The sequence below is a fragment of the Salvelinus alpinus genome, chromosome 18 (genome assembly GCF_045679555.1).
Source record: "Salvelinus alpinus chromosome 18, SLU_Salpinus.1, whole genome shotgun sequence".
NCBI classification, from domain to species: domain Eukaryota; kingdom Metazoa; phylum Chordata; class Actinopteri; order Salmoniformes; family Salmonidae; genus Salvelinus; species Salvelinus alpinus.
The window spans coordinates 36,099,589-36,387,946 of NC_092103.1; the positions used below are offsets into that span (position 1 = coordinate 36,099,589).

Below are 288,358 nucleotides of genomic sequence, written 5' to 3' on the forward strand. Positions count from 1 at the left end.
TGTAAGGACATCAGGGATAAATTGTAGACCTGTACAAGGCTGGGATGGGCTACAGGACAATAGCCAAGCAGCTTGGTGAGAAGGCAACAACTGTTGGCACAATTATTAGAAAATGGAAGAAGTTCAAGATGACGGTCAATCACCCTCGGTCTGGGGCTCCATGCAAGATCTCACCTCGTGGGGCATCAATGATCATGAGGAATGTGAGGGATCAGCCCAGAACTACACGGCAGGACCTGGTCAATGACCTGAAGAGAGCTGGGACCACAGTCTCAAAGAAAACCATTAGTAACACACTACGCCGTCATGGATTAAAATCCTGCAGCGCACGCAAGGTCCCCCTGCTCAAGCCAGCGCATGTCCAGGCCCGTCTGAAGTTTGCCAATGACCATCTGGATGATCCAGAGGAGGAATGGGAGAAGGTCATGTGGTCTGATGAGACAAAAATAGAGCTTTTTGCTCTAAACTCCACTCGCCGTGTTTGGAGGAATAGAAGGATGAGTACAACGCCAAGAACACCATCCCAACCGTGAAGCATGGAGGTGGAAACATCATTCTTTGGGGATGCTTTTCTGCAAAGGGGACAGGACGACTGCACCGTATTGAAGGGAGGATGGATGGGGCCATGTATCGCGAGATCTTGACCAACAACCTCCTTCCCTCAGTAAGAGCATTGAAGATGGGTCGTGGCTGGGTCTTCCAGCATGACAACGACCCGAAACACACAGCCAGGGCAACTAAGGAGTGGCTCCGTAAGAAGCATCTCAAGGTCCTGGAGTGGCCTAGCCAGTCTCCAGACCTGAACCCAATAGAAAATCTTTGGAGGGAGCCGAAAGTCCGTATTGCCCAGCGACAGCCCCGAAACCTGAAGGATCTGGAGAAGGTCTGTATGGAGGAGTGGGCCAAAATCCCTGCTGCAGTGTGTGCAAACCTGGTCAAGAACTACAGGAAACGTATTATCTCTGTAATTGCAAACTAAGGTTTCTGTACCAAATATTCAGTTCTGCTTTTCTGATGTATCAAATACTTATGTCATGCAATAAAATGCAAATTAATTAATTAAAAATCATACAATGTGATTTTCTGGATTTTTGTTTTAGATTCCTTCTCTCACAGTTGAAGTGTACCTATGATAAAAATTACAGACCTCTACATGCTTTGTAAGTAGGAAAACCTGCAAAATTGTCAGTGTATCAAATACTTGTTCTCCCCACTGTATATTGAAATTATGATATCACTGGAGTCATTGCAAATCAATTTGTGCCACTTATGTAGCCTACCTGGAGCTGACAAACAGATTTAATAAACAGCCTATAACTCAGTTTGTTGTTGTAGCCTTGTGTTATTTTGCAATTATTAATGGCCATGTTTAGTTAATTAAATTGGAAGCTGTCAATTGTGATCTTGGTCACAGCTCTATCGCAAATGTATTATTCTCCACATGTAATGTCAGTTTCATTGTGGACTTTTCCCTGAAATTAGATGTTGGCCTATCAGGGGCTATAGGCTACCTGCATCTAGCTCAGCAAACCATGGCAAAATGTAATTGCAATTATAAACCCAGATTTTAGTCAGTAGCCTATGCCTAATAAAATAAGTTAATCTCACAAATAGGCCATTTATAACTGTTCGTAGTCTTAACATCTGGCACATAATAATGGCACAATTGCCAAAATATAGTCCAACATTAGTTTGTTTAAGTTCATCCAAGTGCTTCTTGCACAGATATTTCAAGATCCTGTCTAACTTTCATCACTCAAACTCTCCTGTCGGATTTATCGAAAGTTATGCACATGCGCAAACAGGGTTGATTTACAATTATTAACTGGGTGTTTTGAGCTCTGAATGCTGATTGGTTGAAAGCCATGGTATATCAGAGGCGTACCACGGGAATGACAACTTACTTTTTACTGTTCTAATTATGTTGGTAACCAGTTTATAATAGCAATAAGGATCCTCAGGGGTTTCTGGTATATGGCCAATATACCACGGCTAAGGGCTGTTCTTTGTGGTATATTGTCACGCTCTGACCTTAGATATAGCGTGACAATATACCACAAAGAACAGCCCTTAGCCGTGGTATATTGTCACGCTCTGACCTTAGATATCTATGTTTTCTTTATATTTTGGTTAGGTAAAGGGGGTGACGAGGGTGGGTACGCTAGTTTTTGTATTGTCTAGGGGTTTTGTATTGTCTAGGGTTTTTGTAAGTTTAGGTTTTTGTAGGTCTAGGTGATGTGTATGTTTATGGTGGCCTGATATGGTTCCCAATCAGAGGCAGCTGTTTATCGTTGTCTCTGATTGGGAATCATATCTAGGTAGCCATTTTCCCTTTTGTGTTCGTGGGTTCTTGTCTATGTGTAGTTGCCTGTCAGCACTCATTTGTATAGCTTCATGTGTCGTTTTGTTATTTTGGTTGGTTGGTTAGTTTGTTCAGTGTTCATTCTTAATATATTAAAGAATGTACACATGCTGCGCCTTGGTCCGATTCATACGACGAACGTGACATATATGGCCTGTGGTATATGTCTCATGTCCTAAGAACAGCCCTTAGCCATGGTATATTGGCCATATACCACACCTCGGGCCTTGTTGCCTAATCATAGCATTCAAAACAAGTTAGACTGACATCCATTGATGGAAAATTATCTGTAGAGTTTAATAAGGGCGGTTTGTCTTTTCTCTTGGAACATATCCTTAAACTCGCAATAATTATTATTTTGATGGAAAAACCTAATTTTGCTTCTTAGCCTACGTTGTTAAAAATTATGACGATATTCGTTCTTATTTAGCTCGAAAACGTTATGGAAAAGGGGTTTATTGGATAAATGTGGCAACTCCACTCTTACTGCAAAAAGGCCTTTGAGTATTCAGATGTCATCGGGCTAGAAATTTTTGTTGGACCTGGCAACCCTGGAGAGTTTTCAGTTGACGTAGAACGCCTCCTGGCGGCCATGTTGGAAGACCACCGCATGAATTATTTTGACAGCCGAGGGGCTACCCCAAACGGAATGATAAAAGTGACTAGAACTAGTTGATTCATCACCACGGTCATTTTCTTTGGAGTATATGGCTGCTCAAACGAGGCCGGAAACACAAAGGGGGAAAATATGTTTACAGATTACCCGCAATCATGAAACACCAATGAGATAAGACTCAAGAACTCAGAAAAGCAAGGAAACCTTTTTGCCCGTCAAGACCTCAACCCAGACAGCTGTCAATACAGGGTTTGCTACGATCATTTCATCATTGGTAGGTCAAGTCTTATCGATTTTGAGTTTAGTTTCGCTGTTATGCTAACCAGGCGTTAACAACACGAAGCAAAATTAGTTGGCTCGATAACTTGTAGTCTAGCTGTTAGCATGTGTCGCATGAGTTTCACCATAGAAATGCCGGTTTTTCACCAGTTTTTCACCATAGAAATGCCGCTTATAACAACATATTACATGCCTCTATCATCGCATTTGCGGGCTAATGTGAACCTACTATTCCTAATGTGATGAGTAGATTGGATAGTGATAATTTAGGCTGTTAATAAGTGCGTAGTGGCATAGGTTTATAGGCTATATCAGAGACGTTTTTTTCCTTTGCACGGGAAAAATGTGGCCTTTGATAACATTAAATGCAATTCTACTACACTTTATATCACTGGAGACATTAACATAATATTTTTTTAATACGATGGTATTCTAGGCCTACTATACTGACAACAGATCAATTAGAACGACCTTGTCTTGAAAGCAACCATGTAATCTAGACCGAGGTAAAGATAGTTTCAAGTTGGATATTCGCCAGTAGTTTTCCTTACGTCCACCAACAGCATTTACGGACCGTCAACATAGTGACAAAATAACTCTTTAACCATTACTCCAAACACTTTCAAAACTGGTTGTAGCTAACCCGATGGCATAGACACACATTGCACACCCTTTAGTTTGTCCATGTGACCTAATGACTTCAAACAAGGTTCCGTATGTCCACTGACTACCCTTCTATATTGCACACCCTTTAGTTTGTCCATTTTCATCTCACATGATTTTACATTAATTTTTCTAAATGTAGAATTTCAATAGCTCCTTGGTCATGTGACCTAGTGACTTCAAACCAGGTTCAGAATGTCCACTCAGAAGGCCTACACATTGCACACCCTTTAGTTTGTCCATTTTCATCTCACATGGTTTTACATGCATTTTTCAAAATGTAAAATTTCAATAGCTCCAAGGTCATGTGACCTAATGTCCCCTGACTACCCTTCTATATTGCACACTCTTGTTTGTGTACTTTCATCTCATGCTATTAGACTTAAATCTGTAAGCTTTGCACGCCTTCATTTTACATGGGTGTTAAAAATATATATTTTTTTAAATGTACCATCCTCGCAATAACTATCTTTCACATGGACACTGAAAAGATCTGCAAATGGCTATGTGGTATGGATGAAGGACAGGAGATGTGTTCAGAGGTGCTTAAAGGAAGGTGCACAAGTAGGCCTCATGAAAAACACTGTTTCATATGCTCTTTTTAATCACAGTAATAGGCAGTGATTTGTCAGTCACAGTGAACTTGATAATGTGAAAGAATCCTTTTCATAGCATCACTTTCATATACTGTACATTAAGACAAATCCTTCTATGTTGAGTATTAGAACGCAGTTTACATAACCTGATAATGACTTGATATTTGAGTGCATTCAAAACAAGCCACCTGCAGACAATTTACAAAATGCTATAGTGCATTTGAGGGTTTGTTTTTCTGATGAAAATAGTTATTTGATGCATGGCCTACTATTTCTAACTGGGGAAATAAATTCCTATGTCTTTTGTGAGTAAAATCCTTTTCCCAAAATTGATTTAGGTACATTTTTGTGAAGAGGTATGAGGGTTGTGATATGGGTCATTTAATAGTAAAATCATTTAACCTGTTTGGGCTGCAGAAGCAGTATTGAGTAGCTCTGATAAAAGGTGCCCATTTCAAACGGCCTCGTACTCAATTCTTGCTCGTACAATATGCATATTATTATTACTATTGGATAGAAAACACTCTCTAGTTTCTAAAACCGTTTGAATTATATCTGTGAGTAAAACAGAACTCATTTGGCAGCAAACTTCCTGACCAGGAAGTGGAAAGTCTGAAAACGATGCTCTGTTCTAGGGCCTGCCTATAAATGGGCATGATACGTATTGGTATACATGCACGTCATACACCTTCCACTAGATGTCAAGAGGCAGTGAGAGAAGAAATGGAGTGTTTATCTTGGTCTGAGGTGGAATAAATCCTCTTGGCATGACGTGTCACCCATTTCCTGTTTTCTGGAACGTGCGAGAAGGGACCTGGTATTGCCTTCTGGAAAGCTGTCGTTATAGATGGCTACTATCTCCGGCTTTGATTTTATTTGATAAATGTGAGGATATCATCGTAAAGTATGTTTTTTCAATATAGTTTTATTAGATTATTGAAATTTTTTCGGGACGTTAGGTGTGTTGCGTTGTGTGCCTTTGTTCAGGAAGGAGAGCTTCGCGCCACTTGGCTAGTGTGCTTGCTAATTCAAGAGGGAAAAAGGACGTTCTAAAACCAAACAACGATTGTTCTGGACAAAGGACCCGTTGTACAACATTCTGATGGAAGCTCATCAAAAGTAGGACCCATTTTATGATGCTATTTCATATATCTGTCGAACTTGTGTACTATTAGTTTTGCGCCCAGGTTTTGGGCACGCTCTCACCATAACGTAAGCCTTATGTCGTAATGAAGTTATTTTTAGAATTCTAACACTGCGATTGCATTAAGAACTAGTGTATCTATCATTTCCTATACAACATGTATTTTTTAGTAACGTTTATGTATAGTTATTTGGTCAGAATATGTGAGTGGCAGAAAAATATCCGGACGTTGTGGGAAAAAGATGCTACGTTAGCACAATGTATAACCACTGATTTCAGCTCTGAATATGCACATTTTCGAACAAAACATAAGTGTATGTATAACCTGATGTTATAGGACTGTCATCTGATGAAGCTTATCAAGGTTAGTCAAAAATTATATATTTTGCTGGTTTGTTACGATCGCTAACTTTTGCTGCTGGGAAATGGCTTGTGTTTCTGGCTATTGTGGTAAGCTAATATAATGCTATATTGTGTTTTCGCTGTAAAACACTTAATAAATCTGAAATATTGGCTGGAATCACAAGATGCCTGTCTTTCATTTGCTGTACACCATGTATTTTTCAGAAATGTTTTATGATGAGTATTTAGGTATTTGACGTTGGTGTCTGTAATTACTCTGGCTGCTTCGGTGCTATTTCTGACGGTAGCTGTGATGGTAGCTGCAATGTAAAACTGATTTATACCTCAAATATGCACATGTTTCGAACAAAACATAGATTTATTGTGTAACATGTTATAGGACTGTCATCTGATGAAGTTGTTTCTTGGTTAGTTTGGTTGGATCTTGGTTAGTTATGTTGGTTTTGTGCATGCTACCTGTGCTGTGAAAAATGTCTGTCCTTTTTTGTATTTGGTGGTGAGCTAACATAAATATACGTGGTGTTATCGCTGTAAAACATTTAAAAAATTGGACATGTTGGCTGGATTCACAAGATGTTTATCTTTCAAATGCTGTATTGGACTTGTTAATGTGTGAAAATTAAATATTTCTAAAAAATATATTTTGAATTTCGCGCCCTGCACTTGAGCTGGCTGTTGTCATAAGTGTACCGACGTCGGGCTTGCAGCCCAAAGAAGTTTAAGGGATCAATACATTTCTATATTGCTTCCCCAGTATCTGCATGAACCATCAGGCCAAGTGTTTTTGGTTGACCCTGCTGGACAGAAAGAGAAGGAGGAATCGGAAACACGCTGCAATCAAATTCAGATCTTAGTTATTCCATTGTACTGGATCTAAGTGTAATACTTTTTTATGACATAGTGTGAAAAACTCTCTTGGCTGCTGGCTCTGTCACTTTCAGACATGAACCACAGGGGTTCTCTGTAAAGAGAGAGTAATCCAAAAGGCAGACACACCCCTTGACTTTCAATTGGCACCGTTGACCTGTATGTATTCTCTCCTGAATGGCTCTGTGGTGCACAGTCTGGCAGTCTGACTAAAGTGCCAGAGGTATGAGGAGAGACTTCCTCCTTTGTATTTATGGGAACAAATATTTCCTAACACTTTGGATCCTATTCTTGGACAGTTAGAAGACACAATGCATCAATGCAAAAAAAAAAATATTACTAATTGCTGTCCATGAGTAACCTCAACCTTGTAGGTCTATGGATGTTTGGGCCAATAAAGTGCCAACTCAATTCTACCACTGACTAGTCTCTCATGCCTCTATGAACGGGAACACAGGGCAATAGTTTTTAATCTAAACCAGCCCTTTTTTACTACATAGTAGCAGTTTACCAGATAAGAAGTCAAGAAGAACAAAAGTAGATTGTTGTAAGGGTGTATTACGTCCTGTGCTGGCCACATTGTCATATCCATTCTGGATTCTGAGTGTTAAAATCATAGCTGAAAAATGACTTTATGTATGTGTATACATTTTCCGCCAAGATAGAACTGCCAAAGGGGGTGGAGTTGCAATCTACTACAGAGACAGCCTGCAGAGTTCTGTCATGCTATCCAGGTCTGTGCCCAAACAGTTTGAGCTTCTACTTTTAAAAATCCACCTTTCCAAAAATAAGTCTCTCACTGTTGCCGCTTATTACAGACCCCCCTCAGTCCCCAGCTGCGCCCTGGACACCATATGTGAATTAATTGCCCCCCATTTATCTTCAGAGTTTGTACTGTTAGGTGACCTAAACTGGGACATGCTTAACACCACGGCCATCCTACAATCTAAGCTTGATGCTCTCAATCTCGCCCAAATTATCATGGAACCTACCAGGTACAACCCTAAATCTGTAAACTCGGGCACCCTCATAGATATCATCCTGACCAACCTGTCCTCTAAATACACCTCTGCTGTCTTCAACCAGGATCTCGGCGATCACTGCCTCATTGCCTGCGTCAGTAATGGGTCCGCGGTCAAACGACCACCCCTCATCACAGTCAAACGCTCCCTAAAACACTTCAGCGAGCAGGCCTTTCTAATCAACCTGGCCCGGGTATCCTGGAAAGATATTGATCTCATTCCATCAGTAGAGGAGGCCTGGTTATTCTATAAAAGTGCTTTCCTCACCATCTTAAATAAGCATGCCCCATTTAAAAAAAATTAGAACCAGATATAGCCCTTGGTTCACTCTAGACCCGACTGCCCTTGACCAGCACAAAAACATCCTGTGGCGCTCTGCATTAGCATCGAATAGCCCCCGCGACATGCAACTTTTCGGGGAAGTTAGGAACCAATATACACAGGCAGTTAGGAAAGAAAAGGCTAGCTTTTTCAAACAGACATTTGCATCCTGTAGCACAAACTCCAAAAAGTTCTGGGACACTGTAAAGTCCATGGAGAATAAGAGCACCTCCTCCCAGCTGCCCACTGCACTGAGGCTAGGAAACACTGTCACCACCGATAAATCTAAGATTATCGAGAATTTCAATAAGCATTTTTCTACAGCTGGCCTTGCTTTCCACCTGGCTACCCCTACCCGGTCAACAGCTCTGCACCCCCCACAGCAACTTGCCCAAGCCTCCCCCATTTCTCCTTCACCCAAATCCAGATAGCTGATGTTCTGAAAGAGCTGCAAAATCTGGACCCCTACAAATCAGCTGGGCTAGACAATCTGGACCCTCTCTTTCTAAAATTATCTGCCGCAATTGTTGCAAGCCCTATTACTAGCCTGTTCAACCTCTCTTTCTTATCGTCTGAGATCCCCAAAGATTGGAAAGCTGCCGCGGTCATCCCCCTCTTCAAAGGGGGAGACACTCTAGACCCAAACTGTTTCAGACCTATATCTATCCTACCCTGCCTTTCTAAGGTCTTCGAAAGCCAAGTTAACAAACAGATCATCGACCATTTCAAATCCTACCGTACCTTCTCCGCTATGCAATCTGGTTTCCGAGCTGGTCATGGGTGCACCTCAGCCACGCTCAAGGTCCTAAACGATATCATAATCGCCATCGACAAAAGACAATACTGTGCAGTGGTATCCATCGACCTGGCCAAGGCTTTCGACTCTGTCAATCACCGCATTCTTATCGGCAGACTCAACAGCCTTGGTTTCTCAAATGACTGCCTCGCCTGGTTCACCAACTACTTATCAGATAGAGTTCAGTGTGTCAAATGGGAGGGCCTGTTGTCCGGACCTCTGCCAGTCTCTATGGGGGTGCTACAGGGTTCAATTCTCAGGCCGACTCTTTTCTCTGTATACATCAATAATGTCGCTCTTGTGGCTGTTGATTCTCTGATCCACCCCTATGCAGACGACACCATTCTGTATACTTCTGGCCCTTCTTTGCACACTATGTTAACTAACCTTTAGACGAGCTTCAATGCCATACAACTCCTTCCGTGGCCTCCAACTGCTCTTAAATGCAAGTAAAACTAAATGCATGCTCTTCAACTGATCACTGCTCGCATCTGCACACCCGCCTAGCATCACTACTCTGGATGGTTCTGACTTAGAATATGTGGACAACTACAAATACCTAGGTGTCTGGTTAGACTGTAAACTCTCCTTCCAGACTCATATTAAGCATCTCCAATCCAAAATTAAATCTAGAATCGGCTTCCTATTTCGCAAAAAAAGCATCCTTCACTCATGCTGCCAAACATACCCTCGTAAAACTGACTATCCTACCGATCCTTGACTTCGGTGATGTCATTTACAAAATGGCCTCCAACACTCTACTCAGTTGCCTGGCCCTCACTTCATATTCGTCGCCAAACACACTGGCTCCAGGTCATCTATAAGTCTCTGCTAGGTAAAGCACCGCCTTATCTCCGCTCACTGGTCACCATATCAGCACCCACCCGTAGCACACGCTCCAGCAGGTATATTTCACTGGTCACCCCCAAAGCCAATTCCTCCTTTGGCCGCCTTTCCTTCCATTTCTCTGCTGCCAATGACTGGAACCAATTGCAAAAATTACTGAAGCTGGAGACTGATATCTCCCTCACTATCTTTAAGCATCAGCTATCAGAGCAGCTTACAGATCATTGCACCTGTACGTAGCCCATCTGTAAATAGGCCATCCAACTACCTCATCCCCATATTGTTATTTATTTTATTTATATTTGTTTCGTTTTTTTCTCCTTTGCACCGCAGTATCACTATTTGCACATTCATCTTCTGCACATCTCACTCCAGTGTTTATTTGCGAAATTGTAATTATTTCACCACAACGGCCTATTTATTGCCTTTACCTCCCTAATCTTACTTCATTTGCACACACTGTATATATACGTTTGTATTGTGTTATTGACTGTATGTTTGTTTATTCCACGTGTGTAACTCTGTTGCTGCTTGTGTCACACTGCTTTGCTTTATCTTGGCCAGGTCGCAGTTGTAAATGAGAACTTGTTCTCAACTGGCCTACCTGGTTGAATAAAGGTGAAATAAAACATTTTAAAAATACTGTATGTGGGAATGTCTTATGTCCGTCCTACATGTAGTGTTGGTACATGGAATATTCCTCAACTGCATATATCATAAATTGCTATTGCAAATAGAAGTATTATGTTCAACAACTGATATTTTCAGATATTATTTTGACAAACACACTTTGGTGCTTACAATTCATTCTCTATTGTCATAGATATGGTGGGCACTGTCATCTGTGATCTTTGTGATATGACTTTCTTTAAGCACGTACTGATGAAACTGTCACTTAATATTTTTTTCTTAGTCTACAAACGCTCTACATTTATTCACTCTGTGATAGGGTTGGATCCTATATGCTACTTTTATTATTGTCCTGTAAATGGTTCAGTGCCTATAATTTAGGCTGTGTGAAGAATGGGGAATAAAGGAAATTACCTCTACTAATAAATTACTACTAGATTATAGTGAAAACAGCATACAAAGTTGGCTTGTGTATCCATTTGCCTATAACTAATCATAATTCCATTATTTTTACATAAAGAGAATACTTCAAAATGAGAAGATCCTGCCATGGAAAAGACGACTGGGCGGACATAAAGTGGAAAGGAGGGGAAATGACTCACACCATGCAGCTGGACACCTTCAGCTGTGGGGTCTTTGTAATGCAGGTTTGATAATTATATTTTCAATAATGAATGGTTAGCTGTTATGTGACAATTAGGTCAAAAACTCTATTTTATTTTTTGGTGTAGATGGCCAAGGAAGTTGCACAGAACTTCCCCAACATCCCCTCCCAAATTTATATGGAACCTTCAAAAACACATGGAGCAACTGCGAAATGAAATGGGTGAGGATATACTAAAAATGTCTGGTATGTAATGACATTTAATTCAAAGTAAATGTAAATTCTTTATTTTTATGTAGTTGTGTGGGACAGCCATATGTTCAGTTCATGCTTATGATTTCAGAGTTCAACAAAGCCAACAACTGCTTCATGTGTGTCACTGATAAAGAACCTGGATGTGGCCCAAAGACTGACTGGGTTAGTAACTTTATTTAACATGTTTATATCTTTTGACAACAGTGACGGCATGTTAGACAATTTATGATATAACATAATGGATGGCTAATTCATCATTCGTCATACTGCATTGATATTTTATATTATTTATAACGTGTTACGTTTTATTTTGATTGAATGTTTTGCATGCCAACGGTGGTTCCATGTGCTGTGCCCAGGAATGAAGACAAAAGAGTTCATCAGAGTAAAGAACACAAACTGGAAGTGCTGTCTTTGTTGTTGAAAATGTATGCTATACCCCATCCACACTGAAGAGGCTCTGAATGTACATCAACCAGGGATAAAGAGAAAGTTAACACTGTGAAATGTTTCATACTTAATTGAAGTTAAGTGTCTGTTGACATGTTGGAAAAGATTAAAGGTCTACAATTTGTTTAATTTGTCAATATTACATTTTTATTAATTGATTTACTGGCCACCATTACTGTGGTTACATGTTCAGTATATGTATTGCCCAGCAAACCCACTGCAGCCTACCTCACTAGCTCACTCTCCATCCCTGCTTTGGACAATTAATAGCATGACTCTTGTACTTTGCCCTTTTCCTTTATGGTTGATATTAACGACGAAAGGAGATATTATCTGTCTCGCTCCTATTGTGTACCGCTGTTAAATACTGTGGAAAAATAAAAAACTGGGAAAATAGGTACTTAGAACTACCAATTATTGTAGATAAATATTAAAATAAAGGGTAAACACAACACTGGACTGAACCCCCTAATTGTCAAACTAATATTAATGTACAACAATATAGAAGATGCATGACTAGAGGTTACGCAATATGGGTGTATATCTACTGTACGCTTCTTAGGTGTGTAATTTACATGACCAAGGAGCTATTGAAAATGTGAAACTATGAAAAATGTACGTTATACCGTGTGATTTTACAGTACACAAACAAGAGTGTGCAATATAGAAGGGTAATCAGTGGTCATTAGGTCACATGACCAAGGAGCTATTGAAATTCTACATTTTGAAAAATTCATGTAAAATCATATGAGATGAAAACAGACAAACTAAAAGGTGTGCAATGTGTAGGCCCACAGAGTGAACATTCTGAACCATGTTTGAAGTCACCAGGTCACATGACCAAGGAGCTATTGAAATTTGAATGTAAAAAAACTTTGTTTACGCTCCCTAACTAATTCAGTTTGGAATACAAAATGCTGTTCACATTTCCACATGTTTATTAGCTTTGGAAAGCAAATTAATGTCAGAGTCGTGAAAATCAGACCTGTGCAATGTTGTGCACAATTTTTCCAGCATCATGACACTTATTTGGAGTCTATGGCTCAAGTGGTTTGAAAGCTATTGAGGTTTGAAAGCGCGAATATCCTTTGAATATCCAACTTTAAACTGTCTTTACCTCGGTGTAATCTAGGCCGAAAAGGGGTCTTGGCTAAAAGGGATCCAGCTTTTCGCAAATTGACGTAAAAAGTTTTATTTAGCTTTTTAGCTAACCTTTTATTTAGCTTTTTAGAAGACATCCCTCAGTTATATGACATGGTTGTCATATGCTGTGCTTTGGACAATTTGAATGATTCGGTTGTGTCAATTGAGTAGAGCACCTTGTCATGACAAAAGTGCCCCCTTAAATTGTATGAATATAATGTAATTTGGAACGTTTAAAAGACTTGTTGATATTGTAAACATACTGTACTTTAAGCTATATTGTTGTTTAAGTGAAAAGACAAGTATTTTGTCATCTTTGCTTTGCCTAGCCCCATTGAATAAAAAGTATTTCTTATGGCCCAACTATTGCAATGTTCCTTCATTCACCGGGCAGACAGGATAGTGGAGTCAGGGAGAGGCTGCCTTTCTGGTTCCGGGGATTTTAACTTGGCGTCACTAAATCAAAAAGATATATAATTCACATGCGTTGAATACAACAGGTATAGATAGACCTTACAGTGAAATGCTTACAATGCAGTTAAGAAAAATAAGTGTTAAAGTATTTACTGAAATAAACTGAAGAAAATAATTAAGGTGCAACAATAAAATAACAGTAGCGAGGCTATATACAGGGGGTACGGGTTAGTCGAGGTAATATGTACATGTAGGTAGAGGTAAAGTGACTATGTATGTATAATAAACAGAGTAGCAGAAAAAGTTTGACATGGGCTCTCAAATCCTGAAAGGGTTCTACAACTGTACCTTTGAGAGCATATGGACTGGCTGCATCACTGCTTGGTATAGCAATAGCATCGCCCTCGATCGCATGGCGCTACAGAGGGTTGTGCGGGCAGCCCAGTACATCACTGAGGCCAAGCTCTCTGCCATCCTGAACCTCCATATCAGGTCAAAGACCCCAACCACCCAAGCCATAGATTTTCTCTGCTGCAGCACGGCAAGCGCTTGAACAGCTTCTATCCCCAAGCAATACGACTGATAAATAGCTAACAAAATTGCTACACAGACCAAGTGTACCTTGCATCTTTATTGACCTTTTATTTCAGTATTTTGCACTGTCTATGCACACTCACAGGGCCCTACACACTGTCACTCCAAAACAAACACTCACTCCATTTTCTCACTCACACATATTATGCACATACATTTATACAAACTCTACACACCCACAAGGTGCTGCTACTCTGTTTATCTTATATCCAGTTGCCTAGTCACCTGACCCCTATACATATCTACACCCATCACCCCAGTATCCCTGCACATGTAAATATGGTATTGAATTTTTACGTTTTTTATATTTCCTGTATATAGTATGTTTGTTTACTTTGTTGTGTATTTCATATTTCTTGTGTGCTTTTTTCTAGTAATACATTTGATTATTGCATTGTTGAGTTTTGAGTTTGCTTTAAAGGCATTTTACTGTGCATGTGACATTAACTTGAAACGTGTCATTCTTTTACAATTTAAACACATTTAGCGTAGACAATGTAAGGTAAACTCACCCCATTCCGTACAAATGTGCGCAACCGCAACATTCAAACGAGGCTAAAAAGAAAACTAATGGGACTGTAGCGACTGTAGTGTTTACTTCTGTTAGGAGAATTTTGTTCTCATGTTCATTAACCAATTCAATTAAAATACTCTGTTACTAAGAATTTGTAAGGTTCTTATTAAAATGAAACAGACAGAGGCCAGTCTACTTAGTCAGCAGGTTTATTTACGAGAGCTCTGCTTATCATTTCCTGTACATTGGTCTATATACCTCACATTTCGTCATAAATGTCCCTCCTCTCAGAAACAATGACAATATAGTTCACAAGTCTTCTCCTTCTCATATATTGCCTGCCACCTGTTATACAATATACTACAAGCCCAAGGTCTCTCCCCTCCCTGGGTGGGGACAGAATGTCCTGAAAGGAACACAGTAGTACAGCTTGTCTGTCGATAGCTCCTCTTATCTCATACATTGTCTCACACTTGCACCCTGCTTACATACTAAAAAGGAACAAAAAGTCCTTGTACTAGTTCTGACTAAAACTACACACATCAGATTTAGATTTATGATTCTAATAAATTTCATACAATCATACAGTGACAGGGTAGAATTCTGTTAGTTATAGTTCTACGTTAAATGTATACATCATTTAGTCATTATTCATAAAATTCATAACAACTTCAAAATCGGCGGTGTGAACTAGGTTTCTATTCAAGCGTTGATCAACATGGTAATGGCTCTATAGTATTGGAGAAAAGTTGAAAAAACGGACCCTCCGTTACATCGTGGCGTGTCATGTCGTAACGTACAGCACGCATAAAGCAACTATTTCTGTCTTACAATCTCCACCAGGTGTAGCACTTCTCTCATTGTTTAAAAACAAGAAATGGACAGTGACAGAGGTAAGGTGGGATACCTAGTCATTTTTTGCGTCATCATTGCATGCGATCATCATTCTCAAAGCCGCTGTTTACTTCTAAGATCACTTTAGCACCGCCCTAAAAACCCGATTAAAATTCGACACAAACCTTCAAATAGGTATGTAATCACACATTATATAAACTCTTTATAGTGTTTTATATTTTAGAGGCGATAAGGTGATAAGTTGGACAGATCGAGTGAAAAAAAGCAATTTTCCCACACGACATCTCTCCTTCTCACTATCAGGCATTAGTTTCGCTTCCCCACCCGCCATTTTTAAAAAGCCCCAACGGGGCTCATTGCCTGCTTGAATTATGCAGAAACGGGCAGTGTTTAGGTCATGTAATTGATTCTGTTGGAAAGGGGAGAAATTGTGCTTTACAATGTTATTGACATTACAGTTGATCTGGAAGTATTACGTTTTTGGGGCGCTAAAATAAGGGCAATTGTACGGACCAAGGCGATGTACAAGTTTACGCGAGTTTACTTTAGTTGTTGTGGTAGTGTAACCAATGTGAAATGGGTAGCTGGTTAGCGGTGGTGCGCGCTAATAGCGTTTCAATCGGTGACGTCACTCGCTCTGAGGCCTTGAAGTAGTTGTTCCGCTTACTCTGCAAGGGCCGTGGCTTTTGTGGAGCGATGGGTAACGATGCTTTGAGGGTGGCTGTTGTGCAGAGGGTCCCTGGTTCGAGCCCAGGTAAGGGCGAGGAGAGGGACGGAAGCTAAACAGTCTTAAAAAAGTGGCTTGGTATCTCCAAGTGCCACTTAGACCTTCTGGGAGAAAAGTATCTGGCATTGAACTTGGTAGTAGTTATATATTTTAAGCTAAGGATCCCATCTGCTTCCAGACATTTCACCACCTAGAGGACATTTCTGATCCCCAGCCCCATCGGCATCCCTACAATTAACACATTCCACTACTTTCCCAAATACTACACATTCCTTTGTCTCATGCCCTTCTGCACATTTCTCACACCTTGAACCCTCCCTCCTGCACACTTCTGCCACATGCCCATAAGCCTGACACCTGTAACATCTTGATGTATTTGGCACATACGCTCGTACAGGATAACTTCACTTTATCAGGCAAAGACTCAACTTCAAAACTCAAAAGAACAGAAAATGACTCTTCTGTTTCCCCACTCTTGCCACCCTGTCTGCGTCGCGTCAAACAACGAGCATCACATACACCGGGAATCTTTGCCCTCAGCTGGTCAATGTTTATATCTACTGCTACCCCAGTTATCACTCCTTTCATTGGTGCCCTTTTCTTGAGAACGAAACAATTCACTTTTCTTGCCCCCATTCGTTTTACTTCGAGCGCATTCTTCCTCTGCCCAAAATAAACACAAACAATTATCACTAGACCACTTCTAGTTACCCTCACCGATTCCACATGACCCAACTCTTTTTTCACCCACCCTGAAACCACAAATGGATCAGCCAAAAGGCAAGAGTCCACTTTTTCCATAAACTTCACTCCTACTGTCAGACTCTTCTTCATCCTGATCCTCGGTATATACCTCGGTCTCCGATAACTTTACCGCACTTACCACCTCCGATACTTCGCCCTCATTCACTTCCATTTCTCCTCCTGTCTTCAGCTCCCGCTGCTTACACTTTCTACCATTCTTCTTTGACAAATCATCTCAATTTTTTCCAAATTTTTTATCCGACTCAAGTTCACCCTCTTAGACCTCCTCTCCTCTTTTTTTTCTCTCCATTCCTTCTCCGTTTTCCAAGTACGTCTCATTATCATAATACTGCCGCTCCATCCCTGACACCAATCTTTCACTTGCTTTCTCTAGGGACTCCATTTTCCCCTTCCGGAATTCTGCTCATGTCACCAATAACGTGCATAAAACAACGCAGCTGGGCCTTCCGACCTTCCAATACAATTCACAACAGTCCGCTCTGTCGACAATCGGTCGGAAAAACTCTCTCTTAAAAGACACACCTTTTAATTAAATTTTTATATTTTTAGTCTTTTTTTAATAAATTTTTTATTAACAACAAATCAATAAAGGAAGTACATGTGGGAACAAAAGGATATATACATAATATACAAGGGACAATTGGGCTAGGGGGTACAATATCACATTACACAAGGACCTTAAGTTAAGGGACATACATACACTTATAATTCTTAACAGCTTTTTTGTTAGTAGAGTATTTAATTGTCTTAAAATATAGTTCCATTTCTTTTTGTAACGTAAGAAAATGTGGTGTTTTGTTTGTAAATGTACATTTGTGAATATGAAATTTGGCCAAAAGAATAATGAAATTAATTACATAAAATTGTTTCAGCTTATTTCTATCGTAGGTAAAAAATCCAAGCAGTACATCTCTAAAATCTTCATAAATGTGTTCAATTATAAATCTACTAATGTCTTGCCACAGTTTCCTTACATGAATACAATGCCAAAAAAGATGCAACACCGTTTCTGGGTGGTCATTACAAAAAGTACAATTTGAGTTAATTTTTTCCTTTTGTAAACTTTGCTTTGAGTAGAAATTCCAGTTTTGATTTGACAGAAATTCAAATTTGATAGACTATATGCCTATATGACTATATATCTATCAAATCAAAACTGGATTTTTTTTAAAGAATGCTAAACATTTATAAAATAAATCATACCCAGTTTGATGTTTCTGTGACAAACGTTGAATTAGTTCTTGATTTATACCCCTTTAAATGGCATTTTATAGATTTTATGTATTTATATGAAATAAAAAAATAAAAAATCTGGCTTTTTCTGTTGACTGTCCATTGACTGTCCGTTGACTGTCCAAATGTGTGAATATAAAACCAACTTTACCTCGGTGGTTAAAGTGCTGTAACTGTGGGGACGCCGATGGTGTGGCATATGGGGGTTGTGCAGTGGTGAAAAGACAGGTGGAACTTGTCTTTTCGTGGACTTCAGGAAACAGCAGAGGGTGCACCCCCCTATCTACATCGGCGGGATCGCAGTGGAGAAGGTGGAAAGCTTCAAGTTCCTTGGCATACACATCACTGACAAACTGAAATGGACCACTCACAAAGACAGTGATGTGAAGAAGGCACAACAGAGCCTCTTCAACCTCAGGAGGCTAAAAAAATGTGGCTTGTCACCTAAAACAAACTTTTTAAAGATGCACAATTGAAAGCATCCTTTCGGGCTGTATCACCGCCTGGTACGGCAGCTGCAGCACACTATGTCAGAAGAAGGCCAAAAAGATCATCAACGACATCAACCACCTGAGCCACTGCCTGTTCACCCCGCTATCATCCAGAAGGCGAGGTCAGTACAGGTGCATCAAAGATGGGACCGAGAGAGTGAAAAACAGCTTCTATCTCAAGGCCATCAGACTGTTAAACAGCTATCACTAGCACATTAGAGGCTGCTGCCAATATGCATAGACTAGAAATCACTGGGCACTTTAAGGAATGGAACACCAGTCACTTTAATAATGTTTACATATCTGGCATTACTCATCTCCAATGTACAGTCGTGGCCAAAAGTTTTGAGAATGACACAAATATAAATTTTCACAAAGTCTGCTGCCTCAGTTTGTATGATGGCAATTTGCATATACTCCAGAATGTTATGAAGAGTGATCAGATGAATTGCAACTAATTGCAAGTCCCTCTTTGCCATGCAAATGAACTGAATCCCCCCAAAACATTTCCACTGCATTTCAGCCCTGCCACAAAAGTACCAGCTGACATCATGTCAGTGATTCTCTCGTTAACACAGGTGTGTGTTGACAAGGACAAGGCTAGAGATCACTCTGTCATGCTGATTGAGTTCGAATAAAAGACTGGAAGCTTCAAAAGGAGGATGGTGCTTGGAATCATTGTTCTTGCTCTGTCTACCATGGTTACCTGCAAGGAAACATGTGCCGTCATCATTGCTTTGCACAAAAAAGGCTTCACAGGCAAGGATATTTCTGACAGTAAGATTGCACCTAAATCAACCATTTATCGGATCATCAAGAACTTCAAGGAGAGCGGTTCAATTGTTGTGAAGAAGGCTTCAGGGCACCCAAGAAATTCCAGCAGACACCAGGACCGTCTCCTAAAGTTGATTCAGCTGCGGGATCGGGGCACCACCAGTACAGAGCTTGCTCAGGAATGGCAGCAGGCAGGTGTGAGTGCATCTGCAAGCACAGTGAGGCGAAGACATTTGGAGGATGGCCTGGTTCTTCTTGACGAGGGGCAGCAAAGAAGCCACTTCTTTCCAAGAAAATCATCAGGGACAGACTGATATTCTGCAAAAGGTACAGGGATTGGACTGCTGAGGATTGGGGTAAAGTCATTTTCCTGTGTCATGCCAATAGTAAAGCATCCTGAGACCATTCATGTGTGGGGTTGCTTCTCAGCCAAGGGAGTGGGCTCACTCACAATTTTGCCTAGGAACACAGCCATGAATAAAGAATGGTACCAACACATCCCCCGAGAGCAACTTCTCCCAACCATCCAGGAACAGTTTGGTGACGAACAATGCCTTTTCCAGCATGATGGAGCACCTTGCCATAAGGCAAAAGTGATAAGTGGCTCGGGGAACAAAACATCAATATTTTGGGTCCATGGCCAGGAAACTCCCCAGACCTTAATCCCATTGAGAACTTGTGGTCAATCCTCAAGAGGCGGGTGGACAAACAGAAACACACAAATTCTGACAAACAAGCATTGATTATGCAAGAATGGGCTGCCATCAGTCAGGATGTGGCCCAGAAGTTAATTGACAGCATGCCAGGGCGGATTGCAGAGGTCTTGAAAAAGAAGGGTCAACACTGCAAATATTGACTCTTTGCATCAACTTCATGTAATTGTCAATAAAAGTATTTGACACTTATGAAATGCTTGTAATTATACTTCACTATTCCATAGTAACATCTGACAAAAATATCTAAAGACACTGAGGCAGCAGACTTTGTGAAAATTAATATTTGTGTCATTCTCAAAACTTTTGGCCACAGACTGTATATACTGTATTCAATACTATTCTATGGTATCTTAGTCCGTTCCGCTCTGACATTGCTTGTCCATATGTATAAACTCTTAATTCATTCCTACTTAAGATGTGTGTATTGGGTAAATGTTATATATTTTGTTAGATATTACTGCACTGTCGGAGCTAGAAGCACAAGCATTTCGCTACACCCGCAATAACATCTGCTAATCACGTGTATGTGACCAATAAAATTTGATTTGATTTGGGTATGACGCTACAAGCTTGGCACACCTGTATTTGGCGAGTTTCTCCCATTCTTCTCTGCAGATCCTCTCAAGCTCTGTCAAGTTGGATGGGGAGCATCGCTGTACAGCTATTTTCAGGTCTCTCCAGAGATGTTCGATCAGGTTCAAGTCCGGGCTCTTGCTGGGCCACTCAAGGACTTTCAGAGACTTGTCCCGATGCCACTCCTGCGTTGTCTTGGCCGTGTGCTTAGGGTTGTTGTCCTGTTGGAAGGTGAACCTTTCATCAAGAAGTTCTCCGTACTTTGCTCTATTCATGTTTCCATCAATCCTAACTCGTGTCCCAGTACCTGCCGCTGAAAAACATCCCCACAGCATGATAATGCCACCACCATGCTTCACTGTAGGGATGGTTGCAGATTTCCTCCAGATGTTACGATTGGCATTCAGGCCAAAGAGTTCAATCTTGGTTTCATCAGACAAGAAAATCTCGATTCTCAGGGTCTGAGAATCCTTTAGATGCCTTTTGGCAAACTCCAAGTGGGCTGTCATGTGCCTTTTACTGAAGAGTGGCTTCCGTCTGGCCACTCTACCATGAAGGCCTGATTGGTGGAGTGCTGCAGAGATGGTTGTCCTTCTGGAAGGTTCTCCCATCTCCACAGAGGAACTCTGGAGCTCTGTCAGAGTGATCATCGGGTTCTTGGTCACCTCCCTGACCGACCAAGGCCCTTCTCCCCCGATTGCTCAGCTCTAGGAAGTGTCTTGGTGGTTCCAAACTTCTTCCAGGTAAGAATGATGGAGGCCACTGTGTTCTTGGGGACCTTCAATGCTGCAGACATTTTTTGGCACCCTTCCCCAGATCTGTGCCTTGTCACAGTCCTGTCTCGGAGCTCTACGGATAATTCCTTCTACCTCATGGCTTGGTTTTTGCTCTGACATGCACTGCCAACTGTGGGACCTTTATATAGACAGATGTGTGCCTTTCCAAATCATGTCCAATCAATTGAATTTACCACAGGTGGACTCCAATCAAGTTGTAGAAACATCTCAAGGATGATCAATGGAAACAGGATGCACCTGAGCTCAATTTCGAGTATCATAGTAAAGTGTCTGAATAGTTATGTAAATAAGGTATTTCTGTTTTTTATTTTAAATACATTGCCAAAATGTCTAAAAACGTGTTTTTGCTTTGTCATTATGGTATATTGTGTGTAGATTGAGGAAAATAAATAATGTAATTTTAGAATAAGGCTGCAATGGTAACAAGATGTGAAAAAAGGGAAGGGGTCTGAATACTTTCCGAATGCACTGTATGTCAGTCAAGGACATTCATATTGTAACACAATTTGGTACACATGTTGCTAACACTGTCAAGACTCAAAATATGCGAGAAGATTCATGTTTATCTCTTGATCTGTTTGAAATTTGGCACACATGCTCAGGGATATGAGTCTAGCTAACCCACGTGATATCTCAAACACCACTGGCCTGACTTTTACAGAACTCGGGTGAATGATGCGTCTTGCCATAGACATCCGGTATGTACATAATTCGTGGGGGACAACATGTTTACTGTTTCCTTGTTTTGGATCGAAAAGGTCTAGGTAGCCTAGCAACCTGAAGTTTGAATATATACCAAATTTGATCACATTCACATTTTTCCTAACACAAAGAAATTGGCCTATTTTAGGCTTTTAATACCAAGTGTAGGCTACAAATATTTTAACGCTACCGCTTTGTTTCCCCTGGCCATAGGGGATCCGAGCGTATAGGCTTCTTCTCTAGGCTATCTGCAGCTGTGGTTGTTATCGGTTGATCATATTGAAGCACATATTAATTGTATATGATTTGTAGAGATAATGGATCCTTGCTGTTTGGTTGATCCATATGTGGTGTCAGGTTGGGTGGAGGAGAGGTTGGGGACTGTTGAGTTGGTGAAGGTAACTCGGAGTGGACTTGTGATGATTTATTGTGTTTCCAATGCCCAGAGGGAGAGGGCGCTCTGGATTACGAGATTAGGGATAATAATTGTGACGTGGTTTGCTCTCCGGAGCAGGGTGCCGTTGAAAGGAATGATAACAGGGGTGGCATTAATAAGTGTTGAGGAAGAGCAATTGAAAATGAAGATTCCCGGTGTCTGTGACACCCGCAGCTTGATGAGACGTAGATCCGGTAGGGAAACTGAGAAGACATTATATGTCATGCTGAGTTTTGATGCGGAATCATGACTAGGTAAGGTCAAGGTAGGAAGTGTCAGTTATCCCGTGAGAGTTATGTAATGAAAATATTACGTTGTTTTAGGTGTCAGGGTTATGGGCATATTACAGCAGTGTGTAGGAGGGAGATGCCTAGATGTGAGAAGTGTGCAGGAGGGCATGAGACGAAGGAATCTGTGGTATCGGGGCTGGAGATCGGGGGTATCCGGTTATAGAAAGGCAGATTGAGGTTGCCAGGGTTAGAGCAGTACAGAAAGTGTTGTATGCTGAAGCAGTGAAGAGAGTGGTAGAGGAAGATGGGTACAGGGTGAGGGATCCTGAGAGGATTCCTGTGAGTAGGCAGCACAGGAGGATGGTGGCACCGTAATTGGGGAGGACGGGCTCGTGGTAATGCCTGGAGTGGAATTTGTGGAATGGAGTCAAATACATCAAAAACATGGTTGGCCATTCCATTGGCTCCGTTCCAGCCATTGTTATGAGCCGTTCCAGCTATTGTTATCAAGAGAGCGTGATGGGAAGAATATGTGCTTCAGCAAGGTGGGCTTTTTAGCATTTATAGTCATGGTTGTTAATTGTACTGCAAACATGTATCTTAATTCACAGAAAATAGAGGTTGTAGCGGCAGAGAAGGACTTGGGATTGTGGGAATTTACTGCAGAACAGCTGCAGTGGGTGTTGCGTGGTAGTGATATCCTCTCAGACCTGGTCTGGAGTTGGACTAGGTAGGGTTAAATAGTGGATAGTGGTGTTTTAAAAAAAAGATGGGGCTAATATGTGGTTGGGTAATTTTCCTTATCCTTTTTCCTAATTTTGCGTCTAAGAATATAATCTAGGTATGCCGTGAATGGCCTCACACACCATTACAGTAGGTGGCGGTGTATGCATCTAAATGTTGGATACGATCCGCCAACCAAATCCCAAAGAAGAAGTAGTAAGTAAATCAGCAGGGGACAAGGGGGGTGAGAACATCACTGGCTTGGCCCAGAAGATTTTTTTTTCGGGAATGACCGCGTGTGTTTGCAGTGTAAACAGCACGTTAGCGAGAAATGTCATTGAATGTTCGTGCTATTGGGAATCTATATATCTACTAAGATTAAATAGATTAGTGCACCGTTTGGATTACGCAATTGTACAACATGGTGAGTTATGGTTAAACAAGACGCGACTTTGTAGCCAGCTAACGACTTTCCAGACCGCGGCATGGTTCGACTCATGCCACCAGGTTTACTTCCTTGGTTTCACCAGACAACTTTGTTGACACAACTGGAAGCTAGACTACAAACGTCTCTAAAATCGCCAACAAATTGAATGTCGTGACATTTGCTGATAAGGAAAACAAGTAGCTAGCTAACTATTAAAGTTGGCGTCATATCTAGCTAGTTAAGTTAGTTACATTTAAAACGTTCCTGCTTGTTGTGCATCTAGCTAAAGCTAACGGTGCGTTAGCCAGCTAACTAACTACAATTTGCGCTGCTAGTTGCTAACTACCTAACCAGCCACTTGACGAATCACTTGATGATTTACAGATTTAAAATAACATTTAGACAGTCATGCACACCAACATATGGAATATTAGTGATATTGGAGCTCTTTTGTTGGTGAAATGGGGCCTGACACTGCTAGGCCAACTAGATAATAATGCCAATATCACTGGAAACGGCGTTGGTAGTACAGTAGATTGCCTAGTAGCTAGTAACGTTATTACTAAATGCTCGTAGTAACGTTAACTTGGTTACAAATTTTGCATGTGTCAACAGCAATTTTTTCTAACGCTTTTTCTATTAGTTGTATAAGATTTCATGTTGGCATATTCACTTTAACAGCAGTTACGTTACGGTCCCAAAAATTACCTTAATTAAAATAAAAAGGCATACTTCCTGTAATTTAGCTATTTAGATAAAGCCCTGTTTACTGTACGTTAGCCAGCTAACTAAAATACAGTAATTAGGCCTTGTTCTAGCTAGCTAAAATACAGGAAGTAGGCCTTTTTACTATTTGACGGTAGTATTTGGGACCGTAACTGCTGTTAAAGTGAATATTGGTACTTGACACCTCCAAGTCTGCAGGTAGCCTAGTGTTTAGAGCTTTGGGCCAAGTAACCGAAAGGTTGCCAGATCGAATCTCTGAGCTGACAAGGTAAAAATCTGTCGTTCTGCCACGGATCAAGGCAGTTAACCCACTGTTCCTAGGCAGTCGTTGTAAAATAAGAATTTGTTCTTAACTGGCTTGCCTAGTTAAATAGTCACAAACTGTGACTTCAAACCATGGTGTTTGAGACAAAGTAAGCTTTCGGCCCAGGGGCAGACCTTGAAGTGCCTGTCTTCTGCCAGTTTTCTCACCTCACGGCCAGGGTTTCACACCCAGCTCAATGGGATTCTTTGTTGCATAAGGCTTCCTGGGGTACTTGTTTCTTGAAAGTGAACTTGTGACCTTGCTGTACTATCCACTTGTTATCTATTGTGACTGCTCAGGCAAATGCCAGTGTCATAAACATTTACCAGTTTGTAGCACCAAATACATTTCTACAGATTTGATTTAGCCGGCCAATGCTGCTCATTGATGAAGTGGATGTGTGTCAGCAGAACCAACTAGTTCATTGTCCTCAAAGGAGTACATTCTTGCATGTTGGATGTCAAATGATCACAAGTGCAGTAGACGAGGTCTAGCAACACTCTCTCATCTTGTCCCTTGTAGATGAGCATGTGCCGTTGGTGCACGTCATTGGGTGACGATGTTGCAAAACTGCTCCAGAGGTACTGTGCTGGGTCTTGGTTAGCAGAGGATGAGAAGGCAGTCAACGAGGAGAAGGCACTCAACGATGACCTCGATAAGTGCCTGGAGTGTGTGGTAGCATACCATCGGGCGAAGGAGGAATTGCCTGGACTGCACCGGGTAAGGATGAACCATACAGTGGTTGCTCAACTGAAAGTTTTGCGTTATGCTGCTGGACTTCAAAGTAATTTGTGGTTTAGTACGGTACTCTGCATCACTACTTCATTGCACAAGACCAGCGCAAGGGGGAGTTAGAGCACTGATTATGCTTTTGGGTCCCAAGGTGCTACTGTGTCTCTAACTGACAATGAATTGGCGACATAAACCAAATAGAAAGTTATAATTGTGCACGTCTTCAAAATTGAATTTCAGTATACTGAATGAGGAGGATGAAGAAGATGATTGAATTTAGAACAATACTGTAAGAATTGCAATTCCTCTGTCCTGCAGCTCACACCCATATGAATATATATATTTTTTTTAATCAAATTTTATTAGTCACATGTGCCGAATAAGGCAGGTGTAGACCTTATAGTGAAATGCTTACTTACGAGCTGCTAACCAACAGTGCGGTTTCAAAAAATATGGATAAGAATGAGAGAAGTAACAGGTAATTAGAGCAGCAGTAAAAAATAATTATATGCACACATACATACAGGGGGGTGCCGGTTAGTTGAGGTAGTATGTACATGTAGGTAAGAGTTAATTAAAGTGACTATGCATAGATGACAACAGAGAGTGGCAGTGGTGAGGGGAGGGGGCGGCAATGCAAATAGTCTGGGTTGCCATTTGACTAGATGTTCAGGAGTCTTATGGCTTGAGGGTAGCAGCTGTTTCGAAGCCTCTTGGACCTAGACTTAGTGCTCCGGTACCGCTTGCTGTGTGGTAGCAGAGAGAAGTCTATGACTAGGGTGGCTGGAGTCTGACAATTTTTAGGACCTTCCTCTGACACCACCTGGTAAAGAGGTCCTAGATGACAGGAAGCTTGGCCCCAGTGATGTACTGGGCTGTTCGCACTACCCTCGTAGTGCCCTGCGGTCGGAGGCTGAGCAGTTGCCATACCAGGCAGTGATGCAACCAGTCAGGATGCTCTCGGTGGTGCAGCTGTAGAACCTTTTGAGGATCTGAGGACCCATGCAAGATCTTTTTAGTCTCCTGAGGGGGAATAGGATTTGTCGTGCCCGCTTCACAACTGTCATGGTGTGCTTGGACCATGTTAGTTTGTTAGTGATGTGAACACCAAGGAACTTGAAGCTCTCAACCTGATCCACTGCAGCCCCGTCGATGAGAATGGGGGCATGCTCAGTCCTGAGGGGCCCCTGTGTTGAGGATCAGTGTGACGGATGTGTTGTTACCTACCCTTACCACCTGGGGGCGGCCCGTCAGGAAGTCTAGGAACCAGTTGCAGGGGGAGGTGTTTAGTCCCAGGGTCCTTAACTTATTGATGTGCTTTGAGGACACTTTGGTGTTGGACGCTAAGCTGTAGTCAATGAATAGCATTCTCACACTGGTGTTCCTTTTGTCCAGGTGGGAAAGGGCAGTGTGGAGCGCAATAGAGACTGCATCATCTGTGGATTTGTTGTGGCAGTATACAAATTGGAGTGGGTCTAGGGTTTATGGGATGATGGTGTTGTGAGCCATGACCAGCCTTTCAAAGCACTTCATGGCTACAGACATTTAGTGTTCTTGGGCACAGGGACTATGGTGGTCTGCATAAAACATGTTGGTATTACAGACTCGGACAGGGTGAGGTTGAAAAATGTCAGTGAAGACACTTGCTAGTTGGTCAGTACACGTCCTGGTAATCCGCCTGGTCCTGTGGCCTTGTGAATGTTGACCTGTCTAAAGGTATTGCTCACATCGGCTGCAGAGAGCGTGATCACACAGTCTTCCGGTACAGCTGGTGCTCTCATGCATGTTTCAGTGTTATTTGCCTCGAAGCGAGCGTAGAAATAGTTTAGCTCCTCCGGTAGGCTCGTGTTACTGGGCAGCTCTCGGCTGTGCTTCCCTTTTGTCTGTAATGGTTTGCAGGCCCTGCCACATCCGACGAGCGTCAAAGCCGGTGTAGTACGACTCGATCTTAGTCCTGTATTGAAGCTTTGGCTGTTTGATGGATCGTCGGAGAGCATAGCAGCATGTCTTATAAGCTTCCGGGTAGAGTCCCGCTCCTTGAAAGCGGCAGCTCTAGCCTTTAGCTCAGTGCGGATGCTGCCTGTAATCCATGGCTTCTGGTTGGGGTATATACTAGAGGTCGACCGATTAGGATTTTTCAATACCGATTATTGGACGACCAAAAAAAAGCGGATACCGATTAATCGGCAGATTTTTATATATATTTGTGTTAATGACAATTACAATAACATTGAATGAACACTTTTATTTTAACTTAGTATAATACATAAATAAAATCAATTTGATCTCAAATAAGTAATGAAACATGTTCAATTTGGTTTAAATAATGCCAAAACGGTGTTGGAGGAGAAAGTGAAATAGCAATATGTGCCATGTAAAAAAGCTAGCGTTTAAGTTCCTTGCTCAGAACATATGAAAGCTGGTGGTTCCTTTTAACTTCTCTAGGGTAGGGGGCAGCATTTGGAATTTTGGATGAAAAGCATGCCCAAATTAAACTGCCTGCTACTCGGGCCCAGAAGATATGATATGCATTTAACTGGTGGATTTGGATAGAAAACACTCTAAAGTTTCCAAAACTGTTAAAATAATGTCTGTGAGTATAACAGAACTGAAATATTATCGATTATTTAGGCTAAAAACAACCTGAGGATTGAATATAAACATCGTTTGACATGTTTCTATGAACTTTACGGATACAATTTGGATTTTGTCTGCCTGTTTTGACTGTGTTTGAGCCTGTGGATTACTTATGAAAACAAAACGGAGGTTTTTGTATATAAAGAGACTTTATCGAACAAAATAAACATTTATTGAGTAAATGAATGTCTGCTGAGTGCAACCATATGAAGATCATCAAAGGTAAGGGATTAATTTTATCTCTATTTCTGACTTGTGTAACTCTTCTACTTGGCTGGTTACTGTTTGTAATGATTTCTCTGCTGGGCTATGTTCTCAAATAATCGTAAGGTATGCTTTTGCCGTAAAGCATTTTTTAATTCTGACACCGTGGTTGGATTCACAAGTAGTTAATCTTTAAACCTCTGTAAAATATGTTTAGTTTTCTTAATTTTTATAATGAGTATTTCTGTATTTGAATTTGGCGCCCAGCAGTTTCACTGGCTGTTGAAGAGGTGGGACGCTAACGTCTCACGTACCCTAGAGAAGTTAACATTAGTCTAAAATATTCCCATTTTAAGAAGTTTTAGGTTGTAGTTATTATAGGAATTTATAGGACTATTTCTCTCTCTCATTGTATTTAATATACCTTTGACTATTGGATGTTCTTAAAGGCACTATAGTATTGCCAGCCTAATCTCGGGAGTTGATGGGCCTGAAGTCATTAACAGCGCTGCGCTTCAAGCACTGCGAAGAGCTGCTGGCAAACGCAGGAAAGTGCTGTTTGAATGAATGCTTACGAGCATGCTGCTGCTTACCAGCGCTCAGTCAGACTGCTCTATCAAATCATAGACTTAATTATAATATAATAAACACACAGAAATACGAGCCTTAGTTTCCGAATTTGACCGTATTAATGACCTATCATTTTGAAAACAAAACATTTATTCTTTCAATGAAATACGGAACCGTTCCGTATTTTATCGAACGGGTGGCAACCCTAAGTCTAAATATTGCTGGTACATTGCACAACCTTCAATGTTATGTCATAATTATGTAACATTTTGGTAAATTAGTTCGAAACGATCCAGGCGGCCCAAACTGTTGCATATACACATGGTTGATTTTACTAGGTTATGTGAAGATTGTTTTATGCTAGCTAGCAACTTACCATGCCTCCTTACTGCACTCGTGTAACAGGTGGTCAGCCTGCCACGCAGTTCTCATGGAATGCAATGTAATCGGTGTCCAAAAATGCTGATTAATTGGTCAACCTCTAGTATGTACAGTTGATATCGGAAGTTTACATACACTTAGGTTGGAGTCATTAAAACTTGTTTTTCAACCACTCCACAAATTTCTTGTTAACAAACTGTAGTTTTGACAAGTCGGTTGGGACATCTACTTTGTGCATGACCCAAGTAATTTTTCCAACAATTGTTTACAGACATATTATTTCACTTATAATTCACTGTATCACAATTCCAGTGGGTTAGAAGTTTACCTACACTAAGTTGACTGTGCCTTTTAATCAGCTTGGAAAATTCCAGAAAATTACGTCATGGCTTTAGAAGCTTCTGATAGGCTAGTTGACATCATTTGAGTCAATTGGAGGTGTACCTATGTATGTATTTCAAGGCCTACCTTCAAACTCTGTGCCTCTTTGCTTGACATCATGGGAAAATCCAAAGAAATCAGCCAAGACCTCAGAAAAACAATTGTAGACCTCCACAAGTCTGCTTCATCCTTGGGAGCAATTTCCAAATGCCTGAAGGTACCACGTTCATCTGTACAAACAATAGTACGCAAGTATAAACACCATGGGACCACGCAGCCGTCATACCACTCAGGAAGGAGACGCGTTCTGTCTCCTAGAGATTAACGTACTTTGGTGCGAAAAGTGCAAATCAATCCCAGAACAACCTGAAAGGCCGCTCGGCAAGGAAGAAGCCACTGCTCCAAAACCACCATTAAAAAAAACAGACTATGGTTTGGAACTGCACATGGGGACAAAGATCGGACTTTTTGGAGAAATGTCCTCTGGTCTGATGAAACAAAAATAGAACTGTTTGGCCATAATGACCATCGTTATATTTGGAGGAAAAAGGTGGAGGCTTGCAAGCCAAAGAACACCATCCCAACCGTGAAGCACGGGGGTGGCAGCATTGTGTTGTGGATGTGCTTTGCTGCAGGAGGGACTGCTGCACTTAACAAAATAGATGGCATCATGAGGAAGCAAAATTATGTGGATATATTGAAGCAACATCTCAAGACATCAGTCAGGAAGTTAATGCATGGTCGCAAATGGGTCTTCCAAATGGACAATGACCCCCAAGCATACTTTCAAAGTTGTGGCAAAATGGCTTAAGGACAACAAAGTCAAAGGTATTGGAGTGGCCATCACAAAGCACTGACCCCAAGCCTATAGAAAATGTGTGGGCAGAACTCAAAAAGCGTGTGCGAGCTAGGAGGCCTACACACCTGACTCAGTTACACCAGCTCTGTCAGGAGGAATGGGCCAAAATTCTCCCAACTTATTGTGGGAAGTTTGTGGAAGGCTACCTGAAATGATTGACCCAAGTTGAACATTTATAAATACAATGCTACCGAATACTAATTGAGTATATGTAAACTTCTGACCCACAGGGAATGTGATGAAAGAAATGAAAGCTGAAATAAATCATTCTCTCTATTCTGACATTTCACATTCTTAAAATAAAGTGGTGATCCTAACTGACCTTAAACAGGGCATTTTTACTCTGATTAAATGTCAGGAATTGTGAAACTGAGTTTAAATGTATTTGACTAAGATGTATGTGAACTTTAGACTTCAACTGTACGTACTGTCACTGTGAGGACGACGTCATCGATGCACTTATTGATGAAGCCAATGACAGATGTGGTGTACTCCTCAATGCCATTGGAGGACTCCCGGAACATATTCCAATCTGTGCTAGCAAAACAGTCCTGTAGCTTAGCATCTGCTTCATCTGACCACTTATTTAATTTTTTTGAGTCTAGTCACTGGTGCTTCCTGCTTTAATTTTTGCTTGTAAGCAGGAATCCGGGGGATGGAATTATGGTCAGATTTGCCAAATGGAGGGCGAGGGAGAGCTTTGTATGCATCTGTGTGTGGAGTAAAGGTGGTCCAGAGTTCTTTTCCCTCTGGTTGCACATTTTTAAAATGTTGATAGAAATTAGGTAAAAATGATATAAGTTTCCCTGCATTAAAGTCCTTGGCTACTAGGAGCGCCGCCTCTGGATGAGCGTTTTCCTGTTTGCTTATTGCGGTATACAGCTCATTGAGTGCAGTTTTAGTGCCTACATCGGTCTGGTGGTACAAAAAATACGAACTCTCTAGGTAGGTAGTGTGATCTGCAGCTTATGAGAAACTCTTCCTCAGGCAAGCAATAGCTCGAGACTTCCTTAGATATCGTGCACCAGCTGTGGTTTACAAAAATACATAGACCGCCGCCCCTTGTCTTACCAGACGCCGCTGTTCTATCCTGCCGGTACATTGTATAACCAGCCAGCTGTATGTTGATATTGTCGTCATTCAGCCACGACTCGTTAAGCATAAGATGTTCGTTTTTAATTTCCCGTTGGTAGTTTAATCTTCCCAATAACTCGTCCATTTTATTGTCCAAAGATTGCATGTTTGAGAGCAGAATTGAGGGGAGTTGGGGTTTATTCGATCGCCGGCCTCTTTCTCCGCCTCCTCCTCAAGCAGATAATTGGGGTCGGGGCCTGTTCCCGAGAGAGCCGTATATCCTCAGGCTCGTCAGAGTCGTGAAAGAAGAAAAAGGACTGCTAGTCCGTGGTGAGTAATCGCAGTCCTGATGTTTATAAATTATTTTCGGTCATAAGAGACAGTAGCGGCAACAGTATGTACAAAAAAATAAGTTACGAACAAAAAAGCACTATCGGATGGGGACAAGAAAAATGTCTGCCTTCTGCACCGGCGCCATCTTATTATTTTTGTTACTGCTTGTCAGTATTACTTAATAAAACTGTAACACTAAGGTTTTTATTCTAAGAGAAACTTGGACTACAATTATGGTTTTGAAATGTTAGGATTATTTTGCTCTTACTGTAGTACTGTAGCGTACTCCTGACCTGTCACGTTGTACAGCACCCGAGTGGCGCAGTGGTCTAAGACACTGTATCGCGGCGCAAACTGTGTTGCTACAGATGCTGGTTCTCTCCCTCTAAAAACATAAACAAATAATTATATATAACAAACTGGCTTTATTTACAAATTAGTAACAATGTCTAACCCCACTTTCAAGAATGGGCTTTTCCCCGCTCACTTTACATTATTTGAAAACAAAATAATCTCATATCATTTTTATATCAAAGCTATTAATTAATTTAGAATTATATAAAAGCCCCTTACATATTCTCACAGATATATTACCAACCTTTTTCACAAGTGTAGCAGGCTGTGAATTCTGCAAACAACGTTTCTATCAGGACAATATATATTGGTCATGGCTCCCGAGTGGTGCACAATGGGATTGCCTTGCAGTTCTCCAGCTTTATCCAATGAGATAGCGTTAGGCGCATGAGGTTCAAGGCACGAGTGCAGGAGGCACAGAACGGGCGGCTGAGTAGCGCACAGAAGACGGACCTTGCCCATGGGGAAGGGAGGAGGAGGAGGAGGGGGGGGGGAGGGGGTGGACCCCTTTTCCACTGGGTAGCACAGAGCAACATTTTAAGGGGCATTGCTGTAATAATGGCGCTGACTAGGTCAACGTTCCCGCTGTTCTTAGTGCCGGTCTGTTTTAGTTTGAACGTGCAATGTAACTACTAATGGTGTGAAAAATGCCCCTTAGATATGAATTCGGAGGGCAGAAATGATTAAATATTAGAGCATTAGATCTCTCAATAAAGGCGTCAGTCAAAAGATATACTTAACTCCGAACTGGATTGATCTACCATTTCTATTATGGGCTGCTGTAATCGATGGGGGCTCAGGGCGGTACCATTTAGCTCATCTGATGAAGGTGCACATGGATCAGATTCCAACTTTGAAGACTGGGATCAAGTCCTTGACGGCAGACCAGGAGAAAGAGAAACATTATCTGAGGGCAGAGATATGGGTGAAAGCTGATGCGTTGGCGTAGAGTCACGCGTCATTTGCGGAGAGTCAGCCGGAGAATGACGCGTTGAAGAGGGCAAGGAACAAGATGGAGTCACAATCCATGCCAGGCACACCTGTGAGCTCTGGAACTCCACTTCCGACAGGCAGAGTCAACATACCTGGCGTGTTAGTCACGTTGTCGGTTCACCCTGACATTTCCATTCCTCTTCTGACAACAGAACTTGACCAACTGCTCACCAGGCACAGCAAGGGCCTTCCGGACCGTTTTGCTATTCCAAGGATGTGTAACCGAAGAGATACCATGAGTGGACACAGAATACCAACTGGGATGGACCAGTTAACCTCCAGGCGTTCATCATTAATAGTGTCTCAGAAGTTTCTGTCCGTGACTGATGCAGCCTGAAAAAGCATCAAAGACAGGGTTAATGAGTACTTGAGGTCACTGAGAAAGTCTGGACATGGCCTGATCTCCCTTATGTAAGGAATTAGGCACTTTCCCATGTTTACTACAGTATGTACTGTAGGCTATATTTACTTGTCAGACTACACAGTAGCCTGATAAGCCACCTGCATTTGTTTATCTTCAAAATGCTTTATCCAAATGTTTAAAGTGTGTGGGCGACCTCATGCAACCGCAAAATGTCGCATAAAGCATTTACTGTACTGTATTTCTTCATCAGCATCTTTATGCTTTCGTTAATAAAATAATAAAAATGATCTTTAAAAATGCAGATCATTATTTCCTTATGGGTCCATAACAAATTACTATGGGAATAAATATCACTGAATGACATTTATTGGAACAAAGTAGGCTAATGAAGGTAAACAAATTGTTGCTTTACTGGGAAATACTCTATCAAACACACATGGTCACGTTGTACAGCGCCATTATGGCTATTAGCAGGACAATAGACTTGCCTAGAAGGAGGGTAGAGCTGGGCGGTATACTGTATTTTATGATGGAATGGTATTGATGCAGGGACCGGTTAGGGTTTTTACTTTACCTTCTATACCAGTATTTTAATGTTTGGTTTGTTAAATGTGATGTGCTGTGTGTAATGTCAATTTTTATAGTTTAATTTGCTATTTGAGTCATCGCTCTTTCTAGCTAATAATGTACTGAGAAAGAGCAAACGTCGCAGCTAATACAGCCTGATAATACCAGTGATGGTGTAGACCTAAATCAGCATGTTGTTTGTGCAACAGTATCCTCTAAATCAAAGAGGAATATGCAAAGCAAGAATATGTTAGCTACATGAAGTAGCTAAGAGAGAACATGCACTGTAGCCAAAGCTTAGGGTCCCCTAGGAAACACTTAACACTTTAGTTTGTACCCTGTCGCAATAACTCCCTGGCATTTTAATTTGTTGTCATCTCAAACAACACTGTATATAGAATAACTATCTTCAAAGTAATGACTCGGAACGTCGGGTTTGAAATGAAAGCTTCTTTTAGTAATACTACATGTTCACGTTACATTTAACAACTTTAGATTCTACAAAACAATAAAAGTTACTAGCGATAGTCAGGATAATCACTTGTACATAACTGGCGCATTCTCTCTCTACTTCCTGTCGCAAGGCATTCTAGAACTTGCAGTCGAAAGCGTAATCCAATACTAACCAATACAACAAAATATGTACAAAATATGTATGTAGTTCTCTCAATCTCCAACACACAAATTCTAATACAATTACATATGTAAATAACTGTAAAGAAAATATCTTTAGATACAGCTCCATGAATTAACTGTAAACATTAACTCTGTAACCCATTAAAGTTACAACACTGTATTCAAAGTGCCCACTATTATATTCAAACTATAGAATTAGAATAGTCATTCTATTTCCATGATTCCAACAGAAGGATTACTTTATCCTATCCTAGGTATTCCTTAAAGAGGTGGGGTTTCAGGTGTCTCCGGAAGGTGGTGATTGACTCCGCTGACCTGGCGTCGTGAGGGAGTTTGTTCCACCATTGGGGTGCCAGAGCAGCGAACAGTTTTGACTGGGCTGAGCGGGAACTGTACTTCCTCAGAGGTAGGGAGGCGAGCAGGCCAGAGGTGGATGAACGCAGTGCCCTTGTTTGGGTGTAGGGCCTGATCAGAGCCTGAAGGTACGGAGGTGCCGTTCCCCTCACAGCTCCGTAGGCAAGCACCATGGTCTTGTAGCGGATGCGAGCTTCAACTGGAAGCCAGTGGAGAGAGCGGAGGAGCGGGGTGACGTGAGAGAACTTGGGAAGGTTGAACACCAGACGGGCTGCGGCGTTCTGGATGAGTTGTAGGGGTTTAATGGCACAGGCAGGGAGCCCAGCCAACAGCGAGTTGCAGTAATCCAGACGGGAGATGACAAGTGCCTGGATTAGGACCTGCGCCGCTTCCTGTGTGAGGCAGGGTCGTACTCTGCGAATGTTGTAGAGCATGAACCTACAGGAACGGGTCACCGCCTTGATGTTAGTTGAGAACGACAGGGTGTTGTCCAGGATCACGCAAAGGTTCTTAGCACTCTGGGAGGAGGACACAATGGAGTTGTCAACCGTGATGGCGAGATCATGGGACGGGCAGTCCTTCCCCGGGAGGAAGAGCAGCTCCGTCTTGCCGAGGTTCAGCTTGAGGTGGTGATCCGTCATCCACACTGATATGTCTGCCAGACATGCAGAGATGCGATTCGCCACCTGGTTATCAGAAGGGGGAAAGGAGAAGATTAATTGTGTGTCGTCTGCATAGCAATGATAGGAGAGACCATGTGAGGATATGACAGAGCCAAGTGACTTGGTGTATAGCGAGAATAGGAGAGGGCCTAGAACAGAGCCCTGGGGGACACCAGTGGTGAGAGCACGTGGTGCGGAGACAGATTCTCGCCACGCCACCTGGCAGGAGCGACCTGTCAGGTAGGACGCAATCCAAGCGTGGGCCGCGCCGGAGATGCCCAACTCGGAGAGGGTGGAGAGGAGGTTCTGATGGTTCACAGTATCAAAGGCAGCCGATAGGTCTAGAAGGATGAGAGCAGAGGAGAGAGAGTTAGCTTTAGCAGTGCGGAGCGCCTCCGTGACACAGAGAAGAGCAGTCTCAGTTGAATGACTACTCTTGAAACCTGACTGATTTGGATCAAGAAGGTCATTCTGAGAGATAGCAGGAGAGCTGGCCAAGGACGGCACGTTCAAGAGTTTTGGAGAGAAAAGAAAGCAGGGATACTGGTCTGTAGTTGTTGACATCGGAGGGATCGAGTGTAGGTTTTTTCAGAAGGGGTGCAACTCTCGCTCTCTTGAAGACGGAAGGGACGTAGCCAGCGGTCAAGGATGAGTTGATGAGCGAGGTGAGGTAAGGGAGAAGGTCTCCGGAAATGGTCTGGAGAAGAGAGGAGGGGATAGGGTCAAGCGGGCAGGTTGTTGGGCGGCTGGCCGTCACAAGACGCGAGATTTCATCTGGAGAGAGAGGGGAGAAAGAGGTCAAAGCACAGGGTAGGGCAGTGTGAGCAGAACCAGCGGTGTCGTTTGACTTAGCAAACGAGCATCGGATGTCGTCGACCTTCTTTTCAAAATGGTTGATGAAGTCATCCGCGGAGAGGGGGAGGAGGATTCAGGAGGGAGGAGAAGGTGGCAAAGAGCTTCCTAGGGTTAGAGGCAGATGCTTGGAATTTAGAGTGGTAGAAAGTGGCTTTAGCAGCAGAGACAGAAGAGGAGAATGTAGAGAGGAGGGAGTGAAAGGATGCCAGGTCCGCAGGGAGGCGAGTTTTCCTCCATTTCCGCTCGGCTGCCCGGAGCCCTGTTCTGTGAGCTCGCAATGAGTCGTCGAGCCATGGAGCAGGAGGGGAGGACCGAGCCGGCCTGGAGGATAGGGGACATAGAGAGTCAAAGGATGCAGAAAGGGAGGAGAGGAGGGTTGAGGAGGCAGAATCAGGAGATAGGTTGGAGAAGGTTGGAGAAGGTTTGAGCAGAGGGAAGAGATGATAGGATGGAAGAGGAGAGAGTAGCGGGGGAGAGAGAGCGAAGGTTGCGACGGCGCGATACCATCCGAGTAGGGGCAGTGTGGGAAGTGTTGGATGAGAGCGAGAGGGAAAAGGATACAAGGTAGTGGTCGGAGACTTGGAGGGGAGTTGCAATGAGATTAGTGGAAGAACAGCATCTAGTAAAGATGAGGTCAAGCGTATTGCCTGCCTTGTGAGTAGGGGGGAAAGGTGAGAGGGTGAGGTCAAAAGAGGAGAGGAGTGGAAAGGAGGCAGAGAGGAATGAGTCAAAGGTAGACGTGGGGAGGTTAAAGTCACCCAGAACTGTGAGAGGTGAGCCATCCTCAGGAAAGGAACTTATCAAGGCGTCAAGCTCATTGATGAACTCTCCAAGGGAACCTGGAGGGCGATAAATGATAAGGATGTTAAGCTTGAAAGGGCTGGTAACTGTGACAGCATGGAATTCAAAGGAGGCGATAGACAGATGGGTCAGGGGAGAAAGAGAGAATGTCCACTTGGGAGAGATGAGGATCCCAGTGCCACCACCCCGCTGACCAGAAGCTCTCGGGGTGTGCGAGAACACGTGGGCAGACGAGGAGAGAGCAGTAGGAGTAGCAGTGTTATCTGTGGTAATCCATGTTTCCGTCAGTGCCAAGATGTCGAGGGACTAGAGGGAAGCATAGGCTGAGATGAACTCTGCCTTGTTGACCGCAGATCGGCAGTTCCAGAGGCTGCCGGAGACCTGGAACTCCACGTGGGTCGTGCGCGCTGGGACCACCAGGTTAGAGTGGCAGCGGCCGCGCGGTGTGAAGCGTTTGTATGGTCTGTGCAGAGAGGAGAGAAGAGGGATAGACAGACACATAGTTGACAGGCTACAGGAGAGGCTACGCTAATGCAAAGGAGGTTACCTAATGCTAGGTAACCTCGATAATTACTCTAAACTACACAATTATCTTGGATACAAAGACAGCAAAGACAACTATGTAGCTAGCTAACACTACACTAATCAGGTCGTTCCGTTGTAATGTAGTAGTTTCTACCGTGCTGCTATTCGGTAGGAGTTGGCTAGCTGGCTAGTTAGCAGTGTTGACTAGGTAGGAGAACGGCGACGCGGCAGACGAAAATAGATGGCTAGCTAACCTCGATAATTACTCAACTACACAATTATCTTAGATACAAAGACAGCAAAGACAACTATGTAGCTAGCTAACACTACACTAATCAAGTCGTTCCGTTGTAATGTAATAGTTTCTACAGTGCTGCTATTCGGTAGGAGTTGGCTAGCTGGCTACTGCTAGCTGGCTAGCTAGCAGTGTTGACTACGTTAGAAGGACGAAAATAGCTGGCTAGCTAACCTCGATAATTACTCTAAACTACACAATTATCTTTGATACAAAGACTGCTATGTAGCTAGCTAAGAAGAAATTGCTAAGATCAAACAAATCAAACCGTTGTACTGTAATGAAATGAAATGAAATGTAATACTACCTGTGGAGCGAAGCGGAGCGACGCGAAATGCGACTACTCGCTCCAACCCGGAATTTGGGGATATAAATATATAATGATTATTTTTATATAAATACCGTGATATAATATTTTGGCCATATCGCCCAGCCATAAAGGAGGGTAGGGGGAGAATCCTCCCATCGTCAAATGTATTTCTTAGTTAGGTTGGATGTATCACAACCGGCCGTGATGGGTTGCAATTTCAGTTTAATCTTCCAGAAAGACGGAACAAATAATACCACATATTGTGGTTTAACTCATATCCTAATTGATACTTTTGAAACCATTAACATGTGGAAGGGGGGGTATAATTGTTATTATGGATCACATCAAGACTGTGATTGGGAGTCCCATAGGGACATTTCTCTCCCTCTAAAAACATACAAATATTTAGCCCTTTATTCCAATTCCAATCACTCACTTTTTTGTTGTTGAAAATGAAGTAATCTCAAATGTAATTTATATTCATATATAATCAAGTTGATGGCACAGTCATATAGCCCCGGCACCTACATAAAGCTTATGCTCTTAGTACTGTAGCCTACTCCCGATCGTCACATTGTACAGCGCCATACTTTCTGATCCATCCTAACGGAAACCCCAGAATGTTAATCAAATAAACAAAATATGGTAGTATATGGGATTGGTTATGTTCTTACAAAAAAGGTTTTAAATTCTTTAGTAATGCCAATATTGAAGACTATCAAATGCTTCTCAAAGATGCCCTCTGGTGGTCAAACTAGCATTAATGGTAAAAATGGCTAACAATTAAATAATGTGCCATAGAATTCTGCAGCAGCCCACAACTTTTGAAGGAGGAACCTCTATGGTTTGTGGTTGATTAATCCACAAAGATGAGTATTAAAATAAGACCACAATATGGAGAGGCAGGTGTGATCACAAAAAAAGGCACGTACTTGATATACTGTAGTCAGTGTCCACATACCTTCCCTACGTTTTTATCTACTCCTTTACTCAACATAATCTCTCTTGCTCTTTCTCCCCCTCTCACTCACTTATCCCCCTCCCAAAATACTCTCTCCCACACAGAGGCTATGGGAGTTGGAGACGTCCAGGCTCCTGGACTTGTTTTCTCATGCAGCGAAAGACGCACAGCCGGCTAAGGACCTCAGCTATGTAGAAGAGGACGGCCGGGAAATCGGAGTGTCAAACATCAGCCCCGCAGTGTACGAGGACCGTCTGGGGGTTCCCCTGTCAGAGGTCCTCAAGTACCCCTACCTGCTGGCATCCCCTGAATTGAGTGAGTACTTTCATTTAAATGTAGGTGATGGATTCCCTATAAATGCCCCCAAACCAAATTTAGGAATGAAGCATGCTTGATTAAGTCCTGGACTGTGCTCTTGGTGGGTTTAAATTCATCAGATGTTCTCTTTTCCAGGTGAAATGTGTGTTGAGGCAATTTGTAAGATGGAGGAATATAACTCCTTCCGGGTGTGTTCTAAAGATCCAGGGATCTACCTCCTCCTCGTCCACCCCAACGAGACGGTAATAACTTACCTGCTGAATTGTTGCAAAAAACAAATGTGGACTTTATTGGTTCCGTGGTAATAAAATAAATATATACATTTTCTTTATATTTGCTAAAGAGCTTAAGGCTCTCGTCTGTCTGACATGGTCACAAAAGCTTCTGGAAGTCTTTACGGTCATAACTTCTGCTGTTATTTATTCTTTCAGGTTAGGCGGTGGGCAATTGGTGCTGCAAGGTCTTTAGGGAAGGTGGACCGAGACGACTTTTATGACCTTCAGGACATCTTCACCTGCATGTTCTACATTGTCGAGCTTAGAATCCCCCAGAACTTCCCAGACATGGATACGTCCTATGATCCGACGACTAAGATGACATTGCTGCAACCGCATCTTTACGATTCCAAAAATGCCAAAAACTACTGGTTGGGTATGTTTCTTTACCCTGTGTTCACATTTGGGGTTCTTCCTGACCTTTCTCCAAGAGTGTATGTTTTTTGTGAAACAACTGATAAATGCTCGATGTTAAGTTAACCATTTCTAAACTGCAAACAACTACTAAACCCGTTATATGATCCACAGCAGTGTTTTATACGCTGAACAAAACATATTAACGCAAAAGATTTTACTATTACAGTTCATATAAGGAATCAGTCAATTGAAATAAATTCATTAGGCCTTAATCTATGAATTTCACAAGACTGGGAATACAGATATGCATCTGTTGGTCTCAGATACCTTTAAAAAAAGGTAGGGTTGTGTATCAGAATCATTCAGTATCTGGTGTGACCACCATTTGCCTAAAGCAGCGCGACACAACGCCTTCAAATAGTGTGGATTAGGCTGTTGATTATGCGCTGTGGAATGTAGTCCACTCCTCTTCAATGGATGTGCGAAGTTGATGGGTATTGGCGGAAACTGGAACACGTCATACATGTTGATCCAGAACATCCCAAACATGCTCGATGGGTGACATGCCTGGTGAGTATGCAGGCCATGGAAGAATTGGGACATTTTCAGCTTTCAGGAATTGTGTACAGATCCTTGCAAAATGGGGCTGTGCATTATCATGCTGAAACATGAGGTGATGGCGGCAGATGAATGGTACGACAATGGGCCTCAGGATCTCATCACGGTATCTCTGTGCAGTCAAATTGCCATAGATAAAATGCATTTGTGTTTGTTGTCTGTTGCTTATGCCTGCCCATACCATAACCCCACTGCCACCATCAGGCACTCTGCTTACAACGTTGATATCCGCAAACCGCTCACTCACATGATGCCTTGCACGCTTTCTTTCCACCTGCCCGGTAGAATTTAAACTTCCCTGAGACGGTTTCTGACAGTTGTGCAGAAATTCTTTGGTTGTGCAAACCCACAGTTTCATCGGCTGTCCGGGCGGCTGGTCTCAGACGATCCCGCAGGTGTTGAAGTCAGATGTGGACGTCCTGGGCTGGCGCAGTTACATTTGGTCTGCGGCTGTGAGGCTGGTTGAACCTACTGCCAAAGTCTGTAAGCCGCCTTTGTCGTTTTAGAATCTCAGCAAAAAAAGAAACATCCCTTTTTCAGGACCCTGTCTTTCAAAGATAATTTGTAAAAATCCAAATAACTTCACAGATCTTCATTGTGAAGGGTTTAAACACAGTTTCCCATGCTTGTTCAATGAACCATAAACAATTAATGAACGTGCACCTGTGGAACGGTCGTTAAGACACTAACAGCTTACAGACGGTAGGCAATTAAGGTCAGTAATTAAAACGTTGGACACTAAAGAGGCCTTTCTACTAACTCTGAAAAACACCAAAAGAAAGATGCCCAGGGTCCCTGCTCATCTGCGTGAACGTGCCTTAGGCATGCTGCAAGGAGGCATGAGGAATGCAGATGTGGCCAGGGCAATAAATTGCAATGTCCGTACAGTAAGACGCCTAAGACAGCGCCACAGGGAGGCAGGACAGACAGCTGATTGTCCTCGCAGTGGCAGACCACATGTAACAACACCTGCACAGGATCGGTACATCTGAACATCGCACCTCCGTTACAGGTGCAGGATGGCAACAACTGCCCGAGTTACACCATTAACGCACAATACCTCCATCAGTGCTCAGACTGTCCTCAATAGGCTGAGAGAGACTGGACTGAGGGCTTGTAGGCCTGTTGTAAGGCAGGTCCTCACCAGACATCACCGGCAACAACGTTGCCTATGGGCACAAACCCACCGTCGCTGGACCAGACAGGACTGGCAAAAAGTGCTCTTCACTGACGAGTCGCGGTTTTGTCTCCTAGGGGTGATGGTCAGATTCTCGTTTATCGTCTAAGGAATGAGCGTTACACCGAGGCCTGTACTCTGGAGCTGGATCGATTTGGAAGTGGTAGGTCTGTCATGGTGTGGGGGTGGTGTGTGACAGCATCATCGGACTGAGCTTGTTGTCATTGCAGGCAATCTCAACGCTGTGCGTTACAGGGAAGAAATCCTCCTCCCTCATGTGGTACCCTTCCTGCTGGCTCATCCTGACATGACCCTCCGGCATGACAATGCTGCCAGCCATACTGCTCGTTCTGTGCGTGATTTCCTGCAAGACAGTAATGTCTTCTGCCATGGCCAGCGAAGACCTTTCATTTCAATCCCATTGAGCACGTCTTTGACCTGTTGGTTGGAGGTTGAGGGCTAGGCCAACTCCCCTCCCCCCTCCCCAGAAATGTCTGGGAACTTGCATGTGCCTTGGTGGGAGAGTGGGGTAACATCTCACAGCAAGAACTGGCACATCTGGTCCATTCCATGAGGCGGCGATGTCCGGCAGTACTTAATGCAGCTGGTGGCCACACCAGATACTGACTGTTACTTTTGTTCAGGGACACATTATTCCATTTCTGTTAGTCACATGTTTGTGGAACTTGTTCAGTTTTTGTCTGTTTAATCTTGTTATGTTCATACAAATATTTCCACGTTAAGTTTGCTGAAAATAAACACAGTTGACAGTGAGAGGACGTTTCTATTTTTGCTGAGTTAGGTAGAGAAATTAAAATTACGTTCTCTGGCAACAGCTATGGTGGACATTCCTGCAGTCAGCATGACAATTGCATGCTCCCTCAACTTGAGGAATCTGTGTCACTGGGTTGTGACAACTACATTATAGTGTCCTTTTATTGTTCCTAGCACAAAGTGCACCTGTGTAATGATCATGCTTTTAATATGCCACACCTGTTGTGTGGATAGATTATCTTGGGAAAGGAGAAATGCTCACTAACAGGGATGTAAACAAGTTTGTGTACAAAATTTGAGAAATAAGCTTTTTGTGCGTAAGGAAACTTTTAGGTTAGATTTAATTTCAGCTCATGAAATGTGGGACCAACACATTACATGTGTTCAGTATTGATTTTATTGAGCAACAGGGTAAACAGTACAGAATGTGAATAGAGAACTTGTTAATGAGCAACGCAGTCAATATTAAGCATCAGTTTATGCCCTCTCCCCACCCCCAGGTATCTGTATGCTTCTGACACAGCTGGATGCCCAAGCTATGGACTCCCTGTTCCTGGGGCCAGACAAACAGGCCAACATACTGCTCTGTATCCTTAATGCCTTGAAGGGTAAAGGAATAGCTACTTTGTTTTTCTGCCTATCTTAAACAGTTTTTCTATTTCCATTGTGCCAAATGAACATGATGCTGGTCAGTAGAGCTAATTTGCTCTCTTCAGTTTCTTCCTTTTGAGAGTAATAAATGTAACCTTTTTTATTTAACCAGGAAAAGACCTTAATGGTTAGAAACCTATTTTGCAATAGGGACCTGGCAAGCGGTCAGTAGGAAGAAGTCTGCGTGTACATACAATACATTCAAAATAATTGCATTGGTCAATTACATTTTCTTCTATCAGGGCTTTAAACACAGACAGCGATACCCTCTCCAGTTTTTTAGTCTTTCGTAGTTCGTTCCAAGACCAGAGAATGTTATAGTTTGTTTTGTTCTCCCACATTTCAGCCCTTGCCCTAGGAACTGGGAAAGAGCCCTGACTGTGAGCATAGGCTGTGGGATTGTGATGTTAGTTGGGAGCAAAGATATGTAGGGAGTAGCCCAGCACTGCCTTGTACACAAGTATGTACCAGTGCTTAACCATAGTCCAACACAGATAAAAATGAACCTTCCTAAATGACTTAGCTCGTAATATGTTAACGTTTATTTCCCCAGATGAAGAACCATCCAACGAGATGGATCCCTTCTGGCCAGTCTTGCAATGTTTTATGGTGATCTTGGATTGTTTGGGCTCCAGGTTTTGGGGTCAGATTGAGCCATCCCAAGCCTTCCAGGCCATCACACAAAGCCCTAGCTACTCTGCAGAGCTCGAGAGCATCAGACAACAAACCATGATGTACGTGTCACTCTTTATCTTGCCTTGAATTCTTTCATATTGTTATTTCTTCCAAGTTAAGCATATGGTTGATACTATTCTTCTTTTGCTCCGTAGATCACGGGTTAAAACAGAAACTACATGTGATGATGACATGGTGACCTGCAGTCAGATGGTATATGACAGTAACACCAAAGTGAGCAAGGTAATAACATCCATCTGTTGCATTTGTATATTATTAGTTGTACCTAATTCTTCGATGTACATCTGTGGTTAGTGTTGTGCACTTGAAGCTTTCCCAAAACATGACCTTTAGCGTAAAAAGCACGATGCGGAACAACAAACCGCTTTAACAAGCTCTTCTCAAGCTATTCTCCCTGATCTTTCTTACAGAAGGATTCAAAGCTTGTTTCATGTGCTACCAGTCAAGAGCGTCCGCTAGTCAGGGACAGTGAGGTTATTTATTGTGAACTGTCTTTGCCTCTCTAGGGAGTGTGGGACGGTAGCGTCCCACCTGGCCAACATCCGGTGAAGTTGCAGAGAGCAAATTTCAAATTAAATTGCTATAAATATTTAACTTTCATGAAATCACAAGTGTAATACATCAAAATAAAGCTTAACTTGTTGTTAATCCAGCCGCCGTGTCAGTTTTCAAAAAGGCTTTACGGCGAAAGCAAACCATGCGTTTATCTTAGGACAGCGCTCAGCACACAAAACATTACATACAGTTACCAGCCAAGTAGATGAGTCACGAATGTCAGAAATAGCAATAAAATTAAATAATAAATAATAATAATAATAAAAATCACTTACCTTTGATCTTCGTATGGTTGCACTCAAGACTCCCAGTTACACAATAAATGTTTGTTTTGTTCGGTAAAGTATATCCAAAAACCTCAATTTTGTTGGAGTGTTTTGTTCAGTAATCCAAAGGCTCAAATGCGGTCACAACAGGCAGACGAAAATTCCAAATAGTACCGGTAAAGTTCGTAGAAACATGTCAAACGATGTTTATAATCAATCCTCAGGTTTTTAGCCTAAATTATCGATAATATTTCAACCGGACAATAGCGGCGTCAATATAAAATAAAAACAAGAAAGGTGCGCTCTCGGTCGTGTGCAGCAAACAGCTCTGGGGACATCCCACTATCCACTCACTCAAAGTTGTCATTCTCCCTAATTTCTCAGAATAAAAGCCTGAAACAATGTCTAAAGACTGTTCACAACTAGTGGAAGCCATAGGGAATGTAATCTGGGTCCTATCCCTTTAAATGGTGGATAGGCTTTCATTGGAAAAAGAGTCATTTCAAAATAATGGCACTTCCTGGATTGATTTTCATCAGGTTTTCGCTTGCCATTTCAGTTCTGTTATACTCACAGACATTATTCAAACAGTTTTAGAACCTTTGGAGTGTTTTCTAACCAAATCAAATATGCATATCCTAGCTTCTGGGCCTGAGTAGCAGGCAGTTTTACTTTGGGCACGCTTTTCATCTGGAGGTGAAAATAGTGCCCCCTACCCTAGTGAGGTTAATAGGAATGAATAACCCAACCTGAGTTAAACATGTGGGGTACATCTGTGTGCAGTGGCCTTTAGTTTGATGGAGCCACTCCAGGCGTGACACATGGTTTTATTAAATGTCATATTACAAAATACATTGAGTTGGTAGAAGGTATGTTAACTTCCTATGCATTTCTGTAATCTTATGTAATACCATGTTATGTATTACTATTTTATTTTGTAGGGAAGCAGACGCTCACGTGGTGTGGCTAGCAATGTTGTCTATGAGGATATGAGTTCTCTGGTCACTCTCCTGCATTCAGAAGTGGGACAGGCATTGCGTGTGCATGACAGCACATTTCTCTGGTTCATCCCCTTTGTGAAATCTGTTATGGACCTTGACGAACACAGCGTCCTATACATTACTGAGGTTGTCCACTACCTATGTGGGGAGATCAGCACAGACCTCCCGACGCCCCAGGTTTGCATATGTGACAAAGTCACAGAGTTCTTCACTCTTATTCTGGTCCATATCATCGAATTGCACCTGGGGAGTGGCCGCATGAACATGCTCTATTACTGCGCTCCTAAGTGGGTGGGCGTGTTGGTGAAATGTTCCACCCTGCCTGGTGACGCTTTCGTCCATACCTCGGAAGGTCCAGTTTCTCACTCGGTGTCTTCCACATCCTCCTTAAGGGTCAGTGTGCCCCGAAAGGCCTCTACTAGCAGGGCTGTTCCACAGGCATGCATGCATATCATCCGGTCCCTGCTGAAGGAAGGGACCAGGCTGAACCCCAACAGCAAGTGCCACCACTTCCTGAACCGTCTGAACAAGCACCTCAGAGAAGGGCAACAGAGGGAGTGGAAGCTGATTAGGTCGGAGATTCAGGAGCTTCAGATCTGTCTGAAGGACTATGTCAAGATGATGATGAACAGGCCAACCATAAGTACTTCTCCACCTGAACCGCTGAACATTGAGACAGGGCCTGTGGCACCAACCACACCACCACTTCAGTCAAGCAATGACCCCTCGGGACCTAGCAGCTTAGCTGAATTTAACCCTCCTATAAAACGGGAAGGGTTGTGGGATGATGTCGAAGGCAGTACATCTGGTGGTGGGGGTTCTAATGGAGTTCAGAGTGGGTGGGACATAGACCTAGCGTTGCTGAAAAAGGAGCCCCTAACCCCTGAAGAGTTTGTAGAGCCGACTAATGATTCTAGACCAACCCAAGACAACGTAACTTCCTTGAGGGCAGATCCAGAGAAAATACAGGTGATCAAATCCAGACTCGGCCAGCTTATGACCAAGAAGTCCAAGTCTGAGAGAGCCAGGCCCTCTGTAGGGCTCAGTGAATTCGGTAAAGAGAAACCTGAAAATCTGTTGACTAGCCGTAGAGAGGAGGCATCCAACCTCCACGGCATTAGCCGGCCCCCCCCATGCCTCCAAGAATCCGTGGACAATGTGCCCCTCTCTGTTTTAAAAAGTAATCTTAAAGGGAAAGAAGGCTCCAAATCCTCACGAGATCGGAGTAAAGGAAACTCGAGACAATTTGACCGACCACAATCTCCACCAAAGTCAACTTCTGATGTAATTGTTATATCTGATGACGAGGCTACATTAGATGTTGTTAGAGCAAGAAGTACTGAGAGTTTTTCTGAGACCTCCCAAATAAAAAATGAACCAGATGCCTCTGACCAGAATCCTAGTCCCTGGCGTGATTACGATGGAGACATGAGTGAGTCTCAGGTGTTTGAATTTGAAACACAGGAAGATATGGCCTCTGCCTGGTCCAACAGAGATTCGGAAAGTAACATACCACCCGAAAAGCTCAAAGAAAATAGCCCTGTCAGTCCAACTTCAAGAGAGCCTTTATCAAGCTGGGAATGTGATACACAACCGATCTATGACGAGGATATTGAAAGAGCCTGTCAGCAGGTTGAGAAGGAGCTTGAGAAGCCTAAGACCCCACCTCAAGGGCTCAAACGGGCCATTGTTGTCAAAAAAAGAAATCTTCTTGTTGATGCAAAACCATTGGCCTCCAAGTGCCTGAGCAAGAAACCTACGGTGGTAGAAAAACTAATCAAAGAGCCTGTGAAGGATGCGACCCATGCAGTCACACCGCCATTGAGAAATTGCAGTTCAACGGTACGTTCAAACAGACTGGACACTGAGACACACTTTTCCTTAACCACATCAGCCATCTCACGCAAAACGTCATTAACTCCAGCCATTGTCCCTCCTAAAAAAGTCAGAAAAGCCACAGAGCCTGTGTCCACAGCTGAGAAGCTTGGCCTTAAGAAGAAGGTGCGAAAGGCCTTTGATCTCTCCCAGGGATCACGTGATATTGTTGGTGATCTGAGGCACCACGGCGCTACAGTCAATGTCCCACAGGCCAAGAAGCCTACCCGACAGACCAAGAGGTCGAAGGTGACCTTCCCTCAGAAGAGAGTGGTCAAAGGGAGTAACAATAAGCTGTTCCAGTTCTTCAGGCAGAGCAAGCAGGCATTGGGAGCTGGAATCTCTGCAAAGGCAGAGCCAATGAAGAGAAATCCAAAAAAGATTGATGAAATTCAAACTCCCAGTTTTGTTACAGAGGAGGACGATGAAGATGAGGACCTGCAGTGTTCCCAGCTAGATCCTACCCGTCATGAGGAACAGCTGACGGTCAATTGCAGCTCTCAAAGAGCCAATGAGAACAAACCAGCATCCTCCAATACAGTGAGTAGTGTGGTGTCCAACATGGACAGGCAGATCTCTCCATACTTTCAAAGGAATGATGATGTCACACCTGGACCTTCTGGTCAAGTCCCCAAAAGCAATGAAGGTGAAGATTATGATGCAGAATGGATGTACCTCACCCAAATGGAGCCAACTGAAATGGAGATGTGCTCGCAGCTGGAGGAGGAGGAAGAAGAGTTATTCTACACACAGCGGGACCCTGTAGACATGGACATTGACGCAGACAGCCAGATGCCCTTTGAGGAAAAAGGAGGATCTTCAGACTGGACTTGGCCTAAACAGGCAAACGAAGGGCAAGAGGCTCCACTTGCCACACAGACTTTTAAGAAACCGCATACTCCGCCACCCTCGCGCTCTAGCTTGACTCAGGATGATGATCGCTTGTTCCTGAAACCAGGAATGTCTCCTATGTCTGTTAAAAAGGCCAAGCCGTCCACCACCAAGATCTACGCAACCTCAAGCTCTAGGAGTGCCTCCTTGGTGCAAGAGATGGAGAGGACTGCCAATGCTCCATTGTCGGCTTCTTCTGCCCCTGCTGGAAGAGGTAGGCCTACCCGGCCAGTTGTGCCTGCCCGGCCAGTTGTGCCAGCACGAAGTCCCTGTGTACGACAACCACCTCCTTATCCAGAGGTTGGTCAGTCTCTTCCACTGAATCGACTCTTATACAAACCCATTGCACCACAACTACCACCTAAACCCAATCCACCAAAACAACCACCACCCAGACCTGAACAAAACATCCCCCGTCCACCTGGCCAGCCCCTCCGCCCTATCCAGCACAGCAACATAGGTTCCACCCCCCAGCCCTCCACCTCCAGGCACTATGGCCCTTCCCGAAGTCAGATGCCCAACCCAGAGTTTGGCTTCAGATTTGACACCAACTACCTAATTCAACACATCCTGAAATGGACCTTTGATATGTTCAGTAACTACAAGCAGTTTGGTATACCCTCTGAGGTATGTGAGTTACCGTTGATGAAAGTAGGCTTCAGCTTCAGCTCTTATGATGAATACTACAAGACCTTTTACCCCCTGCTTCTCACCAACACTTTCGAGGAGGTGAGTAGTCAATTTGTTACGGAATAGATTGTGTAACTCGTAACTCTGCTATGGTGCATTTAGGCTGTAGGCAACTGAGAAGAATGGTCAGTCTAGCATTACAAAGGTATTTGACGTTTTGACAAATTTTAGTTGTGAGTAATGAGTCACAACAGTTTTTAATGGCAATCTCTTGGAGTTGATATTTTCTATTAAGGTCAAATTCTCTTCTCATCAAAGCTTGCAGGTGAATGGCTAAAGAACAAGGAATCAGGAAAGGTGATAACTCAGAATTTAAAAGTTGTCGCACACGAGTACAGCCACAGTGTTTGGAATGTCAGTTTTACAGGTAAGCTTAAGTAACCAATTTTTTTATATTGTTTATGCTAACCATTTAAAAACAACAATGCTTGAAGCTTGCACTAGAATCTACATACTGTAAACAGTTGTTAATTGTGACGTTGTACCAAAGCTGAGCCACGTAACGAACCTATTGTTTTCAGCGAGCATTACTGCCAGTGATGACTCCCGTCAGATGTACCCTAGGGAGGAGGACCTGGTCATTCTGTGGCTGCCCCAGAATACAGGTGCTTACCCATGGCATGAGCAGGGCTTCTTGGATCCCCAAGAACAATTTGGCTATGTGCAGAGATCCAATGTCTGCAACGGAGGCGTGGGTGAGTACATTTGTGTGTAAGAGGCCAGGAAGTGATAGGCTTACTGAGGGAAGGGGATTGTAATTGCTATGGAAAGACAAGTTGAATAGAAAAAAATGTAAATCAACATAAATTCTTAAATTGATAGTATGAGATTTTGGCAATTCATTTATCCTTAACTTCTGCTGTATGCGATTTTATAACTTTAAAAAAAAAAATGGTTCAAGGACATCTGGTGTATAAGAAGCAATTATTGGTGCCATGATTGTCCATTCGGGAAGTATTATTTTGTGGTTTTGATGTCTTCGCTATTAGTCTGCAATGTAGACAATAGTAAAAGTAAAGAAACCCTTGAATGAGTAGGTGTCAACTTTTGACTGGTACTGTATATACCCACAGGGCATTTGGAAAGTATTCAGACCCCTTCACTTTCTCCACGTGTTGTTACATTACAGCCTTATTGTAAAATGTATGAATTCGTTTTTTCCCCCTCAATTCTCACACACTACCCCATAATGACAAAGTAAAAACAGGCTTTTAGAAATATTTGCAGAAGTATTAAAATTAAGCAACTGAAATATTACATTTGCATACGTTTTCAGACCCTTGACTCTGTACTTTGTTGAAGCACCTTTGGCAGCAATTACAGCCTTGTCTTCTTGGTTATGACGCTACAAGCTTGGCACATCTGTGTTTGGGAAGTTTCTCCCATTCTTCTCCGCAGATCATTTCAAGCTATGTCAGGTTGGATGGGTAGCGTCACTGCACAGTTATGTTCAGGTCTCCCCAGAGATGTTCGATAGGGTTCAAGTCTGGGCTCTGGCTGGGCCACTCAAGGACATTCAGAGACAACCTGAAGCTACTTGTGTGTTGTCTTGGCTGTGTTCTTAGGGTCATTTTCCTGTTGGATGGTAAGCCTTCGCCCCAGTCTGAGGTGCTGAGCACTCTAGAGCAGGTTTTCATCAAGGATCTCGCTGTACTTTGATCCGTTCATCTTGGCCTCGATCCTGACTCGTCTCCCAGTCCCTGATGCTGAAAAACATTCCCACAGCATGATGATGCTGCAACCACCATGCTTCACCATAGGGATGGTATTGGCCAGGTGATGAGCGGTGCCTGGTTTCCTCCAGACGTGGCGCTTGCATTCAGAGTTCAATCTTGGTTTCATCAGACCAGAGAATCTTGTTTCTCATGGTCAGAGTCCTTTAGGTGCCTTTTGGTAAACACCAAGCGGGCTATCGTGCCATTTACTGAGTGTCTTCTGTCTGGCCACTCTACCATATAGGCCTGATTGGAGGTGGGCTGCTGAGATGGTTGTCCTCCTGGAAGGTTCTCTCATCTCCACAGACGAGCTCTGTCAGTGACCATCAGGTTATTGGTCGCCTCCCTGACCAAGGCCCTTGTCCTCCGATTGCTCAGTTTTGCCAGGTGGCTAGCTCTAGGAAGAGCTCCGGCGCATCCTGTTGATCATCTTTGATGTTTCTACAACTTTTTTTAAATTATTTTTTTAAATTTTATCCCCTTTTCTCCCCATTTTTTCGTGGTATCCAATCGCTAGTAATTACTATCTTGTCTCATCGCTACAACTCCCGTACGGGCTCGGGTGAGACGAAGGTCGAAAGCCACGCGTCCTCCGAAGCACAACCCAACCAAGCCGCACTGCTTAACACAGCGCGCCTCCAACCCGGAAGCCAGCCGCACCAATGTGTCTGAGGAAACACCGTGCACCTGGCCCCCTTGGTTAGCGCGCACTGCGCCCGGCCCGGCCCGCCACAGGAGTCGCTGGAGCGCGATGAGACAAGGATATCCCTACCGGCCAAACCCTCCCTAACCCGGACGACGCTAGCCCAATTGTGCGTCGCCCCACGGACCTCCCGGTCGCGGCAGGCTGCGACAGAGCCTGGGCGCGAACCCAGAGACTCTGGTGGCGCAGCTAGCACTGCGATGCAGTGCCCTAGACCACTGCGCCACCCGGGAGGCCGATGTTTCTACAACTTGATTGGAATCCACCTGTGGTAAATTCAATTGATAGGACATGATTTGGAAAATCACACATCTGTCTGTATAAGGTCCCACAGTTGGCAGTGAATGTCAGAGAAAAAAACAAGCGATGAGGTCGAAGGAATTATCCGTAGAGCACTGAGACAGGATTGTGTCGAGGCACACATCTGGGAAAGAGTACCAAAACTTTGCTTCAGCATTGAAGGTCCCCAAGTACACAGTGGCCTCATCATTCTTAAATGGAAGAACCACTAAGACTCTTCCTACAGATAGCCGCCCGGCCAAAATGAGTAATCGGAGGACAAGGGCAGGGAGGTGACGAAGAACCCGATGGTCACTCCTTCTGGAAGATTCTCCGCAGCACTCCACCAATCAGGCCTTTATGGTAGAGTGGCCAGACGGAAGCCACTCCTCAGTAAATGGCACATGACAGCCGCTTGGAGTTTGCCAAAAGGCACCGAAAGGACTCCGACCTTGATAAACAAGATTCTCTGGTCTGAAATCAGAATCGAACTCCTTGATCTGAATGACAAGCGTCACGTCTGGAGTAAACCTGGCACCATCCCTACGGTGAAGCATTGTGGCGGCAGCATCATGCTGTGGGGATGTTTTTCAGCTGCAGAGACTGGGAGATTCTTCAGGATCGAGGGAAAGATGAATGGAGGAAAATACAGAGATCCTTGATAACCTGCTCCAGAGCGCTCATGACTTCAGACTGGGGCAAAGGTTCGCCTTCCAACAGGACAATGACCCTAAGCACACAGGCAAGACAACGCAGGAGTGGCTTCGGGACTCAAAAGTCTCAATGTCCTTTAGTGGCCTGGCCCCAGCCCGGACTTCAAATTTATTTATATAGCCCTTCGTACATCAGCTGATATCTCAAAGTGCTGTACAGAAACCCAGCCTAAAACCCCAAACAGCAAGCAATGCAGGTGTAGAAGCACGGTGGCTGGGAGAAACTCCCTAGAAAGGCCAAAACCTAGGAAGAAACCTAGAGGAACCAGGCTATTAGGGGTGGCCAGTCCTCTTCTGGCTGTGCCGGGTGGAGATTGTAACAGAACATGGCCAAGATGTTCAAATGTTCATAAATGACCAGCATGGTCAAATAATAATCACAGTAGTTGTCGAGGGTGCAGGAAGTCAGCACCTCAGGAGTAAATGTCAGTTGGCTTTTCATAGCCGATCATTCAGAGTATCTCTACCGCTCCTGCGTTCTCTAGAGAGTTGAAAACAGCAGGTCTGGGACAGGTAGCACATCCGGTGAACAGGTCAGGGTTCCATAGCCGCAGGCAGAACAGTTGAAACTGGAGCAGCAGCACGGCCAGGTGGACTGGGGACAGCAAGGAGTCGTCATGCCAGGTAGACCTGAGGCATGGTCCTAGGGCTCAGGTCCTCCAAGAGAGAGAATGAAAGAGAGAATTAAAGAGAGCATACTTAAATTCACACAGGACACCGGATAAGACAGGAGAAGTACTCCAGATATAACAAACTGACCCTAGCCCCCCGACACAAACTACTGCAGCATAAATACTGGAGGCTGAGACAGGAGGGGTCAGGAGACACTGTGGCCCCATCCGATGATACCCCCGGACAGGGCCAAACAGGAAGAATACTTGAACCCGAGAGAACTGAAAATACAGTTGAAGTCGGACGTTTACATATACTTAGTTTGGAGTCAGTAAGACTTGTTTTTCAACCACTCCACAAATTTCTTGTCAACCTCTCTGGGATATGTGGGACGGTAGCGTCCCACCTGGCCAACATCCGGTGAAAATGCAGAGCGCCAAATTCAAATAAATTACTATAAAAATTCAACTTTCATGAAATCACACATTCAATATACCAAATTATAGCTACACTTGTTGTTAATCCAGCCAACGTGTCATATTTCAAAAATGCTTTACGGCGAAAGCGAACAATGCTATTATCTGAGCATAGCACCCCAGCTAACAATCACAGACCATTATATTTCAACCCTCCCGGCGCGACACAAAACGCAGAAATAAAAATATAATTCATGCTTTACCTTTGACAAACTTCTTCTGTTGGCACTCCAATATGTCTCATAAACATCACAAATGGTCCTTTTGTTCGATTAATTCCGTCAATATATATCCAAAATGTCCATTTATTTGGCACGTTTGATCCAGAAAAGCACAGGTTCCAACTTGTACAACGTGACTACAAAATTTCTCAAAAGTTACCTGTAGGCTTTGTCCAAACATTTCCAACTACTTTTGTAATACAACTTTGGGTATTTTTTTTATTTTTTATTATTATTATTTTTATTTTTATTTTTCTTTGCTGCCCTTCAGGCCAGTGCCCAACTCTGAACCTGATGATAAAGACCCTGGGGAATGTGACGTTGGCGAACAAGCAGGCAGTGCGCTGTGATGTGGTGGGCTCCCTGGTCAGCACCTTGAGGGAGTTCAGGGCAATCTGTCTGCTCAATGGCAGCTCTATGCTCAAGCCCCTCCTGGCCCCACATGTCTCCTACTTCCAACCTGGCCCGGAGGTCATCCCCAGCCTCAACCTGCCTGTAAGAAACCTTTTGAGTAGGGAGTGTTTGGGGTTTTAAAAGGAAAGTTATTCCTTTGTGGAACTATTGGATAACCAAGTACTGAGGATTTGTGACTTTACTTTTAAGTCTGACATGACTAATTGTTTTTGTTTAATTTGAGGTGGCCCTTACATGTGTAAAAATGGCCTTGTATACATGTAAACAGTATGTCTGTATGATGTGTTTGCCCAGGATTATAACCTAGACCAGGTGAGGGCGGTGAGAACCGGTTTGTCCGTCATCAGGAACCAGCAACTCGCCCCAAAAATCTGCCTGATACACGGACCCCCAGGAACGGGAAAGAGCAAAACCATCGTGGGCCTGCTGCAAAAGCTGTTCTCTGAGGTACGCTGTTTGCTTTGTTTCTGGACACTGTGTTTTGTTGTTCAACCCTGGGCTAAGGTCATTAGACACAAGGAGACATTTTCAAGAACAAATTAACTTTTCTTTTGCTCTAGTGTTTTTTAGTGTTTCTTTTTCTTTCCTATTGCACAACCTTGGCTTAAAGGCATTGTGAAATTCTAACTTTCATATAATTCCCAGTGTTCCCCTCATTCTCATAACCATCTCCAGGGAGTACAGAGCATGGCTCCTCCAGGGAGCAGGCAATCTGAACCCCGCCGCATGAGGGTCCTCCTGTGTGCCCCGTCCAACGCTGCCATCGACAACCTGATGAAGAAGATTATCCCAGTTTTCAAGGAGAAGTGCAAGAACATCCAGGGTACGCTACCTCAACTATGGAAATCCTCAAAAATTGGTGAACTGTGAATAGATGAATGAAATATGCCTATTTGGAAAAATTAAATGGGTAAAAAGTTACAAGGCAATTGAACCACAAATGATTGTTTCACGGAACTGATATGGTGAAGTTGACATTGTCCTGGATGGCTTTCTTAAAGGTAACTGTGGGGACATCAATCTGGTGAGGCTTGGGAACGAAAGGACCATCTCCAAGAATTTAAAACCTTTTAGCCTGGACAGTCAGGTGAAAAACAAAACACGTGAGTCTGGAGAGCGTGCGCGGGCACAAGTATGCATGCACCTTCCTCAAATCACCTCAATAAAAAAACACGTGTTTTGTCCCTTTTCACCTGCAGAAAAAGCCCAAATGTCACAGGAACCAGACATCCACCGGCACAGAGCACAGCTGGACGAGAGCATAGACAAGATCTCCAAGATGTTGCCAAAACTGCAAAAGAAAGAGGAAATGGTACATGCATGCTTCCCCCAGCAGAGGCTACCAGAAGGCTGGCCACACCTACAGTTACCCAAATCTCCTGTTCTACTCTGTGGGCTCTTACTTTAATTATGGGCCTCTGTTCAGACGCGTTTACAGTCGACATGGGTTTGAATCCAACCCACTGCCCTTTCACTCACCCTCTTTCAATCTCCCCTATCTTTCCAACACTATCTCTTCAATTAGAAATGGCAAAAGGAGTGGGATTGCCCCACTCCTTAAAATACCTTTAAAAATATGATGGAATGGCATGTTTTTACATTTTTCTGCTTTTCATGATTTCTCTCTTCCTGCGTCTTCCATTGGCTGGTGTGTAGTACCATGAGCTGGCAATGCAGAAGTCCAGACTGCTCCAAGAGAGACAGAAACTCAGCTCCCAACTCAAACAAGTAAGGCCCTCAATCACATGACCATTATATACACTACATGTCAAAAGATTTAGAACACCTACTCATTCAAGGGTTTTTCTTGGTTTACGATTCTCTACATTGTAGAATAATAGTGAAGATATCAACACTATGAAATAACACATATGGAATCATGTAGTAACCAAAAAAGTGTTCAATCAAAATATATTTGAGTTTCTTCAAATAGCCACCCTTTGCCTTGATGACAGCTTTGCACACTCTTGGCTTTCTCAACCAGATTCATGAGGTAGTCACCTGAAATGCATTTCAGTTAACAGGTGTGCCTTAAAAGTTTGTGGAATTTCTTTCTTTCTTAATGCGTTTGAGCCAATCAGTTGTGTTGTGACAAGGTGGGGGGGTATTCAAAAGATAGTCCAATTTGGTAAAAGACCAAGTGCTTATTTGAGATGTTCCTTCCATAATATGGAAAGTTGAATGACAGTCCTTTAAGACATGGAGGTCAATCAATGTGGAAAATTTCAAGAACTTTGAAAGTTTCTTGAAGTGAAGTTGCAGAAACCATCAAGCGCTATGATGAAACTGGATCTCACGAGGACCGCCTCAGAAATGGAAGACCCAGAGTTCCTCTGCTGCAGAGGATAAGTTCATTAAAGTTCCCAGCCTTAGAAATTGCAGGTTAAATAAATGCTTCAGAGTTCAAGTAACAGACACATCTCAACATCAACTGTTCAGAGGAGACTGCGTGAATCAGGCCTAAATGGTCGAATTGATGCAAAGGAACCTCTACTGAAGGACACCAATAAGAAGAGTCTTGCTTGGGCCAAGAACCACGTGCCGTGGACGTTAGACCGGTGGGAATTTGTCCTTTGGTCTAGAGTACAAATTGGAGATTATTGGTTCCAACCGCCGTGTCTTTGTGAGATGCGGTGCGGGTGAATGGATGGTCTCCGCATGTGTATTTCCCACCGTAAAGCATGGAGGATGTGTGGGTGTGCTTTGCTGGTGACACTCTGTGATTTGATTTAGAATTCAAGGCACACTTAACCAGCATGGCTACCACAGCATTCTGAAGCAATACGCCATCCCATGTGGTTTGCGCCTAGTGGGGCTATCGTTTTGGTTTTCAACAGGACAATGACCCAACACACCTCCAGGCTGTGTAAGGGCTATTTTACCAAGGAGAGTGGAGTGATGCATCAGATGACCTGGCCTCCACAATCCCCCGACCTCAACAAAATTGACATGGTTTGGGCTGAGTCGGTCCGCAGAGTGAAGGAAAAGCAGCCAAGTGCTCAGCATATGTGGGAACTCCTTCAAGAATGTTGGAATAGCATTCCAGGTGAAACTGGTTGAGAGAATGCCAAGCGTATGTAAAGCTGTCATCAAGGCAAAGGGTGGCTACTTTGAAGATTCATCAAAAAATATATATTTAAAAAAAAGTTCCATGTGTTATTTCATAGTTTTGATGTCTATTATTCTACAATGTAGAAAATAGTATAAAATAAAGAAAAACCCTTGAATGAGTAGGTGTTCTAAATATTATGACCGGTAGTGTACAGAGATGATGACCTTAGCAACTTTGTCATGTGTATAAGGGCTCATTAGATGAGTTATTAAGGATGGATTAAAGAAAGGAGAAACAAAGCTTTGATGGGAAAGACTTCTAGTTAGAAATGCTTCTTTCTCTCTCATAACCCTCATGCTTTCTCTTCCCTCTTTCTGTCGAACTCGTTCTCTACATTTTTCTCTTCTTCCTCCCATTATCAGTCTCGCAGTAAGACGCAGGAAACCCAGGCCCAGGTACTGCAGGATGCCCATGTGGTCTGCTGCACCTTGAGCACCAGCGGCAGCACCATCCTGGAGTCGGCGTTCCGGCGCCTGGGACACAAGCCCTTTATCTGCATCATCGTGGACGAGGTCAGATTTTGGAGCTCCTATACTTTGGCTGCATTTCAATAGTTGTTCCATCTACCAAAGTGGTCCTGGAGACTCACGGTGTGCAAGCGCACTAGGCTGCTGCAGCACCCATAACTCACGTTGGTGCCACAAATGAGAAGCAGAAAATATTTTGTGCTGTTTTTGGACATTGATTAGCGATTATCAAGGACTTTCACACAGAGATACCAAAATATGTGTGGAGGCTACAAAAGAACTTCATAGGCTAATTATCTGATTATGGGGTTTGAATAACACGAGGTACAAAATCATTGCTAGCTCTTAAAGGGGCAGTAGCCTTTGGTAGTACAATTTTCAATATCAGCATAATTTAATCTGTAGTTATTCTTTTATCATGTTACCAATAATATTTACATGTAAATGTTCTTGATTATAATCGTTATATCTTTTAACTAAATGCTGTCATTTAGCTTCCAAAATGTAAGTAGGTACAGAGCATTCAGAAATTATTCAGAACCGTTGACTTTTTCCACATTTTGTTACGTTTTCAGCCTTATTCTAAAATGAATGAAATAAGAATGTTCCTCAATCTACACACAATATCCCATAGCGAGAACAGGTTTGTAGAAATTTTTGCAAATGTATTAAAAATAATAATAATCCCTTATTTACGTAAGTATTCAGACGCTTTATTATGAGACTTGAAATTGAGCTTAGGGGCACCCTGTTTCCATTGATCATCCTTGATGTTTCTACAACTTGGAGTCCACTTGTGGTAAATTCTATTGATTGGACATGATTTGGAAATGCAAACAACTGTCTATCAAATGTATTTATATAGCCCTTCTTATATCAGATGAAATATCAAAGTGCTGTACAGAAACCCAGCCTAAAACCCCAAACAGCAAGCAATGCAGGTATAGAAGCACAGTGGCTGGGAAAAACTCCCTAGAAAGGCCAAAACCTAGGAAGAAACCTAGAGAGGAACCAGGCTATGAGGGGTGGCCAGTCCTCTTCTGGCTGTGCCGGGTGGAGATTGTAACAGAACATGGCCAAGATGTTCAAATGTTCTTAAATGACCAGCATGGTCAAATAATAATAATAATAATCACAGTAGTTGTCGAGGGTGCAGCAAGTCAGCACCTCAGGAGTAAATGTCAGTTGGCTTTTCATAGCCGATCATTCAGAGTATCTCTACCGCTCCTGCGGTCTCTAGAGAGTTGAAAACAGCAGGTCTGGGACAGGTAGCACATCCGGTGAACAGGTCAGGGTTCCATAGCCGCAGGCAGAACAGTTGAAACTGGAGCAGCAGCACGGCCAGGTGGACTGGGGACAGCAAGGAGTCGTCATGCCAGGTAGTCCTGAGGCATGGTCCTAGGGCTCAGGTCCTCCGAGAGAGAAAGAGAGAATTAGAGAAAGCATACTTAAATTCACACAGGACACCGGATAAGACAGGAGAAGTACTCCAGATATAACAGACTGACCTAGCCCCCCGACACACAAACTACTGCAGCATAAATACTGGCGGCTGAGACAGGAGGGGTCAGGAGGTCCATATAAGGTCCAACAGATGACAGTGCTTGTTAGAGCATAAACCAAGCCATGAGGTCGAAGGAATTGTCTGTAGAGCTCCGAGACAGGATTGTGTCGATGCACAGATCTGGGGAAGGGTACCAAAACATTTCTGCCGCATTGAAGGTCCCCAAGAACACAATGGCCTCCATCATTCTTAGCTGGAAGCAGTTTGGAACCACCAAGACTCTTCCTAGAGCTGGCCGCCCAGCCAAACTGAGCACTCGGGGGAGAAGGGCCTTAGTCAGGGAGGTGACCAAGCCCAGCCCTTCTGTTCTGAAGAAGCCAAGATTGTGGTCTTTGGCCTGAATGCCAAGTGTCACGCCTGGAGGAAACATCATGCTGTGGGGATGTTTTTTGGTGTCAGGGACTGGGAGACTAGTCAGGATCGAGGGAAAGATGAACAGAGAAAAGTACAGAGATCCTTGATTTAAAAACCTGATCCAGAGCACTCAGGACCTCAGACTGGGGCAAAGGTTCACCTTCCAACAGGACAACGACCCTAAGCACACAGCCAAGACAACGCAGGAGTGGCTTCGGGACAAGTCTCAATGTCTTTGATCCCGGACTTGAACCCCATCCAATATCTCAGGAGTGGCCATGAAAATGGCTGTGCAGACCCTTCACATGCAACCTGACAGCTTGAGAGGATCTGCGGAGAAGAATGGGAGAAACTCTCCAAATACAGGTGTGCCAAGCTTGTAGCGTCATACCCAAGAATACTAGGCTGTATTTGCTGCCAAAGGTGCTTTAACAAAGTACTGAGTAAAGGGTCTGAATACTTATGTAAATGTGATATTTCAGTTTAATTTAATACATTTGCAAAAAATCTACCTGTTTTTGCTTTGTCATTGTTGTGTGTAGATTGAGGCGGGGAGAAACACTTCCAATCAATTTTAGATTAAGGCTGTAATGTAACAATGTGGAAAAAGTCAAGGGGTCTGAATATTTTTCGAATGAACTTTGTGAAAACACCTTCACACTGCCTCAGTATGAATGTGAGAAACCAAGAGCATTTTCCCCCAACACATTTCTGTGTGGTGCAGGCAGGGCAGGCCACCGAGACGGAGACTCTCATCCCTATGCGCTACCAGTGCAACGCCCTCATCCTGGTGGGAGACCCCCATCAGCTGCCCCCCACGGTTATCTCCCAGGTACTGCAGCTCACTGTCACTACCTGAAAATACACCTGCAAGAGATTTCAATTTAACTTGGCAAATCAGTTCAGAACAAATTCTTATTTACAATGACGGCCTACTGGGGAACACTGCCTTGTTCCGGGGCAGAAGGACAGATTTTTACCTTGTCAGTGGTTACTGGCCCAACGCTCTGACCACTAGGCTACCTGCCACCCCTATTCTTACTCATGTGAGTCTTTCAACACTTCTCAGGTCAATGATTCTGACTGATGATGAAACAGTAACTGTGTATTTTCATTGTGTTCCCCTGGCTGTTTGTTTCTCCCCATATATAGATATACAATACTAGTCAAAGGTTTGGACAACTACTCATTCAAGGGTTTTTCTTTATTTTTACTATTTTCTACATCGTCGAAAAATAGTGAATACATCAAAACTATGAAATAACACATGGAATCATATAGTAACCAAAAAAGTGTTAAACAAATCAACATATATTTTATATTTGCGGTTCTTCAATGTAACCACCCTTTTCCTTGACAGCTTTGCTTTCTCTCAGCCAGCTTTACGAGGTAGTCACCTGGAATGCTTTCCCAACATTCTTGAAGGAGTTCCTACATGCTGAGCACCTGTTGGCTGCTTTACCTTCATTCTGCGGTCCAACTCAACCCAAACCATCTGAATTGGATTGAGGCCAGGTCATCTGATGCAACACTCCATCACTCTCCTTCTTGGTCAAATAGTGATTTTCTTTGCAGCAATTTGACCATGAAGGCCTGACTCAGTCTCCTCTGAACAGTTGATGATTGTTACTTAAACTCTGAAGCATTTATTTGGTCTGCAATTTCTGAGGCTGGTAACTTTAATGAACTCATCCTCTGCAGTAGAAGTAACTCTGGGTCTTCCTTTCCTGTGGCGGTCCTCATGAGAGCCAGTTTCATCATAGTGCTTGATGGTTTTTGCAAGTGCGCTTAAACTTGCAACGTTTTGGAAATTGTCCGCGTTGACTGACCCTCATGTCTTAAAGTGATGATGGAATGTCATTTCTCTTTGCTTATTTGAGCTGTTCTTACCATAATAAGGACTGGGTATTTTACCAAATAGGGATATCTTCTGTATACCACCCCTACAACACAACTGATTGGCTCAAACGCATTAAGAAGGAATGAAATTCCACAAATTAACTTTTAACAAGGCACACCTGTTAATTGAAATGCATTCCAGGTGACTACCTCATGACTCTGGTTGAGAGAAGACCAAGAGTGTGCCAAGCTGTCATCAAGGCAAAGGGTGGTTGATTTTGAAGAATCTCAAATATATTTTGATTGAACACTTTTGGTTACTGCACGATTCCGTATGTGTTATTTCGTAGTTTTGATGTCTTCACTATTTTTCTAAAATGTAGAAAATAGTAAAAATAAAGAAACCCTCCAATGAGTATGTGTCAACTTTTGACTGGTACTGTACATTAACCTCTCTAGGCTAGATGGGACACTACCGTCCCACCTGACCAACATCCTGTGAAATGGCAGAGCTCCAAATTCAAATTAAATTACTAAAAATATTAAACTTTAATGAATTCACGCATGCAATACACCAAATTATAGCTACACTTGTTGTTAATCCAGCCAACGTGTCACATTTCAAAAAGGCATTACGGAGAAAGCAAACCATGCTATTTTCTGAGGACAGCACCCCATCAAACAAACACAGACAATCATATTTCATCCCGCCAGGCGGGACACGAAACTCAGAAATAAAGATATAATTCATGCCTTACCTTTGACGAGCTTCTTCTGTTGGCACTCCAATATGTCCCATAAACATCACAAATGGTCCTTTTGTTCGATTAATTCCGTCGTTATATATCCAAAATGTCCATTTATTTGGCGCGTTTGATCCAGAAACACACCGGTTCCAAATCGCGCAACATGACTACAAAATATCTCATAAGTTACCTGTAATCTTTGTCCAAACATTTCAACTTTCCTAATACAACTTTAGGTATTTTTTTATGTAAATAATCAGCGTTCAAACGGTGTGCTTTTCAGGTCGTGCGCCTCTATCAAACAATACACTTCCCTCGAGCCTCATTCTGAACAGGGCTACTTCATTTCTCAAAGGAAAAAAATCAACCAATTTCTTAAGACTGTTGGCATCCAGTGGAAGCGATAGGAACGGCAAGCAACTGCCTTTGAAATCTAGAATCCCAATGAAAACCCATTGAAAAGAGTGACCACTTTTTTTTTTTTTTTCTGGATGGTTTGTCCTCGGGGTTTCGCCTGCCAAATAAGTTCTGTTATACTCAGACATCATTGAAACAGTTTTAGAACCTTTGGAGTGTTTTCTATCCAAATCTACTAATAATATGCATATCCTAGCTTCTGGGCCTGAGTAGCAGGCAGTTTACTTTGGGCACGCTTTTCATCTGGACGTGAAAATACTGCCCCCTATCCCAAAGACGTTAAAAGCATTAGTGTTAGGTAGATTAAGTGTTCCATTTAAATGTATGATTTTTCTTCTGTCAGAAAGCAAAGGAGTTGAAGTACGGCCAGTCCCTGATGGCTCGGCTGGTGAGGAACCTAGATGACTACTGTAAGGAGAACAAGAAGCCCAGCCCTGTGGTCTTCCTTAGCTGCCAGTACCGCATGCACCCCGAAATCTGCGAGTTCCCCTCCAAGCACATCTACCGCAAGGCCCTTAAAACTGACAGGTACGTTCCCTCCCTGCCCACGCCTTTAAAACACACAGACTTGATTCAGTAGGAATGAATGGTCTAGTTATTGTTTTCATGTTCCTAAAGCTGGAGCGATTGTGAGCAAATATTTAATTCCAACGTAATGCACCTGTCATTGAACACAATTTCTTTGAGTGTAGTGGTGTACACAGTGCTGCATTATTAATGGTGACTGTTCCTATTTCTGAAGTAAATCTCATTTTTTAAATGGTAATGTTATGGAAGTTTCCAGACACTTTTTAAATTGTAAATTCTTGTTTTTGAGAAACTTACCCCAGCCGCAATTCACTTAGTCATTGTGCAGTATCAGGGCATGCAAAATACATTTTTGAAACTGACACACTCAGTATAGTGATGTAGGTCTTTAATGTTGTACACATATAGTGGCTTGTGAAAGTATTCACCCCCTTTGCCATTTTTCCTATTTTGTTGCCTTACAACCTAGAACTAAATTAGATTTTTTCTTAAATCATTTGATTTACTCAACATGCCTACCATTTTGAAGATGCAAAATATTTTTTATTGTGGAACAAACAAGAAATAAGACAAAAAAACGGAACTTGAGCGTGCATAACTAATCAACCCCCCCCCCCCCCCCATAAAAAAGTAAATACTTTGTAGAGCCACCTTTTGCAGCAGTTACAGCTGCAAGTCTCTTGGGGTATGTCTCTATAAGCTTGGCACAGCTAGCCACTGTGATTTTTGTCCGTTCTTCAAGGCAAAACTGCTTCAGCTCCTTCAAGTTGGATAGGTTCCGCTGGTGTACAACAATCTTTAAGTCATACCACAGATTCTCAATTGAATTGAGGTCTGGGCTTTGACTAGGCCATTCCAAGACATTTAAATGTATCCCCTTAAACCACTCACGTGTTGCTTTAGCAGTATGCTTAGGGTCATTGTCCTGCTGGAAGGTGAACCTCCGTCCCAGTCTCGAATCTCTGGAAGACTGAAACAGGTTTCCCTCAAGAATTTCCCTGTATTTAGCGCCATACATCATTCCTTCAATTCTGATCAGTTTCCCAGTCCCTACCAATGGAAAACATCCCCACAGCACGATGCTGCCACCACCGTGCTTCACTGGGGATGCTGTTCTTGGGTGATGAGAGGTGTTGGATTTGCGCCAGACATAGCGTTTTCCTTGATGGCCAAAAAGCTAAATTTTAGTCTCATCTGACCATTCTTCCATATGTTTGGGGAGTCTCCCACATTCCTTTTGTAGAACACCAAATGTGTTTGCTTATTTTTTTTCTGGCCACTCTTCCGTAAAGCCCAGCTCTGTGGAGTGTACGGCTTAAAGTGGTCCTGTGGACAGATCCTCCAATCTCCGCTGTGGCGCTTTGCAGCTCCTTCAGGGTTATCTTTGGTCTCTTTGTTGCCTCTGATTAATGCCATCCTTTCCTGGTCTGAGTTTTGGTGGGTGGTCCTCTCTTGGCAGGTTTGTTGTGGTGGTGCCAAATTCTTTCCATTTTTTAATAATGGATTTAATGGTGCGCCGTAGGATGTTCAGTTTCTGATTATTTTTTTTAAAGATTATTTTTTTAAGAACCTAACCCTGACTTGTACTTGTCCACAACTTTGTCCCTGACCTGTTTGGAGAGTTCCTTGGTCTTCATAGTGCAGCTTGCTAGGTGGTGCCCCTTGTTTAGTGGTGTTGCAGACATTGGGGCCTTTCAGAACAGGTGTGTGTGTATATATACTGAGATCATGTGACAGATCATGTGACACTTAGATTGCACACAGGTGGACTTTATTTAACTAATTTATGTGACTTCTGAAGGTAATTAGTTGCGACAGGTCTTATTAGGGGCTTCATAGCAAAAGTGGTGAATACATATGCATCACCACTTTTCAGTTGACGTTAACCTGTTTATCCACTTGTCCTTCAGACAAGGTGACTGAAAATGTTGTTTGATGCAAGAAACCACTTAACAAAATAAATGCATTATTATTCCAATAGCCTTATTACAGAGAATCAGACATTATGCTACCCTCTGCCTATTGGCTACTTGGCTTATTCAAGCCTGTCTCAAAATACAACACTGCCCCTTCAAGACAAAAATGTTCTATACCTGACTTGCTTTTCAAAGAGCTTTTGGAGGAAGCAATCACTCCCCTATTGCTGCCTACAAATGATCTATAATTGAGATAGTAACTCACTAACTAGCAAAGGATATGAACAAAATGTGCACACATGGCTACATGCAGCTCTGGCTTTGATCTCAAAACAAGTGCATCTACTCACGACTGCTCATGCTGTAAACACCGTCCAGTTCAAAGTAAATGCCACAGATCCATATATGACAATGGTCTTTTTGCATATTGGCCTATCGCAGCTCGGATTTGGTTATGCCGCTCAGGTCTGTGAGTACCGGCTGAGTTAGAATAGAAATTGCAATACAATCCTACTCTGAATTCTGCCTACAAGATCTCTTGCATAGTTATTTTTTGTTTCAGTATGTTGCTTTGAAAGTGGCTAATATTATATACATACCCCAACCAGAAGCCATGGATTACAGGCAACATCCGCACTGAGCTAAATGGTGGAGCTGCCGCTTTCAAGGAGCAGGACTCTAACTCGGAAGCTTATAAGAAATCCCGCTATGCCCTCCTCCGAACCATCAAACAGACAAAGCGTCAATACAGGACTAAGATCAAATCGTACTACACCTTCTCCAACTCTCGTCGGATGTGGCAGAGCTTGCAAACTATTAGACTACAAAGGGAAGCACAGCTGTGAGCTGCCCAGTGACCCGAGCCTACCAGACGAGCTAAATAACTTCTATGCTCGCTTCGAGGCAAGAAACACTGAAACATGCATGAGAGCTTGAGCTGTTCCGCACAACTGTGTGATCACACTCTCCGCAGCCGATGTGATTAAGACCTTTAAACAGGTCAACATTCACAAGGCCGCAGGGGCCAGACAGATTACCAGGACGTATACTCCTAGAATGCTCTGACCAACTGGCAAGTGTCTTCACTGATATTTTCAACCTCTCCCTGTCCGAGTCTGTAATACCAACATGTTTCAAGCAGACCACCATAGTTCCTGTGCCCAAGAACACCAAGGTAACCTGCCTAAATGACTACTGACCTGTAGCACTCACGTCTGTAGCCATGAAGTGCTTTGAAAGGCTAGTCATGGCTCACAACACCATTATCCCAGAAACCCTAGACCCACTCCAATTTGCATACCGCCCCAACAGATCCACAGATGATGCAATCTCTATTGCACTCCTCACTGCCCTTTCCCACCTGGGCAAAAGGAACACCTACGTGAGAATGCTGTTCATTGACTTAAGCTCAGCTTTCAACACCATAGTGCCCTCAGCTCATCAACAAGCTCAGGACCCTGGGACTAAACACCTCCCTCTGCAACTGGATCCTGGACTTCCTGACGGGCTGCCCCCAGGTGGTAAGGGTAGGTAACAATACATCCGCCACGCTGATCCTCAACACGGGGGCCCCTCAGGGATGTGTGCTCAGCCCCCTCCTGTACTCCCTGTTCACTCATGACTGCACGGCCAGGGCATGACTCCAACACATCATCAAGTTTGCCGATGACACAACAGTGGTGAAACAGCCTATAGGGAGGTCAGAGACCTGACCGTGTGGCGCAAGGACAACAACCTCTCCCTTAACGTGATCAAGACAAAGGAGATGATTGTGGACTACAGGAAAGGAGGACCGAGCACGCCCCCATTCTCATCGACAGGACTGTAGTGGATCAGGTTGAGGGCTTCAAGTTCCTTGGCGTCCACGTCCCCAACAAACTATCATGGTCCAAACACACCAAGACACAGTCGTGAACAGGGTATGACAAAACCTATTCCCCCTCAGGAGACTGAAAAGATTCAGCATGGGTCCTCAGATCCTCAAAAGCTTCAACAGCTGCACCATCAAAAGCATCCTGACGGGTTGCATTGCCGCCTGGTATTGCAGCTGCTCGGCCTCCGACCGCAAGGCACTACGTAGGGTGGTGCGAATGGCGCAGTACATCACAGGGGCCAAGCTTCCTGCCGTCCAGGACTTCTATAAAAATTGTCAGACTCCAGCCACCCTAGTCATAGACAGTTTTTTTTTCTCTGCTACCGCACGGCAAGCAGTAACGGAGTGCCAAGTCCGAGGCTTCTAAACAGCTTCTACCCCCAAGCCATAAGACTCCTGAACATCTAATCAAATGGCTATCCAGACTATTTGCATTGCCCCTTTTTATGCTGCTGCTACTGTCTTATCTATGCACAGTCAGTTTAATAACTACCTACATGTACACTACTGTTCTAAAGTTGGGGTCACTTAGAAATGTCCTTGTTTTTGAAAGAAAAGCACATTTTGTCAATTTTTTAAAGTAACTAAAAATTAGGCCAGCATCCCGGAGTCGCCTCTTCACTGTTGACGTTGAGACTGGTGTTTTGCGGGTACTATTAATAAAGCTGCCAGTTGAGGACTTGTGAGGTGTCTGTTTCTCAAACTAGAGACACTAATGTACTTGTCCTCTTGCTCAGTTGTGGACCGGGGTCTCCCACTCTTTCTGTTCTGGTTCAATCCAGTTTGCGCTTTTCTGTGAAGGGAGTAGTACACAGCGTTGTACGAGATCTTCAGTTTATTGGCAATTTTTCACATGGAATAGCCTTCATTTCTCAGAACAAGACTGGACTGACGAGTTTCAGAAGAAAGTTCTTTGTTTCTGGCTATTTTGAGCCTGTAATCGATGCTCCAGATATTCAACTAGTCTAAAGAAGGCCAGTTTTATTGCTTCTTTAAAATCAGCACAGCAGTTTTCAGCTGTGCTAACATAATTGCAAAAGGGTTTTCTAACGATCAATTAGCCTTTTTAAAATGATCAACATGGATTAGGTAACACAACGTGCCATTAGAACACAGGAGTGATGGTTGCTGATAATGGGCCTCTACGCTTATGTAGATATTCCAATAAAAACCAGCCATTTTCAGCTACTATAGTCATTTACAACATTAACAATTTTGTGACAAATAATATTTGATTTTGATATTGCGTTGATTCGATCACAATTGCCACAGTAAAGGAAAACGTTGATTGTGTTAACAGGGAGAACTCTAGAGAGTTATGTCGAAGTTCTATCTCGTGCTGCTTTCCGTGGGCTGATATTTCTAATGCGCAGCAGTCCCAGGGAGCTTCGCGGCAGTGTCGAGGCTATTGCACGACTGGGCGCAGCTTAGAGGGAACATTGATTATGTTGCGGAGAAAGTTCAGAATGACCTACACTTCCTGTGTAGGTCAGATTCACTTCCTGTTGAATCTGCAGACGTGTTGCTGTGCGTTTTGTTGCTGTGCGTTTTGCTGCCAACTTTACTTTGCTAGCTGACAACTTTACGTTTTTTTGTTTTGTTTTTGTTTTTAATTACCGTTTATATTTTTAGTTTTTTTTCCATCGCAACTTTTTTCCCTCATTCAACTTTTTCACTCCGGACGCTTTATCTGGACATGGTTCGTCAACACCTTCAACAGCCGAAGCTAAGTAGTAACATTAACATGATTTCTTCTAACTGCAGTCGCTGTACTCATAATATACAGGAGAACGATCGCCTTACGGCGAGAATAGCTGTGCTACAAGCCCAGCTTCAGACGCAATCGTTAGGCAAGGGTAATTTCAGTGTAGGAAAGGAAGAAACAGCGTCTGTGCCACCAGTAAGTACAGATAGTAACGTTAGTATAAATCCCCCCACACAGTCCCCGCAGCCGGACAACTTTCTCATGGCTTCTGGAGGGAAATGCTGTTGGAATGCTCAACCGGTGTCGCTCATTCAGCCGACAGAAACTTTCAACCGGTTCTCCCCATTATGTAGCGAGTCGGAGTCTGAGTCTGAGTCTTCTCTTGTCTCTACTCCTCCCGTTACGGGGTCTGAGACGCCGAAGGCTCCCACCATTAGCTCTGACAAATTGAAAACCCTAGTCATTGGCGACTCCATTACCCGCAGTATTAGACTTAAAGCGAATCACCCAGCGATCATACACTGTTTACCAGGGGGCAGGGCTACCGACGTTAAGGCTAATCTAAAGATGGTGCTGGCTAAAGCTAAATCTGGCGAGTGTAGAGAGTATAGAGATATTGTTATCCACGTCGGCACCAACGATGTTAGGATGAAACAGTCAGAGGTCACCAAGTGCAACATAGCTTCAGCGTGTAAATCAGCTAGAAAGATGTGTCGGCATCGAGTAATTGTCTCTGGCCCCCTCCCAGTTAGGGGGAGTGACGAGCTCTACAGCAGAGTCTCAGCACTCAATCGCTGGTTGAAAACTGTTTTCTGCCCCTCCCAAAAGATAGAATTTGTAGATAATTGGCCCTCTTTCTGGGACTCACCCACAAACAGGACCAAGCCTGACCTGCTGAGGAGTGACGGACTCCATCCTAGCTGGAGGGGTGCTCTCATCTTATCTACCAACATAGACAGGGCTCTAACTCCTCTAGCCCCACAATGAAATAGGGTGCAGGCCAGGCAGCAGGCTGTTAGCCAACCTGCCAGCTTAGTGGAGTCTGCCAATAGCACAGTCAGTGTAGTCAGCTCAGCCATACCCATTGAGACTGTGTCTGTGCCTCGACCTAGGTTGGGCAAAACTAAACATGGCGGTGTTCGCCTTAGCAATCTTATTAGGATAAAGACCTCCTCCATTCCTGCCATCATTGAAAGAGATCGTGATACCTCACATCTCAAAATAGGGTTACTTAATGTTAGATCCCTCACTTCAAAGGCAGTCATAGTCAATGAACTAATCACTGATCATAATCTTGATGTGATTGGCCTGACTGAAACATGGCTTAAGCCTGATGAATTTACTGTGTTAAATGAGGCCTCACCTCCTGGTTACACTAGTGACCATATCCCCCGTGCATCCCGCAAAGGCGGAGGTGTTGCTAACATTTACGATAGCAAATTTCAATTTACAAAAAAAATGGCGTTTTCGTCTTTTGAGCTTCTAGTCATGAAATCTATGCAGCCTACTCAATCACTTTTTATAGCTACTGTTTACAGGCCTCCTGGGCCATATACAGCGTTCCTCTCTGAGTTTCCTGAATTCCTATCAGACCTTGTAGTCATAGCAGATCATATTCTAATTTTTGGTGATTTTAATATTCACATGGAGAAGTCCACAGACCCACTCCAAAAGTCTTTCGGAGCCATTATCGACTCAGTGGGTTTTGTCCAACATGTCTCTGGACCTACTCACTGCCACAGTCATACTCTGGACCTAGTTTTGTCCCATGGAATAAATGTTGTAGATCTTAATGTTTTTCCACATAATCCTGGACTATCGGACCACCATTTTATTACGTTTGCAATCGCAACAAATAATCTGCTCAGACCCCAACCAAGGAGCATCAAAAGTCGTGCTATAAATTCTCAGACAACACAAAAATTCCTTGATGCCCTTCCAGACTCCTTCTGCCTACCCAAGGACGTCAGAGGACAAAAATCAGTTAACCACCTAACTGAGGAACTCAATTTAACCTTGCGCAATACCCTAGATGCAGTTTCACCCCTAAAAACGAAAAACATTTGTCATAAGAAACTAGCTCCCTGGTATACAGAAAATACCCGAGCTTTGAAGCAAGCTTCCAGGAAATTGGAACGGAAATGGCGCCACACCAAACTGGAAGTCTTCCGACTAGCTTGGAAAGACAGTACCGTGCAGTACCGAAGAGCCCTCACTGCTGCTCGCTCATCCTACTTTTCCAACTTAATCGAGGAAAATAAGAACAATCCAAAATTTCTTTTTGATACTGTTGCGAAACTAACTAAAAAGCAGCATTCCCCAAGAGAGGATGGCTTTCACTTCAGCAGTAATAAATTCATGAACTTCTTTGAGGAAAAGATCATGACCATTAGAAAGCAAATTACGGACTCCTCTTTGAATCTGCGTATTCCTCCAGGGCTTAGCTGTCCTGGATCTGCACAGCTCTGCGAGGGCCTGGGATCGGGAGAGACACTTAAGTGTTTTAGTACTATATCTCTTGACACAATGATGAAAATAATCATGGCCTCTAAACCTTCAAGCTGCATACTGGATCCTATTCCTACTAAACTGCTGAAGGAGCTGCTTCCTGTGCTTGGCCCTCCTATGTTGAACATAATAAACAGCTCTCTATCCACCGGATGTGTACCAAACTCACTAAAAGTGGCAGTGATAAAGCCTCTCTTGAAAAAGCCAAACCTTGACCCGGAAAATATAAAAAACTATCGGCCTATATCGAATCTTCCATTCCTCTCAAAGATTTTAGAAAAAGCTGTTGCGCAGCAACTCACTGCCTTTCTGAAGACAAATAATGTATACGAAATGCTTCAGTCTGGTTTTAGACCCCATCATAGCACTGAGACTGCACTTGTGAAGGTGGTAAATGACCTTTTAATGGCGTCAGACCGAGGCTCTGCATCTGTCCTCGTGCTACTAGACCTTAGTGCTGCCTTTGACACCATCGATCACCACATTCTTTTGGAGAGACTGGAAACCCAAATTGGTCTACACGGACAAGTTCTGGCCTGGTTTAGATCTTACCTGTCGGAAAGATATCAGTTTGTCTCTGTGAATGGTCTGTCCTCTGACAAATCAACTGTACATTTCGGTGTTCCTCAAGGTTCCGTTTTAGGACCACTATTGTTTTCACTATATATTTTACCTCTTGGGGATGTTATTCGAAAACATAATGTTAACTTTCACTGCTATGCGGATGACACACAGCTGTACATTTCAATGAAACATGGTGAAGCCCCAAAATTGCCCTCGCTAGAAGCCTGTGTTTCAGACATAAGGAAGTGGATGGCTGAAAACTTTCTACTTTTAAACTCGGACAAAACAGAGATGCTTGTTCTAGGTCTCAAGAAACAAAGAGATCTTCTGTTAAATCTGACAATTCATCTTGATGGTTGTAAAGTCGTCTCAAATAAAACTGTGAAGGACCTCGGCGTTACTCTTGACCCTGATCTCTCTTTTGACGAACATATCAAGACTGTTTCAAGGACAGCTTTTTTCCATCTACGTAACATTGCAAAAATCAGAAATTTTCTGTCCAAAAATGATGCAGAAAAATTAATCCATGCATTTGTTACTTCTAGGTTAGACTACTGCAATGCTCTACTTTCCGGCTACCCGGATAAAGCACTAAATAAACTTCAGTTAGTGCTAAATACGGCTGCTAGAATCCTGACTAGAACCAAGAAATTTGATCATATTACTCCAGTGCTAGCTTCCCTACACTGGCTTCCTGTTAAGGCAAGGGCTGATTTCAAGGTTTTACTGTTAACCTATAAAGCGTTACATGGGCTTGCTCCTACCTATCTTTCCGAGTTGGTCCTGCCGTACATACCAATACGTACGCTACGGTCACAAGACGCAGGCCTCCTAATTGTCCCTAGAATTTCTAAGCAAACAGCGGGAGGCAGGGCTTTCTCCTATAGATCTCCATTTTTATGGAACAGTCTGCCTACCCATGTGAGAGACGCAGACTCGGTCTCAACCTTTAAGTCTTTACTGAAGACTTATCTCTTCAGTAGGTCATATGATTGAGTGTAGCCTGGCCCAGGAGTGTGAAGGTGAACGGAAAGGCTCTGGAGCAACGAACCGCCCTTGCTGTCTCTGCCAGGCCGGTTCCCCTCTCTCCACTGGGATTCTCTGCCTCTAACCCTGTTACAGGGGCTGAGTCACTGGCTTGCTGGTGCTCTTTCATGCCGTCCCTAGGAGGGGTGCGTCACTTGAGTGGGTTGAGTTACTGACGTGATCTTCCTGTCTGGGTTGGCGCCCCCCCTTGGTTTGTGCTGTGGTGGAGACCTTTGTGGGCTATACTCGGCCTTGTCTCAGGATTGTAAGTTGGTGGTTGAGGATTTCCCTCTAGTGGTGCGGGGGCTGTGCTTTGGCAAAGTGGGTGGGGTTATATCCTTCCTATTTGGCCCTGTCCGGGGGTTTCTTCGGATGGGGCCACAGTGTCTCCTGACCGCTCCTGTCTCAGCCTCCAGTATTTATGCTGCAGTAGTTTGTGTCGGGGGGCTAGGGTCAGTTGGTTACCTGGAGTACTTCTCCTGTCTTATCCAGTGTCCTGTGTGAATTTAAGTATGCTCTCTCTAATTCTCTCTTTCTCTCTGAGAACCTGAGCCCTAGGACCATACGTCAGGACTACCGGGCATGATGACACCTTGCTGTCCCCAGTCCGCCTGGCCTTGCTGCTATTCCAGTTTCAACTGTTCTGCCTGTGGTTACGGAACCCCTACCTGTCCCAGACCTGCTGTTTTCAACTCTTAATGATCGGCTATGAAAAGCCAACTGAGATTTATTCCTGATTATTATTTGACCATGCTTGTCATTTATGAACATTTTGAAAATCTTGGCTCTCTCTAATTTTCTCCTTCTCTCTTTCTTTCTCTCGGAGGACCTGAGCCCTAGGACCATACGTCGGGACTACCGGCCGTGGTGACTCCTTGCTGTCCCCAGTCCGCCTGGCCTTGCTGCTATTCCAGTTTCAACTGTTCTGCCTGCGGTTATGGAACCCCTACCTGTCCCAGACCTGCTGTTTTCAACTCTTAATGATCGGCTATGAAAAGCCAACTGAGATTTATTCCTGATTATTATTTGACCATGCTTGTCATTTATGGAAATTTTGAAAATCTTGGCTCTCTCTAATTTTCTCCTTCTCTCTTTCTTTCTCTCGGAGGACCTGGGCCCTAGGACCATGCGTCGGGACTGCCGCCCGTGGTGACTCCTTGCTGTCCCCAGTCCGCCTGGCCTTGCTGCTATTCCAGTTTCAGCTGTTCAGCCTGCGGTTATGGAACCGCCACCTGTCCCAGACCTGTTGTTTTTCAACTCTTGATGATCGGCTATGAAAAGCCAACTGAAAATTATTCATGATTATTATTTGACCATGCTTGTCACTTATGAACATTTTTGAACATCTTGGCATAGTTCTGTTATAATCTCCACCCGGCACAGCCAGAAGAGGACTGGCCACCCCTCATAGCCTGGTTCCTCTCTAGGTTTCTTCCTAGGTTTTGGCCTTTCTAGGGAGTTTTTCCTAGCCACCGTGTTTCTACACCTGCATTACTAGCTGTTTGGGGTTTTAGGCTGGGTGTCTGTACAGCACTTCGAGATATTAGCTGATGTACGAAGGGCTATATAAAATAAAATTGATTGAATTGACCTACAGTAAAAGTCAAAAGTTCGGACACCTAATCATTTCAAGGGCTTTTCTTTATTTGTAATTTTTTCCTACATTGTAGAATAATAGTGAAGACATCAAATCTATGAAATAACACACATGGAATCATATAGTAACCAAAAAAAGTGTAAAACAAATCCAAATATATTTTACTTAGATTCTTCAAAGTTAAACTCTCTTCGCCTTGACAGCTTTGCACACTTGGCATTTTCTCAACCAGCTTCACCTGGAATGCTTTTTCAACGGTCTTGAAGGAGTTCCCACATGCTGAGCACTTGTTGGCTGCTTTTTCTTCTGCTGTCCAACTCATCCCAAACCATCTCAATTGGGTTGAGGTAGGTTGATTGTGGAGGCCAGGTCATCGGATGCAGCAATCCATCGCCTTCTTGGCCAAATATCCCTTACACAGCCTGGAGGCGTGCTGAGTTATTGTCCTGTTGAAAACAAATGATAGTCCCACTAAGTGTCACCAGCAAAGCACCATCACACCTCCATGCTTCACGGTGGCAACCACACATCTGGAGTTCACCTACGCCGCGTCTCGCAAAGACACGGCGGTTGGAACCAAAAATCTCCAATTTGGACTCATTTAGATCAACGGACAATTTTCCACCGGTCTAATGTCCATTGCTCGTGTTTCTTGGCCCAAGCAAGTATCTTCTTATTGGTGTCCTTTAGTGGTGGTTTCTTTGCAGCAATTTGACCATGAAGGCCTGATTCACGCCGTCTCCTCTGAACAGTTGATATGTCTGTTACTTGGACTCTGTGTGAAGCATTTATTTAGGCTACAATTTCTGAGGCTGGTAACTCTAATGAACTCATCCTCGGCAGCAGAGGTAACTCTGGGTCTTCCTTTCCTGTAGCGGTCCTCATGAGAGCTGGTTTCATCATAGCACTTGATGGTTTTTGCGACTGCACTTGAAGAAACTTTTCAAAGTTCTGTATACCACCTCTACCTTGTCACAGCACAATTGATTGGCTCAAACGCAATAAGAAGGAAAGAAATTCTACAAATTCACAAGGCACACCTGTTAATTTAAATGCATTCTAGGTGATTACCTCATGAAGCTGGTTGAGATAATGCCAAGTGTGCAAAGCTGTCAAGGCAAAGGGTGGCTACTTTGAAGAATCTCAAATATAAAACATTTTGTTTAACTTTTTTTGTTTTGTTACTGCATTCCATATGTGTTAATTCATAGTCTTCACTATTATTCTATATTGTAGAAAAGAGTGAAAAAATGTAAACCATGGAATGAGTAGGTGTCAACTTTTGACTGGTACAGTACATTGCTATACTGAGAGCATGTCAGTTTCTAAAAGGATGTCTTTGGGTCTTTGAGCTTTTAATGTCCTTTGCGTGCCCTGATACTGCACAACAAGAAATGAGGAAGTGAATCGCGGGAATTCTCTTTTTTTAAGCGTTTAACATTGCATGTTAAACAATTTTCTATTTATCCTTGATTTAACTAGGCAAGTCAGTTAAGAACAAATTCTTATTTACAATGATGGCCTACCGGGGAACAGTGGGTTAACTGCCTTGTTCGGTGGCAGAACAACACATTTTTACTTTGTCTGTAACCTTTCGGTTACTGGCCCAACGCTTTAACCATTAGGCTATCATTTGTGTGTGTGTGTGTGTGTGTGTGTGTTCCTGTCTTCAGTGAAACTGCAGAGAGGAGGGGGAACTTTGGCTGGCCTCTCCAGCCCTACCGTGTGTTTGACGTGACCGACGGTCAGGAGGTCAAGGAGGGAGCGTAAGAAATGCTCTGGATCATGGTCCTATAACTTCTCCTATTTAATTATACTGTAGGCCTCATGTTAAAGGGATAGTTCAACTTTACATGATTTAGACATTTGGTTTCTTATCTCCACAACGTTCTAGGGCACGTGTAAAAACCATTCCATGGAGGGCAGAGTGTGTTTGGTTTTTCCTTTCAATTAAGCCCTAGACGACCAGGTGTGTGGAGTTCCTTAACTAATTGGAGACCTTAATTAATCAAGTACAAAGGAGGAGTGAAAACCCAGACACTCGGTAGTCCATGGAATGAGTTTGACACATCTGATCTAGGGCCTTCAAACTCAACTCTGGACCTTGAAGCCAGTTCTACTGCTTGTTTTCATTGTTCCCCTGTAATCAAATACCTATTTAGACCTGGCATACCAGGTGGGTGCAATTTATTATCAGGTAGAACAGAAAACCAGCAGGCTCCGGACCTCGTAGGGTAAGAGTTGAATACCCCTGGTCTAAGGACAGGAAGTGACTGCAATCCAGACTTTGATTTTGTTCCAATTCCAAACCTCTTGCTGAACAATCCCTTTAATGACATGCATGACATTGCGAAAAGGTGCTTGTGACTGAATACATGTTGAATGACTGTTTGATTGCCGTCTGGCTGGTCACCAGGTCGTTCAGCAACCTGAAAGAGGTGCAGCTAGTCGTGTTCCTGCTGAGGCTGATGGCTGAGAAGCAGCAGGTCAAGGTGGGGGTCATCACGCCCTACAATGCCCAGAAGGACCGCATCAACCGCGAGATGGCCAAGGTGGTCAACAAGAACCTCACGTGAGTCAAGTGCTGCACCATAAATGCGCATTCTCATTGGGGTTAGTAGATTGCCAGGGATATGCTTCGATGGCATGAAGGGTACGTTCGCACTGCTGGTGTAAAAATAAACCATTTGCCAGAAAAGGAAGCCATTTCAGTAGTCCTAGCTGGCAGAATCATTAGAGCCAAAAGAAATGGCTTCCTTTCTGCTGTAGTTTTCCCCCGCTAGCAGTGTGAAGGGACTCTAGAAAGACCAAAAGATAAATTGTGTTCCAGGGTGGACGTTGACACTGTGGAAGGCTTCCAGGGCCGAGAGATGGACTGTATCATTGTCTCTTGCGTCAGGGCGAGCGACGAGCAGGGCGGCATCGGGTGAGTGTACAAGCTTTCCTGGTAAGGCCATGTGACCAGGCCCTATACTTGGTAATGATATAACAAATTGGATTTATGTAACGCTTTACGTAAAGTATTATTCATACTACCAGTACTGTGCTTACCCGGGGTATGGGTATAGTTTCTGATCTATGGTGGACAACCCCCCCCAGATTCCTGGGGAATCGCCAGAGGTTGAATGTGACCATCACCCGGGCCAAGTTTAGCCTGTTCATTCTGGGCCATCTACGGACACTCCAGGTAATTAGCTCCACCTCCTGTATCTGAATGGAGGCCTGTGTCTGGTTGCATTTCCATTTCCAGCCTCATGTTGATTGTGTGTCTGTCGTAGGAAAACCAAGACTGGGGCGCGCTCATCAAGGATGCAGCTACACGAGACGTCATTATATCAACGAATGAGATGACCTTCAAGACCGACGCCAGGAAGATCTTCAAGCAGGAGCTGACCAGGAGCTTGTCTTACCCCCTCAGAGAAGCAGGCCCTCTCCCTGCTGCCCCCTGTCCCACCGCCGATCCCCCCATGCCTGCTCCCTTCCAGCTACGCCGCTCTTCTGAGCCAGCCCTGTTCGCCCAGGGCAGGGACTCCCCCCAGCAGCCCTGGTCGGCATCCCCTCCCCAGGACGCTGACAGGCCCAGAGACCCCCGTCTGGTAGTCCAGACCCCCCAGCATAGAGCAGACTGGAATCTGCGAGCTGAAGGAATCAGGGTCCCACAAGCCGAGATCAGAAGAGACCCACGAGCTGAGAGGGAACCACGAGGATGCAACAGCCCAGAGCAGCGTCACCCCACTGGGTACCAAAACCAGAGATGGGCTGTCAGGGAGAGGGACAGAGAGCAACACCGTTCACCAGTCTCCGAGCCATACCCAGGAGACGGAGTTAACAGACCACCGAGGGAACCCAGACAGAGAGACTATAATCGCTACAGTGCTACAGCCTCCTTCAACCACCACACACACACTCATCCCCGGAAACGAGACCCAGACCCCCGATGGATCCATCCCACCTACTCCAAGAGGGGGAAAGAGAGGACTGACCACTGACTCTGTTTTGGTTTGTTTTTTATTGGTGTGCTTTCTGATAAGTTCAGGGAAAGGGAACGACAGTTGAAGGACAAGAGATTACGCGGAGTAGTTTGGTGGTCAAACAGTCAGTCAAAAACATCACTTTTCACCATCTCAAGCAGTAATATGATACTGTTGTATCATTTACAAGTCAGTTAATTTTATTTCTGTAATAATAATAATAATAATGTAATCGTTTTTGTAATAAGCTGTTTAATGACTGTTATGGCTTGAGTATGTGGGTTAGCCACTGGCCTCTGTATTAAACTGCCCTTTGTTTGGACAGTGGGGGCGGGGCCTTTTGTGAAAGGACACTTGTACTATAACACTGGTACTTGTGTGTTTCCAGTTTATTACTGAGAGATGTAACCAGGGTAATGCACTGTGCCTGTGACTTTTATTCATTTTTCTTTTTTTGGTTCACAGTTTCATAATTTCCTAATCTCATTTCCTTACGTGCTCTGTATTTGTATAGAAATGTTCTGGACTTCATAAAAGCGCTAAGACTAATGTCTCTGGTGCTCAATGTTTGATACCTGGTTATTTATTAGTAGTATAGCCCACTTAACAGAATGGCTGTTACCTTAAAATAGAAAGTACACACTATTTCCATTTAAAGCATATATTAAGTGCAAAAGTATATCTTGTCAGCCATAGTTATTTGACTATAGGCAATTATTTTAGATTTATTTTGCTTTTAAAGTGTCGTCCTTGTTTAGCACCAGGATGCTGATTTAACTGAGGCAATTAAGGTTACATTTTGTGATTGGAATTGCCCTGGTTGTGTTACATTAAGCATCGTTATAGAATTTGTAACATGGACCCATACATAGTCTAAGTGAACGCTGTAGCTGGAGAATGTGGGACAGATGTTTTATTTCTATATAGGGAGTCTCTGGGCACTTTGTTCTGTACGGTATTGGATGCACTTTTATTTGTTGTTGTATCACACTGTGCATTAACACAAGCTCCTTTTTACACACACAAACTATCAACAAAACTTATTTTAGGTTACCTTTCTTGTCGACAGACAAGGTTATATGAATGTATTATTCACCGCTGTTGGACTTCAGGCCAGCTGCCTCCTCAAATGTTGCAACTAAAGTACAGACTTCCAGTGGCTCTCAGCAACTGCAGGGAAGTACACATGGCTTTGTTCCTTCTGCGTTTCACCTGTCACGATACCGTCCAGTGTTTAGAAGGTAATGGTTCAAATCATTTCTTCAAGTCATTTCAATGCAATATAGTTTTTGGGAGAAATATTGGCTTGTTTTTCCAAGACCTGTGCCCCAAAGGAACCACAGTGCCAGTTTAACCCAAATCAAGTTTGTATATCTTTTTTTAAGTTGGTAAATTTATCATTTATTTGAAATTGAACAATTGCTTACATATAATTTTAATCTGCAAAATAATTTATTTTATACGTTTCCAATTGGTGCTTGCCGATGTTCACCTGGGGCGTGTTCGGCAGGACTCATTGTTTTGGAACGTTCAGAAAGAAATATGCTATGTAGGACAAACATGCATCTCTGACATGTAGAATAAGGAATCGCGTCGGCTCTATTTGAGGAATTTCTATCTGCAACTTTCAAGAATGTTTTCGTACTGAATATGGCCGTGTATATTATTGTTCACCAAACTAATCAGCTGATTCCATCTCTAAAGTGTTAGGGAAACTAAATTGACCATGGTCAACATTGTATGATTTGTTTGTCTGAACCACTGCTAAAATAGTGGGCAAATAAAAAGGTGCATTTTGTTACAGGCATCTTTCACTTTACACAGGTAGACGGTACACTTCCGCTATTAGTTGGGCCTTGTGTGTTTCTGTCACACACAACTCTCACCATACCATAATCCTTTCAATAGTTCTGATTGGCTTAGGTACAACTTTCCTCTAAGGCCATAGTTTCCATTTTCTTTATGCTTGAGTTTAGGACTGTGTGGTAGGGGAATCTGGTCCTAGATCGGTGCGGTTCAGCCAGGACAACTCCCACGCTGGTCTCTGATCTGTGCCCCAACTCCCCTCTCCCAGAGGATCTCCCCCACACGTCTCAGTTCATCCCACTGCCCTTCATGTTAACCATACAGACTTCTGAAGCGGAGCCCAGAATAGAGACGCCAGACACACTAGACGAGAACAGGATTTTATTTTACCACCGCCTGAATGTCTTTTCTGTCTTATTATTGCATGCTGACACACACACACCCACTTTTTGTTGTTGTTGTTGCATTCCTTCCAGGTGTTAGTGGTGCTTTTGTCTAAATGTGCTCATCCTTTTACGGAGTGACAGTGCATTTCACCTGTACTTCTCTTGTTTACATCCAATGCCACTGACTCCACTAACACCTGGAACTACTTTCTCAATGAAGTGTTCTAGTAAGTATTCTAGTAAGTCTATTTCTATGTGGAGACCGTTATGTTTTGGCCTATTAGGAACTGTCATTTTGTTCTATCAGAACCTTAGGGGTAGTAACATGTTTGTTAGGACATTATGGTGACATTTTTGGTTTAATTTCAGTTCTTCCTAATTCCCAATGGAACTGAGCTGGATGTGTTGGTGTCAATCATCATGTCATCTATTTTTCTATTTGCATAAAACATGTCTGACCTGAATGAAATTACATCGGTGAGAGTGGAGTATGTTGACCCATTTATTTACATTCACCATCACTACGTCAAGGGAAATATAGTTTTTTCTAACAACGATATCTACATATACACTATATATACAGAAGTATGTGTACACCCCTTAGTGGATTCTGCTTTTTCAGCCACACCTGTTGCTGGATTTGTGTATAAAATCCAGCACACATCCATGCAATCTCCATGGACAAACACTGGCGGTGGAATGGCCTTACTGAAAAGCTCAGTGACTGTCAACCTGGCACCGTCACAGGATGCCACCTTTCCAACAAGTCAGTTCGTCAAATTTCTGCCCTGCTGGAGCTACCCCGGGCAACTGGAAGTGCTGTTATTGTAAAGTGTAAACGTTTAGTCTAGGAGCAACAACGGCTCAGCCTCGAAGTGGAAGCCACACAAGCTCACGGAATGTGACCGCCTAGTGCTGAAGCGTGTAAAAACTCTTCTGTTCTTGATTGCAACACTCATTACTGAGTTCCAAACTGCCTCTGGAAGCAATGTCAGCACAAGAACTGTTCGTCGGGAGCTTCATGAAATTGGTTTCCATGGCCGAGCAGCTGCAAACAAGCCTAAGATCACCATGCGCAATGCCAAGCGTTGGCTGGAGTGGTGTAAAGCTCACCGTCATTGGACTCTAGAGCAGTGGAAACGCGTTGGCTGGAGTGGTGTAAAGCTCACCGTCATTGGACTCTAGAGCAGTGGAAACGCGTTGGCTGGAGTGGTGTAAAGCTCACCGTCATTGGACTCTAGAGCAGTGGAAACGTTGGCTGGAGTGATGATCACGCTTCACCATTTGGCAGTGCAATGGACAAATCTGGGTTTGGCAGATGCCGGAGAACGCTACCTGCCCGACTGCATAGTACCAACTAAAGTTTGGAAGAGGAATAATGGTCTGGTGCTGTTTGTCATGGTTTGGGTTGGGCCCCTTAGTTCAAGTGAAGGGAAATGTTAATGCTACAGCACAATGACATTCTAACAATTCTGTGCATCTGACTTTATTGCAACAGTTTGGGGAAGAACCTTTCCTGTTTCAGCAATAAAATCACCCTGTGCACAAAGAGGGGTCCATACAGAAATGGTTTGTTGATCGGTGTGGAAGAACTTCACTGGCCTGCACGGAGCCCTTCAACCCCATCGTATACCGTTGGGATGAATTGGAATGTCGACTGCGAGCCAGGCCTAATTGCCCAACATCAGTGCCTGACCTCACTAATGCTCTTGTGGCTGAATGGAAGTTTGTGGAAATATTGAATCAAATATTTCTCAGATACTTGTAAATTCAAATAGTAATAAAGTCTAAGTAACAGAGCCGAGGAATTCCATGGAACAACTGACTTTTCTTGTTACAGACCTCAGGCTTTATAGGTTTCCACCTTCAAAAAACACCCAGTCACTCCCCTCCATGTAGATGATTAACTCCCCTTTTCCTTGAGCCACCATTATCTTCTTGTCTCAGTTCTTGCTTGTTCATGCCCACATCTGCTTCAGTTTAGATTATATTGGTGGCGGCGCCATAGTGTTAATCCAAAAAAGAATACATTTATTGCATATATACCTTCCCAGTATAAGTGCTTTTCTAATAATACTTGATTAGTACAACCATGGGTTCTTCTCCATTTTCTGCTTACGTTCTGTTTTTACATGTCTAGTGGTTATTGACCCAGTCTGTACACTCTTATGGATTCTGCTTACGTTCTATTTTTATATGTCCAATGGTTAACTCTTTGTTTATCCAGCTCTGTCCATTCACCTGAGCTCAGCCTTTATTCTGCTTACACATGTCTTATTCATTAACCCCATGTTTTCTGTCTCAATACGTATGGGAGGTCATTCTAGATACTGGTAAAACAAACATAGTCATGAATCTTTCACCTACAGTGCCTGCAGTAATGGTCCAACATTTAGTGGAAAGCCTTCCCAGAAGAGTGGAGGCTGTTATAGCAGCAAAGGGGGACCAACTCCATATTAATGTTCATGATTTTAGAATGAGATGTTCAACGACCAGGTATCCACATACTTTTGGTCATGTAGTGTATTTCAGGATGTTGTGTATCTCTGGAAATAATCAGAATTCATGTAAATATGAACGGTTTTGAAAACATCTGTCTAAACAGTGGTCTATTGGCACAACTTACCCCGGGTATGGGGCAGTAGCAGTGATCCGCCTTGGGGGAAGCGTGTGATGATGTCCTGTGACATTGGGGCATGGTGCTTGTAGGTCAAAGTTTAATTCATGGAATGCGGGTGTGCTATATCGTGTATCTTAAATGTATGGCTACATTTAGATATAGATCTCTGTTCAAAATCACTTACTTTTCCATTTCTTGACCAGTTGTCTGGGATAAGGATGTTGTTTCAGTGTGCCAGTTCTCTGCATTTTGAGGCGACTAAGCCCATGAAATCAGTCTGAAATGATTGACATGTTCATCAAGCTCAGACTCCATGTCATCAGATAAGACCTTGTGTGCCTCTGCTACTCTATCCTAGCCTCTCTTTCACACAGGTACATGTTCGTTTTCTTTTTTGTCATTCTGTCTATTTTGTCATCCCTTGCTGCTGCTCAAGGGGACATATTCTCTTATGTCACTAAATTGGCTGCTCTCTCAAGATCCTCAAGGGTGGCTAAACCCCTGCTTGTTTTACTTTTGTATACAGAGGGCCTGATGCACTGTAACATTAAGTTAATATGCATGACACATTGCAAAACTACTATGCATATTATGCATAAAACTCATTAGGGATGCACAATATATCGGGGAGCATTTCGGAATCGGACGATATTAATTTAACGCCGATGTGTAAAACCGATGTCAAAGCTGACGTGCATACCTATATAACGTAGGTAGACGATGTAATGATGCCACGAAAAATATGATAATCTTTGTTGTGAATGAAACGACTGAACAACGAAACAGCACAGCAAGTAAGTGAAATAAATAGGTTTAACTGGTAATGGGACATATGTAAATGCCAACAAAATAACTTTTTGGTCAGTGTGTGTGTGTTTCAACTATTTAACTGTGGTAGAATGCTTAATAGGACTCTACAATGTTACCTCTTTCTAGATATTTGGTCACATGATTCATTTTGTGTACGGTTTCCCAGAAATAAGGGGTGGCTCAACTTACCCCACCAATAAATTAGGTAATCTTTTTAGACTTTTCAGCAACCTAGACACTTCCACTCTGGAATAGACACCTGCCAGTTTTGGTTGGTAGTGACACGTTTGTTCTCTTGAAAGAATGTACAAGTAAAAGCAAATAACACACATTTACTGTAACGTTTACAGTGTAATAAAATGCTCCTCTGGAATAGTTCATTTATTATAACTTCAAACAAAAATAATCTCTACAAAAATTATTCAAATAATGTCATATTATATTGATACTTTGTCGATTTCTTTTTTCTCTCCTTTGACTGTTGATAAGTTTAAATTCTGTTTTACTCCTGAATACTGTGTGTAGATAAAATCTTGCTAAACTGGCGACTCATTCCTATAACAACCATAATAGTGACTAAAATCTTAATATTGATAACCCTCTGGATATTGTAATAATGATGTATAATCTCAGCGTCTGTCGGTGGGCACATAACATACAATAACGACTGAAGAAGGTGATGAAATAAAAAAATGGAAAAGGTGAAAACAAGTCTGTTATTTTGAGTCAAAGATGTGAAACCTGGTTTACAGTTTATTCTACATAGACCTCAGCAGCGAATCCCCTCTCAGCCCAGCCCTCCCCAGGTCTAGCCAAACACACTCCCTGTCTGTCTGGAGCAGTAAGTGCAGGGTCTCAAGAGAAGAGGGGCACATTAACTCAATGAATTAAGACAAAGGAAATGTACTTGTGTTACAGCAGCAATTCCTCCCTCCCTTTTCTTCATAGTGAACAGTAGTGATTTAAAGTGTTAAACGAACAGTCGTTTGCTCATTTAATAATAATTATGCTTTTTGGTATGAGATCGAGATTCCTCCAGCTCAAGATTAAAGGGAGAGAGACGGGGGGTTTGGTTGTCTGATTTTCCTCCAGCTTCCTCTGTTCTCTCTGAAGTCATTCTCTTGTTTTACTCTCACACGTTCCCCGAGTCAGTGAGGTGTGTGTGTGGGTGGGTGTGTATTTGCAGACCTTTCCCAACCTTCCCTCTCTAAGGATCCACACACACAACAGTTCCCCCTGTGTTTGAGGGGGCAGCAGGTGACTCAGTGTGCAGTTAAAGTGGCCAGAAGGTGGGGTAGCAGGACGCAGAGCAGTAGGGGGGCGAGGAAGTGGAGGTGTGCGGTGCATGCCATGTTGCAGGCCTTGTCCCCCTCGCAGCGTGACTGTTGGCACAGCACGCCCTTAAACTCTGGGGGACAGATACACTTCTGGTTCTGGGAGCACGTCCCGCCGTTCTGACATAGGAGCAGCTCCTCGTCACACACGTTGGCTGTTAGAGAGGGGGGAGGGAGAAAGAGAGAGAAGCAGAAAGAGGTGAATGAAGTGATCGAGAAAATGAGGATGGAGGTAGGTGTGGATGGAGGTAGAGGGAGAGAAGAAGAGGTTGAAAGTGAGAGAGTAGGTTGAGGAAGGTGATTGAAGGCGAATGAGAAAAAGGGATGCGGGAAAGAGAGGGAGATATAGTGGCAAAACAACAAGGTTCCATGAAAGATAAAAGGAGGATGGGGGAGTAAAGAGCAAAGAGAATAAAGAGAGGATTAAGATAGGAGAGAGCGATCGGGGGGAAGATGAGAAGAGGAGTATTGCCACAGAAAGAACAAGATGGGGAAGAGAGATGAAGGGAGCAATGGAAGTATATCGATAGAGAGAGAGGGGGAAGAAAGAAGAACATGTTAATTCTCCTTGCCTCGAGCTCAGCAACGAATACCACCTGCCTTCTCTTTTCTGCCATCTTTTCCCTGTTTTTTTGGAGCATCTGAATCAGAGTAATGTCTCTTTTTGTTCAGAAGACTCTTATACATTTCTTAGTTGTCTGTAAATCATAGGCTGAATGAAAAAGCTGTAAACGGGGTGGGGAATAACATGCTGGTAGTTTTTATACTGTACAAGATATTTGGCCTAAAAACGCAGTGTGTGTGTGTGTCACAGCATGTGTGCATGCATCATGTGTGCGTGTGTGCGGGTGTGTGACGTAAAAACCTGTGAAGATTTGTAAGGCATGATGACAAAAGCATGCTCAAAGCTTTTATGTTCTGGATCTCTCTGTGTGTATCATGCTTCCATTGCATGTTTATGCCACCGAAAACCTTTTTACTCTCTCACCTTAATCTAATATGGGATCCACTGTGCTCTACTGATTGACCCATTTGGCTAACTAACAAACTGCAGTAAGGAGGGATTCCAAAGCCAGCCTCAGAGAGAAAAGGAGGCTGGGGCTGTATGTGTTTGAGACTGGCCCTGACTCTATGGTATATGATAGGGGGAAGGAGGGTTAAGGTGTTAATGAAAGGAGCAGGGGATGCTAAAGGCTACTATGACTGTCGTGTGACATATTCCCCACACATACACCCCCCACACACACACACAACCCCCCCCCCTCCCCACATACATACACTATCCCCCCCCCCCCCCCCCACACACACACACACACACACACACACAGCCAAGTGCATATCTCCCCCTGTATACTCACAGTAACAGCCTTGTTTCCAGTAGTACCCAGGGAAACAGTCGTCACACTTGGGCCCCGTAGCGCCGTCTTTACACTGGCAGAAGCCTGTCCCATTACACCGGTCATGGACAGAACCCATCTGGTTACAGTTACACTCTGGGGAGAGGGGAATAGAGGGAGAGGAATGGAGAAAGAGATGGAGGCAGGCATGTTAAATATATTTAGTTGTAAGTTAATTTGGTGTATGTGTGCATGTGTAAGTCTCTCTCTCTCTTCTGTATTGTTTCAATGCCAGTCTCTGTGTGCCAGTAGCATGGCAGGTGAGCTAATGGGGCCCTCATTTGTGCTGACTCCAAGGCCTGGACCTTCCCCCACGTGACAGGGTTATCCTCCCGACTCCCCCTGTGCCACCCTTTTACCCTCCTTCAGCCCCCCTCCTACCGTCCTCCAGCCCCCCACCTCTCACCTGCAGATGGACTACATCAACACTACATTCAGCTCCACAGAGAATCCAGGAGGAATAATAGTCTGATCTACATTCAGCTCCACAGAGAATCCAGCAGGAATAATAGTCTGATCTACATTCAGCTCCACAGAGAATCCAGGAGGAATAATAGTCTGATCTACATTCAGCTCCACAGAGAATCCAGGAGGAATAATAGTCTGATCTACATTCAGCTCCACAGAGAATCCAGGAGGAATAATAGTCTGATCTACATTCAGCTCCACAGAGAATCCAGGAGGAATAATAGTCTGATCTCAGTGTTTTTACTGTCATTATCTGTTTAGCAGTTTTTTCTGGCAGTTTGTTTGGAGATGCTGATCTCGCTAAACTGTATTTCTGATCAATGACGTCTTGGTGGATCAACATTTCACACTGTTTGTGTAACACACACAATGCCTAACGATTACACACACACTGACACACACACACAGACACACACACTGACACACACACACAGACACAGACACACACACAGACACACTGACTGACCGATGCAGACACCCTCGTCGTCTAGTTCGGCGGACGCGTTTCTGAAGTAGCCCAGTCTGCAGTGCTGGCAGTTCTGTCCTCTGGTATTGTGCTTGCAGCTGACGCACGTCACAATGTTCAGGTAGTCTATGTAGCTGCAGCGGTTAGAGTGGCCATAGCACTCACAGTCTGGGAACAGAGAGGATAGTTAGTGGTCGTAGCACTCACAGTCTGGGAACAGAGAGGATAGTTAGTGGTCGTAGCACTCACAGTCTGGGAACAGAGAGGATAGTTAGTGGTCGTAGCACTCACAGTCTGGGAACAGAGAGGAGAGTTAGTGGTCGTAGCACTCACAGTCTGGGAACAGAGAGGAGAGTTAGTGGTCGTAGCACTCACAGTCTGGGAACAGAGAGGGTAGTTAGTGGTCGTAGCACTCACAGTCTGGGAACAGAGAGGATAGTTAGTGGTCGTAGCACTCACAGTCTGGGAACAGAGAGGATAGTTAGTGGTCGTAGCACTCACAGTCTGGGAACAGAGAGGATAGTTAGTGGTCGTAGCACACAGTCTGGGAACAGAGAGGGTAGTTAGTGGTCGTAGCACTCACAGTCTGGGAACAGAGAGGGTAGTTAGTGGTCGTAGCACTCACAGTCTGGGAACAGAGAGGATAGTTAGTGGTCGTAGCACTCACAGTCTGGGAACAGAGAGGGTAGTTAGTGGTCGTAGCACTCACAGTCTGGGAACAGAGAGGATAGTTAGTGGTCGTAGCACTCACAGTCTGGGAACAGAGAGGAGAGTTAGTGGTCGTAGCACTCACAGTCTGGGAACAGAGAGGATAGTTAGTGGTCGTAGCACTCACAGTCTGGGAACAGAGAGGATAGTTAGTGGTCGTAGCACTCACAGTCTGGGAACAGAGAGGGTAGTTAGTGGTCGTAGCACTCACAGTCTGGGAACAGAGAGGATAGTTAGTGGTCGTAGCACTCACAGTCTGGGAACAGAGAGGAGAGTTAGTGGTCGTAGCACTCACAGTCTGGGAACAGAGAGGATAGTTAGTGGTCGTAGCACTCACAGTCTGGGAACAGAGAGGAGAGTTAGTGGTCGTAGCACTCACAGTCTGGGAACAGAGAGGATAGTTAGTGGTCGTAGCACTCTCTACTTCCGGCGCCGAAAAGAGATGGCTGCCTCGCTTCGTGCTCCTTGGAAAATATGCAGTATTTTGTTTTTTTACGTGTTATTTCTTACATCGGTACCCCGGGTAATCTTAGGTTTCATTACATACAGTCGGGAGGAACTACTGAATATACGATTAACGTCAACTCATCATCGTTCCTACCAGGAATATGACTTTCCCGAAACGGATCCAGTGTCTTGCCTTCCACACAATACAATGGATCTGATCCCAGCCGGCGACCCTGTGCGACGCCGAAAAAGGGGAAAACGTGGCGGTCTCGTGGTCAGGCTTCGGAGACGGGCACATCGCGCTCCACTCCCTAGCATACTACTCGCCAATGTCCAGTCTCTTGACAATAAGGTTGATGAAATCCGAGCACGGGTAGCATTCCAGAGAGACATCAGGGATTGCAACGTGCTCTGCTTCACGGAAACATGGCTAACTCAAGGGACGCTAACGGAGTCGGTGCAGCCAGCTGGTTTCTCCATGCATCGCGCCGACAGAAACAAACATCTTTCCGGTAAGAAGAGGGGCGGGGGGGTATGCCTTATGATTAACGAGAAGTGGTGTGATCATCATAACAACACACAAGAACTCAAGTCGTTCTGTTCACCTGATCTAGAACTCCTCACAATCAAATGTCGACCGCATTATCTACCAAGGGAATTCTCGTCAATCATAATCACAGCCGTATACATTCCCCCCCAAGCAGACACATCGATGGCCCTGAACGAACTTTATCTGACTCTTTGTAAACTGGAAACCACACACCCTGAGGCTGCATTCATCGTAGCTGGGGATTTTAACAAGGCTAATCTAAAAACAAAACTCCCTAAATTCTATCAGCATATCGATTGTGCTACCAGGGCTGGAAAAACACTAGACCATTGTTACACTAATTTCCGCGACGCTTATAAGGCCCTCCCCCGCCCCCCTTTCGGAAAAGCTGACCACGACTCCATTTTGTTGATTCCAGCCTACAAACAAAAACTCAAACAACAAGCTCCCGCGCTCAGGTCTGTTCAACGCTGGTCCGACCAATCTGAATCCACGCTTCAAGACTGCTTCGATCACGCAGATTGGAATATGTTCCGCATCGCGTCCAACAACAATATTGACGAATATGCTGATTCGGTGAGCGAGTTCATTAGGAAGTGCATTGACGATGTCGTACCCACAGCAACGATAAAAACATTCCCAAACCAGAAACCGTGGATTGACGGCAGCATTCGCGTGAAACTGAAAGCGCGAACCACTGCTTTTAACCTGGGCAAGGTGACCGGAAGCATGACCGAATACAAACAGTGTAGCTATTCTCTCCGCAAGGCAATCAAACAGGCCAAGTCTCAGTACAGAGACAAAATCGAGTCGAAATTCAACAGCTCAGACACAAGAGGTATGTGGCAGGGTCTACAGTCAATCACGGATTACAAAAAGAAAACCAGCCCCGTCGAGGACCAGGATGTCTTGCTCCCAGACAGGCTAAACAACTTTTTTGCCCGCTTTGAGGACAATACAGTGCCACTGACACGGCCCCCTACCAAAACCTGCGGGCTCTCCTTCACTGCAGCCGAGGTGAGTAAAACATTTAAACGTGTTAACCCTCGCAAGGCTGCAGGCCCAGACGGCATTCCCAGCCGCGTCCTCAGAGCATGCGCAGACCAGCTGGCTGGTGTGTTTACGGACATATTCAATCAATCCTTATCCCAGTCTGCTGTTCCCACATGCTTCAAGAGGGCCACCATTGTTCCTGTTCCCAAGAAAGCTAAGGTAACTGAGCTAAACGACTACCGCCCCGTAGCACTCACTTCCGTCATCATGAAGTGCTTTGAGAGACTAGTCAAGGACCATATCACCTCCACCCTACCGGACACCCTAGACCCACTCCAATTTGCTTACCGACCCAATAGGTCCACAGACGACGCAATCGCAACCACACTGCACACTGCCCTAACCCATCTGGACAAGAGGAATACCCATGTGAGAATGCTGTTCATCGATTACAGCTCAGCATTTAACACCATAGTACCCTCCAAACTCGTCATCAAGCTCGAGACCCTGGGTCTCGACCCCGCCCTGTGCAACTGGGTCCTGGACTTCCTGACGGGCCGCCCCCAGGTGGTGAGGGTAGGTAACAACATCTCCACCCCGCTGATCCTCAACACTGGGGCCCCACAAGGGTGCGTTCTGAGCCCTCTCCTGTACTCCCTGTTCACCCACGACTGCGTGGCCATGCACGCCTCCAACTCAATCATCAAGTTTGCGGATGACACTACAGTGGTAGGCTTGATCACCAACAACGACGAGACGGCCTACAGGGAGGAGGTGAGGGCCCTCGGAGTGTGGTGTCAGGAAAATAACCTCATACTCAACGTCAACAAAACAAAGGAGATGATTGTGGACTTCAGGAAACAGCAGAGGGAGCACCCCCCTATCCACATCGACGGGTCAGTAGTGGAGAAGGTGGAAAGTTTTAAGTTCCTCGGTGTACACATCACGGACAAACTGAACTGGTCCACCCACACAGACAGCGTTGTGAAGAAGGCGCAGCAGCGCCTCTTCAACCTCAGGAGGCTGAAGAAATTCGGCTTGTCACCAAAAGCACTCACAAACTTCTACAGATGCACAATCGAGAGCATCCTGTCGGGCTGTATCACCGCCTGGTACGGCAACTGCTCCGCCCACAACCGTAAGGCTCTCCAGAGGGTAGTGAGGTCTGCAGAACGCATCACCAGGGGCAAACTACCTGCCCTCCAGGACACCTACACCACCCGATGTCACAGGAAGGCCATAAAGATCATCAAGGACAACAACCACCCAAGCCACTGCCTGTTCACCCCGCTATCATCCAGAAGGCGAGGTCAGTACAGGTGCATCAAAGCAGGGACCGAGAGACTGAAAAACAGCTTCTATCTCAAGGCCATCAGACTGTTAAACAGCCACCACTAACATTTAGCGGCCGCTGCCAACATACTGACTCAACTCCAGCCACTTTAAAAATGGGAATTGATGGAAATTATGTAAAAATGTACCACTAGCCACTTTAAGCAATGCCACTTAATATAATGTTTACATACCCTACATTACCCATCTCATATGTATATACTGTACTCTATATCATCTACTGCATCTTGCCATCTTTATGCAATACATGTACCACTAGCCACTTTAAACTATGCCACTTTATGTTTACATACCCTACAGTACTCATCTCATATGTATATACCGTACTCTATACCATCTACTGCATCTGCCATGCCGTTCTGTACCACCACTCATCCATATATCTTTATGTACATATTCTTTATCCCTTACACTTGTGTGTGTGTAAGGTAGTAGTGTGGAATTGTTAGGTTAGATTACTGTTGGTTATTACTGCATTGTCGGAACTAGAAGCACAAGCATTTCGCTACACTCGCATTAACATCTGCTAACCATGTGTATGTGACTAATAAAATTTGATTTGATTTGATTTGACTCACAGTCTGGGAACAGAGAGGGTAGTTAGTGGTCGTAGCACTCACAGTCTGGGAACAGAGAGGGTAGTTAGTGGTCGTAGCACTCACAGTCTGGGAACAGAGAGGGTAGTTAGTGGTCGTAGCACTCACAGTCTGGGAACAGAGAGGGTAGTTAGTGGTCGTAGCACTCACAGTCTGGGAACAGAGAGGATAGTTAGTGGTCGTAGCACTCACAGTCTGGGAACAGAGAGGGTAGTTAGTGGTCGTAGCACTCACAGTCTGGGAACAGAGAGGGTAGTTAGTGGTCGTAGCACTCACAGTCTGGGAACAGAGAGGATAGTTAGTGGTCGTAGCACTCACAGTCTGGGAACAGAGAGGATAGTTAGTGGTCGTAGCACTCACAGTCTGGGAACAGAGAGGATAGTTAGTGGTCGTAGCACTCACAGTCTGGGAACAGAGAGGAGAGTTAGTGGTCGTAGCACTCACAGTCTGGGAACAGAGAGGAGAGTTAGTGGTCGTAGCACTCACAGTCTGGGAACAGAGAGGATAGTTAGTGGTCGTAGCACTCACAGTCTGGGAACAGAGAGGATAGTTAGTGGTCGTAGCACTCACAGTCTGGGAACAGAGAGGATAGTTAGTGGTCGTAGCACTCACAGTCTGGGAACAGAGAGGAGAGTTAGTGGTCGTAGCACTCACAGTCTGGGAACAGAGAGGGTAGAGTCTGGGAACAGAGAGGATAGTTAGTGGTCGTAGCACTCACAGTCTGGGAACAGAGAGGAGAGTTAGTGGTCGTAGCACTCACAGTCTGGGAACAGAGAGGATAGTTAGTGGTCGTAGCACTCACAGTCTGGGAACAGAGAGGATAGTTAGTGGTCGTAGCACTCACAGTCTGGGAACAGAGAGGGTAGTTAGTGGTCGTAGCACTCACAGTCTGGGAACAGAGAGGATAGTTAGTGGTCGTAGCACTCACAGTCTGGGAACAGAGAGGAGAGCTGTGGTGATGGACAGTGTGGGAACAGAGAGGAGAGCTGTGGTGATGGACAGTCTGGGAACAGAGAGGAGAGCTGTGGTGATGGACAGTCTGGGAACAGAGAGGAGAGCTGTGGTGATGGACAGTCTGGGAACAGAGAGGAGAGCTGTGGTGATGGACAGTGGGACAGTCTGGGAACAGAGAGGAGAGCTGTGGTGATGGACAGTCTGGGAACAGAGAGGAGAGCTGTGGTGATGGACAGTCTGGGAACAGAGAGGAGAGCTGTGGTGATGGACAGTCTGGGAACAGAGAGGAGAGCTGTGGTGATGAACAGTCTGGGAACAGAGAGGAGAGTTGTGGTGATGGACAGTCTGGGAACAGAGAGGAGAGCTGTGGTGATGGACAGTCTGGGAACAGAGAGGAGAGTTGTGGTGATGGACAGTGGGACAGTCTGGGAACAGAGAGGAGAGCTGTGGTGATGGACAGTCTGGGAACAGAGAGGAGAGTTGGGGTGATGAACAGTGGGACAGTCTGGGAACAGAGAGGAGAGCTGTGGTGATGGACAGTCTGGGAACAGAGAGGAGAGCTGTGGTGATGAACAGTGGGACAGTCTGGGAACAGAGAGGAGAGCTGTGGTGATGGACAGTCTGGGAACAGAGAGGAGAGCTGTGGTGATGGACAGTGGGACAGTCTGGGAACAGAGAGGAGAGTTGGGGTGATGGACAGTCTGGGAACAGAGAGGAGAGCTGTGGTGATGGACAGTGGGACAGTCTGGGAACAGAGAGGAGAGTTGGGGTGATGGACAGTCTGGGAACAGAGAGGAGAGCTGTGGTGATGGACAGTGGGACAGTCTGGGAACAGAGAGGAGAGTTGGGGTGATGGACAGTCTGGGAACAGAGAGGAGAGCTGTGGTGATGGACAGTGGGACATGGGACAGGTGTAGGTTCAGTACATGGCCAGACAGCAGGCCACAGAGACTGGGGGAATGACGTTTCTAGTGTTTTCTTTATTGCATGTGTTATAGCGTATTGGTTTGTATGCTGACTTCACAAAATGAATGTCCATATAAATGGACAGTACATTGTATGGTATTGTATTACATAATGAGCCATAGAGATGGTTGTAGCAAGGTTGTGGTATGGTGGAGACATGGCATAGGAGGGAAATGTAAGAGAGGGTTTTAGCAAGGTTGTGGTATGGTGGAGACATGGCATAGGAGGGAAATGTTAGAGATGGTTGAAGCAAGGTTGTGGTATGGTGGAGACATGGCATAGGAGGGAAATGTTAGAGATGGTTGAAGCAAGGTTGTGGTATGGTGGAGAAATGGCATACAGTAGGTGGGAAATGTTAGAGATGGTTGGGACCAAAGAAGGCTAGAGAATGATCCCATTGAGAAACGGTCTCTGGACCACCAGAATTGGTTGAAATCACATCTAGTCGTCGTGGCCCTTATTGTAAGAAACAGTTACGGTAGCTTTAGGGTATGAATGATTTGGGAACGCTGCAAATATCGTGCCCTGCGTTTGTCCATCTGCGAGTCAATGAATCGATGAGGATGCCTTTTATCTTAGTGTCTGACTCACAATTTGTTAAAGACAGACTTCAGATAACTCCCCCCACCTCCCCAAGACAGGGGAACGCTGACTGGGCTTTATCAAGCTCTACTGACAGCACTCTATACTGGTGTGTGTGTTGTCCTGTGTGTTTGCCTGTTTGTGTGTGTTTTTTGTGCAAACATGCACACGTGTGTGTGTGTGTGTGTTGTGGTTAGGGATTTGTTTGTGTTTTAATGCAGGGAAGATTAGAGGCCTGGTGGAAGAAGATCCTCATTCCTGACACAACTTCTACCTCCCATTATACAGTACGTCTTCATCTATTCTCTATCGATCTGATGCTTATATAGTGTCTCTACGGCATCTCAAATGGCACCCTATTCCCTAATTAATGGACTACTTTCGACCAGGGCTCATAGGACTGTGGTCAAAAGTAGTGCACTATGTAGGGTATAGGGTGCCATTTGGAACAGAAGCTATACCTGCTTGTACATATGATACTGTCTGTTCTATACTCCTCAATCTGTGCAGTCCACTCAGTCCACAACTAAGTTGAATTTAATATGGTAAACCAGGAAGCTAAAAACCCATACGTCATAATCACCTGGTTTTATTCATGTATTTCCAGAGCAAATCTCAATGTAGCGCGCCCCCAACCAAAGTGTGTGTGTGTGAGTGAATCCTTCCTGTGATATTCTTGGCTGAGGTTTGTACATAATTAAGGTTTTATTAAGCTTCAGAAGTCGGCTGCGACGTGTGTGTTTGTGTGCGCTACGAGGCATCGCTGTCCTCTAAAGAGGAGTTTACCAAGCATGTTTATGCAAATACACATTTAAATGCACATTAAAAAGTCTAAGTTTAGCTGTTTAATCAGCCGTCAAATTATTATTTTATTATTGTTTGGTTGATGACGCCGCTGAAATATTTCTGGGCTGTTTTGAGAGGGGAGAACCGCCGGTGAGAAGAGAGTCACAAAATGCACACACACACACACACACAGACACGCACACACAGGCACACACAGGCACACACACATAAAATGCTTCTCTCAGCTATAAAAGAAAGGTTAGGGGAGAAACGTTACACGGTAATTATATATAACTGCCCAATTACTCCACAGACGGCAGAGATAGAGAGCACCGGGACATAGTTCCACAAATATATGCAAAGTCAAGATGGGACTTTATTTATGGAACGCTGTAAAAGAAAATAGTAACAAGGGAGATACTGTTATTTTGAATGTTTCGTAGGCCTATATTCGTGGACAGTTGTTAAATCTGGGGGACGAAATGATATCTGACACAAATCATTACGAGAAATGTTGGACAGGGAGCTAATTGACCTGTTTTAATGGTGAATAGTGATAGCAATGACAAGATAGTGACAGTAACTAGGACATCTTGATGCTTACCTTGTGAGCCAAACAATACCAACATGATGATGAGAAATGACATAGTCAGAGAAGGAAGAACTAAAACATGCAGAGAGATGGAATCTTTCCACAGTTTTTGACACCAATCTGGTCATTCAGACAGAGACCATTTCCAAAAACTGTCTACATACTGTTCTCTTCGATACTACTGACTCAATGCTATTCAACTGAGTCTAGTGACTCAATGCTACTCAACTAACTCAAAACCACTCTACTGACTCAATAACACTCTACTAACTCTTCACTAAATCAATGCTAGCTACTCCACTAGCACCACTGATGGTAAGCCTACAAAACAGGATTCCATGGCGCTCCAGTGTCCTGTAAGCATCCTCAGTCACTCCCCTGCTAGCTAATCTTGTTCAGTGTCTTACCTTTGAAATCATCGTATATGATCCCATACAACTGTCTGGCCTCAGGCTCTCCTCCTGAGATCAAGAGCTTGACAATCCCTTTAGGAGATGAACGAATCTTTGTTTTAGATGGGTTTCCTGGATCCAACCTGAGTCAATCTACACACAATACCCCATAATGACAAAGCGAAAACAGGTTTTTGCAAATTTGTTTAAAATAAAAAACATATGTAAATAAGGTATAAGTATTTAAGTATTCAGTCCCTTTGCTATGAGACTCGAAATTGAGCTCCGGTGCATCCTGTTTCCGTTGATCATCCTTGTGATGTTTCTACAACTTGATTGGAGTCCACCTGTGGTAAATTCAATTGATTGGACATGATTTGGAAACGATCACACCCGTCTATATAAGGTCCCACAGTTGACAGTGCATGTCAGAGAAACAACCAAGCCATGAGGTCGAAGGAATTGACCGTAGAACTCCGAGAGAGAATTATGTCGAGGCACAGATCTGGGAAAAAGTGACAAAACATTTCTGCAGCATTGAAGGTCCCCATGAACAGTGGCCTCCATCATTCCTAAATGGAACCACCAAGACTCTTCCTAGAGCTGGCCACCCGGCCAAACTGAGCAATCGGGGGAGAAGGGCCTTGGTCAGGGAGGTGACCAAGAACCCAATGGTCACTCTGACAAAGCTCCAGAGTTTCTCTGTGGAGATGGGAGAACCTTCCAGAAGGACAACCATCCACCAATCAGGCCTTTTATGGTAGAGTGGCCAGACAAAAGCCACTCTAAAAGGCACATGAATGTAAAAGTAAAAGGCACATGAATGTTCACCTTCCAACAGGATAGCGACCCTAAGCACACAGCCAAGATAACACAGGAGTGGCTTCGGGAAAAGTCTCTGAATGTCCTTGAGTGGCCCAGCCAGAGCCCGGACTTGAACTTGATCGAACATCTCTGGAGACCTGAAAACAGCTGTGCAGCGATGCTCCTTGAGAGGATCTGCAGAGAAGAATGGGAGAAACTCCCCAAATACAGGTGTGCCAAGCTTGTAGCATCATACCCAAGAAGACCCGAGGCTGTAATCACAGCCCAAGGTGCTTCAACAAAGTACTGAGTAAAAATCTGTTTTTGCTTTGTCATTTGGGGGTATTGTGTGTAGGTTGATGAGGGAAAAAAACAATTGAATCCATTATAGAATAAGGCTGTAACATAACAAAATGTGGAAAAAGTGAAGGCCTGAATCGTTTCCAAATGCATTGTATGGAGAGGTAGGTCCATAGAGATATACATCTAGAAAGGGTGATGTTATGGAGCAGAGCCCCAATGTCCTGCAATGGAACAGTTTGTCAGACATCTTGCTTGAGGGCAGTTCTAAACCAGCTAGTTGGTCATCATCACCTAGTTATACAGTATTAAGGATATGGCTTGGGAGAGGTGGAGTCTACCGGATCCTAGCCTACATGGTATGTACACTACACACTAGCCAATGTACAGTACTTGAGTTCTACCTTTCTTTTTTGCAAACTCTCTCTCCTCTTCACTCTCTTCCTCTTCCCACTTTTTATTCTTCTTCTCCTCTCTCCCAGGGGGCTCTAAGGTCTCCTGACCCCAGCTTTCCCATTCAGGGGTTTTGGGAACTTCCTCTGGACCACCACAGAGGAAGAGTGAGAGATCTTAAATATATTGCTCTACAGGTTGATTAGTGCTGTCTGACTGCTCCCAGTAGCTCCAACTTCGACAGGCTTTGACTGATCAACAGCTCTACACATTGACTGGTCATGTCTGAAGGAGGATCTAGTGTACTCCAACTTGTATTTGCTTTTGAACTATACACATCTATGCACTGGTCTATACCAACTCATACATTCACTAACACTACACACTAGCTCCATACATGTACAACTCATCTAGGGAAGATACATTCACTAACACTACACACTAGCTCCATACATGTACAACTCATCTAGGGAAGATACATTCACTAACACTACACACTGGCTCCATACATGTACAACTCATCTAGGGAAGATACATTCACTAACACTACACACTAGCTCCATACATGTACAACTCATCTAGGGAAGATACATTCACTAACACTACACACTGGCTCCATACATGTACAACTCATCTAGGGAAGATACATTCACTAACACTACACACTGGCTCCATACATGTACAACTCATCTAGGGAAGATACATTCACTAACACTACACACTAGCTCCATACATGTACAACTCATCTAGGGAAGATACATTCACTAACACTACACACTAGCTCCATACATGTACAACTCATCTAGGGAAGATACATTCACTAACACTACACACTGGCTCCATACATGTACAACTCATCTAGGGAAGATACATTCACTAACACTACACACTGGCTCCATACATGTACAACTCATCTAGGGAAGATACATTCACTAACACTACACACTGGCTCCATACATGTACAACTCATCTAGGGAAGATACATTCACTAACACTACACACTGGCTCCATACATGTACAACTCATCTAGGGAAGATACATTCACTAACACTACACACTGGCTCCATACATGTACAACTCATCTAGGGAAGATACATTCACTAACACTACACACTGGCTCCATACATGTACAACTCATCTAGGGAAGATACATTCACTAACACTACACACTGGCTCCATACATGTACAACTCATCTAGGGAAGATACATTCACTAACACTACACACTGGCTCCATACATGTACAACTCATCTAGGGAAGATACATTCACTAACACTACACACTAGCTCCATACATGTACAACTCATCTAGGGAAGATACATTCACTAACACTACACACTGGCTCCATACATGTACAACTCATCTAGGGAAGATACATTCACTAACACTACACACTAGCTCCATACATGTACAACTCATCTAGGGAAGATACATTCACTAACACTACACACTAGCTCCATACATGTACAACTCATCTAGGGAAGATACATTCACTAACACTACACACTGGCTCCATACATGTACAACTCATCTAGGGAAGATACATTCACTAACACTACACACTGGCTCCATACATGTACAACTCATCTAGGGAAGATACATTCACTAACACTACACACTGGCTCCATACATGTACAACTCATCTAGGGAAGATACATTCACTAACACTACACACTGGCTCCATACATGTACAACTCATCTAGGGAAGATACATTCACTAACACTACACACTGGCTCCATACATGTACAACTCATCTAGGGAAGATACATTCACTAACACTACACACTGGCTCCATACATGTACAACTCATCTAGGGAAGATACATTCACTAACACTACACACTAGCTCCATACATGTACAACTCATCTAGGGAAGATACATTCACTAACACTACACACTAGCTCCATACATGTACAACTCATCTAGGGAAGATACATTCACTAGCACTACACACTAGCTCCATACATGTACAACTCATCTAGGGAAGATACCTTCAGGGTTTCTTTCTGTGTCCTCCTCTTCCCCCTCCTCTTGCTCTCCTTCTTTCTCAGAGGGTTTTCCTGTTTCCTCTACTTCAGGAGTAGGAGAGACTGTGAGCACTAACAGGTCACATCATTTATTTGTTTGTTCATTAGTGTTTTTGTTTGTTCCTTCGTTCGTCCTCTTTTCATTCGTTCATCTATTCATCCATCCATTATACTATTGTACCTAATGAGTCCCGTCTAGATCATAGAAACACAATGAGTTAGAAAACTACTAACCAATGAAGTCCATTGAAAACCTACACAATGACAGATACCTTCTGCCTCAATCTCCTTCTCTTTCTCCACCACTGCTTCCTTTTCTCTCAATCCCTCAGAGGGCCACTCACTCTCTCCAGGGCCCTCTTCCTCAGATTGGGGGGGAACTGTGAATGTCAGAAAGGGTCCGAAAAACAGACACATCACAATTTGTTCACTTCGCCTCGCCCCCATATGAGCTAGAATCTACAGGTCACGCTAGAAAGAGAATATTGTTTTTCCCACTATCTCAAATGACTTCACACAGCTATAACCTTTATATCTCTCCTTCTCTGTTGTCTTCTCGTTCTTCTCCTCCATCCGCTCCACTTTCCTAGAGGGCTTCTCGCTTTTCCCAGAGTCCTCTGCTTCAGGTTTTAGGGCAGCTGTGTGTGAGTACCAGTGAGACATGAGCACTCTCAGAAAAAAACAAGTTTTACCATCAGGGTGGGACCAAGGAGGCATAGTTTCTTTGTACTGCACATCATATGGCTACTTCATCATAGTCACGGCTCAATTAACTAATGGCATGCTAATATGAACCATGACAATAACAGGCTCTTGACAGACCTCATCTATCATCGATTTTCTTTTCTTTATCTGAAAGTTAGTGAGTTCTGTGTATTACTCTGTCTGTTCACAACAACATGGTAACAAGTAGTCTTCTACACGTGAATGTTCCATTACACTCTAAATTCAATGCACAACGATAAGGCCTGTACCTTTTTCCTATATTTTTCTCCTTCTCCTCCACTCCCTCTTTCTCCTCCACTCCCTCTTTCTCCTCCACTCCCTCTTTCTCCTCCACTCCCTCTTCCTCCTCCACTCCATCTTTCTCCTCCATTCCCTCTTTCTCCTCCACTCCCTCTTTCTCCTCCACTCCCTCTTTCTCCTCCACTCCCCTCCACTCCCTCTTTCTCCTCCACTCCCCTCCACTCCTTCTTTCTCCTCCACTCCCCTCCCCTCCCTCTTTCTCCTCCACTCCCCTCCACTCCCTCTTTCTCCTCCACTCCCTCTTTCTCCTCCACTCCCTCTTTCTCCTCCACTCCCCTCCACTCCCTCTTTCTCCTCCACTCCCCTCCACTCCCTCTTTCTCCTCCACTCCCCTCCACTCCCTCTTTCTCCTCCACTCCCCTCCACTCCCTCTTTCTCCTCCACTCCCCTCCACTCCCTCTTTCTCCTCCACTCCCCTCCACTCCCTCTTTCTCCTCCACTCCCTCTTTCGCCTCCACTCCCTCTTTCTCTAGTTCTGTCATAGATGGAGTATTGCTCTTTGCATTGTCCTCTGCTTCAGCGGGTTTGGAGGTGACTGAACATTGAGCGATGTAGTCTTTTACAGTCCGATATGCATGTCTCTCTACACAACGCAAAGTACCACAGAACTACAGTACACACATACTAGAACTACTACACATACTACTGAGGCTACAATACACAAGTTATACCTTTTTCAGTCTCTTTCTCCTTCACCTCTCCTTCCTCCCCCTCATCTTCAAAGGGAATCTCAGTCTCTCCTGCATCTCCTGCCTCTTCACTATTAGCAGCTGAACAAAAAGCATTGCAACCTCCAAAAGGAGTATGTGCAAATGGATCATTATTGCAAACTGACAGAAAGTTTCAAAGAGCTCTCTAACAAGTACCTCTAAACTAGGAATTACTAATCAGCCAAGGGAAGTTGGGGAAAGAGTTGTACATGGGAAACGTTCTCCTTTAAATTATACATTTAAGATTACCAGGCTACATTTAAGATGGCCAGGCTATTGACCAATCAATGACAAGGTATTGATTCTGCAGCACTCCCCCTACTGGGTGTATGGGTTCCATAAAATCTATTCTGCATAATCCTTCCGTTTCTTTGCATGGATCCAGGTGTACCACAGACGTATTCTCTATCAACAGGGGTGTGGTGTGAGAGCCTATCATAGAGATGGTGGAGAGGCCATTTCCCATCTATACAATCGCTTTTTCTTTGACGGAGACATACAAGAGCCCTCTATTCCTCTCGAAGGAGCTTACCCTGTTAGCTAGTGTGTAGCTAACACAGTCCCTGTTAGCTAGTGTGTAGCTAACACAGTCCCTGTTAGCTAGTGTGTAGCTAACACAGTCCCTGTTAGCTAGTGTGTAGCTAACACAGTCCCTGTTAGCTAGTGTGTAGCTAACACAGTCCCTGTTAGCTAGTGTGTAGCTAACACAGTCCCTGTTAGCTAGTGTGTAGCTAACACAGTCCCTGTTAGCTAGTGTGTAGCTAACACAGTCCCTGCGGATTTCCCCCAAACCGGTGCCCCCTCCACGCCGACTGATCCCAGTACAGATTGTGCTGCTGAGCCCCAGAAGGAGGGAACTCTGGCAGCAGTACCCAACCCCCCCAGCCATCATGTTTCATCAACGTGACCCTCCCACCACCATTCATGTCTGACTCTCGTCCCCCTGACCCATTTTCAGAATAAGTAGATAGCTGACACCCCCTCCCACATGCATGCAAACGCGCACAAACACACGTGCACTCGCATACACAGGGAAGCGGCATTTGCCTGTACACACAATGCGCGCACACACCAACACATCCTCTGTATGGGGCACACACCAACACATCCTCTGTATGGGGTACACACCAACACATCCTCTGTATGGGGTACACACCAACACATCCTCTGTATGGGGTACACACCAACACATCCTCTGTATGGGGTACACACCAACACATACTCTGTATGGGGTACACACCAACACATCCTCTGTATGGGGTACACACCAACACATCCTCTGTATGGGGCACACACCAACACATCCTCTGTATGGGGCACACACCAACACATCCTCTGTATGGGGCACACACCAACACATCCTCTGTATGGGGCACACACCAACACATCCTCTGTATGGGGCACACACCAACACATCCTCTGTATGGGGCACACACCAACACATCCTCTGTATGGGGTACACACCAACACATCCTCTGTATGGGGTACACACCAACACATCCTCTGTATGGGGCACACACCAACACATCCTCTGTATGGGGCACACACCAACACATCCTCTGTATGGGGTACACACCAACACATCCTCTGTATGGGGCACACACCAACACATCCTCTGTATGGGGCACACACCAACACATCCTCTGTATGGGGTACACACCAACACATCCTCTGTATGGGGCACACACCAACACATCCTCTGTATGGGGCACACACCAACACATCCTCTGTATGGGGCACACACCAACACATCCTCTGTATGGGGCACACACCAACACATCCTCTGTATGGGGCACACACCAACACATCCTCTGTATGGGGTACACACCAACACATCCTCTGTATGGGGCACACACCAACACATCCTCTGTATGGGGCACACACCAACACATCCTCTGTATGGGGCACACACCAACACATACTCTGTATGGGGTGGGTGGGCTCTCAGGGACACTGCTGTTACACCAGGTGATCTAGCACAACAGAAAGCATAAATGCATTTAATGCGCTGCCTTGGGGGAAAGAGCTCAACTTCTACTGTCAGACACAAACACACACACAGACACGCACCGGGAACTGGGGTTAGATCTGCAAGAGTGTGTGTGGGTATTGCGACTGTGCACGTGGGAGTGTGTGTGTGCATGTGTGTGTGTTCAGGGGACAGCTTAGCAGAGCAGGACAGTGATGGAGCTTTCAAATCATCTGCTCTGGTCACTGGCAGCAGTTTGACACTGTTCACCCTCTAGAGCTCCCTGACTCCCAACACTAAAACAGCAGGCTGCCTCCCTACAGAATCATGTTCACAGTGCCTGTCAGCCTGCCATTCCAGCCACCAAAACACCTTGACATAAATCATACAAGTGTAATACAGCATATCAGGAAGTCGTGACATTTGATGACTTCCTGATATAGATGCTGTAGAGTTGGAGGTTACCCAAAGTCTATGCACAGTTCACCTAGTGTTTAACGTGAAGGAGAAAGTGAAATTATTCATTGTCGAATATTAAGCAAATTGTGAATGTAGACCCATGACATTGTCTGTTGAAAGCAAGTCTGATCAAGTCCAAGCCCTCTCTATGAGCTTTAAACCATTCTCTATGTGGTTTGTTTCGGCCCTCTCTCTCTCTCTCTCTCTGTGTGTGTGTGTCTCTCTCTCTCCTCGCTCTCCCCTCTCTCTCGCTCTCTCTCTCTCCCCTCTCTCTCTCTCTATACCAGTGGCTCCACAGGGACCCAGTGTCTCTGAACCGTGAACCAGGGCCTTTATTACGACTGTGAACCAGGGCCTTTATTACGACTGTGAACCAGGGCCTTTATTACGACTGAACCAGGGCCTTTATTACGACTGTGAACCAGGGCCTTTATTACGACTGTGAACCAGGGCCTTTATTACGACTGTGAACCAGGGCCTTTATTACGACTGTGAACCAGGGCCTTTATTACGACTGTGAACCAGGGCCTTTATTACGACTGTGAACCAGGGCCTTTATTACGACTGTGAACCAGGGCCTTTATTACGACTGTGAACCAGGGCCTTTATTACGACTGTGAACCAAGGCCTTTATTACGACTGTGAACCAGGGCCTTTATTACGACTGTGAACCAGGGCCTTTATTACGACTGCGAACCAGGGCCTTTATTACGACTGTGAACCAGGGCCTTTATTACGACTGTGAACCAGGGCCTCTATTACGACTGTGAACCAGGGCCTTTATTACGACTGTGAACCAGGGCCTTTATTACGACTGTGAACCAGGGCCTTTATTACGACTGTGAACCAGGGCCTTTATTACGACTGCCAATGCACTCTCTCTCTCTAGCAAGCTCTCTCCCCCTCTCTAGCCCCTCTCTCCATGTCTCCACCCTCTCCTTTGCCTTCCTCACGCTCTCTCTCTCTCATGCTAGCCCACATTAACTGGGTTTCAGTATCATTATCTAAATTGAATGAGCAGCTCTGACATCAGATGTGATTATTGTGCAATATAACATACTTCCTCCTTTTTGTGCTAGGGAATAGATGTTATTTCTATGAAGCCACACCACAGGAATCTTTCAAATAAATCAGATTTCTAGATCTAGATTCAATGCTATAGATCTACTCTATTCTAAACTGCTACTCTATGGGTCTGGCTTACCTTCTTCGCTCTCTACATCCATTGGCTCAGGCAGGTCCGTTGGGGATGGGGTTGTAGTGGGGGGAGGGCTCTCAGTCAGGGCAGGTGACGTGAGCTCATCCGCGATTGGTGGCTGGGGTGTGGATTCCTCTGTGATAGGCTGAGGGGTGGTCGTAGTAATGTGGTAATGATGATGAATGTTGTAAGTTCCTCCTGCTCTATAGGTGTAGGTGATTATGGAGCAGGGTGTCTCGGGGTCTGTAATGGGGGGGTGTGGTGGAATCGGTTGGGTCCTTGGTCGGAAGGAGGGGCTCTTGAGGAGAGAGAGCATGTTCAAGGTAATGAGGGATGTATTAATTCATTAAAATGCATTAAATATAGAAGGATTGCTGCCTCGGATTGTTTATCTAAACAAAGCCTCGTTTTTTTTTATTTTTCTTACTCATGCATACACACACACACACACACACACACACACACACACACACACACACACACACACACACACACACACACACACACACACACACACACACACACACACACACACGTGCAGGCACCGTGTTTATTTTGGCACCTCAACACACCTCATTACCACCATCTATGCACACAACCACTCACACTGCTTACTACACACATCATTGTTAACTGTATATAGTTTACTTTGGTTAATAAATATATTTTTGTTATTCCTTGATCTCTGTGTTGTCTCCCTTTTTGTTACGGGCTACGAGCCTGTGACAGCACAGATGAATTGACTATTACGTAGTCACCTGACACTCCTACCCACCACGTCCCCTGTAGTTTGTGTCTTTCCTGTCACATAAACACATTTGTGCATAATGAGACAATTTGTCACTTGTTTGGGTTAATGTAGGCAAGATAAATTAGCACAATAACACGTAATGCCACCTGTCAGTCTGGGTGTCCCTGTCATTTGTTACCGTGGCTCTAGACAGCCATTTGCACAACGCTAATGATGATATTGTGATTCAGGGAGGGATTGAGAGACTGTTCCCAGAACACCTAATGACACCCAGATGAGTGACAGGATGGTTACTTGAACGTTTGTCCTCCTACAGACTACTTTATTACGATGTGATTTGGCTGGGTTTTAATACATGGTCATGTTTATGTAATAAGTTGAATTCTACTGGCCTTTCTCTACATTTGCTGATGTACAAGGGTCTGTTTGTACATGATGGGGTCTGTTTGTACATGATGGGGTCTGTTTGTACATGATGGAGTCTGTTTGTACATGATGGAGTCTGTTTGTACATGATGGAGTCTGTTTGTACATGATGGGGTCTGTTTGTACATGATGGGGTCTGTTTGTACATGGAGTCTGTTTGTACATGATGGAGTCTGTTTGTACATGATGGAGTCTGTTTGTTCATGATGGAGTCTGTTTGTACATGATGGAGTCTGTTTGTACATGATGGAGTCTGTTTGTACATGATGGGGTCTGTTTGTACATGATGGAGTCTGTTTGTACATGATGGGGTCTGTTTGTACACGATGGGATCTGTTTGTACACGATGGAGTCTGTTTGTACATGATGGAGTCTGTTTGTACATGATGGAGTCTTTTTGTACATGATGGGGTCTGTTTGTACATGATGGGGTCTGTTTGTACATGATGGAGTCTGTTTGTACATGATGGAGTCTGTTTGTACATGATGGAGTCTGTTTGTTCATGATGGAGTCTGTTTGTACATGATGGAGTCTGTTTGTACATGATGGAGTCTGTTTGTACATGATGGAGTCTGTTTGTACATGATGGGGTCTGTTTGTACATGATGGAGTCTGTTTGTACATGATGGAGTCTGTTTGTACATGATGGGGTCTGTTTGTACATGATGGAGTCTGTTTGTACATGATGGGAGTCTGTTTGTACATGATGGGGTCTGTTTGTACATGATGGAGTCTGTTTGTACATGATGGAGTCTGTTTGTACATGGAGTCTGTTTGTACATGATGGAGTCTGTTTGTTCATGATGGAGTCTGTTTGTACATGATGGGGTCTGTTTGTACATGATGGGATCTGTTTGTACATGATGGAGTCTGTTTGTACATGATGGAGTCTGTTTGTACATGATGGAGTCTGTTTGTACATGATGGGGTCTGTTTGTACATGATGGGGTCTGTTTGTACATGATGGAGTCTGTTTGTACATGATGGAGTCTGTTTGTACATGATGGAGTCTGTTTGTACATGATGGAGTCTGTTTGTACATGATGGAGTCTGTTTGTACATGATGGGGTCTGTTTGTACATGATGGAGTCTGTTTGTACATGATGGAGTCTGTTTGTACATGATGGGGTCTGTTTGTACATGATGGAGTCTGTTTGTACATGATGGGGTCTGTTTGTACATGATGGAGTCTGTTTGTACATGATGGGGTCTGTTTGTACATGATGGGGTCTGTTTGTACATGATGGAGTCTGTTTGTACATGATGGAGTCTGTTTGTACATGATGGGGTCTGTTTGTACATGATGGAGTCTGTTTGTACATGATGGAGTCTGTTTGTACATGATGGGGTCTGTTTGTACATGATGGAGTCTGTTTGTACATGATGGGGTCTGTTTGTACATGATGGAGTCTGTTTGTACATGATGGAGTCTGTTTGTACATGATGGGGTCTGTTTGTACATGATGGGGTCTGTTTGTACATGATGGAGTCTGTTTGTACATGATGGGGTCTGTTTGTACATGATGGGGTCTGTTTGTACATGATGGGGTCTGTTTGTACATGATGGGGTCTGTTTGTACATGATGGAGTCTGTTTGTACATGGAGTCTGTTTGTACATGATGGGGTCTGTTTGTACATGATGGAGTCTGTTTGTACATGATGGAGTCTGTTTGTACATGATGGAGTCTGTTTGTACAAGATGGAGTCTGTTTGTACATGATGGAGTCTGTTTGTACATGGAGTCTGTTTGTACAAGATAGGGGCTGTGTGTACATTATGGGGTCTGTTTGTACATGGAGTCTGTTTGTACAAGATAGGGGCTGTGTGTGTGCACTCGCACATGTGCATGCGTGAGTGTGTATGGCATGTGTGTGACACAGGAGTCTGGTGCGGAGAGGACGGCTCATAATGGGGTGACTGGAATATTATCTAACCCATGGAAACCTTGTATTTGTGTTTGACACCATTCCATGAATTCCTTTCCAGCCATTAACTATGAGCCCATCCTCCCCAATTAAGGTAACACCAGCCACCTGTGGTGTGAGTGTAAGGCTTAAAGAGTCAGAGTCTGTGTTTTCTATCTACTTAGCATAGAGGGAATCCTCTTGACCTGCCAAAACCTGACCTGCAAAGGCAGCTTTAGGAAGGGGAGGGGTCAAGGGGGGCCAAGGGTCAGGACTTGGTCTCTCTGGTCAGCCCTCATTTTCCCTCCCCCACACCTGGCCAAAGTGAATCAGCCCGGCTAGCCACTAGACTGCTTATCCCCTATCCATCTGAGCCTGCTCAATAGAAGGGACTGACCAGCTGACTGGCTGACCAGCTGGGGGAGGGACTGGCTGCCTGTCTGGGAGAGGGACTGACTGACTGGCTGGTTGGCTGACTGGGGGAGGGACTGACTGACTGGCTTACCGGCTGACTGGCAAGGGGAGGGACTGACTGACTGGTTGACTGGCTGGGGGAGGGACTAACTGACTGGCTGGCTGGAAGTGAGACTGACTGATTGGCTGGAGGAGGGACTGACTGACTGGCTGGGGGAGGAACTGACTGACTGGCTGACTGGCAGACTGCCTCTGGGTGGGAGGCCCAGGAGACTAAGGGAGCTGTTTCTGTAGTGTAGTGGCTGGCACCATACACATGTTACTGGGCTGTTTAATCGGATAGACTCTGCTGTGTGAAGGGAAGCAGAGAGGAGCTTCTCTTTCCCCTATTGTACAGCATAACACGCTTCCCCAACATACACTCTGCAGACAGACTTGTGTGGATGGAATCTGCATTCTGTATGTAGGGAAGAAGGATGGTTACCCGTGTACAGACACACGCATACATGCACAAACCAACCTAAACTCAATGAGAAAACCATACACACGCTGGCTCGCATGGACACGCGCACCCCCTCCCCCCCAATCTAAACACAGACAAGTCATAGTGTTGACTCTTGAGACATCGTCAATGGGGACTGGAGTGTGGAGGGTTTGCAGGGCTTGGTACAGTCATTTGTTATGACTGGACTGGGAATTATAGGGTGTTCTATTCTTAGGTCTAGAGGGGTAGACTCCTGGTCAGACACAGCATGTATTGTACCTGTAGGAAGGTGATGGGAGGTGGGAAGGTGGGGTGTGTGCACGTGCGTGTGTGTGTGTGTGTGTGTGACCTCAGACCTCTGTTCCTCGGGAGGAAGAGGATGATTTATGAGTTTCACTGTGCCAAGCCATATGCCATACACACACACACACACACACACACACACACACACACACACACACACACACACACACACACACACACACACACACACACACACACACACACACACACACACACTGGTAACGAGACGCTCCTAACATCAGGGTCAGGCCCTAGCCAGATAAACTATTCTAACCACCAGATAAAAGATAAAGCAAGATAGCATCACATCTTAGTGGCAGCTCTAAGTATAGCAGATCTGAAGCCCATTGCCAAGTGTATCAGAGTATCAAGCTTAGAGAAAGCTACTGATATGGTGTGGTATGCTGTACACTCTTAGTATCTAAAAGGCTTCTTCTGCTGTCCCCGTAGGATAATCCTTTGAACCCTTTTAGTTTCAGGTATAACCTTCTACCTGGAACCAAAAAGGTGCTCCTATGGGGACAGCCAAAGAACCCTTTTGGAACTGTTGTTTTCTTCTAAGAGTGTAGTTTGGAGGGTTTGGGGTCAGCTCCATTCAATTCTGGTCAATTCAGGAAGTGTACTGACATTTCCATTCCAACTCCAATTCTCTTCAGTGCTTTTCAATGAGGAAAATGTTGAATTGGAATTGGGATTTGGTTTACTTTCTGAATAGACTCGAATTGAAATGGAATGAACCCCAACCCTGGTAGTTTGTTAGACTGTGGTCTTCTCTAACAACAGTATAGCTGTCTCAGAGGTTGCCTAGCTGAAAATAAAACACAGTAGACCTACTTACTGCGGTATATAAAATGAGCAATATGTCTGATAACAAAATGTCTTCAATTGTCTTTGTAGGAAATAGTATGCAATAATTGGTCAAATGTGACAATTCAAGTTTGTGTCACTATCTAACCTTGATCCCCACACTGTGGTCTTTGAAAAGTCCCTAAAGGGATTTAGACTGTGCTTCAGTCAGCTGCTCCTCAATCACAGCTTATCAGTGACTTTATCGGAGCTCCTGACGTCGGCCTAAAAAGTCCAAAAAGTGCTGCGCTGTTCAACAACACCACTTAATGGATTTCCTCAAAGAAAATTCTGACGCCATCACAGACGACGTTCCTGGCATTCCCTCTTTCTTGGGCCTCTCCCTCGCTGCTTCCCACGTCCTAAGTGCTTTTCTGGAGGAACACGAGCGGCGCACCAGCTCCCAAGATGTCAGGTTTAAATTTAGCCTGGGACCGTTGTCGGTCGGAACAAGACCCGGTTCTGAGGACCACTTTATATTCATGGTCTTGACAGTGTGTGTTTGGTCCTGTCGGATCTGGGCTCCTCAAACCCAGTCAGTCAGAAAGAATCCAGTCAGACAGTCCATACTGTAGCAGCTCAACGCCCACTCTCTCCTATGAATGAACTAGAGGGACTAGCCAGTAGCCACATATAGCATTAATGTCAACCAAGATGATGGCTTGACAATGATAATGCACAAGAGATAATGCACGTCTGAAATAAACACACACACACACACACACACTACCTATAACAACTATCTATAATTTTGGAACTATCACTACCTCTACCTTCTCTAGGTGCTCTCCTCCCTGAGTACTAGTAGCAGAGGCTTCCTGAGTAGCGGTTGTGATCGGATCTGGTTCTGGTTTGGTAGTGGGGGTTTTGGCTGTAGTTTCAGGTTCACTTTGACTTTCAGTTATGGAGGTAGTAGTGGTGGTCAAAGGCAAAGGTTCTGAAAGTTCTGTGAGAAAGAAGATTCCAAGTTGACGAACAAACAAAACATCCCCCTCCCGCCCCAAAACATCCCCCTCTCCACCCAAAACATCCCCCTCCCGCCCCAAAACATCTCCCTCTCCACCCAAAACATCCCCCACTCCACCCAAAACATCCCCCTCTCCATCCAAAACATCCCCCTCTCCACCCAAAACATCCCCCTCTCCACCCAAAACATCCCCCTCTCCATCCAAAACATCCCCCTCCCACCCTGTTTCAACCGAAACAACATTGGAAGCAGTAAGACCAGTCTAAAAGCATATGTCATATATTTAAATCAATAAATAGTTTTAAAACAAATCGGATATAGATCTGCAAGTTTTCCAAGTCTGTTTTAACCATGGTCCCCCTTTCAGTCCTATAGGGTGCCGGTTGTAACATGCAATATTTTGTGAGTTCCTTGTCACAAAAAGTAACGGCGGCCCAGTCAGCCTGTAGACTAACTAATGAGAGACCAGTGAGAGACCAGTGCTGTCTGTCAGGTCTGATGTTGCCACTTTGCCCATGGTTTCCATCTAAACGCTCGGAGCAGAGAGTGTCTCCACAGAGAGAATCCCTAATCAAATTCCCTTTTATTCATTCCTCTAGGAGTTCCTCTCCCGGAATCACACCGCATTACAGCACACTTAAACATTCACACTCACTCTCTCTCTCTCTCTCTCACACACACACACACACTCCCCTGCTCTCTCTCTTGCTCTCTCTTTGTGTCTCTCTGTCTCTGTCTGTCTGTCTCTCTGTCTCTGTCTGTCTGTCTCTCTGTCTCTGTCTGTCTGTCTCTCTCTCTCTCTCTCTCTCTCTCCCCCTCTCTCTCATCCTTTTCCCCTGCCTCTGCTTTACCACCCACACACTTGTTCCCCACCCCCCCTCTTCTCTTTCATTATCTCTTTCTCTTCCATGCTTCTCCACCAGTGTGACTTCAGTCCAACATAAGTAAGAAAGAACTGTGGAAAGATTCCTCCAGTGGAAGCTAGCTTATCTGGGATGAAAAGGACATAACGGTGCCGACAGTACAGGGAGGCCTATCAATAATATAGAAGACAAGACCAGTGCTGCAACCAACAAAGAAGAACAGAGGGAGCTGGATGAAGACCAGAGAGATGGAACGATGCGTTAGATGGAGGGATAAAGGGATAAATAAAAGAGAGCAGGGGGGTGAGAGAAAGAGGAGACAGAGAAAGTGGATGCAGCATCCTCTGCTTGGCTTGTTTTAACTTACTAGAACCACCGCCCATGGGGGCACCAGCGACTGCACCTGAGAAGGAGGGAGAGAGGGGGGGAGGAACAAAAGAAAGAGGATAAGTATCTGTTTATTTATGCATTCATTTGACAAAGTCTTCCCTCCCTCATTTATCATACTCTGTAGAAAGAGCAAGTACATCAGCGTTCTTCAAATCTGGCCTGAGTGGGTGCAGGCTTTTGCTCCAACCCAGTACCAAATACACCTGATTCAACCAATTAACTACCGTTGATAATTTGTCCATTAATCAGTTAAATCTGTTGTGTTGGTGCTGGACGGGAACAAAAGCCTGCACATTCCGTGGGACCAGGACAGAGGAACACTGATCTATGTTCAGTTAGTGGCAGGATGGGAGTAGCTGGCCTAGATGATTATTTTATGATCGCTAGCCCCCCCCCACACACTACACAGCTTTGTTCTCTGCTCTTAGGTAAAGGGGAAAGAACTCTGCGTCTCGATTTCTCTCTCTATCTCTTCCCCTCACTTTCTCTCTTTTCTTCCCCCTGTCCTTCTCTCTTTTTTTACGTAACTCATCACTCTCTTATTCTCTCCTTTCATTCAGGACATTGGATGGAGACGTCTGGGGATTCCACATGCATCCTTCTTACATGTTTCAAATAAATATGTATTATCAAAAATAACACAAGAACTTAACCTTTTATGCATAAAGGATCCAACATAGTGTAACAATTCCAGTAAAAAGTGTCTGCTAAATGGCATATATATTACATATTATATATAATACAATTTGTGTTTCAGAATACTTCATCCCTTGAAATCAATTGATTACCAACCCAGTTTTAGTAATTACATAGTTGTTACACTGTTACAGATCAACAACAGTGCATAATACAAACCATTTTGGGTGACTATACTTGACAAAACTACAGTAAGTTGAAAAAGTAAAACTCGCAAACATTTATTGTTACTAGGTACAGCAGCAGTTTTCTTTCTATTCAGCGTACCTATAGTAAGTAGACATTAGAATAGAATATTCTAGAATTAACTTTCTGTATGAGTGAGCTGTATAAGAGGGACAAAGGGTTCATAGAATAGAACTGGGATAGAACTGGGCCACATACAGGTGTTGGGGGATCCGTTGGGTGTGGGCAGGTAGGAGCCAGCCTTCCAGGACTTGGCTTTGAAGCCCTTCTTGCAGCGCTGACAGTCCTGTCCCGTGGTGTTGTGTTCACACTGACACTGGAGGTCTCCCTCCTGCAGCAGGCACAGCGATGCATGTAGGTTACACTTACACCTGGGTACAGGAGACAGGAGGAAGGAGGAAGGATGTGAGTGTGTGAAAGGAGAGGTGTGTGTGACTGTTTATGCATGTGCCAGATGTTTACACCAAGAGGGGATGACAAGTGAGTGAGTGTGTGGGGGTGTGTCTGAGTGTGTGAAAGGGTAGCAAAGGCACAGGAGTGAGTGTGTACTATATTGTACATTGCAGCGACCTTGATCCAACACCTAGGCACCTCGTCAACAGATTCACATCCCTTGACATAACAGTAAAGGTGTTGGGTTCAAGCCCCAGTCAGGGCTACCTACTGACTCCCTAACAATATTTTAAATTAAACAATAACAAAGTTGACCTAAACCAGAAGAATGACAGGTTTTGTATTATATATCACAGAAACGTTTGCAGGTTACATTTAGACACCTGAGTGTAGGGGAGAGAGGAGCAGTAGGAAGTCTCTTACATGCTGACTAGACCGGTTGCAAGCGTGTTGATTTTGTCCATCCACACCAGACGTGATCAGGACACGCAGGTTGAAATATCAAAATTAACTCTGAACTAACTATATTCATTTGGGAACAGGTCGAAAAGTATTAAACATCCATGGCAATTTAGCTAGCTAGCTTGCTGTTGCTAGCTAATTTGTCCTGGGATATAAACATTGGGTTGTTATTTTACCTGAAATGCACAAGGTCCTCTACTCCGACAATTAATCCACAGATAAAAGGGTAAACAGTTTGTTTCTAGTAATCTCTCCTCCTTCAGGGTTCTTCTTCAGACTTTATATGGCGGTTGGCAAACAACTTTAAGGTGCGTTACCACTACCAACTGGACTGGAGTGTGGACTTCAGTTCATCTTTCAATCACCCACGTGGGTATATACTCCTAAAAACCAATGGGGAGATGGGAGAGGCGGGACTTGCAGCGCATCAAACGTCACAAATAGAACCACGTTCTATTTTAGCGCCTGGCTACGCAGACGCATGCGAGCAATTCGGATGCATTGATTAAATAGCATGTGTACATTTATACATTTCTGTACATTTGTACATAAATATGTATGTGTACATTTATTTTGCAACGCTCGCGCACGAGTGCGAGTGGTGTGGCCAGCATGTTAGACACCTGGGTGGAGGGGAGAGAGGAGCAGCAATAGTAGGTGTGTGAACTCTAACTTGATTATAGTGAACACTTGGCAAAGTGTCATTTTTGATATATACACACTTGCATTCAAGAGACAATAAGGATGAATACAATGTGGATCTGGTACCATAACATCATTGACAGACAGCTCTGAACTCTCACTGATGCACACTCAAAACTACTGCTTGTTGTTCAGGAATAAATCTGCTCAGTTTGGTCGATAATTGCCAGGAAACCCGGGCTGATAGGTTTGTGTGTTTGAGTGTGCATGTTTGCGTACGTGCGTGCATGCGTGTTGTGTGACAAGGGGCAGAGCCCAGGTGGGTTGGTCCAGCAATAAGAATCATGAGACAGAAAATGAGGATCTTGAGGATGTCATGGTGGCTCTGACTTTAAATTACAGTCTTTTCCAGATGAGCGGCTGGATTCCAATCTGGTTTGTTCCGCTGGAGTGGACAGCTATCCGTCTACATCAAATATTCAATGAATGGGCCCTGTACACTGGCAAAATTACTACTTCAAGCATCCTTCATCACTTCTCTGTCTCTCTCTCTCTCCATCTGGCCCCTTTCTTTCTCTTTCTCTCTCTCAATCTCCCCTCTCTCTCTCAAATCAAATCAAATTGTATTTGTCACATGCGCCGACTACAACGCATCACCTTACAGTGAAATTAAATGCTTACTTACAAGCCCTTAACCAACAAGGCAGTTTAAAAAATACAAATGAGAATAAGAAATAAAAGTTACAAGTAGATAAAGAGCAGAGGTAAAATAACAATAGCGAGACTATATACAGGTGGTACCGGTACAGAGTCAATGTGCGGGGGCACTGGTTAGTCGAGGTAATTGAGGTAATATGTACTTGTAGGTAAAGTTATTAAAGTGACTATACATAGATAATAATAAAAGATAGTAGCAGCGGTGTAAAAGAGAGGGGGGGGGGGGGGGACAATACAAATAGTCTGGATAGCCATTTGATTAGATGTTCAGGAGTCTGATGGCTTGGGGGTAGAAGCTGTTTAGAAGCCTCTTGGACCTAGACTTGGTGCTCCGGTACCGCTTGCCGTGCGGTAGCAGAGAGAATAGTCCATGACAAGCGTGGCTGGAATCAATTTTTAGGGCCTTCCTCTGACACCGCCTGGTATAGAGGTCCTGGATGGCAGGAAGCTTGGCCCCAGTGATGTACTGGGCCGTACACTCTCTCTCTCTACCTCGTCTCTCTAGTTTCAGATGTACACCTCCCTCCCTGCGTCACCAGTCCTCTCCTTTAACTGCATTACCTACATTATTACCTTTCGTTCCATTATAGCACCTAACTCCAGCACATAGTGGAGGAGTGTACACTAACACCCCAATCCACAAAGCATCTCAGAGTACGAGTGATAGGATCTAGGATCTGTTCATATAATATTATTCATTATGATCTAAAAGGAAAATCTGACCCTAGATCAGCACTCCTACTCTGAGACACTATGTGGATACGGACCCTGGACCAAATCTATATAGATGTAACGCCCTGGACCAGAGCTTTAGAGATGTAACGCCCTGGACCAGAGCTTTAGAGATGTAACGCCCTGGACCAGAGCTTTATAGATGTAACGCCCTGGACCAGAGCTTTAGAGATGTAACGCCCTGGACCAGAGCTTTAGAGATGTAACGCCCTGGACCAGAGCTTTAGAGATGTAACGCCCTGGACCAGAGCTTTAGAGATGTAACGCCCTGGACCAGAGCGTTAGAGATGTAACGCCCTGGACCAGCGCTTTAGAGATGTAACGCCCTGGACCAGAGCTTTAGAGATGTAACGCCCTGGACCAGAGCTTTAGAGATGTAACGCCCTGGACCAGAGCTTTATAGATCACTGTGAATAACTGAATCCATTCAGAGAGAAGCACATGCCCCATATTCACTTAGACACATATACGTACACGCACGCACACACACACATGCAAACAGATGCGTGTATACATTGAGTATACCAAACATTAGGAACATTTTCCCAATATTGAGTTGCACCCCTGACTTTTTTTTAACCTCAGATCTGCCTAAATTCATCGGGGCATGGACTCTACAAGGTGTCGAAAGCGTTCCACAGGGATGGGGGCCCATGTTGACTCCAATGCTTCCCACAGTTGTGTCATGTTGGCTGGATGTCCTTTGGGTGCTGGACCATTCTTGATACACACGGAAAACTGATGAGTGTGAAAAACCCAGAAGCGCTGCAGTTCTTGACACAAACCGGTGCGCCTGGCACCTCCTACCATACCCCATTCAAAGGCACTTATATTTTTTGTCTTGCCCATTCACCCTCTGAATGGCACACATACAATCCATGTCTCAAGGTGTAAAAATCATTCTTTAATCTTAAGGATCCGCCCCTTTAAAAAAAATAATTGACACCTCAAATTACATACCCAAATCTAACTGCCTGTAGCTCAGGACCTGAAGCAAGGATATGCATATTCTTGATACCATTTGAAAGGAAACACTTTGAAGTTTGTGGAAATGTGAAATGAATGTAGGAGAATATAACACATTATATCTGGTAAAAGATAATACAAAGAAAAAAACATGCGTTATTTTGTACCATCATCTTTGAAATGCAAGAGAAATGCGCAATTTAGATTTTGGCCACTGGATGGCAGCATTGTATGTGCAAAGTTTTAGACTGATCCAATGAACCATCGCATTTCTGTTCAACATTTTGTGTTAAGACTGCTCAAATGTGCCTAATTGGTTTATTCATAATTTTTTTTGTTCATAACTGTGCACTCTCCTCAAACAATAGCATGGTATTATTTCACTGTAATAGCTACTGTAAATTTGACAGTGTAGTTAGATTAACAAGAATTGAAGCTTTCTGCCAATATCAGATATGTCTGTCCGGGAAATTTTCGTGTTACTTACAATGTCATGCTAATCACATTAGCACACATTAGCTCAACTGTACCGAGGGTGGGATATCAATCTGTAGAGATCCTTAAGAGGATTTATTAACCTTAACCTGTCTCCTCCCCTTCATCTACACTGACTGAAGTGGATTTAACAAGAGACATCAAAAAGGGATAATAGCTTTGACCTGGATTCACCTGTTCAGTCAATGTCATGGAAAGAGCAGGTGTTGGACATCTGGACATCTCTCTTTCTATGAGGCAGGTTTACTGGACATCTCTCTTTCTATGGGGCAGGTTTACTGGACATCTCTCTTTCTATGAGGCAGGTTTACTGGACATCTCTCTTTCTATGAGGCAGGTTTACTGGACATCTCTCTTTCTATGAGGCAGGTTTACTGGACATCTCTCTTTCTATGGGGCAGGTTTACTGGACATCTCTCTTTCTATGGGGCAGGTTTACTGGACACCTCTCTTTCTATGGGGCAGGTTTACTGGACATCTCTCTTTCTATGGGGCAGGTTTACTGGACATCTCTCTTTCTATGGGGCAGGTTTACTGGACATCTCTCTTTCTATGAGGCAGGTTTACTGGACATCTCTCTTTCTATGGGGCAGGTTTACTGGACATCTCTCTTTCTATGGGGCAGGTTTACTGGACATCTCTCTTTCTATGAGGCAGGTTTACTGGACATCTCTCTTTCTATGGGGCAGGTTTACTGGACATCTCTCTTTCTATGGGGCAGGTTTACTGGACACCTCTCTTTCTATGAGGCAGGTTTACTGGACATCTCTCTTTCTATGGGGCAGGTTTACTGGACATCTCTCTTTCTATGAGGCAGGTTTACTGGACATCTCTCTTTCTATGGGGCAGGTTTACTGGACATCTCTCTTTCTATGGGGCAGGTTTACTGGACATCTCTCTTTCTATGGGGCAGGTTTACTGGACATCTCTCTTTCTATGGGGCAGGTTTACTGGACATCTCTCTTTCTATGAGGCAGGTTTACTGGACATCTCTCTTTCTATGGGGCAGGTTTACTGGACATCTCTCTTTCTATGAGGCAGGTTTACTGGACATCTCTCTTTCTATGGGGCAGGTTTACTGGACATCTCTCTTTCTATGGGGCAGGTTTACTGGACATCTCTCTTTCTATGGGGCAGGTTTACTGGACATCTCTCTTTCTATGGGGCAGGTTTACTGGACATCTCTCTTTCTATGAGGCAGGTTTACTGGACATCTCTCTTTCTATGAGGCAGGTTTACTGGACATCTCTCTTTCTATGAGGCAGGTTTACTGGACATCTCTCTTTCTATGAGGCAGGTTTACTGGACATCTCTCTTTCTATGGGGCAGGTTTACTGGACATCTCTCTTTCTATGAGGCAGGTTTACTGGACACCTCTCTTTCTATGGGGCAGGTTTACTGGACATCTCTCTTTCTATGGGGCAGGTTTACTGGACATCTCTCTTTCTATGAGGCAGGTTTACTGGACATCTCTCTTTCTATGAGGCAGGTTTACTGGACATCTCTCTTTCTATGGGGCAGGTTTACTGGACATCTCTCTTTCTATGGGGCAGGTTTACTGGACATCTCTCTTTCTATGGGGCAGGTTTACTGGACATCTCTCTTTCTATGGGGCAGGTTTACTGGACATCTCTCTTTCTATGAGGCAGGTTTACTGGACATCTCTCTTTCTATGGGGCAGGTTTACTGGACATCTCTCTTTCTATGGGGCAGGTTTACTGGACATCTCTCTTTCTATGAGGCAGGTTTACTGGACATCTCTCTTTCTATGAGGCAGGTTTACTGGACATCTCTCTTTCTATGGGGCAGGTTTACTGGACATCTCTCTTTCTATGAGGCAGGTTTACTGGACATCTCTCTTTCTATGGGGCAGGTTTACTGGACATCTCTCTTTCTATGAGGCAGGTTTACTGGACATCTCTCTTTCTATGAGGCAGGTTTACTGGACATCTCTCTTTCTATGGGGCAGGTTTACTGGACATCTCTCTTTCTATGAGGCAGGTTTACTGGACATCTCTCTTTCTATGAGGCAGGTTTACTGGACATCTGTCTTTCTATGAGGCAGGTTTACTGGACATCTCTCTTTCTATGGGGCAGGTTTACTGGACATCTCTCTTTCTATGGGGCAGGTTTACTGGACATCTCTCTTTCTATGAGGCAGGTTTACTGGACATCTCTCTTTCTATGAGGCAGGTTTACTGGACATCTCTCTTTCTATGGGGCAGGTTTACTGGACATCTCTCTTTCTATGGGGCAGGTTTACTGGACATCTCTCTTTCTATGAGGCAGGTTTACTGGACATCTCTCTTTCTATGAGGCAGGTTTACTGGACATCTCTCTTTCTATGAGGCAGGTTTACTGGACATCTCTCTTTCTATGGGGCAGGTTTACTGGACATCTCTCTTTCTATGAGGCAGGTTTACTGGACATCTCTCTTTCTATGGGGCAGGTTTACTGGACACCTCTCTTTCTATGGGGCAGGTTTACTGGACATCTCTCTTTCTATGGGGCAGGTTTACTGGACATCTCTCTTTCTATGGGGCAGGTTTACTGGACACCTCTCTTTCTATGGGGCAGGTTTACTGGACATCTCTCTTTCTATGAGGCAGGTTTACTGGACATCTCTCTTTCTATGAGGCAGGTTTACTGGACATCTCTCTTTCTATGGGGCAGGTTTACTGGACATCTCTCTTTCTATGAGGCAGGTTTACTGGACATCTCTCTTTCTATGAGGCAGGTTTACTGGACATCTCTCTTTCTATGAGGCAGGTTTACTGGACACCTCTCTTTCTATGGGGCAGGTTTACTGGACATCTCTCTTTCTATGAGGCAGGTTTACTGGACATCTCTCTTTCTATGAGGCAGGTTTACTGGACATCTCTCTTTCTATGAGGCAGGTTTACTGGACATCTCTCTTTCTATGAGGCAGGTTTACTGGACACCTCTCTTTCTATGGGGCAGGTTTACTGGACATCTCTCTTTCTATGAGGCAGGTTTACTGGACATCTCTCTTTCTATGGGGCAGGTTTACTGGACATCTCTCTTTCTATGGGGCAGGTTTACTGGACATCTCTCTTTCTATGAGGCAGGTTTACTGGACATCTCTCTTTCTATGAGGCAGGTTTACTGGACATCTCTCTTTCTATGAGGCAGGTTTACTGGACATCTCTCTTTCTATGGGGCAGGTTTACTGGACATCTCTCTTTCTATGGGGCAGGTTTACTGGACATCTCTCTTTCTATGAGGCAGGTTTACTGGACATCTCTCTTTCTATGGGGCAGGTTTACTGGACATCTCTCTTTCTATGGGGCAGGTTTACTGGACATCTCTCTTTCTATGAGGCAGGTTTACTGGACATCTCTCTTTCTATGAGGCAGGTTTACTGGACATCTCTCTTTCTATGGGGCAGGTTTACTGGACATCTCTCTTTCTATGAGGCAGGTTTACTGGACATCTCTCTTTCTATGAGGCAGGTTTACTGGACATCTCTCTTTCTATGGGGCAGGTTTACTGGACATCTCTCTTTCTATGAGGCAGGTTTACTGGACACCTCTCTTTCTATGGGGCAGGTTTACTGGACATCTCTCTTTCTATGGGGCAGGTTTACTGGACATCTCTCTTTCTATGGGGCAGGTTTACTGGACATCTCTCTTTCTATGGGGCAGGTTTACTGGACATCTCTCTTTCTATGAGGCAGGTTTACTGGACATCTCTCTTTCTATGAGGCAGGTTTACTGGACATCTCTCTTTCTATGAGGCAGGTTTACTGGACACCTCTCTTTCTATGAGGCAGGTTTACTGGACACCTCTCTTTCTATGGGGCAGGTTTACTGGACATCTCTCTTTCTATGAGGCAGGTTTACTGGACATCTCTCTTTCTATGAGGCAGGTTTACTGGACATCTCTCTTTCTATGAGGCAGGTTTACTGGACATCTCTCTTTCTATGAGGCAGGTTTACTGGACATCTCTCTTTCTATGAGGCAGGTTTACTGGACATCTCTCTTTCTATGGGGCAGGTTTACTGGACATCTCTCTTTCTATGGGGCAGGTTTACTGGACACCTCTCTTTCTATGAGGCAGGTTTACTGGACATCTCTCTTTCTATGAGGCAGGTTTACTGGACATCTCTCTTTCTATGAGGCAGGTTTACTGGACATCTCTCTTTCTATGGGGCAGGTTTACTGGACATCTCTCTTTCTATGAGGCAGGTTTACTGGACATCTCTCTTTCTATGGGGCAGGTTTACTGGACATCTCTCTTTCTATGAGGCAGGTTTACTGGACACCTCTCTTTCTATGGGGCAGGTTTACTGGACTTCTCTCTTTCTATGGGGCAGGTTTACTGGACACCTCTCTTTCTATGAGGCAGGTTTACTGGACACCTCTCTTTCTATGAGGCAGGTTTACTGGACATCTCTCTTTCTATGAGGCAGGTTTACTGGACATCTCTCTTTCTATGAGGCAGGTTTACTGGACACCTCTCTTTCTATGAGGCAGGTTTACTGGACATCTCTCTTTCTATGGGGCAGGTTTACTGGACATCTCTCTTTCTATGGGGCAGGTTTACTGGACATCTCTCTTTCTATGAGGCAGGTTTACTGGACATCTCTCTTTCTATGGGGCAGGTTTACTGGACATCTCTCTTTCTATGAGGCAGGTTTACTGGACATCTCTCTTTCTATGAGGCAGGTTTACTGGACATCTCTCTTTCTATGAGGCAGGTTTACTGGACATCTCTCTTTCTATGGGGCAGGTTTACTGGACATCTCTCTTTCTATGAGGCAGGTTTACTGGACATCTCTCTTTCTATGAGGCAGGTTTACTGGACATCTCTCTTTCTATGAGGCAGGTTTACTGGACATCTCTCTTTCTATGAGGCAGGTTTACTGGACATCTCTCTTTCTATGGGGCAGGTTTACTGGACATCTCTCTTTCTATGGGGCAGGTTTACTGGACATCTCTCTTTCTATGGGGCAGGTTTACTGGACATCTCTCTTTCTATGGGGCAGGTTTACTGGACATCTCTCTTTCTATGGGGCAGGTTTACTGGACACCTCTCTTTCTATGGGGCAGGTTTACTGGACATCTCTCTTTCTATGAGGCAGGTTTACTGGACATCTCTCTTTCTATGAGGCAGGTTTACTGGACATCTCTCTTTCTATGGGGCAGGTTTACTGGACATCTCTCTTTCTATGGGGCAGGTTTACTGCGTACCCCTATGAGCCATCCTGGTGCATTACTCAGAGAGAGGATGTGACAGAGGACAGATCAGAGCGAGAGAGTGTTTGTGTGTGTGAGTATGTGTGTGTGACTACAGTAAAGGGATCCAGGGATGACTGAAACAAGATCTCAGTTTGACCAATTTAACTTCAGATACCGACGTTTGTCCCCAAACGTCAAATTTCAAAGTTGCTCCAAACATGACATTTCTAAGTGTTTTGGACAACCTGGGTTGTCTGTTGTTGTTTCCGGCACCTCGCAGCTGTTTAAGTTTAGGCATTAATTCCGATTGGGTAAATTAAGGGTTAATGTTTGGGATATGGTAAAAAAAAAAATGCTGCCCGTCACTGGGATTGAATACGTGACTCTCGGAGCCGGAGCTCGCAGTTTACACCCATCCGCCACCCCAATCCACAAGACCTTAGCAAAACCAATGCTTATTTGTTGCCAATAGTGCCTAGTGGCCGGTTTTGAAAGCATCTCCTGTCGTCCTGGGTACCATGCGGACATCAGCAATGGCCTGACTGACTGACAGGCTACCCCGTTACTGTACCTTATCAGCACCTGTGGATTATTTTATCTTCATGAATAAATCTTACTAGGAAAATAGAGTAGAGTAGATCTAGAATATGTATGTCTTGATCAAAACAATGAGTGGTTTGCCAGGTACTGTGTTGTTCCTGGAATAATGGTGTACCGGTCAGAGTGTATAGAGGATTATAGGCTTCCCTTACGTCAATTAGAGTCATGTCAACTGAAGAACATACAACCACGTCTTGATACATGCATTTAGCAAGAGAAAAGGTCTGTCATCCTTCTCTCGCTCTCGTTCTATTGCTCTCGCAAACACACACTTGCATGTAGTGCTCCCACTCCCGCATGCACACACACACACCCAGAAAGTATAATCAGACAAGTATAGGTACAGTAGGGGTGAAAAATTCCAGGAACTTTTAATGAATTCCCTAGTTTTCCAGAAACCCTGGTTTCGGGAAAACTAGGGAATTTATTGAACGTTACCCTAAGTCTACATAATCCCACCCTTTTTCAGTGCTTTTTGTTTTATTTGCAGCCTAATGAACATGACCCAGGGCTGGTTAAAGCCCAAACCAAAACTTGTAGCAAGATTCTGCAGCCCACCCTTAACCTGCTTTCTCCAACTCCTGACATACACCTTCCCCCTCTCCCATCTCCACCCCGGAACTACTGTCTTCTTCCAGATGAGTGATTGTAACACTCAGTCCCTCTGCACACTAATAATACATGGGCCACAATCACAATATGTTAATGTCTGACTGCTGCATCTCCCCCACTGCAGTCATCAAACTGAAGTGAGTGGAGCAGAGAGGGAGGGAGGGAGCTCTTAGCTGAGGACATCAGGATCCATCAGAGAGAGAGAGAGACGGTACAGAGAGAGAGAGCGAGAGAGAGAGATTGAGACAGAGAGCGAGAGAGAGAGATATATGAAAACGCATCCCTCTGTCCGCTAGGTAGTAGCTCCACTTGCACAGACAGACAGGTGGACAGATGGACGGAGACAGTGGACAGACAGACACAGACAAAGCTGAAATGATCTGTTAGTTTCTGTGTTTGAATGTGATTGTGTCTGTCCGTCCGTCCGTCTGCCTGTCTATCTGTCTATCAGTCTGCCTACTGGTCTGTCTGTCATTCTGCCTGCCTGCCTGTCTGTCCGAATTAAATTGTGCACCTGTCTAGCTATCTCTCCCTCTCCCTCTCTCTCTCTCTCTCTCTCTCTCTCTCTCTCGTGGCATTACAGTGTGTGTGTGTGTGTGTGTGTGTTCGTTGTGAGATGCAGGAGAGCCAGTTAGAGACAGCAGAGAGATGCGGCAATTAGATAAATAAATACGAATAAAAGATAAACAAACATCAAGGGAGCATCATGAGGAGGAGAGGAGGAGGGAGATATGGAGGCTAGGAGAAGAGAAGGGAGAGATGGAAGCTACGAGAGGAAGAGGGAGAGATGGAGGCAGGAGAGGAGAGGAGATGAGAAAGGAGAGATGGAGGAGAGGAGAAGGGAGAGATGGTGGCTAGGAGAGGAGGCGGGAGAGATGGAGGCTAGGAGAGGAGGAGGGAGAGATGGAGGCTAGGAGAGGAGGAGGAGGGAGAGATGGAGGCTAGGAGAGGAGAAGGGAGAGATGTAGGCTATGAGAGGAAGAGGGAGAGATGAAGGAGAGGAGAGGAGGAGGGAGAGATGGAGGAGAGGAGATGAGAAAGTAGAGATGGAGGAGAGGAGAAAGGAGAGATGGAGAAGGGAGAGATGGAGGAGAGGAGAAGGGAGAGAAGGGAGAGATGGAGTGGAGGAGTGAGATATGGAGGACAGGAGAGGAGGTGGGAGTGATGGAAGCTAGGAGAGGAGGAGGGCGAGATGGAGGAGAGGAGGGAAAGATGAAGGCTATGAGAAGAGGAGGGCGAGATGGAGGCTAGGAGGGGAGGGAGAGATGGAGGAGGGAGAGATGGAGGCTAGGAGAGGAGGATGGAGAGATGGAGAGGAGGAGGGAGAGATGGAGAGGAGGAGGGATAGATGGAGAGATGGAGGCTAGGCGAGGAGGAGGGAGAGATGGAGGCTAGGAGAGGAGGAGGGAGAGATGGAGGCTAGGAGAGGAGAAGGGAGAGATGGAGGAGAGGAGGGAGAGATGAAGGCTAAGAGAGGAGGAGGGAGAGATGGAGGCTAGGAGGGGAGGGAGAGATGGAGGAGGGAGAGATGGAGGCTAGGAGAGGAGGATGGAGAGATGGAGAGGAGAAGGGAGAGATGGAGAGATGGAGGTTAGGCGAGGAGGAGGGAGAGATGGAGGCTAGGAGAGGAGGAGGGAGAGATGGAGGCTAGGAGAGGAGAAGGGAGAGATGGAGGCTCTGAGAGGAAGAGGGAGAGATGAAGGAGAGGAGAAGGGAGAGATGGAGGAGAGGAGATGAGAAAGTAGAGATGGAGGAGAGGAGAAGGGAGAGATGGAGGAGAGGAGATGAGAAAGTAGAGATGGAGGAGAGGAGAAAGGAGAGATGGAGAAGGGAGAGATGGAGAAGGGAGAGATGGAGGGGAGGAGTGAGATATGGAGGACAGGGGAGGAGGAGGGAGTGATCGAGGCTAGGAGAGGAGGAGGGCGAGATGGAGGGGAGGAGTGAGCGATGGAGTGGAGGAGGGAGAGATGGAGGCTAGGAGAGGAGGCGGGAGAGATGGAGGCTAGAAGGGGAGGGAGAGATGGAGGCTAGGAGAGGAGGAGGGAGAGATGGAGGCTAGGAGGGGAGGGAGAGATGGGGGCTAGGAGAGGAGGAGGGAGAGATGGGGGCTAGGAGAGGAGGAGGGAGAGATGGGGGCTAGGAGAGGAGAAGGGAGAGATGGAGGCTAGGAGAGGAGGATGGAGAGGAGAAGGGAGAGATGGTGGCTAGGAGAGGAGGAGGGAGAGATGGAGAGATGGAGGCTAGGCGAGGAGGAGGGAGAGATGGAGGCTAGGAGAGGAGGAGGGAGAGATGGAGGCTAGGAGAGGAGAAGGGAGAGATGGAGGCTCTGAGAGGAAGAGGGAGAGATGAAGGAGAGGAGAAGGGAGAGATGGAGGAGAGGAGATGAGAAAGTAGAGATGGAGGAGAGGAGAAGGGAGAGATGGAGGAGAGGAGATGAGATGAGAAAGTAGAGATGGAGGAGAGGAGAAAGGAGAGATGGAGAAGGGAGAGATGGAGAAGGGAGAGATGGAGGGGAGGAGTGAGATATGGAGGACAGGGGAGGAGGAGGGAGTGATCGAGGCTAGGAGAGGAGGAGGGCGAGATGGAGGGGAGGAGTGAGCGATGGAGGCTAGGAGAGGAGGAGGGAGAGATGGAGGCTAGGAGAGGAGGCGGGAGAGATGGAGGCTAGAAGGGGAGGGAGAGATGGAGGGAGAGATGGAGGCTAGGAGAGGAGGAGGGAGAGATGGAGGCTAGGAGGGGAGGGAGAGATGGGGGCTAGGAGAGGAGGAGGGAGAGATGGGGGCTAGGAGAGGAGGAGGGAGAGATGGAGGCTAGGAGAGGAGGAGGGAGAGATGGAGGCTAGGAGAGGAGGAGGGAGAGATGGAGGCTAGGAGGGGAGGGAGAGATGGGGGCTAGGAGAGGAGGAGGGAGAGATGGAGGCTAGGAGAGGAGGAGGGAGAGATGGAGGCTAGGAGAGGAGGAGGGAGAGATGGAGGCTAGGAGAGGAGGAGGGAGACTGGGGAAACAGCTGGAAGCAGCCGTTAATAGGCCTTCATCTCTCAGTCCTCTTTTACGCGTGTTCCTCTCCTCTTCTCTCTCTCGCTCTCGCTCTCTCTGGGGACTCAACCATCTTGCGCTCTCTCTCTTCCCTCCTTGTCTCCTCCTTCCCTCCCATCCAATGGACCATACAATGTAGAGGTATTGGGTTGCGGGGGCGAGGGGAGTAGGAGAGAATCCCTTCCTCCGAGATGAAGGGATAACAGAGGAGAGGAGGATGGAGGAGGCTTTACCACTCTGGGGGGTATCAAAAGATGCCAATCAGCCTTGCTCCCTGACCGCAGGGGGAACACCGCGAGGATGGTCCGCATGGATGCTTCTCTAACCTGGGATGACAGACAGACAGACTGCATCAATGCAGCTTCACACACAGCAGGGGAGATCTCCCTTCTGTCCTCTCTCTCTCTCTCTCTCTCTCTCTCTCTCTCTCTCTCTCTCTCTCTCTCTCTCTCTCTCTCTCTCTCTCTCTCTCTCTCTCTCTCTCTCTCTCTCTCTCTCTCTCTCTCTCTCTCTCTCTCTCTCTCTCTCTCTCTTCATTCATCCATCACAGAGAAAGTACTGTAGTGTACATGTTCGCAACTTACCTAGCTATCTTAAGATGAATGTGCTAACTGTAAGTTGCTCTGGATAAGAGTGTCTGTTAAATGACTAACATGTAAAGGTAATGTCTCTGTGTCTTCGCCGTCTGGAAGGAAATGACAGGATTAGTTCTATTGCCATGGTGCTTTTCTCAATGACTATGGCCCAAGTGACATCCTATTCCCTTTGTAGTGCACTTTTGATCAGGCGGTAGGTAGCCTAGTGGTTAGAGCGTTGGGCCAGTAACCGAAAGGTTGCTGGATTGAATCCCTGAGCTGACAAGGTAAAAGAATCTGTCGTTCTACCCCTGAACAAGGCAGTTAACCCACTGTTCCCCGGTAGGCCGTCATTGTAAATAAGAATTTGTTGTTAACTAAATAAATAAAGAAGAAATAGGGTGCCATTTGGGACATTGTACTTGATCTGATTCTCAGTAGATCTACAGTAGAACTCCAAACTCACACTAGCTGGCTATTCTCCTCCTTCTGGTTCATATGCTCTAGGCAAACCAGGTACTGGTGTGCTGTCTGGGACCACAATGCTTTAGACACACACACATACGAACGCACACACACGCTCCATAGTGTGGAGACGGGTCATTGATCAGCAGGTCTTATTGGCCTGGCCTAATGTCTTTATCACCACCCTCCTCCTCCTCCCCTCCCTTCTCCTCCCATCGTAAATTCAGTGGAGCTAATTGGACATGACTGCGTTTATGTTCCTGCTTCATACATTTCTTTACTCTGAAGGAGGATCGATTTTCCTGGAGTGCAGTCTCTCGGAGCAGAGGGGTTTGTGTGTGTGTGGGAGCAGAGGGGTGTGTGTGTGTGTGGGAGCAGAGGGGTTTGTGTGTGTGTGGGAGCAGAGGGGTTTGTGTGTGTGTATGGGAGCAGAGGGGTTTGTGTGTGTGTGAGAGTCTCTTCAAGCGATCTCCGACCTCCCTCCTTCCCTCTCTCTTTCTCTCGATCCGTTATCCCTCTCTCTCTCTCTCTCTCTCTCTCTCTCTTATCCTTCGCTCTCTATTTCTCCCCCTTATCCCGCTCTCTGTCTCTGTCTTTCTCTTTTATGGGCTCAGGTAATCTATAACGGAACTCCCCATCAATGATCTGGTGACCGGGATAATTGTCGGCCTTTTCACAGCTCTTCCCTCATTCAGACCAAGGAGTAGTTTAAAGTTTCAATCATGACATTTTTCATCGTTGTAAAATGATTGTGAACGTAAAAGCTCATGAAGTTTATAATGTAGATGCCATCTAGTCTGTCTGTCTGTTTTCACTGTTGTTTTGGACTTGTATTCCAGACAACATCGGATGGAATCTCTCTCTGTTGTAACGTCTGTGGGAGCATGGGACATGCTAAAGGGAATGTGCTTTTAGGGTAAATATACACACTCCCCTGCTCCCAAACACACACACACTTCCTGCTCCCATACACACACACACTCCCCTGCTCCCATACACACACACACTCCCCTGCTCCCATACACACACACACTCCCCTGCTCCCATACACACACACACTCCCCCGCTCGCATACACACACACACACTCCCCTGCTCCCATACACACACACTCCCCCGCTCCCACACACACACTCCCCTGCTCCCATACACACACACTCCACCGCTCCCATACACACACACACTCCCCCGCTCCCATACACACACACACTCCCCCGCTCCCATACACACACACACCTCTGCTCCCATACACACACACTCCCCCGCTACCATACACACACACACTCCCCTGCTCCCATACACACACACACTCCCCCGCTCCCATACACACACACACCTCTGCTCCCATACACACACACTCCCCCGCTACCATACACACACACACACACCCCTGCTCCCACACACACACTCCCCTGCTCCCATACACACACACACTCCCCCGCTCCCATACACACACACACTCCCCTGCTCCCATACACACACACACACTCCCCCGCTCCCATACACACACACACCTCTGCTCCCATACACACACACTCCCCCGCTACCATACACACACACACACACCCCTGCTCCCACACACACACTCCCCCGCTCCCATACACACACACTCCCCTGCTCCCATACACACACACACACCCCTACTCCCATACACACACACACTCCCCGCTCCCATACACACACACACACCCCCACTCCCATACACACACACACTCCCCCGCTCCCATACACACACACTCCCCTGCTCCCATACACACACACACCCCTACTCCCATACACACACACACTCCCCTACTCCCATACACACACACACTCCCCCGCTCCCATACACACACACACTCCCCTGCACACACACACCCCCGCTCCCATACACACACACACTCCCCTGCTCCCATCCCTGCTCCCATACACACACTCCTCCACTCCCATCCATACACACACACTCCTCCACTCCCGCGCTCCCATACACACACACACACCCCTGCTCCCATACACCCACACTCCCCTGCTCCAAATACACCCACACTCCCCCGCTCCCATACACACACACACACTCCCCTGCTCCCATACACACACACGCACACTCCCCTGCTCCCATACACACACACTCCCTCTGCTCCCATACACACACACTCCCCCTCTCCCATACACACACACTCCCCCGCTCCCATACACACACACTCCCCCTCTCCCATACACACACACTCCCCCTCTCCCATACACACACACTCCCCCTTTCCCATACACACACACACCCCTGCTCCCACACACACACACTCACCCACACACCCCCCCCCCCCCGCTCCCATACACACACACATACACCCCTGCTCCCACACACACTCCCCCTCTCCCATACACACACACTCCCCCGCTCCCATACACACACACTCCCCCTTTCCCATACACACACACTCCCCCGCTCCCATACACACACACACACACACACACACACACACACACACTCCCCCGCTCCCATACACACGCACCTATGCATACTAGCACTTAGGCACACACGCAAACACACACATACAATTAGACACGCACACACAGACACACCGCTAAAGGTTTTGGGTTGAGGGTTCACCGACCTTAAACATGACCCAGAGGAAAATGGGAGAGAAATGTCCAGCACTAAGACACTTTAAGTGTTGAAGTCTTTGAAATTACCTTGATCTCTCTCTCTGTGAGTGTGTGTGAGAGTGTGAGTGAAAGTGAGCGCGTGAGTGTGAGCATTTGTGTGGCTTACACTGACATCCCCTGTGTCTACAGAAGCAATGGGTATCCCTGCCCAGTATCCCTGTCCAGTATCCCTGCCCATTGTAAATATGGTATTGGAACTGATACCAAATATTTTCTGTATATAGTCTGTTTACTTACTATATTGTGTATTCATATTTCCTATTCTTATTTCTCATGTGTTTTTTTCTAGTAATACATTGTTATTCATTATTGCATTGTTGGGTTATGAGTTTGCAAGAAAAGCATTTCACTGTACTTGTGCATGTGACTTTAAAACTAGAAACTAGATCTGTCTGTGTGCATGCGGAGGTTTGTGTGTGTGTGTGTGTGTGTGTGTATCTGTACTGCTGTGTTTGTGTATGTATAGCTGTGTAAATAATTCACACAGGATGCATTAAATTGCTTTTGCGTGCCTAGCACTGGACTGGGCTGGGTGGAAAAAGAGAGAGAGAGAGAGAGAGGGGAGAGAGAGAGACCAATGCAGAGTGCAGACTGAAGTAATACAGGACCACTCTACAGTATGTACTGTATGCTGAACAGCAGCCGCCCTACTGGAAATATATAAATAATGAGACTTTGCCACGGCCTGTTTTAAACTCTTCTCTTCTCAGAGGACTCTTCTCACGCACAGAGGTGCAGTAGTGTAGAAAAATAGATGGTGGAAGAACATGTTCATCCTAAATGGGACCCTATTACCTATGTAGTGCACTACTTTTGTTCCCTATATACACTGCTCAAAAAAATTAAGGGAACACTAAAATAACACATCCTAGATCTGAATGAATGAAATATTCTTATTAAATACTTTTTTCTTTACATAGTTGAATGTGCTGACAACAAAATCACACAAAAATGATCAATGGAAATCAAATTTATCAACCCATGGAGGTCTGGATTTGGAGTCACACTCAAAATTAAAGTGGAAAACCACACTACAGGCTGATCCAACTTTGATGTAATGTCCTTAAAACAAGTCAAAATGAGGCTCAGTAGTGTGTGTGGCCTCCACGTGCCTGTATGACCTCCCTACAACGCCTGGGCATGCTCCTGATGAGGTGGCGGATGGTCTCCTTAGGGATCTCCTCCCAGACCTGGACTAAAGCATCCGCCAACTCCTGGACAGTCTGTGGTGAAACGTGGCGTTGGTGGATGGAGCGAGACATGGTGTCCCAGATGTGCTCAATTGGATTCAGGTCTGGGGAACGGGCGGGCCAGTCCATAGCATCAATGCCTTCCTCTTGCAGGAACTGCTGACACACTCCAGCCACATGAGGTCTAGCATTGTCTTGCATTATGAGGAACCCAGGGCCAACCACACCAGCATATGGTCTCACAAGGGGTCTGAGGATCTCATCTCGGTACCTAATGGCAGTCAGGCTACCTCTGGCGAGCACATGGAGGGCTGTGCGGCCCCCCAAAGAAATGCCACCCCACACCATGACTGAGCCACCGCCAAACCGGTCATGCTGGAGGATGTTGCAGGCAGCAGAACGTTCTCCACGGCGTCTCCAGACTCTGTCACGTCTGTCACATGTGCTCAGTGTGAACCTGCTTTCATCTGTGAAGAGCACAGGGCACCAGTGGCGAATTTGCCAATCTTGGTGTTCTCTGGCAAATGCCAAACGTCCTGCACGGTGTTGGGCTGTAAGCACAACCCCTACCTGTGGACGTCGGGCCCTTATACCACCCTCATGGAGTCTGTTTCTGACCGTTTGAGCAGACACATGCACATTTGTGGCCTGCTGGAGGACATTTTGCAGGGCTCTGGCAGTGCTCCTTCTCCTCCTCCTTGCACAAAGGCGGAGGTAGCGGTCCTGCTGCTGGGTTGTTGCCCTCCTACGGCCTCCTCCACGTCTCCTGATGTACTGGCCTGTCTCCTGGTAGCGCCTCCATGCTCTGGACACTACGCTGACAGACACAGCAAACCTTCTTGCCACAGCTCGCATTGATGTGCCATCCTGGATGAGCTGCACTACCTGAGCCACTTGTGTGGGTTGTAGACTCCGTCTCATGCTACCACTAGAGTGAAAGCACCGCCAGCATTCAAAAGTGACCAAAACATCAGCCAGGAAGCATAGGAACTGAGAAGTGGTCTGTGGTCACCACCTGCAGAACCACTCCTTTATTGGGGGTGTCTTGCTAATTGCCTATAATTCCCACCTTTTGTCTATTCCATTTGCACAACAGCATGTGAAATTTATTGTCAATCAGTGTTGCTTCCTAAGTGGACAGTTTGATTTACATTTACATTTAAGTCATTTAGCAGACGCTCTTATCCAGAGCGACTTACAAATTGATTTCACAGAAGTGTGATTGACTTGGAGTTACATTGTGTTGTTTAAGTGTTCCCTTTATTTTTTTGAGCAGTGTACTTCAGTCTGAGACTGACATCATTGAAGTCGTTTGTGGTGACGTCAAAATGAGGGCTGTTGTACAAAACAAAGTCATCCGCGTTTGGATCATCTCTAACCAAATCAGAGTATCGAAGCAAATAAGGAATTTACAAAACGCCACTTTACCCACGTGTGTTCTGGCTCTGGCCCAACCCATCGCTTTCTGGACCAATCAGCCGCCCTTGAGTGTTAGTGGATAGATCCATACAGGGCTGTGCTGCTGTGGATATTAGGAAGAGTTTGCCTCTGTGTGTGTGTGTGTGTGTGTGTGTGTGTGTGTGTGTGTCTCCAGAGTCCACCACTGCTGAATGTGTTTTAATGAATACTGCAGATGGGATGAGCGCCTGGGGAGGGATGGGGGGATGGAGAGAGGGAGGGATAGAGGGGTGAACCGAAGGAGAGGTAGAAGAGAAGAGGGGGGTGTCTACACAGATATGGAACGGTTTCAAAAAGAAAAGAGAGAGTGATGAGAAGAATTGAAAAGAAAGAGAGTAAGAAGTGAGAGCCTGGCCGAGGAAGAGAGGGATGAAAAATGCTGAAGGACAGCAGCGATGGGGGGGATGCGAGTTTTGGCGGGATGCCTCCTCTGTGTATGGGCCCCCAGGGTGCTGGTACAGGGTTACTGAAGATCTGCGTGCCTACAAGGCCTACTGTGTGTGTGTGTGTCTGTGTATCTTTGTGTGTGTGTCTGTCTGTGTGTGTATGTATCTGTGTATGTGTCTGTTTGTGTGCGTGTCGGTGTATGTACAGTGGGGAGAACAAGTATTTGATACACTGCCGATTTTGCAGATTTTCCTACTTACAAAGCATGTAGTGGTCTGTAATTTTTATCATAGGTACACTTCAACTGTGAGAGACGGAATCTAAAACAAAAATCCCGAAAATCACATTGTATGATTTTTAAGTAATTAATTTGTATTTTATTGCATGACATAAGTATTTGATACATCAGAAAAGCAGAACTTAATATTTGGTACAGAATCCTTTGTTTGCAATTACAGAGATCATACGTTTCCTGTAGTTCTTGACCAGGTTTGCACACACTGCAGCAGGGATTTTGGCCCACTCCTCCATACAGACCTTCTCCAGATCCTTCAGGTTTCGGGGCTGTCGCTGGGCAATACGGACTTTCAGCTCCCTCCAAAGATTTTCTATTGGGTTCAGGTCTGGAGACTGGCTAGGCCACTCCAGGACCTTGAGATACTTCTTACGGAGCCACTCCTTAGTTGCCCTGGCTGTGTGTTTCGGGTCGTTGTCATGCTGGAAGACCCAGCCACGACCCATCATCAATGCTCTTACTGAGGGAAGGAGGTTGTTGGCTAAGATCTCGCAATACATGGCCCCATCCATCCTCCCCTCAATACGGTGCAGTCGTCCTGTCCCCTTTGCAGAAAAGCATCCCCAAAGAATGATGTTTCCACCTCCATGCTTCACGGTTGGGATGGTGTTCTTGGGGTTGTACTCATCCTTCTTCTTCCTCCAAACACGGCGAGTGGAGTTTAGACCAAAAAGCTATATTTTTGAATCATCAGACCACATGACCTTCTCCCATTCCTCCTCTGGATCATCCAGATGGTCATTGGCAAACTTCAGACGGGCCTGGACATTGTGTGCGTTGCAGGATTTTAATCCATGACGGCGTAGTGTGTTACTAATGGTTATCTTTGAGACTGTGGTCCCAGCTCTCTTCAGGTCATTGACCAGGTCCTGCCGTGTAGTTCTGGGCTGATCCCTCACCTTCCTCATGATCATTGATGCCCCACGAGGTGAGATCTTGCATGGAGCCCCAGACCGAGGGTGATTGACCATCATCTTGAACTTCTTCTATTTTCTTCTATTTTCTAATAATTGCGCCAACAGTTGTTGCCTTCTCACAAAGCTGCTTGCCTATTGTCCTGTAGCCCATCCCAGCCTTGTGCAGGTCTACAATTTTATCCCTGATGTCCTTACACAGCTCTCTGGTCTTGGCCATTGTGGAGAGGTTGGAGTCTGTTTGATTGAGTGTGTGGACAGGTGTCTTTTATACAGGTAACAAGTTCAAACAGGTGCAGTTAATACAGGTAATGAGTGGAGAACAGGAGGGCTTCTTAAAGAAAAACTAACAGGTCTGTGAGAGCCGGAATTCTTACTGGTTGGTAGGTGATCAAATACTTATGTCATGCAATAAAATGCAAATGAATTACTTAAAAATCATACAATGTGATTTTCTGGATTTTTGTTTTAGATTCCGTCTCTCACAGTTGAAGTGTACCTATGATAAAAATTACAGACCTCTACATGCTTTGTAAGTAGGAAAACCTGCAAAATCGGCAGTGTATCAAATACTTGTTCTCCCCACTGTATCTGTGTCTGTGTGTGTGTGTTTCTGTGTGTCTCTTTGTCTGTGTGCCTGTTTGTCTGTGTGTGTAAAAGGATTGGAAAGAAGCAGGTAAACTGCAGATAGTCCATCCTTTCCTTCAAGGCGTAATGTCCACCCCATGAACTTTGGATATATAATTTTAACTGCCACCAAATGAAATCGCTGATGTGTTAAGAGACTATTTACACGCCAACACATACAGTCACATGCACAGGGTCGCAGATGTAATCACAGGGTACAGTGAAATTCTAATGCCCCGAGCACCAACAGTGAAATATATATTTACAGCTGTAACAGCTGTCCATTGGGGGGTTGGGGGCAGGGTAAATTCTCGTTGTGGGGCGGGAGCAGTTGCCGTACTAGGCCGTGATGCCCGACAGTATGCTCTTCATGGTACTCCTGTAGAACACTGTGAGGGTCCTCGTGGACAGGCTATATTTCTGAAGAGTTGCTGCCGTGCTTTCTTCACCATGGTGTCCGTGTGGTTTGACCATTTCAACTCACCGGAGATGTGTACGCAGAGGAACTTGTAACGAACGTCGTCGGGAGAAGGAGAAGACCAAGGTGCAGCGTGGTAAGTATTCATAATCCTTTTAATAAATACGAATACTAGAACAAAAAAACGACAAACGAACAGTTCTGCAAGGTGCAATACACAAAACAGAAAACAACTACCCACCAACACAGGTGGGAACAGGCTACCCAAGTATGGTTCTCAATCAGAGACAACGATTGACAGCTGCCTCTGATTGGGAACCATACCAGGCCAAACACATAGAAATACAACACACAGAACAAAACATAGAATGCCCACCCCAACTCACGCCCGGACCAACCAAAATAGAGACATTAAAATTATCTCTAATGTCAGGGCGTGACAGAACTTGAGGTTGTTTACCTGGCACCACGTCGTCAGAGTGCCTACCTCCTCTCTGAAGGCTGTCTCATCGCTGTTGGTAATCAGGCCTACTACTGTCGTGTCGTCAGTGAACTTGATGATGGAGTTGTAACTGTGTGAGGCCAAGCAGTCGTGGGTATACAGGGAGTACAGACGGGAACTGAGGACACCCTTGTGAGGCCCCCGTGTTGAGGATCAGGCTGGAGGAAATAATGTTGCTTACCTTCACCGCCTGGGGGCATCGCGCCAGAAAGTCCAGGACCCAGTTGCATAGGGAGGAGTTCAGTCCCAGGGTTGTGAGCTTTGTTATGAGCTTAGAGGGCACTATGGTATTGAAGGCCGAGCTGTAGTCTATGTACAGCATCCACACATATGCATACAGTTACTTAAAGGGATTTTGTAGTTTTTACTTAAACTGATAGTCACTGTGAGTCACGCCCCCACTAAGCCACGCCTCCAATATAATTTCCCAGTGTGCCTTGCCTTTCAAGTGAATTGTTGAGTTACCACCCATGAATGTATTTGTTAGTGACAGAGACATGCTTGTTGAATTCTTTCATGTTCTGTCCTGTGGCCTTCACCAAATTAGTTCCTAGGTGAATATTATCATTATAATTAAACTCTTTATGACAATACATATCTCATAAAGCCTTATTTTGAGGCCTATTTCTACCCTAATACAATGGTCTGAAACTCATGGTTTACAAGCCACATCAGGCCTGCAAGTAGGGTTGCAACATTGTGGTAACTTTCACCAAATTCCCCCAAAATCCTGTTTGGAGAATTTCCAGGCATCTTCCAACCGGGATTTCTGGAAAATTTGGGAAATGTAAATTCATTTTGCAACCCTACCTGCAAGTCACATGTGCAATTCCTATTGGAATCCAGCCAGAGTTAGGATATCCAACAGTTGGAATATTTATTCACCAGCATTCATAATGACTGCCAGTTAGGAACAGTATTTTTTTAAATCTTTATTTAACTAGGCAAGTCAGTTAAGAACAAATTCTTATTCTCACCTCAGGGATTTGATCTTGCAACCTTTCAGTTACTAGTCCAACACTCTAACCACTAGGCTACCTGCTGGTTACTAGTCCAACACTCTAACCACTAGGCTACCTGCTGGTTACTAGTCCAACACTCTAACCACTAGGCTACCTGCCGCACCATGTGATTACAGGTGCAAAAAATCTAACTAAACGATTAGATTAGTTTAGAAAAATGTACCTTATTAATCTTTGTGTAGCATAATATTAATCAATCAATCACTCCATGTACATGTAAAAAAAACAATTTTAAAAATCTACTTGCAGTAGAGCATGCTGGGTAAAAAGTTAATTTGCTATCATAATTTAATAAATGTAGTTGATGTGACCATTTATTTTTGAGTCAGTATCACATAACAATGTTAGGTAATAATTACTTTTCATTGACTTTAAGTTTAACTTACTAGAAGTATTTGAGTTAAAATTGCCTTGGGGTTTACAGTGTAGGAAAGGGGGTTACCTAGTCAGTTGTACTACTGAATGCCTTCAACTGAAATGTGTCTTCCGCATTTAACCCAACCCCTCTGAATCAGAGAGGTGCAGGGGGCTGCCTTATATCAACATCCACGGCACCCGGGGAACAGTGGGTTAACTGACTTGCTCAGGGGCAGAACGACATATTTTTACCTTGTCAGCTCAGGGATTTGATCCAGCAACCTTTCAGGTATTGGCCCAACAGTCTAACCACTAGTCTACCTGCCACCGTCTGAGTGCTGATCTAGGGTCAGTTTAGCCTTTTATACCATAACGAATAAGATTACATGGACAGATCCTAAATCAGCACTCTTACTCTATGTAATAACAAGAAGGAGGGCTATGGTGCACCATCCTAATGCCTAGCATGTACCAATCTGGCCCCTCAAACTCTCTTGTGGTTTGCATGCTATGGGAAACCTTTCTGCTCGGGGGTTCTACACAAAGTGCAAGGATTGTGTGAGTGTGTGTCTGTGTAACTGTTTGTGTATGCCCGCAAACGTCTGTGTGTGTATACTGTATTTATAAGTGTGTGTGTATTAATTCATAATTCAGGGTTTGCCCGGTGCGGGAAGAGGAGCTGAGATCAGCCAAAGGACAGGGGTTAATGTAATTATCCTGCTAAAATCTTGAGAGGGAGAGAACATCATTAGTCATAGAATAAATGGAGAACAGAGCTACCCCAGCCTCAGGCCTGGGAGAGAGAGGGAGGTACGGAGAGGAGGGGGGGAAAGAGGGAGAGAGAGGAGGGGTAGGGAGGGAAAGAGAAAGGGTGGGAGGTAGAGAAGAGGGGGGAGGGAGGGAAAGGGAGGGAGAGGGAGAGAGACAGGCTATGTGCACACTGCCCACAACATGAGGTGGAAACTGAGCTGCTCTTCCTAACCTCCTGCCAACTGTATGTCCATATTAGAGACACATATTTCCCTCAGATTACACAGACCCACAAAGAATTTGAAAACAAATCCAATTTTGATAAACACCCATACAGTATCTATTAAGGTTAAATACCACAGTGTGCCACCACAGCAGCAAGATTTGTTACCTGTTGCTACAAGAAAAGGGCAACCAGTGAAGTGCAGACAGCATTGTAAATACAACCCATATATATGTTGATTTGTTTGCCCTTTTGTACTTTAACTATTTGCACATAGTTACAACACTGTACATAGCCATAATATGACATTTGAAATGTCTCTATTCCTTTGTAATGTTTACTGTTAATTTCTTATTGTTTATTTCACTTTTGTTTATTATCTATCTCACCTGCTTTGGCAATGTAAACATATGTTTCTCATGCCAATAAAGGGAGGGAGAGGTAGGGAGAGGGTGTGTGTGCACGTGCGTGTGGGTTTTTCTTATTGAAAATATAATTTCACAGCGATTTCGATGATACAATGATTCCATACACTATTCAGTGCTTGTTCTCTCATATAAGCTGAAATTGAGCAAACAGTGTCGAATTTTAGCAACCAGGAAATGACACAGCGATTTCCACTAGATAACACAGCCACAAAGTCAGAACAGCTTTCCCAGTTTGACAACAGATGTCGCTCCGCCAATCACAACACTAGTAATACTGTGAAATATTATCATTCCACTATTAGCAGCAGATATATTCAGCCAGGTCACCCGTGATACAAGTCAGCAGTTGCGACCTGTCATTCAGGGCAGAGCCCCACCTGTTTTGAGCCCACCCCACCTGTTTGTTGCCTGTTTTGCATTTTATTTTGGCATTAATATGTGTCACATATCAGTTTGCAAACAATGTAAAATTAAATAATTGAGTTAATAAAGCTGCTGCTTTCTTGAGTAAGGCAGCTCCAAAATGCAAGAGTTTCAGCCAAGCTCAGTGCTTTCTGTGGTTGTGGGGCAGCCAGCGGAAAGTACAAGGCATAGGGGTTGGTAATGTTCTCTAGTTGCGCCTTGATTGGCTCAGTGTTCTGTCACCTTGATTGGCTCAGTGTTCTGTCACTCGTGGGGACACTAAATCACTGCAAAATCTACAGGGAGAGCTCTAAAATTCAAGCCCCTTGTGTACTGCCATAGATTCGTATTAGAAGTGCCCATCCAAGAAGGCTCAAGGTCATAGGCCACAGATAAAATTACCTCAAATCACGTTCAACTTGGATTTCCAGGTCGGGAACTCGGCCTCTTTCTAGAGCGCCGACCTGAAGATCACTGACGTCATGATTCAACATTGTTTTTTGCAGTTCCCAGTTGATGACAAAATTTGCCCACAAGAAGGACTGCCGCTCCACCTTCCTGTTCAAGTGAGCACAGCACAACAAGGGGAGTCAAAAAATGTATTGTATGCTGCTGCATAAATTATGTAATATGCCAGGGTATATGTGTACTGTAGCTAAGAAAGTAATACTAAGTGTATGTTGTTAGTAGCCCATGTGCCTCACCCTAATCATTTGGCACCTTTCCCCCTCATAACTTAGATTACTGTTCTGACTTGGTGGTGCACATGTAGCCTAGAGCCTGTTTTAGAGAAATGTAATTGTAGAATATTGTAAGAGCTTTCATTGTCTGTTTATATGCCTCCTTTATTTATAATACGGTTCTGAATTGGTGTACAGGGAGAATACTGTAAGAACGGCCCATGTTCTGAATTCTATCGCTGTACATTTCAAAAGTGCTAAACAAATAGTTATATTAACTACGTCTGTCCTAGCTCGCTCATTAATGTCTTAATCTAAATTATCTGCTCATTGTCCCCTTATGCCATAGTTTGTACATCTCAATTGTCAGTAGAAATCACATTTGTTTAAGCAAGTCAGCCATTTCAGCTATGTTTTAAAAAAAGACAGTAAATAAGGCTGAATGAACTGTTTCGCTGCCAGACAAGGCCAGAAAGCTCTGCTGTTGGGACAGCTTTAGGCCCTAACAGTTTGTGGGCACCGTTTGTCACCATTATAGTGCAATTAATCTATTGTTTAGTGTTGTGTTGTTTTGTGTAGTGGCTTTGCTGGTCCCACCAAGATTTACATGCTAAAATCGCCACTGCAAGTCAGTATTCGAAGTCCATCCATGTCTGAGGATGTCGGGAGATGACGTGGAAACCGGCCACTAGGGACAACAGTGAGCACAGTTACCTTCAAGTAGGTTTTGCTTTTGCTAGAGCATTGTGAACGGGGATGGTGGATGGGTGTAAGCATCTGCCTCTGATTCAGCATCTGATTCTAAAAGTTGCAAGTTCTAATCCAGCGATAGAAAGTCGTTTTTTATATTTTTGTTTTAAGCCTATCCCGAACCTTAAAACTTCTTTGGGATATGGGGCAGAATTTTCACTTTTGGATGAATAGCGTGCCCAGAGTAACCTGCCTCCTACTCAGTCCCAGATGCTAATATATGCATATTATTATTAGTGTTGGATAGAAAACACTCTGAAGTTTCTAAAACTGTTTGAATGATGTCTGTGAGTATAACAAACTCAAATGGCAGGCAAAAACCTGAGAAAAAATCCAAACAGGAAGTGGGAAATCTGTGGTTTGTAGTTTTTGAACTCAGCCCCTATCGAATACACAGTGGGATATGGGTTATTTTGCGTTTTTAGAACGTTGTTTCAGGCTTTTACGGTGAAGGGGGGCCGGATGAGAGCTGTTTGACTAAGTCATGAGGATATAAACCGATGAATGTGTTCTAGACAGTATGCCCATACCATCTAATGGCTGATTTGGCAATCTGGAGTGCAGGTAATTGTTTTAAAAGTGTAATGAAATGTGATATTGTGTTATCCCCTATCTCTAGTGAAGATAATTATGTAGCTATGACGCGTTCCTACAAGATTTCCTGATTTTCACATACGGACCACTTAGAAGTTAAAAGAAGTTTCATGGTTTTCACTCTCTCGCCACGGTAAGCACGGGGAGTTGGCTCAGGTCTCCTACCTGACTCCGCCAATCTCCCCGTGTGCCCCCCCAAAAATAATTCTGGGGCTGCCTCTCGTGCACGTTACCTCGAGCCAATTCCTCATAGTGTCGCCGCTCCGCTCTAGCTGCCTCCAGCTCCTCTTTCGGACGGCGATACTCTCCTGGCTGTGCCCAGGGTCCCTTGCCGTCCAATATTTCCTCCCATGTACAGGAGTCCATTCCAAGCTGCTCCCTGTTACCCCGCTGCTTGGTCCGTTTGTGGTGGGTGGTTCTGTCACGAACGTCGTCGGGAGAAGGAGAAGAGGACCAAGGTGCAGTGTGGTAAGTGTCCATATTACTTTTAATAAATATGGACACTTGAACAAAAACAACAAAACGACAAACGAACAGTTCTGCAAGGTGCAATACACAAAACAACCACCCACAACTAACAGTGGGAAAACAGGCTACCTAAGTATGGTTCTCAATCAGAGACAACGAAAGACAGCTGTCCCTGATTAAGAACCATACCCGGCCAAAACATAGGTAGCCCTTTTCCCTCCTTTCAGTGTGGGAAGTTAGTTTGTTAGTGGCACTTTGCCCTGTAAGCTTCACGGTTGTTTTTCGTTTGTTGATTTGTTGGCGACATTTTAAATAAAAAGAGAAATGTACGCTCACAACGCTGCACCTTGGTCTTCTTCCAGCAACGGCCGTGACAGAACTTCCCACCAAAAAAGGACCAAGCAGCGTGGTTAAAAGGAGGACTGGACAGCAAGGGATCCTGGACATGGGAGGAGATCCTGGCCGGAAGGGATCGCCTTCCATGGGGGGGGGGGCACACGATGAGATTGGCGGAGTCGGGTTATAGACCTGAGCCAACTCCCCGTGCTTACCGTGGCGAGCGTCGTACTGGTCAGGCACCGTGTTATGCGGTGGAGCGCACGGTGTCTCCAGTGGCAGTTCACAGCCCGGTGTGCTACCTTCCAGCTCCCCGAATCGGCCGGGCTAGAGTGGGCATCCAGCCAGGTCGGAGGGTGCCAGGTTGACCTCAGCGCATCTGGCCGCCAGTACGTCTCTACGGCCCAGATTATCCTGCGCCGGCTCTGCGCACTGTGTCTCCGGTGCGTCTGCACAGCCCAGTGCGTCCTGTGCCAGCGCCCCGCATTTGTAGGGTGAAGATAACCATCCAGCCAGGACGGGTTGTGCAGGCTCTACGCTCGAGACCTCCAGTGCGCCTCCACGACCCAGTGTATCCTGTGCTCGCTCCCAGAACCAGGACTCCTGTATGTCTTCCCAGCCTGGTGAGTCCTGTGCCTGCTCCCAGAGCCAGGCCTCCTGTGTGTCCCTCCAGTCCGAAGCCTCCAGTGATGATCCATGGCACGAAGCCTCCAGTGATGATCCATGGCACGAAGCCTCCAGTGATGATCCATGGCACGAAGCCTCCAGTGATGATCCATGGCACGAAGCCTCCAGTGATGGTCCATGGCAAGAAGCCTTCAGTGATGATCCATGGCACGAAGCCTCCAGTGATGATCCATGGCAAGAAGCCTCCAGTGAGGATCCATGGCACGAAGCCTCCAGTCCGGAGCCTCCAGCGACGGTCTCCAGTCCGGAGCCTCCAGCGACGGACTCCAGTGCCCAGTCCGGGGCCCGCAACGAGGGTGCCCAGTCGGGGGGCCCGCAGCGAGGGTGCGAGCCAGCTACGAGGGTCCCCAGTCTGGGGCCCGCGACGAGGGTCCCCAGTCCGGGGTCGGCGACGAGGGTCCCCGCACCAGAGGTGCCACCAAAGTGGGGTGAGCCAGAGGTGGAGCGGATAGATGCGACCGAGGATAGATGCCCACCCAGACCCTACCCTATAGGTTCAGGTTTTGCGGCCGGAGTTTGGTTTGGTCAGGGTGTGATTTGGGGTGGGCATTCTATGTTTTGTTTTCTATGTTTCTTTATTTCTATGTTTTGGCCAGGTATGGTTCTCAATCAGGGACAGCTGTCTATCATTGTCTCTGATTGGGAACCATACTTAGGTAGCCCTTTTCCCTCCTTTCAGTGTGGGAAGTTATCTTTGTTAGTGGCACTTTACTCTGTAAGCTTCACGGTTGTTTTTAGTTTGTTGTTTTGTTGGCAACATTTTAAATAAAAATAGAAATGTACGCTCACCACGCTGCACCTTGGTCTTCTTCCAGCAACGGCCGTGACAGTATGAGTCGAGAAACATGCCTATTTTCCTCGAAAGTACGTAATGTCACAATTCCAAAGCTATACAATATTACAGAGAACATATTAATTATCTCACATCTTTGAAAAGATCTGTATATTTTTTTTGTATATGTACTTCTTGTTCATGAAATTCATGATAATTTTAATTTTTTGAGCTAGCTCCCAATTGACTCCCATTCAATCCTTGAAGGAGAGCTCTCCTTGTCCTAGAATCACCCAGAATGCACCCCGTGACTTATGGGCGATGTACACAATGGGCGTTAATATGATTCTAATGGAGTATCTCTGTGGGAAAGCAACATTACTCTGCTCTCTCTGGGCAGAGACGCCGTTTATAGCTTAGTGACAGAGACACAAGTTGAACTCGGTGAGACAGACTCCTAAATTGATAGTGCAGTTTGTTTAGGCGATTTTACAGCTAGCTAGTTACTTCACATGCTGATATTGACTTTGGCATTATTGTATGTAGCTTTGTTTTCTAGCTAGCTACCTAGCTAGCTAGCCAGCCAGGCTAGAGAGAGAGAGAATTGAATGGTAGAAGATGATGTTATAATTCTGTTTATGCATTGAATAAGGTTTCTCAGTACTGGGGCTTGGTGCTGGCAATTGATTTATGATGGCTTGGTGATAGAACCTACAGCCAGCATTCCATTGAATGTTTAGTGTCTGTGAAATGTTGGCCTGTCTGCCAGGGTCAGGCAAACCATCCCTCCAGTTTCTCTCTCACATGCAGATGAACACTGGACTTGTTGCATTAGTATCTGTGTGTTAAGGAGTGTGAAACTGAGAAGATAACCCTGTATAAACAAGTAGTAAATTACCTGGAAACAGAAACCTGGCGCAATCTACATCTTGCTGTGTGTTGATTGATAGCACAATGCACCTTTGTATAGTTCTACACATCTGTTGTTTGTCATGAACATTCAGGGGGATGTACTTTGCTGTAACCCAAATCTGCTTGTCGGGCTCTCAACGATTACCAATGGGTGGTCGTTGACCAGCTCCATTATTGCAATTCTTAATCGATAATAAAGATTGATTGTTTGAAGAAATAACAAAGTCCCGTATCACTTGGTTAGAATTTCCACCACAATTGCATTGTGGGTTTTGCGGTATACTTGAGCTGCAACAGATTTCCAAAAACTATTTTTACGTTTCTACCAACCTTGTTATAAAGACAAAATCAAACATTTCACAAAAATTCTTGTTTTCACATATCAGTATTATTTAACACTATTTAACACTGTAAATCATTGGAATTAGTGGTTTGGGGTGGATTATCACTTGGGGTGAATTATCACTTTAACCATTACCTTAACCTTAAGAATTTGGAGTTAATGCCTGAACTTAACCCTAACCTAAGAAATTTGGTTGACAGAGTGAGGAACAATTCTGAACTTTTGAGTTAGTCCCTTATACACTGAGAGAAAGTAGCAGCAGTCTAATCAAAAGCATACATTTGTTTTATAATCATAGGTCATGACTGCATACCTGCGTGTCTGTCTTTATCTGTCTGTGTGTCGGTGTGTGTCTGTTGTGTGTCTGTTGTATGTTTGTTGTGTGTCTATTGTGTGTCTGATGTATGTCTGATGTATGTTGTCATGGAAATTCTAATCAATAATGAGGAGAGACAAGGTCAATCACCAATCAGGATATTACTTTATTCAAAAGGTGTTAATAACCGATTAATTATTGCAAAAAATGAAGCTGGTCGACAAACCGCCCCTGGATGATTTGTTGAGAGCCCAACGAGCGGATTTGAGCCAAAGCATTTTATAGCAAAGTACATCCTCCTGAATGTTCATGACAAACAACAGATGTATGGAATGGGTCACAAGGTTAGGATTTGTATGAAAGATACTAATAATTCACAGCAGACAGTATCAGCTGTAAAGACTGTTCTCATTGTGTAGAAACCCAAACCGGAGCCATCTCTCCCTGGTACCTTCCAGTCAATCCGGAGCCATCTCTCCCTGGTACCTTCCAGTCAAACCGGAGCCATCTCTCCCTGGTACCTTCCAGTCAAACCAGAGCCATCTCTCCCTGGTACCTTCCAGTCAAACCGGAGCCATCTCTCCCTGGTACCTTCCAGTCAAACAGAGCCATCTCTCCCTGGTACCTTCCAGTCAAACCGGAGCCATCTCTCCCTGGTACCTTCCAGTCAAACCGGAGCCATCCCTCCCTGGTACCTTCCAGTCAAACCGGAGCCATCCCTCACTGGTACCTTCCAGTCAAACCGGAGCCATCCCTCCCTGGTACCTTCCAGTCAAACCGGAGCCATCTCTCCCTGGTACCTTCCAGTCAAACCGGAGCCATCTCTCCCTGGTACCTTCCAGTCAAACCGGAGCCATCTCCCTCACATGAATGGAATGTGACCAGAGGCATCGTAAATCTACTGTCAGCATTAAGCCCCAGAGGCCCACTCTCAGTTCACACAGACACAATATAGTTATAACAACCCCCTATTATGTTGCATAACACAACCATTTGATGCAATAACAGTATTATCTTGTCTTGTAATTTCACCCGCAACAATGTCTGTTGTGTGTCTGATATGTCTGTTGTGTGTCTGGTTGTGAGTCTGTTGTATGTCTGATGTGTGTCTGATATGTATGTTGTGTGTCTGTTGTGTGTATGTTGTGTGTCTGATATATGTCTGTTGTGTGTCCGATGTGTGTCCGTTGTGTGTCTGTTGTATGCATGGTGTGTGTCTGTTGTATGTCTGATGTGTGTCTGTTGTATGTCTGATGTGTGTCTGTTGCGTGTCAGTTGTATGTTTGATGTGTGTCTGTTGTATGTCTGATGTGTGTCTGTTGTATGTCTGATGTGTGTCTGTTGTATGTCTGATGTGTGTCTGTTGTATGTCTGATGTGTGTTGTGTGTCCGTTGTCTGTTTCCAAGCACATGCATGTTCAAGTGTTTGCTGTCACCAGTGTGTCATTTCCCATCTCTCTCTTCCTTTCTTCCTTACTCTCTAGCCTCCTTTCTTACTCGCTCTCTCATTTATCTGGTCATTTATTCCTCCTCTATCTACAATCACAGACAAGCTGATGATAGTAAAGAGGTGAGAAACACAAAATGTAAAAAAACACCAAACTCTGTAATAATATTATGCTAATGAGTGTGGCTTTCAGAGAGAAAATAAACAGTCTTTCCAAGGACACCCTCCACTCCTTCCCCCTACTTCCAATTCCCAGTGTGCATCTCAGCTTTAAAGGCACGCCTCGTGGTATCAAGACAATCCCCTCTTCTTAACAGATGCTGGGTAAGGCGCAGTGCAGGCGGGCGGGAGGCCGGGCTGTGCCGTTAACACCAGGGAGAGAGAGAATTATTTATTGTGTGAATTTAAAAGCATATTTATGGCAAGAGGGGGAGGGTGAGAAAGTGGGGTGTGTCTGACCGGTGGGAAGGGGGGGGGGTGTATGTGGCGGGGGATGTATGCTCGTGTGTATGTGGCGGGGGAAGTATGCTCGTGTGTATGTGGCGGGGGAAGTATGCTCGTGTGTATGTGGCGGGGGAAGTATGCTCGTGTGTATGTGGCGGGGGAAGTATGCTCGTGTGTATGTGGCGGGGGAAGTATGCTCGTGTGTATGTGGCGGGGGAAGTATGCTCGTGTGTATGTGGCGGGGGAAGAAAGCGAGATTCACCGAAAAGAGGAGAAAAAAGCACATCAGTAAAACTAAAAAACATTATTTTTTTTACAAAACAAATTGCTGACTTTTTACTTTCGCCTGACTAGGAGGGGAAATAAACCGTGATGATCAAATCAGTTACAACCGTCGTGTCATAAATCACGGCGTATGATAAGAACAATGACACTTTCCTCATTCCCGCTTCGCTCCCCATCCTCTCCTCGTCTTCTTTCTGCATGCCGTTTTTTTCCGCAAAGACCTCTCATGAAGGATTTAAGGAGCAATCTGTTTTTTGAGAGAGAGTGCTGTTTTCTGTCATGCAGGAAGTTAACCTCGGAGGTGCGGAGCTTGTGTGAGGTAACTTCTAAGGGCGTGTCTTGTGTGAAGGTGTGGTTACTCATCAATCTATGCAAGATACTACAACCTTAATGTGAGGAAATCAATGCATGTGTATTATGTATCTTCCCTAGACACTCCTCACACATAGCATCCAGCTCACACCCAGCTCACACATAGCATCCAGCTCACACATAGCATCCAGCTCACACATAGAATCCAGCTCACACATAGCATCCAGCTCACACATAGAATCCAGCTCACACATAGCATCCAGCTCACACATAGAATCCAGCTCACACATAGAATCCAGCTCACACATAGAATCCAGCTCACACATAGCATCCAGCTCACACCCAGCTCACACATAGCATCCAGCTCACACATAGAATCCAGCTCACACATAGCATCCAGCTCACACCCAGCTCACACATAGCATCCAGCTCACACATAGCATCCAGCTCACACATAGAATCCAGCTCACACATAGAATCCAGCTCACACCCAGCTCACACATAGCATCCAGCTCACACATAGAATCCAGCTCACACATAGAATCCAGCTCACACATAGCATCCAGCTCACACCCAGCATCCAGCTCACACATAGCATCCAGCTCACACCCAGCTCACACATAGAATCCAGCTCACACATAGCATCCAGCTCACACCCAGCATCCAGCTCACACATAGCATCCAGCTCACACCCAGCTCACACATAGAATCCAGCTCACACATAGCATCCAGCTCACACCCAGCTCACACATAGCATCTAGCTCACACATAGCATCCAGCTCACACCCAGCTCACACATAGCATCCAGCTCACACCCAGCTCACACATAGCACCCAGCTCACACATAGCACCCAGCTCACACATAGCATCCAGCTCACACATAGCACCCAGCTCACACCCAGCTCACACATAGCATCCAGCTCACACATAGCACCCAGCTCACACCCAGCTCACACATAGCATCCAGCTCACACATAGCATCCAGCTCACACATAGCATCCAGCTCACACATAGCATCCAGCTCACACATAGCATCCAGCTCACACATAGCATCCAGCTCACACATAGCATCCAGCTCACACATAGCATCCAGCTCACACCCAGCTCACACATAGCATCCAGCTCACACATAGCATCCAGCTCACACATAGCATCCAGCTCACACATAGCATCCAGCTCACACATAGCATCCAGCTCACACCCAGCTCACATAGCATCCAGCTCACACATAGCATCCAGCTCACACATAGCATCCAGCTCACACATAGCATCCAGCTCACACATAGGATCCAGTATGTTTGCATTTGTAATTGTATGTAAATATATATACATTAATAGACATAAAAAGTGGAATGATATGTGACCAGATATTTGTATTTAACTAGGCAAGTCAGTGAAGAACAAATTCTTATTTACAATGACAGCCTAGGAACAGTGGGATAACTGCCTTGTTCAGGGGCAGAACGGCAGATTTGTTTTACCTTGTCAGCTCGGGGATTTGATGTAGCAACCTTTCAGTTACTGGCCCAACACTCTAACCACTAGGCTACCTACTGCCAGGCTGGCTATCCAGAACTCATTGTATTAACTTACATTTATTACCTGATATCTCAACATAATTTTGGTAGAACTGTTCACGTACAACAGCAATATCATTTTTAGATGTATGCAGCTGTATGTTGGATAACATTTACAGAGCTTCACACACACCATCATTCATCACACAATCACTTAGGACCAGTCCATCCTACTGGGAGTTCATCTCATCTCTTCTTTCATCTCTCCACATCTCTCTCTCTCTCCTGGTATGGGTTTCGACCTACTCTCCCATCACCTTCACAAGGTAAATGACACCAAAGAAAACTTTGGCATAACTCAAAACCCAGTTTCCAAAGTCAATGTCCCACTAACTTCAATAATCAAGACCCAAAATATATTACTGTGAAACAACAGAGTGAGAACAACAAAGGACCAGCTAGCTGCAATCCTTCATTCTCCCCGGGAGGTAAAGTAGATGGAGCCTTGAGACCTGAAATCACTCACTACTTGTGTCTAACAATCTGTCATTCTCAGAGGCCTTAGCTAGCTGTCATGGAGAAATCACCATAAAGACCTACTTGTACAACACACGGTACTTTTTGTTTGTTTTTTGCTTTAAATAAATATTTAGTTAATATTCAATGGAACTTTGTTGTTGTAGTTGTTGTTTTTTCACATGTTTTTAGCCTCTCCCTGTCTCACAGATACCTCCCACAGAACTCACTGTCTCAGATACCTCCCATAGAACTCCCTGTCTCACAGATATCTCCCACAGAACTCCCTGTCTCACAGATACCTCCCACAGAACTCACTGTCTCAGATACCTCCCATAGAACTCCCTGTCTCACAGATACCTCCCACAGAACTCACTGTCACAGATACCTCCCATAGAACTCCCTGTCTCACAGATACCTCCCACAGAACTCCCTGTCTCACAGATACCTCCCACAGAACTCCCTGTCTCACAGATACCTCCCACAGAACTCCCTGTCTCACAGATACCTCCCACAGAACTCCCTGTCTCAGATACCTCCCATAGAACTCCCTGTCTCAGATACCTCCCATAGAACTCCCTGTCTCACAGATATCTCCCACAGAACTCCCTGTCTCACATATACCTCCCACAGAACTCCCTGTCTCACAGATACCTCCCACAGAACTCCCTGTCTCACAGTACCTCCCACAGAACTCCCTGTCTCACAGATACCTCCCACAGAACTACTCCCTGTCTCAGATACCTCCCACAGAACTACTCCCTGTCTCAGATACCTCCCACAGAACTCCCTGTCTCAGATACCTCCCACAGAACTCCCTGTCTCACAGATACCTCCCACAGAACTCCCTGTCTCACAGATACCTCCCACAGAACTCCCTGTCTCACAGATACCTCCACACAGACCTCCCTGTCTCATAGATACCTCCCACAGAACTCCCTGTCTCACAGATATCTCCCACAGAACTCCCTGTCTCACATATACCTCCCACAGAACTCCCTGTCTCACAGATACCTCCCACAGAACTCCCTGTCTCACAGTACCTCCCACAGAACTCCCTGTCTCACAGATACCTCCCACAGAACCCAACCAGCCCTACCAACTCCAACAGCTCGGTAGAAGGAGACTGAGGGACCCAGGAGCTCATCTTACTCTGCAGGGGGCAGGTATTACAGGAAGAAATACACCAAACAGGCACCATACAACACCTTCACCTGAAAAACACTACTCCCACTCCCAGGACTCAGACATTAGCATTAACATTAATCCTAGGGACATATGGTTTGAGGTAGTTTGTCACGGCCGTCGTTGGAAGTGGACCAAAGTGCAGCGTGGTGAGCGTACATTTTCCTTTTATTTTATTAAATGTCGCCAACAAAACAACAAACGAAAAAACAACCGTGAAGCTTACAGGGCTATAGTGCCACTAACAAAGATAACTACCCACAATCACAGGTGGGAAAAAGGGCTGCCTAAGTATGATTCCCAATCAGAGACAACGATAGACAGCTGTCCCTGATTGAGAACCATACCCGGTCAAAACATAAAAACACAAAATCATAGAAATAAAGGACATAGAATGCCCGCCCAAATCACACCCTGACCAAACCAAAAAGAGACATAAAAAAGGCTCTGGGCGTTTTAGGTGATTTTGTCTCAAACATGTGTTGGGAAAGTAGAGGGGAAAAAGTGGGTCCCTCAACCTGGCAATAAGGCTGTTCAAACTCAACTAAGAAGGTCTTAGGGTGATATTTCCCTCAGCTGTGCTGTGAACTACTGTGCCCCAGGATTGCATTGTGTGTGGCGCGTTACTTACACTATGCATTAGCTCACAGCGCAACTGTCTTTGCGACAGGAAAATGGTGCCCTCTGTTTGCCTTTTTACAGAGGCATTAATCCTATTGGTTCAAAATAAACACTTTGTGATCTTGCACTTCTCATCAAACCATATTCACAGATACCTCTGAACTCTTCATCATGACCTTCCTGGTCTCCAAAACACTTATCTGTTCCATTATCAAACACTAAAAACATACAGCACTATCCATTCTCCTCTAACAGTAATGGCCTATAGAGTAAAGAAGGATCAGAGAGGGCTCTGTGAGTACTTCATCTCCTCTATACCCCTGAATCTCAGCCAACCAATTCAATCAGACCCAGGAGTTGGTGGCGGTAACGTCCTGATTCCACCTATAGCCTGTCGCCCTGTCCTATGCTTTCTGCCCTATGTCGGATTACCAGGGAGACAAATGTGGGTCTCGCCCTTATCCTCGTCTGTCTCTGGCCCCGACATGGCTCTCAGTCTTGGGCCTGTAATCCACTTAGGTGGCTCTCTCTTCTCTTCCTGTATTGCTCTAAGCCGGGACGTTGATTCCATTATACAGACCTACTCTACGACCTGCCTCCTATTCCATTAGAAAGGTCCAATCCACGACTGGGCACAGTCTTAATCCAAATACATTATACAGTCTAGAACGGTTTAGAATGGTAGCTGTTGGTGGCCCAGAGAGAAGGAGGGAGGGAGGGGGAGGAAGTGGGAGGGAGAAGGAGAGGGAGAGAGAAGGAGAGGGTGGGGGAGGGCAGGGTCTTAGAGCTCCGGTCATACAGTGAGTGGGGTACCTCTGAATAGGATTTCACAGATTTGAATGATTTCACTGATGATGTAAATGAGAATGGAGTGCTTCTGTTCGTGTGGTCCTCAACAACGAAGGGATAGCACCGTTTTTATATGACTAGAAAGTACAGTAGGCCCAAGCATGGTATATCTACAGTAGCAGAATAGGACTAAATGTCCTTATGAAAATAATTGAACCTCACTGGTATTATCTGCTTGGATAATATAGGCATATAATAAGAGTCAACTATGAGAACTATGCTACTTCAAACATTTGTGTGAGCAAATCACAAATGAATAGTGAAGAATATAAAAACATGTAGATAGACAGACAGCTACTTCTTCCATCCCTCCATCACCTCTCTCCCACTTCTCCAACCTTCTCACTCCTCCGCCCCTCCATCCCTCCATCACCTCTCTCCCACTTCTCCAACCTTCTCACTCCTCCGCCTCTCCATCCCTCCATCACCTCTCTCCCACTTCTCCAACCTTCTCACTCCTCCATCACCTCTCTCCCACTTCTCCAACCTTCTCACTCCTCCATCACCTCTCTCCCACTTCTCCAACCTTCTCACTCCTCCGCCCCTCGATCACCTCTCTCCCACTTCTCCAACCTTCTCACTCCTCCGCCTCTCCATCCCTCCATCACCTCTCTCCCACTTCTCCAACCTTCTCACTCCTCCATCACCTCTCTCCCACTTCTCCAACCTTCTCACTCCTCCATCCCTCCATCACCTCTCTCCCACTTCTCCAACCTTCTCACTCCTCCGCCTCTCCATCCCTCCATCACCTCTCTCCCACTTCTCCAACCTTCTCACTCCTCCATCACCTCTCTCCCACTTCTCCAACCTTCTCACTCCTCCGCCCCTCCATCCCTCCATCACCTCTCTCCCACTTCTCCAACCTTCTCACTCCTCCGCCTCTCCATCCCTCCATCACCTCTCTCCCACTTCTCCAACCTTCTCACTCCTCCATCACCTCTCTCCCACTTCTCCAACCTTCTCACTCCTCCGCCCCTCCATCCCTCCATCACCTCTCTCCCACTTCTCCAACCTTCTCACTCCTCCGCCTCTCCATCCCTCCATCACCTCTCTCCCACTTCTCCAACCTTCTCACTCCTCCGCCCCTCCATCCCTCCATCACCTCTCTCCCACTTCTCCAACCTTCTCACTCCTCTGCCCCTCCATCACCTCTCTCCCACTTCTCCAACCTTCTCACTCCTCCGCCCCTCCATCACCTCTCCCACTTCTCCAACCTTCTCACTCCTCCGCCCCTCCATCACCTCTCTCCCACTCCTCTGTCCCTCCATCTCTCTGTCTTCTTGTCCCTCCCTCCATCTCTCTATTCTTTGTACGTCTTCTTCTCCATCTCTCCTTTGTCCACCTCCTCTTCATCCCTCCATCTCTGTCCTGTCTTCTAACCTGTATGATCTCCCACAGCCTTAGTGCAGTAAGGAGCTCATCATTCTGACAATGCAGCGTTGTCAGATCAAAAAGAAACACACATGTACTGGACGCCATCTTGAGTGGGGAGTGAGGAGTGGAGAGTAGAGCTCGACCGATTATGATTTTTCAACGCTGATACCGATACCAATTATTGGAGGACCAAAAAAAGACGATACCGATTAATCGAACGATTTTTAAATATATATTTGTAATAATGACAATTAGAACAATACTGAATGACCACTTATTTTAACTTAATATAATACATCAATAAAATCAATTTAGTCTCAAATAAATAATGAAACATGTTCAATTTGGTTTAAATAATGCAAAAACCAAGTGTTGGAGAAGAAAGTAAAAGTGCAATATGTGCCATGTAAAAAAGCTAACGTTTAAGTTCCTTGCTCAGAACATGAGAACATATGAAAGCTGGTGGTTCCTTTTAACATGAGTCTTCAATATTCCCAGTTAAGAAGTTTTAGGTTGTAGTTATTATAGGACAATTTCTTTCTATACCATTTGTATTTCATATACCTTTGCCTATTGGATGTTCTAATAGGTACTTTTGCCAGCCTAATCTCGGGAGTTGATAGGCTTGAAGTCATAAACAGCGCAATGCTTGAAGCACAGCGAAGAGCTGCTGGCAAATGCACAAAGTATTGTTTGAATGAATGCTTACGAGCGTGCTGCTGCCCACCACCACTCAGACTGCTCTATCAAATCATATAATAATAATATAATAACACACAGAAATACGAGCCTTAGGTCATTAATATGGTCAGATCCGGAAACTATAATTTCGAAAACAAAACGTTTATTCTTTCAGTGAAATACGGAACTGTTCCGCATTTTATCTAACGGGTGGCATCCCTAAGTCTAAATATTGCTGTTACATTGCACAACCATCAATGTTATGTCATAATTATGTACAATTCTGGCAAATTAATTACGGTCTTTGTTAGAAAGAAATGGTCTTCACATAGTTCGCAACGAGCCAGGCGGCCCAAACTGCTGCATATACCTTGACTCTGCTTGCACAGAACGCAAGAGAGAGACAGACAAAATGTTAGCAGGCAATATTAACAAAATATGCAGGTTAAAAAAGATATACTTGTGTATTGATTTTAAGAAAGGCATTGATGTTTATGGTTAGGTACACATTGGTGCAACGACAGTAATTTTTTCGCGAATGCGCTTGTTAAATCACCCGTTTGTCAAAGTAGGCTGTGATTCAATGATAAATTAACAGGCACCGCATCGATTATATGCATCGCAGGACAAGCTAGATAAACTAGTAATATCATCAACCATGTGTAGTTAACTAGTGATTATGTTAAGATTGTTTGTTTTTTATAAGATAAGTTTAATGCTAGCTAGCACCTTACCTTGACTCCTTGCTCCACTCGCATAACAGGTAGTCAGCCTGCCACGCAGTCTCCTCATGGAGTGCAATGTAATCGGCCATAATCGGTGTCCAAAAATGCTGATTACCGATTGTTATGAAAACTTGAAATCGGCCGTAATTAATTGGCCATTCCGATTAATCGGTCGACCTCTAATGGGGAGTGGGAGTGAGGAGTTGAGAGTGGGAATGAGGATTGAGGAGTGGAGAGTGGGAATGAGGAGTAGAGAGTGGGAATGAGGAGTGGAGAGTGAGGCTCGAGGAGTAGGGATTGAGGAGTGCAGGGGACACACAAGCCCTTAAGGAAGTGACTCTACCTCTCCTGGGCGTCGATATCACCGCCATCATTGCCCTATCTCATTACCACGGCGACCTGGACTAAGAAGAGCCCCATTTGGTCTTCTTTTTAATAATATAAAACCCATTTCACCTCGAGCGGTCCCAGCGGTGCCTGCGCAACGGGTGAATATTCATTATTCATTATTCAAATCTTCTCCTGAGCAGTTTGGAAAACCCAATATGTTCTGTGCCAGATGAGATGGCTCAGCCTTATTGTCCAGAGGGAGCATTGAGTAATCGCCTGGCCTCCAGAAATCGATATCCAACGGTAAGCATCAGACACCTCCGATTATACAGTAGTGTCCGGGAGACCCCCCCGCCGGCCCACCGACCTCCCCCCATCACCCAGGCATCCCAGAATAACAGCATTGATTAGTGATTACGTTACGGGCGGTGATGGAGGAAGATATCAGGCCTATGTCATTTCTATGGGGGCTATATTTGGCTCCCCTTGATACCGGATCCAGCAGCACAGATAGTATTGTATTGTTATAGCTTGATATTATTATACAGCAGCTTCTCTATGGATGTAGATGTTAGGGGAGAGACTGAGAGATGAGGTACATTCTGTAGGTAAGGCAATGATAATATAATACAGTTATTTAGCTAGCAGACGCTTTTATGCAAAGTGACTTATACAGTAGCTACTGAACATAAGTATTGACTATGTGGCCCTCGCGGAAACTCACAAAATTACTGATAAAGGTATTGTATTTGATTAGGGGAAAATAAGGGGATGTTGGTAAGTGAAATATTGGTCAGGGTTGCTTGGTTTGGGAGATGGCTACGGTCAGGACTTACATCTAGGCTATACATGGGCAGGATACTAACCAGTATACTACCCAGGATATTAACCAGGGTACTAACCAGGGAACTAACCAGGATACTACCCAGGATACTCTAGGATCTACATCTAGGCTATACCTGGGCAGGGTACTAACCAGGATAGTCTAGGATCTACATCTAGGCTAAACCTGGGCAGGATACTAACCAGGGTACTAACCAGGATACTAACCAGGATACTCTAGGATCTACATCTAGGCTAAACCTGGGCAGGATACTAACCAGGGTACTAACCAGGATACTCTAGGATCTACATCTAGGCTATACCTGGGCATGGTACTAACCAGGATACTCTAGGATCTGCATCTAGGCTATACCTGGGCAGGATGCTAACCAGGATACTCTAGGATCTACATCTAAGCTATACCTGGGCAGGGTACTAACCAGGATACTCTAGGATCTACATCTAGGCTAAACCTGGGCAGGATACTAACCAGGGTACTAACCAGGATACTAACCAGGGTACTAACCAGGATACTCTAGGATCTACATCTAGGCTAAACCTGGGCAGGATACTAACCAGGGTACTAACCAGGATACTCTTGGATCTACATCTAGGCTATACCTGGGCATGGTACTAACCAGGATACGCTAGGATCTGCATCTAGGCTATACCTGGGCAGGATACTAACCAGGATAGTCTAGGATCTACATCTAGGCTATACCTGGGCAGGGTACTAACCAGGATACTCTAGGATCTACATCTAGGCTATACCTGGGCAGGATACTAACCAGGGTACTAACCAGGATACTCTAGGATCTACATCTAGGCTATACCTGGGCAGGATACTAACCAGGGTACTAACCAGGATACTCTAGGATCTACATCTAGGCTATACCTGGGCAGGATACTAACCAGGGTACTAACCAGGATACTCTAGGATCTACATCTAGGCTATACCTGGGCATGGTACTAACCAGCATAGTCTAGGATCTGCATCTAGGCTATACCTGGGCAGGATACTAACCAGGGTACTAACCAGGATACTCTAGGATCTACATCTAGGCTATACCTGGGCAGGGTACTAACCAGGATACTCTAGGATCTACATCTAGGCTATATCTGGGCATGGTACTAACCAGGGTACTAACCAGGATACTCTAGGATCTGCATCTAGGCTATACCTGGGCAGGATACTAACCAGGATACTCTAGGATCTGCATCTAGGCTATACCTGGGCAGGATACTAACCAGGGTACTAACCAGGATACTCTAGGATCTACATCTAGGCTATACCTGGGCAGGGTACTAACCAGGATACTCTAGGATCTACATCTAGGCTACACCTGGGCAGGGTACTAACCAGGATACTCTAGGATCTACATCTAGGCTATACCTGGGCATGGAACTAACCAGGATACTAACCAGGAAACTCTAGGATCTACATCTAGGCTATACCTGGGCAGGATACTAACCAGGATAGTCTAGGATCTGCATCTAGGCTATACCTGGGCAGGATACTAACCAGGATACTCTAGGATCTACATCTAGGCTATACCTGGGCAGGATACTAACCAGGATAGTCTAGGATCTGCATCTAGGCTATACCTGGGCAGGATACTAACCAGGATACTCTAGGATCTACATCTGGGCTAAACCTGGGCAGGGTACTAACCAGGATAGTCTAGGATCTACATCTAGGCTACACCTGGGCAGGGTACTAACCAGGATACTCTAGGATCTACATCTAGGCTAAACCTGGGCAGGATACTAACCAGGGTACTAACCAGGATACTATAGGATCTACATCTAGGCTATACCTGGGCAGGGTACTAACCAGGATACTCTAGGATCTACATCTAGGCTATACCTGGGCAGGAAAAACTCCAGGCCTTAGCAGGTGCCTTGGTATATTTCATTCCCTCTTTTGTCTGTCTCTCTCTGTCTCTCTCTATATATAGAGGGAGCCTCTGAACAGTTGATGTTGAGATGTGTCTGTTACTTGAACTCTGTGAAGCATTTATTTGGGCTGCAATCTGAGGTGCACTCTAATAAACTTATCCTCTGCAGCAGAGGTAACTCTGGGTCTTCCTTTCCTGTGGCGGTCCTCATGAGAGACAGTTTCATCACAGCGCTTGATGGTTTATGCGAATTTTCCGCATTAACGGACCTTCATGTCTGAAAGTAATGATGGACTGTCATTTATCTTTGCTTATTTGAGCTGTTCTTGCCATAATATGGATTTGGTCTTTTACCAAATAGGGCTATCTTCTGTATGCCACCCATACCTTGTCACAACATAACTGATTGGCTCAAACGCATTAAGAAAGAAAGAAATTCCACAAATGAACTTTCAACAAGGCACACCTGTTAATTGCAATGCATTCCAGGTGACTACCTCATGAAGCTGGTTGAGAGAATGCCAAGCGTGTGCAAAGCTGTCATCAAGGCAAAGGGTGGCTACTTTGAAGAACCTAAAATGTAAAATATACTTTGATTTCTTCAACACTTTTAGGGTTAATACATGAATCCATAGGTGTTTTTTCATAGTTTTGATGTCGTCACTATTATTCTACGATGTAGAAAGTAGTAAAAATAAAGAAAAACCCTGGAATGAGTTCAAACTTTTGACTGGTACTGTATATATATATACAGTGGGGAGAACAAGTATTTGATACACTGCCGATTTTGCAGGTTTTCCTACTTACAAAGCATGTAGAGGTCTGTAATTTTTTATCATAGGTACACTTCAACTGTGAGAGACGGAATCTAAAACAAAAATCCAGAAAATCACATTGTATGATTTTTAAGTAATTAATTTGCATTTTATTGCATGACATAAGTATTTGATACATCAGAAAAGCAGAACTTAATATTTGGTACAGAAACCTTTGTTTGCAATTACAGAGATCATACGTTTCCTGTAGTTCTTGACCAGGTTTGCACACACTGCAGCAGGGATTTTGGCCCACTCCTCCATACAGACCTTCTCCAGATCCTTCAGGTTTCGGGGCTGTCGCTGGGCAATACGGACTTTCAGCTCCCTCCAAAGATTTTCTATTGGGTTCAGGTCTGGAGACTGGCTAGGCCACTCCGGGACCTTGAGATGCTTCTTACGGAGCCACTCCTTAGTTGCCCTGGCTGTGTGTTGCAGGTCGTTGTCATGCTGGAAGACCCAGCCACGACCCATCTTCAATGCTCTTACTGAGGGAAGGAGGTTGTTGGCCAAGATCTCGCGATACATGGCCCCATCCATCCTCCCCTCAATACGGTGCAGTCGTCCTGTCCCCTTTGCAGAAAAGCATCCCCAAAGAATGATGTTTCCACCTCCATGCTTCACGATTGGGATGATGTTCTTGGGGCTGTACTCATCCTTCTTCTTCCTCCAAACACGGCAAGTGGAGTTTAGACCAAAAAGCTCTATTTTTGTCTCATCAGACCACATGACCTTCTCCCATTCCTCCTCTGGATCATCCAGATGGTCATTGGCAAACTTCAGACGGGCCTGGACATGCGCTGGCTTGAGCAGGGGGACCTTGCGTGCGCTGCAGTATTTTAATCCATGACGGCGTAATGTGTTACTAATGGTTTTCTTTGAGACTGTGGTCCCAGCTCTCTTCAGGTCATTGACCAGGTCCTGTCGTGTAGTTCTGGGTTGATCCCTCACCTTCCTCATGATCATTGATGCCCCACGAGGTGAGATCTTGCATGGAGCCCCAGACCGAGGGTGATTGACCGTCATCTTGAACTTCTTCCATTTTCTAATAATTGCGCCAACAGTTGTTGCCTTCTCACCAAGCTGCTGGCCTATTGTCCTGTAGCCCATCCCAGCCTTGTGCAGGTCTACAATTTTATCCCTGATGTCCTTACACAGCTTTCTGGTCTTGGCCATTGTGGAGAGGTTGGAGTCTGTTTGATTGAGTGTGTGGACAGGTGTCTTTTATACAGTTAACGAGTTGAAACAGGTGCAGTTAATACAGGTAATGAGTGGAGAACAGGAGGGCTTCTTAAAGAAAAACTAACAGGTCTGTGAGAGCCGGAATTCTTACTGGTTGGTAGGTGATCAAATACTTATGTCACACAATAAAATGCAAATTAATTACTTAAAAATCATAGAATGTGATTTTCAGGATTTTTGTTTTAGATTCCGTCTCTTACAGTTGAAGTGTACCTATGATAAAAATTACAGACCTCTACATGCTTTGCAAGTAGGAAAACCTGCAAAATTGTCAGTGTATCAAATACTTGTTCTCCCCACTGTATATATATCTTTTCCCCTTACTTTCCCTTTCTCTCTCTCTGCCTCTCCGGTTCTAAGACTGAAAAGTGTCGGCAATACCTCCAGGCCCCCTCCTGTCTCTGACCACAGGCATGTGGGGCAGAGCTGCCTGGGGGGCTGAGAGGGGACTGTGGGGCTGAGAGGGGACTGTGGGGCTGAGAGGGAACTGTGGGGCTGAGAGGGAACTGTGGGGCTGAGAGGGGACTGTGGGGCTGAGAGGGGCCTGGGGGGCCTGAGAGGGGCCTGTGGGGCTGAGAGGGGACTGGGGGGCTGAGAGGGGACTGGGGGGCTGAGAGGGACCTGGGGGGCTGAGAGGGGCCTGTGGGGCTGAGAGGGGACTGTGGGGCTGAGAGGGAACTGTGGGGCTGAGATGGGCCTGGGGGGCCTGAGAGGGGCCTGTGGGGCTGAGAGCTGCCTGGGGGGCTGAGAGGGGACTGTGGGGCTTAGAGGGGCCTGGGGGGCTGAGAGCTGCCTGGGGGGCTGAGAGGGGACTGTGGGGCTGAGAGGGGACTGTGGGGCTGAGAGGGGGCCTGGGGGGCCTGAGAGGGGCCTGTGGGGCTGAGAGCTGCCTGGGGGGCTGAGAGGGGACTGGGGGGCTGAGAGGGGACTGGGGGGCTGAGAGGGGACTGGGGGGCTGAGAGGGACCTGGGGGGCTGAGAGGGGCCTGTGGGGCTGAGAGGGGACTGTGGGGCTGAGAGGGAACTGTGGGGCTGAGAGGGAACTGTGGGGCTGAGATGGGCCTGGGGGCCTGAGAGGGGCCTGGGGGGCTGAGAGGGGACTGTGGGGCTGAGAGCTGCCTGGGGGGCTGAGAGCTGCCTGGGGGGCTGAGAGGGGACTGTGGGGCTGAGAGGGGACTGTGGGGCTGAGAGGGGGCCTGGGGGGCTGAGAGCTGCCTGGGGGCTGAGAGGGGACTGTGGGGCTGAGAGGGGCCCGAGGGGCTGAGAGCTGCCTGGGGGGCTGAGAGGGGACTGTTGGGCTGAGAGCTGCCTGGGGGGCTGAGAGCTGCCTGGGGGGCTGAGAGGGGACTGTGGGGCTGAGAGGGGGCCTGGGGGGCTGAGAGCTGCCTGGGGGGCTGAGAGGGGACTGTGGGGCTGAGAGGGACTGTGGGGCTGAGAGGAGCCTGGGGGGCTGAGAGGGGCCTGGGGGGCTGAGAAGAGACTGGGGGGCTGAGAGGGGCCTGGGGGGCTGAGAGCTGCCTGGGGGGCTGAGAGGGGCCTGGGGGGCTGAGAGCTGCCTGGGGGGCTGAGAAGAGACTGGGGGGCTGAGAGGGGCCTGGGGGGCTGAGAGCTGCCTGGGGGGCTGAGAAGAGACTGGGGGGCTGAGAGGGGACTGGGGGGCTGTGTCAGCATCCACTCAAGACCTCATCAAACACCCCTCCTCTCCTCCTCTCTTCTGGCAACCAACACCTCCTCAACACAATCCTTTACTCGCACGTTTCTCACTTATTTCCTCATCACGCTAAACATCTCCATCCCACTTCTCCTCCCTCCCTCCATCCTCCTCTCCTCCCTCCATCCCACTTCTCCTCTCCTCCCCTCCTCCCTCCCTCCATCCCCTTCTCCTCTCCTGTCCTCCCCTCCTCCATCCCACTTCTCCTCTCCTCCCCTCCTCCCTCCCTCCCTCCATCCCCTTCTCCTCTCCTCCCCTCCTCCCTCCCTCCATCCCCTTCTTCTCTCCTCCCCTCCTCCCTCCCTCCCTCCCCTTCTCCTCTCCTGTCCTCCCCTCCTCCATCCCCCTTCTCCCCTCCTCCCTCCCTCCACCCCCCTTCTCCTCTCCTCTTCCCTCCATCCATCCCGCTTCTCCTCTCCTCTTCCCTCCATCCATCCCGCTTCTCCTCTCCTCCCCTCCTCCATCCCCCTTCTCCTCTCCTCCATCCCCCTTCCTCTCCTCCTCCCTTCCTCCATCCCCCTTCTCCTCTCCTCCCTTCCTCATCCCACTTCTCCTCTCCTCCCTTCCTCCCTCCAACCCCCTTCTCCTCTCCTCCCTCCCTCCAACCCCCTTCTCCTCTCCTCCATCATCCCCCTTCTCCCTCCCCCTTCTCCCTCCTCCCTCCCTCCCTCCATTCCCCTTCTCCTCTCCTCCTCCCTCCCTCCAACCCCTGCTCCCTCCCTCCATCCCAACGTGGATGTTAAATACCATTCAAATGTCACCCTGCCATATTGATTGGAATAATAATTCTGAGAGGTGGGAGAGATGGCTTGTTGATGCTAAGCAGGCAGTGCGACGGTGAAAGCCATCCCTCACTGTCACAAAGTTGCAGTGTAAGAGGTTCCAGGTTCCCGCCCGGCACCGCAGCAACACGTTAGATGTGGACGCAGGTTTACGTTAAGACCACCGAGGCTGTGTGTTAGTGTTGTTCATCATCACGCCGTAGTAGACCAATGACAGCGGGTGTAGTAGGATTCACAAAGAGTAAAGAGAGGGTCAGTGTAAAGGACCCAGCATTAGTGTGGTTATGTATGTTAGGGTGTGTGAGAGTGTTTGAATGTAAGAGCGATTTTAAACAGCATTCTAAACAGACATCAGAGACGTGTTTGAACTATTTTCAGTGTGTGAACCGTGAAGAGAACTAATTTACCCAGCAGCCAACACTCTTCCTTGTGAAACACCTAGGTCATGTTCAGAAGGGCCGAAAATCAGTGTTCTTATTGGATATAGTTCAGGCAGTACCACCCAGTTTCACTCCGTATCAAAATGTTTTCTCGCTGAACACTACCCTCTGTTTAGCATGTATTAGTAACTCAATTGTACCCGAAGGAAATTGTAGAACGCCGCAAAGTTCTGTACCCAATCTTCAAGGTGAATAGATTAGATAGATTAAAGGGAAACGTGTAGCGCTCGTAGTCGATAAACTGTATATTGATAACCATGGCTATTCTAAATATTACTATATTTCCATGGAGGAGACAAATAATGGAACACCCAATACTATCCATGGTAGGGATTGTAATAAAAAAACTGGAAAACAATCAAATACAACAATTGATAAAGAAATAACTACACCATTCCAGATAGGGAATGTTGTAAAATAATTAGTATTCGCCATTCTATTTACAGTATTTATAAATAGATAAGACAGCATTAGAAGAAATTATAATTATTTAAATAATACATCTTCAAATATAAGGAACTGGAACACAAAAGTACTGAATCAAAATGGTAGATATAAAACACAGCAAACAGAGGACATAGAAGGCACAGTATGTGGGTATGTGCAGGTGTATTGTGATAGAAGGTGGGGCGTGTGTTTTTGTGTTTGGAAAAGTGTGTAGTTAAGTGAAAAAGGGAAATGGTTGCAAATGGAAGAGCCCATGTGTGTCTGCGAGAAGAAGTTGTGACAGAGAGAGCTTTCCATTTTGTGCACAAATGGGATATACAGTTGAAGTCGGAAGTTTACATACACCTTAGCCAAATACATTTAAACTCAGTTTCTCGCAATTCCTGACATTTAATCCGAGTAAAAATTCCCTATCTTAGGTCAGTTAGGATCACCCCTTTAATTTAAGAATGTGAAATGTCAGAATAATAGTTGAGAGAATGATTTATTTCAGCTTTTATTTCTTTCATCACATTCCCAGTGGATCAGAAGTTTACATACACTCAATTAGTATTTGGTAGCATTGCCTTTAAATTGTTTAACTTCAGATATCCCAAATGTTTTGGGTAGCCTTCCACAAGCTTCCCACAAGTTGGGTGAATTTTGGCCCATTCCTCCTGACAGAACTGTTGTAACTGAGTCAGGTTTGTAGGCCTCCTTGTTCGCACACGCTTTTCAGTTCTGCCCACAAATTTTCTATAGGATTGAGGTCTTTGTGATGGCCACTCCAATACCTTGACTGTTGTCCTTAAGCCATTTTGCCACAACTTTGGAAGTATGCTTGGGGTCATTGTCCATTTGGAAGACCTATTTGCGACCAAGCTTTAACTTCCTAACTGATGTCTTGAGATGCTGCTTCAATACATCCACATCATTTTCCTTTCTCATGATGCCATCTATTTTGTGAAGTGCACCAGTCCCTCCTGCAGCAAAGCACCCCCACAACATGATGCCGCCACCCCTGTTGTTCTTCGTGTTCTTCGGCTTGCATGCCTTCCCCTTTTTCCTCCAAACATAACGATGGTCATTATGGCCAAACAATTCTATCAGAGAAGAGGACATTTCTCCAAAAAGTACGATCTTCGTCCCCATGTGCAGTTGCAAACCGTAGTCTGGCTTTTTTATGGCGGGTTTTGGAGCAGTGGCTTCTTCCTTGCTGAGCGGCTTCAGGTTATGTCGTTATAGAACTTGTTTTACTGTGGATATAGATACATCCGTACCTGTTTCCTCCAGCATCTTCACAAGGTCCTTTGCTGTTGTTCTGGGATTGATTTGCACTTTTCGCACTAAAGTACGTTCATCTCTAGGAGACAGAATGCAACTCATTCCTGAGTGGTATGACGGCTGCGTGGTCCCATGGTGTTTATACTTGTGTACTATTGTTTGTACAGATGAACGTGGTACCTTCAGGCGTTTGGAAATTGCTCCCAAGGATGAAACAGACTTGTGGAGGTCTACAATTGTTTTTCTGTGGTCTTGGCTGATTTCTTTAGATTTTCCCATGATGTCAAGTAAAGAGGCACTGAGTTTGAAGGAAGGCCTTGAAATACATCCACCGTTACACCTACAATTGACTCAAATTATGTCAATTAGCCTATCAGAAGCTTCTAAAGCCATGACATCATTTTCTGGAATTTTCCAAGCTGTTTATAGGCACAGTCAACTTAGTGTATGTAAACTTCTGACCCACTGGAATTGTGATACAGTGAATTATAAGTGAAATAATATGTCTGTAAACAATTCTTGGAAAAATTACTTGTGTCATGCACAAAGTAGATGTCCTAACCGATGTGCCAAAACTATAGTGGTTGAAAAACTAGTTTTAATGACTCCAACCTAAGAGTATGAAAACTTCCGACTTCAACTGTACATTTTTAAATCAATTATAAATAATGTTTATTTATTTATTGTCCTATCATGATGGAACGGTCCCCAACCCTATACCCTCAACACCCACCTGAGCAACCCAACACTAAGGAGAAGTCCTTAGACTACTGTAGGTAGCCTATATGCAGCAAAGACAGAACGATAAATGAGGTCAGAGACCTAATAAAGCAGCACCGCCCCCTCAAGATTCTGAGTCTGCCTGGCAGGGTTGGTCCTACAAAGCCAAAGCCCCCTGATGGGAGAGCATAATATACAAGGAAATTCTCAAAGCTGCTAATGAGAACCTTGACGACCTTGTACCTAGCCGGTGTGGAGCCCCCACCAAGGTAGTGGCAGTGCTGGCAACACTAGGTGCAGTAACCCATGGGGAGGGGGACACACTCGGACAATCAGAGAGGAGGCAAATTATTGTGGTCTGACTGCACAGAGATGGTTGGGAAAATGGTCACAACGAAGGGACCAGCGTGTGTGTGTTTCAGGGGAAAGGGGTGTATCTGAGCTCCATCAGCTAGGACTTAACATTGGTTAATCAAATCTCCCCATTCTTGTTCAATTTTGCATGCCTTTTCAAACAGCTACACATGTATATGTAACAGTATAGCTTCCGTCCCTCTCCTCGCCCCTACCTGGGCTCGAACCAGGGACCCTCTGCGCACATCGACAACAGCCACCCTCGAAGCATCGTTACCCATCGCTCCACAAAAGCCACGGCCCTTGCAGAGCATGGGGAACAACTACTTCAAGGTCTCAGAGTGAGTAACGTCACCGATTGAAACGTTATTAGCGCGCACCCCGCTAACTAGCTAGCCATTTCACATTGGTTACATATATGCATTCGCACATCAAGTCCTTTCTTGAGTTGGGCTCAGGTATGGAACAACTTGAACATCTGAGCTTGTGGTTGTTTGTGGGGGAAGGGTGGGGAGCGTGTATGAGTGTGTGTGTGTGTGTGTGTATCCCACATCTGTTGCTAGGGGGTAATGATGTTAGGGACAATATAGAATGAATCACAATAATTGTTTGCTAAAAATGTAATTTTTGTAATGGCAATCCTGGTTATAGGTAGGTAACAATCCTTTGCATGAACTGCCTACATTACTACGCATATTACTTGTTAATTGTGGAAATTAAGATAACAAATCAAAATAGTTGAGATTTTAGATTTTGGATTATTCAAAGTAGCCACCCTTTGCCTTGATGACAGCACTGCAAACTCTTGGCATTTTCTCAAACACTTCATGAATTAGTGACCTGGAATGCATTTCAATTAACAGGTGTACCTTGTTAAAAGTTCATTTGTGGAATTTCTTTCCTTCTTAATGCATTTGAGCCAATCAGTTGTGTTGTGACAAGTTATGGGTGGTATACAGAAGATAGCCCTATTTGGTAAAATACAAATTTTATGGCAAGAACAGCTCAAACAAGCAAAGAGAAACAACAGTCCATCATTACTTTAAGACACGAAGGTCAGTTAATGCGGAAAATTCCAAGAACTTCAAGTGCAGTCGTAAAAACCATCAAGCGCTATGATGAAACTGTCTCTCATGAGGACCGCCACAGGAAAGGAAGACTCAGAGTTACCTCTGCTGAAGAAGATAAGTTCATTGGAGTTACCAGCCCCAGAAATTGCGGCTCAAATAAATGCTTCACAGAGTTCAAGTAACAGACACATCTCAACATCAACTGTTCAGAGGAGACTGTGTGAATCAGGCCTTCATGGTTGAATTGCTGCAAAGAAATCACTACTAAAGGACACCAATAAGAAGAAGAGCCTTGCTTGGGCCAAGAAACACAAGCAATGGACATTAGACCGGTGGAAATCTGTCCTTTGGTCTAATGAGTCCAAATGTGAGATTTTTGGTTGCAACCGCCGTGTCTTTATGAGACGCAGAGTTGGTGAACGGATGGTCTCTGTATGTGTGGTTCCCACCGAGAATTATGGAGGAGGAGGTGTAATGGTGTGGGGTTGCTTTGCTGGTGACACTGTCTGTGGTTTATTTAGAATTCAAGGCACACTTTACCAGTATGGCTACCACAGCATTCTACAGCGATACGCCATCCCATCTGGTTTGCACTTAGTGGGACTATCATTTGTTTTTCAACAGAACAATGACCCAACACAACTCCAGGCTGTGTAAGGGCTATTTGATCAAGAAGGAGAGTGATGGAGTGCTGCATCAGATGACCTGGCCTCCACAATCACCTGACCTCGACCCAATTGAGATGGTTTGGGATGAGTTGGACTGCAGAGTGAAGGAAAAGCAGTCAACAAGTGCTCAGCATAATATGTGGGATCTCTTCAAGACTGTTGGAAAAGCATTCCAGGTGAAGCTGGTTGAGAGAATGCCAAGTGTGTGCAAAGCTGTCATCAAGGCAAAGGGTGGCAACTTTGAAGAATCTAAAATGTATTTTGACACTTTGTTGGTTACTACATTATTCCATAGGTGTTATTTCATAGTTTTGATGTCTTCACTATGATTCTACATTGTAGAAAATAGTACAAATAAATAAAAACCCTTGAATGAGTCGGTGTGTCAAAACATTTGACTGGCACTGTATATTAAAAAAAAAATAGATATACAGTGCATTTAGAAAGTATTCTGACCATTTGACTTTTTCCACATTTTGTTAAATTACAGCCTTATTCTAAAATTGATGAAATTGCTTTTTTAAGTTGGAATACCAAGCGTAGCGTCTGGAGGAAACCTGGCACCATCCCTACGGGGAAGCATTGTGGTGGCAGCATCATGCTGTGGGCGGCAGGGACTGGGAGACTAGTAAGGATCGAGAGAAAGATGAACGGAGCAAAGTACAGAGAGATCCTTGATGAAAATCTGCTCCAGATCGCTCAGGACTTCAGACTTGGGCGAAGGCTTCAGACTTGGGTTCACCTTCCAACAGGACAACGACCCTAAGCACACAGCCAAGCCAATGCATGAGTGGTTTCGGGACAAGTCTCTGAATGTCCTTGAGTGGCCCAGCTAGAGCCCGGACTTGAACCCGATCGAACATCTCTGGAGAGACCTGAAAATAGCTGTGCAGCAACACTACCCATCCAACCTGACAGAGCTTGAGAAGATATGCAGAGAAGAATGGGAGACACTCCCCAAATAAAGGTGTTCCAAGCTTGTAGTGTTATACCCAAGAAGACTGGAGGCTGTAATCATTGCCAAAGGTGCTTGTAAAGGGTCTGAAAACCAATGTAAATGTGATTTTTCCGTTTTTTATTTTTAGATTATTTGCAAACAATTCACTTTGATATTAATGGGGTATTGTGTGTAGATTGTGTAGATGTTTTATCCATTTTAGCATGTAACGTAATAAAATGTGGAAAAAGTCAATGGGTCTGAATACTTTCCGAATGCACTGTATATATTTACAAAAAATATATTTGGGGGATTGGAAGTGATGCAGAAAATTAGATTGATGGAACTTGGAACAATCTATCTGCAATTTTAAAGCTGATCCACCCCTCCCCCCAAAATGTACAAAAAATAAATAAATACAAAATTTTACCCTCTCTTACCTGGCGGGCACCTCAATGTTGGAGATAGCATAGAAGTACTTGAGCAGGTTGTCTCTCTGCACGTACGTTCCCCCCAGGGCTGGCCGGAGCAGCCTCAGCCGGAGGTTAGTGAAGGTAAAGAAGTCCCTCAAGCCCTTCATACTCTCCATGCGCGTGTACAAGCTGTCCATGTTGAGCAACCTCGGTCCGGCAAACACCGCAAAACGCTCACGAACCTCGAACTTCACATTCTTATCGTTCTTCGACCCCACCCAGCGTGAGAACTGCTCAGTGCAGATGACACGGGTAATATTTGCAGGCAACAGGTCACGGACAAGCTTCGGCGGCATGTTGAAGGCATCTAGACAATCATCGGCGTAGAACTGGTAGGATTGCCAAGTGCGACCATGGTCCATGGACTTCTCCAGCACCATGATGGTGGGGCGGCCGTACTCGAAGGTGATGGCGATGTCATCGGTCAACTCCAGGCTCTTGTTCCAGGCCAGGGATATGTTGGCCAAGAGGGGTTCTGGATAACGGGACCATGTAACTGTCTGCCAGTAGGTGATGCGGCCTGTGCGCTCGCGGTCCTGCATCAGCTGGGGAGGGTGGGCCAGGTCCGAGTTGGAGGCATCACACTCATCACTGCACAGGTACGGGTTCTCCTGGAGAGGGGGAGGAGAGAAGGGAGTGGAGGGAGGGAGGGAGAAGGGGAAAGAGGAGAGAGGGACAAGATAATGAGTTGCTAGTGAAGGGTTGCACTCACATATCAAGAGTCTCTTGCAGGTAAGTTGGAATATACTGTGACTGAAAAAAACCACACTGCTTCCAAGATATTGGAAAAAAACACAGATTTTATTACAATAGCTGTTTCGATCTATAGTCAGGCAAAATCATCAAAGCTTAGAATGAAACATTGGGTATCTTGAAACTTTATATGCGCATTCATTTAATCAAGTCAGTGAACTATACCTGCACAGAAAACGAACCAGTCAGTCAAAAGCACACAACCAGCCTATAACAAAAGCAAGTTACAGTTCTGTGGAGGCCGAGTTTATAAATCATCTGATTTATGGTGACACTGCGATAATAGAAAAAAACAACAAGCATAAGCAAAACATAGTGGACGTAGTTTGTGAAAAGCTATTCTCAGAAGAACCACTACTCAAATCCTAGCCTGAAGATATGTAGTCATACTGGTTTTCTTTCCTGCATAGTACATAGCTGTACATAGTCCATCTGTAAATAGCCCACCCAACTACCTACCTCATCCCCATATTGTTTATATTTACTTTTCGCTCTTTTGCACGCCAGTATTTCTACTTGCACATCTGCACATCTATCACTTCAGTGTTCATTTGCTAAATTGTAATTACTTCGCTACTATGGCTTATTTATTGCCTTACCTCCTTACTCCATTTGCACACGCTGTATATAGATTTTTCTATTGTGTTATTGACTTTACTTTTGTTTATCCCATGTGTAACTCTGTGTTTTTTGTCACACTGCTTTGCTTTATCTTGGCCAGGTTGCAGTTGTAAATGAGAACTTGTTCTCAACCTGTTTAAATAAAGGTGAAATACTTTTTTTTGTGAAAAATAGTAGTTCATTGATTGAATAATGTCACTGACTGGCCCAGAGATTCCAAATCAAATCAAATTTAATTGGTCACATATGCGTGATTAGCAGATGTTATTGAGGGTGTAGCGAAATGCTTGTGCTTCTAGCTCTAACAAGTAATATCTAACAAATTACACAACGTATACCCCATACACACAAATCTAAGTAGGAATGAATTAAGACTCTATAAATATGGACGAGTGATGTCAGAGGGGAACGGACTAAGATACAGTAAAATAGTATAGAATACAATATATAAATATGAGATGAGTAATGCAAGATATGTAAATATTATTAAGTAAATGAGATACCGTAGAATAGTTTAGAAAACAGTATAACATGAGACGAGTAATGAGTAATGCCAGATATGTAAACCTTATTAAGTGACTAAGATACCGTAGAATAGTATAGAATACAGTATATACACATAAGATGAGTAATGCCAGATATGTAAACCTTATTAAAGTGACTAGTGTTCCATTCCTTAAAGTGGCCATTTCTAGTCTATGCCTACTGGCAGCAGCCTCTAATGTACTAGTGATGACTGTTTAACAGTCTGATGGCCTTGAGAAATAAGCTGTTTTTCAGTCTCTCGGTCCCAGCTTTGATGCACTTGTACCGACCTCACATTCTGGATGATAGCGGGGTGATCAGGCAGTGGCTCGGGTGGTTAATGTCCTTGATGATCTTTTTGGCCTTCCTGTGACATCGGGTGCTGTAGGTGTCCTGGAGGGCGGGTAGTTTGCGTTGGGCAGACCGCACCACCCTCTGGAGAGCCTTGCGGTTGCGGGCAGTGCAGTTGCCATACCAGGCGGTGATACAGCCTGACAGGATGCTTTCAATAGTTTGTGAGGGTTTTAGGTGACAAGTCAAATTTCTTTAGCCTCCTGAGGTTGAAGTCTTCACCACACTGTCTGTGTGGGTGGTCCATTTCAGTTTGTCCATGATGTGTATGCCAAGGAACTTGAAGCATTCCACCTTCTCCACTGCGGTCCCGTCGATGTAGATAGGGGGGTGCACCCTCTGCTGTTTCCTGTTGTCCACGATCATCTCCTTTGTTTTGTTGACGTTGAGTGAGAGGTTGTTTTCCAGGCACCACACTCCCTGAGCCCTCACCTCCTCCCTGTAGGCTGTCTCGTCATTGTTGGTAATCAAGCCTACTACTGTTGTGTCGTCTGCAAACTTGATGATTGAGTTGGAGGTGTGCTTGGCCACGCAGTCATGGGTGAACAGGGAGTACAGGAGGGGGATGAGCACGCACCCTTGTTGGGCCCCAGTGTTGAGGATCAGGAGAGTGGAGGTGATGTTTCCTACCTTCACCACCTGGGGGCGGCCTGTCAGGATGACCAGGACCCAGTTGCACAGGGTGGGGTTCAGACCCAGGGCCTCGAGCTTAATGATGAGCTTAGAGGGTACTATGGTGTTGAATGAGTTATAGTCAATAAACAGCATTCTTACATAGGTATTCTTCTTGTCCAGATGAGATAGGGCAGTGTGAAGAGTGATGGTGATTGCATCGTCTGTGGATCTATTGGGGCGGTAAGCAAATTGAAGTGGGTCTAGGGTGGCAGGTAAGGTAGAGGTGATATGATTCTTGACTAGTCTCTCAAAGCACTTCATGATGACAGAGGTGAGTGCTGCGGGGCACGGGGGGGATTGTCATTAAGTTCAGTTACCTTTGCTTTCTTGGGAACAGGAACAATGGTGACCATCTTGAAGCATGTGGGGACAGCAGACTGGGATAGGGAAAGATTGAATATGACCGTAAACACACCAGCCAGCTGGTCTGCGCATGCTCTGTGGACGCGGCTAGGGATGCCGTCTAGGCCATCAGCCTTGCGAGGGTTAACACGTTTAAATGTTTTACTCACGTCGGCCACGGAGAAGGAGAGCTACAGTCCATGGTAGCGAGCCGCGGCGATGGCACTGTGTTATCCTCACCCAGCTGTGTTGGGTTCAGTAGGGCACACAGTAGAACAAGTTTTTGAAACAGAAATGTATGTTTGTTGTTGTTGGACGATTTATCACACCATTTCAAAATGTTTGTTTCTGCTGAACACGGCCCTAGTGTTCCAGGCCATCAATCCTTGTTAAGAGAGGAAGAATGAAAAACCAGCAGTACAAGATATCTTGAGGCTACTGGATTGAACAGCCCTGCTATAGAAGATCTAACAGTGTGGGTGGCTATGACTTAATACTGAAACGACTGGGTCTTTTCTCCCAACAACATTAGATGAGATCCTCCCACTCTCACTAGGGAGACGTGGCACGCTTATTTCCTCTCAGATAACCTCATTAACTACTGCTGATATCGCCCTCTTATTAGACGTAACACAACGAGGCACAGACACAACACAGTAAAACAGTGAGAGATGCCTGTGAAACACAACAGCTTGCTACTCCATAATACACAACTAGGGTTGCAAAACCCTAGAAACTTTCCCAAAACTCATTGGAAGATTCCAGGAATCAGCAGGAAATCAGCAGGAAATCCGGAATCCTCCGATCAGGATTTCCAACCGGAATCTGGCCCTAGGCCAAGAAAAGGTACACATTTTTGTCCACCCCTCACTCCTGCCTCCGATGCAGCAACCTACATTGGAGAGGATTTGTGGCCTGCCCTAAGGAAACGACCCCTGACCTCCAAATCCTATTGAAAATGATTACACTCAACTGACACTGTCACACTGTCCCAGATACACAAGGACACGTAGGTTACATAGCGGAACTGCATTAATGCAATATACAGGACAGAGTGACGGAGGGTCTGTGTAGAGAATTACGAAAATACAGTGTTTGTGTATTTGTGGTTTACATGCACATCTGGATCTGGTGTGGGACTGAGCAGTGATGCACTAAAAGCTGCACTTGACCTTATTGTCTGACCTCTCTGTTTCTTAGATAATCAGGGAGGGGGGGGGGGGGGGGGGGGGTATTTTGTTGTGTATGGGAGGGTTGCGTGTGAGTGGATGCGTGTTGGTATTTGTTTAACCACCCCTCTCCCCTCCCCTTCTCTTTCCTTACCCCCTCTCCCCTCCTCTTCTCTTTCTTCTACCCTGCCCCACATAGCTACCTCCTGCCAGCAGTATGTACACACACACACACACACACACACACACACACACAGATCCCAGCCAACTGCTACGGCAGGTGGCCCGCACCGCTAATCCCATCCAGCATTTATCCTCGCTGGGATCCTGTTGCCGCGACGATGAGCACCACGGCGATGGAACTCTGTCGCCGTAAACATGCGGCAGTGATAAGCAGGTTCCCTTTTGGGGCGGGACGCGTCCCAATCGGAGCAGAAGCTTGCTCATTCCCTTAAGCTTAGGGACCTAGATCTGGCTCAGAAAACACAATAACCATGGTCTAGAAACAATCTAACCTTTAAGTACGAGACTCAGTAAGAACACATGTAGTTCATTTTAGCCAGTTTGCTACAGCAAATGTGAAATATTATGTGGATTATAATGAACGGCCATTTTTGTAGGGGTTGATACAGTTTTTGTTAGGGAAAATCAAGTCTGAAATTTCAAAGTGGGAATTCCAAACTTTAGAAGCATTTTTAACAAAAAATACACTACAAGTTTACATTTAATGCTGTGCAGAACAATTATCAGCAGCAAAAGAGTGATCAAATTAAGATCTTACATCTGTAAACAGTATTTTATGAGCTGATATGACGCGTCCCAATTGGAACAAAAGCTCGCTTGAGTCGTCATTCCCTACACCTGAGGGATCTAGATTTGGATACTGACACTCAAAATCTGAGAAATATATTTTTGTTGTTGTGTGATTTGTAGAATGTATAAAGCAGATGCAAATATAAATGGTCATATCCATCTTTATGAGAGGAAACACTCCAGTAAGTTACAGAGACATCCGAACACTAAACAACTATGTACCAAACATAATATTCAATTCAAACAACTCACAATATCAATACAATTTGTCTGTTTGTCTAAGAAGGAATAGGACTCAAATTCAAATGACCTACATCAAAATAAACAGAAGGCATGCTTTGTAATCTCTCTCTCTCTCGCTCTCATTCTCCTTGCCAGCAAGGGCAATAAAGTCCCGGACAGCCAAAGAACACAATGTAGTTTCTTTGGAACAATCATCCAATGAAATAACCATCCCATTAAAACAGCCCACAGTGAGACAGAGCCAGGGATATTGCTTCCTGGCTCAGTGTGTTTGTTTTGTTGTTTGCTGTGAGTTAAGGTCACCAGAGGACTGTCTCCCTTGCCCTGTTGGGGAATGTGATTGTCCTGTACATAAGAAGTGTATGTCTGTTACATTTTAGTCATTTAGCAGACGCTCTTATCAAGAGTGACTTTAGGTAAAGAGTGCGTACATTTTCATTCGTCCTGGGAATCAAACCCACAACCCTGGCGTTGCAAGTGCCATGCTCTACCAACTGAACCATGTGTGTGTCAGTTATTATGCTGGTGAGTGTGTGAGTGATAGTGGGAGTAGTAGTGTGATAGGATGAGTGATGAATTGTTTGAGCATGTGCGCACGCACGCACGTGTGAGCGTATGGGTATCCGTGTGAGTGGGAGTGTGTGTCTATGTGTGTCTGCAACATTATGCTAAACCTCTTTGTCAATCAAGATGGCGCAGACAGAGAGGACTGCCTCACTTCTAGTCCTTATGAAACTTTGTAGTATTTCGGTTTTTTTATGTATTATTTCTTACATTTATAGCACAGACAATCTTAAGTGTTATTACATACAGCCGGGAAGAAATATTGGAAATCAGAGCGACATCAACTTACCAGCACTACGACCAGGAATACGACTCTCCCGAAGCGGATCCTTTGTCCGAACCACCCAGGGCATTTGAACTGATTCCAGAGGCTGACCCAAAACAACGTTGCCGGAGAAGAGGAAGATGGAGCGGTCTTCTGGTCGGACTTCGGAGGCGCGCACACCACCCACCGCTTACGAGTATGTTACTCGCTAATGTCCAGTCTCTAGATAACAAGGTTGACGAAATCAGGTGTGGAAGGACCACCAGAGGGAAGGCTGGGCTCACGGATAGTAGCCCAACCAGGAATGTGAGTCAAGGTGACCAGAGGCAATTAAGCACAGCTGACGGTACTAATGACATATTCTCTTTCCCCAAAAGAGAGAGGAAGGAACCAGCAGAGAGGAGAGGAAAAATAAAGAATAAGAGTGGTTGCTCCACTAAAGGAGAGGACGTATCTTTTGGAAGGCGAGGAGAAGAAGATAAACCATCTCTGGAGAATGGCCACCAAGAGAGGGGAGCTATCCACAAAGAACCATTAAGATGGTGACAAACCCGTGATTTTTATTATAGTTTAAAGATAATCGTCTTGTGTTTCTGTTTCATCTGAAGAAGATGTGTGTTTTTCCTTGGGATATTCTCATTGATTGTGTTGGAGTGTTTGTATTGACAGAAATCCCTCAATTAGAGAACTGTGTTCAATCAAGAAAACCCACTCCTGACTCGTTTATTCCACCTTTCCGCTTTAGAGTGACACCAAATTACTTGGTCAGCTCACATTGGTGGAGAATATGGGCATTAGGTGGACGAGTGACACAAGGATACGTGAGTAAATCAAAATTCTACCAGTAGACACAGAGGAACCATTCAAGAACGATGGACAACGCCCTACTATAACAGTTGATCACGGCACAGCATACAACCATAGAACTCCTGCAACAACAGCTGAGCCGGCGAGAAGAACCTAGAGTGAAGCCAAGAGCGGCTGCTCACGCCATCTTACCTCATCTCTCCAAGGAGGATGATATCGAGGCCTTCCTCATGACGTTCGAAATGATGGCCACCTTGGAAGTGGCCTCCCACAGAATGGGCGAGCGCATTAGCCCCTCCTTTGACCGGGCTGGCCTAGGAAGCCTATTTTGACCTGGACTCCAGCCAAGCTGCGGACTATGGGCGACTAAAAACCGAGATCCTGTCCCGGTACCAGCTGACGGCCCGAGATAGAGCCGTTAAGTTCCATCAATGGACCTATACGGCTGACCAACCCGTCCGTGCCCAGATCTTCGCACTAATACGACTAACGAAACAGTGGCTGGAACCTGGAAAGGGAGTAGGACATGTAGTAGAGACCCTCGTAGTGGACAAGATATTGAGGGAATTACCCAGTGACTTAAAAAGGGTCATGGGGCAAACCAACCCGTTGTCAGCTAATGACATAGCCCAGGCGGTGGAAACATACCGATCTACAGGGGAGTTGTTAAAAGGTGACAAGGAAGAACGGAAGGATTCTACAAATTCCGTACCCCGACTCACCCCGGCGCGTCCGCCACCGAAACGTCCAAACCCCCTCCGGAGGTGGGAGAAGTCATCACCCACACAGCAGGGTCGGTGTTATAAATGCCAGTCTCCAGACCATTATGCCCCACAATGTCCCAGAAAGGACGAGTCCATGGTCACGGAGTCATCGCTGCCCATCCCGGTTCGAGAGGGCAGGATCAACACTGTTGGTTAGCAGAAATAGCCCCAGCCCCAGAGATTCCGGTTCGAGTAGAAGGACAAGATGTGGTAGCCATTCTCGACTCGGGATGTATGGTTACGTTAGTAGAGGAGCGGATGGTGATCTCCGCAACACTGCTACCAGACAAAGTAGCCGTGTCCTGTATCCATGGAGACACCCACTATTACCCCACCGTGAGTCTGTCTATTCTCACTCCGAAAGGAAGGTGTAGTCAGGGCAGGGAAAGTACCCCAGCTGAAGGTGCCATTATTGATCGGGAGAGACTGTCCCCCCTCAAACAGACGGGTTGTGCGAACGCTTGAACAAAACGATCAAAAGCATGTTGAGAAGAGTGGTGTCCAGAGACGGGAAAAATTGGGACATGCTTCTCCCACACTTAATGTTTGCCCTGCGAGAAGTACCCCAGGCGTCCACTGGATTCTCCCCATTTGAATTGCTCTATGGCAGGCCCTGTAGAGGGATCCTTGACTTAGCCAAGGAGACCCAACCATGTCCCTTTCGGTCCACAATAGAACATGTTACCCTGATGAGAGACCGCCTGTCGGGAGTATGGCCCATAGTAAAGGAGCATATGGAGAAAGCGCAAAGGACCCAAGGCCGAGCCTACGATAAATCCACGACACCCCGTGAGTTCACCGTGGGGGAGAAAGTGATGGTGCTCGTGCCCACGGCTGAACACCGCTTGCTGGCGCAGTGGAGGGGGCCCTACGAGGTAATGAAAAGGGTCTCACCGGTCAATTACCTCATCAAGCAACCTGACAGGAGGAAGAAGGTCCAACTCTATCATATAAACCTGTTGAAGAAGTACCATGGAAGAGAGGAGGGGGTGGCTTTGATGGCCCTGGAGGGCAAAGGAAAAGAGGACGCTCTACCACAGGTGCGCCGTGGCCAAACTCTCCTGCCGGAGCAGTCGAGACAGCTAGACAAGCTGATTATGAACTTCGGCCGGGTATTCTCTCCATTCCCAGGACAAACAGATGTCCTGTTCCACCATATCCACACTGAACCCGGCAAGAAGGTGCATATCCGGCCTTACAGGATTCCTGAGGCTCGCCGAGTCATCGCTAAGAACGAGGTAAGGGAGATGCTGAAGATGGGTGTGATCGAGCCATCTACGAGTGAGTGGTCCAGTCCCATAGTCCTGGTCCCCAAACCTGATGGTAGTATGAGACTCTGCAAAGACTTTAGGAGCGTGAATGCCATCTCTACATTCGACGCGTATCCCATGCCCCGCGTGGATGAACTCGTGGAGCGGAATATCTGGGTACACTGTGAGGAATGGGAAAATACGCCCACAGGCAGAGAAGACCAGGGCAATTCGGGACTGGCCTCGACCCCGGACAAAGCGGGACGTTCGGGCCTTCTTAGGGATAACGGGATATTATCGCCGTTTCATCCCTGGATATGCAACCATTGCCAACCCCCTCACAAACCTCATCAAGAAAAACTTGCCAAACCGGGTAGAGTGGAAGGATGAGACGGAAGATGCCTTTCAATTGCTAAAAGATGGCCTGTGTTCTGATCCCATCCTACAGGCTCCGGACTTCTCACAACAGTTCATTGTGCAGGTAGACGCCTCGGATACGGGGCTCGGGGCCGTCCTAGCTCAGGGTGAAGGTGAAGCAGAGAGGCCTATTCTCTTCATAAGTAGGAAGCTCAGCGATCAGGAACAGAGATATGCTATCGTAGAAAAAGAGGCCCTAGCCATTAAGTGGGCCCTTGATTATCTCCGGTACTACCTACTGGGTCGTAGGTTTGCATTAGTTACTGACCATGCTCCCCTGACGTGGATGGCTGGTAAGAGAAACAATAGCAACAGAATAGCAATATGGTTTCTTGCTTTACAACCGTTCTCTTTCCATTTCATCCACAGGGCCGGATCGAGGAACGGGAATGCAGACACGCTGTCCCGACGCGACCAAGACGGTGGGTCTGGTGCCCGACCCTCCGGTCCGGTCCTGAGGGGGAAGGTATGTGGAAGGACCACCAGAGGGCAGGCTGGGCTCACGGATAGTAGCCCAACCAGGCATGTGAGTCAAGGTGACCAGAGGCAATTAAGCACAGCTGACCGTACTAATGACATATTCTCCTTCCCCTACAAGAGAGAGGAGGGAACTAGCAGAGAGGAGAGGAAAAATAAAGAATAAGAGTGGTTGCTCCACCAAAGGAGAGAACGTATCTTTTGGAAGGCGAGGAGAAGAAGAAGATAAACCATCTCTGGAGAATGGCCACCAAGAGAGGGGAGCTATCCACGAAGTACCATTAAGATGGTGACAAACCCGTGATTTTTGTTATAGTTTAAAGATAATCGTCTTGTGTTCCTGTTTCATCTGAAGAAGAAGATGTGTGTTTTTCCTTGGGAGATTCTCATTGATTGTGTTGGAGTGTTTGTATTGACAGAAATCCCTCAATAGAGAACTGTGTTCAATCAAGAAAACTCACTCCTGACTCGTTTATTCCACCTTTCCGCTTTAGAGTGACAGCAAATTACTTGGTCAGCTCACACAGGGCAAGGGTTGCTTTCCAGAGAGACAGCATGGATTTTAACATACTCTGTTTCACAGAAACATGGCTCTCTCGGGATATGCAGTCGGAGTCGGTACAGCCACCTGGATTCTTTGTGCGTTGCACCGACAAAAATAAACATCTCTCCGGGAAGAAGAAGGGCGATGGTGTATGTTTCATGATCAATGACTCATGGGTTAATTGTAACAACATACAGGAACTCAAGTCCTTTTGTTCACCTGACCTAGAATTCCTCACAGTCAAATGCCGACCGTATTATCTCCCAAGAGAATTCTCTTCAGTTATTGTCACAGCTGTGTATATTCCCCCTCAAGCTGATACCTCAAGGGCCGTCAAATTTAATTTGTTAAAATCCCCAGCTACAATAAATGCAGCCTCAGGATATATATTGCATAAAGTCCAGTGAAGTACTGGACTTTATGCAATATATATCCTGAGGCTGCATTTATTGTAGCTGGGGATTTTAACAAATTAAATTTGAGAACAAGGCTCCCTAAATTCTATCATTATATTGACTGTAACTGGAAAAACACTGGATCACTGTTACTCTAACTTCCACGATGCATCCAAGGCCCTTTCCCGCCCTCCTATTGGCAAATCTGACCACGACTCCATTTTGCTCCTCCCTTCCTATAGGCAGAAACTCAAACAGGAAGTACCCATACTAAGGACTTTTCAATGCTGGTCTGACCAATCGGAATCCACGCTCAAGATTGTTTTGATCACGCGGACTGGGATATGTTCCTTAGCTGTCACCCTAGACCCACTTCAATTTGCTTACCGCCCCAATAGATCCACAGATGATGCAATTACCATCATACTGCATACTGCCATATCCATCTGTTCATTGACTATAGCTCAGCATTCAACACCATAGTACCCTCCAAGCTCATCATTAAGCTTGGGGAATTGAGGCCCTGAACCCCGCCATGTGCAATTGGGTCCTGCCCCCAAGTGGTGAAGGTAGGAAACAACATATCCACTTCGCTGATCCTCAACACTGGGGCCCGACAAGGGTGCGTGCTCAGCCCCCTTCACGTACTCACTGTTCACACATGACTGCGTGGCCATGCACGCTTCCAACAAAATCATCAAGTTTGCAGACAACACAACAGTAGTGGGCTTGACTACCAACAACGACGAAACAGCCTACAGAGAGGAGGTGATGGCTATCGGAGTGTGGTGTCAGGAAAACAACCTCTCACTCAACGTCAACAAAACAAAGGAGATGATCGTGGACTTCAGTTAACAGCAGAGGGAGCACCCCCCTATCCACATCAACGGGACAGCAGTGGAGAAAGTGGAAAGTTTTAAGTTCCTTGGTGTACACATTATGGACAAACTGAAATGGTCCACCCACACAGACAGTGTGGTGAAGAAGGCGCAACAGAGCCTCTTCAACCTCAGGAGGCTGGAGAAATTTGTCTTGTCAACTAAAACCCTCACAAACGTTTACAGATGCACTACTGAGAGGATCCTGTCGGGCTGTATCACCGCCTGGTACCGCTGTGGTCCCGTGTGGCTCAGTTGGTAGAGCATGGCGCTTGCAACGCCAGGGTTGTGGGTTCATTCCCCACGGGGGGACCAGGATGAATATGTATGAACTTTCCAATTTGTAAGTCGCTCTGGATAAGAGCGTCTGCTAAATGACTTAAATGTAAATGTAAATGTGGTACGGCAACTGCACTACCCACAACCACAGAGCTCTCCAGAGGGTGGCGCGGTCTGCATAACGCATCACTGGGGGCAAACTACCTGCCCTCCAGGACACCTATAGCACCCGATGTCACAGGAAGGCCAAAAAGATCATCAAGGACAACAACCAGCCGAGCCACTGTCTGTTCACCCCACTACCATCCAGAAGGCGAGGTCAGTACAGGTGCATTAATCTCTCTGGGATATTCGGGATGGTAGCGTCCCACCTCGTCAACAGCCAGTGAAATTGCAGGGCGCCAAATTCAAAACAACAGAAATCCCATAAATAAAATTCCTCAAACATACAAGTATTTTACATTTTAAAGATAAACTTGTTGTAAATCCAGCCACAGTGTCCGATTTCAAAAAGGCTTTACGACGAAAGCACACCAAACGATTATGTTAGGTCAGCACCTAGTCGCAGAAAAACACAGCCATTTTTCCAGCCAAAGAGAGGAGTCACAAAAAGCAGAAATAGAGATAAAATGAATCACTAACCTTTGATGATCTTCATCAGATGACACTCATAGGACTTCATGTTACACAATACATGTATGTTTTGTTCGATAAGGTTTATATTTATATCCAAAAATCTCAGTTTTACATTGGCGTGTTATGTTCAGTAGTTCCAAAACTAGTTCCAAATCCGGTGATTTTGCAGAGAGCCACATCAATTTACAGAAATACTCATAATAAACATTGCTAAAAGATACAATTGTTATTCATGGAATTATAGATAAACTTCTCCTTAATGCAACCGCTGTGTCAGATTTAAAAAAAGCTTTACGGAAAAAGCACACCATGCGATAATCTGAGTACAATACTCAGACACCAAAACAAGCCAAACAGATACCCGCCATGTTGTGGAGTCAACTGAAGTCAGAAATAGCATTTTAGATATTCACTTACCTTTGATGATCTTCATCAGAATGCACTCCCAGGAATCCTAGTTCCACAATAAATTGTTGTTTTGTTCGATAATGTCCATTATTTATGTCCAAGTAGCTACTTTCGTTAGCACGTTTAGTACACATATCCAAACGCTCGCGCAGATCCAGGCAAACGTCGGACGAAAACTTCAAAAAGTTATATTACAGGTCGAATAAACTTGTCAAACTAAGTAGAGAATCAATCTTTAGGATGTTGTTATCATAAATATTCAATAACGTTCCAACCGGAGAATTCCTTTGTGTCTATAGAAGTAATGGAACGCAAGTCGATATCATGTGGAATGCGCATGACCAGGACCATGCACTCTGCCAGACCACTGACTCAAACAGCTCCCTTCCGGCTCAACATCACAGTAGAAGCTTCATTCAACGTTCTACAGACTGTTGACATCTAGTGCAAGGCGTAGGAAGTGCAAACAGATCCATATCCCACTGGGATTTCAATAGGCGATGAGTTGAAAATCGGCCAGCCTCAGAATTCTCACTTCCTGTTTGGATTTTTTCTCAGGTTTTTCCCTGCCATATGAGTTCTGTTATACTCACAGACATCATTCAAACAGTTTTAGAAACTTCAGAGTGTTTTATATCCAATAGTAATAATAATATGCATATATTAGCATCTGGGACAGAGTAGGAGGCAGTTCACTCTGGGCACGCTATTCATCCAAAGTGAAAATGCTGCCCCCTATCCCTAAAAAGTTAACAATATGTGTATCTTTCATTTGCTGTATTGGACGTGTTAATGTGTGAAAGTTACATATTTCAAAAAAATATTTTAGAATTTCCCGCGCTGCCTTTTCAGCGGAACGTTGTCGAGGGGTTCCGCTAGCAGAACGTGTGTCCTAGAAAGGTTAACCATACCACGTGGTTAAACTCTGAGACTATCGAACCGAAAGAATAAGAACAAATCTTTGATACTAATTACTAGTCTGCAGCTAGGAATTCGGTACCATTGAAAGCGAAGAACGACAACCGCCGAAACATCTATTCTATAACTACATTGCTGAATGTTACTCTGAACTATCCATTCTAACCACGGCAGAGAGAGGGCGGACAAACTCTCCAACAGAAACTAACTTTCCAACAGTGATCACGACGACACACTGAGCGTAAATATATATATTGATTGCAATTATTCCCGAATGAGTGAGCGTTCATGTGCAAAGGATTAGCATTTAAATTGTTATAATTAGCAAATTTGTAGTGTCTTATCTCAGTCGACCCCCACTTCCCTTTTGTCCACTAAGCCGCGATGCCGGTTTAGCCCACTAGGGCACATTCCCCTATCATTTCCTTGTAACCATATCTACCTGTTTGTTTGTGTATTTCTGTGATTATTTAGTTAGTTAATAAATAAATGATTTAAGACAATTGATGTATGGATGACTCATAGTGAAGACTGGGTTCGTGCAGATAACCGTTTGGAATGAGACTAATGTGAGATAAAGAATAATTCATTAATTAGAAGACTAATTGATCAGATAATAAAATATCTGAAAGTTATATTAGGAAAATTATAACTTTGTAATCTGAATATTTTCCTTGGTGCCCCGACTTCCTAGTTAATTACAATTACATGATTAAGTTAGTTTAATCACGTAATAATAATTACAGAGAATTTTTGATGAAAATAAGTCTTCAGTTTAATGATGCCAAAGACACGACACAGTACTCAGTCCAATTACTACTAAAAGAACACTCAGGGGGAACCACTGTTAGTCTACACCTGTTGTTTACGAAGTATGTGACAAAGAATAAACAACAACAATTGATTGGATTCTTATAATCTTTGGGGACATCCTGCCATTCTTGTTTACTGTAATCCCATGAGAGAATAAATCCTAACTAACTAACTATATAGACGATGTTCCAAATATTGTACTCAATCCAAGGATCAGACAGGTGAAGTGGTATCATCGGGAGGCTTAGAGGTGGTTTGAGTTCTTCACCTCAAGCTGTCTGAGCCTTGCAACAGATCCTCCTTAGTCCCACCTTGAACTGCCCAAGACACTATTGATATTAGGCCACCAACAAGCCATGTGTACCTAAACAGTATCGCGCACACACGCACTTACTAACACACACACACAAGCACACACACACACACTGCCTGTGTAAGCTTGTAACATGCATTACCATGAAAGCATAAAGTGAAAATGAAATGAAACATTTCCCCGACTACAGATGTAGTGTTACGCCCTGACCATAGTAAGCTGTTTTTTCTCTGTGTTGGTTGGGGCGTGATAGTGACTAGGTTCGGTCATCTAGGGTTTTTGTATGTCTATGTTGGTCTGATATGGTTCCCAATCAGAGACAGCTGTTTATCGTTGTCTCTGATTGGGGATCATATTTAGGTAGCCATTTCCCTTTTGTGTTTGTGGGATCTTGACTATGTTTAGTTGCCTGTCTGCACTATTTTGTATAGCTTCACGTTTCGTTTGTGCTTTATTGTTTTGTTTTGGTGAGTTTTCAGTTTATTAAAAATATGTGGAACTTTACTCACGCTGCGCCTTGGTCTCACTCATACGACGATCGTGACAGAAGATCCCACCAAAAATGGACTAAGCAGCGTGTACAGGAGGAGTGACTTGGGAGGAGATCTGGACGCAGGCCGGGGAGTATCGCCGTCCTAAGGAGGAGATAGAGGCAGCGAAAGCGGAACGGCGACGATACGAGGAGATAGCTCAACGGAGCAAGCACGAGAGGCAGCCCCAATTTTTTTGGGGGGGGTTACACGGGGAGATTGGCGGAGTCAGGGTATAGACCTGAGCCAACTCCCCATGCTTACCGTGGGGAGCGTGTGACTGGTCAGGCACCGTGTTATGCAGTGATGCGCACGGTGTCTTCAGTACGCATTCATAGCCCGGTGCGCTCTGTTCCAGCTCCCCGCAGTTGCCGTGCTAGGTTGGGCATTCAGCCAGGACGGATTGTGCCGGCTCAGCGCTCCTGGCCTCCAGTGCGTCTCTTCGGTCCAGGATATCCTGCGCCAGCTCTACGCACGTTATCCCCAGTTCGCCAGCACAGCCCAGTGCGGCCTGTTCCAGCTCCCAGCATTTGCCGTACTACAGGGGGGATTCAGCCAGGACGCGTTGTGCCAGCTCTGCACTCCAGACCTCCGGTCCGCCTCCACGGCCCAGCATATCCTGCACCGGCTTTACGCACTATGCCTCCAGTGCGCCTTCATAGCCCAGTGCGTCCTGTGCCTCCTCCCCGCACTCGCCCTTAGGTGCGTCTCATCAGCCTGGTGCCACCGGTACTGGTCCCACGCATCAGGCCTCCAGTGTGCCGCCACAGATTGGCTGAGTCAGGTTGGAGACCTGAGCCAACTCCCCTTGCTTACCGGAGGGAGCGGCGTACTGGTCAGGCACCGTGTTATGCGGTGGAGCGCACGGTGTCTCCAGTGCGCGTTCATAGCCCGGTGCGCTACATTCCATTCCAGCTCCCCGCATTGGACGGACTAGAGTGAGCATCCAGCCAGGACGGAAGGTGCCGGGCTCAGCGCATCTGGCCTCCAGTGCGTCTCCAAAGCCCAGGATATCCTGCGCCGGCTCTGCGCACTGTGTCTCCGGTGCGTCTGCACAGCCCAGTGCGTCCTGTGCCAGCGCCCCGCATCTGCAGGGCGAAAAAAAACATCCAGTCAGGACGGGTTGTGCAGGCTCTACGCTCAAGACCTCTAGTGCACCTCCACGGCCCAGTGTATCCTGTGCCTGCCCCCAGAACCAGGCCTCCTGTATGTCTCACCAGCCTGGTAAGCCCAGTGACAGCTCCACGCACCAGTACGTCTCCTCAGTCCGTTGAGACCTGTTCCGGCTCCACGGAGGAAGCCTCCAGTGATGCTCCATGGCACGAAGCCTCCAGTGATGATCCATGGCACGAAGCCTCCAGTGATGATCCATGGCACGAAGCCTCCAGTGATGATCCATGGCACGAAGCCTCCAGTGATGATCCATGGCACGAAGCCTCAAGTGATGATCCATGGCACGAAGCCTCCAGTGATGATCCATGGCACGAAGCCTCCAGTGATGATCCATGGCACGAAGCCTCCAGTGATGATCCATGGCACGAAGCCTCCAGTGATGATCCATGGCAAGAAGCCTCCAGTGGTGATCCATGGCACGAAGCCTCCAGTGATGATCCATGGCACGAAGCCTCCAGTGATGATCCATGGCACGAAGCCTCCAGTGATGATCCATGGCACGAAGCCTCAAGTGATGATCCATGGCACGAAGCCTCCAGTGATGATCCATGGCACGAAGCCTCCAGTGATGATCCATGGCACGAAGCCTCCAGTGATGATCCATGGCACGAAGCCTCCAGTGATGATCCATGGCAAGAAGCCTCCAGTGGTGATCCATGGCACGAAGCCTCCAGTGATGATCCATGGCACGAAGCCTCCAGTGATGATCCATGGCACAAAGCCTCCAACGACGGTCTCCAGTCCGGAGCCTCCAGCGACGGTCCCCAGTCCGGGGCCCGCAATGAGGGTCTACAGTCCGGAGCCCCCAGCGACGGTCTCCAGTCCGGAGCCCCCAGCGACGGTCTCCAGTCCGGAGCCTCCAGCGACGGTCTCCAGTCCGGAGCCTCCAGCGACGGTCCCCAGTCCGGAGCCTCCAGCGACGATCACCAGTCCGGAGCTTCCAGCGACGGTCTCCAGTCCGGAGCCTCCAGCGACGGTCTCCAGTCCGGAGCCTCCAGCGACGGTCTCCAGTCCGGAGCTTCCAGCGACACGACGAGGGTCCCCGCACCAGAGGTGCCACCAAAGTGGGGTGAGCCAGAGGTGGAGCTGGGCCTACGTCCCGCACCAGAGCCGCCACCGCGGATAGATGCCCACCCAGACCGGCCGGAGTACGCATCTTGATAGGGGGGGGGGGGGGGTACTGTCACGCCCTGACCTTAGAGAGCCTTTTTATGTCTCTATTTGGTTTGGTCAGGGTGTGATTTGGGGTGAACAGTCTATGCTTTGTTTTCTATGTTTCTTTATTTCTATGTTTTGGCCGGGTATGGTTCTCAATCAGGGACAGCTGTCTATCGTTGTCTCTGATTGGGAATCATACTTAGGCAGCCCTTTTTCCCTCCTTTCAGTGTGGGTAGTTATCTTTGTTAGTGGTACTTAGCCCTGTAAGCTTCACGGTTGTTTTCGTCGTTTGTTGTTTTGTTGGCGACATTTTCTAAAATAAAAGGAATATGTACGCTCACCACGCTGCACTTTGGTCCACTTCTTTTGACGGCCGTGACAGCTCAGGACTATTCATGTGTTGTTTATGATTGAATCATTATTGTGTTGCTTATGTTGAAACCCTATGATGTTCCTATCAATACACCATTATTGCCCTGACCAATTCCCCCAATCTTATATTTCTAACAAGTTTGTGTGGCTTATGGAAGCTAGTGGTTCTATGTTCCCAGAGTCAGATCCATCTTTAGCTGCCATTATTACTCCTTATAGAAGGTTTTTGGTGGCTTTATTCCAGCCCAGTACTAACCCATCTGATTTATCTAATCAAGGTCTTGATGATTAGTTGCACACTGCAGGTGGTAATCAGGTGTGTTACTACTGGCTGGTTTTACAGGAACAAGATAATCAGGATTGAAGACCTAACTCTCTCTAGGGGTTGGCGTCAGTGCCAAGGCCTGCAGGGTTTGGGTGTCCCTGTATGGATCTGTCTGCTGGCACAGGGCAGGAAAGCTTGAGAAGGGGCAGCAAAGGCAGCATGGGCAGAAGTAGCCAGGGAAGGGGCAACAAGGGTAGCCAGGACTGAGGTAGCCAGAGATGGGTTAGCCTGGGATTATGCAAAGAGGGCAGCCAGGAAAGAGGCAGCCAGGGGAGAGGCAGTCTGGGAAGGGTTATCTTGGGCAGGGGGAGGCGGCATGGCCTTGGGCCCAGTCTGGGAAAGAAGTGATCTACTGACTGTTCTCTACTCCACAACACCACCAGCTGCCATCTTCCTTTCCTTCCAGCTACTCTCTCTCCCTCCCTTTCTCACTCTCGCTCGAACTCTCTCCCCACCTCTCTCCCTCCCTCCGTTTCTCGCTCTCACTCTCTCCCCACCTCTTTCTCTTTCCCCACCTCTCTCTCTTTCTCATGTCTATTTTTAGAGCTGGCTGATTTCTACCTTCTTAAACAAACAAACTCTGTTGTGGGACCTGAAGGTTTTTTCCTTCTTCTTTCACACATGCACACACACACCGTCCCTCATCTGTCACTACACAGGCCCATACACATACATGGAGGTACTCTGTTGGTTTTGGTTCAAACCAAGTCACATGAAAGATGTACTGTACGCTAACACAGGCTTTTCGTGTGTGTGACTGTGTGTGTGTGACTGATCCAGCTTGATACAGTACAGGAGCATCATCCTCAATAGAAAAAAAGGGTGACCATGTTTATAGGAACTACTGTACTACTACTACTAATTAAAAACAAAAAAACAATGTTTTAAGTGAGAAGAAGCCATTGGTCCAAAGCCGAAAAAATTATGGAAATTCACATGAGCGCCACAATGTCTACAAAACCCATGCTCTACAAAGGTTTTCCAGCACACAGCTTTGACCTACTACAGTAGCTATGTTGGTCTATTGTACTTCAAACAATGTGTATGCAGGTTGCTTAGGATTCAAACCTTCTCAAACCGTCTAATTCAAATCAAATTGTATTTGTCACATGCGCTGACTACAACAGGTGTAGACCTTACAATGAAATGCTTACTTACAAGCCCTTAACCAACAATGCAGTTTTAAGAAAATACCAACAACAAAAAAATAGAGATAAGAATAACAAATAATTCAAGAGCAGCGGTAAATAAATATAGCGGGGCTAAATACAAAGAATGCCGGTACTGAGTCAATATGCGGGGGCACCGGTGTCGAGGTCATTGAGGTAATATGTACATGTAGGTATAGTCATTAAAGTGACTATGCATGGATAATAACAGAGAGTAGCAGCAGCGTAGAGGGGGGGCAGCGGCAATGCAAATAGTCTGGGTTTGGGTAGCTATTTGATTAGCTGTTCAGGAGTCTTATGGCTTGGGGATAGAAGCTGTTTGGAAGCCTCTTGGACCTAGACTTGGCACTCCGGTATCGCTATCCGTGCGATAGCAAAGAGAACACTCTATGACTAGAGTGGCTGGAGTCTTTGACAATTTTTAGGATGGCAGGAAGCTTGGCCCCAGTGATGTACTGGGCAAGTACGCACTACCTTCTGTAGTGCCTTGCGGTCGGAGGCTGAGCAGTTGCCATACCAGGCAGTGATGCAACCCGTCAGGATGCTCTCGATGGTGCAGCCTTAAAACCTTTTGAGGATCTGAGGACCCATGCCAAATCTTTTCAGTCTCCTGAGGGAGAATAGGTTTTGTCGTGCCATCTTCACAACTGTCTTGTTGTGCTGGGACTATATTAGTTTGTTGGTGATGTGGACGCCACGGAACTTGAAGCTCTCAACTTGCTCCACTGCAGCCCCATCGATGAGAATGGGGGTGTGCTCGGTCCTCCTTTTCCTGTAGTCCACAATCATCTCCTTTGTCTAGATCACGCTGAGGGAGAGGTTGTTGTCCTTGCACCACACTGTCAGGTCTCTGACCTCCTCCCTATAGGTTGTCTCATCGTTGTTGGTGATCAGGCCTACCACTGTTGTGTCATCGGCAAACTTAATGACGGTGTTGGTGTCGTGCCTGGCCGTGCTGTCATGAGTGAACAGGGAGTACAGGAGGGGACTGACACAACCCTTAGGGGCCCCCGTGTTGAAGATCAGTGTGGCGGATGTGTTGTTACCTACCCTTACCACCTGGGGTGGCTTGTTAGGAAGTCCATGATCAAGTTGCAGAGGGAGGTGTTTAGTCCCAGGGTCCTTAGCTTAGTGATGAGCTTTGAGGGCACTATAGTGTTGAACGCTGAGCTGTAGTCAATGAATAGCATTCTCACATAGGTGTTCCTTTTGTCCAGGTATGAAAGGGCAGCGTGGAGTGCAATAGAGATTGCATCATCTGTGGATCTGTTGGGGCGGTATGCAAATTGGAGTGGGTCTAGGGTTTCTGGGATAATGGTGTTTTGAGCCATAACCAGCCTTTCAAAGCACTGCATGGCTACAGATGTGAGAGCTACGGGTTGGTAGTAATTTAGGCAGGTTAACTTAGTGTTCCTGGGCACAGGGACGATGGTGGTCTGCTTGAAACATGTTGGTATTACAGACTCAGACAGGGAGAGGGTGAACATGTCAGTGAAGACACTTGCCAGTTGGTCAGCGCAAGCTCGGAGTACACATCCTGGTAATCTGTCTGGCCGTGCGGCCTTGTGAATGTTGACCTGTTTAAAGGTCTTAATCACATCGGCTGCGGAGAGCGTGATCACACAGTCGTCCTGAACAGCTGACGCTCTCATGCGTGTTTAAGTGTTACTTGCCTCGAAGCGAGCATAGAAGTTATTTTGCTTGTCTGGTAGGCTCGTGTCACTCGGCAGCTCTCGGCTGTGCTTCCCTTTGTAGTCGGTAATAGTTTGCAAGCCCTGCCACATCCGACGAGCATCGAAGCCGGTGTAGTGCGATTCGATCTTATTCCTGTATTGATGCTTTGCCTGTTTGTTGGTTCGTCGGAGGGCATAGTGGGATTTCTTATAAGCTTCCGGGTTAGAGTCCCGCTCCTTGAAAGCGGAAGCTCTACCTTTTAGCTCAGTGCGAATGTTGCCTGTAATCCATGGCTTCTGGTTGGGTATGTACATACAGTCACTGTGGGGACGACGTCATCGATGCACTTATTGATGAAGCCATTGACTGTTGTGGTTTACTCCTCAATGCCATCGGAAGAATCCCTGAACATATTCCAGTCTGTGCTAGCAAAACAGTCCTGTCGTTTAGCATCTGCTTCATCTGAACACTTTTTATAGACTGAGTTACTGGTGCTTCCTGATAAATTTTTTGCTTGTAATTAGGAATTAGGATAGAATTATGGTCAGATTTGCCAAATGGAGGGCGAGGGAGAGCTTTGTATGCGTCTCTGTGTGTGGAGTAAAGGTGGTCTAGAGTTTTTTTCCCTCTGGTTGCACATTTAACATGCTGATAGAAATTTGGTAAAACTTATTTAAGTTTCCCTGCATTAAAGTCCCCGGCCACTAGGAACGCCGCCTCTGGATGAGCGTTTTCCTGTTTGCTTATGGCGGTATACAGCTCATTGATTGCGGTTTTATTGCCTGCAATGGTCTGTGGTGGTACAAAAAATACAGATGAAAACTCTCTCGGTAGATCGTGTGATCTACAGCTTATCATGAGATACTCTACCTCAGGTGAGCAAAACCTTGAGACTTCCTTAGATATCGTGCACCAGCTGTTGTTTACAAATATGCATATGCCCCCGCCCTGTGTCTTACCAGAGGCTGCTGTTCTATCCTGCCGATAGAGTTTATAACCTGACAGCTGTATGTTATTAACGTTGTCGTTCAGCCACGACTCGGTGAAACATAAAATATTACAGTTTTTAATATCCCATTGGTAATATATATGTGCTTTCAGTTCGTCCCATTAATTTTCTATCGATTGAACGTTAGCTAGCAGTAGCGAGGGCAAAGGCAGATTAGCCGCTCGTCGCCTGATCCTCACAAGGCACCCTGATCTCTTTCCGCGAAATCTCAGTTTCCTTCTCCAGCGAATGACGGGGATGAGGGCCTGTTCGGGTGTTTGGAGTATATCCTTCCCGTCCGACTCATTAAAGAAAAACTCTTCATCCAATTCGAGGTGAGTAATCACTGTTCTGATGTCCAGAAGATCTTTTCAGTCATAAGAGATGGTAGCAGCAACATTATGTACAGAACAAGTTACGAACAACACGAAAAAACAAATAGAATAGCACGGTTGGTTAACCTCTCTTGGGTATGTGGAATGTTAGCGTCCCACCTCTTCAACAGCCAGTGAAACTGCTGGGCGCCAAATTCAAATACAGAAATACTCATTATAAAAATTCAGAAAACAAAACATATTTTACAGAGGTTTAAAGATGAACGTCTTGTGAATCCAACCACGGTGTCAGATTTAAAAATGCTTTACGGCGAAAGCATACCTTGCGATTATTTGAGAACATAGCCCACTAGACAATTCATTACAAACAGTAACCAGCCAAGTAGAACAGAGTCAGAGTCAGAAATAGAGATAAAACGAATCCCTTACCTTTGATGATCTTCATATGGTTGACTCAGCAGACATTCATTTACTCAATAAATGTTTCTTTTGTTCGATAAAGTCTCTTTATATACAAAAACCTCAGTTTTGTTTGCGCGTTTTCTTCAGTAATCCACAGGCTCAAACGCAGTCAACACAGGAAGACAAAAAATCCAAATTGTATCCGTAAAGTTCATAGAAACATGTCAAACGATGTTTATATTCAATCCTCAGGTTGTTTTTAGCCTAAATAATCGATAATATTTCAACCGGACAATAACGTTGTCAATTTAAAAGGTAAACAAGAATTGCTCTCTCTCTGTCGAGCGCATGAAAAAGCTCTGCGACACTTTAGCGTCCAGTCATTCCGAATGCTCTTAATCCCTCATTTTTCAGAATACAAGCCTGAAACTATTTCTAAAGACTGTTGACATCTAGTGGAAGGCATAGAAGCAGTTTGAGTCCTAAGTCAATGGATACTGTTATGGCATTGAATAGAAAACTACAAAACCCCCCCCCAAAAATACCTCCTGAATGGATTTTTCTCAGGTTTTCGCCTGCCAAATCAGTTCTGTTATACTCACAGACACTATTTTAACAGTTTTGGAAACTTTAGAGTGTTTTCTATCCAAATATGCTAGTTATATGCATATCATATCTTTTGGGCCCGAGAAGCAGGCAGTTTAAATTGGGCATGCATTTCATCCAAAATTCCGAATGCTGCCCCCTACCCTAGTGAAGTTAAGAGCCAATAAAACGTCAGCCATCCCCTCTGGCGCCATAATTCATACTCTAGAGGAGGTGCACCCACAGTAATGTATTTGTACCACATACAAGTGTCCACATACTTTTGATAATGTGTATATACGGATATATATACAGTGGGGAGAACAAGTATTTGATACACTGCCGATTTTGCAGGTTTTCCTACTTACAAAGCATGTAGAGGTCTGTAATTTTTATCATAGGTACACTTCAACTGTGAGAGACGGAATCTAAAACAAAAATCCAGAAAATCACATTGTATGATTTTTAAATAATTAATTTGCATTTTATTGCATGACATAAGTATTTGATCACCTACCAACCAGTAAGAATTCCGGCTCTCACAGACCTGTTAGTTTTTCTTTAAGAAGCCCTCCTGTTCTCCACTCATTACCTGTATTAACTGCACCTGTTTGAACTCGTTACCTGTATGAAAGACACCTGTCCACACACTCAATCAAACAGATTCCAACCTCTCCACAATGGCCAAGACCAGAGAGCTGTGTAAGGACATCAGGGATAAAATTGTAGACCTGCACAAGGCTGGGATGGGCTACAGGACAATAGGCAAGCAGCTTGGTGAGAAGGAAACAACTGTTGGCGCAATTATTAGAAAATGGAAGAAGTTCAAGATGACGGTCAATCACCCTCGGTCTGGGGCTCCATGCAAGATTTCACCTCGTGGGGCATCAATGATCATGAGGAAGGTGAGGGATCAGCCCAGAACTACACGGCAGGACCTGGTCAATGACCTGAAGAGAGCTGGGACCACAGTCTCAAAGAAAACCATTAGAAACACACTACGCCGTCATGGATTAAAATCCTGCAGCGCACGCAAGGTCCCCCTGCTTAAGCCAGTGCATGTCCAGGCCTGTCTGAAGTTTGCCAATGACCATCTGGATGATCCAGAGGAGGAATGGGAGAAGGTCATGTGGTCTGATGAGACAAAAATAGAGCTTTTTGGTCTAACTCCACTCGCCGTGTTTGGAGGAAGAAGAAGTATGAGTACAACCCCAAGAACACCATCCCAACCGTGAAGCATGGAGGTGGAAACATCATTCTTTGGGGATGCTTTTCTGCAAAGGGGACAGGACGACTGCACCGTCTTGAGGGGAGGATGGATGGGGCCATGTATCGCGAGATCTTGGCCAACAACCTCCTTCCCTCAGTAAGAGCATTGAAGATGGGTCGTGGCTGGGTCTTCCAGCATGACAACGACACGAAGCACACAGCCATGGCAACTAAGGAGTGGCTCCGTAAGAAGCATCTCAAGGTCCTGGAGTGGCCTAGCCAGTCTCCAGACCTGAACCCAATAGAAAATCTTTGGAGGGAGCTGAAAGTCCGTATTGCCCAGCGACAGCCCCGAAACCTGAAGGATCTGGAGAAGATCTGTAGGGAGGAGTGGGCCAAAATCCCTGCTGCAGTGTGTGCAAACCTAGTCAAGAACTACATGATCTCTGTAATTGCAAACAAAGGTTTCTGTACCAAATATTAAGTACTGCTTTTCTGATGTATCAAATACTTATGTCATGCAATAAAATGCAAATTAATTACTTAAAAATCATACAATGTGATTTTCTGGATTTTTGTTTTAGATTCCGTCTCTCATAATTGAAGTGTACCTATGATAAAAATTACAGACCTCTACATGCTTTGTAAGTAGGAAAACCTGCAAAATCGGCAGTGTATCAAATACTTGTTCTCCCCACTGTATATACAGTATATACACTACATGATAAAAAGTATGTGGACACCTGCTCGTCAAATATCATTAATATGGAGTTGGTCCCCCCCTTTGCTGCTATAACAGCCTCCACTCTTCTAGGAAGGCTTTCCACTAGATGTTGGAACATTGCTGCGGGGACTTGCTTCCATTCAACCACAAGAACATTAGTGAGGTTGGGCACTGATGTTGGACAATTAGGCATGGCTTGCAGTCGGCGTTCTAATTCATCCCAAAGGTGTTCGATGGAGTTGAGGTCAGGGCTCTGTGCAGGCCAGTCAAGTTCTTCCACACCGATTTCGACAATCCATTTCTGTATGGACCTCACTTTGACCTCACTTTGTGCACAGGGGCATTGTCATGCTGAAACAAGAAAGGGCCTTCTCAAAATCAAATCAAATCACATTTTATTTGTCACATACACGTGGTTAGCAGATGTTAATGCAAGTGTAGCGAAATGCTTGTGCTTCTAGTTCCGACCATGCAGTAATTTCTAACAAGTAATCTAACCTAACAATTTGTAAGCAAAGAATCATCTAGAATGTCATTGTATGCTGTAGCATTAAGATTTCCCTTCACTGGAACTAAGGGGCCTAGCCCGAACCATGAAAAACAGCCCCAGACCATTATTCCTCCTCCACTAAACTTAACAGTTTGCACTATCCTGGCATCCGCCAAATCCAGATTTGTCCGTCAGACTGACAGATGGTGAAACATGATTCATCACTCTTGAGAACGCATTTCCACTGCTCCAGAGTCCAATGACGGTGAGCTTTACACAACTCCAGCCGATGCTTGGCATTGCACATGGTTATCTTAGGCTTGTGTGCAGCTGCTTGCCCATGGAAACCCATTTCATGGCGCTTCCGACGAACAGTTCTTGTGCTGACATTGCTTCCAGTTTGGAACTCGGTAGTGAGTGTTGCAAAATAGGACAGACTATTTTTACGCGCTTCAGCACTCGGTGGTCCCATTTTGTGAGCTTGTGTGGCCTACCACTTCGTGGCTGAGCAGTTGTTGCTCCTAGACATTTCCACTCCACAATAACAGCACTTACAGTTGACCGGGGCACCTCTTGCAGGGTAGAAATTTGATGAACTGACTTGATGGTGCCACGTTGAAAGTCACTGAGCTCTACAGTAAGGCCATTCTACTGCCAATGTTTGTCTATGGAGATTGCATGGCTGTGTTCTCGATTTTTATACACCTGTCAGCAACGGGTGTGGTTGAAATAGCCAAATCCACTAATTTAAAGGGGTGTCAACATACTTTTATATATATAGTGTATATATATTATTTTAACAGCAGGACACTGTCAAGTCTATTATTCATCTGAAGAGTATGAATTAGGATGCTTGAGAAGATTTGAACCCTAAGCAACCTGCATTGTTTGAAGTAAAAGAGTCCAACATAGCTACTGTTATAGGTCAAGGCTGTGTACTGGAAAACCTTAGTAGAGCATGGGTGGAGTAGACATTGTGGGGCTCATGTGAATTTCCTTACTTTTTTGGCTTCATACCAATGCCTACTTCTCACTTAAAACATAGCTTTTACACCGGAAGGTGATTATACAAAATTATACAACATTTTTACACGCAAAAAAAAATGTAAATGCAATTTGCACTCCAGAGCCCGGTTTCCCAAAAAACATTTTAAAGCTAAATTCATCGTTAGAACCTTCATAGGCGCATTGTTAAATCACAGAGCTGTTTCCCAAAACCATTGTTACTAAAGTTGCACTTGAAAACACTTGTTATTCACCGACTGCCTCAGACCACTGGTAGAACAGCTAACTGGGTTGTTAGATGCTTTTTTGCCCTTCAGCATCACTTTATACACAGAAGATCTCCGCTAAACCTTTCATCAAGATGTTTATCTGTCCCTCTGTGACCGCTGTTAACTTCAGAACAAAGTTGACTTCAATACAAAGACGCCAATGTCTTTGCAATTGTTATAAACAAGCAAAGGGTAAAAAGATGCTTCAAATGAAAACCGAGATGACTGCATTAAAAGATAAATACAGTAGGCTACATAGGCCTGAGTGTACAAAACGTTAGGAAAACCTGCTCTTTCCATGACATAGGCTGACCAGGTGAATCCAGGTGAAAAATATGTCCCTTGCTGATGTCACCTGTTAAATCCACTTCAATAAGTGTAGACAGGTTAAAGTTGGATTTTTAAGCTTTGAGACAAATGAGACATGGATTGTGTATGTGTGCCATTCAGAGGGTAAATGGGTCAGACAAAAGATTTAAGTGCCTTTGAACGGAGTATGGTAGTAGGTGCCAGGCGCACCAGTTTGAGTGTGTCAAGAATTGCAATGCTGCTGGGTTTTTCACGCTCAACAGTTTCCCGTGTGTATCACAAGTGACCAAACATCCAAAGGACATACAGCTAACAGCAGGCCAGTGGTAAAAAAAACGGGTCATTGATGAAAGAGTACAAAGGAGGCTGAGTTAGTCCACTGACAGTCTAGTACAACATTGGTACCCAAAGACCCATAAAAAAATGCACAACTTGTTGTACCTTAACACGAATGTGGTATGGCAGCTGTCGACATTACAGAGTTCCACTTCTTTCAGCTCAAAAATAAAACTGCGAGTGCAGTGGGCTACAGAACGAAAACACTGGACACTGGAGAATTGGAAAAACATTGCCTGGTTTGATGAATCCCGGTTCCTGCTGTTTTACGCTGATGGAAGGACTAGGGTATGGAGAAAACCACGAGTACATGCATCCATCATGCCGTGTGTCAATATTGCAGGCTGGTGGTGTGTTTTCATAACACACATTGGGCCCCTTGATAAAAGTGGAGCAACGTTTGAATGCCACAGGATATCTGAACATCACTGTCAATCAGGTGCATCCCTTCATGGCAGGAGTGTATCCATCTGCAAATTGATTTTTGCAGCAGGATAATGCCCCATGCCATAAGGCTAGGATTGTCCTGGAATGGTTCCACAAACATGACAGTGAATTCAGGTTACTGAAGTGGCCTGCCCAGTCACCAGATCTGAATCAAATTGAGCATCTGTGGGATGAGATTGAACGAAATATTCAGAGTAGAGATCCACTACCAGCGAACTTGACACAACTGATGGGAAGCCTTGGAGTCAACATGGGCCATTATCCCCGTGTAACGCTTTCGACACCTTGTAGAGTCCATGCCCAGAGGTATTGAGGCTATTCTGAGTGAAAAAAGGGGTGCAAATCAATATTAGGAAGGTGTTCCTAATGTTTTGTACACTGTGTCTTTCAATCATATTTAAATAAATGTCATGTTCAATCAACTGAGTTCTATTTAGCTAATTGTAGGCTACCGTCTGTAATTTTTGCCTCAATTTCATGATGTGTAAGCCTAACAACATGTGGTCAATGATGTGCCAAATATTTGATTTTGTGCATAGCCTAAGCATTAGAATACGCCTCCTCAATATTTGCAGCCATAGGTGATATTTTCTTTCTAGGAAATGACCCATGGTCAGTATCTAATGTTAACGTAAGACATGAATGGAGAACGCTGATCCGAGAGCAGCGCTGCCTTTCTTTCGATCCTATCAGTATCGACACATGCTCTAACAACGCACTTATTGAAAGTTCTCCCTACATGGTGTTTTGGGAAACGCATTAGTTCTTTGGCCGTTATAGAAACGATACATTGTTAAAACACTCATGAGCTTAAGTTCCATCACTATCGGGAAAACGGGCCACGGCTATTACTTCATAGAAATGGCTATTTGCATTTATGCAAAACATGTGGATTCTCCCTTTAAAGAGGGGTGGGGGGTGAATATCAACAGCTGCTTTACATTAAGAACAACTTCTTATGGCTGCAGGGGAAGTATTGAGTAGCTTGGATGAAAGGTGCACAGAGGTGCCCAGAGTAAACGGCCTGCTCAGTCATAGTTGCTAATATATGCATATTATTAGTAGTATTTGATAGAAAACACTCTGAAGTTTCTAGAACTGTTTGAATTATGTCTGTGAGTATAACAGAACTCATATGGCAGGCAAAAACCTGAGAAAAAATCCAAATAGGAAGTGGAAATTCTGAGGCTGGTGGATTTTCAACCAAGATCCCATTGAAATTACAGCGAGATATGAATGGGTTTACACTTCCTACGGCTTCCACTAGATGCCAACAGTCTGTAGAGCTTTGTTTGATGACTCTACTGTGAAGGGGGGCCGAATGAGAGAAGAATTAGTCACCACTGCCATGAGGTGACCATTCTTTGACCATGCGTGTTCACATGCGAGTGAGCTCCGTTCCATCACTCATCTGAAGTCAATGTAATTCTCCGGTTGGAACGTTATTCAAGATTTATGTTAACAACATTCTAAAGATTGATTCAATACATCGTTTGACATGTTTCTACTGACTGTTACGGAACTTTTGGACATTTCGTCACGTTTTAGTGAACGCGCTTCGTGACTTTGGAATTGTTTACCAAACGCGCTAACCAAAGTAGCTAATTGGACATAAATAACGGACATTATCGAACAAATCAAGCATTTATTGTGGACCTGGGATTCCTGGGAGTGCATTCTGATGAAGATCATCAAAGGTAAGGGAATATTTATCATGTAATTTCTGGTTTCTGTTGACTCCAACATGGCGGCTAATTTGACTATTGTTCTGAGCTCCGTCTCAGATTATTGCATGGTTTGCTTTTTCCGTAAAGTTTTTTTGAAATCTGACACAGCAGTTGCATTAAGGAGAGGTATATCTATAATTCCATGTGTATAACTTGTATTATCATCTACATTTATGATGAGTAATTCTGTTGAATAGATGTGGCTATGCAAAATCACTGGATGTTTTTGGAACTAGTGAACATAACACGCCAATGTAAACTCAGATTTTTTAATATAAATATGAACTTTATCAAACAAAACATACATGTATTGGGTAACATGAAGTCCTATGAGTGTCATCTGATGAAGATCATCAAAGGTTAGTGATTCATTTTATCTCTATTTGTGCTTTTTGTGACTGCTATCTTTGGCTGTAAAAATAGCTGTGCTTATTCTGTGGCTTGGTGGTGACTGAAAAGCATATTTGAAATCGGACACTTTGGTGGGATTAACAACAAGATTACCTTTAAAATGGTATAAGACACATGTATGTCTGAGGAATTTTAATTATGAGATTTCTGTTGTTTTGAATTTGGCGCCCTGCACTTTCACTGGCTGTTGTCATATCATCCCGTTAATGGGATTGCAGCCATAAGAAGTTAAGAACATACCAGTTCCTGTAAGTGACTCTTAAAGTACTGAATATGTTGGCTGAGTGAGCATTAGGAAAAAAAACAAATTCATGGCGAGTCCCCACAGACTCCCCTCCAGTTTTTTACTTGTTGATGGCTACTTTCCACTAAGGGGACCTACGTCGACATCTTTTGGGCGTCTTTTTCTTTGTTTGGTGCAGTCCGGACTGGCCTTGACTTCAACGTCCAAGACGGTACTCCCTAAAAACAAGTGACTTCATCAGGGGGGAAAGTATAATTAATTTCCCGGTACGGGACCTCCTATATGTACACGCACTTCCGCGTGCAACAACATTTTTTATGTGGTAATCATAGAATTTAATTAATTAATTAGTTCAATAGGATCTCTGTGGGCCTAGTCATTTATCTTTTAAATGCATTACCTTTTATTGTGGCATAAACACAACCAGTCATTATGTTTTCATCTGATTGTCAGACAATCACGTCAAAGGGCTCCATTACTAGGCTACCTGCAGACGTTCATTCATTGACAACATATTACCAGCCTCCAAACAGTGGTGAATAGAAAGAGACTGTTACTCAAAACACCACAAAGTGTCATGACATTTGGCGATTGGCATTAGGCCAGAATTTATGTGTCCACTGCTGTTGGCGCACGTCTCGGTGTTGGCCACTCATCTCTGCCTTGGCAAAATTCTATCTTTTTGTTAAACCCTATTTCTAGTTTTCTAGCGTAGGCTATACCACCCGTTTTCAAGTCCATTTGCTAATTTTTCATGCCTCTGACATGCAGTAATGATAAAAAGTGGTGTATTAGCCTACAGTTTTGACATTTTGTTTTAATTATTGTGATAGGCTCATGTTTTAACGGTAAGGCGTACAGCCTTACTTTCACCTCTGCTTTTTATAGCAGGTTAGTTTTTCTAACCTGCTGCTTTAATGTTCCTAACCTGCTGGTATGTTCTCCTAACCTGTTATGAAAAAGTTGTAGCTGTATCGAAGGGGAATGTTTTTAGGGAATCTCATCCATGGATGTTGATTTTTGTTCTGGTCCGGACCAAATCTGAACCAAACATAGATGTCTATGTTTGTTTCAGATTTGGTGCGATCTGGAGTGGCCTTGATTTGTCCCAAACAATGTTTGGTTCAGATTTGGTGCGATCTGGAGTGGCCTTGATTTGTCCCAAACAATGTTTGGTTCAGATTTGGTGCGATCTGGAGTGGCCTTGATTTGTCCCAAACAATGTTTGGTTCAGATTTGGTCCAGTCCGTACCAATCTGAACCACGCATAGACATCTGTTTCACAAGTTTGGACAGCACCATACAGTAGAGTAGTGGTTCTCAAACCTCTCCATGGGGACCCCAGGCTGTTCCATGTAATTAATCTATTCCAGAGCTAGCACACATGATTCAAATTGTCAACTAATGTTCACGCTCTTGAATAGTTAGTTTCCACATACGGAAAATACATATTTTAAACTTCCTGAAAATACTTATTTTCACCTTTTATTCAGAACCTAAAATGAACCTAACTTCAATGTCTGGAAAATGTGTATTTTAAACATAATTTTGTTTACTAAGTTCAGATCTTTAGGAATACACTGAAAAGTAACTTGACACTTGGTCAATCAGTGCAAATTTGGATTAAAATGGCATGAAGAAAATTGCATTGACAGAGGAGGGCGTACTGAATTAATGCATCATAATGTAAGGGCTGGAATTTTTTCTGGTTGTTCAAATAGCGACATGTCTTCTGTCTCGTCTGTTGATCTAGCTAATTAGCTAGCTAGCTAATGTGTTTACTCACTGTAATGCACAGCCGATGCGCTACTTGCAAGTGCATTGGCCAGGTTTTTTAGCAAGACAATTTGTTTTATCAGCTACAGTTTGTGTTGTGAGAGGCTGGTATTGGTTGAGGAAATGTAGGGTAGCTAGCAGGGTTTGTGCTGAAAATTACATCTGGCTGCACACGTAGCTATCTAGCCAGTTTGACTGTAACATGCCGGAGTAGATAGATGTATTATAAGTTAGCAGCGTGGCAGTTTCCCAAAGTTTGGTGTTGACTATGAACTTTACTTAGCTAGCTAGCTTGCTATGCTGTATGGAAGAATTTAGCTAGCTAGCATATATTGTCAACATTGAGATGTGGATGGTGCACAATCTATACAGCTATGGAACAGTCTTGTTGGCTTGTAGTTACTGGCTAGTTGGCTAGCTTTCTGGCTATAATAGCAGCCAAGGACTTTCGCTAGCTTATTTGTTGGTGTTCTGATGGTGCTCTTATTTGTTGGTGCTCTGATACACAGATGACTTCAACCATATGAAAAACCATCCATAGCAAAATATACCTAGCTAGCTAGCTTCTTTTGCTTGTAGCTTTCTTCTCATCTACTGGTGTTAGCTAGCTAGCTACAGCTGCTAGCCTGCAAGCTGCTTCTGTTGCACAGCAACCAAGTTGTTGGTCCTGGTTTTAGAACTCTGAGATTCGGCTGAAAAGACATTGGCATTGTCATAAATGCTACAAAAGGCAGCACATCGTTGATTTTTAATTGACTGAAAAGTGCACATGGGAGCGATAAATTAAACATTTTATAACAACTGTTGCACCTACTGTTCAAACGTATTCGGTTCAAATGGATCCAAGTCTAATTGTCCCCTTATGGACGCTGCAGTGTCTAGAATTTGAGCAAGGTTTGGGCAAAAAAATGTGAGATGTACAGCTGTGTGTCGTCCGCATAGCAATGAAAGTTAACATTGTGTTTCCGAATGACACCAAGCGGTAAAATATGTAGTGAAAAAAATAGTTGTCAAAAAATGAAACCTTGAGGAACACCGAAACATACAATTGATTTGTCAGAGGACAAACCACACACACACACACACATGGATGGCCAGATCAGCCAGGTAACCCGTGATACACGTCAGTATTTGAGTATTCCAAAGGTTGCCAGTTTGAATCCAGAAAGTCTTGTTGCCAATCCAGAAAGTATTTTTTTACATTTATTTTAATTTTAAGCTTATCCCAAACCTTAAACATTACATTAACCATTTGGACTGAATGCCTAACCTTAAGATTCATGAGTTAATGCCTGAACTTAAGTTAATGCTTTAACCTTAAACACTTTGAAATTTGACTATTTGAACAACTTCTAAATTTGATGTTTTAGAAACATCTAATTTGTCTAATTCTGACTCGAGACTGAGAGCTGGTAGGACCAGATAGCTAGCAGAATCATAAGTGGCTCATTTGAGCTAGTTTTAGCATGTTCTTGATACCATGTCTTGTTTTTAGGTATTTTGACTGATGTCACGTCTATGCTAACATGGATAAAATTCGCTAGTTAGCTAACCAACAACTGTAACGATGTATTTGAGAGACAACAAGTGCTTATTGTGCAACTTTCTATAAGTTTTCAATAAACATTGGAGACAAAATATAGTTTACATGTTGTCAACAATCTAAGCCAACCCTGTCTGTTTTGCCCCATAGTTGCACACACGTTGGTTTTGTTGCTAAACAACCAACCCATCTATGGGACTCAAACCATTTCAGCCCCACAGCGCTGTCCACCAATGCAGACACATGCCGAACTGCCCTAACACATGCACGCACACACATATACTGTAGACACACAGATTTTCTCAGTTTGTTACTTATTCCAATGAACACCAAGATGGCATTCTTTTACTTATCTAAATAAAGGATTTTGAGAGAGTGAACGAGTGCACACTTCGGGGAAGGAAGGAAGTATGCAGAATGGTAAACCCAGAAGAAAGGCTTCACTGTAGCCTTTACATAAGAATTTGTTCTTAACTGACTTGCCTAGTTAAATAAAGGTTAAATAAATAAAAAAAGTAAATAAATAAAGATCCCACCCGGTACTAGAAATTGCTAAGAAGAATCTGATTTGAATAAAATTTCACTCAATCAAATAGATTTATAAAGCCCTTTTCACATTAGCAGATGTCACAAAGTGCTCAAAGACGCTGCATGGTCATTCTGATGTCTGCATTGGTCATGCAGCGTTTAAGGTGACAATGCCTCTGCAGAAGTCAGGGCATTCATACTTCTTGCACTTCGCGGAGTAGTGCAGCACTGTTGAGCAGAGCTGTTGTGAAGGAAGTTGTCAAGGATGTGAGTTTGTGTTAACACAGGACCTCCCGCCCTCACCTACCGTCAACCAATCACGTCAATGCGGAGGTATATGGAGCTCTCCGCATTGTTAAAACTTTCGGGAGGCACACGGCGAGAGCAGCCTCTGTGTGCCTCCGGAGGCGCCGCAATTGCATCACACCCTCAAGCGTAAATTGGCTTTTATACAGAAACCTCAAAGAGCAGGCAATGCAGATGTAGAAGCACGGTGGCTAGGAAAAACTCTCTAGAAAGGCAGGAACCTAGGAAGAAACCAGGCTCTGAGGGGTGGCCAGTCCTCTTCTGGCTGTGCCGGTGGAGATTATAAGAGTACATGGCCACTAAGGCTAGATCGTTCAAATCCCAGATCCCCCCCCCACAACTCCTCCCCTATGAAACATTCCGGGAGAAGGGAAGGAGCCTACGGATGGGGAATGGAACGGAACGTACCATGGTGGCTAGCATCCTGGGGTCCTTGTAAGGTAGAAGCCCATTAAGGAGAGCATCAATATTTCATTGCTCAGAAACATAATTGTAGAAGTTTCCAGCAGCAGGCCCGGGCTGGGCCCTGCCATTAGGGGCAAGATACATGATGCCCAAGCGTCTCTCTCACTCTATTTCTCCCTCTTTCTCAGTCTTCTCTTTCCCTCACTCTCGCTCTTTTCTCCCTCTCTCCATCTCTCTCCTCTACCTCCATCTCTAATTTTCTCTCTACCTCTCTTCTTTCTCTCTCTCCCCCTCTTCTCTCTATCTCATCTCTCTCTTCCTCCGGAGGAGTGATCACTAGAGAGGGCTTTCTCAGGCCATCAGCGGTTACCACTACTTCTACATTAAACAAATTATTAACCATTTGGTATCCGAGGAAAGAGCATATCTGCTCTGCTTCACATTGTTAAATGATCCCGGAGTCCTGTTGTTAGTCTCAATAGTGGGAGGGCCTCTACTGTGTGTGTGCGTTTGTGTGTGTGTGTCTGTGTGTTTCTGAGACATCAGTGAATAATGAGTGAATCAATTGTCCCCTATTAAATTCCTGTATCTCTGCCTTTGGTTGGAAGTCATCGCTCATCTGATTACGTCACTGACTCATTGACTAGGCAGCTAACAGAGACTGTCCAGCCAGGTGGTACTGAACCTAACAGATTAAGTAAACACATCTCAGATCGTGTCAAGTTGTGACAATTAAAAGGAAGCGGTATGCTGTAGCTCAGCCAAAGATGGCCTCAGTCTTAAATGTTCAAATCGTCCTACTTTTAGAGATTCATTCCACTCAACAACCTAGGTGGGAAATACACGTTGAGATTTGCATAGTAATGCCCACTATTCTCCTGCAGTTCTCCACCCTCACCCAGTGACCCTCCTCTCACCTCTCAATACTTTATGCCCTTTACCAGGCGAAATTTGAAGTCCTTCGAAAACCCAATCAAGCCGGATGACAGTCTGCCAACACAATGCAAACAACACCCCCGGACCATTCTCAGTGAGCTCCAGCCCATTGCCAAGTAATTTCACTGGTGTCATGACTTTTGGAGCCCGCCAAACTTGGCCAAAGCCCACCCGAGCCCGCTTGAATTCACGCCGCATCAGGAGGTTCCGACCTGCCTAAGCCAAATAAAATGGTATGTTTTTTCTCCAGCTCTTTCCTTTATTGAGTGGAAATTCTGCTAACACCTTCTACTGTGTTATTTAACGCCTCCAACAAACTAGGCTTTCCCAAAGTCATGCTGAGATAGGCTAGTGTTGATTGCAAATGACACACAATGCGATAAGTTACGCCTTGCTCAGATGTTCACTGGATTATAGTGGGTAGGGGTGGGCACTACCCACTCCTGAAATATGATTGGCCACCCTTGGTTGATGAAAGCAGCGCAGAGGTGTAAGATGGCCAGGTAACTACTGTTTGATTTGACAGGAAACTAAACCTGGGTTTTTAATCCCAGTGCTGAGCTAGTGTGTAGCAGCTAGTTGCTGTATGGCATGTGTTTGTCCTACAATTGTATGCATGTCCCTTATCGACTAAGGTGAATGAAGCTACAGTACCAAGGTGATCATGGATGCAGTCATTTTGGCTTGTTTTTGCCGCTGTCTAAATAGCGTTGTTTTTGCAGCTCTTTAAATAGCGTTGTTTTTGCCTCTCTCTAAATAGCGTTGTTTTTGCCTCTCTCTAAATAGCGTTGTTTTTGCCTCTCTCTAAATAGCGTTGTTTTTGCCTCTCTCTAAATAGCGTTGTTTTTGCAGCGCTCTAAATAGCGTTGTTTTTGCAGCGCTCTAAATAGCGTTGTTTTTGCCTCTCTCTAAATAGCGTTGTTTTTGCAGCGCTCTAAATAGCGTTGTTTTTGCAGCGCTCTAAATAGCGTTGTTTCTGCCTCTCTCTAAATAGCGTTGTTTTTGCCGCTGTCTAAATAGCGTTGTTTTTGCAGCGCTCTAAATAGCGTTGTTTTTGCCTCTCTCTAAATAGCGTTGTTTTTGCCTCTCTCTAAATAGCGTTGTTTTTACCTCTCTCTAAATAGCGTTGTTTTTACCTCTCTCTAAATAGCGTTGTTTTTGCCTCTCTCTAAATAGCGTTGTTTTTGCCTCTCTCTAAATAGCGTTGTTTTTGCCTCTCTCTAAATAGCGTTGTTTTTGCCTCTCTCTAAATAGCGTTGTTTTTGCAGCGCTCTAAATAGCGTTGTTTTTGCAGCGCTCTAAATAGCGTTGTTTTTGCCTCTCTCTAAATAGCGTTGTTTTTGCAGCGCTCTAAATAGCGTTGTTTTTGCAGCGCTCTAAATAGCGTTGTTTTTGCAGCGCTCTAAATAGCGTTGTTTTTGCAGCGCTCTAAATAGCGTTGTTTTTGCCTCTCTCTAAATAGCGTTGTTTTTGCAGCGCTCTAAATAGCGTTGTTTTTGCAGCGCTCTAAATAGCGTTGTTTCTGCCTCTCTCTAAATAGCGTTGTTTTTGCCGCTGTCTAAATAGCGTTGTTTTTGCAGCGCTCTAAATAGCGTTGTTTTTGCCTCTCTCTAAATAGCGTTGTTTTTGCCTCTCTCTAAATAGCGTTGTTTTTACCTCTCTCTAAATAGCGTTGTTTTTACCTCTCTCTAAATAGCGTTGTTTTTGCCTCTCTCTAAATAGCGTTGTTTTTGCCTCTCTCTAAATAGCGTTGTTTTTGCCTCTCTCTAAATAGCGTTGTTTTTGCCTCTCTCTAAATAGCGTTGTTTTTGCCTCTCTCTAAATAGCGTTGTTTTTGCAGCGCTCTAAATAGCGTTGTTTTTGCAGCGCTCTAAATAGCGTTGTTTTTGCCTCTCTCTAAATAGCGTTGTTTTTGCAGCGCTCTAAATAGCGTTGTTTTTGCAGCGCTCTAAATAGCGTTGTTTTTGCAGCGCTCTAAATAGCGTTGTTTTTGCAGCGCTCTAAATGTTGTTTTTACCGCGCTCTAAATAGCATTTTAGAGCTTTGTTTAGAAATGCAGTAGGCCTAAATCAGCTTTCTATAAATTCCTTGGAGGGGGCGTTAGCACTGAACATGATGTATCTAACTTGAATATTTTCATTTTCAAACGGATTAATTTGAATAAATTAGGGCAGATACAAATTAAGAGTTGAAAAAGTTATTTAATGCAATTGTGGCAGAGCCTGCGGAGAGGCCACTGCCATGGACCAGAGCTAAGAGGGTCTCAGGTACAGAGGCTCAGTGTGGCAGAGCCTGCGGAGAGGCCACTGCCATGGACCAGAGCTAAGAGGGTCTCAGGGTACAGAGGCTCAGTGTGGCAGAGCCTGCGGAGAGGCCACTGCCATGGACCAGAGCTAAGAGGGTCTCAGGGTACAGAGGCTCAGTGTGGCAGAGCCTGCGGAGAGGCCACTGCCATGGACCAGAGCTAAGAGGGTCTCAGGGTACAGAGGCTCAGTGTGGCAGAGCCTGCGGAGAGGCCACTGCCATGGACCAGAGCTAAGAGGGTCTCAGGGTACAGAGGCTCAGTGTGGCAGAGCCTGCGGAGAGGCCACTGCCATGGACCAGAGCTAAGAGGGTCTCAGGGTACAGAGGCTCAGTGTGGCAGAGCCTGCGGAGAGGCCACTGCCATGGACCAGAGCTAAGAGGGTCTCAGGGTACAGAGGCTCAGTGTGGCAGAGCCTGCGGAGAGGCCACTGCCATGGACCAGAGCTAAGAGGGTCTCAGGGTACAGAGGCTCAGTGTGGCAGAGCCTGCGGAGAGGCCACTGCCATGGACCAGAGCTAAGAGGGTCTCAGGGTACAGTGGCTCAGTGTGGCAGAGCCTGCGGAGAGGCCACTGCCATGGACCAGAGCTAAGAGGGTCTCAGGGTACAGAGGCTCAGTGTGGCAGAGCCTGCGGAGAGGCCACTGCCATGGACCAGAGCTAAGAGGGTCTCAGGGTACAGAGGCTCAGTGTGGCAGAGCCTGCGGAGAGGCCACTGCCATGGACCAGAGCTAAGAGGGTCTCAGGGTACAGAGGCTCAGTGTGGCAGAGCCTGCGGAGAGGCCACTGCCATGGACCAGAGCTAAGAGGGTCTCAGGGTACAGAGGCTCAGTGAGGCAGAGTAAATGCTTCAAACTTAGGCTCTATTACATCATTTACCAACACAAATGCTTATAAATAAGGAACTTAAAGTATAACTTTAATAACAAAGGTTATCTTAAACTCAAAGTATTTTTATCCGTAACCTGTCTTCTTCTTCTTTAAGGCAGACTGTATTTCCGCCACCTACTTACTATACGCGGCAACATACAGAATAATAATAAAAACCATCCCACTCCTTCAGTCACAGTTCAAATCACATCCCTAAACAGGTGCAGGTGCCTGTGAGGACAGAGCATTCATCGACAGGATTCCTTGATCCCAGAGTCCCAAAAAACGCTCAGCTGCACTCACAATGATGCCTATTTCCTCAGATCTCCTTTCTGTTTGCGCTGTGCAGTTGATAACCAATGCAATAAATGCTACAAAGTCCACCTTCTTAACATGCAACATGTCAGGATCCCTCTGACAAGGAATATTCTCTGGTGCCTCTACTCCTACTACCATTACTTCCTCAACCACACTCCTTTCTTCCACTCTTCTCACCGCCTCCAGATAGGAGACATGCTGGACAGCCCTTATTCTTACCACCTCCGTTTCCTTCACCCTAACAGGACACTTCAGAAATGTGGGCGCATGTTCACCATGCAGCATTTGGCTCAGCTGGTATACGATACCCCTCCTGTCTACATACACTTGACACATTACCAAATATTTTGCATTCATCACACTGCATAGGTTTGGGCATGAAGGCTCTCACAGGGTATCTCATAAAACCTAAATGCATGTGAGAAGGGAGAGACTCTTCATGAAAAAACAATAGAATGGATGGAGTGGGCTTCCTGACTCCAACCATCATGCAGGTCAGTCAGTGTGCACCAACCACTCGATCCAATTCTTCACATATGCTTTGCATTCACTTCTAGTGCCACCCCAGAGATAACACCCTTGATACGCACCCTGCTTCGAAGATCCACACACGACACATTTCAATCCGATTTCTTGTTGAGGCGCAGATCAAGCTCCTTCTGTTCCATAGACTCACAACAACAAACAATACTCTCATCAACGCCACCTCATGCAACGCATCCACCATTTTTATAGAGACTTCAATCGGATCTCCCAGGTAACATTGATCCAAAAGCCCTTACTCTGACCAAAAAATAATCAGAACTAGGCTTGGATTTACTAGATTCCACTACCACTTTACTTCTCTTATTTCCTTTTGTATTCTCCACTGGAATGCAATCCTTCTCTCTCATCTCCTCTTGACACGCCATCTGATTCAAACGGAACATCCGCTTCTGCCATTTTCCCCCTCCAATCATCAGTCTGTCTCAGGACACAGCATCGTCTGAGGCTGTCTCTTTTTTCCCCAAAATGTGAGCAGCTGCAGCCTAGTGAACTGTTGGGGCTGATTGACCAGTGTTAGTTTAAGACAATTTTCAAAGCTATTTCTGATGCACGTTGCTGATTTCCCATGTCCACCCATAACTTGTGCTTGGTCCCCTCTAGGCCCCCCAACTAAACAAATAATTGCTCACAGCAGCAACTTCAGACATCAATTTCAGTGCAATCCAATAAACCAACCACACCACTTATTCAACTTACCAGAGTGCAGAATCTCTCAGCTGGGTTCCCACAGGTGATGCCTGGTGGGTCCACCTTGACCCGCATGTAGTCCTTCATGGACTGGGTCTTGGGCTGGCATGCATACTGCTCCCACACCGCGCCATCGTCCGTGCTCACCAGGGACTTGCACAGGTCGTACTGGCCCAGTGTCAAGGAGGCGAAGCAGTGCAGGAGGAGCAACACAGCCTGACAGACCATGGCAGGTCCTGGGAAAGCCACGAGCGGGGTCCGACGATGAGTGGGGTCTGGCGGTGAAGGGCAAGGGGGGCCACGGTAGTCAGAGCTTGGGCGAAAAGCATGGAACGCGACTAGGGATCATACGGAGACAGAAAGTAACTTTGGCATCACCATGATGAGTCTGCGCGCTCAACTGAGCGATAGGGGACGGTTCAGTGATGATGGAAAACAAATAGAAATGCACTAAGATAAATAACTGTAGAGCCGTTCAATAGAAGTGGACACACAAATAATCACGGCTTCTTTAGGAAATTACACTTTATTGTTTTGACGCCTGTTTGGAAAAGACTGACAAAAAATGGACCAAGGGGAGGCGAAAGTCACCGTGAAACTTTGCATCTACTTCCACCATAGTGGTGCCAGTGCTGCGGTGGTGGCGGTAGGGGTCGTTGGGATATCAGCAGAACAAATCCATACTTCAGAGGTCCTTTTCCGCTGGGAGAGACAAGAGCTGTCCGCTACGAGGGATGATGAGGGAAAGGTGACGACGTACTTAGATACATCCATCCGGTCGTGAAGCACCGGTCCGGCGCCTTGCCTCAGTGATAGTCCTGGGAAAATGAGGGGAATTATGAAAATATTAGATATTATAGAAATGATAAAGCGAAAGAGAGATACTATTATATACTACAGATATTATTGAAAGAGGAGAGAGAGAGAGAGAGAGAGAGAGAGAGAGAGAGAGAGAGAGAGAGAGAGAGAGAGAGAGAGAGAGAGAGAGAGAGAGAGACTACAGTATACCTATCAGTGAGTAGGTCTAGTTTATCTTGATCATCCCATTTTTCTTATTTTCTGAGATGGAAAATTTCGTTCCTTATTTTTACCATCTGAATTTTCAAGAAATATATCAAAACCATGTAGACTGACAAGGATGAGATTTGTAGCAAAGTAGCAAACAGATGTTTGTATGTAATGCTGTACGTCATCTTGCATGTAACATATTTCAGAGAGAATATTTCGAGAGTTACACACAAGCTTTTAAGTCATACAGGGTTTGATACCAAGTTTCAAAAGTTGCGCGTGTGTGAGTGTGCTTTGGGGTGAGCCGTATCGGATTGTTCATTATAGAGTGGAAAGCTCGTCCCCTTTCTTTGAAAAATAAGTTTGTATGCGTTATATGCATGGGAAGGGGGGGTTAACTAGCAAGTGAATGTCACCCCACCACTTATTTCATTCGTTCCATGAAATATGAAGCGTCCTAGCTTCAACTGCATCACCATGCATTAATTTAAACATGCTTATAGCTGACATGGCGCTTAGTAAATTATTACGCACACCTCTGCTGTCCTGGTTGCGCCCCTGCGGAAATACACGTGCCAGTGCCGCCTATGCGTGCGAGTTTGAATTGGCATCCAAATGCTAGGAGACCAGAGGTCACGAAATGCGTTTTAATGGGAATGACACTGACACTGACACCGTCTTCACTGTCCGGCTACGATGTGGCCAGAATCCCACAAATATGTATTCCACGAAAATTAGGTGAAGCGTTGTTCAGCTTATAGTTTTGAAGTGCCAAAGCGGTTCTCTGGCTCGAAATACCTTATAGGGTGTGTCTGACAGACTGCTGCTTCTGCTCGCTTCAGCAGCCCGAATCGAAAGTAGCAACCGATAAGGCTGCATTTAATTTGGTCATAAATAACATTATTTCTAAACATGTATATAAAGTGACAACTTTTGAATTTATTATAGAGTAGGCCTACCGATATTTAGAGTAGTGAGTGACAATTTAGTATAATAGTCTCGAAGTGAGCGTTGCGTTTTAGTCTCACTCCGAATAGGTCTCGTAATCTCCTCAGAATTTATTTTAACAGTCAAACATTCTGAAGCGGGTCAGATTTATTAGATAAAACACTTAGCCTACTTACTTCGAAGGTTCATCTGGGAGAGCCACTCCGTGTCCCATTATTATACGAACGCCCCTCTGCCATAAACCTTGCACGGCTCCATTCACTACCGGGCTCCCGTCGTGGTGTAGGCTACTGTACTCCACTCTGGTTATCTGATGCGGTCTCCTTGTTAGTTTTTTCTCGTGCCTGTTACTTTTTTATTACACCACGGATGACCGTGTCCTAGATCTGGAAATGGGAGTTGGAGAAAAAAAGCGAAAGCGTGAATTCCAGCTTGAAGGAGTATCAAAAGTACGAAAATATTGACTTTGAGGAAGGTCTGGTGCTCGTACTTTCCCACTTTACACGCTCAGCTTTACCCGGGATGTTCAAGCACAGAAAGAAAAAAAGCTTTGTGGAAAATCTCCCCCTTGCGCGCTCTCGCTCTCGCTCTCTCTCGCTCGCTCTCTCTCTCTCTCTCTCTCTCTCTCTGTTAATGCCTGTGCTAAATCCTTTTTACCATCTCTTTCAATCACTATCTGGGCTTTTATCTGCTAGCCTGAGCCAGGGCGGGTTGCGCAACCTCTTACCCGCTCTCGACGCTCTCTCTCACGGGCCAAGCGGCACCAAACTGAACCGTCCCACCAGCTGATCAGCAAGCGCTGCTTAAAGGAACAGCGGAGAAGTGGAGCTATAGCCTACTGTGTCATCCACTGCGTCCGAGCGTTCAGAGAGTTGTATCAGAAATGTTTAGCAGCAGATAAGCCAGAGTTGTTTGCTCACGTTGAAGGAAGTGGTGGATAGAGGGCGGTTTAGATACAGAACATAAACCACCGTTCGGGTTTACAGAGCCATATTTGTTGGCTATTAAAGCTGTCTGTTTGTGGAAAAGAGAAGGCGCGTACCGCTATTACAATCAGCCATAGCACGTTGGATCAATTGCAAAATGCAGCGCTGCCTATACACGTTTTGTAATTTAATACATGATACCTGAATCTATTACTTTAATTTAACAAATACTACTGTTTATTTTTTTAGGCCTATGAGAATAATGGAAATAATCACAACACATTGAAGCGCACATGAAGTCTAGGCCTAGTTAGATTGTTTGCATAACAAAATTGTAAGCTATTTCAGACTATATTTAAATAGCTTCATAAACTTAATTTAAATTGATTATATATTGATACGTTATAAAACGATTTGACTCAATCATGAATCATAAATAGAAGCAGCTTTGAGGACAACTTCAGAAGGGAATTTGATACTGCTTGGCACCTCTTCCCAGCTGCCCACTGCACTGAGGCTAGGAAATACTGTCCCCACCAATAAATCCACAATAATTGACCATTTCAATAAGCATTTTTCTACGTCTGGCCATGCTTTCCACCTGGCTACCCCTACCCTGGTCATCTGCCCTGCACCCCCTACAGCAACTCACCCAAGCCTCCCCAGCTTCTCCTTCACCCAAATCCAGATAGCTGATGTTCTGAAAGAGCTGCAAAATCTGGACCACTACAAATCAGCCGGGCTAGACAATCTGGACCCTCTCTTTCTAAAAGTATCTGCAGAAATTGTTGCAACCCCTATTACCAGCCTGTTCAACCTCTCTTATCGTCTGAGATCCTCAAAGATTGGAAAGCTGCCGCAGTCATCCCCCTCTTCAAAGGGGGAGACACTCTAGACCCAAACTGTCACAGACCTATATCTATCCTACCCTGCCTTTCTAAGGTTTTCGAAAGCCAAGTTAACAAACAGATCACCGACCATTTCAAATCCCACCGTACCTTCTGCGCTATGCAATTTGGCTTCCGAGCTGGTCATGGGTGCCCCTCAGCCACGCTCAAGGTCCTAAACGATATCATAACTGCCATCGATAAGAGACAATACTGTGCAGCCGTATTCATCGACCTGGCCAAGGCTTTCGACTCTGTCAATCACCACATTCTTATCGGCAGACTCAACAGCCTTGGTTTCTCAAATGACTGCCTCGCCTGGTTCACCAACTACTGTTGTGGAAAATATTGAATCAAATTTTGGTCAGATACCGGAGCTTGTGAATTCAAATATACTTTATTACAGAGAGTAACAAAGCCGAGCAATTCCATGGAAGAACTGAATCTTCATTCTTAGTACTTTGCTTTTATACAGGCTTACCCTTACATAACATCGTCACTCCACTTTACGAATCTTGTTGTCTTACTTAGTTTCCATTCTATTATTGGCTCAGACATTGGGGCATAGATTCTATTGGTGGTGTGACATGCACACTCCTACTGGTGCCTATCACGGATTAGCTAATGTTCCTGTCCAAAGGTCTTCACAAGTTCAGGCCGATGTTGTCTAAGTATACCCATGTGCATGTCAGTAGCCTTCACAAGATCAGATATGGCCCAGACCAGTCACGCCTTGCCTCATCCAAACAGATTCTGCTTACGTTCTTTTTCTTACATGTCTAATGGTCAATTTGATGTAAATCCAGCTTTGTACACTCGCATGGGCTCAGCCTTCATTCTGCTTACACATATCTATTAATTAACCCTATGTTTCTGTCTCAATACTTCTGGGAGAACAGTCTAGATACTGGAAAATAAACCATAGTCATGCATTTTCACCTACACTACTTCTCTGATAGAGTTCAGTGTGTCAAATCAGAGGGCCTGTTGTCCAGACCTCTGGCAGTCTCCATGGGGGTGCCACAGGGTTCAATTCTCGAGCCAACTCTCTTCTCTGTATACATCAATGATGTCGCTCTTGCTGCTGGTGATTTTCTGATCCACCTCTACGCAGACGACACCATTCTGTAGACTTCTGGTCCTTCTTTGGACACTGTACTAACTAACCTCCAGACGAGCTTCAATGCCATACAACTCTCCTTCTGTGGCCTCCAACTGCTCTTAAATATAAGTAAAACTAAATGCATGCTCTTCAACGGATCGCTGCCAGCACCTGCCCGCCCGTCCAGCATCACTACTCTGGACGGTTCTGACCTAAAATATGTGAACAACTACAAATACCTAGGTGTCTGGTTAGACTGTAAACTCTCCTTCCAGACCCACATTAAGCATCTCCAATCCAAAATTAAATCTAGAATCGGCTTCCTATTTCGCAACAAAGCATCCTTCACTCATGCTGTCAAACATACCCTCGTAAAACTGACTATCCTACCGATCCTTGACTTCGGCGATGTCATTTACAAAATAGCTTCCAACACTCTACTCAACAAATTGGATGCAGTCTATCACAGTGCCATCCGTTTTGTCACCAAAGCCCCATATACTACCCACCACTGCGACCTATACGCTCTCGTTGGCTGGCCCTCGGTTCATACTCGTCGCCAAACCCAATGGCCCTCCAGGTCATCTACAAGTCTTTGCTAGGTAAAGCCCCACCTTATCTCAGCTCGCTAGTCACCATAGCAGCACCCACCCGCAGCACGCGCTCCAGCAGGTATATTTCACTGGTCACCCCCAAAGCCAATTCCTTCTTTGGCCGCCTTTCCTTCCAGTTCTCTGCTGCCAATGACTGGAACGAACTGCAAAAATTGCTGAAGCTGGAGACTCTTATCTCCCTCACTTACGTCAAGCACCAGCTGTCAGAGCAGCTCACAGATCATTGCACCTGTACATAGCCCATCTGTAAATAGCCCATCCACCTCATCCCCATACTGTATTTATTTATTTATTTTGCTCCTTTGCACCCCAGTATCTCTACTTGCACATTCATCTTCTGCACATCTATCACTCCAGTGTTTAATTGCTATATCGTAATTTCCTCGCCACTATGGCCTATTTTATTGCCTTACCTCCCTTATCTTACCTCATTTACACACACTGTATATATACGTTTCTTCCTACGGTATTATTGACTGTATGTTTGTTTATTCCATGTGTAACTCTGTGTTGTTGTATGTGTCGCACTGCTTTGCTTTATCTTGGCCGGGTCGCAGTTGTAAATGAGAACTTGTTCTCAACTAGCCTACCTGGTTAAATAAAGATGAAATTAAATAAATAAATAAAAATTGCCGCTTGCTATCTGTTCTAAAGTCGCTGTCCGTGGTGCTGAAATAGACTGACTGCTTCTCTTGTACTTTCACAAGGCAGGGTCTACAATACATGCTGCAGCCCCACTAGTGACAGCTGCGTGGCACTCCAAACATTTGAAAGCTGTCAAATGCATTACAAAAGAAGAAACTGAAGCTTCAGTATGTTGTCATAACAATGTTATGGGCGTTTCTGTGATTTTCTTTAGGTGATTTTGGGAAGAGAGAGAGACAGCGAGAGAGATGTGTGATTCGGAAGGGAACTCTTTACCTCTGTCTGGGTGGGAACACTGACAGTACAGCATGGAGTCGATCGATAGTTTGTCCTTGCAGCGTCTCCTCTGTCTTTCTTAAGTCTTTCAGATTCCTCTTAACCCTTGCAGCGCCTACCTAAGCCCCCTTCACCCCCCCCAAAATGATATCTACCTACCTTATTTATCTACCTAGCTTATATATCTACCGAGGTCTTCAAAGAAACATGTTACAGTGGGAAACAAAAATTATTACTAAATTGACCCTTGTTAGCTTGGAGTCACATATGAAATATGCATTATAAGATCTGACATTCATCAAAGTTAGAAAAGCTGATCATTTGTTCTGTATGAATCCGGATGTCTTTCTCAAAGCTCCACAAATGATTTAGCGTTGGCCAGCTGAGTGGTAATTTCCCTGACGCCAGACAGTGCTAGACCTTTTACTGGCCTGACGCCAGAACACGTCACTTATATTAGTTAGGATGGTGAAATGTAATCCAGTTCTATCACTTGAAACGAGACTTGGCATCAAAAAATGTCAGCATCAAAACGTATATGAGTGATCTCACTTTAGATATGGTTTACTTGTATGTTTTTGTATTCAACTTTCTGGATTGTAGTCAATTTATTGGGCTTTTATATTGCTAATTAAAGTATGCTAAAGTATGTTAAATCTTTCTGCAGGTGCCCTCGATTGTGTCTTGATATTTGCTTTTGTATTATCTGTATCATTGATACTGTAACGCTTGTCGTGGTTGGAAGAAGAGGAGGACCAATGCGTGGTAAGTGTCCATATTGTTTTAATACGAATAATGAACACTGAACAAAAACAATAAAACGGCAAACGAACACTCCCGTGCGGTGAAACAAAACACAGAACAGAAAATATAATCACCCACAAAACACAATGAAAAACAGGCTACCTAAATATGGCTCCCAATCAGAGACAACGACTGACACCTGCCTCTGATTGAGAACCATACTAGGCCCAACACATAGAAATCTACCAACAGAACAAAACATAGAAAAACAACATAGAATGCCCACCCCAACTCACGCCCTGACCAAACTAAAATAAAGACATAACAAAGGATCTAAGGTCAGAACGTGACAGATACTTGTCTTGTCCTTGTAATCCTTGATGATGCTTCAAGTGACAAAAACATTTCCCAAGTTGGGATCAATAAAGTAATACTCTACTCGTTCTACTCTAATGCATGTCAATGTATTTTCTGGTCTTTGGTGTGGCTTGTGAAGGCTAGGCCTTTGGCTAAGGCTATACGGAAACAATGCATCACATCTATTGCATCCCTACACTGCATCTTTTATAACATCAGGTGGGAATTATTTAATAATACCACCTTCCCAATTTACAACAAGGTTTAACTGTACAATGGTGATCACAAACAGGTAAAACCAGGTAAAATATGTAATATTGTATATTCCAATAGTTTTACAATCCTCTAGATCCACTTCAATGTACATCAATATAACCTGACAGAAAAGTCAGCCGTGATGATGGGGATGAATGAGGGGCTTGATATTTTGGAATTCAATTATGCCTACCATTATCCCCGTGCATCTGCCTACCCTCATCCCCGTGCATCTGCCTACCATTATCCCCGTGCATCTGCCTACCATTATCCCTGTGCATCTGCCTACCCTCATCCCCGTGCATCTGACTACCCTCATCCCCGTGCATCTGCCTACCCTCATCCCCGTGCATCTGCCTACCATTATCCCTGTGCATCTGCGTACCATTATCCCTGTGCATCTGCCTACCCTCATCCCCGTGCATCTGCCTACCCTCATCGCCTACCCTCATCCTCGTGCATAAATAACAATGTAACACCCTGTCGAAGCACACGGCTAATAGAGCTACACGTTGCATCCCAAATGGCACCCTATTCCCTCATTCCAAATGGCACCATATTCCCTCATTCCAAATGGAACCCTATTCCCTCATTCCAAATGGCACCCTATTCCCTCATTCCAACTGGCACCTTATTCCCTCATTCCAAATGGCACCCTATTCCCTCATCCCAAATGGCACCCTATTCCCTCATTCCAAATGGAACCCTATTCCCTCATTCCAAATGGCACCCTATTCCCTCATTCCAAATGGCACCCTATTCCTTATGTAGTTCGCTACTTTTGGCCAGACGTAGACTAAAAGACCTAACACATTTCTGGCACTACTATACTATCATTTACACTTACAAAGTGCTGAGATTGAGCTTGACTTGTTCAAAAAGTCACTATCAAATCATAGTATTGTTGTATGGCAACTGCTCGGTATCAGACCGTAAGGCACTACAGAGGGTAGTGCGCATGGCCCAGTACATCACTGGGGCCATGTTTCCTGCCTTTCAGGACCTATATACTAGGCGGTGTCAGAGTTAGACCCTAAAAACTGTCAAAGACTCCAGTCACCCGAGTCATAGACTGTTCTCTCTGCCAAAAGGCTCCTTAACAGCTTCTACCCCCAAGCCATAAGACTGCTGAACAACCAATCAAATGGCCACCCGGACTATTTACATTGACACCCCACCCCCACCTTTGTTTTTACACTGCTTCTTCTCGCTGTTTATTATCTATACATAGTCACTTTAAAATGACCTCAACTAACCTGTACCCCCGCACATTGACTCGGTACCGGTACCCCCTGTATATAGGCTCGTTATTGTTATGCACATTTCTTGTTACTTTTTGATTGATCTTTTTTTTTTTTACTGTAGTTGATTTAGTAAATATTTTATTAACTCTATTTCTTGAACTGCATTGTTGGTTAAGGGCTTGTAAGCATTTCATGGTAAGGTTTACACCTGTTGTATTCGGCGCATGTGACAAATAACATTTGATTTGATTTGAATCTGCCAATAGACTGTTTTCATAAGCTGTTGATCAGAACATAGCCTTACTGAATATACTATAAAGGTCAATTTGGGATGTATTAGGCTGTATTACACACATTTGGTCTACTATCTCATACTATCTCAACTTGTCCAATAAGAAACACATATTTTCATTTTCCATTGCAAAATGTTTTAATACGGTGTGCGCTTATGAACACAACCCCTCAACCCATGTTGTAGTTTGCTTTCCATGGCTGTGCTTACACAAGCAGCCCAATTCTGATATTTTGGCCATTTACAGTATTGGCAAAAGATCTGATTGGTCAAAAGACCAAGAATTGGACAAAAGATCAGAATTGGGTTGCCTGCGTAAACGCAGATCATGAACATCGTAGAAGTGTGCAAAATGCTGAGTATGAAATTGTGGTGAGGGCAGATGAGTACTATCCCAGCAAACCAGAAACATTTCCTGATCATTAAGAAAGATTGCCAGTAGCCCTTTCCTGCAGTCAAATGACCTAGTGGCCTCATGGATGGAATGTTATTAGTATTGTTCTTAATTTCATAATTAATATATACAGTTGAAGTCAGAAGTTTACATACACTTAGGTTCTAGTCATTAAAACTCGTTTTTCAACCACTCCACAAATTTCTTATTAACAAACTATAGTTTTGGCAAGTCGGTTAGGACATCTACTTTGTGCATGACAAAAGTAATTTTCCCAGCAATTGTTTCCAGACAGATTATTTCACTTATAATTCACTGTATCACAATTCCAGTGGGTCAGAATTTTACATACACTAAGATGACTGTGCCTTTAAACAGCTTGGAAAATTCCAGAAAATGATGTCATGGCTTTAGAAGCTTCTGATAGGCTAATTGACATAATTTGAGTCAATTGGAGGTGTAACGGTGGATGTATTTCAAGGCCTACCTTCTAACTCAGTGCCTCTTTGCTTGACATCATGGGAAAATCAAAAGAAATCAGCCAAGACCTCAGAAAAAAAATTGTAGACCTCCACAAGTCTGGTTCATCTTTGGGAGCAATTTCCAAACGCCTGAAGGTACCACGTTCATCTGTACTAACAATAGTACGCAAGTATAAACACCATGGGACCACGCAGCCGTCATACCGCTCAGGAAGGAGACGCATTCTGTCTCCTAGAGATGAACGTACTTTGGTGCGTTAAGTGCAAATCAATCCCAGAACAACAGCAAAGGACCTTGTGAAGATGCTGGAGGAAACAGGTACAAAAGTATCTATATTCACAGTAAAATGAGTCCTATATCGACATAACCTGAAAGGCCGCTCAGCAAGGAAGAAGCCACTGCTCCAAAACCGCCATAAAAAAGCCAGACTACGGTTTGCAACTGCACATGGGGACAAAGATCGTACTTTTTGGAGAAATGTCCTCTGGTCTGATGAAACAAAAATAGAACTGTTTGGCCATAATGACCATTGTTATGTTTGGAGGAAAAAGGGGGAGGCTTGCAAGCCGAAGACACCATCCCAACCGTGAAGCACAAGGGTGGCAGCATCATGTTGTGGGGGTGCTTTGCTGCAGGAGGGACTGGTGCACTTCACAAAATAGATGGCATCATGGGGAAGAACAATTATGTGGATATATTGAAGCAACATCTCAAGACATCAGTCAGGAAGTTAAAGCTTGGTCGCAAATGGGCCTTCCAAATGGACAATGACCCCAAGCATACTTCCAAAGTTGTGGAAAAATGGCTTAAGGACAACAAAGTCAAGGTATTGGAGTGGCCATCACAAAGCCCTGACCTCAATCCTATAGAAAATTTGTGGGTAGAACTGAAAAAGCGTGTGCGAACAAGGAGGCCTACAAACCTGACTCAGTTACACCAGCTCTGTCAGGAAGATTGGGCCGAAATTCACCCAACTTATTGTGGGAAGCTTGTGGAAGGCTACCCAAAACGTTTGTCCCAAGTTAAACAATTTATAGGCAATGCTAACAAATACTAATTGAGTGTATGTAAACTTCTGACCCACTGGGAATGTGATGAAAGAAATAAAAGCTGAAATAAATCATTCTCTTGTAATCGGCCTGTGTGTAGCTGGTGTGGAGGAGTCAGGCGCAGGACAGCAGATATGAGTAATGAGTACTTTACTCAAGAAATCAAATATATACAACACAATAAACTAGCCCACAATAACAGACCGTATACATACAAACAATCACTCACAAAAAAACATGGGGGAACAGAGGGTTAAATAATGAACAACTAATTGTGGGATTGAAACCAGGTGTGTAAAACAAAGACAAAACAAATGGAAAATTAAAAGTGGATCGGCGATGGCTAGAAGGCCGGGGACGTCAACTGCCGAACGCCGCGCGAACAAGGAGAGGGACAGACTTCGGCGGAAGTCGTGACATCTCTCTATTATTATTCTGACATTTCACATTCTTAAAATAAAGTGTTGATTCCTAACTGACCTAAAACAGGGAATTTTTAGTGGGATTAAATGTCACGAATTGTGAAAAACTGAGTTTAAATGTATTTGGCTAAGGTGTATGTAAACTTCCGACTTCAACTGTATATATGTATTTTTAAAGACGAAAATCCGGTGTTTTTTTATGTGAAATATAACAAGACTGTTTGAGTCTTCTGTGATGTATATAAAGTATATAATTGGGACGCAAACTCAACATTTTATGAATTTCAACTCTATATCTGACATGGTACACGGATTCTTATTTTTTAAGCCCATAACCATGTGTGAGGTGTATACTTATGTTTCAAAGTAGATTTGTTTAAGACTACCAATAAACACTTTGTGTGACCCTGATTTAGCCCACTGCAGTACAATGTTAAATTCTCGTTAGGGTTTTATCTAACATTAGCATGAAAACATCCCAAAAACATAACAAAATCTTCTTTAAAAACATGCTTTTAATGAAATATCCTTGGAATGTTCTCCTAACATCACTAAAATGTTGTGCACAGCATCTGTAACAACCACCACAGAACATTCCACAAAGGTTCTCATTATGTTTCCACGTAATGTAAAAACACATTGTACCAGCAAACCAAAATTGGTCCTGTGAAAGTTCCCAGGACATTAGTGAGGTTGCGGCAAATATTCTCATTACACAACAACTGTCCAGTTGTGCTGATGATTATACAATGTTTGTATAAAACGCCTGATGTTGCAAGAACATTCCCAGAACACATGTTGTGAGTTCTTCAAAGGTTCCCAGAATGTTTCGTTAGGTTTTAATGTTTCTTTTAGGGTGCAAAAAACATTTACCTTATATTACAAGAGCATTCTCAGAACACATTTCGTCTGTCCTTTAAATTTTCCCAGAATGTTTTATTATGTTGTGGGAACAGTCTGGTGGGAACATTGTGGGGACATCATAAAAGATGTGTTCCCAAAACACAAACACTGTCCAGCTGTGCGAATTATTCTGCAATGATTCTATTCTATTCCTAGAATGTTTCTTTAGGTTCTGGGAACATTGTGCGAATATGACAAAAGACAGGTTCCCAAAACAATTAAACTGTCCAGTTGTGCTGGCATTCAGATAATGTGTTTGTATCAGGGTGCACAATAATTCCTTTGATGTTGCAAGGATGTAGACAGAACAGCCTTACAGAGTTCTTTAAAAGTTCCCAGAACATTTAATTAGGTTGTAGGTATAGTGTATAATCATTGTAGAGTCATCCGCAGAACTGGACAGTTTTTGTGTTTTGGGAAAATATATTTTGTGATGTTCCCGCAATATTTCCACCAGATGGATCCCACAACCTAATGAAACGTTCTGGGAACCTTTTAAAGAACAGATCAAATGTGCTCTAGGAACATTCTTGCAACATCTGGTGAATGTTTTAAACAAACATTCTAAAATGATCAGCACGACTGGACCATTTTTGTGTTATGTGAACATATATTTACCACGACCTAACAAATGTTCTGGGAACATACACAGAACCAACTGTGTTGTCTCTTTCTGTGTCCGAAATGGCACTCTATTCCATATATAGTGCACTACTTTTGACCGGAGACAATATATCCCCTATTTAGTCTACTACTTTTGGCCAGAGACCATGGGTCTGGTCAAAATTAGTGCACTAAATAGGTAATAGACTGCTATTTGGGATGCAGCCTCTGTGTGTCCATGAGTCTGGGCAGAGGGTTGGGGTGGCTGAGTAGCCTCGTTGGCAGACCTTGATAAAAAGATATACCCTTCATCGTGGCGGCATGCAGTTTGGACTGAGTTCAGGAAGATGCCCACTCTCTCTCTCTCTCTCTCTCTCTCTCTCTCTCTCTCTCTCTCTCTCTCTCTCTCTCTCTCTCTCTCTCTCTCTCTCGCTCTCTCTCTCTCTCCCTCTCTCTCTCTCTCTCTCTCTCTCTCTCTCTCTCTCTCTCTCTCTCTCTCTCACTCTCTCTCTCTCTCTCTCTCTCTCTCTCTCTCTCTCTCACTCTCTCTCTCTCTCACTCTCACTCTCACCTCTCTCTCTCTCTCTCTCTCTCACTCTCTCACTCTCTCACTTTTATATCCCATCTCTCTCTGTCTCTCTACTTCTGTCACTCTTTCTTTCTCTCTCTCTCTCTCATCCCCCCCTCTCAGTTTACTGACGTCAACTTGTGTGGGAGTCGTGCTTGTGCATGAAGCAATCTGGAAATTTGGTATGGCCCCAACGAAGTGGTGCATGATCTGCAATGTAATGCGGCTGTCCAGCATGGTCCATGGACACTGTCTTGACCAGACGGACAGAAGACACACACACACACATACACACACACATACACACTATGTTTGCTTTGTTTGTACAGAGAAAGTGACACATTTAAAATAAAAAAAACAGAGAGTCCCCCAGGGACTGTGTTGTCATGGCCAGAATTCAGTTGAGGATCCTGAATTGAGAAAGAGGACAGAGGCCCGCCATACCGTGGAGAAATGGTCCATACCGTGGAGAAATGGTCCATAACGTGGAGAAATGGTCCATACCGTGGAGAAATGGTCCATACTGTGGAGAAATGGTCCATAACGTGGAGAAATGGTCCTTACCGTGGAGAAATGGTCTATGTACTATTAACATAAATCCTTTGAGTTGTGGTGAACTGGCTGTAATTTGTCGGATGCCACAACACTGTGCTCATGTAACGGTGGTCCTCCTCCTCTTCAACCGAAAAGGAGGAGTATTGAGGGAACCAAGGCGCAGCGGGTTGTGAACACATAATATTTATTAAAGACAAGACGAAAACACGAACTTCACTATAAACTAACAAAACAACAAACGGAGTAGACAGACCTGAACGACGAACTTACATTAAACACGAGAACGCACGAACAGGGAAAATAGCCTACACATAAAATGACGATGTACAACACAAACCGAACAGTCCCGTATGGTGCGACAAACACTGACACAGGAGACAACCACCCACAACGAACACAGTGAAACAACCTACCTAAATATGACTCTTAATTAGAGGAACGCAAAACACCTGCCTCTAATTAAGAGCCATACCAGGCAACCCTAAACCAACATAGAAACACACAACATAGAATGCCCACCCAAACTCACGTCCTGACCAACTAACACATAAAACTAACAGAAAACAGGTCAGGAACGTGACATAACCCCCCCCTCAAGGTGCGAACTCCGGGCGCACCAGCAGAAAGTCTAGGGGAGGGTCTGGGTGGGCATCTGACCACGGTGGTGGCTCAGGCTCTGGGCGAGGTCCCCACCCCACCATAGTCAATCCCAGCTTACGTCTACCCCCTATCATGACCACCCTCTTATTTCCCCCACCTAATTTAAGGGACAACACCAAGATAAAGGACAGCTCCGGGACCAGGTAGCTCAGGACAGAGAGGTAGCTCAGGACAGAGGGATAGATCAGGATAGAGAGGTAGCTCAGGATAGAAAGGTAGCTCAGGATAGAGGGGCAACTCCGGACTGAAGGGCAGCTCCGGACAGAGAGACAGCTCTGGACTGAGGGGCAGTTCTGGATTATTAGCCGCTTCTGGCTGAGGGGCAGCTCATGGCTGACTGACGGCTCTGGACGCTCATGGCCGGCTGACGGCTCTGGACGCTCATGGCAGGCTGACGGCTCTGGACGCTCATGGCTGGCTGACGGCTCTGGACGGTCATGGCTCGCTGACGGCTCTGGACGGTCATGGCTCGCTGACGGCGCTGGACGGTCATGGCTCGCTGACGGCTCTGGACGGTCATGGCTCGCTGACGGCTCTGGCAGATCCTGTCTGGTTGGCGGCTCTGGCAGATCCTGTCTGGTTGGCGGCTCTGGCAGATCCTGTCTGGTTGGCGGCTCTGGCAGATCCTGTCTGGTTGGCGGCTCTGGCAGATCCTGTCTGGTTGGCGGCTCTGGCAGATCCTGTCTGGTTGGCGGCTCTGGCAGATCCTGACTGACGACTGGCTCTAGCGGCTCCTGACTGACTATCGGCTCTGACGGCTCGGGACAGACGGGCGGCTCTAATGGCTCGGGACAGACGGATGGCTCAGACGGCGCTGGGGAGACGGATGGCTCAGACGGCGCTGGGGAGACGGATGGCTCAGACGGCGCTGGGGAGACGGATGGCTCAGACGGCGCTGGGGAGACGGATGGCTCAGATGGCGCTGCGGAGACGGATGGCTCAAATGGCGCTGGGGAGACGGATGGCTCAGACGGCGCTGCGGAGACGGATGGCTCAGACGGCGCTGCGGAGACGGATGGCTCTGGCTGATCCAGTCTGGCGGAAGGCTTTGGCTGCTCCTGTCTGGCGGAAGGCTCTAGCGGCTCCTGTCTGGCGGAAGGCTCTAGCGGCTCCTGTCTGGCGGAAGGCTCTGTAGGCTCATGGCAGACGGGCGGCTTTGCAGGCTCATGGCAGACGGGCGGCTTTGAAGGCTCAATACCAACGGGCAGTTCATGCGGCGCTTGGCAGACGGACAGTTCAGGCGCCGTTGGGCAGACGGCAGACTCTGGCCGGCTGAGACGCACTGTAGGCCTGGTACGTGGTGCCGGAACTGGAGGCACCGGACTGGAGACACGCACCTTCAGGCTAGTGCGGGGAGCAGGGACAGGGCACACTGATCTCTCAAAGCGCACTATAGGCCTGGTGCGTGGTACCGGCACTGGTGGCACCGGGCTGAGTGCACGCACCTCAGGACGAGTACGGGGAGAAGGAACAGTGCGTACAGGGCTCTGGAGACGCACAGGAGGCTTAGTGCGTGTTGTCGGAACTGGAGGCACCGAACTGGATACACGCACCATAGGAAAAGTGCGTGGAGGAGGAACAGGGCTCTGGAGACGCACTGGAAACCTGGTGCGTAGTGTAGGCACTGGTGGTACTGGGCTGGGGCGAAAAGGTAGCGCCGGAAATACCGGACCGTGCAGGCGTACTGGCTCTCTTGAGCATTGAGCCTGCCCAACCTTACCTGGTTGAATGCTCCCGGTCGCCCGACCAGTGCGGGGAGGTGGAATAACCCTCACCGGGCTATGTAGGCGAACCGGGGAAACCATGCGTAAGGCAGGTGCCATGTATGCCGGGAGGAGACGCACTGGAGACCAGACGCGTTGAGCCGGCCTCATGACACCTGGCTCAATGCCCAATCTAGCCCTACCAGTGCGGGGAGGTGGAATAACCCGCACCGGGCTATGCACACGTACAGGAGACACCGTGCGCTCTACTGCGTAACACGGTGTCTGCCCGTACTCCCGCTCTCCACGGTTAGCCTGGTAAGTGGGCGCAGGTCTCCTACCTGCCCTTGGCCCACTACCTCTTAGCCGGCCCACTACCTCTTAGCCTCCCCCCAAGAAATTTTTGGGTGGTACTCACGGGCTTTTCGGGCTTCCGTGCTAGACGGTCCCCTCATAACTCCGGTTCCCTTCTCCGGTTGCCTCTGCTCTCCTCAGTGCCTCCAGCTGTTCCCATGGGAGGCGATCCCTTCCAGCCAGGATCTCCTCCCATGTGTAGCAACCTTTACCGTCCAATACATCGTCCCAAGTCCATTCCTCCTTCTTGCGCTGTCCCTTACTCCGTTTACACCGCTGCTTGATTCTGGATTGGTGGGTGGTTCTGTAACGGTGGTCCTCCTCCTCTTCAACCGAAAAGGAGGAGTATTGAGGGAACCAAGGCGCAGCGGGTTGTGAACACATAATATTTATTAAAGACAAGACGAAAACACGAACTTCACTATAAACTAACAAAACAACAAACGGAGTAGACAGACCTGAACGACGAACTTACATTAAACACGAGAACGCACGAACAGGGAAAATAGCCTACACATAAAATGACGATGTACAACACAAACCGAACAGTCCCGTATGGTTCGACAAACACTGACACAGGAGACAACCACCCACAACGAACACAGTGAAACAACCTACCTAAATATGACTCTTAATTAGAGGAACGCAAAACACCTGCCTCTAATTAAGAGCCATACCAGGCAACCCTAAACCAACATAGAAACACACAACATAGAATGCCCACCCAAACTCACGTCCTGACCAACTAACACATAAAACTAACAGAAAACAGGTCAGGAACGTGACAGCTCAGAAGTATTAGCGTGTGTGCAAAACTGCAGTATCACAAGATAATCAGCTACTGGAATATTGGTGTTTCTTTAGTTGTAAAGCAGAAGTTTGTGTAGTCTGTTTACTTATGTATGTGGCCGTTCTTCATCTTCAAAAGTGCAATTAATGAAAGGCATCCACATTTTAGAATGTATGTCAATGTTCATATCTTCTTGTTGGGTCCTTTCCAGTGGTTTGATGTCTTTTTAAGCTAGATAGGTTTGCCTATTCCTCCTGTTTCTCCTATTCCTCATGTTCCTCCTATTCCTCCTATTACTCCTGTTTCTTCTATTCCTCATATTCCTCCTATTACTCCTGTTTCTTCTATTCTTCATGTTCCTCCTATTACTCCTGTTTCTTCTATTCCTCATATTCCTCCTATTACTCCTGTTTCTTCTATTCCTCATATTCCTCCTATTACTCCTGTTTCTTCTATTCCTCATATTCCTCCTGTTTCTCCTATTCCTCCTATTCCTCCTGTTTCTTATATTCCTCATATTCCTCCTGTTTCTTCTATTCCTCATATTCCTCCTGTTTCTCCTATTCCTCATATTCCTCCTGTTTCTTATATTCCTCATATTCCTCCTGTTTCTCATATTCCTCCTGTTTCTCCTATTCCTCATATTCCTCCTGTTTCTTCTATTCCTCCTATTTCACCCTCTAGTGCACTACTGTACAGTGATTCAGGTCAAAAGGTTTGGACAGTAAACGTTTCTTCAGTTTGTGGCCAAGAATTATAGATCACCTGTCATTTTTAACATAATGACATTAATGAACAAGCTTGTATGTTCACACAACCTGATGACACCCTGGCTGTGTCCCTCACAAGACAACTGGATACACACACAAAAACACACACGCACACACACACACACACACACACACACACACACACAAAGGCACACACACACATGCACACACACATGCCTCTCTTTTCTTTGTCATAAAGGGTGAAGGGTAGTATCATCTCCCTTTGAGATTTCACTCATTTGCTTGTTAGTGGAAAGATGTGTGTGTGTTTATGTGTCTGTGTCTGTTTGTCTGTATGGAGTGGCCTCTTTTGTGATCGTCAGCCTGTGCTTGAGTGAATCTCCTCAGCGGCCTTGTGTGATCTGGTGATCGATGCATGTCCTCTGGAGGTACCTTTCACACACACTCCCCTGCTCTCTAGACTACGTCACGTCTGTCTCCACTGAAGGTTACTCAGACACACACACACACACACACACACGTGTGTACATGCGCGCGCTAAAGAGAGAATATCAGGAGGGCTCACTTGGATCAGTGAAGCCTGTGTCTTCAGTTTAGGGTTACATGTAGAACTCCCTCTCCCTTAAACAATATAAGGTTATACACGAGCAAACTGTACACAAAAGGCCTACAGGTTCTTCTCAATGCACTCTTCATGACAATCTTTTGGAATCAGTATTTTTAATAGGATCTTTAGGTACTGGTCAGCAGTGACTGGTTCTGATTCACGGAGGTAATGTACACTTGGAAATAAAGGTGCTATCTAGAAGATAAACGGTTCTTCGGCTGTCCTCATAGGAGAACCCTTTGAAGAACCGTTTTTGGTTCCAAAAAGTGTTCTCCTATGGGGACAGCCCAAAAAAACCTTTGAAACCCTTTTTTTATCGTGATACTATCCATACTATAGTATAGTTCCTCGGAGTGAAATCGGATACATTATTCAACTAATATGTCAATATGTTCGACTAATATGTTTGGCTAATATGTTCAACTAATATGTAGACTAATATGTTTGACTAACATGTTAATATGCTAAACTAATATGTTTGACTAACATGTTAATATGCTAAACTAATATGTTTGACTAATATGTTTTACTAATATGTTAATTTGTTCGACTAATATGTTTGACTAACATGTTTGACTAACACGTTTGTGTCACGCCCTGGCCTTAGTTATCTTTGTTTTCTTTATTATTTTAGTTAGGTCAGGGTGTGACATGGGGGATGTATGTGTTTTGTGTTGTCTAGGGGTTTCTGTATGTTTATGGGTGCTGTGGTTTAGTTTGTTAAAGTGTCTAGTCTAGGTGTATGTCTATGGTTGCCTAGATTGGTTCTCAATTAGAGACAGCTGTCTATCGTTGTCTCTGATTGGGAACCATATTTAGGTAGCCATATTCATTAGGTAGTTCGTGGGTGATTGTCTATGTCTTTACGTTAGTTGCTTGTGTCTGCACTTTCGTTTTATAGCTTCACGGTCGTTTGTTGTTTTGTTTAGTTTGTCAGTGTTCATTTCGTTTTCGTCTTCAAATAAAAGAGGATGTATTGTTATCACGCTGCGCCTTGGTCCTCCTCTCTTCCTCAATGTTACGACGATCGTGACAGTTTGACTAATATGTGTGACTAATATGTTTGACTAACATGTTTGACTAACATGTAGACTAATATGTTTGACTAATATGTAGACTAATATGTAGACTAATATGTTTGACTAACATGTTAATATGCTCAACTAATATGTTTGACTAATATGTTTGACTAATATGTTTGACTAATATGTTAATATGCTCAACTAATATGTTTGACTAATATGTTTGACTAACATGTTAATATGCTCAACTAATATGTTTGACTAATATGTAGACTAATATGTTTGACTAATATGTTAATATGCTCAACTAATATGTTTGACTAATATGTTTGACTAATATGTTTGACTAATATGTTTGACTAATATGTTAATATGCTCAACTAATATGTTTGACTAATATGTAGACTAATATGTTTGACTAATATGTTAATATGCTCAACTAATATGTTTGACTAATATGTTTGACTAATATGTTTGACTAATATGTTTGACTAATATGTTTGACTAATATGTTTGACTAACATGTTAATATGCTCAACTAATATGTTTGACTAATATGTTTGACTAACATGTTAATATGCTCCACTAATATGTTTGACTAATATGTTTGACTAATATGTTTGACTAATATGTTTGACTAATATGTTTGACTAACATGTTAATATGCTCAACTAAGATGTAGACTAATATGTTTAACTAATATGTTAATATGCTCAACTAATATGTTTGACTAATATGTTTGACTAATATGTTTGACTAATATGTTTGACTAATATGTTTGACTAATATGTTTGACTAATATGTTTGACTAATATGTTTGACTAATATGTTTGACTAATATGTTTGACTGATATGTTTGACTAATATGTTTGACTGATATGTTTGACTAACATGTTAATATGCTCAACTAATATGTTTGACTAATATGTTTGACTAATATGTTTGACTAACATGTTAATATGCTCAACTAATATGTTTGACTAATATGTTAATATGCTCAACTAATATGTTTGACTAATATGTTTGACTAACATGTTAATATGCTCAACTAATATGTTTGACTAATATGTTTGACTAACATGTTAATATGCTCAACTAATATGTTTGACTGATATGTTTGACTAACATGTTAATATGCTCAACTAATATGTTTGACTAATATGTTTGACTAACATGTTAATATGCTCAACTAATATGTTTGACTAATATGTTTGACTAACATGTTTGACTAACATGTTAATATGCTCAACTAATATGTTTGACTAATATGTTTGACTAATATGTTTGACTAATATGTTTGACTGATATGTTTGACTAACATGTTAATATGCTCAACTAACATGTTTGACTAATATGTTTGACTAACATGTTTGACTAATATGTTTGACTAATATGTTTGACTAATATGTTTGACTAATATGTTTGACTAACATGTTAATATGCTCAACTAATATGTTTGACTAATATGTTTGACTAATATGTTTGACTAATATGTTTGACTAACATGTTAATATGCTCAACTAACATGTTTGACTAATATGTTTGACTAATATATTTGACTAATATGTTTGACTAATATGTTTGACTAACATGTTAATATGCTCAACTAATATGTTTGACTAATATGTTTGACTAACATGTTTGACTAATATGTTTGACTAATATGTTTGACTAACATGTTTGACTAATATGTTTGACTAATATGTTTGACTAACATGTTTGACTAATATGTTTGACTAATATGTTTGACTAATATGTTTGACTAATATGTTTGACTAATATGTTTGACTAATATGTTTGACTAATATGTTTGACTAACATGTTAATATGCTCAACTAATATGTTTGACTAATATGTTTGACTAACATGTTTGACTAATATGTTTGACTAATATGTTTGACTAATATGTTTGACTAATATGTTTGACTGATATGTTTGACTAATATGTTTGACTAATATGTTTGACTAATATGTTTGACTAATATGTTTGACTAATATGTTTGACTAATATGTTAATATGCTCAACTAATATGTTTGACTGATATGTTTGACTAACATGTTTGACTAATATGTTTGACTAATATGTTAATATGCTCAACTAATATGTTTGACTAATATGTTTGACTAATATGTTTGACTAACATGTTAATATGCTCAACTAATATGTTTGACTAATATGTTTGACTAATATGTTTGACTAACATGTTAATATGCTCAACTAATATGTTTGACTAATATGTTTGACTAATATGTTTGACTAATATGTTTGACTAACATGTTAATATGCTCAACTAAGATGTAGACTAATATGTTTAACTAATATGTTAATATGCTCAACTAATATGTTTGACTAATATGTTTGACTAACATGTTAATATGCTCAACTAATATGTTTGACTAATATGTTTGACTAACATGTTAATATGCTCAACTAAGATGTAGACTAATATGTTTGACTAATATGTTAATATGCTCAACTAATATGTTTGACTAATATGTTTGACTAATATGTTAATATGCTCAACTAATATGTTTGACTAATATGTTTGACTAATATGTTTGACTAACATGTTAATATGCTCAACTAATATGTTTGACTAATATGTTTGACTAACATGTTAATATGCTCAACTAATATGTTTGACTAATATGTTTGACTAACATGTTAATATGCTCAACTAATATGTTTGACTAATATGTTTGACTAATATGTTAATATGCTCAACTAATATGTTTGACTAATATGTTTGACTAATATGTTAATATGCTCAACTAATATGTTTGACTAATATGTTTGACTAACATGTTAATATGCTCAACTAAGATGTAGACTAATATGTTTGACTAATATGTTAATATGCTCAACTAATATGTTTGACTAATATGTTTGACTAATATGTTAATATGCTCAACTAATATGTTTGACTAATATGTTTGACTAATATGTTTGACTAACATGTTAATATGCTCAACTAATATGTTTGACTAATATGTTTGACTAACATGTTAATATGCTCAACTAATATGTTTGACTAATATGTTTGACTAATATGTTTAACTAACATGTTAATATGCTCAACTAATATGTTTGACTAATATGTTTGACTAATATGTTTGACTAATATGTTTAACTAACATGTTAATATGCTCAACTAATATGTAAACTAATATGTAGACTAATATGTTTAACTAACATGTTAATATGCTCAACTAATATGTTTGACTAATATGTTTGACTAATATGTTTGACTAATATGTTTGACTAATATGTTTGACTAATATGTTTAACTAACATGTTAATATGCTCAACTAATATGTAAACTAATATGTAGACTAATATGTTTAACTAACATGTTAATATGCTCAACTAATATGTTTGACTAATATGTTAATATGCTCAACTAATATGTTTGACTAATATGTTTGACTAATATGTTAATATGCTCAACTAATATGTTTGACTAACATGTTAATATGCTCAACTAATATGTTTGACTAATATGTAGACTAATATGTTTGACTAATATGTTAATATGCTCAACTAATATGTTTGACTAATATGTTTGACTAACATGTTAATATGCTCAACTAATATGTTTGACTAATATGTTTGACTAATATGTTTGACTAATATGTTTGACTAATATGTTTGACTAATATGTTTGACTAATATGTTTGACTAATATGTTTGACTAATATGTTTGACTAATATGTTTGACTAATATGTTTGACTGATATGTTTGACTAATATGTTTGACTGATATGTTTGACTAACATGTTAATATGCTCAACTAATATGTTTGACTAATATGTTTGACTAACATGTTAATATGCTCAACTAATATGTTTGACTAATATGTTTGACTAACATGTTTGACTAACATGTTAATATGCTCAACTAATATGTTTGACTAATATGTTTGACTAATATGTTTGACTAATATGTTTGACTGATATGTTTGACTAACATGTTAATATGCTCAACTAATATGTTTGACTAATATGTTTGACTAACATGTTTGACTAATATGTTTGACTAACATGTTTGACTAATATGTTTGACTAATATGTTTGACTAATATGTTTGACTAATATGTTTGACTAACATGTTAATATGCTCAACTAATATGTTTGACTAATATGTTTGACTAACATGTTTGACTAATATGTTTGACTAACATGTTTGACTAATATGTTTGACTAATATGTTTGACTAATATGTTTGACTAATATGTTTGACTAACATGTTAATATGCTCAACTAATATGTTTGACTAATATGTTTGACTAACATGTTTGACTAATATGTTTGACTAATATGTTTGACTAACATGTTTGACTAATATGTTTGACTAATATGTTCGACTAATATGTTTGACTAATATGTTTGACTAATATGTTTGACTGATATGTTTGACTAATATGTTTGACTAATATGTTTGACTAATATGTTTGACTAATATGTTTGACTAATATGTTTGACTAATATGTTAATATGCTCAACTAATATGTTTGACTAATATGTTTGACTAACATGTTTGACTAATATGTTTGACTAATATGTTAATATGCTCAACTAATATGTTTGACTAATATGTTTGACTAACATGTTTGACTAATATGTTTGACTAATATGTTTGACTAATATGTTTGACTAACATGTTAATATGCTCAACTAATATGTTTGACTAATATGTTTGACTAATATGTTTGACTAACATGTTAATATGCTCAACTAATATGTTTGACTAATATGTTTGACTAATATGTTTGACTAATATGTAGACTAATATGTTTGACTAATATGTTTGACTAATATGTTTGACTAACATGTTTGACTAATATGTTTGACTAATATGTTTGACTAACATGTAGACTAATATGTTTGACTAATATGTTTGACTAATATGTTTGACTAATATGTTTGACTAATATGTTTGACTAATATGTTTGACTAATATGTTTGACTAACATGTAGACTAATATGTTTGACTAATATGTTTGACTAATATGTTTGACTAATATGTTTGACTAATATGTTTGACTAACATGTTAATATGCTCAACTAAGATGTAGACTAATATGTTTAACTAATATGTTAATATGCTCAACTAATATGTTTGACTAATATGTTTGACTAATATGTTAATATGCTCAACTAATATGTTTGACTAATATGTTTGACTAATATGTTAATATGCTCAACTAATATGTTTGACTAATATGTTTGACTAACATGTTAATATGCTCAACTAAGATGTAGACTAATATGTTTGACTAATATGTTAATATGCTCAACTAATATGTTTGACTAATATGTTTGACTAATATGTTAATATGCTCAACTAATATGTTTGACTAATATGTTTGACTAATATGTTTGACTAACATGTTAATATGCTCAACTAATATGTTTGACTAATATGTTTGACTAACATGTTAATATGCTCAACTAATATGTTTGACTAATATGTTTGACTAATATGTTTAACTAACATGTTAATATGCTCAACTAATATGTTTGACTAATATGTTTGACTAATATGTTTGACTAATATGTTTAACTAACATGTTAATATGCTCAACTAATATGTAAACTAATATGTAGACTAATATGTTTAACTAACATGTTAATATGCTCAACTAATATGTTTGACTAATATGTTTGACTAATATGTTTAACTAACATGTTAATATGCTCAACTAATATGTTTGACTAATATGTTTGACTAATATGTTTAACTAACATGTTAATATGCTCAACTAATATGTAAACTAATATGTAGACTAATATGTTTAACTAACATGTTAATATGCTCAACTAATATGTAGACTAATATGTTTGACTAATATGTTTGACTAACATGTTAATATGCTCAACTAATATGTAAACTAATATGTAGACTAATATGTTTGACTAATATGTTTAACTAACATGTTAATATGCTCAACTAATATGTTTGACTAATATGTTTGACTAATATGTCTGACTAACATGTTAATATGCTCAACTAATATGTTTGACTAATATGTTTGACTAACATGTTAATATGCTCAACTAATATGTTTGACTAATATGTAGACTAACATGTTAATATGCTCAACTAATATGTTTGACTAATATGTTTGACTAATATGTTTAACTAACATGTTAATATGCTCAACTAATATGTTTGACTAATATGTTTGACTAACATGTTAATATGCTCAACTAAGATGTAGACTAATATGTAGACGAATATGTAGACTAATATGTTTGACTAACATGTTAATATGCTCAACTAATATGTTTGACTAATATGTTTGACTAACATGTTAATATGCTCAACTAATATGTTTGACTAATATGTTTGACTAACATGTTAATATGCTCAACTAATATGTTTGACTAATATGTTTGACTAATATGTTTGACTAATATGTTTAACTAACATGTTAATATGCTCAACTAATATGTTTGACTAATATGTTTGACTAATATGTTTAACTAACATGTTAATATGCTCAACTAATATGTTTGACTAATATGTTTGACTAATATGTTTGACTAATATGTTTAACTAACATGTTAATATGCTCAACTAATATGTAAACTAATATGTAGACTAATATGTTTAACTAACATGTTAATATGCTCAACTAATATGTTTGACTAATATGTTTGACTAATATGTTTAACTAACATGTTAATATGCTCAACTAATATGTTTGACTAATATGTTTGACTAATATGACTAATATGTTTAACTAACATGTTAATATGCTCAACTAATATGTCGACGAATATGTTAATATGCTCAACTAATATGTTTGACTAATATATTTGACTAATATGTTTGACTAATATGTTTGACTAACATGTTAATATGCTCAACTAATATGTCGACGAATATGTTAATATGCTCAACTAATATGTTTGACTAATATGTTTGACTAATATGTTTGACTAATATGTTTGACTAACATGTTAATATGCTCAACTAATATGTTTGACTAATATGTTTAACTAACATGTTAATATGCTCAACTAATATGTTTGACTGATATGTTTAACTAACATGTTAATATGCTCAACTAATATGTTTGACTAATATGTTTGACTAACATGTTAATATGCTCAACTAATATGTTTGACTAACATGTAGACTAATATGTTTGACTAATATGTTTGACTAATATGTTTGACTAACATGTTAATATGCTCAACTAATATGTCGACGAATATGTTAATATGCTCAACTAATATGTTTGACTAATATGTTTGACTAATATGTTTGACTAATATGTTTGACTAACATGTTAATATGCTCAACTAATATGTTCGACTAATATGTTTGACTAACATGTTAATATGCTCAACTAAGATGTAGACTAATATGTAGACGAATATGTTAATATGCTCAACTAATATGTTTGCCTAATATGTAGAGTAATATGTTAATATGTTCGTCTAATATGTTTGACTAATAAGTAGACTAATCGACTAAAATGTTGTGGAGCCCAATTAAGATTCCCTGTCTCATTCACCAACAGTTCCTCATACCAGCTGTCACTTTCTTATGGCCTTAATATTTTCAGTCAGAGTCCTTCATCAAGGGAGAGGTTCAATAGTAAGGAATTAGTTAGTGTTATTCACAGGCCACTGTCTCCTCTTCAGAAAGACAGACACACACACACATACAGTACGCACACACATAAAGACAGATGGACACTCTTGACAACAGACATCGGAAGGATAAAACTTCTTCAGGATCAATAGAAGCTTTTCTTCCCATCGATTGTTATGTCTGTTTAACCTCGGCCTCGCCCGCCCTATGCCTGTTTCTTTCTGATCTGCTGACCCTCCTCTCCTCCGTCACCCTCCTCCCGTTCTGTCCATCCATCTATACATTGTTTTCAACAACAAGTATCTTGTATGACCTTCTGTAGTGTTTCTTCTTCAACTAGATGTATGATTTTTTTAACGAGGTTATTATTGTTAGAGGTGATTGTATTTTATATAACCAGATCCTAGCCTGTGTATCACATCTGTTTGTGCTCACTTCCCTTCCCATTCACTTCCCAACCATCTAATACAGATGTGAGCTCTTAATTTGATCATCCCGTTGTTGCAGGATATGCAAACATGTAATGTATTCAAGGTTTAAAAAGGCTTCTAAAGTTTTAAAATTCCACCTTAAAATGTCAGACTTGATTTGGCCAAACAAAAAATGTATCAAAAGGTCCATTAATTATAATCCACACAGTAAATCACATTTCCGTTTGCAGCAGGATTATTTTCCTCCTGTGAGAACTTGTGAAATTAAGACCCTACATCTGTAGGGCGTAATTGTTCCTATTGACACTGATCTTGTTGCCATATCCTCCCCGTACATAAACCATTACACTTGACCCTGTATCTCTAGTTAAATAAAGGTAAAGAAATTAAAATAACTCTCGACTGATCATCTCTAATAGCACGGTCTGATTATCATAGAGGTAATGGGTCCCTAACGATACCCAGCTAACGAGCGTTCACTAACGATTCCCAGCTAACGAGCGTTCACTAACGATGCCCAGCTAATGAGCATTCACTAACAATGCCCAGCTAACGAGTGTTCACTAACCGGATAACCCAACTTGGACCAAAGCCTTACACATCTTTTAAAATAATTATATTTCCCGTCTTTGATTCTGATCTTCCTTATTAGCCAGAGAAATATAACTGGGATTCCCACGCAATTATTTTCACTGACCCCACCAACGGATGAAGAGTATAAGGAATCACACCTTTATTTGTCTCTCTGCTAGTTGTGTGTGTGTGTGTGTGTGCCAGCGGGTTTATGTTTGAGTGTGTGTGTGTGTGTTTGTGTGCCCGTGTACGTGTGTGTCGGAATACTGTTTTCCCACAGCATGCTGGGTAAAGGTGGTGGTGCCAGGGAGAGGTTGCCACCCCTTCTGTCGATGAGAGGAGTAGCTCTCACCCCTCTCTCCCCGCACCCCCCCCCCCTCTCCCTCCCTTTCTCTCGTCTATCTCCTCTTAGTCCTCTCTGGTACTTAGGGTGGGAATGGAGAGAAGAATGGAGATAAGGAGTGGGTGGAGGTCTGGACCAGGATTAGTCCAGCTCAGTGCAGTGGAGATCCCTGGACTGCAGCACTAGGGCTAGGCAAGGCCAAGCTGGGCCACTCCTCACCTCCTGGAGCTCAGGACTTCTCTGTTAATGTAAACACGATCAATGTATTTGTTCTCCTCAACCCCACAGAACTATATGGAGAGGAGAACTCAGGCCAGCCAACACTTAAATTATTTTCCTCTTTCTTTTCCTCTGGCTCTGTCTCTCTCCCTGTACTGAAGAGACTGCATTGTATTCTCCTTCTCTTTCTCATACCTTATCTTTCCTTCTGTCTTGATGTCTATAGCTTGTTGTATACTCTGTGATTTATATAGCTTGTGGTATACTCTGTGTCTATATAGCTTGTTGTATACTCTGTGATTTATATAGCTTGTTGTATACTCTGTGTCTATATAGCTTGTTGTGTACTCTGTGATGTCTATAGCGTGTTGTATACTCTGTGATGTATATAGCTCGTTGTATACTCTGTGATCTATATAGTGTGTTGTATACTCTGTGATCTATATAGCTTGTTGTATACTCTGTGATCTATATAGTGTGTTGTATACTCTGTGATCTATATAGCTTGTTGTATACTCTGTGATCTATATAGCTTGTTGTATACTCTGTGATCTATATAGCTTGTTGTGTACTCTGTGATCTATATAGTGTGTTGTATACTCTGTGATCTATATAGTGTGTTGTATACTCTGTGATCTATATAGCTTGTTGTATACTCTGTGATCTATATAGTGTGTTGTGTACTCTGTGATCTATATAGCTTGGTGTATACTCTGTGATCTATATAGCTTGTTGTATACTCTGTGATTTATATAGCTTGTTGTATACTCTGTGTCTATATAGCTTGTTGTGTACTCTGTGATGTCTATAGCTCGTTGTATACTCTGTGATGTATATAGCTCGTTGTATACTCTGTGATGTCTATAGCGTGTTGTATACTCTGTGATGTATATAGCTTGTTGTATACTCTGTGATGTCTATAGCGTGTTGTATACTCTGTGATGTATATAGCTCGTTGTGTACTCTGTGTTGTCTATAGCGTGTTGTATACTCTGTGATGTATATAGCTCGTTGTGTACTCTGTGATGTCTATAGCGTGTTGTATACTCTGTGATGTATATAGCTCGTTGTGTACTCTGTGATGTCTATAGCGTGTTGTATACTCTGTGTTGTATATAGCTCGTTGTGTACTCTGTGATCTATATAGCTTGTTGTATACTCTGTGATTTATATAGCTTGTGGTATACTCTGTGATCTATATAGTGTGTTGTATACTCTGTGATGTCTATAGCTTGTTGTGTACTCTGTGATCTATATAGCTTGTTGTATACTCTGTAATCTCTATAGCGTGGACCGGTGCTGGAGGAGTCCGTCTGGGAGTCGAGATGGCAGGCGGAACACTTCTCGGCCACCCCAGGTGAGTAGGGACCAAACTCACCCAGAGCTCCCTGTTGGTCACATGTTTTAATTCATTTATTTCCCTGATCTCTATAGCGTAATGTGTACTCTGATCTCTATAGGGTGCTGTGTACTCTGATCTCTATAGCATGTTCTGTACTCTGATCTCTATAGCGTGCTGTGTACTCTGATCTTTATAGCGTGTTGTGTACTCTTTGACGTCTATAGCGTGCTGTGTACTCTGATCTCTATAGCGTGCTGTGTACTCTGATCTCTATAGCATGTTCTGTACTCTGATCTCTATAGCATGTTCTGTACTCTGATCTCTATAGCGTGCTGTGTACTCTGATCTCTATAGCATGTTCTGTACTCTGATCTCTATAGCGTGCTGTGTACTCTGATCTCTATAGCATGTTCTGTACTCTGATCTCTATAGCGTGCTGTGTACTCTGTGATCTCTATAGCATGATCTGTACTCTGTGATGTCTATAGCGTGCTGTGTACTCTGATCTCTATAGCGTGTTCTGTACTCTGATCTCTATAGCGTGCTGTGTATTCTGTGATCTCTATAGCGTGCTGTGTACTCTGATCTCTATAGCATGCTGTGTACTCTGTGATCTCTATAGCGTGCTGTGTACTCTGATCTCTATAGCATGTTCTGTACTCTGATCTCTATAGCGTGCTGTGTACTCTGTGATCTCTATAGCGTGCTGTGTACTCTGATCTCTATAGCATGTTCTGTACTCTGATCTCTATAGCGTGCTGTGTATTCTGTGATCTCTATAGCGTGCTGTGTACTCTGATCTCTATAGCATGATCTGTACTCTGATCTCTATAGCGTGCTGTGTACTCTGTGATCTCTATAGCATGATCTGTACTCTGTGACCTCTATAGCGTGCTGTGTACTCTGATCTCTATAGCATGATCTGTACTCTGTGATCTCTATAGCATGATCTGTACTCTGTGATCTCTACAGCATGATCTGTACTCTGATCTCTATAGCGTGCTGTGTACTCTGATCTCTATAGCGTGCTGTGTACTCTGATCTCTATAGAGTGCTGTGTACTCTGTGATGTCTATAGCGTGTTGTGTACTCTGATCTCTATAGCATGTTCTGTACTCTGATCTCTATAGCATGATCTGTATTCTGTGATCTCTATAGCGTGCTGTGTACTCTGATCTCTATAGCATGATCTGTACTCTGATCTCTATAGCGTGCTGTCTATTCTGTGATCTCTATAGCGTGCTGTGTACTCTGATCTCTATAGCATGATCTGTACTCTGATATCTATAGCGTGCTGTGTACTCTGTGATCTCTATAGCATGATCTGTACTCTGTGATCTCTATAGCATGATCTGTGCTCTGATCTCTATAGCGTGCTGTGTACTCTGATCTCTATAGCGTGCTGTGTACTCTGATCTCTATAGAGTGCTGTGTACTCTGTGGTGTCTATAGCATGTTCTGTACTCTGATCTCTATAGCGTGCTGTGTACTCTGATCTCTATAGCGTGCTGTGTACTCTGATCTCTATGGCATGTTCTGTACTCTGATCTCTATAGCATGTTCTGTACTCTGATCTCTATAGCGTGCTGTGTACTCTGATCTCTATGGCATGTTCTGTACTCTGATCTCTATAGCATGTTCTGTACTCTGATCTCTATAGCGTGCTGTGTACTCTGATCTCTATAGCATGTTGTGTACTCTGTGATCTCTATAGCGTGCTGTGTACTCTGATCTCTATAGCGTGTTGTGTACTCTGATCTCTATAGCGTGCTGTGTACTCTGATCTCTACAGCGTGTTGTGTACTCTGTGATGTCTATAGCGTGCTGTGTACTCTGATCTCTATAGCGTGTTGTGTACTCTGATCTCTATAGCGTGCTGTGTACTCTGATCTCTATAGCATGTTCTGTACTCTGTGATGTCTATAGCGTGCTGTGTACTCTGATCTCTATAGCGTGTTCTGTACTCTGATCTCTATAGCGTGCTGTGTACTCTGATCTCTATAGCGTGTTGTGTACTCTGATCTCTATAGCATGTTCTGTACTCTGTGATGTCTATAGCGTGCTGTGTACTCTGATCTCTATAGCGTGTTCTGTACTCTGATCTCTATAGCGTGTTGTGTACTCTGATCTCTATAGCGTGTTGTGTACTCTGATCTCTATAGCGTGCTGTGTACTCTGATCTCTATAGCGTGTTGTGTACTCTGATCTCTATAGCATGCTGTGTACTCTGATCTATATAGCGTGCTGTGTACTCTGATCTCTATGGCATGTTCTGTACTCTGATCTCTATAGCATGCTGTGTACTCAGATCTCTATAGCGTGTTCTGTACTCTGTGATCTCCATAGCGTGCTGTGTACTCTGATCTCTATAGCGTGTTCTGTACTCTGATCTCTATAGCGTGCTGTGTACTCTGATCTCTATAGCGTGTTGTGTACTCTGATCTCTATAGCGTGTTGTGTTCTCTGATCTCTATAGCATGCTGTGTACTCTGATCTCTATAGCGTGCTGTGTACTCTGATCTCTATAGCGTGTTGTGTACTCTGATCTCTATAGCATGCTGTGTACTCTGATCTCTATAGCGTGCTGTGTACTCTGATCTCTATAGCGTGCTGTGTACTCTGATCTCTATAGCGTGCTGTGCACTCTGATCTTTATAGCGTGTTGTGTACTCTGTGATGTTTATAGCGTGCTGTGTACTCTGATCTCTATAGCGTGTTGTGTACTCTGATCTCTATAGCGTGCTGTGTACTCTGATCTCTATAGCGTGCTGTGTACTCTGTGATCTCTATAGCGTGCTGTACTCTGATCTCTATAGCGTGCTGTGTACTCTGTGATGTCTATAGCATGCTGTGTACTCTGATCTCTATATCATGTTCTGTACTCTGTGATCTCTATAGCATGCAGTGTACTCTGATCTCTATAGCGTGCTGTGTACTCTGTGATGTCTATAGCGTGCTGTGTGCTCTGATCTTTATAGCGAGTTGTGTATTTTGTGGTCCCAGACCTGTTGTTTTTCAACTCTTGATGATCGGCTATGAAAAGCCAACTGAAAATTATTCATGATTATTATTTGACCATGCTTGTCACTTATGAACATTTTTGAACATCTTGGCATAGTTCTGTTATAATCTCCACCCGGCACAGCCAGATGAGGACTGGCCACCCCTCATAGCCTGGTTCCTCTCTAGGTTTCTTCCTAGGTTTTGGCCTTTCTAGGGAGTTTTTCCTAGCCACCGTGCTTCTACACCTGCATTACTAGCTGTTTGGGGTTTTAGGCTGGGTGTCTGTACAGCACTTCGAGATATTAGCTGATGTACGAAGGGCTATGTAAAATAAAATTGATTGAAATTGATCTCTATAGCGTCCTGTGTACTCTGATCTCTATAGCATGTTCTGTACTCTGATCTCTATAGCGTGCTGTGTACTCTGATCTCTATAGCGTGCTGTGTACTCTGATCTCTATAGAGTGCTGTGTACTCAGTGATGTCTATAGCGTGCTGAGTACTCTGATCTCTATAGCATGTTGTGTACTCTGATCTCTATAGCATGTTGTGTACTCTGATCTCTATAGCGTGCTGTGTACTCTGATCTCTGTGTCATGTTGTGTACACTGATCTCTATAGCATGTTGTGTACTCTGATCTCTATAGTGTGCTGTGTACTCTGATCTCTATAGCATGTTCTGTACTCTGTGATGTCTATAGCGTGCTGTGTACTCTGATCTCTATAGCATGTTCTGTACTCTGTGATCTCTATAGCGTGTTCTGTACTCTGATCTCTATAGCGTGCTGTGTACTCAGATCTCTATAGCATGTTGTGTACTCTGATCTCTATAGCATGTTCTGTACTCTGTGATGTCTATAGCGTGCTGTGTACTCTGTTCTCTATAGCATGTTGTGTACTCTGATCTCTATAGTATGTTCTGTACTCTGATCTCTATAGCGTGCTGTGTACTCTGATCTCTATAGCGTGTTGTGTACTCTGATCTCTATAGCATGTTCTGTACTCTGATCTCTATAGCATGCTGTGTACTCTGATCTCTATAGCATGTTCTCTACTCTGATCTCTATAGCGTAATGTGTACTCTGATCTCTATAGCATGTTCTGTACTCTGATCTCTATAGCATGTTGTGTACTCTGATCTCTATAGCATGTTGTGTACTCTGATCTCTATAGCGTGCTGTGTACTCTGATCTCTGTGTCATGTTGTGTACACTGATCTCTATAGCATGTTCTGTACTCTGATCTCTATAGTGTGCTGTGTACTCTGATCTCTATAGCATGTTCTGTACTCTGTGATGTCTATAGCGTGCTGTGTACTCTGATCTCTATAGCATGTTCTGTACTCTGTGATCTCTATAGCGTGTTCTGTACTCTGATCTCTATAGCGTGCTGTGTACTCAGATCTCTATAGCATGTTGTGTACTCTGATCTCTATAGCATGTTCTGTACTCTGTGATGTCTATAGCGTGCTGTGTACTCTGTTCTCTATAGCATGTTGTGTACTCTGATCTCTATAGTATGTTCTGTACTCTGATCTCTATAGCGTGCTGTGTACTCTGATCTCTATAGCGTGTTGTGTACTCTGATCTCTATAGCATGTTCTGTACTCTGATCTCTATAGCATGCTGTGTACTCTGATCTCTATAGCATGTTCTCTACTCTGATCTCTATAGCGTAGTGTGTACTCTGATCTCTATAGCATGTTCTGTACTCTGATCTCTATAGCATGTTGCTTCATCCACAACCGTAAGGCTCTCCAGAGGGTAGTGAGGTCTGCACAACGCATCACCGGGGGCAAACTACCTGCCCTCCAGGACACCTACACCACCCGATGTCACAGGAAGGCCATAAAGATCATCAAGGACAACAACCACCGAGCCACTGCCTGTTCACCCCGCTATCATCCAGAAGGTCGAGGTCAGTAAAGGTGCATCAAAGCAGGGACCGAGAGACTGAAAAACAGCTTCTATCTCAAGGGCATCAGACTGTTAAACAGCCACCACTAATATTGAGTGGCTGCTGCCAACATACTGACTCAAATCTCTAGCCACTTAATAATTAATAATTGGATGTAATAAATGTATCACTAGTCACTAAACAATGCCACTTTATATAATGTTTACATACCCTACATTACTCATCTCATATGTACATACTGTACTCTATACCATCTACTGCATCTTGCCTATGCCATTCGGCCATCGCTCATCCATATATTTATATGTACATATTCTTAATCATTCCTTTACACTTGTGTGTATAAGGTAGTTGTTGTGAAATTGTTAGATTACTTGTTAGATATTACTGCATGGTTGGAACCAGAAGCACAAGCATTTCGCCACACTCGCATTAACATCTGCTAACCGTGTGTATGTGACCAATAACATTTGATTTGATTTGATTTAAGAACAAATTCTTATTTTCAATAAAGGAACAGTGGGTTAACTGCCTTGTTCAGGGGCAGATCTGTACCTTGTCAGCTCGGGGATTCTTTCTTACAACCTTCGGTTACTAGTCCAACGCTCTAACCACTAGGCTACCTGCCGCCCCATAGCGTGCTGTGTACTGTGTGATCTCTATAGTGTGCTGTGTACTGTGTGATCTCTATAGCGTGCTGTGTACTGTGTGATCTCTATAGTGTGCTGTGTACTGTGGGATCTCTATAGTGTGCTGTGTACTGTGTGATCTCTATAGTGTGCTGTGTACTGTGGGATCTCTATAGTGTGCTGTGTACTGTGGGATCTCTATAGCGTGCTGTGTACTGTGGGATCTCTATAGTGTGCTGTGTACTGTGTGATCTCTATAGCGTGCTGTGTACTGTGTGATCTCTATAGTGTGCTGTGTACTGTGGGATCTCTATAGTGTGCTGTGTACTGTGTGATCTCTATAGTGTGCTGTGTACTGTGGGATCTCTATAGTGTGCTGTGTACTGTGGGATCTCTATAGTGTGCTGTGTATTGTGGGATCTCTATAGTGTGCTGTGTACTGTGTGATCTCTATAGTGTGCTGTGTACTGTGGGATCTCTATAGTGTACTGTGGGATCTCTATAGTGTGCTGTGTACTGTGGGATCTCTATAGTGTGCTGTGTACTGTGTGATCTCTATAGTGTGCTGTGTACTGTGGGATCTCTATAGTGTGCTGTGTACTGTGTGATCTCTACAGTGTGCTGTGTACTGTGGGATCTCTATAGTGTACTGTGGGATCTCTATAGTGTGCTGTGTACTGTGGGATCTCTATAGTGTGCTGTGTACTGTGGGATCTCTATAGTGTGCTGTGTACTGTGGGGTCTCTATAGTGTGCTGTGTACTGTGGGATCTCTATAGTGTGCTGTGTACTGTGGGATCTCTATAGTGTGCTGTGTACTGTGGGATCTCTATAGTGTGATGTGTACTGTGTGATCTCTATAGTGTGCTGTGTACTGTGTGATCTCTATAGTGTGCTGTGTACTGTGGGATCTCTATAGTGTGCTGTGTACTGTGGGATCTCTATAGTGTGCTGTGTACTGTGGGATCTCTATAGTGTGCTGTGTACTGTGGGATCTCTATAGTGTGCTGTGTACTGTGGGATCTCTATAGTGTGCTGTATACTGTGGGATCTCTATAGTGTGCTGTGTACTGTGGGATCTCTATAGTGTGCTGTGTACTGTGGGATCTCTATAGTGTGCTGTGTACTGTGGGATCTCTATAGTGTGCTGTGTACTGTGGGATCTCTATAGTGTGCTGTGGGATTTCTATAGTGTGCTGTGTACTGTGGGATCTCTATAGTGTGCTGTGGGATCTCTATAGTGTGCTGTGTAATGTGTGATCTCTATAGTGTGCTGTGGGATCTCTATAGTGTGCTGTGTACTGTGGCATCTCTATAGTGTGCTGTGTACTGTGGGATCTCTATAGTGTGCTGTGGGATTTCTATAGTGTGCTGTGTACTGTGGGATCTCTATAGTGTGCTGTGGGATCTCTATAGTGTGCTGTGTAATGTGTGATCTCTATAGTGTGCTGTGGGATCTCTATAGTGTGCTGTGTAATGTGTGATCTCTATAGTGTGCTGTGGGATCTCTATAGTGTGCTGTGTACTGTGGCATCTCTATAGTGTGCTGTGTACTGTGGGATCTCTATAGTGTGCTGTGTACTGTGGGATCTCTATAGTGTGCTGTGTACTGTGGGATCTCTATAGTGTGCTGTGTACTGTGGGATCTCTATAGTGTGCTGTGTATTGTGGGATCTCTATAGTGTGCTGTGTACTGTGTGATCTCTATAGTGTGCTGTGTACTGTGGGATCTCTATAGTGTACTGTGGGATCTCTATAGTGTGCTGTGTACTGTGGGATCTCTATAGTGTGCTGTGTACTGTGTGATCTCTATAGTGTGCTGTGTACTGTGGGATCTCTATAGTGTGCTGTGTACTGTGTGATCTCTACAGTGTGCTGTGTACTGTGGGATCTCTATAGTGTACTGTGGGATCTCTATAGTGTGCTGTGTACTGTGGGATCTCTATAGTGTGCTGTGTACTGTGGGATCTCTATAGTGTGCTGTGTACTGTGGGGTCTCTATAGTGTGCTGTGTACTGTGGGATCTCTATAGTGTGCTGTGTACTGTGGGATCTCTATAGTGTGCTGTGTACTGTGGGATCTCTATAGTGTGATGTGTACTGTGTGATCTCTATAGTGTGCTGTGTACTGTGTGATCTCTATAGTGTGCTGTGTACTGTGGGATCTCTATAGTGTGCTGTGTACTGTGGGATCTCTATAGTGTGCTGTGTACTGTGGGATCTCTATAGTGTGCTGTGTACTGTGGGATCTCTATAGTGTGCTGTGTACTGTGGGATCTCTATAGTGTGCTGTATACTGTGGGATCTCTATAGTGTGCTGTGTACTGTGGGATCTCTATAGTGTGCTGTGTACTGTGGGATCTCTATAGTGTGCTGTGTACTGTGGGATCTCTATAGTGTGCTGTGTACTGTGGGATCTCTATAGTGTGCTGTGGGATTTCTATAGTGTGCTGTGTACTGTGGGATCTCTATAGTGTGCTGTGGGATCTCTATAGTGTGCTGTGTAATGTGTGATCTCTATAGTGTGCTGTGGGATCTCTATAGTGTGCTGTGTACTGTGGCATCTCTATAGTGTGCTGTGTACTGTGGGATCTCTATAGTGTGCTGTGGGATTTCTATAGTGTGCTGTGTACTGTGGGATCTCTATAGTGTGCTGTGGGATCTCTATAGTGTGCTGTGTAATGTGTGATCTCTATAGTGTGCTGTGGGATCTCTATAGTGTGCTGTGTAATGTGTGATCTCTATAGTGTGCTGTGGGATCTCTATAGTGTGCTGTGTACTGTGGCATCTCTATAGTGTGCTGTGTACTGTGGGATCTCTATAGTGTGCTGTGTACTGTGGGATCTCTATAGTGTGCTGTGTACTGTGGCATCTCTATAGTGTGCTGTGTACTGTGGGATCTCTATAGCTCGTTGTGTAGCTTGTTTCTCACCATTTTTTCTTATCCTCTCTGTGTACTACTCTTCTCTCTCTTCAGTGGACCATTGTGAGTTTCTACAGTGATCTCTCTCTCGCTCCCCTCTCTCTCCCTCTCCTTCCCTTCCCGTTCTGAAATGGACCCTGTTCAGGCCTTTCCAGTGTTACCCAACACTCTGAGAGATGTAGGGAAGCTTCTCTCTGTCATCTCTCCTGACAAATCAATTAGCAACTTTAGCCCGCTAATTGAGTTAACTGTGTGTGTTTGTGATGCAGAGAGATCACTCCAGATTCAAGTCAAAATTTGTTTTTGCATGTACATTATTACCATCAAGTCAGCTTGGGTTTTGTTTGTGCGTTGTGGATGGGGGTGGCGGACCCGCGAGCGCCGGCTCTGAGGGTTGCGTGCTTAAATCCCAGTGATAGGTACTTGTTTTTGCAACTTCGGAATTTGACGTTTCATCACAAACACTTTCAAAATTGACATTTGGAGAAACACAGAAAAATGTCTAATTCTGCAATGAGACTGTGAGAGCTTGTTGCGGGATGTGGATCTAATTTTTCCACATCTTCAACGACCCCGTTTCACTCCTCAGTATCCCTCCTCTGTCTCTCCTCAGTATCCCTCCTCTGTCTCTCCTCAGAACTCCAATAATGCCTCACCCGGCTTTGTCGCGTTGCATTTTTAATGGCACGTGCATGTGCACGCGCAAGTGACACACAGTTTTGGACCGTTGAGGGAGGTTCAAATTCACATTTTATGAGGTTATCAATGATTGGTCGCTGCATGTAAAGACTACACATGTTTTATTTTAGCCATTGAGACACGACCTGAGGTTTTTGTGCATCTCTCTCTCTCTCTCTCTCTCTCTCTCTCTCTCTCTCTCTCTCTCTCTCTCTCTCTCTCTCTCTCTCTCTCTCTCTCTCTCTCTCTCTCTCTCTCTCTCTCTCTCTCTCTCTCTCTCTCTCTCTCTCTCTCTCTCTCTCTCTCTCTCTCTCTCTCTCTCTCTCTCTCTAGATGTTTTCTGGGAACTTAATTTACATTTTCATGTCCTTGGTGACATGCCTAAGCTTTTGTGAACACGGATTGCATTCTTCATGCATCGTCCATATCTTGTAAGTGGATGAATGAAGAGGTTTGAGAGCTCCATACAAAAGATTTAGAAGGACATTTTCATCTTAATCTTGCTCCATTTTCCTTGAGCTATTAACCCTTCGCTGTGTAACAGGCATGAGTGACTGAGTCTCTCTAGCTGTGTCCGAAATCTGTCTTGCCACACCCATTAGGAGAATAATCACAACACACACACACACACACACACACACACACACACACACACACACACACACACACACACACACACACACACACACACACACACACACACACACACACACACACACACACACACACACACACACACACACACACACACACACACACACACATACACACACACACTCCCCAGTGTCAGTGCTGTCCTTCCTCTGAGGAGGTGTTGTATAACATGTTATCACAGGCCTTCCAGATAACAGGCTGACAGAACACACTGATGACAGATAGACAGATGTTATCACAGGCCTTCCAGATACCAGGATGACAGAACACACTGATGACAGATAGACAGATGTTATCACAGGCCTTCCAGATACCAGGATGACAGAACACACTGATGACAGATAGACAGATGTTATCACAGGCCTTCCAGATACCAGGCTGACAGAACACACTGTGATGACAGATAGCAGGAACCAGAAGATCTCCACTGGTCTGCTCTGGTAATTGTCACCCAGTGGGGAGTATTTTACACACATGCAGGAGTGAACGCAGTGGGGTCTGGAATTATTGACACCCTTGATAAAGACGAGCAAAAATGTATAAAATAAGTAATTCTAATACTGATCTATATTGTATGCAGAAAACTATTGGGAAATTTATACTAATACAATTTGTGAAAGAAAGAGATTTTGTTTAACAAGTAATAATAAAATTAAATTAAAAGTAGGGGTCAAAATGATTGTTGAATACCTTTAAATACCTCACCATGTGAGGATAGATGTACTAAGCCTTTTTCTAAAATGTTTTATGAGTTAGATCCCTCCCAATGTGTTCTCTAACACGCACGCTCGCACGCACGCACACACACACACACACACACACACACACACACACACACACACACACACACACACACACACACACACACACACACACACACACACACACACACACACACACACACACACACACACACACACACACACACACACACACAGGAGTTAATTCCACATGGTTACAGGGTTAATCCTGCATGGTTACAGGGTTAATTCAGCGTGGTTATAGGGTTAATTCCACGTGGTTACAGGGTTAATTCCACATGGTTACATTGTTAATTCAGTGTGGTTACAGGGTTAATTCAACGTGGTTACAGGGTTAATTCTGCGTGGTTACAGGGTTAATTCCACGTGGTTACAGGGTTAATTCCACGTGGTTACAGTGTTAATTCAGTGTGGTTACAGGGTTAATTCCGGGTGGTTACAGGGTTAATTCAGCGTGGTTACAGGGTTAATTCAGCATGGTTACAGGGTTAATTCAGCATGGTTACAGGGTTAATTCAGCATGGTTACAGGGTTAATTCAGCATGGTTACAGGGTTAATTCAGTGTGGTTACAGTGTTAATTCAGTGTGGTTACAGGGTTAATTCCGGGTGGTTACAGGGTTAATTCAGCGTGGTTACAGGGTTAATTCAGCATGGTTACAGGGTTAATTCAGCATGGTTACAGGGTTAATTCAGCATGGTTACAGGGTTAATTCAGCATGGTTACAGGGTTAATTCAGCATGGTTACAGGGTTAATTCAGCGTGGTTACAGGGTTAATTCAGCATGGTTACAGGGTTAATTCAGCATGGTTACAGGGTTAATTCAGCATGGTTACAGGGTTAATTCAGCGTGGTTACAGGGTTAATTCAGCATGGTTACAGGGTTAATTCAGCGTGGTTACAGGGTTAATTCAGCATGGTTACAGGGTTAATTCAGCATGGTTACAGGGTTAATTCAGCATGGTTACAGGGTTAATTCAGCGTGGTTACAGAGTTAATTCAGTGTGGTTATTTGTAAGTCGCTCTGGATAAGAGCGTCTGCTAAATGACTTAAATGTAATGTAAATGTTACAGGGTTAATTCAGTGTGGTTACAGGGTTAATTCAGTGTGGTTACAGGGTTAATTCCGGGTGGTTACAGGGTTAAGTCAGCATGGTTACAGGGTTAATTCAGCATGGTTACAGGGTTAATTCAGCATGGTTACAGGGTTAATTCTGCATGGTTACAGGGTTAATTCAGCATGGTTACAGGGTTAATTCAGCATGGTTACAGGGTTAATTCAGTGTGGTTACAGGGTTAATTCAGTGTGGTTACAGGGTTAATTCAGCGTGGTTACAGGGTTAATTCAGCATGGTTACAGGGTTAATTCAGCATGGTTACAGGGTTAATTCAGCATGGTTACAGGGTTAATTCAGCATGGTTACAGGGTTAATTCAGCGTGGTTACAGAGTTAATTCAGTGTGGTTACAGGGTTAATTCAGTGTGGTTACAGGGTTAATTCAGTGTGGTTACAGGGTTAATTCCGGGTGGTTACAGGGTTAATTCAGCATGGTTACAGGGTTAATTCAGCATGGTTACAGGGTTAATTCAGCATGGTTACAGGGTTAATTCTGCATGGTTACAGGGTTAATTCAGCATGGTTACAGGGTTAATTCAGCATGGTTACAGGGTTAATTCAGTGTGGTTACAGGGTTAATTCAGTGTGGTTACAGGGTTAATTCCGGGTGGTTACAGGGTTAATTCAGCGTGGTTACAGGGTTAATTCAGCATGGTTACAGGGTTAATTCAGCATGGTTACAGGGTTAATTCAGCATGGTTACAGGGTTAATTCAGCATGGTTACAGGGTTAATTCAGCATGGTTACAGGGTTAATTCAGCATGGTTACAGGGTTAATTCAGCATGGTTACAGGGTTAATTCAGCGTGGTTACAGGGTTAATTCAGCGTGGTTACAGGGTTAATTCCACGTGGTTACAGTGTTAATTCAGTGTGGTTACAGGGTTAATTCCGGGTGGTTACAGGGTTAATTCAGCGTGGTTACAGGGTTAATTCAGCATGGTTACAGGGTTAATTCAGCATGGTTACAGGGTTAATTCAGCATGGTTACAGGGTTAATTCAGCATGGTTACAGGGTTAATTCAGTGTGGTTACAGTGTTAATTCAGTGTGGTTACAGGGTTAATTCCGGGTGGTTACAGGGTTAATTCAGCGTGGTTACAGGGTTAATTCAGCATGGTTACAGGGTTAATTCAGCATGGTTACAGGGTTAATTCAGCATGGTTACAGGGTTAATTCAGCATGGTTACAGGGTTAATTCAGCATGGTTACAGGGTTAATTCAGCGTGGTTACAGGGTTAATTCAGCATGGTTACAGGGTTAATTCAGCATGGTTACAGGGTTAATTCAGCATGGTTACAGGGTTAATTCAGCGTGGTTACAGGGTTAATTCAGCATGGTTACAGGGTTAATTCAGCATGGTTACAGGGTTAATTCAGCATGGTTACAGGGTTAATTCAGCGTGGTTACAGGGTTAATTCAGCATGGTTACAGGGTTAATTCAGCATGGTTACAGGGTTAATTCAGCATGGTTACAGGGTTAATTCAGCGTGGTTACAGAGTTAATTTAGTGTGGTTACAGGGTTAATTCAGTGTGGTTACAGGGTTAATTCCGGGTGGTTACAGGGTTAATTCAGCGTGGTTACAGGGTTAATTCAGCATGGTTACAGGGTTAATTCAGCATGGTTACAGGGTTAATTCAGCATGGTTACAGGGTTAATTCTGCATGGTTACAGGGTTAATTCAGCATGGTTACAGGGTTAATTCAGCATGGTTACAGGGTTAATTCAGCGTGGTTACAGGGTTAATTCAGCGTGGTTACAGGGTTAATTCAGCGTGGTTACAGGGTTAATTCAGCGTGGTTACAGGGTTAATTCAGCGTGGTTACAGGGTTAATTCAGCATGGTTACAGGGTTAATTCAGCATGGTTACAGGGTTAATTCAGCGTGGTTACAGGGTTAATTCAGCATGGTTACAGGGTTAATTCAGCATGGTTACAGGGTTAATTCAGCATGGTTACAGGGTTAATTCAGCATGGTTACAGGGTTAATTCAGCATGGTTACAGGGTTAATTCAGCGTGGTTACAGGGTTAACCTGTTTGTGATACCCCCCCCCTTTTCTCAATTTCCGCCTGAAAACATACCCTAATCTAACTGCTTGTAGCTCAGGCCTAGAAGGAAGGATATGCATATTCTTGGTATCATTTGAAAGGAAACATTCTGAAGTTTGTGGAAATGTGAATTGAATGTAGGAGAATATAACACAATAGATCTGGTAGAAGAAAATACAAGGAAATCAACAGACGTTTTTTGTTCTTTTACTGTTGTTGCATCTTTAAAAATCAACAAGAAAGGCCAAACATTCAGTTATGATACTGGGGATCATTTCAAATCAGAAAATAAGTAGGCAACAGTATTTGACCAAAGTTTCAGATGGATACCTTCAGGAATGAGTGAGGTACATGCCATTGAGCATGAAGTCAACCAGGTGTCCCTCACAAGTTTCCCAAATGTACCCAAGTGGCCGAATTGGTACAATGATACAATGATACAAATAACTATATACAAAATACAAAACAATTATTCTAACATACCCCCAAAAATATATATTTGAAAAATTCAAGAAAAAATAAATGAATATTTAAATTTTTTTTTAAAAATAACAAGGGTAACTATTTACACTTCAATGTTCAATCATGTGAAGACTCTCAGTCCTCTACACAATGTTGCGCTCCTGATGCCATATCCCATAGCAGTCTCTCTCTGGTGTGAAACAGAGGGTCACAGCACAGGTGGTGCAGGTGACAGGGGACTTCTTATGGCACAGGGCACAACGAAGCCACCCTACTGAGCCCCTTTTTCCCTGAGGCACATCCCTGACTGCAATGATGAACTTCAGCATGTGCGTACCGCTGGTTGGAGCAGAAGGGACAGAGGTAGAGGGGACAGAACGTGCTACAGTGTTCTTGCTGTAGTTAGCAAGCTCCTGGATGAGCTGCTCCCTAAAGGCTAGCTGTGAGATGGGGGGCTGTCCACAATTCTTGGCCATTTCCTTCTGGAGGATGAAGGAATTCACCACAGCAATGTCAATAAAATGATAAAACAAAGTTTTGTACCATTTCATGGTTTTGTGAAGGACATTGTAGTATCCTATCAGCGCATCCGACAGGTCTACACCTCCCATGCTCTTATTGTAATCCTTCACAGCAGCTGGAAGCGGGACATTTCTGGCGGTCCAAGCGCCTGTAGGACCTTTCAAACGTCGAACAACGTGATCCCCACCGAAGGACTTGTGAATAGTGGAGCACATGACTACTTCTCTCGTGTCCATCCACTTCACAAAGAGCAAACCATCTTCACGGATCCATCTCATGGTACCCCGCTCAGCCCGCTTAGGCATGTCGTTCACCCTGGTTTTTGGAAAGCCCACTCTGTTGGTCCGAATGGTGCCACAGGCCCACATCTCCAGCTTCCTCAGGTCTGTGAACAGGGTAGGGCTTGTGTAGAAGTTGTCTACAAATAGTTTGTAGCCCTTCCCCAGCAGCTGGAAATCTAATAACTGCATCACAGAGTCATAACTGAGTCCCTTACCGCTCGCACAAGTGTTCTTCCCCTCATAGACAAAAAAATTGCACGTGTATGCACACGCAGAATCGGCCAAAACAAACAGCTTGTAACCCCATTTTGTCGGTTTGTTACGCATGTACTGTTTTAGGCCAATTCTGGCCTTTGAGGCTACCATTCTCTCATCTATGGAAAGGTTCTGGGCGGGGTGAAAATATGTCTTGCATGCCTCAACGATATCGTGATAGAGAGGTTTAATCTTGCAGAGCTTATCAAACCCTGCCGTGCCTCGTTTCGTCTCGTTGTCCTTATCAACTTCTGGGTCACTAATGTGAAGCGCCCATGAAATTGTCAGAAACCTCTTGCAAGACATGACCGTTGAGGGGAAAGGCAGTTGATAGAGGGGTGCAGTTTTCCAGTAGTGTTTCAGGGTTTTCAACTTCACCAGCCCCATGTAGATGACCATAGAAAGGTAGCAAAACAGATCTGAAATGGAAATGTCCTTCCATGCCTCTGTCTTGCCTTCCTGCTTCTTAGCGCCATACTTATTTGTGTTCATCACCAGGGTATCAACAACTGCCGAGGTGAAGAACAACTGGAAAAGTTGCATGGGGCTGTATTTTGAAGTTAGGTCCAATTGAGGGCCGACTGGTCGTTTTGGTCGGAAAACTGGAGACGGTGGGGCCACATCCTCCTCAAGAACAGAGTGCCAACGGTCCTCCTCCGCTCTGGCAGGTTCCACGCTGGACGCTCTGGACGGTTCCACGCTGCCCTTCCTCCGCTTCTTTGCCGCCGGCTTACCACCCCTTGATGGCCGGGCGGGGGTAGGTGTGGTGCCGGAAACAGCAGGGGTCCAGCTGGATGGACCAGCTTCAGTGGGGGATTTGCACCTAGGCTCCCAATCAGAATCGCTGGGACTGTGAAATAAAGACACAGACACAAAGACACATATTATATACACAATTTGTGACCATGGTGAGGTTTTGTCCATTCCATTTTAGATATAAAATACATGTAAACAATTAGGTAATAATTATACAGACACATATTATATATACACAATCTGTGACCATGGTGAGGTTTTGTCCATTCCATTTTAGATATAAAATACATGTAAACAATTAGGTAATAATTATACAGACACATATTATATATACACAATCTGTGACCATGGTGAGGTTTTGTCCATTCCATTTTAGATATAAAATACATGTAAACAATTAGGTAATAATTATACAGACACATATTATATATACACAATCTGTGACCATGGTGAGGTTTTGTCCATTCCATTTTAGATATAAAATACATGTAAACAATTAGGTAATAATTATACAGACACATATTATATATACACAATTTGTGACCATGGTGAGGTTTTGTCCAGACACACAGACATACACCCACAATGTAGAGCAATATGTACTTTCTACATTTCAATATACTTGTGTACTTTATATTTCATCCCCTAGTCATATTTTTATATAAGGCAAATAAAATACAAATATCTCAAACAACTCAAATGAATAATATTTGATATTACTAATTTCAAACAATGTTACTCACCGATCCAAAACTGAGTCTTCACCGTATAGGAACATCTCCTCAAATTCTGAATCAACGGATTCAATCTCACTGGATTCATCTAGATGTTCACTATCACTAGCTCTGTCTATTTCTTCAATTATATCGTGCAAGTCTGTGTACTTGGTCTTCGTCTTAGATTTGGCTGATTTATTTGCCATTATTATGCCTTGAAAATGCTCAAAAAAAACTTTTGCGGCACGTAAAACGGCGAGGCTACTTCTTGTAGAATTTTCAATGGCGAATGGCTGTGTGCACGCATGGGTTTACAACAAAGCCTATTCTTCCCGGGTCGAACCATTGCATGTTCCCATGTACTCAGTTCATTGGCTATCTATCCAGCTAGATTTCAAGAAGATCAGTGGTCATTGGTCCGAAATACAGTCAATCAACGAAGAACAGGTCATTCGATTGGCGCGTAATGAGGTCGTTGTTTGGTGTGTTCAAATCAAATTTTTTCGGTCAATATGTCCCGGGAAAAGAACCATGAAGTTTGGTTGTTTTACTAACAAACCGAGGATTGCAATGAAACCGAACATGACTGGATAAACGTCCGTTTAGAGTGAGTAATTACAATGAATGTTACGTCCAAAGTTGAAGGACGGTGAACCCCGGGACCCCGGGGCTAGACAGGTTAATTACACGTGGTTACAGGGTTAATTCAGCATGGTTACAGGGTTAATTCCACGTGGTTATAGGGTTAATTCCATGTGGTTACAGGGTTAATTCCACATGGTTACAGTGTTAATTCAGTGTGGTTACAGGGTTAATTCAGCGTGGTTACAGGGTTAATTCCGCGTGGTTACAGGGTTAATTCCACGTGGTTACAGGGTTAATTCCACGTGGTTACAGGGTTAATTCAGCGTGGTTACAGGGTTAATTCAGCGTGGTTACAGGGTTAATTCAGCATGGTTACAGGGTTAATTCAGCGTGGTTACAGGGTTAATTCCACGTGGTTACAGGGTTAATTCAGCATGGTTACAGGGTTAATTCCATGTGGTTACAGGGTTAATTCCACGTGGTTACAGGGTTAATTCCATGTGGTTACAGGGTTAATTCAGCGTGGATACAGGGTTAGTTCCGCGTGGTTACAGGGTTAATTCCGCGTGGTTACAGGGTTAATTCCACGTGGTTACAGGGTTAATTCCGGGTGGTTACAGGGTTAATTCCGCGTGGTTACAGGGTTAATTCAGCGTGGTTACAGGGTTTATTCAGCGTGGTTTCAGGGTTAATTACACGTGGTTACAGGGTTAATTCCACGTGGTTACAGGGTTAATTCCGCGTGGTTACAGGGTAAATTCAGCGTGGTTACAGGGTTAAACACAACTCAAAGGGTTAAGTTTAGGTATTAATTCCGAGGAGGTTAGGGCTATGGTTTTGGGAAGGCTTAAACAAAAGAATATAAAACAACCCACTATTACCATCCAGCATTACCAAGTATTCTCGCAGCTTGTCAGAACATTGTGAAGTGTGGTAGCGCAGTGGTCTAAGCAGAGCACTCTGGCTCCGAGCATCACGAGCATGTTAGCAGTGCTGGGCAATCTGGGTTTTTTTTGTGAGTGAGGAAGAAGGCATGTATCCTTTTCAAACGTCTATTTCTAGTGATCAGTCTGGCTTTCTTTTGTGCCCCTAGTGAATAGTTTTGATTGTGTCTCTCAACATCCTGGGGATCTACAAAAACGTCACATTTTGCCTCGAATCTGGAGTGATCTCCCTGGTGTGTGTGTGTGTGTGTCTGTGTGTGTAATGGCAGGGAACACGGTGATTAACGCTGGGTGCGCAGTAACGGTTGCCCCTGGCGCTGGCACTAGTCGTAGGGGAGCGCTGAGCTGTGTAAGCACCTGCTTTATCCCCTCCCAGAGAGACGCCACAATAAAGACATCAAGTTAAACACACACACACGTATGTGCATATACAGACACACACAGACACACACAGATAGTCTCTCTCTCTCCCTCTCTCTCTCTCTCTCTCTCTCTCTCTCTCTCTCTCTCTCTCTCTCTCTCTCTCTCTCTCTCTCTCTCTCTCTCTCTCTCTCTCTCTCTCTCTCTCTCTCTCTCTCTCTCTCTCTCTCTCTCTCTCTCTCTCTCTCTCTGTCTCTCTATCTGTCTCTCTGTCTCTCTCTGTCTCTCTCTGTCTCTCTCTGTCTCTCTCTGTCTCTCTCTCTCTCTCTCTCTCTCTCTCTCTCTCTCTCTCTCTCTCACACACACAAACACATTCTATCTTTCCCTCTCATACACACCCCAGCTGTTACCGCAACGACTGGAGATATTTAGACTGCTTGGCGCCATGCCAACCAGAAGGGAAACATATCACCCTGCTGTATATCAGTCAGGTTGCTAAGGGCTCTGCTGGGCCGGAACCAGAGAGACGTAAATGGACCAAAAGGCTCTGCTGGGCCGGAACCAGAGAGACGTAAATGAACCAATGGGCTCTACTGGGCCGGAACCAGTGAGACGTAAATGAACCAATGGGCTGTGCTGGGCCGGAACCAGAGAGACGTAAATGGACCAATGGGCTCTGCTGGGCCGGAACCAGTGAGACGTAAATGGACCAATGGGCTCTGCTGGGCCGGAACCAGAGAGACGTAAATGGACCAATGGGCTCTGCTGGGCCGGAACCAGAGAGACGTAAATGGACCAATGGGCTCTGCTGGGCCAGAACCAGAGAGATGTAAATGGTCTGTTACTCAGGGCCTGTGGGGATCCTGCCCTGGCTCTGTTCTGGTAGACCAGAATCAGCAAGGGCCCGGCTTGGGTGTGCATCAATCTTTTGCTTGTCCAACAGTCCCTGGCAGTGTGTGCGTGTGTGCATGTGTGTGTGTGTGTGTGTCTGTGTGTCTGTCTGGGTGTCTGTGTGTGTGTCTGTGTGTCTGTGTGTGTCTGTGTCGCAAGGCATACTGCATACATCACAGGGTGCAAAGTCTGAGACAACAGGCTCAGTTGTGGTGGCTCTGAACAGTAGGTTTACAATGGGGGAGCCACAATGTCTTCCCAGCTTCCATCTGTTCCATAGACAGACTGAACACAGCAGAGGCAACTGAAACACGAGACAACAAAAAAACAAGTCACAAATGGCCCAATATTTACTGCCAACTTCCTCTAAGATATAATCCTAGTTGAAACCGTCTTTATTTCTTCAGAGTCATTCTGTTGCTTTTGGCTTTGTATTCTAAATGATTTGTATGGTATTGAGAGAGGTCCGTTGATGTAGAAAGTAGATTAAGAAAATATGTTTTGTTAGAATACCAGATGCTGTTGATGTTCTAAGGAGATGACAATTTAAACTACAGTGGGGCAAAAAAGTATTTAGTCAGCCACCAATTGTGCAAGTTCTCCCACTTAAAAAGATGAGAGAGGCCTGTAATTTTCATCATAGGTACACTTCAACTATGACAGACAAAATGAGAAAAAAAAATCCAGAAAATCACATTGTAGGATTTTTTATGAATTTATTTGCAAACTATGGTGGAAAATAAGTATTTGGTCAATAACAAAAGTTTATCTCAATACTTTGTTATATACCCTTTGTTGGCAATGACAGAGGTCAAACGTTTTCTGAAAGTCTTCACATCGTTTTCACACACTGTTGCTGGTATTTTGGCCCATTCCTCCATGCAGATCTCCTCTAGAGCAGTGATGTTTTGGGGCTGTTGCTGGGCAACACGGACTTTCAACTCCCTCCAAAGATCTTCTATGGGGTTGAGATCTGGAGACTGGCTAGGCCACTCCAGGACCTTGAAATGCTTCTTACGAAGCCACTCCCTCGTTGCCCGGGCGGTGTGTTTGGGATCATTGTCATGCTGAAAGACCCAGCCACGTTTCATCTTCAATGCCCTTGCTGATGGAAGGAGGTTTTCACTCAAAATCTCACGATACATGGCCCCATTCATTCTTTCCTTTACACGGATCAGTCGTCCTGGTCCCTTTGCAGAAAAACAGCCCCAAAGCATGATGTTTCCACCCCCATACTTCACAGTAGGTATGGTGTTCTTTGGATGCAACTCAGCATTCTTTGTCCTCCAAACACGACGAGTTGAGTTTTTACCAAAAAGTTATATTTTGGTTTCATCTGACCATATGACATTCTCCCAATCTTCTTCTGGATCATCCAAATGCTCTCTAGCAAACTTCAGACAGGCCTGGACATGTACTGGCTTAAGCAGGGGGACACGTCTGGCACTGCAGGATTTGAGTCCCTGGCGGCGTAGTGTGTTACTGATGGTAGGCTTTGTTACTTTGGTCCCAGCTCTCTGCAGGTCATTCACTAGGTCCCCCCGTGTGGTTCTGGGATTTTTGCCGTTCTTGTGATCATTTTGACCCCACGGGGTGAGATCTTGCGTGGAGCCCCAGATCGAGGGAGATCATCAGTGGTCTTGTATGTCTTCCATTTCCTAATAATTGCTCCCACAGTTGATTTCTTCAAACCAAGCTGCTTACCTATTGCAGATTCAGTCTTCCCAGCCTGGTGCAGGTCTACAATTCTGTTTCTGGTGTCCTTTGACAGCTCTTTGGTCTTGGCCATAGTGGAGTTTGGAGTGTGACTGTTTGAGGTTGTGGACAGGTGTCTTTTATACTGATAACAAGTTCAAACAGGTGCCATTAATACAGGCAATGAGTGGAGGACAGAGGAGCCTCTTAAAGAAGAAGTTACAGGTCTGTGAGAGCCAGAAATCTTGCTTGTTTGTAGGTGACCAAATACTTATTTTCCACCATAATTTGCAAATTAATTCATAAAAAATCCTACAATGTGATTTTCTGGATTTTTTTTCTCATTTTGTCTGTCATAGTTGAAGTGTACCTATGATGAAAATTACAGGCCTCTCTCATCTTTTTAAGTGGGAGAACTTGCACAATTGGTGGCTGACTAAATACTTTTTTGCCCCACTGTATATCGTTCTCAACTTACTTTTCCTGATTAGTGTCTTTGAATGACGAGAACTCAGGTCACGTTTATGAATCTACGTAAAGATGATGTCTTCATTTTGCCAACACAGAGACAACAGCATACTTTGTTGAGGACAACAACATGGAATAGATACAGATTACCACAATGAGAACCTTTTCACTTTATTTTTCCCTTTTCAAAATCCATCAAATAGTAAACACAAGACATCAGAAGGACAATCTACAGAAAATAAAGTCGTAGTCATTAGCAAGAACTTTCTTGGTTAAGTTTGAATTGAGGTAACCTTTGACACTGACCTGAGACTCCAGAGGAATCGCTGACTGACTGTCACCCCCAGTACGGCCCAGTTACATCCTGAGTTTTAGTAAATTCTTTATCTGATACAGAGATGTGTCACTAAAAGCTGTCACCACACAATTTGATACAGTCCAGATGTTTCCACAATTACTAAGAGTTGAGCCATTCAGAATGAGTCGATTCAATGAATCTGATCTGCCCATTGAATTTCTTACTGTACTCTGATAGATGTTAATCCATTGGTGAATAATAATACAAATAATACATTTGATTTGTAACATGATTTTTCCAAAACCCAAAGTGCTAAATTAATGATCTACAATGGGAGTTGAGTTACCAACTGTATTCTATTGGAAGTACGCTTTCATGAATGATCCCACTGGCATAACCATCTCTTCAGAATACCTATCACCTTTACTGTACCAGGAATTTGACCTGGGTGTCTCAGAGTAGAAGTGCTGATCTAGGGTCACTTTGGCCTTTCAGATTATAATTGATAAGATTATATGGACAGGTAGGGTCCTGATCCTAGAACAGCACTCCTGTGTGGATACGGGCCCTGGTGAAATGGTGCTGACAGCAATAAATGATCTCTTTTAGACATCAGTGATGGACTTTTCCACAGTGGACGATATCCCTGTGATCTCTTATCTCAAAACAATAGTAGGACTCCTCTTTAGATATAACTCCATTTAATAATTCAAGGATCTCCGTATCACAGATTCGTATTAGAATTCACTTCCTTGTCCTATCAATCACTGGTAGTTGCATCAGCATCGGAGTTGTGTGTGATAGACTGAGGTTGGTAGAGATCAATCGTGTCAGAGGCACTATTCCCCTGGCCTTTCTGTATCCCAGAAGGTCACTTTGCCGCAGGCGCTCCTCCTCTCTCCTTCCCGCTCTGAGGGGAGCATGGAGCTCATATGAGAGAGAGAGAGAGAGAGAGAGAGAGAGAGAGAGAGAGAGAGAAGAGAGAGAGAGAGAGAGAAGAGAGAGAGAGAGAGAGTTTTGTATATTTCTACACCACAGTGCTGTATACCAGTCCAAGCTAAAGCCCCCCTCGTCATAATGAGCAAACAGGATAGTGGGTAGGGTGTGAGTTGTTTCCTTAGCCCTGATCATAAGCTGATGATTTGTCTGTTTGCTTAGTGTGGATGTTTGTGTCAGACCCGGCACCAGGATAAAGTGACTAAGGGGGCAGTAGAAACTGGTTAGGTGGCACAATTTGGGGGAGTTCTTGCATTGGAATAATATAGCATTTTGCTTATATCACACTATATCACACTCAACATACTGTAAACTTCAAATGCCGAGAATCCGAGACCGTTGAGTGATTTTGAAGGCACAGGTTGGCGCGAAATCTGTATCATCACAATGGACAGCGCCCTACACACTAAAGCAAGGTCGTTTTGGTAATGAATATAGGCTACACGATAGATAGGGTAATTCACCTACAAACAGCCTATGTGAATGCAGCTGTACACACAGCTGTCTTACCAAAATAATGTAAACTAAATCCTGAAAGTAGTAGCCTGGTTATTAATGCATGCAAACCAAAAAACGGAATAGTGGTTTGGCTTAGAATACCGACAAATGAATGTGAACAGAAGAAAACAGAGCTACCAAATAGCAACCTGTCACTCTTGCATTTGAAAATGTTTGCTATTTTTATATAGGGACATTAAACTTAAACTAAGGTGGCACAAGTTTCAACTGAGTGGGCTAAGCCCCCTTTTGGACCCTCGTGGAGCCGGGGCGGTGTGTGTGTGTGTGTGTGTGTGTGTGTGTGTGTGTGTGTGTGTGTGTGTGTGTGTGTGTGTGTGTGTGTGTGTGTGTGTGTGTGTGTGTGTGTGTGTGTGTGTGTATACAGGGAGTTGAAGGCCGTTGTCTCTGTGTGTCTTTTTTCAGTTCTTTTTAATTATCTGTTGAGTGAGGCCGTAGGCAGAACCCAGTAGTGGAGGATCCTCCACTACTGCTTGCCCACACTAATCCCTGTGAGTGTGTTTGTATTTGTGTGTGTGTGTGTGTGCTTGTGTGTGTGTGTGTGTGTGTACCTGTGTACGTGCATGTGTGTGGTGTGTCCCGCTATGCCTACTAACGACCTAAAGGAAAATAATCTCTCTGTGCTGTAATGACAGAGAACGCATCCTCCCTGACGCTCTGCTCCTCACTAATAACTTGGTCAATATGACACCAACAAGTGATATCACCCCCAAAAAAATATATGAGAGAAAGAAAGTAAAACGACCAGAACAGAACCCTTTAGAGACAACAGAACCCTTTAGAGACAACAGAACCCTTTAAAGACAACAGAAACCGTTAGAGACAACAGAACCCGTTAGAGACAACAGAACCCTTTAGAGACAACAGAAACCGTTAGAGACAACATAACCCTTAGAGACAACAGAACCCTTTAGAGACAACAGAACCCTTTAAAGACAACAGAAACCGTTAGAGACAACAGAACCCTTTAGAGACAACAGAACCCTTTAGAGACAACAGAAACCGTTAGAGACAACAGAACCCTTTAGAGACAACAGAAACCGTTAGAGACAACAGAACCCTTTAGAGACAACAGAACCCTTAGAGACAACAGAACCCTTAGAGACAACAGAACCCTTAGAGACAACAGAACCCTTTAGAGACAACAGAAACCTTTAGAGACAACAGAAACCTTTAGAGACAACAGAACCCTTTAGAGACAACAGAAACCTTTAGAAACAACAGAACCCTTAGAGACAACAGAACCCTTAGAGACAACAGAACCCTTAGAGACAACAGAAACCTTTAGAAACAACAGAACCCTTAGAGACAACAGAAACCTTTAGAGACAACAGAACCCTTAGAGACAACAGAAACCTGTAGAGACAACAGAACCTTTAGAGACAACAGAAACCTTTAGAGACAACAGAACCCTTAGAGACAACAGAAACCTTTAGAGACAACAGAACCCTTAGAGACAACAGAACCCTTAGAGACAACAGAAACCGTTAGAGACAACAGAACCCTTAGAGACAACAGAAACCGTTAGAGACAACAGAACCCTTTAGAGACAACAGAACCCTTAGAGACAACAGAAACCGTTAGAGACAACAGAACCCTTAGAGACAACAGAAACCTTTAGAGACAACAGAAACCTTTAGAGACAACAGAACCCTTAGAGACAACAGAACCCTTAGAGACAACAGAACCCTTAGAGACAACAGAAACCTTTAGAGACAACAGAACCCTTAGAGACAACAGAAACCTTTAGAGACAACAGAAACCTTTAGAGACAACAGAACCCTTAGAGACAACAGAACCCTTAGAGACACAAAAAGCCCAGAAACTTTGACTTTGAGATCTTTCAGATGTGTGTTTACTCTTTAGATGGGGCAGGGGGTCCGCGGAACAGAACGAAACGCAACTGAGTGGCAGAATCACAGTTTGTTTGTTTATCTTTTAAATGGCTAATTCCTCATTAAAACCGGTCTGAGGCGGCAGGAGACCTTTGATAAAAAGCGGTGTTTGCGTTACTTCTTCCACCACGCTGTCGTCTGGCTTCATCTGCTCCGCCTACTGTGTGTGTTGGCTGCAGACACCAGGAGACTATTGATTTGGCATGAAAACATGTATCATTTTTGTATAATGTTCATAAAATTATCATTATCATCTGTGAGAGGTTTTTCATTCCAACACCCTTATAATTTGCTGCATGAGAACATTCAGTGCTGGATCAGGAGCTGAAAAGCCCAAAGGTTGGCAACGTGCTACATGAAATATGTTACAGAACACTACCGCCACCTCCACTCTGCCCTCTCGCACTCTCACATCAAAAGGTCCCTTTCATCTAATTACTTCACTGCGGCACGTGTGTGTGTGTGTGTGTGTGTGTGTGTGTGTGTGTGTGTGTGTGTGTGTGTGTGTGTGTGTGTGTGTGTGTGTGTGTGTGTGTGTGTGTGTGTGTGTGTGTGTGTGCACGTGTGTTCACACTCATACATGTGTGTGAGTGCATGTGTGTGCTTGCCGGGCGTGTCTGTGTGTGTGTGTGTGTGTGTGTGCTTGCCGGGCGTGTGTGTGTGTGTGTGTGTGCTTGCCGGGCGTGTGTGTGTGTGTGTGTGTGTGTGCGTGCTTGCCGGGCGTGTCTGTGTGTGTGTGTTCTCTGTTCTTGCGCATGTGTATGTGCATCAGTGTGTGAAACCAGAGCAATGCTGTTGGTCATCCCCCCTCTGTACCTGAACAAACCACGTCCATCAGACTCCAGCTAATTTTTCAACTCTGCTACCTCATGTACACTTTCTAATAAAGCCAGTGGATGAAGAGAATTAGGAGAGAGGGGAAGGTGGGGAACGGGAGAAGGGAGGGCAAACACCACTAATTTCAGTTGCGGCCGGTGTTGGTTTGCAATCTCATTAACGCACTGTAGGACTGTCAAACACACGCGTCCACTTGTTCAATCACTGGGGGCAATGCAGGCGGCTTTAAATCCAAAATGAGTTTCATGACTAGAAACCTGTCCCCTCGCGTCCGCATATCCTGCGGAGGCTGATTTATAAGGGCCCGACCCAGGAAATACCACAGACCTCAATCTCATCGGCCATTTCTTCAAAGTTCGGAGATTGATTTCTTTGTTACTCCATTACTCTGGTTCAAGTTTCTCTCTTCAAATCAAATCAAATCGTATTTGTCACATGCGCCAAATACAACAGGTGTAGACCTTATAAGATATGCTTAATTACAAGACCTTAACCAATAATGCAGTTTTAAGAAAAAAAGAGTTAAACTATTTACTAAAATAAACTGAAGTACATTTTCTTTTACAAAAAATGACAACAAATAATTAAGGAACAACAATAAAATATACAGGGGGTACCGGTACAGAGTCAATGTGCAGGGGCACCGGTTAGTTGAGGTAATTGAGGTAATATGTACATGTACTGCAGGTAGAGGTAAAGTGACTATGCATGGAAAATCAACAGAGAGTAGCAGCAGCGTAAAAACTAGTCCGGGTAGCCATTTGATTAGATGTTCAGGAGTCTTATGGTTTGGGGGCAGAAGCTGTTAAGAAGCCTTTTGGACCTAGACTTGGCACTCCGGTACTGCTTGCTTTGCGGTAGCAGAGAGGACAGTCTAGGACTAGGGTGGCTGGACTCTTTGGCAATTTTTAGGGCCTTCCTCTGACATCGCCTGGTATAGTGGTCCTGGATGGCCGGAAGCTTGACCCCCGGAAGCTTGACCCCGTACGGCCCAGATGTACTGGGCCGTACGCACTACCCTTTGTAGTGCCTTGCGGTCGGAGGCCAAGTAGTTGCCATACCGGTGGTGATACAACCAGTCAGGATGCTCACGATGGTGCACTCTCATTGGTGTACTTTTTGAGGATCTGAAGACCCATGCCAAATAGCCGTTGTTGTGTCCTCTTCACGACTGTCTTGGTGTGTTTGGACCATGATAGTTTGTTGGTGATGTGGACACCAAGGAACTTGAAGCCCTCAACCTGCTCCACTACAGCCCCGTCGATGAGAATGGGGGCGTGCTCGGTCCTCCTTTTTCTGTAGTCCACAATCATCTCCTTTGTCTGGATCACGTTGAAGGAGAGGTTGTTGACCTGGCACCACACTGACAGGTCTCCGACCTCCTCCCTATAGGCTGTCTCATCGTTGTCGGTAATCAGGCCAACTGTTGTGTCGTTGGCAAACTTAATAGTGTTGGAGTAGTGCTTGGCTATGCAGTCATGGGTGAACAGGGAGTACAGGAGGGACCTTCGTTTTGAGGATCAGCATGGTGGATGTGTTGTTACCTACCCTTACCACCTGCCCGTCAGGAAGTCCAGGATCCCGTTGCAGAGGGAGGTATTTAGTCCCAGGGCCCTTAGCTTAGTGATGAGTTTTGAAGGCACTATGGTGTTGAACACTGAGCTGTAGTCAATGAACAGCATTCTCTTACACTCCTCTCTCTTTTTATAGCACTCTCCTTCCTGCCACTCTCTCCATTGCTCCCCAGTCACTATCCCCCTTTTCCATTCTTTCTCTATACCACTCTTAAGATACTCTCCTCTTCAAACCTCACACCTCCTCTTCTCCAGTCTGTTGTCCATCATTTTCTTCAGTCATCTGTTCCTTCCTTTCTTCTCTACCCATCAACTGGCACCTTCTGTCCCTGAGCTACACCTTTAGGGACAATTTCCCACATTATGTATATTCCTGGACTAAAAAGCCCTTTCAATGGAGATTCTCTGTCCAGCATGCTTGTACAGGTTTCCTCAATTGCTTAGACACAATTCCTGGAACAACTCACAATTTTCTCAAATCTTCACACACAATTAAAAAAACTCACACCCAACGGTACAAACATTTAACTTCTGGGTCCCAATTCAAACTTTGCCCTCAGACAACACACACAAGCTGTCAAAAACACAGACTACATGACTGTTTTGTCAGGTTTTGGCCAAGACTGTTCGGGTTTTGGTCACTAGATGTCCCCATTGCACCTTTTTTGTACCTTTTGTTTTTCTTGCTCTAATTATTGTTTGCACCTGTAGGTCATTCCCTTGTTAGTATTTAAACCCTGTGTGTTCCTCAGTTCCTTGCTCAGTGTTTGTAAGTTAGCACCCAGCCCCAGCCCAAGCCTTGTTTTATACAGATATTTCTCTTGTTGGATTTTCCAGAGGTTCTCTGGTTTAGTTCTTGTGTATTATTTGAGTAGTCTTTTGAGGTTTGTTTTTCCCTGCTGTTTTTTACCACTTTGTGGAGTTTCTTTTGTATTTTGGAGGATTTCCATTTTGTGCCTCTTGGCTTTATTTTTGGACATTGTGGATTTAGTTTCTTTGCCTGAAGATTTTGTTCTTTAATTAAACCATCATCTCTAGTACTGCTGTGTCTGCCTCATCTTCTGAGTTCTGACGATTATTAGTGACTGTTTCTCGCACCGGGTCCTGACAGAAACACTGAGCCATTATAATGAACCCAGAGGCAGCCAGTACCCAGGATTTTTTTTCCATGCTGTCCCACCACGAGGGGACTGTCCAACGCCACAAAGCTGCTCTGGTTCAGCAAGAGGCCTTAATGGCTAGACATTCTCAACTTCTGTCAGAGATGCTGACTTCCATAAAGCAGATTTCGGATCGACTTTCCCCGGCAACCGCTTCTGCTCCAGTTCATCCGATTCAAGTGCCCCTGGCAGTTAACCCCCTGGCTGAACCTCGTCTGCCGCCTCCCCAACGGTTCTCAGGGGATCCGAGTGTTTGTAAGGGGTTTTTCACCCAATGTTCTCTCTCCTTTGAGCTGCAACCATCGTCGTTTCCCACCGACCGGTCCAAGATAGCATATATCATCACCCTGCTGTCGGAAAAAGCCCTAGCCTGGGCTACTGCTGTGTGGGATGCCCAAAGTCCCTGCTGTGCCAGCTACTCTACCTTTGCTGAAGAATTCAAGCGAGTGTTTCAAGGTCCTACCAACGGCCCTGACTCAGCCAAACAGCTCCTGACTCTCCACCAAGGTCGGCGCAGCGTGACGGACTATGCCATCCAGTTCCGTACTGTGGCAGCAGCAAGTGGCTGGAACGACGAGGCGCTCACAGTGTGTTTTTTGAAGGGTCTTTCTGACACCATCCAAGATGAACTGGCCACTCGGGAACCACCGGACAACCTCGAGTCCCTTATCAAGTTGGCTTCACGCATAGACCAGCGTCTGAGAGAGAGAGAACTCAACCGTAGACCGCTCACCCTAGCTCCTATCGGTTCCAGCTCCGAGTCTCCACCTTTATCCTCGCTGGCTCCACCAGAACCCATGCAGGTTGGACGCATCACCCAGGCTGAGAGAGACCGCCGGATGAGGGAGCGATGCTGTCTATATTGCGGCAAACCGGGCCATTTCCGCTCCACGTGTCCCGGGCTCCAGGGAAACGCACTCTCCCGTGCAGGCCTGGGAGGACTGTAACGGGAAACATAACCTCCTCCCATCCATCCAACTCCCGCCTGCTCATTCCAGTTACCCTTTCCTGGGACGACCACAAGTTTTCTCTTCAAGCCTTGGTAGACTCTGGAGCCGCAGGTAACTTCATGGATGGGGTCTGGGCGAAGGAGAATGGCGTTCCTTCTGAACCTCTAAGTGACCCCATAAGGGTTACTACGTTGGATAGAAGCCCTTTGGGATCTGGACTTGTCACTCGTGCCACTACCCCCTTGCGACTTTCAGTTTCCCAACACCAGGAAGTGATGAACTTTCATCTGATCTCCTGTTCCGAGTTCCCTCTCGTCCTTGGTTATCCCTGGCTTCACAGCCATAACCCTCACATCGACTGGTCTGTAGGCACTATCAAGCAGCGGGGTCCTACGTGCCAAGCCACTTGTATCTTCCCGAGTTCCCAGAGTTCCCCTTCCGAGTCTCTAGAATCCATCGACCTGTCCCGAGTTCCCAAGTGTTACCATGACCTCAAACTGGTATTTAGCAAACAGAGGGCCACCAAACTACCACCCCATAGACCTTACGATTGCACCATCGACCTGTTTCCGGGGACCTGCCCTCCCAGGGGTCGGATCTTTTCCCTTTCTCCTCCCGAACGAGCTGCTATGGATACCTACATCAAGGACGCTCTGGCAGCAGGCCTCATGCGTCCATCTACCTCGCCGGCGGGAGCAGGGTTTTTCTTTGTGGCCAAGAAAGACGGTGGATTACGACCTTGCATTGACTACCGGGGACTCAATGCCATAACCGTCCGTAACCGCTACCCGCTACCCCTTATGGCCACAGCCTTTGAGCTGCTCCAGGAAGCAGTTGTCTTCACTAAGCTTGACCTGCGGAACGCATACCATCTTGTGCGGATCAAACCCGGGGACGAGTGGAAGACCGCTTTCAACACGCCTACTGGTCACTACGAATACTCGGTGATGCCCTTCGGCCTGACCAACGCCCCGGCTGTGTTCCAAGCGCTCATAAACGATGTGCTTAGGGATATGCTTAACATCTTCGTGTTTGTTTACTTGGATGACATCCTCATCTTTTCGAGCTCCCTTCAAGAACACACTAAGCATGTCAGACAAGTGCTCAAACGCCTCCTAGACAGCCATTTGTACGTTAAGCCGGAAAAGTGTGAATTCCATTCCTCTCGAGTACAATTCCTGGGATTTATAGTGGAACCCGGTCGAGTCCAGATGGACCCCAAGAAGGTAGGGGCGGTAGCGGATTGGCCCACCCCCAAGTCCGTTAAGGAAGTTCAGCGTTTCCTGGGCTTCACCAACTTTTACCGCAAGTTCATCAAGAACTTCAGCTCGGTGGCAGCCCCTCTCTCAGCTGTAACCAAGGGTGGCAACACAAGGTTTCTGTGGGGAAGAGAAGCTGAGACGGCCTTCCAAGGACTCAAGCAGCGCATCCTCTCTGCTCCCATCCTGACACTACCAACGGCGGATGAACCTTTTGTGGTGGAGGTAGACGCATCAGAGGTTGGGGTTGGAGCTGTCCTGTCTCAGAGGGGTGAAGACAAGAAGCTTCATCCTTGCGCCTTCTTCTCTCACCGGCTTACCCCGGCCGAGAGGAATTACGATGTGGGGGATCGTGAACTCCTAGCGGTTAAGATGGCATTGAAGGAATGAAGACACTGGCTCGAGGGGGCTTCTCAACCGTTTCAAGTGCTTACGGACCACAAAAATCTGGAGTATATCCAGCAGGCGAAGCGGTTGAACTCCAGACAAGCTCGATGGTCTCTTTTCTTCAGCCGATTTCAGTTTATCCTCACCTATAGACCCGGGTCGAAGAATCTCAAACCGGACGCCTTGTCACGAATCTACTCTCCTGCCATTCGAGAAGATACTGACATGACTGTCCTTCCGGCCGCTAAGATCGTGGCTCCGATCTCGTGGCAAGTGGAGGATTCCGTGAAACAAGCTCAAGCCATCGAACCGGGCCCTGGAGGAGGTCCTGCTAATCGGTTGTTTGTTCCCAAGGCAGCAAGGTCCCAAGTCCTTCTGTGGGGGCACTCCTCTCGCCTCACCTGTCACCCGGGCGTAGGTCGCACCTTGGAGTTCATCCAGCGTAAGTTCTGGTGGCCCACCATAAAAGAAGACGTTGCCACTTTCGTCAAGGCCTGTTCCGTGTGCTGCCAGGGCAAATCTTCTCACCTCCGCCCTCAAGGACTCCTTCACCCTCTATCTATTCCCCACCGACCCTGGTCCCATATCTCGTTGGACTTTATTACTGGCCTTCCTCCGTCCCATGGTAATACTACGATCCTAGTCATCATCGACAGGTTTTCTAAGGCGGCCAGGTTTGTTCCCTTGACCAAATTACCTTCTGCCAAGGAAACAGCTGAGTTGGTGATTAACCATGTGTTCCGAGTCTTTGGGATTCCGCAAGATATGGTTTCCGACAGAGGTCCCCAGTTCGCCTCAAGGTTTTGGAAGGCCTTCTGCCAACTCATAGGGGCCACGGCCAGTTTATCTTCAGGGTACCATCCGGAGTCCAATGGCCAAACTGAGAGAATGAATCAGGAGCTGGAAACCACCCTCAGATGCATGGTTTCCAACAACCCGTCCACATGGTCATCCTTCATTGTTTGGGCCGAGTACGCGCACAACACCTTGTGCTCCTCCTCCACTGGTATATCCCCGCATGAGTGTCAGTTTGGCTATGCGCCTCTATTGTTCCCGGACCAGGAGGCAGAAGTCAGAGTGCCTTCAGCCTCGAGGTTCATCAGACGCTGTCGGCTTACGTGGAAGAAGGCACGTCTTAATCTTCTGCGTTCCTCTCAGCAGTACCAACGACAAGCCAACAGACGTCGCCGTCCCGGTCCTACCCTGTACCCCGGCCAGAGAGTATGGCTCTCAACTAAGAACTTACCACTACGGGTGGAGTCTCGCAAGCTGTCCCAGAGGTTCATCGGTCCCTTTAAGATTGCCAGGAGAGTCAATCCCGTTACTTTTCGCCTGCACTTACCCAGATCCCTTAAGATCAATCCAACATTTCACATTTCTTTATTAAAACCTGTTGTTTTTTCTCCCCTTATCCCGGCAGGCAGACCTCCCCCTCCGCCCCGTGTCATCGGTGGCCAGTCGGCTTATACCGTCCACCGGATACTGGATTCCCGCCGGGTGCAGCGGTCCTGGCAGTATCTGGTGGACTGGGAAGGCTACGGTCCCGAGGAGCGCTCCTGGGTTCCTGCCAAGGACATACTGGACCCTGACCTCATTCGTCAGTTCAGGACCCTCCACCCTGAGAAGGCTGGTAGGAACGTCAGGAGCCGTTCCTAGGAGGGGGATTCTGTCAGGTTTTGGCCAAGACTGTTCGGGTTTTGGTCACTAGATGTCCCCATTGCACCTTTTTTGTACCTTTTGTTTTTCTTGCTCTAATTATTGTTTGCACCTGTAGGTCATTCCCTTGTTAGTATTTAAACCCTGTGTGTTCCTCAGTTCCTTGCTCAGTGTTTGTAAGTTAGCACCCAGCCCCAGCCCAAGCCTTGTTTTATACAGATATTTCTCTTGTTGGATTTTCCAGAGGTTCTCTGGTTTAGTTCTTGTGTATTATTTGAGTAGTCTTTTGAGGTTTGTTTTTCCCTGCTGTTTTTTACCACTTTGTGGAGTTTCTTTTGTATTTTGGAGGATTTCCATTTTGTGCCTCTTGGCTTTATTTTTGGACATTGTGGATTTAGTTTCTTTGCCTGAAGATTTTGTTCTTTAATTAAACCACCATCTCTAGTACTGCTGTGTCTGCCTCATCTTCTGGGTTCTGACGATTATTAGTGACTGTTTCTCACACCGGGTCCTGACATGTTTGTTACACACTGGAGGGATTCATTCAAAACAGTACTGTAATAAATACCTCTTACATTAGTGGATAAGGGAATGCTACTGTATATGCTGTTTTGGTCAAAAACCTGACCTTTGAAATGTCCATGCACAGTAAAATACCCAATTTCCAAAAGCTTTATTTCCGAATGCAGCAAATGTACAGGTTACTCAGCTTCAGCTTTCTCATCATCTCGTCTCAGGTCTGGGTCAGGCCACAATATCTCATCAACGTCACACATTATGTTTACTCTTGCCAGGCAGCGTGGGAAAAATGCCCTTGTGTGCCTTAGAAAACCCTGGATAGACTCCACAGACACATCACCACAGGCATCCACCATTGCCTCCAGGAGGTTTTGCTGTGCGTAGGGATTGCTGTCATACACTCTCCACCGCCATGCTGAGAAAACGTCTTCAATCGGATTCACAAATGGGGAATATGCTGGCAAAAAAATAACAGTGAACCTGGGGTGGTCATTGAACCAGGCGCGAACCAGAGCAGCCCGATGCGAACTCACGTTATCCCAAATGACAACATATTGGGCTTGCTCTGGTTGCCCTGGCTCCCCTTCCTGTTGAAGAATGTTATTGTGCAGCTGATCTAGAAATTGAAGGAGTTGTGCCGTGTTGTATGGACCCACTTTGACATGGCGGTGGAGGACGCCACGATTGCTGATGGCTGCACATAGGGTGACTCCTCTCTGGCCAGGAGCTTGTATGATGGCACGGTGACCAATGATGTTGCACCCTTTTTTGCGCCTTTTTGTCAGGTTGAACCCTGCCTCGTTGATGAAGGTGTACTCCTGTAGGTCAGCCATGGCATCCAGCTCAAAGATTCTCTACAGAAGTAAAAAAAAAAAAAAAATGTTCTGTACTACAAATACAGTACTGTATTGTACAACTTACTGGAATGAAAGATTGTGTACTGCTGTTGCTGTAACACATTACTATACAGCACTGTATTGATATGCTGGAGAGATGGGCCATACTCTACATACTGTAAAAATTCTGTACAGTATAGCAATTACCTGCACATATTGGAATCGTTGCTCCTTAACTGTTTGAATTCCTTTCAAAAGATACACGGTACAGCTGCTTTGTCCTTGTGGTTCTTCTGAACGATCCGGTCAATGGTGGAAATGCTGATGCTGTCAATTCCTTGGAACACTACCTGGTCCTCAACTATTTAGGTTTGAATTTCCCTCAAAGGATGGCATTATTGGCAATCACCATATTCACCAGGGCAGTCTCCTGCTCAGCTGTGAGAAGTCTCCGCCTACCTCCAATAGATGGCCGCCTCTCAGTTCTGCAAAAATTACATTTGACCATTACTGACCTATGGTCATCCATTACTGACCTATGGTCATCCATTACTGTGGTAAAAACTACACTGAGAACAAAGTGGAGATTCAGTCTATATGCACTACAACATTACATGTATCACAGTAACAACAAGGCAAATGACCTGTTTTCCTTTCTGAAAGTACGGACAATGGATGCAACCGTGTAATGGGTTAGGTTGGGTTCCACTAGCTGTCCAGCTTCTCTCATAGTCCTCCCATGTATGAGCACATGATGAACTAGGGTGGCACGGATTTCATCCGAGGTTAATTGTCTTTGTTGTTGTTGTTGTCCTCGAGCCCCTTCCTCTCTATTGTCTTGCAACTTCGGCATTGTTAGGATCCATTGTTCCAAAGCGCATGGACATGCCTCTAGGCCCTATTTATTGATCCTGCAATTCTGATTGGTGTGTTAACAATTTTGAGGCTTAGTGTGTACACCTGGAGAAAGGTGTGCTCTTTGAGTTTAGGTTGTGATTACTTCAGTTAATTATATTTAGAGCATGTGTGTTACGCTCGTTGTTGGAATGAGTGGACCAAGGTGCAGGGTGGTAGGTGTACATCTTATTTTATTCAATGAACACCGAAAAAAAAAAAATACAAACGAAACGTAACGTTTAATAGGGCTAAACAGCACAGTACCAAAACAAGATCCCACAAACTACAGGTGGAAAAAAGCTGCCTAAGTATGATCCCCAATCAAAGACAACGATAGACAGCTGCCTCTGATTAGGAACCATACCCGGCCAACAAAGAAATAGAAAACATAGATTGCACACCCTAGTCACACCCCGACCTAACCAAATAGAGAATTAAAAGGATCTCTAATGTGTTTGCTGAATGAATATATAGTGCAATTAATGATTTATTTGGCCACTTTTTTGTAAGGTTTTGCAGAAAGAGTTTTGAATATTGAAACATGTGGAAACAGGAGAATAGTGTTGACGGTTATGGGAAATGTGTGTTTTTGGGAATGAATTAAGGGTATGTGTTTTTGTTCTACAGGAACCAATTTTTGTGTCTAAGCAATCGAGAAAAACTGTAGTTACAGGAGTGGGTTTAATCTGCTTTCTGGGAATCCAGCCATTAAAGAGGAAATCTGCAGTTCAAATGACAACAAAGCAGATGACGCATGTCTAAGTTGTTATCTTATTATATTAATAATTTAAAAGTTCTGTAAAAGGATGTATCTATCACAGATTGTTCCTTTAAACGTTTACTGTGTATGTATTCAGTACAGTATTCAGTACGATATTCCCCTCCCCTCATTAAGAGTTCACTCTCTGTTCCACCCAGGAGGGTTTGATCATTAGGACATGTACGGACCGGTACAGATCAGATCAATCCTACGAGCCGATTCACATCACCTCCATGGCTTCAAAAAAAGATCCAAGATGGCGTAGCAGTGTAGACGTGTTTCTTTAGTCCTCTCGTGTACGTTCGTATTTTTTCGTATTTCTTGTATATATTTCAACATTTTTTTTTCTATCTCTTTTCGATTTTTAATTCGATTATACCTTCCGGTAACCTACCTCAACCAATGTGATACGGAATCGCTATTATTTTTTAACTTTGGAACACTTTCAAGAACCCCCAGTAGCTAACCAGCTAATCAGCTACAAGCTAATTTAGCAATTTTTTGCCGCTGCTAGCAGCTTTTACCTTCTGCACAGACACCAGCCCTGTTATTAGCCTGGATATTACTCACCAATTTACCAGCATCGGACTGTCTCTCGACAACAACGCCGGATTCCTGCCGTAATCCCTGAGCCACTACTTCTGATCCTCACAGCTAGCTTGCAGCTAGCGCAGCTAGCGCCACTGCCACGAAGCTAGCACCAGTTAGCAAACACAATTCTACAATTCACAACCTCTCTTTCGCCATCGCCATCCGGCTTGGATTCTCTGTCGACACGACCACGTCTGGTCTGCAGACGAATACCCCATCCGCTGTGCCCTCAACCGGCCTCCGTCTGAGCAGACCCCCTCCGTCTGAGCAGACCACCCCCCGGGCTACTAACTTTAAACGCCGCGTGCTAGCTTAGTGGAGGCCTCCCTGCTCCATCTACGGCTGCCCCCTGGACATTATGATCACTTGGCTACATAGCTGATGCCTGCTTGACTGTCCATTAATTCACGGTACTCCATTCTGTTTATTTGTGTTTTATCTGTCGGCTCTGTGCTTTAACTCAGGATCTGTGTGTAGTTAATCCGACCCTCTCTGCCTAGTCGTCGCCATTTTTACCTGTTGTTGCTGTGTTAGTGGACTAGCTGCTGTTATCTTACCTGTTGTTTTAGCTAGCTCTCCCAATCAAGACCTGCAATCACTTTATGCCTTATTGTATGTCTCTCTCAAATATCAATATGCCTTGCATACTGTTGTTCAGGCTAGTTATCATTATCATTGTTTTGGTTTGCAATGGACCCCGTAGTTCCACTCTCCGTACCTCTGATACCTCCTTTGTCCCACCCCCCACACATGCGGTGACCTCACCCATTGAGACCAGCATGTCCAGAGATACAACTTCTCTTATCATCACCCAGTGCCTGGGCTTGCCTCCGCTGTACCCGTGCCCCACCATACCCCTGTCTGCACATTATGCCCAGAATCTATTCTACCACGCCCATAAATCTGCTCCTTTTATTCCTTGTCCCCAACGCTCTAGGCGACCAGTTTTGATAGCCTTTAGCCGCACCCTCATCCTACTACTCCTCTGTTCCTCGGGTGATGTGGAGGTAAACCCAGGCCCTGCATGTCCCCAGTCACCCTCATTTGTTGACTTCTGTGATCGAAAAAGCCTTGGCCTCATGCATATCAACATCAGAAGCCTCCTCCCTAAGTTTGCCTTACTCACCGCTTTAGCACACTCTGCCAACCCTGATGTCCTTGCCGTGTCCGAATCCTGGCTTAGGAAGGCCACCAAAAATTCTGGGATTTCCATACCCAACTATAACACTTTCCGTCAAGATAGAACTGCCAAAGGGGGAGGAGTTGCAATCTACTGCAGAGATAGCCTGCAAAGTTCTGTCATACTTTCCAGGTCTATGCCCAAACAGTTCGAACTTCTAATTTAAAAAATTAATCTCTCCAGAAATAAGTCTCTCACTGTTGCCGCCTGCTACCGACCCCCCTCAGCTCCCAGCTGTGCCCTGGACACCATCTGTGAATTGATCGCTCCCCATCTAGCTTCAGAGTTTGTTCTGTTAGGTGACCTAAACTGGGATATGCTTAACACCCCGGCAGTCCTACAATCCAAGCTTGATGCCCTCAATCTCACACAAATCATCAAGGAACCCACCAGGTACAACCCTAAATCCGTAAACATGGGCACCCTAATAGACATTATCCTGACCAACCTGCCCTCCAAATACACCTCTGCTGTCTTCAATCAAGATCTCAGCGATCACTGCCTCATTGCCTGTATCCGCCACGGGTCCGCGGTCAAACGACCACCCCTCATCACTGTCAAACGCTCCCTAAAACACTTCTGCGAGCAGGCCTTTCTAATCGACCTGGCCCGGGTACCCTGGAAGGATATTGACCTCATCCCGTCAGTTGAGGATGCCTGGTCATTCTTTAAATGTTACTTCCTCACCATATTAGACAAGCATGCTCCGTTCAAAAAATGCAGAACCAAGAACAGATATAGCCCTTGGTTCACTCCAGACCTGACTGCCCTCGACCAGCACAAAAACATCCTGTGGCGAACTGCAATAGCATCGAAGAGCCCCCGCGATATGCAACTGTTCAGGGAAGTCAGGAACCAATACACGCAGTCAGTCAGGAAAGCAAAGGCCAGCTTTTTCAAGCAGAAATTTGCATCCTGTAGCTCTAACTCCAAAAAGTTCTGGGATACTGTAAAGTCCATGGAAAATAAGAGCACCTCCTCCCAGCTGCCCACTGCACTGAGGCTAGGTAACACGGTCACCACTGATAAGTCCGTGATAATTGAAAACTTCAACAAACATTTCTCAATGGCTGGCCATGCCTTCCTCCTGGCGACTCCAACCTTGGCCAACAGCCCCGCCCCCCCCCCGCTGCTACTCGCCCAAGCCTCCCCAGCTTCTCCTTTACCCATATCCAGATAGCAGATGTTCTGAAAGAGCTGGAAAACCTGGACCCATACAAATCAGCTGGGCTTGACAATCTGGACCCCCTATTTCTGAAACTGTCCGCCGCCATTGTCGCACCCCCTATTACCAGCCTGTTCAACCTCTCCTTCGTATCATCTGAGATCCCCAAGGATTGGAAAGCTGCCGCGGTCATCCCCCTCTTCAAAGGGGGAGACACCCTGGACCCAAACTGTTACAGACCTATATCCATCCTGCCCTGCCTATCTAAGGTCTTCGAAAGCCAAGTCAACAAACAGATCACTGACCATCTCGAATACCACCGTACCTTCTCCGCTGTGCAATCCGGTTTCCGAGCCGGTCACGGGTGCACCTCAGCCACGCTCAAGGTACTAAACGATATCATAACCGCCATCGATAAAAGACATTACTGTGCAGCCGTCTTCATCGACCTGGCCAAGGCTTTCGACTCTGTCAATCACCATATTCTTATCGGCAGACTCAGTAGCTCGGTTTTTCTAATGACTGCCTTGCCTGGTTCACCAACTACTTTGCAGACAGAGTTCAGTGTGTCAAATCGGAGGGCATGTTGTCCGGTCCTCTGGCAGTCTCTATGGGGGTACCACAGGGTTCAATTCTCGGGCCGACTCTTTTCTCTGTATACATCAATGATGTTGCTCTTGCTGCGGGCGATTCCCTGATCCACCTCTACGCAGACGACACCATTCTATATACTTCCGGCCCTTCCTTGGACACTGTGCTATCTAACCTCCAAACGAGCTTCAATGCCATACAACACTCCTTCCGTGGCCTCCAACTGCTCTTAAACGCTAGTAAAACCAAATGCATGCTTTTCAACCGTTCGCTGCCTGCACCCGCACGCCCGACTAGCATCACCACCCTGGACGGTTCCGACCTAGAATATGTGGACATCTATAAGTACCTAGGTGTCTGGCTAGACTGCAAACTCTCCTTCCAGACTCATATCAAACATCTCCAATCCAAAATCCATCAAATCAAGAATCGGCTTTCTATTCCGCAACAAAGCCTCCTTCACTCACGCCGCCAAACTTACCCTAGTAAAACTGACTATCCTACCGATCCTCGACTTCGGCGATGTCATCTACAAAATAGCTTCCAATACTCTACTCAGCAAACTGGATGCAGTTTATCACAGTGCCATTCGTTTTGTTACTAAAGCACCTTATACGACCCACCACTGCGACCTGTATGCCCTAGTCGGCTGGCCCTCGCTACATGTTCGTCGTCAGACCCACTGGCTCCAGGTCATCTACAAGGCTATGCTAGGTAAAGTGCCGCCTTATCTCAGTTCACTGGTCACGATGGCTACACCCACCCGCAGCACGCGCTCCAGCAGGTGTATCTCACTGATCATCCCTAAAGCCAAAACCTCATTTGGACGCCTTTCCTTCCAGTTCTCTGCTGCCTGCGACTGGAACGAATTGCAAAAATCTCTAAAGTTGGAGACTTTTATCTCCCTCAACAACTTTAAAAATCTGCTATCCGAGCAGCTAACCGATCGCTGCAGCTGTACATTACATTACATTACATTTAAGTCATTTAGCAGACGCTCTTAACATAGTCCATCTGTAAACTACCCACCCAATTTACCTACCTCACCCCCCATACTGCTTTTATTTATTTACTTTTCTGCTCTTTTGCACACCAGTATCTCTTCTTGCACATGATCATCTGATGATTTATCACTCCAGTGTTAATCTGCTAAATTGTAATTATTCGATTTATTGCCTACCTCATGCCTTTTGCACACATTGTATATAGATTCTCTTTTTTTTCTACCATGTTATTGACTTGTTTATTGTTTACTCCATGTGTAACTCTGTGTTGTCTGTTCACACTGCTATGCTTTATCTTGACCAGGTCGCAGTTGCAAATGAGAACTTGTTCTCAACTAGCCTACCTGGTTAAATAAAGGTGAAATATTTTTTTTTTTAAATGACCTTGACTGCTGGCCTATCCTTGTGGAGATATGAGGTAGGTAGTGTGATATAGAGCATGTGATGTGTAGATGAGGTGCTGCATATTAAAGGAAATAGTGAGATGGGAGAACTGAACACTAATGAATCTTCAACCAGGTTCAACCAGCTTGACTAATTCAAAGGTACGGTAAGAAGTTCCAGTAATTAAGAGACATTTCTGGTAAGCTCGGGTGGCAGGTTTCTAGGTTCTCTGGTAATAGCATTGGTAGTCTCTTATGAGATGTGAGTGACAGACTGGTTCCGGGTACTGAGAATATAGCGTTGGTGATGGGAGCTGCAGTATTGTACAGCCAGAGTTGGATCACTGATTTGGGCTTGTGGAACCAGGATAGTGTGTGCAGGGCTGATTCTCTGCTTGAGTGTCAGTAACTGACATCTAAGACCAAGTGATTATGCCCTCCTGGATCATGCATGCTCTTGCTATCTTCAAGTAACAAAAAATACTTAATTAAGCTGAGTGGACCATGACTCTTAGTTAGACTATGTGTTTGTCACTCTGAGTAGATACAGACCGTAGCTACCCATTAGATCTGATCGTGTCATCTGCGTGCGTCTCAGATATTTGCCTATAATTAAGATGAGATCTACATAGCCAGCAGTTCTACAGGCAAGATGCAGGTGGCTGGAAGGTATCTAGACGAATGTGTCCCGGACTGGGGCAAATGTCAGTACCACACAACTGAAGAGTAATGACTAGCTATGTGGGCCAGCTCCTCTTTCCACTGTGCAGAGACAGAGGAAAGTGATACCGGGACACGTTGTTACAGGCTTCTTCTCCTCTTCTTACAGAGGAGAGAGACACCGGGGACACGTTGTTACAGGCTTCTTCTTCTCTTCTTACAGAGGAGAGAGACACCGGGGACACGTTGTTACAGGCTTCTTCTTCTCTTCTTACAGAGGAGAGAGACACCGGGACACGTTGTTACAGGCTTCTTCTTCTCTTCTTACAGAGGAGAGAGACACTGGGACACGTTGTTACAGGCTTCTTCTTCTCTTCTTACAGAGGAGAGAGACACCGGGACACGTTGTTACAGGCTTCTTCTTCTCTTCTTACAGAGGATAGAGACACTGGGACACGTTGTTACAGGCTTCTTCTTCTCTTCTTACAGAGGAGAGAGACACTGGGACACGTTGTTACAGGCTTCTTCTTCTCTTCTTACAGAGGAGAGAGACACCGGGACACGCTGTTACAGGCTTCTTCTTCTCTTCTTACAGAGGTGAGAGACACTGGGACACGCTGTTACAGGCTTCTTCTTCTTTTCTTACAGAGGAGAGAGACACCGGGACACGTTGTTACAGGCTTCTTCTTCTCTTCTTACAGAGGAGAGAGACACTGGGACACGCTGTTACAGGCTTCTTCTTCTCTTCTTACAGAGGAGAGAGACACTGGGACACGCTGTTACAGGCTTCTTCTTCTCTTCTTACAGAGGAGAGAGACACTGGGACACGCTGTTACAGGCTTCTTCTTCTCTTCTTACAGAGGAGAGAGACACTGGGACACACTGTTTTCACTGAACTAGAGGCAGAGAAGAAAGGGAACAAGATAAGAGAAAGTGTCTCTCTTTCACCATCAGACTGGAGATGACACTGAGATGACACTTTTTTAGTCATGACACTGAAATTAATAGTGGGAGAGATGTGCCTACCTCTTCAAAGAGTATCTTAAATGAATCCCCCCCAACCATAAAAATATATACAGTACCAGTCAAAAGTTTGGACACACCTACTCATTCAAGGGTTTTTCTTTATTTGTACTATTTTCTACATCGTAGAAAAATAGTGAATACATCAAAACTATGAAATAACACATATGGAATCATGTAGTAACCAAAAAAGTGTTAAACAAATCAAAATATTTTATTTAGATTCTTCAAAGTAGCCACCCTTTGCCTTCATGACAGCTTTGCACACTCTTGGCATTCTCTCAACCAGTTTCACCTGGAATGCTTTTGAAGGAGTTCCCACATATGCTGAGCACTTGTTGGCTGCTTTTCCTTCACTCTGGTGTCCAACTCATCCCAAACCATCTCATTTGGGTTTAGGTCGAGTGATTGTGGAGGCCAGGTTATCTGATGCAGCACTCCATTAATCTCCTTTTTGGTAAAATAGCCCTTACACAGCCTGGAGGTGTGTTGTGTCATTGTCCTGTTGAAAAACAAATAATAGTCCCATTAAGCGCAAACCAGATGGGATGGCGTATTGCTGCAGAATGCTGTGGTAGCCATGCTGGTTAAGTGTGCCTTGAATTCTAAATAAATCACAGACAGTGTCACCAGTAAAGCACCATCACACCTCCTCCTCCATGCTTCACGGTGGGAACCACACATGCGGAGATCATCCGTTCACCTCTGCGTCTCACAAAGACATGGTGGTTGGAACCAAAAATCTGAAGTTTGGACTCATTAGACCAAAGGACATATTTCCACCGGTCTAATGTCCATTGCTCGTGTTTCTTGGCCCAAGCAAGTCTCTTCTTATTATTGGTGTCCTTTAGTTGTCACGCCCTGATCCGTTTCACCTGTCCTTGTGATTGTCTCCACCCCTTCCAGGTGTCGCTGATTTCCCCCAGTGTATTTATCCCTGTGTTTCCTGTCTCTCTGCGCCAGTTTGTCTTGTTTGTTTCCAAGCCAACCAGCGGTTTTCCCGTTCTCCAGCTTTTTGCATTCTCCTTTTTCTTGTCCTCCAGGTTTTGACCCTTGCCTATTTCTGGACTTTGTACCCGACTGCCTGACCATTCGGCCTGCCTTGACCATGAGCCTGTCTGCCACTCTGTATCTCCTGGACTCTGATCTGGTTTTGACCTATTTGCCTGTCCACGACCATTCTCTTTGGATTAATAAACATTGTAAGACTGCAACCATCGGCCTCCTGTGTCTGCATTTGGGTCTCGCCTTTTGCCTTGATATTAGTGTTTTCCTTGCAGCAATTTGACCATGAAAGCCTGATTCACACAGTCCCCTCTGAACAGTGATGTTGAGATATGTTTGTTACTTGAACTCGGTGAAGCATTTATTTGGGCTGCAATCTGAGGTGCAGTTTACTCTAATGAATTTATCCTCTGCAGCAGAGGTAATTCTGGGTCTTCCTTTCCTGTGGCGGTCCTCATGAGAGCCAGTTTCATCATAGAGCTTGATGGTTTTTGCGACTGCACTTGAAGCAACTTTCAATGTTTTGGAAATTTTCCAGATTGACTGACCTTCATGTCTTTAAGTAATGATGGATTGTCCTTTCTCTTTGCTTATTTGAGCTGTTCTTGCCATAATATGGACTTGGTATTTTACCAAATAGGGCTATCTTCTGTATACCACCACTACCTTGTCACAACACAACTGATTGGTTGAAACGCATTAAGAAGGAAAGAAATTCTACAAATTAACTTTTTACAAGGCACACCTCTTAATTGCAATGCATTCCAGGTGACTACCTCATGAAGCTGATTGAGCGAATGCCAAGAGTGTGCAAAGATCAAATCTAACTTTATTTGTCACTTGCGCCAAATACAACAAGTGTAGATTTTACTGTGAAATACTTACAAGCCCTTAACCTGTTATGGCTGCAGGGGGCGTATTGAATAACTGGAAAGAGATGCCCATTTTCAAACGGCCTCTTACTCAATTTTTGCTCGTACAATATGCATATTATTATTACTATTGGATAGAAAACACTCTCTAGTTTCTAAAACCGTTTGAATTATTTCTCTAAGTGGAACAGAACTCTTTTTACAGCCCATTTCCTATCCGGAAGTGAGATTTCCAAAAGCGATGTCTCTCTTCAAGAGCTTGTCTATAAAAGGGCATGTCACTTAGGACTGTAGAAACACGTCATACACCTTCCCCTGGGTGTCATGCGGAAGTGAGAGCAGAAATGACTTGATTATCTCGTCCTGGGATTGAATACAACCTCTTGGAGTGAGAGGTGCGCCATTTTTTTTTTTTCGTGGGCGCGAAGTTGAACCTGGAATCGCCTCCTGGAAAACCCTCGTTATAGGTGAATATGATCTCCGGCTTCGATTTTATTTGATACATGTCACAATATCATCCTAAAGTATGTTTTTTCAATATAGTTTAATTATATTATTGAAATTTATTCTGGACTTTAGACGTGATGCGTCGCAAGAATTTGTTCAAGAAGGAGAGGTTAGCGCCGCACGGCCAGTGTGCTTGCTAATTCAAGAGGGAAATAGTTCGTTCTGGATCCAAATAAAGATGGTTCTGAACAAAGGACCCCTTGGAGAACATTCTGATGGAAGATCAACAAAGATAAGGACCCAATTTGGGATACTATTTCATATATCTGTCGAACTGTGCTATCGCTACCGTTTGACTAGAATCAATGC

At 44.4% G+C, this 288,358-nt stretch overlaps 3 protein-coding genes and 1 long non-coding RNA gene across 10 annotated transcripts; 2 read left to right on the top strand and 2 right to left on the bottom strand.

The window, feature by feature from the left end:
* The first annotated feature begins 2,922 nt into the window (after window positions 1–2,922).
* Window positions 2,923–13,320, top strand: LOC139544249 (uncharacterized). 2 transcript variants are annotated; one of them, XR_011668839.1, is made up of 5 exons: window positions 2,923–3,252; window positions 11,026–11,152; window positions 11,237–11,331; window positions 11,453–11,577; window positions 13,022–13,320. It is a non-coding gene; the product is annotated as an uncharacterized lncRNA (long non-coding RNA). The 2 variants fall into 2 exon arrangements; XR_011668838.1 differs by having other exon boundaries at window positions 2,925–3,252; window positions 11,453–11,526; window positions 11,724–13,320.
* A 10,407-nt stretch (window positions 13,321–23,727) lies between these two features.
* Window positions 23,728–81,950, top strand: setx (senataxin). Of its 5 annotated transcripts, none has more exons than XM_071351784.1 (25): window positions 23,734–23,925; window positions 25,481–25,678; window positions 39,911–40,121; window positions 40,260–40,366; window positions 40,556–40,775; window positions 43,826–43,933; window positions 44,530–44,710; window positions 44,807–44,894; window positions 46,435–49,989; window positions 50,209–50,317; window positions 50,472–50,645; window positions 54,941–55,164; window positions 55,378–55,530; window positions 55,729–55,906; window positions 56,085–56,186; window positions 56,283–56,395; window positions 56,740–56,811; window positions 58,558–58,707; window positions 61,305–61,412; window positions 63,926–64,110; window positions 76,973–77,065; window positions 77,716–77,871; window positions 78,130–78,225; window positions 78,399–78,486; window positions 78,578–81,950. In XM_071351784.1, the coding sequence occupies exons 1-25, from the start codon at window positions 23,923–23,925 to the stop codon at window positions 79,286–79,288; spliced, it is 7,383 nt and encodes a 2,460-aa protein (XP_071207885.1). In that variant the 5' UTR covers window positions 23,734–23,922; the 3' UTR covers window positions 79,289–81,950. The 5 variants fall into 5 exon arrangements, with proteins under 5 accessions (XP_071207889.1, XP_071207885.1, XP_071207888.1 ...); XM_071351785.1 differs by having other exon boundaries at window positions 23,735–23,925; window positions 55,759–55,906; XM_071351787.1 differs by lacking the exon at window positions 61,305–61,412.
* A 3,305-nt stretch (window positions 81,951–85,255) lies between these two features.
* Window positions 85,256–215,088, bottom strand: ntng2b (netrin g2b). 2 transcript variants are annotated; one of them, XM_071351789.1, is made up of 9 exons: window positions 214,893–215,088; window positions 214,342–214,551; window positions 212,219–213,027; window positions 170,859–171,502; window positions 114,793–114,965; window positions 113,690–113,725; window positions 88,558–88,725; window positions 87,585–87,719; window positions 85,256–86,381 (listed from the first exon to the last, which is right to left on the bottom strand). In XM_071351789.1, the coding sequence occupies exons 3-9, from the start codon at window positions 212,435–212,437 to the stop codon at window positions 86,155–86,157; spliced, it is 1,602 nt and encodes a 533-aa protein (XP_071207890.1). In that variant the 5' UTR covers window positions 212,438–213,027; window positions 214,342–214,551; window positions 214,893–215,088; the 3' UTR covers window positions 85,256–86,154. The 2 variants fall into 2 exon arrangements, with proteins under 2 accessions (XP_071207890.1, XP_071207891.1); XM_071351790.1 differs by lacking the exon at window positions 214,893–215,088 and adding an exon at window positions 214,656–214,886.
* Window positions 215,089–257,198: 42,110 nt separating this feature from the next.
* On the bottom strand, window positions 257,199–259,791 carry LOC139543448 (piggyBac transposable element-derived protein 4-like). The gene is made up of 2 exons (XM_071349549.1): window positions 259,613–259,791; window positions 257,199–258,963 (listed from the first exon to the last, which is right to left on the bottom strand). The coding sequence occupies exons 1-2, from the start codon at window positions 259,789–259,791 to the stop codon at window positions 257,199–257,201; spliced, it is 1,944 nt and encodes a 647-aa protein (XP_071205650.1).
* Window positions 259,792–288,358: the final 28,567 nt, after the last annotated feature.

What these genes read in the sequence shown, in the direction of transcription:
- setx (XM_071351784.1), top strand. An exon ending in AATTGCCTGGACTGCACCGG is followed by an intron (nt 25,679 to 39,910) that starts GTAAGGATGAAC and finishes TCTCCCACACAG; the next exon opens with AGGCTATGGGAGTTGGAGAC. An exon ending in GAAGTGCAAGAACATCCAGG is followed by an intron (nt 55,907 to 56,084) that starts GTACGCTACCTC and finishes GCTTTCTTAAAG; the next exon opens with GTAACTGTGGGGACATCAAT.
- ntng2b (XM_071351789.1), bottom strand. Translation starts at nt 212,437, where the DNA reads ATGGTCTGTCAGGCTGTGTTGCTCCTCCTGCACTGCTTCGCCTCCTTG. An exon ending in CTGAGAGATTCTGCACTCTG is followed by an intron (nt 171,503 to 212,218) that starts GTAAGTTGAATA and finishes CCCCCTCTCCAG; the next exon opens with GAGAACCCGTACCTGTGCAG. An exon ending in CCCCATGGGCGGTGGTTCTA is followed by an intron (nt 88,726 to 113,689) that starts GTAAGTTAAAAC and finishes CTCTGTTCCCAG; the next exon opens with ACTGTGAGTGCTATGGCCAC.
- LOC139543448 (XM_071349549.1), bottom strand. Translation starts at nt 259,791, where the DNA reads ATGGCAAATAAATCAGCCAAATCTAAGACGAAGACCAAGTACACAGAC. An exon ending in GAAGACTCAGTTTTGGATCG is followed by an intron (nt 258,964 to 259,612) that starts GTGAGTAACATT and finishes TTTATTTCACAG; the next exon opens with TCCCAGCGATTCTGATTGGG.